Here is a 273,223-nt window from a genome sequence, read left to right as displayed (position 1 = left end):
TGAATGCAGCAAAAATCAACAAATGCATTTTGTAAAAGTCACTCGGCTATATGGAATTTACAGTCCAGTGTGTTGTACACTGCATTCTTGTTTGTAAATCGTATGCCATATCCCCTTTGCATCAATGAAATTCTTTTTTTAAGAGTTTATTTATATAAGTATCAGTGAAATTCTTAAGAAACTCATACAATTACTTTTTTTTTTTTTTCCTTTTGAGAGCCAGTTGATAAACATTACCAGCACACCACTGCCTGGAGGTCTGTAATCCTAGGAGACCTGAAGTGAGTGATTTGTAAAAGGAGGAAGGAAGTGCAAGGAAGGACAGAATGGAGATGGGGAGGGGGATAGGCAGGGAAGAGAAGGGTCATCCTCAACAGTCCTACCCCTTGCCTTTCAAATCTAAGGTAGGAAGAAAATGATAGATAGGAAACATTCAGGGCTCTCTTTGCAAAGGTGGAATAAGTGGGATCCCATCTGGTGTGATTTGAGAGGGACTCCGAAGCTGACCAGCCCAGAGATATCTAGCCCTGTGGCTTGCCCGAGCCTGCTTCTTGAAATTCACAGGATGTGAGTGCCCTTCCTCTGGCTGAGCGCGGTCTCCACTAGCTTTCTCTTGCCTCTAACATCACTCATTAGCACCTTGCCCACATTTGTGTATAAATAACTACACAGGACCTTGGGAAGCACTGAACTTCCCAGGGAAATGAGACGTAATAATAAGTTCCGAGGTGGGGAGGGAGCCGGAAGCATCCCTGGCATTGGACTTGCCTCGGCAGCACAGGCCACAGGATGGGGAATCACAGACAGCCTGGGGTGTGGACACGGAGGGAGGGCAGGGTTTTGCAAAGGCGAATGGAGATGCTCTGTGGGCTACGTCACCTGTGGGCCACGTCACCTGTGGGCTATGTCACCTGTGGGCCACCTGATGTGGGCACTGGTGCTGAGTTTGCACCTTGGACCCCGCATGAAAAAATAGGAGGTGAGAGTGACCCCTAATGGAAGCTATGGACTTGGGTTATAATAAGGTATCAGTGTAGGTTCACTGACTGCAGCGCAAGTAAGGCTGCAGCGGGACATGCTGGTGGTGGGGAAGGCTGTGTGTTTGGGGGCAGGGCGGTGTGGGAATTCTCTGTAGTTGCCACTCAGCTTTGCTGTGAACCTCCAACTGCTCTTAAAACAATAAAATCTATTAAAAAAAAAAATAAGGGAATGGTTCAGTCGGTTAACCATCTACCTTTGGCTCAGGTCATGAGCCCAAGATCCCAAATCAAGATCAAGTCCCCTATCAGGCTCCCTGCTCAGCCTAGAGTCTGCTTTTCCCTCTGCCTGCCGCTCCCACTGCCTGTGCTCTCTCTTTCTCTTTCTCTCTGACATACAAATAAATCTTTTAAAAAAAGTAAAATAAAAAACAAGGGAGATAGGGTCCCAAGGGTTTACCGTGTTTACCGTTCTAGTCTGCCGCCGCCCACCCAGAAGGATTCTTTCCCTGCCCCTCACCGTTTCACAGTCCTAGAGTGTCCCTTTCCACGACGGGAATGTTTACTGTCCTTGGAAAGACGTAGTTAGAATCAATAAGCAGGTACAAATGTGTGCATCTATTCATCCAAGATCCAAACTGGTGGGAAAGATGAGACAAAACGCGACCCCGTGCCCCCCAGCAATCACATAACGGAACGAATAAATGCTCTTCACCTTTTAGTCCTCACAGCTGTCTCCCCTGTTCCCTTCAGACCAGGCACTGGGACTCCACTACTTCTCCCTCTGTTTTCAGATGTATATTTCACTTGGATTACTGTGAGCACCTTGGCTTTCAAAGTATACATTTGCATTTTTTTTTGAGATTCTATTTATTTATTTGACAGAGACACAGCGAGAGAGGGAACCCATCAGGGGAAGTGGGAGAGGGAGAAGCAGGGGTTCCCCCTGAGCAGGGAACATGATGCGGGGCTCGATCCCAGGACCCTAAGATCGGGACCTGGACCACCGAGGGCCCCTTTTTGCATCTCTTTTCAAAAGTCTTTTTTTTGACTTTACTTCTTATTACTCCTCCTCTTTTCAAAATGGATACTTGGTTTGCAATCACACTTTTGAAATGTGTTTACTCGTAATCCAAAGGGCTCGTTCCCTTGTGTGTTCCTGGAAAGGCCCGAGGGCTCAGAGGATACTGAGTTGTATGTAGGTGCAAAGCAGACCGTAAAATGTCAGAGCTGTCAGAGTTGCCTGGCCATTCTTCACTTCCTTTATGTCCTCCTGCATTTATGGAGAAAATGTGTTTCTAGAAGGGGTGAGGGATGAATCGTCAAGGCCACAAAGGCCAAGGTTAGCTTCCCGAGGTGACTGCTGATGCCAACGGCACTGATGCCAGGCGGAGTTGCTGCAGCGGGGGGCCTCTCGCTCTCCCTGGGCTGGGCTTGACCCGTCCTGCTTGCCACGGTGCCGTCCGCACGAGGATTAAACCTTCCTTTCCGGATCTGCTCTCAGCCGTCCACCCAGATTTCAGTCAACGGCCCTTCCCTCAACCCCTCGTTTGGGTCTTGTTAAACCAAAAATGTAACCACGTGGTCTAAGAAAAATATATTTTAAAGGACATGCCTGTGTCTTTTCTCACCCAGGCCATTGACCCTCAAGCATCGGCACGCAAGGATACTTGTGTTCCACGGTCAAAAATGGGCACCCGGGGCCCATGGTGCACGCCTCCCGATGGCCATGACTTTCTCACCATGGCTCCCTTCAGAAGTCACCTGCGTGTTTCCACCTGAGCGGCAATCTTCTTCCTTCACGTCCTCAGCTCTCAGACAGACCCGGTGAATGGCTGTGTCTTCCCCGTGGTTAGCTCTGGAGTGGATGACCTCTGCTTGTTTCACCAGCATTATAAAGGACACAATCCAGCGTAAACAGATGACCGGGACACTTGATTTTTGACACATGTGAAAGCTACCTACGAAGTCACAGGCCAGCAGGGCGGATGACAACTTGCGTGAGCTATTCTGAGTTAATGCGCAGAAGCCAAAAGCAAGATGAAATTCTGATTACCAGTGTATCATTTGCTGTTTGCACGGTCAGGAGTCTCTGGGAGGCTCCCCGGGAATGTGGGCCCTGTAATTGGCAAGTAGAAGAATTGCAGGACGCAGGCGATGGACTCCTTGATGGGCTGGATCTGCTCCTCTGGATGTGAAGAGAGGCAGGAGGGCATGAGACCAGGGAAGGGGTCGAGAGCTTTCGTGCGCGTCCTGTGGCTGTTTCCAAACACAGGCTCTTCTTCCCCCCACCCGCTGGAAAAGCCGATGCAGGCCCATCAAGGAAGCCCACGTGGGAGCCCCAGACAGCAGGTGCAGCTCCCCCGAGGGGAGCTCACTCCAAGCAAGAGTGTTAGAGGCTGTGACCTACAGCGATCCCTGCTGAGGTGTGGCCTCTGGGCTGTGGGGAGACAGCAGAAGTGACACCCCCAGAAAGGAGACAGAGAGGTTGGAGGCTACATCCTGGTCTCATTAACGCCCATAAAATGCCTCCTCTCTCCTGAGCCCTGCTCTCCTGGCAGAGCCTACAGATAGCTGAAACATAAAAATGAAGTAGACAGTGGCATGTGGCTGCTTGCCTCTGTGGTTTTTATCTCTGTTCCCTCAGAGCCGCGATCAGCCCGGCACATGAAGGCCGCCAACCATCACTCCTGCCAGCGAGGGCACCTTCCGGCGGGAGAAGTTCACCCACAATGCGCTCAGTCCCTATTTCCAAGGCTTCTTGTCTTTGACCTTGTTTTTCTAACCCAGCTCCGGATATGTGGTCTGAAAAAGGATTTTTGGGCTCCCAGGGGCATGAGTCAGTGGGGAGAAACATGGTTTAGAAGTACAGATGTTGGAATTCCTGGTACATTTTAAGAATAGCAAGAAAGAACGGTAGTTTTCGAGTCAAAGAGATGTGCTGAGAGATTGTATCCCCACTACTTAAGAAGCGCGGTCTTGGACGAATTAATTTACCGTGACACAGTTTTGTCTCCTGGAAAGGGGAAGGATGATACCTATGTCACACACTTGTCCTAAACGTTGAGATGGCACGTACTTAAGGGAGGAGAGGAAAAGACCCACAATAAACGGCCACCGCTGCTTTCTAAGGAAGGGGACCCTGTTAGGGACGGCCCTTTTGTTCTTCTGAGCACCTTCATGGGTCTGCTGGCTTTTCTTCATAAAGAAATAAGAACTTGGGCTTTGGAAATAGTCCAGGAGTGATTCCCTGAGGAATGGGATGGAATCAGGGAAAGAAACTAGTATCTGGTGAGATGGTGGGGGCTGGGGAAGGAAGCTCTAAGCTCGCGACTTTAAGGCTTGAGAGAGCAGGGCTCAAGTCCAGCTCCTAACACTTAGTGACTGTGGAGCTTTGGGAAGTTATATGCCTTCCTTATTTCAGTTTCCCCATAGAGAAAATCAGGATCATCATCCTTCCCTCTTGGGGCTCTTGTGAGGAGTAGATGAGGTGATTATCGTGAAGGGCCCAGTACACACTATCTATTGTTGCTGTTGTCGTGAATGGCTTTGAGACTCTACAGTCTGGTCTCCCTTCAGAAGTCACCTGCATGTTTCCCCTGAGCGGGAATCTTCTCCCTTCATGCCTTCAGCTCTCAGATGGCGGACGGTTCGGGGAAGACACATTCGCTACGCATTCCTGGCCCGCCTCCTCCAGAGTCCAGTGTCACATGGGACACAGCTGGGGGAGACCAGGGAACATCTGTGTTCTGGCAGGAGCTCCCACAGCCGAAGCCCCACTTGGATCTCAGGCCCTTCCCCTCCACACTCTTCCCCATGTATGTGTGTGTGTGTATATATATATCATGTGTGTGCATATATATATGATATCTATACATGCATATGTATATGTACATATATACATACATACATATGCATGTATGTATGTATAGATATCATATATATGCGCACTCATATATGTACATATATACATATATATGTATGTATGTATATCATGTATATATGTATGCATATATAATATACATATATGTGTATAAGTATGTATCATGTGTATATATACATGATATACATATCATGTATATATATATGATATACATATCATATATATATATTAAATATATATCTATTTAATCCAGGGAAACAGAATTTGCCTTCCAGGATGGGACTACAAATGTCAAAGGCCCAGATTTATGTAAATAGAGTAAACCAAGGTACGCAAAAGCATTTTGTAAACAAGCTCAGGTAGGTTATGCAAAAGTAAGGCATTGGAATTATCATTACCAGAAGTAAAGGGTTTGATACATACAAGGCTCGGTATTCCTCGTTTTATATCCATTATCGTTTTCTTCGATACATCATCTATGCATGAAGGAATTTAAGAAAAAAGTCCTATCTGGAGCTCCACGTACTTCTCGAGGGCAGCTGAAAACGAGCACCGTTTGTGCCTCTGCCACGGTTGTCTGGCTGGTGCCCAAGTACAGTGGACCTCCTGCTGTGCCCTGTGTCTACCTCCTGCCCCCCCCCCCCACCCAGCACCAGGTACCTTCCTCCCAGTGGCAGAGAGTACCTGCTGGGCCCATGACACAACAGTGAGAAAGAAAGAAAGAAAGAAAGAAAGAAAGAAAGAAAGAAAGAAAGAAAGAAAGAAAGAAAGGAAGGAAGGAAGGAAGGAAGGAAGGAAGGAAGGAAGAAAGAAAGGAAGAAAGAAAGAAAGAGAGGGAGGAAGGAAGAGAAAAAACAGTGCATACAACTATATACAAATATCATTCCATTAAATGCTTAAACATATGGACACACGCGCATTGAAAAACAAGAAGTACATCAAAAGATGGGATTAGAGAAGATTTGCTTACGAGGTGTGGTTACTATCTTTAGGACAGACAAAAACATGAGAAGAGAAATCAGGCTGTCTCAGGCTTATTAATTAGGATTTGGTGAGAAATACGAATTCCTTACAGGTCCTCTTTCCTCTGTTTAGATTTGAGTGCCTAAAGACCCTCTCTGCTCTTTCTCCCTGATGGTCTGGGGCTCTTTGCATACAACGGTGGTCGACCAGTAAGTCTAAGGGAGAGCAGCTCCTATCACCAGTCCAGGGATCACTTCTGAAAAGGCCTTGTGGTTGAATCTGTTAAAAAAAAGGACTAGCAGCTCACTGGGGGAAATTCCACACCATCGAAGGGGACAAAATTCCCAGAGAAGAATAGCAAAAAAAATTAGGGCAAGCACACGTGAGTTTCGATGCCAGCTTTGCCACTTAATAGTTAAGGACGCTGCCTTGGCCAAGTTACCTGCTTCCGTGAGCCCTCGCTGGATCACCGATCCTACTACTACTCCTCAAGGTGGTTATAAGAATTAAAGGAGGTACAGCGTCTGGCAAATTGCTGATAGTCCCCCTCCCCCTTTTGAAAGCATGGGTCATTTTGCTAAGAAAAGGATATTGTGAATAATTAAAATTGTCACCCGCTCCCACGGTTCATTAAATATCTTCTTTGGAGGAACTCAAAGGATTTGAAATTAAGTTTTAAATGGTATCTGTGTGGACAGAATCCACCCACATCTGGAAAACAAGAGGTTGAGCCTTTGTTCTTGCTGCCAGCAATCAGATTGTTCAGTATTTTCTCTGAAAACCTTTTGCTGTTTCATCAAATCTGATTGGGGAGGGACGCCAGATTCCCCAGGGTCTGGGGTTAAGCGTTAGATATGAAAGTCACAGAGAGACCAGGAGAGATGAATAATATGTCTCAGCTCATTTATTTTCAAAAGCTTCTGGAGGCAGGAGAAGAGGCGGGTGGGAGGAACTTTGAAAGAGTAACCAGTTTTATGAGGCGAAAGGGTATTGTTTTCATAATTTAATACTGGAAAGCAGGATTATCTTTGAAGAAATAGATATGGGGGGCACCTGGGTGGCTCAGTGGGTTAAGCCTCTGCCTTCAGCTCAGGTCATGATCTCAGTGTCCTGGGACCGAGCCCCGTATCGGGCTCTCTGCTCAGCAGGAACCTGCTTCCCCCTCTCTCTGCCTGCCTCTCTGACTACTTGTGATCTCTCTCTGTCAAATAAATAAAATCTTTAAAAAAAAGAAAGAAAGAAACAGATACAGGAACAGGAGGGACTGTACAAGGACAGTTACAGTACAAGGACTTAGAGTACAAGGACGTGACAATGACTGTCACAGGGCCATTTGGATGTTATTTTTGTAACCTACCCCCATCTCTCCCTAACTTCCCTTGTGCTATGACTATTTGGTGAAACAGGGATTTTCAAAACGTTATTTTTCTTAGCTGCCTACTATATTTTTTTCATATTATCCAAACAATTCTACCTGCTTTCATTTTGACCTATGAAAATTGAACCTTTGCTCCGCCCCTACTATGAAGGTGGTAGCAATAATTCATTTGGTCTATTTGTGCATTAAGCAAACCAATCACTTTAGCCCAGAAAGATGATAGTAATAACGATTGGATTTGGGTGTATTATTTGATGGTATTTCATGCGAATCTGCATAAATTCCACTTAAAATGAGCCCATTCCCCAGCCACACTTTGGGAGACTCGTCTCCTGGTCATTCTATCCTCCGTGTTCCAGAATCCTTGATCCTTATGCTGCCAAATGCTTAGAGTATGGTTTTTGTTCTCATGGTCTCAGGATGGCTTCTCGATGTCCTCAGATAAGACATCCTCATTCCAAGAGGAAGGAAGGATCAAGAATCAACAGAGAGAGTGCAGCCTCTAGGTTATGATTTTTTTCATTGGGAAACAACAGTGTTCCTAACATTTCCACCCAGTAGACTGCAACGCTCTTCTCAGTGGCCAGAATGATGTCGTGTGTTTGTTCCACATGGAGGAAGCCTGGAGTCATTCTTATGAGATGTGTATCTTGTGCAAATGCATCAGGGGTTCCCAGATCCATTTTCATCCTTGGAGGCGCCCTTCCTGGTGGGCTCCACTGCCTGCCTCCAAACGGCACAGGAAATGCTCTGGGTCTGATGCTCAGCCAGAAACATAAGACACTTCCATTTTTTCCACTCTGGGAATTTTATTCCTCTTGCTCCTACATTAGATCCTTTGTTTCTAGGATGCTTAGTTCTTGGTTTACTCTGTCCCTTTTTAAGATGCACATCTTTTGGTAGCTTTCTGAAAGGGAGAAGTGAATTTTGGAGACCTTACATGTCTGAAATTATCTTTTATCTAGTGTCCTCTATATATGTATTTATATATAGCTTTTGAAGGTTTTGCTTCATTGTCATCTAATTTTCAATGATGTGACTGAGAAGTCTGAGGCTAATCTTACTCCAGAACTTGTATGTCTTTTCTACTTTTTCTTTCTGAAAGTTTTCCATATGCTGTTTCATAGTTGTTCTAAGAGTTGGCTTGGTTCCTTATTTATTGTGTGGAGCACTTGTGAACCTTTAGTGTGGAAATGTCCTTCGAGCCTAGAAAAAGTTCTCATATTCTTTCTTTCTTTTTAAACTTTGCTTTTTTTTTTCTTTTAATTTATTTATTTGACAGACAGAGATCACAAGTAGGCAGAGAAGCAGGCAGAGAGAGTGGGAGAAGCAGGCTCCCTGTTGAGCAGAGTGCCCGATGCAGGGCTTGATCCCAGGACCCTGAGATCATGACCTGAGCTGAAGGCAGAGGCTTTAACCCACTGAGCCACCCAGGCCCCCCTCTCATATTACTTCTTTGATCATTTCCTTGTCTCCATTTTCTCTGTTCTCTTTTTCTGGGATGACTATTCATCAAATAGTGCACCTCTTGGGTTGCTCATTTTGTTTTCTTGTTTCTGTTTTCTCATGAACCATTGCTTTTACTTTTTATTTATGATTAGCATTTCCATAATATATCTTTTTCCTTCACTTTACTTTACCTGTCTGTGTCTTTCTATTAAGAGTACATCCCTTGTTGGCAGGTGGGTGGCACCTGACTGTTTCAGCGGGTGGAGCGTGAGAGTCTAGGTCTCAGGGTCAGGAGTTTGAGCCCCATGTTGGGCATAGAGCTTACATTGAAAAAAAGAAAAAAGGTTAAGAAAAATAAGGTCCTTCTTTTGCAAAGAAATAGAGTCAGATCTTGCTTCTTCCTCAGTCTGACACTTTTTGGAGATTTGGATTTCCATTTCAACTGGTTGTCCAGAGACTTCAAATATGAACTGTAGAAAAATGGTTCCCAACTTTGGAAAACAGAGAAGACTCTCCAGAACCGATATCCATGGAGGTGAGTATTTCCTATCATAATTGCAACACTTCATTAAGTGAAACAATGTATTGAATCCAGAAAGCTCCAGCAGATAATGAAAAACAATGTTTAAGATAAAAGGCAACTTTCTCAAACTCTAATGTGTGCTGTGGATAGAATAGGGCAGCTGGGGCTCCTTTTCCAACAGCTGCAGAGCCTCATGAATCTGTACTTTTTTGATCCGGGAGATTATCAACATACTCGTCATACTCCCCGAAATTCTGCTTCTGCCTTTCCCAGGTATTGAGAAACTAGCCCTGGGTAACCTAACAGCCTAGGAGCGTGGCCTCTGGGGTCCAGCTAACTGGTGTCCGGTTTCCAACTGCCTCCTACAAGCTGTGTGACCTCCTGGAAGTTGCTCTCTCTGAGCCTCCGTTCCTTACCTGGAATTTGGCAGAAAGCGCTACTTTTTAAGACATCATCTCCCTCTGTCCTGGCAAATTGTAGGCGCTAAAGCCAACTTTGCAGGGGAAATGCGTGGCCAGTGAGGGGGGCATGTTGAAGACGCTTCCTCTCAGAGCGGGGAGGTCGGAAGTGACCGTCAGCGCATAGACACCTGCTACCTCCTATGCTTCGAGTGAGTAGTAAACAGCCAGGTGCCCTGGGAGCGTTGGTCACAGCTTCACCGACCTCATTGTTCTTGTTCCTTCACTGAGCCTTACCCACTCTTCCCCCAGGACCTGAACAAGCTCCTTCCTCTGACAGGAATATTGTTCCTTCTCAGACCCTCACTCGGATTCCCATCTCCAGCTTTATGCATCTTGCTAAACTCCTACTCCCCCCCCCCCCCCCCCCCCCCCCCCCCCCCCCTCCTCCCCCTTCCCCCCACCCCCCCCCCCCCCCCCCCCCACCGCCCCAGATCTCAGCCTATACATCTCTTTCCCAGGGATCGCTTCCTGGACCCAGACTAGGTTCAAATTCCCCCATGGTAGGATCCCCTAAAAATCTGTGCTTCTCCCCATATAACATGCATCACAAATGAGAGTATTTGTTTACTATCTTTATTCTCTGGTAGGCAGAGAACCTCTCCAAGGACAGGGATCATGTCCAGAGTCTCCAGGACCCAAACCTGATTCATAGCAAGATGCTCAATAAACCATTGTTAACTGCGTTATTGACTTTAGTGGTCACACACACACACACACACACACACACACACATACATTTGGGGCATGTTTGTGTTTGAGGACCCAGTGTGGACAAGGGAGAAGACTGGGTGGAAGCCGAAGGTGGGGTCCAGTGGTAAGGTCTTCTTACAGCATATCTTTTTATATTGAAAGCTCCATGCATTGGGAGAGTCAGGTGGCAGAGTAGAGACAGAAGATTTCGGAGCTGAGCAGTAAGGCACTCTGTCTGTGACATTCCTTATGTACCCTTTGCTGAACAGAAGGCAGAACAGAAAAGTCAATGTCACAGAGCAACCTCTGCTTGTCTGGGGTTGGTCCAAAAAGATGGAGACGAAAGTCTTTGAATCCTGGCCACTGTCCAGTCTAGCCAGGACCAAGGAAGTCACTTTCCGTGCTCAGTGTTTCCCGTTCCTCCCAGGTGAAAATGAAGAGGCAGAAAGTGTGTTTATGGTAGTAATCACTTATTTTCTTACTGTCCTGGAAGAGTGAAAGTATATTGTTTATCTTTAGGTGTGAGAGAAGCAAACACAAGAACAAATGTCTTGATTTTATTTATTTTTAATTTTTTAAAAAATATATTTATTTATTTATTTAAGAGAGAGTGACTGAGCGAGAGAGAGCACACGTGAGCAGGGGAGAGGGAGAGGAAGAGAGAGAAGCAGCTCCCTGCTGAGCACGGAGCCTGACTCGGGGCTTGCCGTGGGGCTTGAGCCTAGGACCCTGGGATCATGACCTGAGCCGAAAGCAGATATTTAACCATTTGAGCCACTCAGGTGCCCCAAATGTCCTGATTTTAAAAAGACATTTTCAACATGGGGGAGAGCATTAGGAAGCAGTGACATTTGGTTTGAAAAATTTGGATAATTTATCAGAATTCTTCAAAAAATTAGATACACACGAAAGAGAGTGCTTGATTTTTCTTTGTGTACTCTGAGTGTGTATGAAAAGGACAGAAAAATAACATGGATATGGAAAATGTTATTAATTGGTGAATTTAGGTGAAAGCTATATATGAGTATTTCTTTTAGTATTCCCTGATTTTCTCTGAAATTTTTCAATTAAAAATATCATCATGGGAAGGCCTGGGTGGCTCAGTCATTCAGTGTCTGCCTTTCGCTCGGGTCATGATCCCAGGGTCCTGGGATCGAGCCCTGCATCAGGCTCCCTGCTCAGCGGGAAGCCTGCTTCTCCCTCTCCCACTCCTCCTGCTTGCGTTCCCTCTCTCGCTGTCTCTCTCTGTCGAATTAAAAAAAAAAAAAATCTTTAAAAAAATCATCATGATTAATCAAGGCAAAGCTTTGTATTTTTCAAATATTATGTTGAGTCCACCCAGGGAGCTCGTATAAGGTTTATTTGCGGACCCCCCTCCAACATGCCTCTTGCCAGATTCTGTCTCTCTACCCACTTAGAATGCAGAAGAATATCTGCTGGAGTAACATGCCCGAGCGCTGCCCCTAGACGTCTAGCTAGTTTGACTAAGATCCACTGCTCTAAAGGTAGTGGCATTGAAGCCATCTTCCAAAGCAGGTTACGCACCATCATTCTCCCGGAGAGTTATACAGCCTTTGAAGTTCTAGATATAATCTTCCTCAGAGGTAGATGCTTGAGGCAGATCAGCTTCCCAGGGTCCTCTGATTGCACAAGTGTCTGAATGCTCAGGGGTAAGCATTTAGAGTCTCTGGAGTGAGGATTACAGCTCCCTTTCTTTTCCCTTGTGATTTGACGACTCAGTTCTTGAAGCTGGCTCCTACTTTGCATTTTGCTCTGCTTTGTTTGCTTTTCTGTCTCCTGAAAGAGCTACGCCCCAATCTGCACAGCAGAGTTGCTAGTGGCAGATTTCCCAGAAGCTCCCACCTCCGAATGATGTCAGATTTCATATGACCCAACTGCCACGTGTCCAGAAACATTACATCATTCCAGGATGTGAGTCCTTCTCATGCGGAGCTGATGGTCACTGGGCTGCTGTTGCTGCTGTGGCCACCATGAGAAGTAAGTCATAACCTCAAGTGGACTCAGCTATGTCCAGGTCTGCAGTCAAGGCTAGAGCAGCAGTGGACTCACCGGAAGTCATAGTGCCCCCACCGAGATACAGTGACTTCTGGGGCAGCCCGCACAATGCATTAAACATCCATAAGACGTTCTACAATGGAAGATCAGAAATGAGAGGAAGGTGGCTTTTTCCTGGCCAGATGGGGTGGCATGTGGTTAATGCTCTCCTGAGTCAGGCACTTTGGTCTCTCAAGTATGGGCAAATTATGTAGGCAAATGCTAGAGTGAATCATCACTGTTGAGTGTCTGAAGGAGACTGACTCTGAGTCCAAAACTCGCATACAGACAGGAGTGGGACAAGAGGCCTTTCAAGGGGCATTAAAAGACAAGGCCTACCTTATTTTGTTTTAATTATTTTTATTTTTAAAATTTTTTTATTTCTTTATTTTAGACGGGGTGTGGGGGGAAGCATGGGGAAGAACAGAGGGAGAGGGAGATAATTTCTAGCAGACTCTGTAGTAAGTGCAGAGCCCAAGGCAGGGCTTGATTCCCAGGACCCTGAGATCATGACCTGAGTGGAAACCAGGAGTTGGATGCCTGACTGAGCCACCCAGGGGCCCCTCATGCAGGTTTTTATGAAATAACATCAACAATTGTGTTTTCTGAACAATGTTTAATTGGGAAAATGGTTTCTATATTTAGACAAGGCCTACGTTAAAGATATTTGTAATCCACAGGCAGCTCAAAACAATTACAGACAACATCTGGGGGAAGAGGAAGAGGATAGTCAATGCCCACCTGTAGAGCTCGGCATAACTAAAACATAGAACTTGAGCTCTTACCAAGTGCCCGGTGCTGTGGCAAGCACAAGACCAGGTACGGAGGCCACGCTCTGCTTTAGCGTGGTCTTAACCTTACGTCCTAGGGGGTTCCATCCGGGTCCAGCTGATCATTGCCCCCCGCCTACTAATGCTGAGTTTGGTGGGTCAGCCTCTCGCCCTCTGGAGCAACTCAAATACCTCTGCCTTTGGATCAGTTTGAGGGCTTCCTAGAGACAAGCTCGGGTCCAGGAAGGATGGCGTCTGTCACACGGATCTCCACAGCCTGGAGGCTTCGGACCGCCATGTCAGATCTGAGGAAAGCAGGGAACTCTTAGCCCCAGTTCTCCTGGAGCTCCAGTCAAAAGGACTCCTTCTGCCATGATTTCCTCTGAGCAACAAGACTTTGGTTTCTTTGCCACCCAGACAGCGTCATGTAACTTGGCTCGTGCTGTGGCTCAGCTCACATCTCTGCCTCTTATATGACCTGGAGATCTGAAAAAGCTCTTACCCCAAACCTCTACCTTTCCCTTCCCCCAACCCACCCCCATTTGTACTTTGACTCAGTTTTTAAAAACTAGATCAGGAGTCCAGGAGGGATTTGCTCCCCTACTTATTCTGCGGCTGTTTTCGCAGGGCTGGCTTCCCCGGGGAGCTGAGCCCCTGGATAGTGCCTGCTGCCTCAGCTCTGGTCTCCTAGCAACCCTCAGCCTTCACAGTTTGGGACGGAGATGTCAAAGGGAGCTGGGGTGGCAGAGGTGAGAATGTGAGGAAAGCGCTTGCTCCCAGGCCCTGAGGAAAGAGCTGCTGCCTCACAACCGTTGATACTACAGAAGGGATTGGCTTTCCCTGGCATACTTCAGGATCAGCCTTAAGGGTAACAAATCATTGGCCCAAGAGTGCAGGGCTGCATTTTGGTGCCAAAAGCAGACTTCTGTTTGAAAGATGCTTAATGACTCCCTACTTAGTCTGCCCTAAGGACTGATGGAAAAACAGTAGGGTCGAACATGATATCTTTTAGAACAAGGATAGTTAGACCTGTCACGCATCAAAGATGTACTTCAGTTGTTCTTTGAGAAGAATGCCATTTTAAAGCCAGATGGTATCTTAGGACCATGTTGCTCAAATATCATATCTTTTGTGACCTGATAAAATGATGCCCAAAGAAGTTAAATGACTCATTTGGGTACTCTCCCGATAAGGAGAAGTTGGAGTTGGATAGAACACTATCTCCCAAGTCCCTGTCCAGTGCTCCTTCCATTACCTCATGCTCCCTTCCAGAGACAGTGTGAACATGCCCTGAGCCACACTAGTTCACAACACGGTCAAGGTCATGAGCTGCAAAACAGCTGGATGTTTTTAGGGGTAAGTCTTCTGTTATAGACAAAACAGAACATAACATGTGGTTCACTTGTACCTTGCCTCACTAACAGCATGTTTCTGGTTGAACTAACCAGGACAGACAACAGTGAAGAAATTTTTTTTCAATTTTAAATAAACTAATCACCACTCACCCATAAGTCTAGGTATTGCAAGATGAACTCCTGGCTTGATTTTTAATTTAGGGTCAGAGGGATGGTCTTACTACCCTACACCAAGTTTGAACTATCTCTGTACTAGTCAAAATTCTTCACTGTGACAAAAATCTAACTCAAACTACCTTTAAACAACAAAAAAGTGGGAATTGATAGTCTTGTGTAGGTGGTAATAGTGACTAGGGTAACTCAAAGAACCTGAGAGGCTGTAGGAGCCAGGGCTGAAGGACTGAAATTGGGATTTGTTCCTCCCCCTGGCTTTTATCTCTGGGTCTGTGTTTCACTCTCTTATCTCCTTCCACAGCAAGTCTTCTCTGTTTGATTAGAAGGATGTCCAGGGCCATCCAACTTCGTATACTCCTGGCGCCACACCCCCTGAGCCATGACCGTTATTCCTTCAAGTGCAAACTCAGAAATATCAGAGAAGGACCCAAAGACACCCGGCTGGATTTCCTACCCTCTCCTGAGCCATCCCTGTGTCTGGGAGGAACAGGAAGCTGTGATCAGCCAGACCTGTGTTATTGACCCATGGCTCTGCGAGCCGCTGAGAGATAGGAAGGGTAGTTATAAGCTTCAGGAGCCATAGGAGAGCTTGCCCTTTTGTAGAACAGAAAGACAATAGCCAGCGCCACCACCATCCACCACATCTTGCTTTCTCTAAGTGCTGGCATTGAGCACGGTGACCTCAAGCTCAAGGAGGTGTCAAGCTTCTCCTTCCTCCAGCCCACATGCATAGATACGGACCCTTAATAAACTTGTATGATGACATTGGCAATCCAAGGAATTCTTGGCAAGTTAATCAGCCTTGTCAAAATTGATCTATCGCCGTGGACCCTGCAAGAATCGTCCAAGGACTCGTGGGCAGGAGATAGTGGGCTGCAGTGAAGAATGCTGGATCTGGGATCCAGGGATCTGGGTTTTGTCACTGACCAACTCTGCAACCTCAGGCGAGTCCCTTCATCTCTCTGTTTGCTTATAAAACTGGAGAAGTGGCCCGAGCGATCACGAAAACCCATCTAGCCCTAATACGCTGCAGGTACATTTCAGGTGACCCAACAGAGCAGGTCACTGCCCCCTCTAGTGGTTAACTTAACGTAGGAACAGAGTTCCTACTTCAATTTCAAGGCGAAGAGAGGAACAATGTCCTCCACAGGTTTTGACAGGCAGATTCCCATGGAATGAGGCCAAAAGGTAAACTTCAGGGGGCAGAAGGACACTATCGCTTTGTCAGCTGAAGCTCTTGAGAAGTCCGAAAAAAGAGACCTCTCTCCTGCGGGAGATGTAGCCGCTTTGCCGTTCATTCACCAAGACACTGTGTATCCAACCAGTAGGTGTTAGAAAAGGAAACTGATGGCAGAGAGAGGAGGGAGAGGAAAAAAAAAAACACACACACACACAAAACTGGGGGAAGAGTGTAAATAGCTCTGTAGACTGAGAATGAGAGGGAGAGAGGTTAGTCTCACAAATGCTATTGATCAAAACTCGTTGATTCTAGAAATGTTTACTGAACATCCACTGTGTCCTAGGCACAGACTCTGATTTATAGCACTGAAGATAAGAGAATTCACAGTTCCAGCCCTCCTGTAGTTTATATTCTAATGCATAGCACAAACATTATATAAATTCAAATAGAGTAAGTGTCAGAAAGTAGAAACCTAGTGTGTTCTCTGCACTCATACCAGAGGACCCAGCCCTTGACTTTGGCATAAGATCTCCCTGAGGAAGTGATCTTTAAGCTCAGTTTGAGAGTACTAGCATTGTGATACTGTGATTTATAATAATATAAATTATTATAATTATTTATAATAAGAAAAAAAATATTTATATATATAGGTTTCTTCCTCCAGTTTCTGACACAAGACTCCCGAAACCCCTTGTAATATCCAGGGTGATAAGGGCGTCTTTTGTTTGAATAAATGACTCTGGCCGGGCTCCTGGGTGGCTCTTGGATGAGGCTTGTCATGGGAAAGACCAAGTCATGACTTGAAGGTTGGCATTTTCACCCCTACCCCTGTTGAGAAGGAAGAAGGGCTGATAATGGAGTTAATGATCTATCGTGCCTATGTGAGGAAACCTCCATAAAATCCCAATAAGATGGAGCTCAGAGAGCTAGGTCTATTTTACCACAACTAAAATTTTTTAGATACTATTACTATTCTCCTATCTATAAAACAGTGGCCAAAATTCTCAACTTTCTTGGTGTGCATCTTCCCCAGAGTATGAGAATATTTAGCAAGAAGAGATAAATTTAAAAAAAAACCAAAAAGTCATGGCACATAACCCAAATTATAGAAGCCTTGTTCTTGGATGAGAAAAGGAAGGGCCTCTTTTTCCATTAACCTGAGGAATTGATCTATTCCTATATACGTCTATTCCTACCTCTTGTAACTTTAGAAGTCTATCTTATTCCCTATATCTAGGATAATAAGCTCAATCTAGGATATAGAGAACAAGGTTTTCAACATAATTAATCATAATATTCTGTTAAGAGTTTAATCCAGGCTTTCTCTTTATTAAAAAAAATATATATATACATACATATATATATATATGTGTATGTATATATATTAGTAGGTGTCTGGGTAGCTCAGTTCATTCAGCGTCTGACTTTTAGTTTCAGCTCAAGTCATGATCCCATGGGTCTTAAGATCAAGACCCTCTGTGGGCTCTGTGCTCAGTGGGGAGTCTGCTTGAAGATTCTGTCTCTTCCTCTCCCTCTGTCCCTCTCCCCCTTAGGTGTGTGTGCTCTCTCTCTCTAAAATAAATGAATACATCTTATGAAAAATTTTGAAAAAGATAAAAAAATATATAGTAACCAATGAGTTGTCCCAACCCACAATTCTCAGAAACATTCAACACAGGGAATAAAAGCAAGTGTAATACACTAGTCCCACTTGAAAAGACCTAGGAGTGACTGTAATTTGCATCATGTTCTACAGCCTACGGAAAGCTGTGAACTACTGCACATTATTTTATTTGACCCTCATAATAACCCTACAAGGGAGTTAAACAAGTATCATTGTTCCTATTTTAAAGGTGAAAATGAAGTCTCTCAGAGGATAGATTACATATCCAGGGTTAAATAAAGAATAAGAGGAAGGGCAAAGTCTCAAACCCAGAAGGCAAAAATCCATTTTCTTCAACCGTGTTATGAGGCCTCCCTTAGCACTTAGAGCAGACTGCTTAATACAAAAAGCAGGCCAAGTATTCTGTCTCTTTTAAATATATGCACTAATTTCATTCTCATTCAGATTTTCATGCTTTGCACTTTCATCATAATTTTTCTTCAAAATGGAAAAAAAAATACCTGAAAGCGTTATTTTGAAGAAAAGCCAAATATAAACATCTTAAAAAGAAAGACTTTGAGAGAGTTCTGTTTCCAGCTAGAAGGAGGACTAAAAATATCTGACAATCTTTCAGCTCTAAGCATCTCAAAATCCTGGGTAAAGTAGAACAAATCCTCTGTTAACTCAAGCTGAGAGGGCATGAAAACAAAAGGAAAATCGCACGAGCTAGGAATGAAAGGGAAACTGAAAACAGAGAAGTGAGCTTACTAGCTATGCTGGGACAGAGGCCATATCAGTCAGCCTCGGTTAATCAGGGGGACCTCGAGGCCCACCTGGGAAATGATGATTGTGCCTTGGGCTGGGCATAGAGATTGTCCTTCCTAAAACTAGAATTTATCTATGTATTTATGTATGTATGTGTGTGTGTAATTTTTTATTTATTTATAAAGATCTTAGACACAGGGCTCAATTCCTGTGAATTGAGGCTTTATTTATTTATAAAGATCTTAGACACAGGGCTCATAATTCCAGGATTATGACCTGATTCGAAGGCAGATGCTTAAACAACTGAGCCACCCAGGCACCCCCACCTCCTTTTTAAAGATTTTACTTATTTATTTACTTGAAAGAGAGGAAACCTAAAGCTAAGGTTTTAAAATGTGGTGCCCACTTAGGGAAGAAGTATTTTTGAAACAATATACCTTGCAACATAGAGAGTTAGCAAGCGAACTTATCTGAGTAGATCTGCCTCTATGTGGAAGAAATCCTCCCTGAAAATGTAACACCACCTCCACGATCAAAGGTTGGGAACGATTATTACGGTGCCCTCCTATGTGCCAGACATAGGGCCAAGCCCTTTCCACAAGTCCTCTCATGTAAGCAGTTTGAACTTCACTCCTTGGGTACTGAGGGACACTCAGAAGCAAGGCGTGGTGGGGACACAATTCTTGACAGTGGAAGAATGACATAAATTTGTTTGTGTCTTCACCGTTCCTTTCCATGCATAAAGTGGTAATATCTGGGAAATTGACCTAATGCCAGAAATGTGAAACAGTGGGCGTAGAACCACCCAATGCTGAGGACTGTCTATATTAACTCCGAACTTCACATTCTCTGAAAGCCCTCCAGGGAAGCTAACCACCGTTTACTCCTTCGTTTCCTTGGATAAATGCAGTACAATTCCTGAGAAGTTTACAGACCAGTTAGGAAATATTGCAATTGGTGGTGGCCTCATCTGGAACCCAACCCAGATAATACTATCATTTCTACACTCTAGCCCCTCCTTTGACAGATGGGATGGGGTCTTAAAATACAGGATTCCCTGGAGTGGGGGATTCTAGGAAATAAAATCTTCTGTTTCTTTCTCTTTGTCGTCATCATTACCATTATATCTTCACTTTTTATATATACAGTATAATATAATCTATATAGTATAGCATAATCTCTATATAGTATAGCACATAGAGTATATTTATTATACACCGTGCCTTGCTTACCAGTCCCTCCACGCTGCTCTAGTTCTACAATGGTCACATTATTCTCTCTATTAATTCAACTGACTCGCAGCATCGAAAGGTCAGGATATTTCCTCTTAACTAAGGGAAAGAAACTGAGGGTTTTTGGAGGGGAGGGGGGCATGGGGTAACTGGGGATGGGCAGTAAGGAAGGCATGGGACGTGAGGAGCGCTGCGTATTTTATGCAATTGGTGAATTACTGAACTCTACAACTGAAACTAATAATGTACTCTATGTTGGCTGATTGAATTTAAAGAAGAAGAAAAAGCAAAGGCCAGGACATTTCTAAACATCCTATAGCGTACAGGACAGGACAGTCTCCATAACGAAGAGTGATCAGGTCCAAGACGTCAAAAGTGTCCTGCCAGAAAACATTTTCTGGAATTATATTCTGCTGGGCACACAAAGGTTTGTGAGGTTATAGACTTCCTCGTTGGATGTGTGTGCATAGTCTCACTAATGGGCGGTGTGATGGCCCAAGGGACACTTTGCAGTTGGCAGCACTAATAAACTCTTCATCCTACAAGATATCGTCCAACTTTTTTAAATGGACTTCTAAAGGTTGAAGTAGTCAAAATTAAATTGGGGCTTAAAAAAATCCATCTAAAGACAACATTTCAGGGACATATATGTAGTATAAAGAGAGGTAATGAGTTCATTGCTATAGCCATGATCCCCTTAATACTGATGTTCAGAATTCACCGTGACAATCTATTTTAAGTAAAAAGAGTCCTAATAAGTACAACAAAATCAGATTTAGGGCATGATAAATGCATATATTTGCCTTTGAATGTCTTATACTATTATTGAGTTCATTTATTAAAACATCCGTGAAGTGTTCTTTTCATATTCATGACTGACTTTTGTTAAATATTTTATCCATTGATCCATGGGCCAGTAATACCAAAGAGTTGAAGTTGTAACATATAAAACATTCAAAGAATTTCACTTACTAAGATATTAACATGCATTAACCAGGACTCCATTCAGCACTGAAATATTTATTAATACATTAGTGAATTATTTATTCCTTTGTTTTATTCATTGCTTAACATCTCAGCACTTTTGAAATTTAATTTCTTTAGAAAAAAAATCTCAACATCGATTTTGTCAGGTTTACCGAGCTTAGTGTCATACCTTACAAGAAATATTGTTCTCCAAAAGGTAAGGTTGTTTTAGGAAATATCATTTAGCAAGAATAGCTGCATATACAGAGTTAGGAACTCAGAAAGGACACAGGGTGTGAAGATGTAGTAATCATGGCAGGGGGAGAGAGGAACAGAATAGCTAAATGGAAATAGAATGACAGCAGATGCCCATGTTCATAGCATGTGGCTAAATTAGTAAAATGTAAGATGAAATTACAACTACTTGTTAAAAATAAAATGTAGGTGGCTCATTTCTGCACATAAAATCTATATTCGTTTCATAGCAACATTAATGACAGTAATTTTAAAAATTGACTGTTATGATACAGACCCTACAGTCTCCTTTCTGATCGAATGAAGGTCGGCAAATGTTTCCTTATCTTTATGGTGAAAGGGCATTTGATGTGTGAGACTTCTAGTTACGCCAAGCATAAACTCCATAAAAAAGACTCCTTGCTTTTACTCCTTTTTTGTATAAATCATCACCTTTTAAGCATTTGATGGGAAGAGCAAAACCGTTTGGGAGCTATATTTTAAAAATTACTGGCTGCAAAGGAAGCTGCTGGATAATCTAAAAGTCATGGTGTTGGTTTTTCAAATTCTGCAACAAGAAATGATTTATTATCCTGCTTACAAATGATTATCTGACCCTTTGTCTTCTCAAACACCATGTTTGTTCAGAATCAGTGGTTTTCAAAATGGATTCAACATTTCAGTTTGCTTTGATGTTTGATTTTTTAAGTTGATTTTTTTAGTTGTCTTGCTGCATTTTTGCCATTTACACTGTCGCTCGTTAAGCCACCATAAATCATCTGCTGGCTGTTTGTATTTTGAGGTTAGTGAATGCGTAGTTTACAGAATCCCTGATCATTGGTCCCCTACCACGTCATAATTAAGTTTCGCCTTGTAAGTAGCTGGCAGACATATCAAAACAATAGCACTTTTCCCACTAAGATATAAGTAACCTAACTGGCGAGAAAGACAACCAAATATGTAGTTCTATGTTGCTGTTTTTCTATTAAGAAGACATGGCTCACACAGAAAGTTTTCAAATGTGTTTTAGTTTCATTAACCTGTGAAGTTCAGAAGCAACTCATCAGAAAAAGAAAGCCATGATTATTAAGAAATAAATCATCAGTGGGGACCCTGGGTGGTGCACTTGGTTGTCAGGCTCTTGGTTTCAGTCAGGCCATGATCTCAGGCTCCTAGCCCAGCAAGGAATCTGATAAAGTTTCTCTCTCCCTCTCCCTCTGCCCACCCCATACATGTACTCTTTCTCAAAAATGAATAAATAAATCTTAAACAAAAAGAAAGAAGTCATCGGTAATAAGCATCACTTGTGATTTTTTATACATTGGCCAGCAGACCAGAGTAAACTATAGATCAAGAAGCTACTGTCAATGGATGAATTCCTTTAAATGTCATGTGCTATCTGCATTTTTTTAAAAAGAAAATGTAAAAAAAAAAAAAAAAAAAAGTGTACATTGTTCCAAAAGTTTAAAAACAAACTAAAAGTATAGTAGTGCTTGGAGAAGAGAGTAATCAAATAATTCCAACAGGATCTCTTTTGTATTCATTCAGAATCCTCCCAACTGCTATTTCCACAATAGATGGAGCCTCCTAACAAAATCTCTCCTTGTCACCCAGGTGCCCCAAATAATGGTCCATCTTTTAAGCAATGACATCTTGGATTCAGTAAAATATAGTCTGTGTCAGCTAGAAACTGCTAAGTGGTTTACACCCATGTTACAGGAGATGTTAGAGTCATCTGGCAGCTTACGCCACTAAGCAGAAGTGGTGTTAGAACTCACACTTAAGATGCTCTGACGATAGCAAGCCTGTGCTCTAGACAGACGACATCTTATGCATTCATGTGAAGCTGACCCGGGAGCTAAGATATGGGTAGAATGGGACCAATTTTATATAAAAATAAATGTCACATGATCATGAAATTCTATTTGAGACATTTTCAAAAGCTCTGTACTAAGAAAACACAAGTTAAAATCTATTTTACAAAATTACCTGGATCAGGTCCCCTGGGTGACTCAGTTGATTAAACATCTGCCTTTGGCTCGGGCCATGATCCCAGTGTCCTGGGATCCAGCCCCACATCTGGCTCCCTGCTCTATGGAGGACCTGCTTCTCCCTTTGCCTGCTGGTCTCCCTGCTTATACTTGCTCTCTCTCTCTCTCTCTCTGATAAATAGGTAAAATCTTTTTAAAAAATCTCTCATCTAACAAATGTAGTGATCCAAAGGGGCAAGTGCACCTGAATGTTTATAGCAGCCATGTCCACAATAGCCAAACTATGGAAAGAACCTAGATGTCCATCAACAGATGAATGGATGAAGAAGATGTGGTATATGTATACAATGGAATACTATGCAGCCATCAAAAGAAATGAAATCTTGCCATTTGCAATGATGTGGATGGAACTAGAGGGTATCATGCTTAGCAAAATAAGTCGATCAGAGAAAGACAATTATCATATGATCTCCCTGATATGAGGAAGTTGAGAGGCAATGTGGGGGGCTTGGGGGGTAGGAAAGGAACAAATGAAACAAGATGGGATCGGGAGGGAGACAAACCATAAGAGACTCTTAATCTCACAAAACCAACTGAGGGTTGCTGGGGGGAGGGGGGAGGGAGAGGATGGTTGGTTATGGACATTGGGGAAGGTATATGCTATGGGGAGTGTTGTGAAGTGTAAACCTGGTGATTCATAGACTTGTACCCCTGGGGCTAATAAAACATTGTATGTTAAAAAAATATTTTAAATTAAATTAAAAAATCTATCATCTATATCTATCTATCTATCTATCTATCTATCTATCTCTTATTTCTCTGGAGAACACCAGATTACCTTCTTATCTGAGAAGCAGGGCCTGCTTCTCCCTTAGCCTGCTGCCCCCCCCCCCAATGCTTGTGTACTCTCTATCTCTCTCTCTCTGTCAAAAATATAAATAAAATCCTTAAATTACCTGGGTCATATGCTTGTAAATATTTAACAAGTGGTTTTGGTAAGGCTAGAAAGAGTAAATCCCAGTTTGTTGTAGGGTTTGCTGATTTCTCTGGTGTAGATATTCTAACTGTGACAGATTTTAAGACACAAAGCTGAAAGCAAATAGTTTACAAATTTCTTGAAATGTTACTAATCAGCTCTGGCCAGCTGGTAGGAGGCAGTATGAGTCCCTCACACCACTGTTAGTAAATGTTAACTAATGGTTAAAAAATTCATTTTCATCTCAATCATGATCATATTTTATGAAACCTTATTTGCAATATTGATTCAAATCAACTTGGAAAGGAGGATTTTAAACTGCTAAAATTATCATAAAGCAACATATAACAGTAAGGCTGGCCTGTTAAAGAAGGATGTGCAAGGAAATAATAAATCTGGTCAGGATATGTGTCTACAAGTATATTTTGAGATTCCACAGTGAACCCACACTTTTAAGTCATAGTCTATAAATAAACATATATAAGGATTTTCTAAGAGAGGAGGGTAAAAAAAAAGCTCAATAAGAAAATTTAGGGGATTATTCTAAATTTGGGAGTGTTGCAAACAATAGCAAAGACTGAAAAAGAGTGCTGAAAATTTTTAAAGCTTAAAAGAAAATATATGAGGAGAAAACACATTTTAATTTCATAAAATATGAACCATTACATTTAGAGGAAATTATTTCACTTGCTAAAATTGGAAAAATAAAAATTCAAAGATACCCAACTGTGATTTGCAAGCTACAGCTGGAATGTGTTTACAAGACGATAGGCAAAAATGCCAGCACATGTAATAGAAGACTTAGCCAAGACAGTAGAAGTCAAATTCCACTACACAGGCTCTGAGAAACTATCCACAGACTTGTTGTTCTAGAATGTTCTTTGATTGTTTCTAGAATGTTCTAGATTGCTTGAAATTTGTAGGATGTTGGTTGCTTTTGTAAAGCAAATTGATCCTGTTTGGAAAACAGTATTTATTTTAACTGAACAATTACCACTGAACATATTTTTGTACCACTGTGCTTCCTTTTTTTCAGAACACATAGCCATACCAAAAAGTATATGCACTTGGGGTCAAGTGTATGAAGGTGAGTCTCTTGGGCTCTGATTCCATGAAAAGGTCTTTCTCGACAGACTCCCATGCCCTATGTGGTGGGACCTCTCAGCAAACTTGTCGATGTTCTCAAAACACCTCTTCATTAAACGGAAGTTGATAGGAAGAGGAACCAAGAAAAGTTTTAAAGGGATTCTTTTCCTCCTTCACTTTGCCTCGCCATGTCCTCACCTCCATGTGGTAAAACTCAAAATGTCCTTTTGTCTTTTCTTCTTGTTGAAACCATACTCATCCTACAGATGAAGTTCAGATCCCACCGTCTTGATACAGGCTTCCCTGACAGGTCCGGGCGACAGCGATCTCTCCAGAGTTAACCAAGTTTGCCATTCTGGCATTTAATCCAAGGGACTTGTTTATTGACACATATTCACAGGTATGTCTTGTCTTTCTGCAGCCTTGAGGGCAGGCAGGATCTGCCTTTCCTGTCATTGGCCTCCCAGCCACTGGAGTACTGGACCATTCCAGTACTCTCTCTCTTCCTACAGCTCTCTCCCTCTCTTCCGCAGACATTCATTAGTCAATTAACTGTTTGTCAAGTACTTTGCACTGGAGAAGGACACATCTGAATAAATCCTAGTACCTATCCCTGAGTCCTAACATGATTTTGCCCCCTTTGCATCTCCAGCTTTATTTATCTTAATGCTTTTCTTTTCGATCTAGACAGGCTAAGGGAATTCAACCTCTACATCCCTATGTCTTCTCCCTTCTGGGTTTTGAGCTATTTCTTGTGTGTCTCAGAATACTTTGTCTTCCTTGTTTCCATTCTATCCACCATCCACTTTATATAATAACACCTACTCAATTTTTCTGACCTCAGCTTCGATGATGCTTCCTCCAGGAAGCCCTCTCTGATCCTCAAAATGAGATGCCCTTTTTATGTGCTCCTTTGTATGTTCAACATTGCACTTTCAAAATGGAGTTATAGTTCCCTGTTTATTTTCTTTCATTGGAATTTATTAGCTGTTAGTACAGGCATGTGTTTCTGTGTGTACTGGGTAAGAGTTGCGTGTATGTTTAGCTCCTGATACCTGGTAGGTATTTTTCTTTAATGTATCGAATAAGTGAATACATGAATGTCACAAAGGTAAACAGGTCATAATCCCTGTCCTTGAGGACATCACCATCTAGTGGGGGAGACAGAAATGCAAACAGTTAACCATAATACAAGTTACTGTAGTTTTAGAACAAATACATAAATAAAAAGCTAATGGGGTTCAAAGTGACTGATTTTGCCTATCAAAGTCAGGTCTTTCACCAACGAGGTGATAGGTGAGCTGGATTTTAAGGGATTTCAAAGTGTACCAGGTAGAGAAGCAACATATAGCAGGTGCTCAGTAACTTAACTATTCTAGAATGTTCCAGCATACCTCTGTACAGGTCTATAGTCCTGAAAAACTCAAACCTTCCAGGTAACACTTTTGTGCAAGAAAGAGAAAAATAGAGTATGGTTGAGAACAAAAGATTCAAGTAGTTAGGATAGTGGTAAGGACTGGATTTGTAAAAAGATTTGAAAGAGGAGTCAAAAATCAATCAAATCAGTGGCTGCTGGCAGGAGTATTCTCAGGGACCACATCTAAGGGAATAAAACTACATCAAGAAAAATGAGACACTGGGTCACCTAATGCCAGTCAGTGTGAGGAGGAGAAATGAAAAGCCCAGAAAGAGGGGAGTGCTTCACTGAGCCCATAAGGGAAAGTTCCTCAACTATAGACTCTCATAGTCTGGGGAACTTTTACCAAAGAGGAACACAAAGCCAACGTTCAACCTAAACTCAGCCTCCAGTGGGAATGGTCAAGCACGTCATGAGAAGCTAGCCAGCCTACAAAATCCTGTCCTCTCCCCACAGGCCTTTAGACTGCCGGCAAGATGTGAAAAGTGGTATTAATGAAGAAGATGAAAAAAAGAGACTTTTCTCACTTTTAAGCAAGCCAAGCAATATCGACTAACCCTTAATTTCTGCAGGAAATAAAATCTGAGGACGTTTAAGTTCACATAGGCCAACACTCTGTGCTCCCCCTTGACCGTGGTGTCACCCTTCATGTTCTAGAAACAGCTGCTTGTGTTTCCTGTACATGCAAGTTATTGCTGCTCCCAAGCTTTTACTGATATTTCCTTTGTTCGGGTTAATTTCCTCCCTTCTCCCTTCCACTGTCATCAGCCAGCTAAAACCTATTCTGCTCTCAAGACTCAATTCAGCTATTACTACAAAAAGCCTTTTCTGAATCCCAAAGTTGTGCTATTTCCCCTCCTCTCCACCTTTGTAGCATTTTTTTAAAAGATTTTATTTATTTATTTGAGAGAGAGAGAGATAGCAAGAGGGAGAGCACAAGCAGGGTAGGGGGCGGGGAGAGGGAGAAGCTGGCTCTCCACTGAGAGGGAGCCCATGGGCTCAATCCCAGGACCCCAGGAATATGACCAACTGAGCCACTCAGGAGCGCCCCCCTCCACCCCCGTCTCCAGTAACCTCCACCAGTACTGGGTCTTATTTATATTTATGTCCACAGGGTCCCTGATTATCACAGCACCTAGTGAGCCTCCAAGAGAGCCCTTAAATGAATGAACAAATTAAAGAGGAAATGCAAGAGTTATTGGAAGATTTACCAAATCACAGTGTCAGGAAGACAATTCGGGCTGCAACGTGTACGATGATTGAGGGAAGACATCAGAGTCAGCAGCAAGAGGGATCCTCAAGCTCTAAAAATAGCTCAGGTAAGTGGTCGTGAAGGTCTGGAATAAGGAGATGGAGATCAGGATGGAAAAGAGGGGCTCAATCCGAGGGACATTTTTGGAGGTTACATCAATAGAACTTGGTGGCTGGCTGATGAGTAGGGGGAGCTAAGGGATATTTTTATTGTATTGTATTTTTAGTTAATTAATTAATTTGAGAGAGACTGCATGAGTGCGGGGTGGGGGGCAGAGAGAGACAGAGACAGAGACAGAGACTCTCCAGTAGACACGCTGCTGAGTGAGGACTCCAATATGGGGCTGGATCTCACGACCATGAGATCATGACCTGAGCTGAAATCAAGAGTCAGATGCCTAACCAACTGGGTTACCAAGGCGTCCTGATTTTATTTTTTTAATTTTTTAAAAGATTTTATTTATTTATTTATTTGACAGAGAGAGAGAGGGAACATAAGCAGGGGAGTGGGAGAAGGAGAAGCAGGCTTCCCGCTGAGTGGGGAACCCAGTGCAGGGCTCGATCCCAGGACCCCGGGATCATGACCTGAGCCAAAGGCAGACGCTTAACCGACTGAACCCGTCAGGCGTCCCTGTTTTTTTTTTTAATTTTTAAAAGCACTTACGTATTAAGTAATCTCTACCCCCACGTGCAAACTGAGCTCAAAGGAGTCACATGTTCTACTGACTGAGCCAGCCAGGCGCCCCAAGAATATTTTTAGCCTTTTTGTTATTAAATGATCCACCAGCAGAAGAATAAACACTATTAACAGAAAGAAAGGAGTCTGGAATAAGAGTGACTTTGAAGAAGGAACTAGAGGAGAGGAGAAAGCTGAGAAAAAGCTAATAAAATATCCAGATCCAAAGTGATCCAAGGGGGAAAGAAAAGGGAGGCTGCAGCTTTGTGGAAGGTAGAGTTTGGGAAACCTGGAAGGACAGGATGAGTCAGAGTTGGCAAAGTCCGGTGAAGAAAGATGGCAGCCTCGGCTCTGAAGAGTTCACAGATCCCAGTGTGATGGCTTTCTGAACTTGAAGTCCCAGGTTTACATAGAACTCCTTCCGACAATTTGCCCTTTTGTTGATCTGCCCTCGATTTTCCCTTATGAAAATCACTGGTTGAAACTTCTTACTCAGCTACTAGACAACCCTGGGGATATTTCTTTATTTCATAGAACCTCTTCAGGATCGATTTCAGTTTTGCAAAATAAGAAAACAAGAAATATTTGGTCACCGGGGGTATATTTTGACATCCAAAGGAAACCAAAAGTATTTAAATAACACAAAATGTCAGGTGGTTGGTCTAATCTCTTCTGAACTACTCTAGAGAAAAAAAAATCAGATAAATGAAAATATTTTTATTGAAACGACCTATGGAACAGACCAAGCTTCCTTCACAAACAGTTCCTCTTGGTTATTTAGGTCATGCTGTGTCAGGATCAGGTTCTGCTGCAGTAACAGAAAACCCAAAATAACAGTAGCTGAAACACATAAAGATTTATTTTCTCATGTAAAAGAAATCTAGATGTGGCTGTCCAAGCATGACATGGCAGCTTCACAAAACAAAGGAGACCCAAGCTCCTGTCCTCATGCTCTGTCACTTCATTTGTCTAAAATGGATGCTGGAGCTACAGCCACGATGCCACATTCTATGAAAGAAACAGAAAAGAGGGAGGAAAGATCAAAAGCGTTTTTCTTAGTTGTCTGTTCTCCTTTAAAGTAAACTTGCTGGAAATTCCTTCCAACAATTCCAACAGTCTGTGCTCCATCTCATGGGTCAGAACTCAGTCGTATGGATACTCTCAGAATACAGAGACTGGGGAGTCGGACGACCAGATTGGGGAACCAGAAAGATTTGTTTTTAAATCCAGGCACTTAGTTGCCCCCATAATAGAGCGTTCTCTCAGTAAAGGTGAGAAAGGGAATGGATTATCTCTTCCACAAACACCCACTCTCATTGTTTTAAAGATGGTGGCAAGTCGGGGCGCCTGGGTGGCTCAGCGGGTTAAGCCTCTGCCTTCGGCTCAGGTCGTGATCCCAGGGTGCTGGGATCGAGCCCCACATCGGGATGTCTGCTCAGCGGGGAGCTTGCTTCCCTCTCTCTCTCTCTCTGCCTGCTGCTCTAACTACTTGTGATCTATCTGTCAAATAAATAAAGAAAATCTTTAAAAAAAAAAAAAAAGCTGGTGACAAGTCGTAAATGCAGTAAGGTCAAGAAGACGGAAACTTATACTTGGAATGAAAACAAAACAAAACGAAACCGAGCTCTCAGAAAGATAACAGATTGGTGGTTGCCAGAGATGGGGGGGTGGGGGGAGATGTGTGGAGTTTGGGCGAAATGGGTGAAGGAGATCAAAAGATAAAACTTCTACTCCTAAAATAAGTAAGTCGGGGCTTGTAATATACAGCATGGTCACTATAGTTAATAAGACTGTGTTGCTTATTTGAAAGTTGCTAAGGGTGTCGATCTCAAAAGGTCTCATCACAAGAAAATAATTGTAACTATGTATCGTGACAGATAGTAACTAGACTTGTGATGATCTTTGCGTAATATACATAAATATTGAACCATCATGTTGTACACCTGAAACTACCCTTATGTGCCAGTTTTATCTAAAAAAAGTTATGAATGACACACACATAAAGATAAAGATTTATAAGCACCATCGTACCTATATTTTTTAAACTAAGTATGCTAATATCTTCTCTATGGCATTATAGATTTGGGCCCAATGTAAATATTAGAAAATATGAAAAATATAAATATATTTTATTACATTCAAGCAAGCAGTAAAACACTGAAAGTTTAGTGAAGTTAGTTCTTTTTTCCCTAATTGCTAAATGCCAATAAAAAGAAACACTTCTTTTTCTCTCTAAAAAGTTTCTCCTTTAGCCAGAGTTAAAAAGAAAAAGATGCCGTAACTAGCCCCTGTGGCTGTTAGGAAAATAAGCTATCTCTGAAGTCAGGTAACATATTTTCTGCCAAGGAAACAGACTTTGGTATTCCATAAACTGGATAATCAGTTGTGACTTTCTACCTAGTAAATGCAATCACCTCTTCTTGTCTTTTACTCCCTTTCAATTCTTTATTGAACTCAACACAATCGATTCACCTGGTCATGAAATTTTCTTCTGCTTCCCTTGGCCTTTGTGACATGGTCCTACTATGTATGTTTACTTCTTTGCTTTTTTCCAGTCTCCTTTACTAGAGCTCTTCTTCCATTGGCTACCTCTGGCCTCTCTAATCCCATATATCTAACTTCTGTATAAAAAAAATTTTTTTAAACCTACTTCTTCCATAGGCACCTCAAATTTAACACAACCCATGCTGAATTCATACAATACAGAATTCATCCAATTCCTGTTGGCCCAAATCCATTCCTCCTTTGACATTCTCTCTTTTGGTTGCTGACATGACATTGCCATCTCCATAGTTCTTTGCACAATGCACTTGAACATCAGTCACCTTGACTCTCATCTTCCCTCTCTACTACCCGTATCTAATCATATACTAAAAATCCACTGAGTTGGCCTCCAGAGTGGGACTGACTTTCCACTGTCATTACATCTCATTTAGAATATTTTAATGATATCTTGAGGTGTCTGTGTGTTTCGTTATGCCACATGCTGCTGCCTCATCCTGTTCTATCTTCTAAAAAAAATCTTCAATTGGCTACATCTTGTATGCAGAATAAAATTCAGATAGTAGTATTGGGGCTTTGAGGTTCTCTGTAATCTGGAACAATCTATTTATTGGCTTTCGTTCCTCTTCCTTACCACTCCTTTTCCACTGGACAAGCTTACCCATCAAAACTGATTTCCCTTTTTTCTCCCACAGCCCTGTATGAGAACCGAAAGTCACCCACAACCCTCATCACACTCTGCTTTTCGTTAGAATCCTTTGTAGTTTGTTTCCCGGTTGGGTAGTGACTCTCCGAAGGGCTCGTCCTTATCACCTCGCTGTGTTTACCACATTGCCTCTTAATAATAAATTAGATTATCCTCTGCAGATGTTTGCTGGATAAAGCCTAGTTGTATACAGGCCTTGCTTTTGCTCACACTTCAATTCAGACCTCAATTCGAGGGTGACCTTCTGTAAAACCATGAGGTAAAGTTTCAGTGTCCCTCTGTCCTCTTTTTCCCCTCTCCTTTCTCGCACTTAGAGACGCTCAGTGCCTTTGTGGTCACTCCTGTCCACCCATGCCTCTTACTGGGGTATCTACAGAGATCCCTCCTTTTAAGGCGCTCGAACCCTGAGACCTTTTCCTTCCCAGTTTCCTACCAAAACTACGCATCTCTGAGACAGATTTCAGAGTCCTTCTCTTCATTTTACAGATGAAGAGACCAAGGCCCTGGAAGGTGACATGAATTGCCCAAGTTCATGTGACTTATTAGTGGGCTGAGATTGACCCACAATCTCCTAACTCTAAGACCATTGTTCGTTCTTTCTTTCACACTTCTCCTTCCATCCTGTATCTCAGTACCTTCAACTTCAGGGTGTCATTAAAGACGGGCAGGGACCTGCTGCCGACCATGTTCAGGAGGCATCTCTCTCCCTTTTAACCACAGTTACCAGCGCTCTAACTCACAATCATGGATTCTGGAGAACTCGTGTTAGTACCCTCCTGTGATGATTTTGGTCACAGAATCTGGATTATTGCGGTGCTTTTCCTAGCTCCCGAACTCATACCTCAGAAAGACACAGTCTATTCTGGGATGTGTAAAGCCTGCACATTTTCTGCAATGTGCTTCCTTGTGACTGTGTGGTTAGTGATGTTCCCTGTCTAACACAATCCTCCCACACTCACAGAAACCATGGCAGCAGAACTCCAGAGGCCTCCCCCTGCAGCTTTACAACTTCCTGGGGAAAGAGTTCAGTTCATGAATGTGTTGTAATTTCTGTGAAGGGTATCTGAAGTCCCTCAAAACATTCATGAATGAGCCTTTTCAATACCACTTGGAAGGAAGTCAGGGACTTCGCCATTGAAACCCAGCAATAATGAAATTCAATGGCTACGACACAGGAGATATATGAATGCCTCAGGGAAGAACAAAGGCCAGCTGAAGCAGCCAAAGGCAGTTACTTCCACAAAATGTATTTACCTGAATAGGAACTTGAATGGTTTTCAAGGAATGACACTGTATCCTTCCAAAAAGTATCACGTGTTCTTTATTCATCCTGCAAATCTAGGAATATAAATTTAAAATTTATTCTAGGTTGGTATTGGTGCCATATTTGGGGGCTTTAATCACCAGGACAGGATGATCTGAAGAAACATTCCATTTTTTTTTTTTCAGATGGAAAAATGGAAGCATTGAAAGTTTGCCTTTTCTTCACGCTTGCGTCCTAGAATTACAGGTCTCTGATGCTTAAGGAAACTTATAGCACATCTAACCCACCCATGTATTTTATAGGTGAGAACTGATCCTTATTTAGCTGATAACATAGAGTAGCTAATTTTGTGACAATCATTCTACTCCAGAAAGAGGAATTAATGGAGTAGGATCCTGGGCACCAAGTTATATTTGTATTTTTAGGACTGTGTACACAGGCCTAACAGACATGAATGTTCTGGACTACATCTATATGCCTTCAATTAATTTCCATCCCATTTTCCGTCATATAAAGTGGATGACCACATTAGTTTTCTGTTTTGGGTTTTGGGAAGTATGTGAGTGTCTATGGTGCTTTGTGCTAACATTAAAATCATTCCTTTTTGTTTTTTAGGAAAAAATTACATAAATGAACTTCAAGAGTCTTCTCAACAACATTTAGGTTAATTTCTTTATTTAAAAAAAAAAAGTGAGAGTGGGGCGCCTAGGTGGCTCAGTGGTTTAAAGCCTCTGCCTTCAGCTCAGGTCATGATCTCAGGGTCCTGGAATCGAGCCCCGCATCCGGCTCTCTGCTCGGCAGGGAGCCTGCTTCCTCATCTCTCTCTGCTTGCCTCTGCCTACTTATGATCTCTCTCTCTGTCAAATAGATAAATAAAATCTTAAAAAAAAAAAAAAGTGAGATAAGCCACACTCTATCAGGATGGCACTGTGACTACCCCAAACAATGGTCAGAACAATACTTAAAAAAATATAAAGTGCCATGTAATAAAAGTGGGCTACTCTACTTTGTGCAGACATTCCACTCCACTTATTCCTTCAGTAAATATTTATTAAGCACTACCTGCCGGTCCTATGCTAGACACTGTTGATACAACGAGGAGCTAAATGAGATCCCAACCTCCAAGAGTTTACACAACAAAGTCTGCTCCTGATTCGGCAACCCTCCACACCCACCCCAACAAGACTAAGGAGACAACCACTATGTAAGGGTCCCCTGTCATGTTCTGTCCAACCGCTTAGTCCTTCTCCCCTTCCTAGCATTGTCACGATTTCAGTTAAATGGTTGAGTCATTAATTGCTCAATACCTATCTGCCACTAAAATTTTAGCCCCGTGGAACAAGTATTTCATCCCTTTTATTCTCTGCTTCATACCCAGCGCTTCGCGTGGTTGGCACAGAGAAGACCCGCAACAAGTATTTGCTGAATGGACGGATGAACGTTACAATGAATGAAAAACCAAGTGGGTGTCCAAAACTTAAAAGTCTGTAATACAACGTAACTGTATTAGGCCGTGCATAGTACTACGGGAATTTGCAGGAGGAGCATTTAAACGTTAATCTTCACGGGGCTGATTCGCAAAAGAGAAAGCGAGCTCTTCAAACTCGGAGGCTTGGGTGGTGGACCGTCCCCCTCCGGCCTGCGCTGAGCTGCACAGGGATTCTTCTCTGGAATATCAGGATCGTGCCAACAGTAGGACATCAATAAGATTGGTTAAATGACTCAAAGGCTGGCGGGCACAACGTCCAATTAGGTCATCTCTGGCTTAAAGCCATAACAAATAAAAGGGTTCGTTCCCGGGTGTCGGCGCAGAGCCCGGACGAAACCCGGCAGGCAGGGTCCACGTCGACGTCGGTTCCCCGGCAGCCGCCGGTCACGTGACTCGGACCTCGCCAGCCCCCCCTCCCCCCGCGCCCGGCGCCTGGGCCGTCCCGCGCCTGCGCAGCGCTCCGAGACGGCGGGCCCGAGCGCGCTGACAGCTTCCGGTTTGGTTTCCCCGCCCCTGCGCGGCTAAAGCAGTGCGGACTCGGCCGTGGAAGCCGTGGGGTCTCGGGGGGCAGGGCGTGGTGAGGTGCGGTGGGTGCCCGAGCGGGGTTCCCGGAGCCATGGCTTGCTCCATTGTCCAGTTCTGCTACTTCCAGGACCTCCAGGCCGCCCGGGACTTCCTCTTCCCTCATCTGCGGGAGGAGACCCCCAGCGGCGCCGTGCGGAGGGACCCCAGTAAGTGCCCCTCGGCTCCCCCTTCGCCCTCTCCCTCGCGGGTTCGGGTCTCCCGGCCGCCCCGCTGCCGCTGCCTTCAGGGCGCCTGGTTGCCCCAGCTCTTCCCTCTTCGCACCGCGATGATCCCCTGCCCCTCCTCGTCCTCCAGCTCCGTCCGCCTCGGCGGCGTCAGTGTTGTCTTCCTCTCGCCCAGCTCTCTCCTGAACCTTCGCCCTCTGGCCAGAACTGCGCCCTGCGTCCTGTCGCTTCTGCCGACCCCACTGCCCTCGCCCTCCTCCCCAGCCTCCTGTCCGAGAGCCCTCTCCAGCTCCTCCTCCCTCCACCGTTCCGGGTGCCGCACGGCTTGCTCGGCGATCGCGTCCTCCGCCCCGTGCCTTGCCAGCTGTCAGCGCTCTCCCCCGCTGCTGCCTCAACCCCGCGCCCTCTCCTCCATCCCTGGGGCCTCCTGCCACCCTCCCTCCTGAAAGTGTTCCTCGTCGCCCGGTCTCCCTTCTTCCGGCCCCTTCCCCCACCATTCAGATGTAGAGCATCAATGTCTGATTGACAAGTGAGTGACTCCTGAGGTGGTGAGTAAGCGTCTCCCAGAGAAGGAAAACCTGCCAGGAGGTGAGGGCGACTCGACAGTGGGAACGAAAATTACAGCCACACGGCCGGGAAAAGTTAATTTCCTGGACTGCGAAGAGACGCCTCCCCCCTGTCGTTATCACCGAGGAGTGTTAAGTAAGCCCTGGTCCAGGTGGTATGAAGTCCCAAATGGGCTTCTTAGATCTGCATAGCTTCTCAGAATTGCCCACGTTTCTCCCATTTGTGTTTATTGGTTTCTTCGTGTTTCCCACCTGAAGCACGTTTGGTTTTGTAGTACCGCGCTGTCATTTTGGTCATTTTGTGCTATACTGGAATGGTGAGAAAAGGCCCAGTAAGTAAACTCCTTCCCGTTTCTTAAATGTAGAAGATACCAAATCGGAGGGATCGGTGCATATTTACTCTGTGCCGGTCAGTAGTGCTGCAGAGCAAGTCAGGGTGGGGCGGTCTCTGCCCTCTAGGAGCTGTGGTTTACCGGGACAAAAATTAACAGCCATCGGTGTGATTGATACACGTGTGTCTATATATCCATACATGCACATATAGGTATTGGCACTAGCGGACCCTCCCTGAAGTGGTCATACGGAAGCCCACCTTCGAAGTAATGGTTAGATGTGTAGGGGAGGGGTCATAGGATGTGCAGAGGAAGGGAGCTAAGAAGAGCTGCCTGCCTGAAGACGGGGGTGTGGGGAGATGAGGCTGTAAGGTGGTAAGGGGTTTGTTTGCTCAGGAGAGACCTACGGAAGTAGTGGGACGCGTGAAAGACTTCCAGCAGAGAAAGGACATGGTCAGGTTTGTACTCGCAGTCAGCCACGTTTTTGGATACCTGTTCTGTGCCTTGGTGGCAGTGTGGCAAGATGGAAAGCAGGGAGATTGGTGGGAGGTTGTGCCAAAAATCCTAAGAAGCCTGGTGAGCTTGAACTAAAATCACCTCCGCAGGACTTGAGAGGAAGAGATAGGAGTGGGAAGCCATTCAGGAGGTAGAGTCTGCAGGACCTGGTGAAGATCCATCCGGTGGTGGGGGCGTAGCTGATGACGGAAATTGCTGAGAATGCCTTTGGCCTGGGCGAGGATGTTTAATGGGAGAGAATGAAGGAGGTAGGCTTTGGATGTGAAATGTTTCTGGTATGTCCAAGGGAGGGAGTGCAGTCAAACACAATCTAGAGGTCTAAAAGTTAGACCCCGGGCCAGCCATGTTAGTTTGAGGATTACCGGCTGGAAGGGTCGGTTCAGTCTCCAAGATGGTGTATGCAGTGAAGCGAACCAAGTACTGAAGATGAACCCTTAGAGGAGCTGCTATTTATGAGTCATGTAGAGGTTAATGAGAAGAAGACGGAGAAAGGGAGGAAAACCAGGTGAGAGCCGTGCCAGGGAGCACGGGGAGCAGAGGATGTGACGAAGCGGCAGAGCGTTGTCAGCAGTTGCAGCTGAGCTGAGGTCGGCTAAGGTGAGAATGCACGAGTGCCCATTGCTTTGGGGAAGATGCAGGTGGCTGGGACCTTAGGACAGTTTCTGTGGACTGGTGAAGGCACAAGGCATATTTACAGGCCACTGAGGAGCTAAAACAAAGAAGTTGACTTTTTCAAGGGGCCAGGTTGTGAAGGATGGTGGATCCAGGACGGTGGACAGGGGATGTAGAGGAAACAACACATTTTCTCGATCCCTCTGCCACTCCCCTGCTCTTCTTCCATCTGGGCAGCGGCACCCGTCTTGTCACAGAACTTCCTGCTTCCGCTCTTGGCTTCTTGTAATTATTTTCCAAAAGCAGCCAGAGTGAGCTTTTAAAGACAATTTAGATCATGACATGCCCCTTTATAACTCTATAGCTTTTAATTGCACTTAATATAAAATCTGAAGGTCTTAACATTGTTTATAAGGCCCATGAGGCCCTGCCTCCTGCCGCTTCTTGCACCCCATTTTACTCTCCGCTTACCTCTTGTGCTTCAGGCACGCTTTGTTGTGGTTAAACCAGTCAGGCTCATTTGTGCTGGAGGCCTGTGCCCTTGCTCTTGCCTCTGCTTTGGAGGCTGTATGCAGATCTGCATTCTAGACACGTCTTGTTGGTCAAGTCTCATCTCAGCTGTCAACACCTCCTGGAGGCCTTTTCTGATCACTAAATCTAATGTAGTCATTCCTGCCCCCCCCATCATATTTGTTACTCTGAGTCATATTGTCTTGTTTTTGTCCCTGTGTCTGTGTTGTCCAGTATGGTAGCCTCTAGCCACATGTAACTCTTGAGCCCTTGAAATGTGGCAAGTGCTACCAAAGAACTGAATTTTTAATTTTACTTAATTTAAGCTTAAATTAATTAAAATGTTCCAGTTGCGGCTAGTGCCTACCATATTGTATAGCACAATTAGAGGTGCCAAAATTTAGGCACATACAGGTTGAATACTTGTCCAAGGTCACACAGTGAAGGCTAGTCTAAGGATATGAACTCAATCCAGGCAGTTGGGGGTGTATAGTCATACCCCTAAGCATCTGGATTAATTTGCTGTATGTGCTTACAGGCTTACAAGTGTGATTTAATTTATTATCCTTTCAAATCAAATTCTTAGGTTTGTGTATATTGGTATTATTGGGGCTTTCATCAATTCATGTGGAAAATAAATGGAGAAAGAGCTTAACCAGTGAGCCCCTTTGCCAAACCAATATTTTACAGTTAAAACAGTGCTTTAATTTACTAATAAAGATCATCAAAATATCTTGTCCTACTCTTAATAATGTATTTGGAATTCTAGGGATGACTAGTGCTATAGATTCCCATAATCACTGCGTGTCTTGTTTTATTAAAAAACAAAGAAAAATAATAGAATTTGTAAAGGGCTCTTCATTAAGAGAAACTGAACTACTCATGTAGGACCTGCCTTAACCTATTGATGGTGTTTGACCTTGCTTTGCTTCACATTTATTAGTGTTATAAATGATTATTGGGAAAGGAGTCATGAGATCTTTTTATCTTCCTAGCTTATATAGTTTTAATTTCTTATGCCAGCTCATTTATAGGGGATATGTAAAACCAGAACAACAATAATGATAATCTTGACAAGGCTTATTAGTTGTTTTGATTATTTCAATGTGGACAGCTGGCATAGACCTAATGATAACTGGCACCTGGGCACCCAGAACTCAGTACTGCTCTCTTCCATGTTTGAATTGTCGGAGAATAACAGAATGACTTTGTTACTTTGTATCTTCAATTGAGAAATGAGACTATCTTCTGTGGCTTTAAAGATTTTTTTTTTTTTTTAAATTGGTCAGAGAGAGAGAGTGTGCACACAAGCAGGGGGAACAGCAGGCGGAGGGAGAAGCAGGTTCCCTGCTGAGCAAGGAGCCCAAGGCAGGACTTGATCCCAGGACACTGGGATCATGACCTGAACTGAAGGCAGATGCTTAACTTACCGAGCCACCCAAGTGTCCCTCTTCTATGGCTTTAAAAGAGGTCTAGAACCTCACTATTTTTGAATGTTTACACTAGTGATAACTATTAATACTTGTTTCTACTCAGATGCTATTTCAGACAAAACATTTGGTTTCATACTTTGAAATTTCAGAGATGGGTAATAGTAGGGGTCCTCACGTAAACTACAGTGGCATAATTTCCAGTGAGACTGGATTTTTAGACCAGAACTTTGTGATATTTAAAATCAAGTTGGGCAGAGAAAGAAATGCATGTACAGAGAGGGAGAATCAGAATATTTGGAGGTAATGGGTATTACAGTATTGTGGATCTCCTAATTTACTTGATAAGAAAATAATTTCCTAGTGACATACTAAAAAAGTAAGGCAGCTTTCCTTCTCACCTCTTACCAGAAAGAGAAGATAAAGCATGCAGGGAGTTATGTTGGAGTCATCAATTAAAGTCGTGTTTTTATACAGTCACTGAGCAGAGTGTGCTTTTTAGGATCACCTGAAATCATGGGATTACTTTACACGATGGGATATTACAAAGGACATAAAATGCCCATTTTTTATGCTTTGTGAAAAACTTTCTCTTGTTTGAGATCCTACCAGGGGATCGTTTATAGGAGTTTCAGAAAATTTGTGGAGTGAATGGATTTTGTTAGCAATTTAAGATTGGAAGAGGCTCTCGCTGATAAAATTTGTCAATGAGGAAACTGAGACATAACGTAGTCTTTAATTCCTTCATAGAGCTAGTGTTTGTTGAGTACTTCCCATGTACTAAGAACAAAGTGGTCTTAAAGGGTGAATAAAATAGGTTCCTCTCCTCAAGGAGCTTCCTGTCAATAAAGGAAATAAGCATGTAACAGGAGTGTTACAGGTGTTGTCCTGTAATTTGGCACATGAGAGTTGGAGAATGAAGGAGTGTTAGTTCATGCTGTACAGGGGATTCAGGGAAGTTGTTGGAGAGGAAGCATCAGCTTTACCAAGTCTTATCCCATCAGATGGAGAGAAAATGGTCAAGTAAGGGATGTGAAACAGGATGGGGTTCAGAAAGCTGCAAGTAGCAAATTGGGGGAGAGTAGGGTATGGTGAGGGACGAAGCTGCAGAGATTGTCGGGAACTTAAATTTTACACAGTACAGGGTCGTCAGATGGAAGTTAATACTTTGGAGTTACATGGAAATTTGCCCAAGGGTTAATTGGAAACAGTTTAAAATAAATTAATTTCCATGTACTCTTATGAAAGTACCTAGTTTTCTACCTGCCCTTTTCCCATTTCACTAAAGACTCATCTTTCACATATTCTGAATATTATCATAGTAAGTTGCTTCAGGGTGTTTAAAAAAAAAATTTCCCCTTTAATCAAGGCACCGTGAACTCCCCCATCCATCTCTCTGAGACATTTCCTAATAATTTTTGTTTTTATGTCCATCATCAAAATTTGTGATATGTGTGTGTTGTTTTTCTCAGTTATCAACTTTTAATAATAATTGCAATAAGTCAAGAAGAAAAATTCTAATATGTGGAGTTTTACCACAAGAACACTTTTCTCAGTTCATGTTTCTGCAGAGAAATTTTTGGATTAATAATAAAAATAATATTACATTAGAATAGCACTTTGGAGGAAATGGAATGGAAATAAGAATTTAAGGAGAAAAAAATTACTTTTAGAGAACATCGTTTTTTAACAGACGTTGCTGCGTGTCATAATTTTCCTACAGTATATAGAATCCACTGAATACATTTAGAAGGATGGTATACATTTATATTAAAATACCATGTTTATTGTATTTAAGAAATTACATCTTTCGTACAAGGGATACATACCATTGAAAACCTCTTGGGATAGGGACGCCTGGGTGGCTCAGTTGGTTAAGCAGCTGCCTTCGGCTCAGGTCATGATCCCAGCGTCCTGGGATCGAGTCCCACATCGGGCTCCTTGCTCCGCAGGGAGCCTGCTTCTCCCTCTGACTCTGCCTTCCACTCTGTCTGCCTGTGCTCGCTCTCACTCTCTCTCTCTTACAAATAAATAAATAAAATCTTTAAAAAAAAAAAAAAAAAAAAAAAAGAAAACCTCTTGGGATATATATAAATAAAAAATTCGAAGGCTGTCTTCTATAGGGCTCAGTCGTTCCCAATCTTTTTTTTTTCTTTTTCCATTATAGCACACATAAAAAAAATACTTGGTATCCGAATAGTGAAAGCAGTTTTGAAAAAGAAGGAAAAAGTTGGAGGGCTTATACTTCTTGATTTCAAAACGTTACAAAAACTGCAATAATGAAAATCAGCAATTCAAGGTAGTCACACTGGTACTGGCATAAAGACAAATAGACCAGTAGGCTATAAACCCTTGCATATATGGCCAGATGATCTTTGGCAAGGGTACCAAGATCACTCAGTACGGAAAAGGACAGTTTCTTCAACAAATGGTATTCGGAAGACTGCATATCCAAGCACGAAAGAATGAAGTTGGACCTTTGTCTTAGACCAAATACAAAAATAACTGGAAATGGATTACAGACATAAACACCTAAAACTGTAAATACTTAGAGGAAAACATAGGGGAAGGCTGCATGACATTGGAACTTCATAATGACTTCTGGTTGGATATAACACAGAAGGCACAGGGAACGAAAGCAAAAACAGACAAATGGGACTATATCAAACTTTAAAACATTTAAAACATGACTCAAAGGATGGGATCAAGAGTAAAAAGGCAACCTATGAAATGGGGGGAAACATTTGCAAATCATGTATCTGATAAGGGATTAGTGTCCTCAGTATATAAAGAACTGTAGCTCAACAGTAAACTGATTAAAAACTGGGCAAAGGACTTGAATAGACATTTTTCCAAAGATTTCATATAAGTGGTCAATAAGCATGAATAGATGCTCAGTATCAGTAATCATAAGAGAGATGCCAATCAGAATCATAATGAGCGATCACATCCATTAGGATGGCTATCATTAAAAAAAAAAAAAAGAAAATAACAACTGTTGGCAGGGATGTGGAGAAATTGGAGCTCTACACTGTTGGTGGAATTTTAAAATGATCCCACTGCTATGGAAAACATGGAATTTCCTCAAAAAAAGATGGAATTACTGTATAATCCAGCAATCTCATTTCTGGGTATATATCCAAAAGAGTTGAAAGCAGTGTCTCAGAGATATTTGCACACCTATGTTCATAGGAGCACTACTCACAAAACCCAAGGAGTAGAAGTAATCCAAATGTTTATGTTGAATGAATGGATAAACACACACTCATACACGCACACACAGAGTGGAATATTATTCAACCTTACCAAGGAAGGGACTCCTACAATATGCTACAATGGGAATGAATCTCGAGGACACTGCTATGATATATATTAGTCACAGAAAGACACATGCTGTATGATTCCACTAAAGTAATTAAATTCATAGAAATGGGAACTAGAATGGAGTTACTAGGACTTCGGAGGAAGAACTAAAGGGGACTTATTTGGTGGGTATAGAGTTTCATATTTGCAAGATTAAAAAGTTTTAGAAATCTGTTTCACAACAGTGTGAATATACTTTGCACTACTGAACTGTACACTTAAAAATGGTTAAGATGGTAAATTTTAGGTTATGTTTTTAACATAATAAAAATTATGTCAGTTACGGGCACCCAGGTGGCTCAGTGGGTTAAGCCTCTGCTCAGGTCATGATCTCAGGGTCCTGGGATCGAGCCCTGCATCGGGTTCTCTGCTCAGCAGGGAACCTGCTTCTCCCTCTCTCTCTGCCTGCTTCTCTGCCTGCTTGTGTCTGTCTAATAAATAAAATATTTTTAAAAAGTCTGTATATTTAAAAAAAATTATGTCAGTTAATACGGAGAGATTGGTCATACAAAATAGATAAAGCTACTCATGGTGGGCAGTGACCTGCTTTCCAGTAGCCCCAGGCCCTACCTGGCTGTCTTAAAAGATGAGAGGGTTAATATCTTGGTTCAACCTGTAACCTGTTTGCAGTTTACTAGGAACCTCTGCTATCCGCAGAGGGTAGCCATTAATGGTTTAAAAAAAAAATTATTTTTTATTTGGCAGAGGGTAACCACTGATGTTTATTTTTTATTTTTTAAAAAAGATTTTATTTATTTATTTGACAGAGAGACGGCGAGAGAGGGAATACAAGCAGTGAGACTGGGAGAGGGAGAAGCAGGCTTCTTGCTGAGCAGGGAGCCCAGTGTGGGGCTTGATTCCAGGATCCCGGGATTATGACCTGAGCTGAAGGCAGACACTTAACGACTGAGCCACCCAGGTGCCCCGCCAAGGATGGTTTTAAACGAAAGCATAGCATTTCAAGATTTGAGTTGTGGACAGATAGATTTGGTGGCTGTGAAAAGAATAGGTTGGGTAGTTCAAAGCTGGAGGTAGGTGATTGTTTGGGAGATGTTTCTAGAAGTCAGATGCGGACCTTCAGAAGTAAAGAGAACTCAGGCAGTAACAATGGTGATGGAGCTTGAAACTTGCTAGAGTTAGCAGTGGCAATCTGTAAAAACGGAATTTGAGCTGAGAAATAGGATAACCAGTTAATATTTTGGAGACATTTTTATGTCAGCAAAGAAAGAATGGATGGGAGTGGTGGGAGAATGTGGAAGCAGAATGACCAGTGGGGGCCCATTGCAGTATTCCAGAAGGGGGGGTAATCTTAGATTGGTATTCCTTAGTCATTATTTGATTTTACTTAAAGGGACAATCCTGGAATTATAAGACAGCAAGTAATTTTTGATGACTGCTATGATAATACCACTTGGAGCTATAGAGACCCTAAATGAACCTTCCTTATGCAAAGGAATCATTGAATCCTTTGATTCAATGAATCCTTGAATCCTAAAATGTGTGCTGTGCCCATATTTCTCCCTTGAAAAGAAGACCAGAAACAGTCTTTCGAACACAGGTCATGTTTCTTTGTACCGTGTGAACCTACGTCTCACATATAAACTGCCCAGAAGAGAAGGTCAAGAGAGACATAGTTACTCATTATCGCATTGCTTTTTTTTTTTTTTTAAATCAGACATGAAACCATCTTTTGGCTACTCATACCCTACCTTCTAGGTGTTAAAACTTCAGCGTCATGCTGTTTAGTGTGGTAGCCACTAGTCATATGTGGTAATTTAAATTTATGTTTCATAGAAAATAAAAGTAAAAATTCAGTTCCTTAGTCATACTAGCTACTTTTCAAGTGCTCATTGACTACATATGCCTAGTGGGTACCTTCCTGGATAGCACAGATACAGAACACTTCCATCATCAAAGAAAGTTCTGTTGTGCTGCTATGGTGAGAATCCTCTGAGACTTTCTGCTTTGTCAACACACAGACCTGTTGCTTGGGCATTTATTTTTTAATTTTTATTATCTCACTCTTAAAAAATAAGCATTCGGGGGGGGGGGGCACCTGGGTGGCTCAGTGGGTTAAGCCGCTGCCTTCGGCTTAGGTCATGATCTCAGGGTCCTGGGATCGAGTTCCGCATCTGGCTCTCTGCTCAGCAGGGAGCCTGCTTCCCTCTCTCTCTCTCTGCCTGCCTCTCTGCCTGCTTGTGATCTCTCTCTGTCAAATAAATAAATAAAATCTTTAAAAATATATATATATTCTGGAACTCTGTGTGTGTGTGTGTGTGTATGTGTACTTAATTATATATCTTTCCCAGTTTGTATATGCAGCTCTGTAGCATTCTTTCTAAAGGCTGTGCAGTGTTCCAATGAAGACTCTACAAGGCTATATTTTACTATTTCCCTATCAATGAACACTTAGATTGTATCCAAAATTTTTGCTATAAGAAAATGCTCCAAATAAGCATCCTTCTGCATGTCTTTATGTAGGATATTGGTTTGTTTGTTTGTTTTTTAAAGATATTTAATTTTTTGAGAGAGAGAGCGAGAGAGAACAAGCAGACTCCTCACTGAGCAGGAAGCCTGATGTGGGACTCGATCCTGGGACTCCAAGATCACAACCTGAGGTGAAGGCAGATGCTTAACCAACTGAGCCACCCAGGTGCCCAGGATATTGGTATTTCTATATGTACATTTCCAGGATTGGAATTGCCGAATAATAGAAATTCACATTTTAAATGCTGGTTTCAGTTGCCAGATTACTCTAAAAATTCGTCAGGTTCATTCCTATCCATGTTAAACAGAAATGCCCATTTACGTATGTTGTCATTCTGTGTTATCAGTTCCCTTGACTTTTGCTTTACTGATAAGTGAATAATGGTTCTCATGTGATAGTAAGATTATTGTCAGGCTTTATCTGTATTTTTTTTTAAAAACAGCAGGTAATAGCAAAGTTAAGCTGGTATTTGAAGAATTTAAATATGAAGAAAGTTTTCTCACAGAGACTAGTTGAATATTAGAATGGGTTAAATAATAATGTTGATTTAGAATATGCAGAAAGTACCAAAATAGCTAGCATTGTTTACATACCTTCACCCATATATCATAATGGTGTACCCTTACCCTGTTAGCATGCTCATCTCTTTCTGCTGCTTTGGATACACATGTAACATGGCATTGTAGGAAACAATTATAAAGGATGCAGTTTTTTTCTAATATATTATTGCCTTTAGTCCTTTAAAAGAAAATAGGACATGGAATCAGGCAATTAAATTTCATTGTTTATATGGATTGTTTTGTTTTGTTGCTTTTGTTAAGGTGGGTCTAAAGATTTCTTAGGTTTTGGCCAAAGGGAACATGTTTATTTTTATAAGCTTTTTAGAGCTTTTTAGAACTTTCAGTTCTGTCATTTTGTGAATTGTCTATTAGGGCATACTTTGTTCTGTGATACGAGAAGTCACTTATTTGACAACAGGGATCGTTAGAATTCCAGAACTAAAAGGGCCCTTGGGACTCCTGAGTGGCTCAGTCGGTTAAGCGGTTGTCTTCCGCTCGGGTCATGATCCCAGCTGGGTCTGGAATCCTGTCCTGTCTGCCTGCATCAGGCTCCTTGCTTGGCAGGGAGCCTGCTTCTCTCTCTTCCTCTGCCTGCCACTCTGCCTGCTTGTGTTCTCTCTCTCTCTCTATCAAATAAATAAATAAAATTAAAAAAAAAAATAGAACTAAAAGGGCCTTTAAGATCTAGTATGATTTAGTGATAGTGGTTTGAAAGAAGCTGTTTCCTGAATTGGGATGGCCTCATTTTAGATAGTTATATATTTTTAGGTGTTGAAAAGAAAATGCTAATATGAAATTTATTTTCCCACTTCCTTAGAAGTAGATTAATAATTCCGAGGCATAAGAAATTAGGAAGCAGCTTCTCTATTGTTTAGTTATTTTTTACTTTGGGTTAGTAAGTGATGGGTTCTTTGCCTGGCCAAGGAGAGCCAGGTAAGATTTGTTGAAGTTTTTAAATTATTTACAAGTCGTAAATTCTAGAGGTTCCTTCTCCTTACAGAAACAAGTACATTTTCTGTTTTTTTTTTTTTTTTTCTTGTCTCAGAAGAATGGAAATGGATGTGCTTCTGTGCTAATAAGATATTTTATTAGACCATGGAGATTAAATTAAGTCATCCTTTTCCTAACACTTAATAATTCCAGTTTCTCATTTGGTTTTTGATCTTGACATAGTCATATTGGAAAAAGCAAATATTGCCAAATTAATTGCCCACTTCAGGATTCAATTTCCTTTCTAGCTTCAGGTTCTTCTATGAGAAACACACTCAGTTTATGGGGACAGGCTGTTCAGAAGCAGATCGAAATAAGATATATTGGGAATTAAAAAGAACTATGGAAAACAGAAGTTGAATTTCTTATTTGAGCTTTTTTTGGTGGAATAATTCATTCACTGGAAATACCCCTAAAAAAGAAAACTGTAATTTTTGATGATTGCGTTAAAATGTGTTTTCTCTATGTTTCAATGATTATATCATTTAACAAGTGAGAGACTGAAGAGTTTTTTTATACTAGTGTAATCTGATCTCTTCAGGGGAAAAAATTCTTTCCAGAAGGAGGTGTAGTTACATTTTACATGTTGAAGTTCAAGTCAGTGAGTGGTTTTACACATTCAGGCAAAACGTTGAACTTATTCAGGATAAGAACAACAGTTGGTGCGTATGTTACCAATTCCTCTAGATCACGATGGTCATCTTCAGTGACAGGTATAAAGTTCAGGGTTGAAAAGTCAAATGACTAATCAGTGAGGAAGTAGTTGCTTTTTGTTACTATTTATTCATCTTGCCTGTTTTTATTTCTTTTCAAGTCATATACGTTGGTTAGAGATCAGCTTATGAATTTTTTTAATGTAAAGAACAAGTATAATTCAAGATGTGGTAAAAAACTTGAATGAACGCTCATCAAATGAGGTGGACTGATGAAATATTTTAAGCTGGCAAACTTCTGCAAAGACTCAAATCTTCAACGTAGTCCTTGAGTTTCTGTGAATTTAAAAGGAAATTGGCAGGGCACCTGGGTGGCTCAGTGGGTTAAAGCCTCTGCCTTGGCTCAGGTCCTGATCTCAGGGTCCTGGGATCAAGCCCCGCATTGGGCTCTCTGCTCAGCAGGGAGCCTGCTTCCCCCCCAACCTTCTCTCTGCCTGTCTCTCTGCCTGCTTGTGATCTCTGTCAAATAAATAAAATCTTTAAAAAACTAGATAAATAAAAGGAAATTGGCTAAGGGTATGAAAATTGATTTTAAAGGAAGTTCACCGTTCAATAAAGGTTCGCACACACCCACCCCCATACCGCCAAAGTAAAAGATTCAAAACTAAGCAGAAATGTCTCATGTACTTGGAAGTGCCATTTTTTTAGTTTAGGTTGTACAGGAAATGGGATGGGAACCCCCAGTTAAAACATGAGGGATGCCTGGGTGGCTCAGTGGGTGAAACATCTGTCTTTGACTTTGGCTCAAGTCATGATGTCAGGGTCCTGGGATTGAGCCCTGCATTGGGCTCCGTTTGAGCAGGGAGTCTGCTGCTCCCTTTTCCTCTTCTCTTCCCCCTCACTGCTGCGTGCACGCTCGCTCGCTCTCAAATAAATAAATAAAGTCTTTAAAAAAAAAATGAGCTTTGAAATACTTAGCTTATAGCCGGATGCTGTTCTGATGTAATATTGTTGTAAAGTAACTGCTTTAGGAACCCTATCCGGCACATGAATCATAGCATGAAAGTAGCATGACTAGGAAAGCAGTCTCATAATCTATTTTTAGACTTCTCCAATGACAACGTTTCCCATTTTTTAGAAGTTTCTTTATAGGTAAGTTTATTTTTTTAATTTTAACTCCAGTATTAATAACATACAGTCTTATATTAGCTTCAGGTGTACCATATAGCGACTGATTGAGCCATTCCTTACATCACCCAGTGCTGATCACAAATGCGCTCCTTGATCTCCATCTCCTGTTTTACCCCTCCCCCTACCCCTCTCCCTGCTGGTAATCATGAGTTTGTTCTCTATACTTAACAGTCTGTTTCTTAGTTTGTCTCCCCCCCCCCCTTTGCTTATTTTGTTTCTTAAATTCCACATACAGTTGAAATCCTGGTGTTTGTCTTTCCCTGACTTATTTCTTTTAACCTTATACCCTTTGGATTCATCCATGATGTCGTAAATGGTAAGATTTCATTCTTTTTTTATGGCTGATCTTCCACTCTTTGTGTGTACCACCTGTTCTTTATCCATTCATCCTTGGTAATCCATGGATCCATGAATGTCCATTCATATGGTAATTCTGTTTTTAATTGTTTGAGGAACAATTAAACAGGGCTGCACCCTCTGTATTTCCACCAGTTGTGCACAAGAGTTCCTTTTCTCCACATTCTCACCAATCCTTGTTGTTGTGTTTTGATTTTAGCTATTTGGACAGGTGTGAGGTGATATCTCATTGCGTTTTGATTTGCATTTCCCTCATGAGTGATGGTGAGCATCTTTTTATGTGTCTGTTGGCCATCTGTATATCTTTGGAGAAATGTGTGTTCATGTCTTCTGTCCATTTTTAATTGGATTCTTTGTTTTGTGTTGAGTTGTATAAATTCTTTATATATTTTGGATACTAACCCTTTATTAGATATGTTATTTGCAAACATCCTCTCCTTTTCAATAGGTTGTCTTTTAGTTTTGTTGACTGTTTCTTTTGCTGTGCAGAAGTTTTTTACTCTGATGTGGTCCCAACAGTTTATTTTTGCTTTTGTTTTCCTTGCCTGAGGAGACACAACCTAGAAAAATATTGCTTCGGCCGATGTCAGAGAAATTACTGCCTGTGTTCTCTTGTAGGATTTTTATGGTTTCAGGTCTTACATTTAGCTCTTTTATCTCATTTTGAGTTTATTTTTGTGTGTGGTGGGAGAAAGTGGACCAGTTTCATCCTTTTCATGTAGGTGTCCCCTTTTCCCAGCACCATTTGTTGAAGACACGGTCTCCCATTGCATATTCTTCCTCCTTTACTGAAGATTAATTGACCATATAATCATGGATTTATTTCTGGGTTCTCCATTCTGTTCCCTTGATCTATGTGCGTATTTTTGTGCCAGTATCATACTTTTTTGATTACTGCAGCTTTGTGGTATATCTTGAAATCTGGAATTGAGGTACCTCACGTTATTGGGGGTTTTTGGTTTTTGGTTTTTGGTTTTTTTCCTCCCCTCAAGAGGAGGGGAGCTATTCTGGGTCTTTTGTGGTTCCATACAAACTTTAGGATTGTTCTGGTTCTGTGAAAAGTGCTCTTGCTATCTTGATAGGGATTGAGTGTGTTCATCGCAGTGTCTAGTATGGACATTTTAACAATATTTGTTCTAATTCAAGAACGTAGTATCTCTTTCCATTTGTGTTGTCTTTAATTTCTTTCATCAGTGTTTTATAGTTTTTAGAGTACATGTCTTTTACCTCCTTGGTTAAGTTTATCCCTGGGTATCTTAATTTTGTTGCAATTATGGATAGGATTGTCTTCTTAATTGCTGTTTTGGCTGCTTCATTATTAGTGTATAGAGATGCCATAGGTTTCTGTATGTTGTTTTTGTGTCCTGTGACTTTATTGAATTTATCAGTTGTAGTTTTTTAGTGGAATCTTTAGGTTTTCTATAACTGATACCATGTCAATTGCAAATAGAGTTTTACTTCTTCCTTACCAATTCAGATGTCTTTTATTTCTTTATTCTGTCTAATTGCTGTAGCTAGGACTTCTGGTACTGTAGTGAATAGAGGTAGTGAGAATGAACATCCTTTTCATGTTCCTCCTCTTAGGGGAAAAGCTCTCAGTTTTCCCCCATTATTCACTGTGGGCTTTCCATATATGGCCTTTATTTTGTTGAGGTACGTTCCCTCTAAACTTACTTTGTGAAGGGTTTTTATCATGAATGGATGTTGTACTTTGCTAAATGCTTTTTCTACATCTATTGAAATTATCCTATGATTTTTACCCTTTCTCTTATTGATGTGAATCACGTTAATTGATTTGTGAACATTGAGCCACCCCTGCATCCCAGGAAAAAAATCCCACTGGATGGATAATGGTAATTTTAACAGTGTTAAGAGTGTCTATATGCTAAGCACTGTTCCTAGTGCTTCGGATATAGTAACAATGGTATGAAGTACAATTATTAATTCCATTTTGCTAAAGAGGAAACTGAGACAATAAGAGATTAAATAAATTGCCTGAGGTCATATTACCTTTTTAGGGGTAAAACTGGGTATCCAACCCCAGCAACTTGACACCAGAGACCTAAGAGTTATTTTAGACCTGTGTTGTCTCATACTGTAGTCACTAGCCACATAGACTTTTGAGCACTTGAAATATGGCTGGACCAAACAGATGTGCTTTAAGTGTAAAATATACATCAGATTTTGAAGACTTTAATATGCGGTAAAAAGTAAAATATTCATGAATAATTTAACATTGACTGCATATTGAGATGATATCTTGGCTGTATTATATTAAGTAACATCTATTATTAAAGTTTTGCCTTTTTTCCCCTTCTTTTAAAATGTGGCTACGAGGGGGCACCTAGGTGACTCAATGGGTTATGCCTCTGTCTTTGGCTTAGGTCATGATCTCGGGGTCCTGGGATGGAGGCCCCACACTGGGTTCTCTGCTCAGCGGGGACCCTGTTTCTCCCTCTCTCTCTGCCTGCCTCTCTGCCTACTTGTGATCCCTCTCTTTGTCAAATAAATAAGTAAAATCTTGAAAAAAATGTGGCTACTGGGGAAACCCTCTTGGGTTCCTTCCCCCTCTGGGGAGCTTTGTGCCATTGCTCAATAAATTTTGCTTTGCTGCCCACCAAACAAACAAACAAACAAACAAAAAATGTGGCTACAGATACATTTAAAATTGAATGTGTGAGGGCGCCTGGGTGACTGTCATTAAGCATCTGTCTTCGGCCCAGGTCATGGTCCCAGGGTCCTGGGATCGAGCCCTATGTTGGGCTCCCTGCTTGCCGGGAGGCTTGTTTCTGCCTCTTCCACTCCCCCTGCTTGTGTTCCCTCTCCCCCTGTGTCTTTCTCTGTCAAATAAATAAAATCTTTAAAAAAAATAAAATTGAATATGTGGCTTGCATTATATTTTTATTGGACAGTGCTGCTAAGTGCCTACAGTGAGTGAACAGTCTGACTGGAGAGAAAGAATAGAAGGGGGTGGCAGGCAAAGGGAAAAAAAGGATATTTAGGATCAGATTAGATTGGCATTAAAGTTTTATCTTTGAAGTTAGTGTGTTTAGAGCCATCCGTGGACAGTCTGCTTCCGATGTGCAGATCGAAGCCCACCCTGAAACGTCAGTCAGCCCTAATTCATTATTTGCACTTCTTGCAGAGTTTTTAAGGCTACCTAGAGAGAGGAAGCTGCAGAAGAGACCATAACTGGTTTTATTAAAGCAGTGAGTGTGAATCCCATTCTTTTAATTTTCTGATCAACTTTGTTGAATTGGACTTAAGCAAAATGAAAGACATAGGAAGCTGATGACAGTTAAAAGATTTGCTTTTCAGTTTAGGTGCTTGGGACTTACTTATTTAATAAGTGGGGGAAAATACATAAAATTACCTTATCATTTTGTCTGGCCTTTGAGATGAGTGCTGCTTAGCTCAGTAAGCAAACTGGGTAAGTGCCATTGGCTTTATGATTTAGTGCTTTGTGGAGTGCTTGGAATTTTCACACTTGTCCCTAGCCAACCCAAACAGTGTATTTGTATATTCTGGTGCACTTATTCTATAATAAACTTTGTTAAACTGACTTATACCACAGCTTGGTATTAAAATTCAAAATCTCCTATGGGTGATTTTGTTATAAATTACAAAAAAAGTTAAAAAAGAAAATTCTAATGGGCCAGGGTAATTTTAATCTATTTATTCTAAGACAATCATGGTGAACTATTTTCAGCTTTATAGTAAGTGATAATAAAAAGTGTTATTTTGTCATGAGTATGTAGAATTTATAAATCTTAAGGTCTTAAAGTAACAGTTCATATTGTTGTTAAATAGGGACAGTTTTTTAATATATATTAAATACATTGCTTTTGTTATCCACAACCCTGATTAAGGATCAATTTAAAAACACTGATAATGGAATCAACTGAAGAAACCACCCTTTATAGAAAAGTTACCAGAGGGAACGTCTGCCTGAATAAAATCGTTTACTTGAATGGCAGCTTGATTAGACATTCATCAACTATTTTTTTTATATACACCATCCTTTTTTTTTTTTCCCAATAATGTGCTTGGCCTGCTGCATAGTTTGAAAGCATAAGAAATAACCTTGGTCTAGTGCTAAGATTCCAACGTTTTTTAACTGCTGACAGTAACTGTCAAATAGCAATCTGCAAAATAGTATCAGAAGATTTTCAACAGAACTTGGGAGGCTGCAAAATTTCTATTACCAGCACAGAGTAGAAATAGATATAAGGGTAGTGCCCAGTTTGCAAATGTTTCCTTTAAAAAAAAATGTTGGGATGCCTGGGTGGCTCACTTGGTTAAGTGTCTGCCTTTGGTTCAGATCATGGTCCCAGGATCCTGGGATCAAGTCCTGCATTGGGCTCTCTGCTCAACGGCAAGTCTGCTTCTCCCTTTCTCTCTCCTCCTGTGCTCTCTTGCTTTCTCTCTCAAATAAAATCCATGAAATAGAATTAATGTTTTCTATTTTTAAGTTGAATAGAATCTAGAATGCATTTTCCTATAGTATTATAAATAGATTTAGGATTCCAGGCCAACCTTCAAACACATCTTGAACATTCCTGAGTAATAGTTCTGTTTCACCTTCCTTTCAACTCTGTTTGTACCATGAACTTCTTTAGAAAATGTATTCCCGTGATAGGAGGTGTGTGATTGAGTCCCCTTTTCTCTCTTGTTAATAGAAATTTCTCAGTCAGGGGCCTTGAGAAGTGGAAAAAAACCTTCACGAACACAAAGTTCTTATATAAAGAAAGTATTTTTCAAGGACTTCTCTTCTTGGATGTTTTGAATTACGGCATTTAGAGATCCTGGGTCTCTGCAGGGGCAGGAAATCCAAATTGCTACTGTCTTGTGTTTGATTGTATGAGTCATTTGTGAATTGAGTCAGGTACTTTTTATTCCAATATAGAAGAGAAATAATACATTTTTATAGTATTGTACAGCATTCAGTGAAGGTTATGTGTGCCAACTAAGCTTTTTGAAGGCTTATTTTCTTTTGTCTCTCCAGCACTTAGCACAGTGGCCAACACACTAAAGATACTGTGTTTGTTGAGTGAATGAATGAATGAGTGAATCATTCGCTGGCCCCATGAAGGGTTTGCAATTCTGTGTGGTCTTTCCGAGGGGGTGGTATTTCGATATATTCTTTTGATAGCAATATTAAAATTGAATCACGGATTTTAGAGTGATAAGCTTTTTGAGGTACTTTGCTTTCTCGAACAGGAATGATGGGGGAGACAAACCATGAGAGACTGTGGACTCTGAGAAACAAACTGGGGGTTTTGGAGGGGCTGGGGATGGGAGGGTTGGGTCAGCCTGGTTGGTGGTAGGTATTAAGGAGGGCACGCATTGCATGGAGCACTGGGTGTGGTCCATAAACAATGAATCTTGGAACACTACATCAAAAACCAAAAATGTATTATATGATGATTAACATAATACAATAAAAAAAGAAAAACAGCATTTTTTAAAACTCTCTAGATGGGATGGCTTAGTTGCCATCAGCCCACAATAAGGCAGTTGTTTTTGGTATATTGGAGAAATTAGCAGAATAAAGAAATTGCCTAAGTGAATAAGATTGCCAAAGAACAAGCTGTAATTTTCCAAGTTATGAAAAAAACTTCTAAATTTTGATATCAAGGGAATGCTTCTATTTTAAAATAATATATAATAAACTTGTTTTGGCCTTAACTGTAAGCTCCATGTTTCCAAATTTCTATGCCTCTTCATAAACCAGGAGAAAGTATAGCAGAATACTTGTGAGTGTGGGCTTTGGAACTCTGGAAGCGCTGATTTCAACCCCACTCTGCCACTTAATCCTCTGTGATCTTGGTCAGGCTTTATAAATTAAATAATCTGGTTTTCTCACTGTAGTAAGGGGATGATAGAGGATCCTTGTCATGCTTAAGTGAATTAATGTCTATAAAGCAGTTAGACACATAGAAATGCCGAGTACGTGTTAGTTGTTGCTTGATTACTCCTCTATGTGAGTTACCGCTTTCTGCCTTTGTTCATGTTGACCTTTTTTTCAAGTATATTTGAAAAGTGCCTTGGTACTTTTTAAAGACTTAGTTTAAGGTGACTCCTCCCTGTATTTTGTCATGTCTCTCACTCTTCCCTACATTAGATCACAAAATCCTTAAGGACATACATATTTACATAGTATTTATTTATCAGGTGTTGGTTCTATTATGTTTAGAGGAAATGTTTAGTAAAGTATTTCAAGCTCTGTACTTCATGTAAGCACTTTTCATCTTTTTTAATAATAGGTAAATCAGACTGGGAAGATGATGGTTGGGGAGCATGGGAAGAGACGGAACCCCAAGAACCTGTAAGTCTTCATAAATGTATGCGTGCTTGTTGAAAGTGGCATTTTCCGTTTGTAATGATGGTGACCTATTCCAGTGTTGACACTTTAAAACCTTCATCAAGAACATCTTTGTGTTTACTTACTAGTACTGACATAGATCCCTTTCTTAAAGATTGATTGTCTTTATAGCTAAGGAGGCTAAATGGGGAATAACTGCTTTAGGATTCTTTCTCCTTTAGTAGTTATTATTTTAGACTTCTCCATTTACTCATTCAACATGTCTTTGGTCAGTGTCCACCCTGTTCTAGGCATTCTTCTAGGTGCTGCACGTATAGCCATGAGAAGGTGCATGAATCCCCTATATGTATTTTCACCTCCGGGTAATAGAAAATCTAGCCTAAACTGACTTAAATCACAGGGACATTCATTAGCTTATATAGAAGGAAGGCAGGTAGTATGGACTCACAGGTTGGTTGATTAGAAGATTCAACTGTGTCATCAAGGACATCAGTTCTTTCCTTCTGTCTCCTCTGTATAAACAGCAGTGTGGACTTCATCCCAAAGACTGTTCTTCAGTAGATAGGGTATGCCACCATGTTTCTTCATTCATGACCAGAGGGAGGAAAAGACTAGGATTTCCGTGATTCCTTTTTTTTTTTTTTTTTTTTTAAGATTTTATTTATTTATTTGACAGAGAGAGAGAGATCACAAGTAGGCAGAGAGTCAGGCAGAGAGAGAGAGGGGGAAGCAGGCTCCCCGCTGAGCAGAGAGCCCGATGCGGGGCTCGATCCCAGGACCCTGAGATCATGACCTGAGCCGAAGGCAGTGGCTTAATCCACTGAGCCACCCAGGTGCCCCCGACTTCCGTGATTCTTACAGGAGCAGGGACAACTTTTTCAGAAGCCTCTCATGAACCTTACCTATAACTCTTGGCCAGAATAAGGCCAGACACTCATTTCTGAAGTAGTCACTGGCAAGGGATATCTGACTTTTCATCTGTCTCTCTTGCCATTCCCTGGGCCTGGAGCATTAAAGGGTCCGTTTCTCCTGGGGCCCATGACTGCACAGGAGAGGAGTTGGTAACTGAATGAAATTAGGATTTCTTACAAAAAAAGAAGAATGGATGTATGTATTGGAAAGGTCTTATCATCCCTGTTCCCTGCAGCTTATACTTAGGAGAGAGAAGTTTTTTCAAAAAGAGAGATAAAAGTAGCAAATGGTGGTAATCAAAGTTACATGGAGAATTCAAATGGTGATGTGGTAGCAAGTGATCAAGTGACCACCGTAGCTTGGGCGGAAGGCCTTTCAGAGGATGCGACATTGGAGCTGAGGTCCAAAAGACAGCAGGGAGCCAGCGAGGTGGCAGTCTGGCAAAGGGCGTTGCAGGCCAGGGCAACAGCTCATGCAGAGGCCCTAGGCCAGGACCGAGCTTGGAGTTCATAGGACATAAAGAAGGCCCGTGTGGCTTGGCAGGACTGAGAGGTTACGTGATGGGGTCAGAGAAGGAGGCAGGCCTGATGGAAGGCTTTGTGAATTTGGAGTTTATTCTGAATGTAATAGGAAACCACACATAGCTGATTTCTCATTTTTAAAGTTCATCTTGGCTGCTTTTTGGAATTGAACTCGGGGGCAAAAGCGGAAGCAGGGAGACCAGTAAAGATGCTGTTTTGATAGTGTAGTTGAGAAATGATGGTGACTTACATTAAGGCGATATCAATGAAAATGAGAAAGTGATGGGTTCGGGATAAGTTTTAGAAATAACAGTAAGGCTTTCCTGTAAGTTGGTTGTGAGGGCTGAAGGGAAAAAGAAAAAAATCAGGGATTAACTTCTTTGATCTGGGATATGGTGGGGAGTAGGTAAAGCATACTTGATAAGTTGTTGACACTCCCCAGGGCTGGGTCATAGGTACCGTTCTCTTCATTTTGTCAATGTTTGAAAATATCCATAATAAGTTTTTTTTTTTAAGATTTTATTTATTTATTTGACAGAGAGAGAGAGAGAGAGACAGTGAGAGAGGGAACACAAGCAGGGGAAGGGGGAGAGAGAGAAGCAGGCTTCCCGCGGAGCAGGGACCCTGATGTGGGGCTCTATCCCAGGACGCTGGGATCATGACCCAGGCTGAAGGCAGACGCTTAACGACTGAGTCACCCAGGCACCCCCAGTTTTTTCTTTTTTTTTAACCCGCCCAGGTGTTTGGCTTGAGCAGCTGGATGGATGGTGTGTGGTTTATTGAGTTGAGGAAGACAGAATAGGTCTGGGGGGGATTTGAAGGAGTATCGTGTTGTAGGAAGCAGAGCATGTGGTGTGAATGCAGATTTACAGAAAAGCTCCAAGGAGAGATGAAGAACAGGAAACCATTTCAGAAGGCAGAGAATTGGGATGTGTTGAATAGGATGTAATGTAGCTCAAGGAACATGGTTATGGCATCCCTTTAGCAAACAAACACCTTGTTCCTTGCCCCTCTAGTGCTTTGTCGACGTGGAGACGCAGCGGTACTCTGTATGGACTACGACTCACGGCTTCTGCTTTCTCACGATTTAGACTGTTTCATGGCTGGTATTGGAATCTTTCATTTATCTTGGATTCTTTCTCTTTGTTTCACACCCGGAGCTCATAGGAGGATTTGATAGGGTCCGTTCGTCGCCTCCAATATTTCTGGAGGGCAGAGTGTTCCTGCCAGGCCACTGTGTGGGATGTCAGCCTACCTGTCGGTGCTGCCTTCTGGCCGCACACCACCAGCAGCCCAGCTCGCTGTGGCGAGACTGGGGAGTGGAAGGAAGGGAGAGGAGAGGTGTGTGTAAAGCAGGTCGGAGGCTCTGCGTGGCTCGATGCGAGGCAACCTCTCGGGGGATGTGGCTGCGCTTTGCGAATTTCTCAGAAAAAGGTAGTGTAGCTAGCAGCTCCTTTGCTTGTTGTGTTGGGTGCATTTACTTTTAGTATTTGTTCTAGAATCCTGTAGCTAGTGACTATCGTGAGGATTTCGACAAGCTCCCGAGCAAGTTGAAGGTTTTCTGGAGTAAACCTCCTAGACATCGCATGTTACAGTGGACACACGCATTTGTGATCTCAGAGGAGGTTGTTAAATACGTAAGACGCTACTGATGCTGAGTCGCGGTACTTACTTACGCACCCACAGGCCCACATCTGCAAGGGTCTGCTGTGCATGGTTGCTTCTTTCTGGAATGGATTTTTACTAGTGAGTGACATAGTTGAGGAGTTGTATGTGAGGCGAGTTTTCCTCACGAATGTCTGCATTTTCTCTGCTAACTTTAAGGCAGTGGTTGACTATCGGGTGTCATAGACCTGCTTTTTGGCTCACCTAGCAGTGTGCCTGCCTTAAGCGTACACTTTGTTATGGCGCTTTAACCTAATACAGTAGGAAATTATTGCAACTACAATTTGAGGTCAGAGAAGCAGTAGGCCTGAGGTAAGGCTTTATGAATTCGGAATTTATTCTAAATGTGATTAGAAACCACACTATTTCTGTTTTGGAAAGCTCACCTTCGCTGCTCCGTGGAATAGGTTATAGTGGGTCTTTTTATTGTGCCTCTCATACTCATTAAGGTCATGGGCCAGTTTATTTTCTAGTACTTCGTTTTGATGTGCCACTGTTCCAGCTGATTCTGGGTGCTGTGGATAATGATTCCTAGTTAGAGTGTGTATGTTTTGGTTTTTTTTGTTGTTGTTGTTGGTTTTCTTTCTTTCTTTCTTTCTTTTTTAGAGTGTGTATGTTTTAACAGACTTCCTTTAAATCTGTGCAAGGGTGCCATCTTCTCTATTGGCAAGAATATCCTAAATCCAGGAATGACATCTTTTAACTGTTTCAGTGAAAAGCTGAAATATGCGTCTGTTCATTCCAAAACACGCTAACTTACATGTAGCACATTCATTCATTTGGATAAGATTTGAATGTTTACAAATGGCCCTCATGGACGAGGGTACCTTGTGGTTCTCTTTGTCTTAATTGATTTGCCCACACAGCGGATTTGACAAGTGTGGCAAGTAAAAGAGTTAGCAACAATTCTGGGTGTACCAGTCATTCCTAACTACTCTTATTACCCTCCTATATACCCTTGTACTTTGTCATGACCTTATGTACATGGTGAAGGAGAGGATAACTTGAATGACAACAAAAGTGGGCCAGGACAGTGGTACTGAGACGTTATCTGGGTGTTAACATGATCCTGCTGTATTTAACAATGCTTCTTTGAATTTGGATCCTGTCGTCAAAATAAGACAGCGTCTTTGTTAGGGAGACTGTTTGGTGAATGAGGATAAAATGGTGGTGGCAGGAAAAGGATACGACTTCTGCCTTACGCTGCATCGTCATCTAGACTTGTCCATACGTAACATCCGTATGATGTTTTGCAGAGTAAAATTTGTTCTCCCAGAGCTATTGGAAATGTCAACACAACTGTGGTAAAAGATTTCCATTACTGCTACTGCTGTCTAGTATTATGAACAACTCCAAAGGCATAGCCAGCTCTAGAGACGTAACAACAGTCAGAGTAAATTTTGGGAGATGTATAAGGTGCATGCTCTAGTCAAGGTAAGAGAGGGAGCTACCTCGTCAGAATGGAGAGGGAACTTTCCACTGTCCGTTGTTAGGGACAGACAGCAAACTCAATACCTGCCTGCCCTGCGAGTCTTACTGGTAGGTCTTGTCCACATTAAAGACAAGGCCAATATTGGAACAAGAGAAAGGTCTTGAAATCAATTTATGGCTGTGTCAGGGTGCTATAACTATGGAAAGAGTGATAGGGTTCTGCCTCTGCTGGGCTGTGGTTCTCGTGACCAACAGAGGAGAGGAGTCTGACATTAGAGAGGTGCTGTGTCTTGGTCTTTGGTGGGGGCTGGGGTGGTGTGTGGATGAACCGCAGGCAGGGTAGTTCAGAGTAAAGCAAAGCAGCAGCGCCTGCCCCTGGACGCTGACCTGGAGGCCATGTGGCTGCTGTTGCATGCAGCAGAAAACTCTAAAAACTTCAGGGTGCTTTTTATCTCCACAAGTCTCTAGCTCTTTGAGAGTAGTTTCTTATTTTTATGGCAGGAGAGAGTGTGGAGGGCTTTTATAATCAGAAAGATTTAGTACCAGTACGGATAAGGCTTTTTTTTTTTTTTTTTAAAGAAAGAAGAAGCCTCTTTAGCTTTTTGTGATTCTGAAATGTCTGCTGTAGTCAGTGCTCAGAGAAGACCGCATGTTCTAATATCCTTTATCAGCAGAACCCGCCAAGTCGAAGACAGTATGCATCCGTGACGCCGGTAGGCTTAGGAACTTTAAGGATGGCTTCAATTTGAGAAGAGGACAGACGTCTTTCTTCTATAGATATTTCATGTCCCTGTGAGTCTACTTGGCCGCCATAACAGAATATCACAGATTGGGTGACTTAATGGAAATTTAACTTCTCACCGTTCTGAAGGCTAGAGGTTCAAGATCAAGGTGTTGTCAGAGTTGGTTTTTGGTAGATCCCTCTTCCTGGCTGGCAGACAGACATCTCACTGTGTCCCCATATGGCCTGTCCTCTGTGTGCAAAGAGAGAGTGCCGTGAGTCCTGGTGTTTCGTCCCCTTACAGGAATAGCCGGTCTGTCAGATCAAGTGTCCGCCCTTATGACCTCCTTGAACCCAAGTTACCCTTTTACCTCCAGATGACAGTCACCTTGGGGATAAGGGCTTCAGCACATGAATTTTGAGAGGATACAGTCGACTCTGTAAAAATGCCCAAATAATGGACCCATGTCAGGCAGAGAACTCTTATGTGTGCAAGTGCAAAGAATAAGGTTAGGGAATTCCTACTTGCCCATAAGTAAATACACTAAAGAAATAGAAGGGCAAACAGACTTTCAAGATGCAGGAAAAAAAGCCAAACGATCTATTTCTGTACTAACTTAATTGTAAGTGAACATGATGAGATAACAGTGTCTTTCTTGGAGAAATTGGAAAAAGGAGATGGTTGTACTAGATCATCTACCAGTTAATGGTCCTGTAATAGTAAATAGCTTTGTTGTTGTGTGTTTTTTGTTTTTTTGTTTGTTGTTTGTTTTTTACAGTGTTAAAGGGCTTTTAGTTTGGATTATCATTAGTTTGCTTTGGAAAAGAAGTGGTTAGAGGGGGATATTTTGTCTAGCCTCATGCTATAATGGAAATCGAGGCAGTTAAGGAAGAAGCTTGACAAGGTTTAATTTTAGTTATAAGGCAAATGAGTGAGCTTTCCTTGGTGTATTAAGTCCAAAGGGTATGAAGTGTAGAGTCAAGGATTTGCTTGGCAGTGGTTTCTGGAACAGGAAGCACAGAAGGTTCTGGGTTAAGGCCCTTAACCTTAAGGTAGAAGGTGTGGAAAATTTCCATTCAAAAGACACTTTAGATCCATCTGTTTGCAGAAAGTGATATGATATAGTTTAGAGAGGCAGTTTGATTTAGCAGATTAACAAGGAAAGCATGCTGGCCAGATAGAGGGCCCAGAGGAATGTTTGTTTACAGACTGAGAAATAGGATATAGCCTGACCTGGTTAGAGATTCTTAGAACATTAATAATCTGAGATAATGTTGGAAAATATTTTGCCTTATTTTAGAGTCATTAGACTCTGGTGTCACCTACAACACAAGAGACATAAGCATCAGATTGGCCAGAGGCAGAGGAGGGCACTCAAGTTATACTAAAGTTATGTTTTCTATCTGTTTTAGATATGTTTATACGGAGGGGGAAGTGGCCACAGAATTTCTTCCTACTTAGATGGGTTCTCTGTGGGACTTTGGCATTTGACTTAGAAATTCTACTTTTGGGGGGTGACTGGGTGGCTCAGTAAGTTAAGTGTCTGAGTTGGTTTCAGCTCAGGTCATGATCTCAGGGTACTGAGGTCAAGCCTCAGGTCGGGCTCCACACTTAACACAGAGTCTGCTTGTCCTTCTCCCTCTGCTCCTTCCCTTGCTTGCTTTTTCTCAAACAAATAAAATCTCAAAAAAAGAAAAAAGAAAGAAAGAAAAGAAACACTCCTTTTGCCAGTGACCTTCCCGTTAACATTTATATCATTAATATGAGCTGGGTCTCGCCTACCTAGTGATTCTCAGTTTGGTGGGGGGGAGGTTATTTTGTCCCCTTAGGAGACATTTTTGGTTGTCACAACTTGAAGGGAGATGCATCTAAGTGGATAGAGACCAGGGATGCTGTAAAGCATCTTACAACGCACAGGACAGGCCTCCCAAACAAACAGTTGTCCAGCCCAAAACGTCCGTTGTCCCAGAGTTCAGAAATCTTGGTCTAGCCCATGGCTTTCAGGGTAATTCTCTCAATCCTTCTTTCTGCCATTCCTCCTGTTTCTAAGATCCCCTGGCTTTGGGGTGCCTGGGGGGTGCAGTCAGTTAAGCATCCGACTCTTGGTTCGGGCTCAGATCTGATCTCAGGGTCCCGAGATTGAGCCCGGTATCCAGCTCTGAGCTGAGTGTGGGATCTGCTTGAGATTCTCTCTCCCTCTTCCCCTGCCCCTCCTGCTCGAGCTCACTCTCCAAAATACATAAATCTTTTTAAAAAATTAAGAAATAAAATCCCTTGTTCTCTTTTGAGAGGCTTCAAAACTTTGGATGTATATGGCTATTAATTTGTTTTTAGTAGATTCTGGTTTGCTAGTACGAAAAGTGCAATTGACAGGCTGTTTGCCAACAAAGGTGAATGTAAGTAGCTCCTCAGTCTTTGGCCACAGATGAACAGTTAGTCCAGCCTCAGTCTTGGTGGCATTATTTATGCCTAAATGTTTGAGGGAGACCTATCTTTAGTCTTCCCATTATAGCCAGCCACCACTTTTCCTTGATCTTTGCTTAGAGTTGTTCATTTCTGCCCCTCAGGCACTCCTGCTGGGTAACTTGTTTGTTTTGGCTTAGTGACCCGCCCCTTGTCCTCTGCCAGGGAGAGAGGGACAGCGGCTGTGTGGTGGGGGAAGGGGCCTGGAAAAACAACAGGGGTTCTTTTATAGGTAATGAATAAATTTCATATTAACATCAGTGACCAGGTAGGTACTAGTTTTTTGCAGAAAGCCAAGGTAGTCCTTGATAGTGCTATTTTGGGAGGTTTGTTTGTTTAGTTCATTGTGTTGCTTGGGAAATTAACTACCTTGTCAAATGAGGGTGAATCAGTAGCTTCAAGAGAGTGGTATTAGTGACTATGTTCCCATTATTGTGGAAAGGTTCTCAGGACACCTAATTGGTAAGCAGGTACCCTTAGAGTAGAAAGCCAGATGAAGAGCTTGTGTCTTGTTAGCCACGGAGCGTATCCTGATGCTCCGTGTGACTTCATAGTGTTCTTATTAAACCCTCTTTCCTGCCTGAGCTGCCTTGATGAATTGGAAATTTTGCTTAAGCTTCGTGTAAAACCCAGTGCCAGTTCCTTAGGTTCAAGCCTGGAGAGGGGATCTTCTCATCTCTGCTCTCCCAATACTTTCATCCAGATACTTTTTCTTGGACTTGAGTTTCCCCTGAAAAATCTGACCCAGGAACTACTTCAGACAGACCCACACTCCTTATTCTTAATAAGTATTTCTGCTGTGAATATGTGTCTGCTTTCCGACCTTTGTCAACTCCGTCTAATTTAGGGCTCCCTGGCCCATCCCCTAGCCATGCTTCTACCCTCTATTGCCTCGAGCAGTGGTTCTCAGCCCAGAGGCAGTTTTGCCCCCCAAGGGACATTCGGCAATGTCTGGAGACAGTGTTGGTTGTCACGCTGAGGATGCTACCGTACCGTGAAGAATTAACCTGCACAATATGTCAAGAGTGCTGAGAAACCTTGGCTTAGAGCAGTGTATTTCAAACTCTTTATCTTGGCTTGTGATGAAATCACTTTACTGTGTCTTGACCAGTACTTTTAAAATAATGAATAAAATAGATTTTTAAAAATTTGGAGTACCTCCTAGGTTATAAGCATAGATACTGTTTTGGGCAGCTTTTGTCTGTTGTTTTGTTATGGGGCAGTGAGGAGGGAAAGGGAGGGGGAGTCCGGGAGGGGCGGGGGGAGATGTGACTGAAATGAAATGGGATGTAAAATCATTTTTACTGCTAGTTGTTGGGGTTTCTTTTTTTTTTTTTAAGAAGTTTAAAATGTACGTACAAGAAAGAGAGCACATCTGACCAAATAGCTTTACTGCTCAAAAAATGCTTCAGTCACTGCAGGAGTCCTCAAGGTCAAGCGTAAGCACCTCGACACAGTAGATGCAAGCTCTTGGTCGCCCACCCTTGCTGCAGTGTCCCCTTTTGCTTATACTGTCACACCTGCTTTGACAGTACCTCCTTGCTGGCTCGTTTGCCCCATAGGCCTTCAGATCTGTTGGGTTCATGGCTTTCTAGAGAAATAGGACATAGGGGACTAGGCTGGGAATGTCCACCTCCTCTCCCTCTCTCCTGCTGGCCCCAGCCTGGCTCCTTTTTACTCTCCCAGCAGGATTTAGCTTAGGAGTTACTTCCAGTAGGAAGACTTACTGTTGTTGTTGACACTCTACCCTCCCAACCCCATTCTGGTCTGCTGGCCCTCCTGTGTGTTCCCTTGACTGACTACCGTGTGTTTGTCCATCTGTCTTCCCCAGAGGAGGGGAGGTCCTTAAGGCAAGGATTCTCTTTTCTTGTCTCCCAGTCCTAACACAGAGACGGCACATAGAGATGTGCAGCCCTACTGGAGAGCGTTGTGTAGGAGAGATCAAAGCAGGGAGAAAGATGTGGGACTATTGAGGGTCTGGTCATCCTCAGGGATTTTTGACCCACAGACTGTGGCCTCATTCTTCCTCTTACTTCGATGATCTGTCCAGTCCCCTGATTTTGGAGGTAAGGAACCAGAGTTGCTAGGGAAGTTGCAAGGCCTGGATGAATGTGGATTAGTTTAAATTTATTGCCGGTGGCATTTGTGTGGTTAGCGACAAACCACTTGCTCTTTCCAAGCCTTGGTTTCCTTTTCTGGACAATGAGGATTTTGAATCACATTGTCTCTGTGGTTCCTTCTGTTTCTTCATACGTTTGTGTGGTCCTGTCAGCTGGCTGATAGAGATTATGACACATGTGTGAGAGGGGGATTGTTGACCCCGCACAGGCAGGCAGTTTTGGGGTCTTTGATCAAACTGTCTTGTACCTACTACTACAATTTCTTAGTTAATTTAGTGATTAAAAATTTTTTTACAGGGGAGCCTGGGCAGCTCAGTTGATCAAGCATCTGACTCTTGATTTCAGCTCAGGTCATGATCTCAGGGTCCTGAGGTCAAGCCCCTGCTTAAGAGTCTCTCTCTTCGGGACGCCTGGGTGGCTCAGTTGGTTGGGCAGCTGCCTTCGGCTCAGGTCATGATCCCAGCGTCCTGGGATTGAGTCCCGCATCGGGCTCCTAGCTCAGCGGGGAGCCTGCTTCTCCCTCTGCCTCTGCCTGCCATTCTGTCTTCCTGTGCTTGTTCTCTCCCCCTCTCTCTCTCTGATAAATTAAAAAAAAAAAAGAGTCTCTCTCTTCTTCTCTCCCTGCCCCCTCCTCCCTCTCTAAAAATAAATAAAAAAAAAATAAATAAAATGAATTTGTACAGTATGTTTCTTCTTCAGCTCAGTCAGTAGTTCTCAACTTGGGGGCATTTTGCTCTGCAGAGGGCATCTGGCAACATCTAGAGACATTGGTGATTGTCCCAGCTGGGAAAGTGCTATGGGTATTTGGGGGGCAGGGGCTAGCAATGAGGCTCCAGCCCCAAATGTCAGTAGTGCTGAGGCTAGGAGACCCTGAGCAACTAGTAACCGCCTGCAGAGTTTCAGTGCTTTCAGCCAGAGCTCGATACTGTGTTAGCGTTTATTGCAGCATGCATGCTTTTTTAAATGTGATAAATACTCCATGTGCGTCCACTTAATTCAGTGTTTCATTATGTTGGAAGGGAGAGGGCTATTTCATGGCTGTCTTTAAAAAGAGACTTGTCGAACAAAAATATTCAAGTCGTGATAAGCCTTCGCGAGATAGGTTCCCGCAGTCAGCTGTGTGGCTCCGTCTGATTAGGTCTGCCCTCCCTTGAGGCGCATGTCTTCTTCACGTCTTCAGTCACAGAGGGGCACTAGCCTTTTAGTCTACGAGGGGAGGGGAGCTTCTGGTCCTTCCTGTAGTTCCGGCCGCACAGCAGCAGGCGTTGTACGCGCTCACCCCCAGGGACAGTTGCGAAGACAGCAGAGCCGGGACGATCCCCCGGTGCGCTCCGAGGGACCGGCTGCCCGCGCCGTGGAGTGGGACGCTGCTCAGGGGCTGGCAGTCCCCGTGAGCTCCGAAGCTTGAGTTTGTGGCCCTGCCCCAGCTGTGTCACCCCGGGGGGAGGTCATCTTGATAAATATCTGTTTCTCCATCTCAACACTGGGGGACTAACGTAACCTTCCTAGAGCTCCCGTGAGAACTAAGATTTACGCGTCAAGCACTCAGCACAGAGTCTGGCAAGTAGTAAGTGTTCGGCAGGTGTTGTAGCGAACATCTTTCGAATCACTGGTACCCTGGCTGCTCATTCCCCTGGAGTTAGGTCACCAAGCCCAGAGGCACATCCGTGCCTAACGCGGTCCTCTACTCCAGAGGGTGTGGCAAGATGCCCTTCCCCTGAGAAGAGATGTCACGCTGCTGTGGCCTGATTTCTACACAGCACACTGCTTGGGCACAGAGCAGCAGACTCTGTAGAACAAGGCAGGACACGCCCTCTTCCATCCGTGTGTTCTTTACTCGCCTTCGTAGACAGTGCTCTCGTTGTTGGTGTACCAACCTGATGCACGCAGGGGTTTTCTTTTTGCTTTTTGAGGCTGAGGATTTGTTGACAGAAATTCCATCTATGTGTTTCTTCTCCCACCCTCCCAATGGATTTCAGTTTTCAGATTTACTTCCTAATATTCTGGCACAATTTACACTGTTTGGCAAAATAGCTAATAAAGCTTATGGGGAAACAGCTTGCTGTGGGGAAATAGCACATTTTTACCTCTGTTTATGATTTTAAGGATACTAGTTTTAGTTACCATCATTGGAGGGTTTTAATTTTACTCTGATACATCGAGTGCTGTGTCTTAGGCACAAAGAATAGTGTGTTCGGATTTGCACGTGACCAGGAGCTTGTGGCTAGGTAGGTGTGTTGCTGGCTGCTCCCTCTGGGTATGCCCCCTCTTCCTGGCCCCAGGTGAGCATCAAGGAGTGTTGGAGCTTGCGTTAAGAGTTCACCACCATTGCCTTTCATGGTAAGCTGGTATCATCCCCAGTGGCAAGACTTTAGATCTAGAATTGTACGACCCATCAAGCCCTAATGATGATCATGTAATATAATCATATGGTGGTATTTTTTAACCTCTTTTGAGAATGCAGACCTCCTGCTTGGCCATGCCCCATTTAACCGTGGCAAACAGGACAGATCTGTTTTTAGTCCCTCTGTCCCAAGGAAAGATGGAGAGGTAGAGAGGACATAGAAAAGAAAGTGCAGTGGGAGGTGACAGAGTTCGGTTTTCTCCCTCTTCCAGTAAACCTGAAAATGGTTGAAATGCCAGAAAGTAGACTGCTAATTCACATGAAGTTTCTCTTTCTGGCTTCATATTACTAGAAAGGTGCATTTATGTGGTGGCTAAGCAGGGTTAGGCATGTAAGTAGTGATTGTGGAGTAGTTTCTCTGAATTTGTGTCCAAGTAAGTGCTCTGTTTCCCATGCTTTCGTTTTGGTTAGTTCTTACAGGGCAAAATTCATGCTTGCTTCTGGGATCATGTGTAGTCCATTTGTTGGGATGGTGGCAGACAGAGCTGAGTTCTAAGCCCAATTAAGAGGGTAGTATTTTGTCCTTGTAACTTGTATTTCCCATGGTGTATCCGCCAGAATCTTGACCTGCTAAATCTTAGTATTAAGGGAAAACGCTCCAGAGGATACTATTACTGGATGTAATATTAAGGGATACTAGCTTTGAATCAGTGGCTCATTGGCATACAGGTTCATGTGCAAGAGTGATTATAGGTTACTCCAGTATCTTTGTGAACACAAGAAGGGAGATGTGGGAATGCTCTTTCCACTCACCTGTGTATCAGTGGGCTATGGGACTTGTGGAGTTGAGTAATATCAAGCATAGGCTCGGCCAATCAGAAGTGTGGGAGAAATTGCAATCACAATATAAATAGGTAGCAGAGAAGAGTGAAGACTTTTGATTGCGTAAGTTCAAAAGAAGGTAAGAGTCAGGCTAGGATGAAGGATAGGAACTGGAACTTAGGACAAAAAGACAGAAAAGAGAAGGAAAGTATTTTTGAAGCAGTGCCTGGACAGATGTCTTAAGGATGCACTGGCTCCCATGTTCAAGGAGGGTCCTGTGGGAAAATTAGTCTGGGATAAAGTGGTAAGTAACAGTAACCCTTTGAGAAAGGCTTTCACTGACTATGAGACGAGTCAAATCCCAGGCAAAGACAAGCTTCTCCAGAAGCTGTTACAGCTACCTGCCAAGACAAGCAGGGTAATAGGGCGGAAAGACTGCCTGAATTAAATGTCAGGAGGCTTGGGTGCTGGCTGGTTTCTGGCACTGATTCTGTGGCAGGAAGCACGTCTTTAACCTCCCCAAGACTCTGTTTTCTTTACTATAAGATGAGGTTTTGAACCAGTCCGTCTTTAAATGCCTTACATCTTTGTATTTCTTTTACTCTTTGTCTTTTCAGCAAACATAATCATGTAGATCTAGTCCTTGTTAGTGGCATTATTTTGAAAGCATATAGGACATAAACAAATAACGTGCTTTAATGGAAAGTAACTTTTAGATGATTTGGGGGATCTGTTGTTTGAATATCGTTTTGGAAGTGTGATAGAAGGAAAAAACCTAATTGTATAGAACTTGCTAAAATTTGAGCTGTACCCTTTTTCTGGGGCAGTGTGTTGGTTTTTATTTTTTTTTTTATTGCACTGAGATGGAAATTTTAAAGTCAGAGACTAATCAAAGAGTTGTAGGCATCCCTGATTCCTTCACACAGTACTTAACTATCTCTGTGTAACTTGCTGTGCTTCTCACTACCTACCAGAAGATGAGCTACTCTAATCACTTGGGAAGTCCTGAACCTCAAAGTTAGGATGACTGTGGTCTCCATTATTGGAGAGGGAACTCAGGGCGGTGTTGCCTTCAGCTCACAGCAGAGCCACTATGAGGAATGCTGGGTGTGTGCGGGCTGAACAGAGGCTATATTCTACAGAAATTATAGGCCCAGGGAGAAATGAACTATAATTAACCTTTACCTTATTAGTTTTATGTTTAGGGGATAAATTTTCTCCCTTATTTATATATAGAAGTGTACATATTAAGAACAGCAAGCTGGATAACTTAATTCTTTAGGAAAATAGAGTTTTAGTAAGACAAGGAATTTTTCCAGTATTCCTCTTCTTTCAGGAGAGGGTGTGTGCAGCCTCCTTAGCTTGCTCACCTTGCATAAGAAGGTTCCAGATCAATCTGATTCCTATTTGCTAAGTTTTAAGAAAGCTTAAATGTGTAAATGATAGAAAGAAGACAGCCTCCATCTCCTCCCCTCTCTCCTCATCTCCCCCTGTTTAATTCAGTCTAAGAGCCACTGGGGAGGGCTCAAGTAGGAGTCTGCGTGACCTAAAACTTAGGAGCATTAAGAGAATAGATCAATAATTTACCTGCATAACATTAAAAAATTTCTACATGGAGCATATTAAGCTATCACATGGAATGGGAAAATCTGTTATAACTCTTATGTTCAAAAGGCCAATTTTCTTTGTATGTAAAGAATACATACAAATAAATAGGAAAAAGAGTAGCAACTCAACAGGAAATCTGCAAAGAAAAGGAACAGGCTAGTCATCCTCTTCTCATTAACAAGAAGGCTGTGGTATACTGAGATACAGTTTCTCATCTGTTACATTGACAAAGGTCCAGAGTTAAAGCATCTTTTGAAAAGTCTGTGGGGAAGCAAACACTTTCAAAACTTGCTGATCAGATTATAAATGGAAACCACCTCTGTGGAGCACAATTTGGAAATATCTAGCAAATTTACTGAGACATGTTACCTTTGACCTGGCAATTTCACTTCTAGAAATTTATCCACTAATATATTCCCACACAAATTGACAAGAGTGTAAGGTTATTCACTGTATAGTATTTGTAGCAGCAGAAGAGTGTAGACATTTGTAGCTGCAGAAGAGTGTATATATCATAGCTGCCCATCAACAGGGGACTAGTTAAATAAATTGTGTGTCTGTACAGTGGAATACTGTGCAACCTTTAAAAAGGTTGTAAGTATCAGATAATTTTTTCTTTCTGTGTAGCTACAGATACCCTAGCGGTGTCTCTGGAATTTCCTAATTTTCTAATTTCCTAATTAGAAATTTTTAATTTTAATTTCTTTAAAAATTTTAATTCCTAATTTTAATTAGAAATTTAATTTCTAATTTCCTAATAGTGGTGAATGTTCCTGGAATGATCTCTGTGTGACAGTCTTTTAATGTCTTACTGGTTTATATGTGCTTATGTTAAAAACTTTTTGCACTGATATTCAAAACAGATTAATTTGTGGTGGCTGTTTTCTTTCCTGGTCATCTCTAATGTGTTGTGATAAGGAATATTATTGAGATTTTAAAAAGAAATGGGAATATTTCCTTTTCCTTTTTGCTCCCCCTCGTCCCTCAAGGCAGATGGGCTGCGATGCAATACCTTTGATACTTTTACATACACTGTAATTGAAGTTTTACCCACAGGAAGAAGAAGGAAATACTTGCAAAACACAAAAAACGTCCTGGCTGCAAGATTGTGTTTTATCCTTATCTCCAACCAATGATCTTATGGTTATAGCTCGAGGGCAAAAAGCTGTTTTTCTAGTGCGTAAGTACTCTTACTATTTTCAGTGTACCTTATTTTAATGCATAGAGTAGGAAAGAAATGGATTCGGTAGAAAGAAAAATGTTATTTATGTTGTATGCATTGTATGGTGGCGTTCTATAGTATATTTCATGTACTGTATAATGCTTTTTATTTCTGTGTGTTTCTTATTTCTTTCCTTCTTTCTGTTCTGTTTTCTATTTTTCTTTCGTGACTGCAGATACTTTAACTGGCTCTGTTGCATGTCAGAGACCAAACTGGACATTGTCCAATTTTTTCAAGGGGCAGTCAGAGCTAAAAAGGCTGCTGACCCCTTTTTAGTAATAATGTGAATGAGGTGATTTTTAACTATAATTTGAAAACTCATAGGACTCTAGTTTCTTATTTGGGGCATACATTTTCAATATATAATTTGCATTGAAGATTAAAATTAAGGTTTACCTAAGATATGAAAAACCTCACTGATCAAAATGAGATCATATATTAAATGCTGTGGAATGGTCCTAAAAGATTTATCCTCCTATAACATAAATCTAATAGAAAAGTGTTCTCTGTCATCTGAGGATGAAAGTCATTTTATAAATACAACATATGGGGAGATGGAGTGGTGTATAAGAATCAACTTTATTCTGCAAGAGCTAGGACATCTGATGAATTTAATTGGAGGAAGGAGAGACTAAAGGCAAGGAGCCTGGGTCGAGTTTAATTAAAATCTTATAGAATTTTTTTCAGTGTTTACCTATAAAAAGACCCAAACCCATTAAAATAGAATAGTTACATTCTGTACTTACTCTAAAAGGAAACCATGAAATTCATAAATCACTGTTTTAGTACACTATAAGGTGATTTTATATGATAACTTTTTTCAGCAAAATGGAAATACAGCGATAAAGGAAAGGAAGAAATGCAATTTGCTGTTGGCTGGAGTGGTTCCTTAAATGTCGAAGAAGGGTGGGTACGAGTTCAGTTTTTGTTTCTCTATGCGTTAAATGTGTATGTGAAATTGTTTGACTTACAAGTGAGAAGTTTTATCACTGGGATATTTAGTGAGTATCTATTCATCCCAACTTAGAGGTTGTAGAGCCTGATTAAGCCAGCAAATCTAAATTTTACTCATGTGATTCCTTTTTTTTTTTTAAACTCCTGTTTGCAGAGGAGATTTAAAGAAGAACTCAGACAGAATCCCATTCTTTCTGTAATTTGTCATTTCCTGTGTTCTCCATCACTAATTTTATTTAGCCAAAAAGTCAAAGGCAGCCATTGTCTTCTCTGCTTGGGTAGCACTGGCCTTGTACCTAAAAGGGACAGTGCTACATTAATTCTTAAACCTCATAAATACTTCAGAAAGGCAAGTTGGTAAATTCAGGTTTCTAAATGACCCAGAAAGGTGTTCTTCAGTGTGATTATGTGGTGTTGCTGCTAACCTGGTACCTGGAACCCAAAACTGTTTTCACTTAAATTTTTATGACTCAAAGCTATATGGTGAGAATGAATAAGATACTTCAGACTATGGGTTCAGATAAAAGACAACCAAATGGAAGCCCATAATAGTCCTTGCTTGGCACATTGTAGCCTCTCACTGAAAGGTTTTCTACTCTTAACAAAATAAATGATAACATTTCTTCTTAAGTCATTTGGTCTAACCATTTTAAAGACATTTAATTTCTGTCAGAAATGCAAAGCAGACATAATGGCTCAGTTACTTTAAAGACAAGAAACAAAAAGATGGATTTGTTTAGTGGTTGCCTAATAAGATGTATAGGGCAGGAGTGGTTATAGTTTCTTGAATAAGCTGGTGATGGGTCCTGCGGGTTGACAGGTTACATTAAAGTCAGTCAGTAGGAGTTATTTTAATTTTGAAGGTTAGTCTCTGAGATCCTGACAGATTTTTCAAGTCCACATGTCACAAAAAGAATCTTTTAGGGAACATCCGGCCGAGCATGTGCTTGGAAATGGGTTATCTGGGGCAAATTCTGCAAAGTATCTAGGAAGAAGCCAACTAGTCGAAATGGAGTTCGTCCCTAGAATAATGTGCTTGCAGGAATATGGTTTGCCTGTAATGTGACTGATATTCCTCCCACGCTCTGCCCAGTCGGTGCTTGCTGATGCAAAGAGGGAACTGCAGGAAATGACTGGTGATGACTCGCTAGTTCTCAGTTCTGAGTATGATTGGTTGTGTGTGTGGTAAAGTTTTTGCTTTCTCTTGTGCTTTTTATAACACAGAATGAAGAATCCTGTTTTTTAACCTCAAGTGAATGTGATGTTACCTTTTATGTGAATGATTTTTTTATTTTTAGTTTTAGGGGAGAGAGCAAGCATGAACATGTGCCAGGGAGGGCAGGGGCAGAGGGGAGAGAGAGAGAATCTTAAGCAGGCGCTATGCTCAACATGGAGCCTGTTGTGGGGCTCGATCTCATGATCCTGAGATCATGACCTGAGCCAAAAATCCAGTCAGATGGCTAACCAGCTGAGCCATCCAGGCACCTCTTATGTGAATGATATTTATAATTCTACTTATGGTGGAGTTTTACTGTATTTTTACTTACGCCTTGAATAAAACTGATCCACAGAGCTTATTCTTCCACGGGTTGCCCTTAATGTAAAAATTACAGGGAAATCAAAGTCATTGATAAACTCATTAGATAAGCCTATAATTTTGTTTTTGTTTTTAGAGAACATGTAACCAGTGCTCTATGTATCCCACTAGCAAGCCAAAAGAGGTAAGGATAAATAAGTTGTTTGATTTCTTTGCTTTGGTTTATGAGCTACTAAGAGCATAAATTTTGTCTGTAACAGGAGTTCCACAGGGCGTCCTGACTGGACCTGCATCGTGGTGGGCTTTACTTCAGGTTACGTGCGCTTCTACACTGAGGTGAGTGGGGTGTTGAGCAGTTAAAAAACACCACTCGACAGGAATATCTAGTCGTGCATCCTCATTATCCTTCTTGTGACTCATTACCGGCTGCTTGGGAATGTGGAGTACCTACTTCATGGGGGTAGAAGCAGGGACTTAGGGCGGAGGGGGGGGGGTGTGCTAGAAAGTTCTGGTAGAAGCTATAGAGAAAAGAAGCTGTATTCTTCTGAGAGAGTATCTGATCTCCATGGAAAATGGTTGGGGAGATGACACTCTTTGCCTCGCCATACTGGTTCAGGTCTATTGGTAAAAAAACAAGCAGGGCTCTTCTCTGTGCTTCCTCCTAGAGTGGTGTGCTCTTGCTTGCACAACTTTTGAATGAAGACCCAGTCCTACAGCTGAAGTGCAGGACCTATGAAATCCCACGACACCCTGGCGTGACCGAACAGGTAGTGTAGACGACTGTGTTCAGAGGAACCGTGCCTTTACTTTGAAGTCATATTTTCTCTCTTTTTGGGGAAACCTAAGATATCTTTGTCTTGCAGCATAGTTAGCTCTGCTATCATATTCTAGAAATATAACCTATCTATAACTGAGTCAAGAAACCTCAGTCTTGCTTTTACTTATTTAATGAAATACCCTGCGTTTGTTCTACAAAATAATAAAACACTTTAGTCAGAAGCCCGAAAGAGTTCCTTACTTTTGGAATTTGAGAGGGACTTAAGGCACAGATGTGGTATATATGTTTTTGATTTGGATTTAGGTGTAAAAAAAATTTTTATAGTAAAAGAAAAAAGTTCTGGCTTTATTTTTAATACTATTACTATACCTATTTCTTAGAAAGGGGGCAAAGTTTTTGTTTATAGGGGAAAGTAGAAACACTGAACTGAAGATGTAGACAGAAAAGAATGCTGTTTCATATGTAAGGCTCTCTGAGTATAGTTTTCACTTTTACGTGCTGTGTGAGAATTTGATAGTCTCACAGTAAAAAAAAAAAAAAAAGATTGTAGAGCCACGAAAACTACTGTGCTCTTCTTTGGCTCACAGTAAACATCATCAAATCAGTGTAAATAGGCCTTCCTTCTTTTTACTCTCCTGCTTCCAAAAGGTTTCAAGTAAACAGATGTATGTATTGTGTACCTTTGTGGACTTAAATTGTATGAGAGATGGCCTGGAGTTATGGGGACTGGAGCTGTAGAAGAAACTTAATCTCAGAAAAGAGACTAGACTAATTCCTATTAATACCTTTCAGTGAGTTAATCAGTAATGCAAAGTAATACCTAGTCAATTGCTTTTTTACAGAAGTAAATCTGCTTAGCAATGATGAAAATGTATTATTTTCTTCTTTCTTATTTCTTCAATAGAATGAAGAGTTGAGTATATTATATCCGGTTGCCATTGTGACTATTGATGGATTTAGCCTTTTTCAGTCTCTTCGTGCTTGTCGAAATCAGGTAGCAAAAGGTAATTTTTTGGCAAGATGTATCGAACCTCTAATGTCTTACTTAATCTAACCTACTTAGAGAATGAAACATGTGCTCTGCATTAAAAAGGCCTGTGTACTAGATTTACAGAAAAAAACCACAAAAAACAAAAAACAAACCCTGCTACATAGAGATGGGAGTGCATTTTTAGGTAGATTGCTTAGTAAGATAAAGGCAAGGACTGAAAATCTGCACTCTACCAAATTTCTCAACAGACCAGCAGCTCTCAGGCTGGTATACTAGAATGCCGAGATTCTGCAGTGCAGCTGTCCTCACTGAGGGTAAAGATACCTCTATGTGATGAAGTTCTAGAACCTAGGTGAGGTTCGGTGGGCTGAGGTCCGGAGCCGATGACAAAGAATTCTTGAGACATCTTTGGTGCAAAATGGTGGTTTATTAAAGCACGGGGACAGGACCCTTGGGCAGGAAGAGCTGCTGCCCTGGGTTGTGAGGGATGCCAGGTTATGTACCCTGCGGTTGGGGGAAGGTTTCAATGGAGTTTTCATATGCTAAAGAGGGCCTACAAGGTGCCAGGATGTCCGAGGCCTACCGGAGGAGGCCTTGCCCTTGCGGCTGGATCAACGTTGTCTTTAGACCAGCCATTAACATTAAGATAGTTGGGAGACTTTTTGGTGGGATGTCATAATCCTGCTGTCAATCGTCTTTGTTAGTGAGATTTAGGACATTTGTAAGCCAAGGGAGACTCCTGTCTTGCAGGATTGTGATCCCTGCAAGTTAACTATTTGCTTATTGTTCATGGCAGTCAGGGCTGCCTGAGGGATGCTACACTTATGACTGAAGGGGAGCGGATGGAGAGGGGGTGCAAGGCACCAGCTTTTGCTTTGTCTTCAGCCAGCCTCGTGCTCCCTCATCATATGTGCGGGGGCTGGGGGGGGGGGTTCCCGCCAGTAGGCAATACGCAACCAGGAGTCAACATTAGCTTTTTGCTACTGTGGAACACTCCTGAATGGACTAGTTGGAGGCCTGAACAGTGTGTATATGGACAACTACATTATTTCCAAACTTGGTGAAAAGTGCACAAATAATCGAGAGTTCTTAGTCCTACTACTCAGAGTTGACCTTCTTACGAGGATACAGAACAGAGTTGTATTTCATCGAATTCAAGATGCTATTGTTTGTAGCTGTACTCATATTTTATGTACCACAAAGCAGCAAAAATGCTGCCAGAGAAAAACACGTCATCGATTTTAAGATCCCAATTTTAGAAAAGCCTTAATTAAACCCAGGGTAAATACCAGGATTAGTGGAGACTTTTCTTCTTCAAGGTTTGGGTAGGGGAGCCTTAATGGCCCTAAAACAAAGTTTGTTTTGTTTGCAGATTGATGTGATTGGTAAAATCCTGAAGTTTTGGTTATGTGGGCCTTTAATAGTACATACTTTTCTTTTAGGCCAGAACTTGTTTGAATGTTTACACCTATTTTCATAATCTTAAATTACTTAAATTTAGGCACAATAAGCATTATCCTGAGGTCATTTAAAATAGTCACCATTAATATATATGCCTACAGAGACTGGCAGTTTTCTGCAGGTAAGAATTCAGTCAGTGAAATAAACTAGAAACTAGTTTTGTGAGATATTTAATTTTTGTTATTTTTGAATCCCTCTTTATTTTTCTGTCTAAGACCATAAGGCCATTTTGTCTCTAGGAAGGAAGTAAGACATTTAGTGCCCTCTTATAAGTTGCTCTAAAAAGAATTCTGATGGCGTAGCCAAGAAATTGTTGTGCTTTTTATTTCTGCATGTAGGAAAATTCTCTTTTCTTGGCCTTACTATCAAATCTGAAGTGCTTAGAGGAATATATATTTCACTTATTACAGTACTTTCTGGAATAAGCAACCAGAATCCAACTGTATTTTTTTTTTTTTTTTTTTTTTTTTTTTGGTATGCTACCTGTTTCTTTGTTGTTGTTGTTTAAGGTTTTATTTGTCAGAGACAGAGAATTTGAGCACAAGCAGGGGGAGTGGCAGGCAGAGGGAGACTCCCTCCCCTAACAGGGAGTCTGATGAGGGGCTGGATCCCAGGACCCTGGAGTCATGACCTGAGCCAAACAAAGGCAGACTCTTCACTGACAGCCGCCCAGGTGCCCCCAGCTGTATTCTAAAATGTAGCTTGAGAATTTACTGATAAATAGGACCTTGTGCCTGAACCTGTGGCAAGAGGTATAATACTGCTTTTTCTTTTTATTACTCACTAGGGAGAAATACTGAGCAGTGACGGGCGTTTTATTCATTCTTTCTGGTAATGCTGTTACTGCTAACGTATCTATCAAGGCTGACCTTGGTTACTTGCCTTAGAGACCTTGCTGGATGTGTGCTCCTGCCAGGCAAATCATCAGAGCTTTAGTTTTTCACCAAGTTAAGACACTAGTAGCTGTTCCCAGGATTTTATCCAGGGGAAGAAATTGCTTATTTTGTCATTAATTTGCAGTTTGAATTCACCTTAAATTTTAGTAATAGTCTAGGATTTTTAATAAGCCTCCTCCATTACGTGAATGTTCTGAAAAACCTTTTGTGACAGTCAACTTACCCGTAATGTTTGCATTTTACACATATTGTCTTGGCATCAATAAACTTCACTTTAACCTTGTTTGCATTGCCTTCCTCATTATCATTTAAATTTTAGAGTAAACAAGTTATCACATTTTTAATGGCTTTTTGTAAAACTTCATCCACTACAGTTAAGTTTGGGTTGTTTGGTTTTTGTCTTTAACAGCTGCAGCATCTGGCAATGAGAACATACAGCCCCCACCGTTAGCTTATAAGAAATGGGGTCTCCAAGATATTGACACTATTATTGATCATGCTAGTATTGGTAAGCATTACCAGTTCAAATTTTTATGCAGTTTATTTCTTTCACTTTTAAATTGAAATTTAATTTAATTGTGTCTCATTTATGAGAAATGTACATTTATTCTTATGTGAAAAGAAAATGCATCGACTTTAGTGAGACATTTGGAAGTTACTACAGACTTTCAGATTAGCATAGGTGTATGTGTTTAAGAAGTGGTGGGAGTTTTAACAATTATGTCTTCAGCAGCAGTATCGAACAGTTTTAGGTCTTTCACTATTTGTCTAAAATTGTTTTGCAGATAAGTTCAATCCATGAAATTACCATATAGATCAGTCTTCTAAAATACAATCTTTGGACCAGCAGAATATAGATAAAAACGGATTTCTTCTTGCAAGCGTATTTGAAAACTCACTCTGTTGGGCATTGGGAACACAGAAACGAAAAGATCTGGTCTCATCCAGGAAGCATGAGTTTAGTTGGAAGACACGTGTGAAAACAATTGCAGGACTACAACAGTAGTAGATGAGGGGACCAGCAGGAGTGGGAGCAGAGAAGCCCCTGACCCTGAGGGAAGCAGGGAGCAGGAAGCTGACTTCGGTCTGACATTGGAAGAATGAGTAGGACTTGACCAGGAAAACAAGCACAGAGAAGGCATCTGGTCAGGGAGTGGAAATGCGCTGTCTGCTGGAAAACTAATGGGCACTAAGGCCAGCTGGCCAGCAAGCTTGTAAATAGGAATTAGATTTTGAAGGGGCTCGTGTACTGTGCAGAGGAGTTTTAGATCTTTCGCCTAGCAGCACTGAAAGCATTGGAGCATTCTAAGCAAGAGAATGGTAGTATCACTTAGCCTGTTTGAGAAATAACTTTCGTGGAAGTTTTTGCAGGCTATAATATAGAGGTCAATATTAGAAACTAGGCACAGTAAGGAAGCTGTAATTATCTTGGTAAGAAGTGATGAGTTTCTGAATGAAGGTAGTAGAAATGGGAGTGGAGAAGAAAATACTACTTAAAAATTGTTTTTTCTGTTTATCAATATATGCTTATTAAAAAATTCAAATAGTACATAAATATACAAAGAAAAAAAGAAAAAACACCCACTTCATCCTACCATCCAGAGATACTCACCATTGGCATTTTGGTAAACCTCCTTACAGACTTGTATGTGAAATGCATGTGTGTGTGTGTGTGTGTATATATATATATATGGTTATATACAGAAATAGTTTTTTATAAATAGGATTATATCATACCAACTAGACTGTAGCTGTTTCTAATCAACGTATTTAAAGAGCCTTCCAATCAGTTTTGCTAAATACACATTTTTATCAGGGTTCTAATAGAAGACAGATGGCACCCTTGAAATAGGACAGTTGAAACTCGTTTTATTTATAGAGAAACTACTTAGGAAGTTGTGGTGTAGGAGAACCGTAAGGGATGGTACAGCATCTCGGGGGTTCTTAGCAGCCCAGCTGTTAATCACTTCCAGGCCAAATGGGGTGACGGCCTGGAGTATTCCAGAACTTGGAGATGATGAGGAGAATCAGCATCTTAAGAGCAGGTTGACTTTTGCACAAATGTCACAGGGAAATAGGTGTCCTGGCTTCAGTTTCCTTTCTGTCCTTGATCTGCTGATGAGGCTTCCCATTGTCTGAACCCAAGTGGAGGTGAACATAATGGACACACACTGGCCCCTGGGCGTGGGTGAGGAGAAAAGGAAGGAGTGTGAACCTGCAGGGTTAGACAGAAGATACCTGACACAGAGATCTCTTTGTTTATTGTTGCACAGTTCTGTGGAACACTCTGCAGTCAGCACTTTACTGGCAGCCAGTTAGTCTGCCTTCACTTTTTGGCTGCAAAATTCCAAAGTGTTGAGTGCAGTTCAGGGTAGCTTCCCTGTTCTGTTAACTGAACTGCGGGACATTGCAACAGGCTAAGAACTATGATTGGATAGAAATTATCAGTCTATTCATGTATCTCCCAGCCTACAAAATGATTTTTTTTAAAAAAGTACAATGTACTTTATTTCGCATGTGCGTCTTTATGTGAAGTTTTGATTAATTCATCCAACAAAGAAATGAATATTATGTCCTAGGTGTTAATTAATATTGGAGCTAGACATACAAGGCAGACAGGACCCTGCCCTGATGAAGCTTACTTTCTGGTAATCAGGAGACAAACCGTGAACGATCAAACCAAATGAATAATTTGGTAATTTTGAAATGTTGGTATGCATCATGAAGAAAATAGGCAGAGGGTTGTGATGGAGAGTAAAGAGAGAGGACCCTCAGGTAGACTGGGGAGGAAAGGTCTCTCCAGGGAGGTGACCATCACACTGAGATGTGAAGGGTGAGGAGGAGCCAGCTGCGTGAAGAGGTGGACGAAGAGCACTCTGGGCAGAGGAAGTCGCAGAGAGTTAGGCCTGTGGGGCCTCACCATCCTGAGAAACAGGAAGAAGGTCAGTAGGACTTGATTGTAAATGTAAGGATCAACAGGACAAAGTCAGGTTGGAGATGTAGACTAGGGTCAGATCACATAGGGTAAGGAGTTTGGATTCTGTTCTAAGTATGGTGGATGTCATTGATGGAGTCTAGATACGGAATATTTAAAACCATCCTTCTGACCTGCTGCTTAGAGAGAGGTTTGTAAAATGAAAAGTAAAGGCAGGAAGACCAGGAAGGGGTTTGTTGCAGGAGGGGAGAATGATGGCTTTGCCTCTGATGGGCGCCGTGGAGTTGGAGAGGGTAGATGGAATAAAGACATATTTTGCACTTGGAGAGGGATGGATTTGAGAAAAAAGAGAAAGGAAAGATTCGAGGATTTCTTAGTTTTTAATTTGTTATTTTAAGGATTTTTTTGGTTCTTAAATTTAAGCAAATGAGTAGATGATCAGACTTTACTAAAATGAGAATAAGGAGAACGAAGATGTTTGAGGTAGACAGATTGGAGTTATATTTTTTCCAGGTTAACTTTTGACACAATTACACATTCAAATGGAGGTGTCAAGTGGGCAGTTAGACATACATGTCTAAAGCTTAGGGAAGAAGTCCAGATTATTGATAAAAATTTGGGTGGGAACAGTTGACTGTGGAATGCTTCATAGAATCCAAGAAAGGGAGAGGGTCCATTGGGTTTGACAATGTAGAGCTCTTCGTTGAGTATGATATGAGCACTTTAGGCGGACCAGTGAGGATGAAGGCCAGATTGGAGTAGGTGGAAGGAGAAATATTCCTTCCCCTACTTTCAAAAATTAGAAACACAAGAACAAGAAACTGGATCACATATCTCCATTTTTATGTCCAGTCTTGACCACTTCCTTAAAATTCACATTCCTTCTCCAGATCCTGTTGAACTTTTGTCCACCTGGATATCCAAACGTAACATATCCAAAGCAGAATTCTTGATTTCCTCCCCAGACTTGTTCCCCTGTGTTTCTTCTCTGTCATCTCACATCAAAAGACTGAGTCCTCCTTGACCCCTCTTGTTCTCGTGTCTTTCATCCGGCCTCCCATTCGTCTCTTCCTGTCTGACCACAGTCATCTCCGTCCCTGTTAGCGCCATGGTCTGAGCCACCATCATGTCTTGCCTGAACTATTGAGAGAAAAAAATATTCTAACTGGTCTTTCTGCTGCTTTTCTTCCCTCTTTAAAATTTTTTCACCCGTTAGCAGCTAATATCCTTTGGGAATGTCAGTCATGTTTTGTTAGTCTTTTGCACAAAATGTTATTTTTAGCGGCTTCTCATCTTATTCCTAATAAAATCCAAAGGCTTGACAGAAGCTTACCAGGCCTGCCATTGCCTGGTTTTTCAGTACGTCTTTTACCTTCTCTTCTTTAGTACCCCCACTGGCCCCCCCGTGTTTCCACCGTGCTCATTTTCTTTTTGTTACTGAGACGCACCGAGTATCTTCCCGCTTGAGAGCACTTGTAACTGGTGCTCCTTCTACCTGGAAAATTTTACGCAGCTAGCCACAGGACTCTCTCTCTCACTTCATTCAGGTCTCTGCTCAAATATTATTTTGTCAAAGAGGACTTCTTTAGCCACTATAATGGGGACCTAGGAAATCATCCAATGAGTTTGACTTTGTGGAACTTTATATTGAGATTTAAATTAGTATGAATATTCTAATAATGATAATATTTCATTCTTAATAGTTTAATATTTAATTATATTTCAAGTTGGCATTCTGTTTATAGAAATATTGTATTTTAATATGTATTTTTAACTGTAAATTATAATTTATAATATAAATTATGTTAATGTTTATGCTAAGGTGTTGCAAAGTGTGGAAAGGCCTCAGATGTTCAGGAAATTTAAAAAACTGACATCTAAGGAAATGTAATTACAGTAGGTAGCTTGTCTCAGCAGTGAGTAATATTTACATCATTCTTAATAATGAAAACAGTGAATGAATTTAAAAAATTGAAATATGTGTATATTGGAAGGATATGGTAGAAGGAAGAGGGGGTGTCAGTCAGCTGTATCTTCATTTGCCTTAAATCAGTGAAAAATAATGCTAGGATTGGTGACTCAGAAGACAGCAGACCTCTGGATCCCATCACTTGGTTGTAGTATAGAGAGCCTGACAGTGTGTTAGATAATGCCACAGGGGTATAGTCAGCTGTAGACTGTGGGAGAGGAGAGTCACGGAGGCATGGGGGAGAGGGGTCAAGCAGGATAGGATTTGGGGCTGGTCTCGGATGTCCATTTGTTTGTGAACCTTAGTGCTTGCTTCGGCAGCACATATACTAAAATTGTTTGTGAACCTTACTCTGAAACCCAGATGTATCCCCACCACCCCATCGGCAATGATCAGCTGTTCTGCTCTAAATAGCAGAGAATACGGAAAGTCTAGGTCATCAAGGTTAGGATTTAGCCAGGTGAGTGTGTGAGAGAGACACAGGGCACTTGTGGGTGTCTGCAAGAGAATGGTTGTGATGGAACACAAGTCTAGGTCAGATAAGAAGGGGAGTGAACATGGAAATTGCTGGATAGTGAAAAAATGGTAGGATGAATGAAACTCTTGATGAAATTGTGGAATATTAGGGGGTTAGTAGAGTAAGATGGAAAGCTACGAGGTGGTTGTCAAAAGGTGGTATGCTTGAAATCAGGGCTTCAAAGGCTATAGAGTTGACGACAGGATCTTAGGTGTGTGGGGCGCTGACAGTGGATGACTGAAATTGTGGGAAGGGGAAGATCACAGCAGTAAGGATGGGAAGAACTGATCAGCCGTCTCTTTAGAACAAATTAGAATAAACCTGCTTAAAATTTGGGTGCGTATTGGGAAATTGTCCTCTGGATAGCTTGTAGCAATTTATACTTCCACCTACAGCATGTGGGAGTATGGAGAGAAGTTATTCTAAAGCTTAAATTTCAATTTATATGCCACACAATTCACCCTTTGATTTCATTCTGGTAGAGTCAGGCAAAACTTATGCAAACTTTTATCATATAGTAAAAACATTTTGTATTTTGAATCATGAATTCATTCATGAATGTGAGCCAGGCATTCTGATCTTTCCGCACAGTCCAACTTCTGCAACAGTTTAATCCCTGAATCCAGCAAATGGTTTGCTCATGAACTCCCTAAAAGTATTTCCTTTCCTGGGACTCTTCTTCAGGAACAATGTGTTTTTTGACCATTTGCAGGCAAAGTAGAGGCGATACCTATGTATGAAAATTAGGATAACTCTTACTCCATTCTATGTGTATTTGAGTTCCGAACTTCCCAGCTGGGTATCTTCACGGACCATATGACAACCCAGATCCCATATGCGCGCCTGAGTCCACACAGGTTGGCATTAGCAGTACGTCTTTACTTCCTAGGTCTTAAGCTTATCTACCCCCACCCCCGTCTCTTCCTTCCATCCAGGTAAATTTACATGATCTTGGTTTGTCCTCTGCTACTCCACATAGGCATGTGGGTGCCAGCATTCAGTCTCTCTGCTTTTGCTCTTAGAGCCTTGGGGAAAATGAAAAGTTAACTCTTCCTTAGAAAAGTTGGGGATTTCTGGACTACAAAGTAAAGGTTCGAAAGTGTTTTTGCTGGGTTGGGAGGGGTGTAGGAGCACAGATGCTCTCTCGCTTTGTGGGGGGAGTTAACACTACTTCTGTGGAATGCAATATAACAGTATTAAATAAAATTTTTAAAAATGTTATCCCCTCTGAGCCCACACTTCTGTCTATAAGAATTTTCCATACAGGAAGAGTTCTATAGGTGCACAAAGACATATCAGAGATATAAATTGCAGCATTGTTTGTCATGGCAAAAGATAGGAAGCCACCTAGATGTCCATCAGTAGGTCCGATCAGTTACGTGGGTGAGTGATGAAGAAGAATGAGGCATGTCTCCTTGATATGTTATTAAATAAATCACACAACCACTGTCATTTATGTATGTACAACGTCTCTGGAAAGCAGCAAAAGAGACTGTTTCAGTTGGGGCCTCTAAGAACTGACTGAAACCTGGAGATCTAGGTAGACTATACTTTTGTACTGTTTGAATTTTGTATCTGTTAGAAAATTAATATTTAAATTTTGTTTTTGTAGCATTTTATGGTTTAGAGGACTAGATGGCACTTTTAATATCTTATGAATAGCTTATGACATTGATTTTTTGTACTTTAAAAATGACTTCTGTTACATAAAACTAAGCAGTTTGTGGCTTCGAATGGAATTGATGTAAAAATTTAATGACCTAAAATGAGTGTCATTTTAGTGCATTCTGTTCACGTGTTGTTGCTGTTGATGTTTTAAAATAGGTATTATGACTCTGTCCCCTTTCGACCAAATGAAGACTGCCTCCAACATAGGGGGATTTAACGCAGCAATTAAAAACAGTCCACCCGCCATGTCGCAGTACATCACTGTCGGGTCCAATCCATTTACTGGCTTCTTCTATGCGCTAGAGGTAACAGTTTCCTCACTGATCACGAGTGAGGCCTCTCTTGGTTTTTTAGCTTGTCTACAAATGGAATATTGTGAGTTAGCCTTAGAAAGATTCAGCAGTTTACATTTCTAAGTTTCATTGGAAGCTAAAATTACTCTTCGCTGACTTTCTTCTAAATTCTTAGGGGAACTGAGAAGGTACCAAAGTCAGCGTAGAAAAGACTTCTGTGTTTCTGATGCCCCAGGTTCTTGGACAGTTGATTTAAATATTGATGCAGTCATCGGTGGCTCAGAGTTGTGAATGTCGGCCCACCAGGGATTTGAGTAAATCGCAAATTGTAAAGCCGCCAGCTATGGTTGTTGTACGTGGTGAAAATTGGCTCCTGTAATGGGGACCACTAGGTGCTGGACTTGGTGTCTCTGATTTCTTGCTTAAAAAAACCAACCTTCTCAGAATTGTCCAGACTACCTCTTTACTTTAATAAAAATATATATTAAAAAAAGAGGAGGGACAGGAGCCAGTTGTATGTAGATCAGAAATCCATAGCCCTGCTAGAATAATGCCATCTTAATGTCCTAGTTTAAACTTTTAAGTTAATTACAATATAAGGAGGAAAATCCTGGAGACAAACAGAGGACTAGCGATTTTACTGTTCAACTCTAGAATTGAAACTTTTGGTTTTATTGCTACCTCCTAAGATAAAGCTTCTGTCATATGGTCTGAAAGATGCTGCATATTTTTGCTAGTACAGGCTCTACAGCTTTTCACAAATTTTAAAAAGTAAGCCTTGCCTAGAAAGCGTGTTTTGTTTCTCTGTCAGCTGTTGAGTTTTCTCTTCGGCGCATCCTGTTTTCCAGGGGAGCACCCAACCGTTACTGTCTCACGTGGCGCTGGCGGTCGCAAGTAAACTCACTTCTGCTTTATTTAACGCTGCCAGGTAATTCCAGCACCGTTCCGGGTAAAAGTAGCTGTATTATCTGTGCGTCTGTAGAGTTACCTGGGTGGTTTTCACAACTGTTTGGGTCGTCTGCACGTTAAAATGCCGGGAGCACTGGTTTAATTCTCCATTTCCTTTCTGTGCAGTGGCTGGCTTGGTTGGAAAAGCAAGCATGAAGAAGAAGCCGTGCAGAAGCAGAAGCCAAAGGTCGAGCCGGCCACCCCGTTGGCTGTCAGGCAAGTCTGTCACGCTCCTCTCACGGTTCTGTATTTTAGCAGGAGTGCTGTTGAACTTCTGGTCTTTCAGGGCACTTAGCTGCTGTGCCGATCTCACGAGGTTCTGTCACGATATGAACTCCTCGAGGAGGGTGGTTCTTGCCTGTTTGGCTCACAGCCGCCTCCCGGGCCTGTGGGAGGTGCTTAGTATGTATTTGCCGAGTGGGCTGTTTTCCCCCAATACCTATAACCTTAGCTTAATTTAAGTTGCAAGAAAATTTGTTTTGGGAGAGCTGTTGAATTTTTTTAAAGAGCTGAGATAGTTTGTCAGTAAGCTGTATAAACTTAAAAAGTGCTCAGTGATTTCTTTAAAAACACATAAAACAAGGAATCCCATGCCTTCAGGCACTCCTCGGAAGGCAGGGCTGTGCTCTTTCGTTCACTTCCGTTGTGCTCTAGGATAGTGGATGTGTCATGTTTTGGGGTGAGAGAGTGTGATTTTTGCTTGATTTTGTTTTTATTTATTTATTTATTTTTTTTTTTTTTTTAAAGATTTTATTTATTTATTTGACATCAGAGATCACAAGTAGGCAGAGAGGCATGCAGAGAGAGAGAGAGGGAAGCAGGCTTCCTGCGGAGCAGGGAGCCCGATGTGGGGCTCGATCCCAGGACCCTGAGATCATGACCCGAGCCGAAGGCAGCAGCCCAAACCACTGAGCCACCCAGGCGCCCCATTGATTTTGTTTTTAAATCATTTTTGTTACCTAATGTAAAATACTACCATAAAGGGAACCAGAACCATGCCCTGCTTGCAGATGTTCTTCACCTAACAGGTATAACTAATTATCTGTTATTAAAATTTATTGAAGATGATCCTCTCTAAGGTTTTCTCATCTTTTTAAAAATCTGATAACATCTCATATTTTCTAAATTCACTGAAGAATCAAGAAATAAGCCAGATTGGCTTATTGGAGTACCTCGTCTCAGGACTTTGCTCCGTGCTAAATTACGATTGGTTCTAGACCAACAACCTTTGAGAGATACTTATTATCATTGTTTATTATTTAGTAGAGGGAAAGTTCTTGAGGTAGAAAGATTGATGTCAGCAGGATAATGGTATCTAGCAGAAAGAAGAGATTAGAAATATGAACTTAAATCAGACAAAAGATGCCTGCGTAGGAGCAAAGTATTCCTAAATTTCATTGGTTGTGAGGGTGCTGTTTACTATGATATAACAGTTAATCAAGAAAAGATTGTTATACTTGATAGTCTCTAAAAATAAAAGATTAGATATCTATATAGAAAATCTATGAAATAAAACTTAGGTGTTTTATTTTATAATGGAAGAAACTTCTTATGCACTTTGTGTTGCAAAATGTCTGGTGTGATTAGTTAATAAATTAACTGTTAATCTATGCAGGGTTTATATTTCTTCTTCTTTTTTAAAAAAGATTTTATTTATCTACCCAGCAGACAGAGATCACAAGTAGGTATAGAGGCAGAGGGGGAAGCAGGCTCCCTGCTGAGTGGAGAGCCTGATGCGGGGATGTGGGGCTTGATCCCAGGACTCTGAGATAATGACCTGAGCCGAAGGCAGAGGCTTTAACCAATTGAGCCACCCAGGCACCCCTATGTTTCTTTATATAAAAACAGATTTGGCCTATTTTGTTTATGTAGCTCATGATTCTGTCATCTTTTTCTAGACCGGAATTTGATTTGAGCTTTTTATTTTCTTTTAAATACCAGATTTGGACTTCCAGATTCTAGACGCCATGGTGAAAGTATATGTCTGTCTCCGTGTAACACACTGGCAGCAGTAACAGATGATTTCGGCAGAGTAATTTTATTGGATGTGGCTAGAGGAATTGCGATACGCATGTGGAAAGGTACTTCCTCATAAAAATCCAGAAAAAAAAATGTTAATTTGCTTTTTTACCCAAGTAGTAGAGCAGTATTATCATCCGTTAGTTTCTGGTGGACAGTATTGCTTAATTTGTTATGTTTATGCTGTCTTTTTTTTTTTTTTTTAGCATGAACTCATTTCAGTAGTGCTTGATCGTAGTCCAATTGATCCACCCTTTAAGTTTGACCAACTTATAGGCACTTTTAATCTCTTCCTTGTATACTTTTTAGTTCTCACTGTCATTGTCAAATTCCTGAAATCAGTTTCTTGCCCCTGTTACATTCATTCTACTTCACAAGGTCATGTTTAAGTCAGATGTTCTCTTCAAATCTAGAATACTAAATCTTTCAAACTAAAGATGGCAAAACCCACCTTTGCTGACACGACGTCCATATCCATATGCTTGGGTTAATTTCTTAAGTTTCTTGGTCAGGAGTTGTAGTTAGCTGCTAATAAAAGACCCGTGTTCAGGAGTGATACGAGATGCCCACGACATCCTCCGGAGCCCAGCTCCACTTCTTGAGCTTCCCCCCTCAGAGTTATTTCATGGTTCACATGGCTGCTGGAGCTTCAGCGTTTGTATCTGCATTCCAGGAAGGCGGAAAGGAAGAGGAGGAGCTATCAGCTGAGCCAGTTCACTGTGAAGATGATTTCCTGTCCAGCTTTTTCTGCAGTGCATTAGCCAGGACGTAGTCACATAGTCATACCTATCTATAAGGGAGACTTGTGAATATCTAGGCACACTGTCCGCCTGAAAAAGATAGCATCTCTTTGACCAAGGAAGAGGGTAGAATGCATATTTTGGAATCATCTGGAGTAGTAACATGTCAGCACAGACAGACTACTGGTTAGAAACCACAGTAATCATGCAGTCTGCTCTGTACTGAGCCGTGTGAGGAGTAATGGATTTGAGGACATTAAGTTACTCTGGACGGACAGAGAACACTGTCACCTTCTTCCAGAGAATTCCTGCAGTGTTTACCTGTTACATGTTTAAGTGTCTGTAGAAACAGGTTTGAAGGCTGCAGATACATCATTTCTCCTCAGTGTTTGTCTTCTGAAATAACATGAAGGGTGGTTCTCAGCAAGACTTTTCCAGAATATAGAGGACATAGTTACACGAGTTACATCTGGGCCAGATCCACTATAGCGATCTTATTGCTGGCACTGCTGCTTTTCCTTCTGTAGCGGGTGCAGTTTTCCCCCACACTCGGACGAGAAGGGTCAGTTGCCTGTGGAAGGGGCGCCCCTGAGATGCAGGACAGTGTCAGCTACATCTCTCTCGTATGGGCTGGGGCTTCCTGCCGCCACCTCACACCGTATTCTCCCTGTCTGCATAGCACCGAGGGACGTGAAAAGCAGGGAATCAAGTTGATCTTTCTCTTACATTTTAATTGGACTTTTATTTAAAATCTAAACCTGATAATACCCCTGGATTTTTTAAAGGGAGAGAATTTTTTTAAAGAGAAGGAGCAATGAGCATGGCGTTGTGGCAGGGTACTAGTGATGCTGTAATGATCTCTGGGTTTTTTTTGTTTGGTTGTTTTGGTGTTTTTTTAAGAATAAGAAGTGATCAGAAGCAAATATAACAAAATGCTAAGATTTAATTAGACTTGGTGATGGATTCTATATTTATTATAATTATTATCTTTTTCTGTTTAAGATACTTCATACTAAAAAGATAATGTATTTTTGTAGCTTTTCTTAACCCCTCGCTAAAATACCCCAGAGTCCTTCAGAAGGCTGCAGTTGCCCCTAGGCTAACTAATTAGCTTCCCTTTTCCTCGGTCTGTAAGGGTATCGAGATGCACAGATCGGTTGGATCCAAATCATAGAGGACCTCCACGAAAGAGTACCAGAAAAGGCAGATCTTTCCCCTTTTGGAAATACTCAGGGTCCAAGCCGAGTAGCTCAGTTCCTTGTGATCTATGCACCAAGAAGGGGAATCTTAGAAGTGTGGAGCACACAGCAGGGACCTAGAGTGGGAGCCTTCAACGTGGGAAAGCACTGCAGGTAAGCAGCAAACCCTGGCATTTTCCTGGTTACGAAAAGGAATGCTTTTATTATAGTCTTTATTAAAGCTACTTATTAGGTTGCGAGTTGTTTGAGAATTGCAGTGTTACTATGGTTTTCCCTCCAAGCGCCTGCTATATGATTAAGGATTAAGTATTTAATAACAAAAAATCTTACTGAAAAGGCCATGATACACTACCGAATTTACTAAAGTTCCTGTGGTGCTGCCATTTATCCCCAGCCCTTACGTATGCTGTGGAGGCTCAGAAGGAGAGATTCCTTCCGATTCCTGCGCTGGTGATGTGAAGTGAGGTGCAGCCTTTCTTTGCCGTTGCTACATAGTCCTTTGATTTTCTAGCCCGTTTTATCAAGGCAGAGCTCTGCCAGTCAGGATCCGTTTTACGTATGCTTTTGGTATCAGTTAGTGTTTATTTGCCTTATTAGTGCTCCTGAGTTGGTAATAATGTAGGGTCCCTCGCTATCATGAAAGAACTTTTGGCATTTTTCCTTTTGTCTAATATTCTTACCATACTGGTTTGCCATTTCTCAGGCTTCTGTATCCTGGCTATAAAATAATGGGCTTAAATAATGTTACCAGTCAGAGTTGGCAGCCGCAGACCTACCAGATCTGCCTTGTTGATCCGGTGTCTGGAAGTGTGAAAACAGTCAGTGTTCCTTTCCATTTAGCACTGAGGTAAGATTCATCCGGGGTCCCTCTGCTAACTTTTCCATCCCTTGTTTGGCTCTTTGTTTTGTAGTTACCATTTGGTTGTGGTTTTTTTCTCATTAGACAGTTATCTTTAAAGTTAAATAGGAAGAATATGAAGGAAAAGTGTTGGAGTGTGTCAGACTTAGAAGGAAAGCGATTTACATTCTGTAAGAATTTGTTGTATTTATTGTTTTAGCGACAAGAAGTGTGAGCGAGCCAAGGACATGCACCTAGTCAAGAAGCTGGCCGCCCTGCTGAAAACAAGACCTCCCCACCTCGGTGCGTGTCCTGCAGCAAAATAATAATGCATACTCGTGGGTCCATTTTCTCAATTAGTAGCGTATTCTAAATGCAGCAATCAAAATATTTGCATTCATTTGTGAGCTGTTGAAACTCCTCAAAGTAAGATGAGGTCCAAGTAATCATGTATATTTGTTATTGGAATTGCTCTGTAAATAAGTAGGCATGCCCTCTGGGCGATATTAAAATTTGTAACAAGAAAACAATACTGTGAGAGAAACCGGAAGTCCTTTAGCTGACTGATAGCCACCAGTAAGTGCATTCTTCTTTCAGAGTCAAATTTCCCTTGTAATAAAAATGAAAAATTTACCTCGGTTCATTTTCTCTTTGTAGATTTGGTTGAAACACAAATGAAGGAACTAATTCTTGATATTAAGTACCCTGCAACCAAGAAACAAGTGAGTATGTATAATATATGAACTTTCCTGCTGGGTAGCTAGGACATATTTCTCTTATGAAAGCCTTTAGTTTCCTTTTTCCCTCCAAACATGACAGGCTAACCTCTTTTCTGTTTTTTTATTCATGCCTTTTTTATATTCCCGTATGGAAGCTCCCATTGTCTCTCTTTCTCCTTCCCTCCTTTTTTTTTTTTAAATTAAGTAACATTACCTTACACACGTGTGCATGTTTGAAACACATACACACACACACACACACGATACATACCATATACTCAGGTAATAATCATGAACACATCTGTGGGACCGCCCACCTTAGGACACAGAATGTTACCAAGAACTCTGAAGAGCCCTCCTAGTCCCTCCTCAGGCCCCTTCTCCCCTTCTTAAGTAACGAGCGTTCAGAATTTTGTGTTTCTCTCTCTTTTGCTGTTAATAGTTATATTATTTCTGTATGGCTCCGATAAAACGTCGATGCATTTTCTGCCTTTTAAAACTTGACATCACTGGAGTCCGGCTCGTGTCTCCTCGCCGGAACTTGACTCCTTCAGCTGTTTCTTCGAGGTGTCCCCGTTGACGCGTGTGGCTGCCGTGGACCCTGCTGTGTCTTCTGTTACTCTTGACTCACTCTGCTCCTACCAGTGGGCATTTAGGTTGTTTCGAGGCTTTGCTCTCCCCAGGGGTACCGTGCTTATCCTTGTACGTAGGGCACTGCACATCTTTATGTTCGGGAATTGTAGCGCACTGGGCTTCTCTGGCTGTACCAGCTGTTGAAAGGCTGCTTCTCAGAATCCTGGCACTAGTTTATGTTCCCGCTCCTACCACGGAAGGGGCCTGTTGCTCCCACAGCCACAGCGTCCCATAGTATTGCCAGACTTGTTGCCTTTTGCCAGGTTTGTGGTTCTGATACAGCAGCTCGCTGTGATTTCTTTGGCTCGTCCCCTCTTCTCCAAACCCCTCCTAATGCTGCTCACGTTCTCACTCTGTAAATTCTTAGGCACTTCAGTCCCTGTGGATACCTCTGAATTCTTACTCTTTTAAGTCAGAACTGGACAGCTAGTGGTTACTTGTTCTGTTCTCTCACTATTTCCGGTACCTGGATCCTCGCTCACCAGTTTTTTCCTTTTTACCTCCTTTAAGCTCTTTCAGGTAGGGACCTCACCAAAGACGTCAGTTTCATAATCCACAACAACTAAAATAATGTTAAATATGTGGAAGAATTTCAGGAATGCTGATTAATTTTTATTCCTTTTTATTTTACTGTGGTAGTCATTTTTAAAAATACTTTTGTTTTATTATAGAACAGGCAAGTCCCTGTAACTTTTTTTTTTTTTTTTTTTAAGAGAAGAAGGGTGAGGAAGGGCGGAAGGAGAGGGAGAGACGATCTTAAGCAGGCTCAGTGCCCAGTGCATAGCCCGGCAAGGGGCTCGATCTCACAACCTTGAGATCGTGACCTGAGCTGAAATCAAGAGTCAGACACTTAACTGACTGAGCCACCCAGGTACCCACGTCCCTGTGACTTTTGGTCAAGTTTTCCATTCCACTAACAGGGCTAATTGGTTCTCATTTTTCTCAGGGCGAAGTCTCAGTTATGAGAGATGACATTCCTGTGACAAGGCGGGCATCCAAGAAAGGTAGTTTAGAGAACCTGTAGTGGAAAGGGAGGGTTATAACCCAAACCAGGCCTCCCGTTTTGATACCATCTTCTTCTTCTCTTACATCATGAAACAACAAAATTGGGAACGTTGAGCATACTACAAATTGTCTTCTTGACCTTTAAATAATTATTATACTTCTCAATTGTATGTGAAACTAAGAATTTTATAAAAAATGCTGGAAAAGCTAGTAGTGGGTATTGTGTATTATTTTCAACACTAAAGGAAAAAACAGTAGTTTAGGCTCGGAAGAGTGACTAAGTGGTCAAGCCAGCTGCTAGCTAGTGTAATGGTAGACAGCACAGAAATAATTACATTTTGCTGGGTATTTGCCTTTTTGAGTCACTTTCCATGTATCCACCATGTATGTAGTTGCCTCATCATGGGCTTGACCATGCTCTTGACCACGCTCTTGAGCCACTCTCGGAGCCGATTTCTTACTCACCCCACACCCCCCCACACACACACACAGAGGTGGTTGTGTTACAGCCTTTACCTCATGCTACATTCTCCAGCCTACTTTTGAAATTATTTACTCTCATCAATAAAACAGTTTAATGGGGTAATACGGAAGGATAAGTATGAACTTTAACTGCTCTGTCTATCCATTGGTGATTCTCATGGTTGCTTCTTTAGGCATAAAGAGAGATTTTGGAACTGGTAGTGAAGTCTTGTTAAGTATCTTCTGAGGGACGGACAGGAAGAGGAAGTTGGGGTGAGGTCGGGAACATAGACAGACCTTGCAGGGCCTGTACTTTCACCAGCCATGCTCAAATGCAGTCTTTAAGTGGTAATTAAGTTGTTGTTAGCTTTCATCATTGGCACAACAGTAACAGCTCTGCTTTTCATTTATGCTGGGAGTATAGACTTACACTCTTCCTGTTGGTGACTAATTTTGTCATGGTCCCTGTTTCATCTTGGCCATTCTGTTAAATGCCAGTTTCCTTGTGGTTGTTTCATTCTGAGTCTGGACTTTTTGCCATTCCACCATAAGGGGCATGAGATGAAATTGATTGCATAAGACATATGATGCAACTCTCCTTCTCGGGTGTGTACGTTATTAAAACATCTTAACGATGGAGCTTCTCTTGGAAATTTGGGGTAGTGAAGGTGTTGGCATAAATACAAAATTTAAAAAACAAAATCCGTGCCCTCTGATTGCTCAATATCTTTCTTCTAGGCTTTGGAGAGCATTTTGGCAAGTGAACGATTACCATTTTCCTGCCTTAGAAACATCACTCAGACTCTAATGGATACTTTAAAAAATCAAGGTAATGGGGTTTGTACTGATTAGAGGTTCTGGTCTGCAGATTTTATAATTTGGATTACGAAAGCTATCCCTGTTTATGATATCATCATGTTACTTCAGTGTGGAAATACTGTAAGAAATAAGGAAACTTATTTCATGCCTTTTGTATTTGGAGACTTTTTTATCCCCTGTTTGGTGTATGAAGCTGATCTCCAGCTGAGCATTCTCTGAATATGTTGTTTCTTTCTAGAAATATTTCTCTTTAAAGTATTTCTACTGTCAGTAAAGAGACCAGTATAGGATGCTGAGAAGTGGTCATTCGCTACAGTTGTACATGTGTGAAAGGCAGAAGCATGAAGATTTTCTTGCTTTCACTGTCCTTTATTTAACTTTACGGGAGGAGAGCTGTTTCTGTAGATGAATCATTCTTTAAATATTTTTGTTTTGACTGAGATAATGATTTTTTAAAAAGTACGCTTTACGAATTAATGTTCTGTTAGCGTATGCCGAAAATCTGCATTTTCTCCTCCACTTCCCTCATGTAAGTAAGGACTTCCAAAATTGGATGATGAGTAAATTTATACCCATAGCTGATTGTTTTTTACTGTTCAAAATTTGTCTGAAAAAGAATTACATCTCTAACTCTGGGATTTTAACTCCATGCTCTATCTGGCTGACCCAGCAAAATTCGATTTATTCTGAATACCTAACATGTATTAAATAGTAGTGTGTATACTGGGTATATACCCTAAAGATACAGATGTGATGCTCCCAAGGGGCACGTGCACCCATATGTTTATAGCAAAAATGTCCACAATAGCCAAACTATGGAAAGAACCTAGATGTCCATCAACAGATGAATGGATAAAGAAGATGTGGTATATATACACAATGGAATACTATGCAGCCATCAAAAGAAATGAAATCTTGCCATTTGTGACGACGTGGATGGAACAGAGGGTATCATGCTTAGCAAAATAAGTCGATCAGAGAAAGACAATTATAATCTCCCTGATATGAGGAAGTGGAGATGCAATGTGGGGGTTTGGGGGGTAGGAGAAGAAAAAATGAAAGAAGATGGGATGGGGAGGGAGACAAACCACAGGAGACTCAATCTCCCAAAACAGGCTGAGGGTTGCTGGGGGGAGGGGAGTCAGGAGAGGGGGGTGGGGTGATGGACATTGGGGAGGGTATGTGCTATGGGGAGTGCTGTGAAATGTGTAAACCTGGTGATTCACAGAACTGTACCCCGGGGATAAAAATACATTATATGTTTATTAAAAAATTAAAATATTATTTAAAAAATTGTAGTGTGTAATGTGTACACTTCATCTAGCTGTGACTTTTTGCTTGTCATGTTAATTATATAAAGCCAGCTTTATATTTATATTTAAGCCAACTTAAAAGTAGTTTAATAAATAGATATAGTATCCCCTTTTAAGACTTTAGGCATCCTAACGTTGAGATTTTTTTTCCAACATGTATTTGAAGCTGACTTTTAGAAAATTGTGAATTTCTTTAGTATATACAACTTGTTAGAAATCCCTCTTTTAAAAACGGTAGTGTGCTTATAAAGTTCCCCATCCCTCAGGACTTTACCAAAATCTCGAAGTTTACTGAATCAGAATTTATCTTGCACTGGGCTGAGATTAAGTCAAATATAACTATTGGAATTTTATAAAATCATCACCAGTTTCAAGTTCTACCCAAAATTGAGATTCCTAAAGATTTTACCTACTGAATATGCTAAGTTTTATTGTAGCTATACCAATTCTTGGAGGTAAATAAAGACCCTGCCTTTTAAAAGAATAGTTGTTTGCTCTTCTCCCTTCGGGTCTCGGAAGTCTGTGCCAGTTACCGGAGGCGGCGGGGCGGCAACGGCGGCGAGCGGGTCCTTGTGGCCTAGAAAAATCCTGCAAAAATGTCTCTGTACCCATCTCTTGAAGACCTGAAGGTAGACAAAGTTATTCAGGCTCAGACTGCCTTTTCTGCAAACCCTGGCAACCCAGCAATTTTGTCTGAAGCTTCTGCTCCCGTCTCTCAAGATGGAAATCTCTATCCTAAATTGTATCCGGAGCTCTCCCAGTACATGGGCCTGAGTTTAAATGAAGAAGAAATCCGTGCAAATATGGCCGTGGTCCCTGGAGCACCAGTTCAGGGGCAGTTGGTGGCAAGACCTTCTAGTATGAACTATATGGTGGCTCCTGTAACTGGTAATGATGTTGGAATTCGTAGAGCAGAAATTAAGCAAGGGATTCGTGAAGTCATTTTGTGTAAGGACCAAGATGGAAAAATTGGGCTCAGGCTTAAATCAATAGATAATGGCATATTTGTTCAGCTGGTCCAGGCAAATTCTCCAGCCTCATTGGTTGGTCTGAGATTTGGGGACCAAGTACTCCAGATCAATGGGGAAAACTGTGCAGGCTGGAGCTCTGATAAAGCACACAAGGTACTCAAACAGGCTTTGGAGAGAAGATTACTATGACTGTTCGTGACAGGCCCTTTGAACGGACAGTTACCATGCATAAGGATAGTACTGGACATGTTGGCTTTATCTTTAAAAATGGAAAGATAACATCCATAGTGAAAGATAGTTCTGCAGCCAGAAATGGTCTTCTCACAGAACATAACATCTGTGAAGTCAATGGGCAGAATGTCATTGGGCTGAAGGATTCTCAAATTGCAGACATACTGTCAACATCTGAGACTGTAGTTACTATTACAATCATGCCTGCTTTTCTCTTTGAACATATTATTAAACGGATGGCACCAAGCATTATGAAAAGCCTGATGGATCATACCATTCCTGAGGTTTAAAAGTCATGGCACAATGGAAACTTCACTGAACTCCAGTTTACTTCTTGGGCAACTTAACTTTATATTATGCACATGAAGCTTTCTAGGAGCCAGAGAGCATATGCTGCATGAAGACCTTTCTATCTTACATTATGGCTGGGAATCTTACTGTTCTGATTGGATATCTTGTTCACACTTCAAGATCATTGTAGCCTTATCCTGGTTTTACTGATGTGAAACTTTGGACAGATTTTAACTGATTTTCATAGAGTAGTTTCTCTACTGGAAACCCAATGCTTTTACAAGCCATTATGATTAGAATGACTGATACAGGCTTAGCTCTGTGTTAGAACCAGTCACCTTTATCTTACATATCAAGTAGTGCTGTTCATATTACTTTAGTTCTATGGTATAATTGCATTTTTAATGTGTAACCATAGTACATGTAGAATGACTGCTTTTGATGTTTTTTTAGTTCTGTGTGAGTGTGTGTGCGTGTAAAATACCAATTAAGTACACTGGTTTCATTCCATGTAAGCATTATACAGTGTATGTAGGTTGCTAGAGATTGTGTTGATCATCATTTAATTAGAACTACCTTTACTTAATACGCTTCAACTGTCGCCTTAACTGTGTTAAGCATCTAGAATAAAAGCCAAAATATAACTATTGCTGCCTTTCTAAAACCCAAAATGCAGTTCTGTGTTAAACTGAAATGTACACTAGCCCAGAACAATGTAATGGTACATACTGAGCTATAGCATAGCTGCTTAGTTGCATTTGAGATTTTCTAGTCAGTTGTGTAATGGAAATTTCTTTCTTCTAAAACTTACCGGTATTACTTTCTGAGAAATGATTCACTATATATTAAATGTAAAAATTCTTATACCAAATAGGATAAAGTTTTGACTCCCTTTATTCATTTGTAGATTAAGTGGAATAATACTTAATTTTGTCTTTAATATTCTGTGACCTCACTACTTTGGGGTGGTCTTAGGATGTTTCCCAGGTAATCTGTTCCATTTCCTGACCCCTCCCTACAAAATGGAAGTGACACTTTATCCTGATTTTTTTTCTTTATGGTTTATGCCTATTTCATCTTAATTAAATATGTATAAATAAAAAAAATAAATAAAAATAAAAGAATAGTTGTTTTACATTAGATGGGAGATACTAAAATTATCATGCGGGAATGTATTATATAGAGAGTATTTCTTTCTCTCTCTCTCTCTCTCTCTCTTTTTTTTTTTTTAAAGCCCGATTGATGGAGAATGTTAAGTAGAATTGTACTTTGGTCTCTTTGCCAGCCTTCCTTGAGGATAAAACTGTTACAGTCCAGAGTTCATGCTTGAATTGTGGTATCTTTGTCCACCACGATAACAAGAACCAGGCAGCTTTCTGTTCATCTGTCCTCTGTCTGTGAGTGGAATAGGCAGCGTATGAGTTAAGGGGTGAGGGAGAATATTTTCAAAGCTGTTTTCAGATCATTTTTTAAAAATTTGAATATTAGACTAAGATAGTTCTTTTTTCTTTTTTTCTCCCCACCCTCCAACTACTAGTGTGCCTTATTACACTTAAAAATTGGGACATTTTTCCATGATGGAAAAATTATCTTTGTCCTAGTAATCTGTGATAGCTTAAGTATCTCAGTATTTAATAGACTAGCACATCAGAGAAGTACAAAATACTGTGAATGTTAATGAAAGAAAGACCTTTTTATGAATCTATTAAATATATCTCTATAATGTATTTTTTTCTTCCACCTTTCAGAGCTTGAGTCTGTTGACGAAGGATTGCTACAGTTTTGTGCCAATAAACTGAAATTACTCCATCTTTATGAGTCTGTCAGTCAGTTAAATTCCGTTGATTTTCATTCAGATACCCCATTCTCGGATAATGTAAGTAATTCTATTCCTCATTATACGAAATATTCTATTTTTAATTTTTAATTTTTTTTTTAAGATTTTATTTATTTGACAGGGAGAGACACAGCAAGAGCGGGAACACAAGCAGGGGAGTGGGAGAGGGAGAAGCAGGCTCCCCGCTGAGTAGGGAGCCTGATGTGGGGCTCGATCCCAGGACCCCAGGATTGTAACTTGAGCCAAAGACAGACGCTTTAAGGACTGAGCTGCCCAGGCGCCCCTATTTTTAATTTTTTAACTGCTAGTAAAGAAGTAGATAATTGAGAATTTTTATGAAGGGTAAAGATGTTTTTTTTGTTAAAGACCTCCTGCTGGCTCTCCGTGCCTTAGTACTAAACTTACAGTATTTATGCTAAGATATTGCAGTTTATTGTTAATCCATTCTTACTATCCTAGAAGCATTTGGTTTCTCTCAACTCACTTTCTAAGGTTGCTTCTCACAACATAACTGGACAAGATTTGCCAATTGAAATATATTCAGTTTACTGAAGTAGCAAAACTTTTTTTTTTTTTTTTAAGATTTTTTTTTTTTATTTATTTATCAGAGAGAGGGGGAGAGAGCGAGCACAGGCAGACAGAATGGCAGGCAGAGGGAGAAGCAGGCTCCCTGCTGAGCAAGAAGCCCGATGTGGGACTCGATCCCAGGACACTAGGATCATGACCTGAGCTGAAGGCAGCTGCTTAACCAACTGAGCCACACAGGCGTCCCCTGAAGTAGCAAAACTTTAAAGGAAAAAAAAAAAAGATTTTGCCAAACAGAAGACACTGGTTTTTCTGCGGTGCCATTGAGAACAAACTCAGAGCTTGTTCTCTTGTCTGCTACATAATTAAATACTTTTAAAAAGTTCTGTCTTACGTGAAAGTGTTTAATTCTAGGAAATGTTCTATGTTGTCATTCTGTAAAACATTTAAAAAATGGCAGTGCCTTGTAATCTTCCTTACAGGGCAGTATTGCTCGTTTCTAGGCATGTATGCAAAATTCTTACTTTTCATACAGAGAAATAGTTTCCATAATAGAGAATAGAGAGAAAGGTGGTCCTCTCTTTCCCCTGATTACCATGTGACTGTGGACAAGTTACTTGCCTTGGGGTGCATGTCTTCCATTTACCTAAAGGAAAATTATTATGTAAATGATTTTAGTGATTTGTCAAGTCACTGATAATACTTATAAAAAAATTACCTGGTGTGTATCTGAAACTTAATAGAAGTTTACCTTAGACAACTTTTATTTTAAATATACATATGTGAATAAAAATTTTTAAACAGAAAATTCTCTCTGTATTGGAAACCACTTACACATTCTAACATCTTTTTTATCCTTGGGATTATAGGTGCATTTCATAAAGCATTTTAACAGTCTTCCTAACATTCTGCGATTGCCATTATAAGTAACAAAGCCATTTTTCAGGATCTTTGTGTTTTTCTTTCTGCTTCAGCAATAGTATGAAATCATATCAAACAATAAGAAGGTTCAGGTGGACTAAATTATTTCTGCAGAATTGCCTAGATATTTCATAGATTCTTTTTCATAAGATCCAAACTTTCCTACCTCACCAAAGAAAGTTAAGTACGCGTCATTAGTAATCCCCTATGGAATTCATTTCCACTTGATAGCCCCAGTACCATAGGGAAAGATAAAAGAAAAATTACAGAATTTAAAATATCAGTTAGCTGATTGTTCTTTATTATTTTTTAACCTTTAAAACACTTTGTAAGAATTGATATTTTGCTGTGACATTATTTAGATCATTCAAAAAAAAGGTACAGTCAATTTCTAGGCTGAATGGCTAATCTTGTGCATATAAAACAAATTCAAGTCTGGAATCATTTTTGTTGCTGTGGAACATAGTTCATACAAGCTCATATATAAATTCAGTATAGCATTGAACTGTTGGTGTGTGTTCATGGCATTCTGCAAGTTTACTACTTGTTTGTAGAAAACAGCATTAAATAAGTAAATGAAAGCTGTATTCTTAAACAAGAGTAGTTTTATCATGTAGAGGGGTGGAGGGGTAGTTTTGCTTGCTATGGTGAATTTGTGGTCTTTAAATATATATCTGTGTGTGTGTGTGTGTGTATGTGTGTGTGTGTGTGTGTGTGTGTATCCCTAATTTAGAAAAATATTAGTAATATCAGGAGAGATTTTTGCACGTAAGCTCTGTAAAAATAGTTTGAAAGGTTGTCAAGATATATCTGTTACTTTTCCATCTCTGGATCCCTGAGAGCCACACAGAGGAGATGTTATATATGTAGATACAGTGAGCTTGGTTTCCAGTATTTTTTAATTTTACTGTGTTTATGCTGCTCAGTACATACTCCGTTTCAAATAGGCCTTTAGTTTACTTAGAATCACAAGAGTTGCAGTTAATACTCTTACAGGTTTTTTTTTTCTGATTCTAAATAACAGCTGTAGTAAAATTCAAACATTTTATTTTATTTTTTTTTATTATTTTTTTATTTTTTTTTAAAGATTTTTATTTATTTATTTGACAGAGATAGATCACAAGTAGGCAGAGAGGCAGGCAGAGAGAGAGAGGAGGAAGCAGTCTCCCGGCTGAGCAGAGAGCCCGATGCGGGACTCGATCCCAAGACCCTGAGATCATGACCTGAGCCGAAGGCAGCGGCTTAACCCACTGAGCCACCCAGGCGCCCCAAACATTTTATTTTTAATTTTTATTTATTTATTTGACAGAGAGAAATCACAAGTAGATGGAGAGGCAGGCAGAGAGAGAGAGATAGGGAAGCAGGCTCCCTGCTGAGCAGAGAGCCCAATGCGGGACTCGATCCAAGGACCCTGAGATCATGACCTGAGCCGAAGGCAGCAGCTTAACCCACTGAGCCACCCAGGCGCCCCTAAATTCAAACATTTTAAAGAGTATAGGGTATTCTCAAGAAATTGTATAAAAATGGTACTCTCAGTAATAAATAGTTTCAAGATTAGTTCAAATTACTTAACGTCAAATTCATGAAATTGTGGTAAGATTTTAAGCAGAGTACATTATAGCTACCACGTTAATTAACAAGTCATCATTTGTGTACAGTTTTTCATTTCACTTCAGATACGACGGGGTTGACTCCTGTGGCGGAGTCCTAGGAAGATACGGTGTATCCAAACTTTTTTTTTTCCCCCCTATTTTTTAAAGGACTTGGCTGTGTTACTGAGGCTCGATGAAAAAGAACTGCTTAAGCTCCTGGCATTACTAGAGAAGTACAAAGAGGAAAAAACCAGGACTGCTACAGTCCGATTTTCTGATGATAAGGATGGTGTGTTACCTGTGAAAACATTCCTGGAATATTTAGAGTGTGAGAAAGATGTGGTCAACGTAAAGAAGATAAGTGAAGAGGAGTATGTGGCTTTAGGTGGGTGGAAAGATGAACTGCTCTGTGAATTCTGCCTCTTCTGGAGGAGAGCCTGCCTGGCAGGAGTTGATAGCATCTCAAAGGTTCAGTATGTTTTAAAATTAAGCTAAGAAATTCAGGTATATTTTTCAATGAACAAAGGATACTCTGGATATGTAGGGTCTATGTCATAAAAGTTTTATTGGCTAATGCATAGACTAAAGGGACAGTGTTAGACATGTAACGATTTGCCTTCTGCCTTGAAATCAGCCATTAATTTAATTTCTTTTCTCTTGTGCTGGTTTGCTTCTCTGGGGATCTAGATTGCAATTCAGGAAGAATGTTAGTCCAAATGGTAAGTAGCCATTGGTTAATGCATTTTGCTTTTGTTTTACTAGGCAGTTTCTTTTTTTGGAAGTGTTTGCATGGAGAAAGCTCTACCGAGGACATGTGTCACACTCTGGAGTCAGCCGGACTGAGCCCTCAGCTGTTGTTGGTAAGCCACCTTCTTACCGCACTCTTCTCTTCCCTGCTCATGGCATCCAGAAGGGTCAGTCCTTTTTTTTTTTTTTTCTTTAAACCATCGTCCAAAGCATATCATAGAACATAGATGAAAACCTTTCAACAGTGATCAAAGAAATTTATAATCACCATATTTAATTGAATTATATTATTTTATTTTTCTAATTCCCTGTAAATGGTAGCAGGTGTGTTCCATGGTTGGCCTAAAATAATAATTTCGAATCTGAAAGGTATGCATGCATTTGTAGTGGATTGTGGTCATCAGTGAAATTGATCATATTTGAAGTAAAAAAATCTTAGAGAACAAAATCAACTTCCCTTAGAGCAGTACAGGATTATAATCGAACATTCGCAGACTTTGAATATAGGTTAGGTTTTAGTCTCTGTGCTATAACAAATATAAAAGAAAAGAATCATTTAGTAGAAAACGACAACACTAAATGTTTGCCCTTTGGCACAGGATGCGGGGTGTGGTGGGGAGGGGTGACCCTGCCCTCCTCCCCTCTCTCCTCTTTAACCCCTCACATGCAAACGTAAACTCTCTTCCACATCCTCACTAACATCTGACACTTTGGCCAGGATCTGGGCAATCTCCTTTAGAAGCTTGTTGACTGTGTTCATGTATGGTTTTAACTGAACATTTACATCCTTTAAAAACAGATTCCATTCTCTGTAACTTTGCAGTGTGTATGTCAGGAAGTAAGGCAGTTAAAGGTATGCATAGGTTGGTTGTACGTGGATGTTCATAAGTGGCTTTATTCGTAATAGCCCCAAACTGCAAACTACACAAATGTGGTTCGGTAGATGAATGGTTAAACGAACCGGTGGTTCTTTACCACGTACGTCCTTACCTTTTCCTCTACAATAAGATTCAACGATTGATTCACATAATAACTTGAATGAACCGCAAGGAAAATACGCTGAGTGGAAATATGCCCACCTTGGAAAGATATGTGCTTGCCTGATTCCATTTTTGTATAACGGTGATGAAATAGCACCCTTACAGAGATAGAGAAGAGGTTAGTGTTGGCGAGGGGTTAGGGATGAGTACGGGGAGGGATGCGTGTGGCTGAGAAAGGGCCGCACAGAGCAGTCTCTTGCTGGTGTATAGCAAGAGACTATACATCACCAAGTCTGGTGATGTTTTTGAAAACATCAAATGGTGATGTTTTTGAAAAGCTATACATTTGATAGAATTGCATGTACACACCTATCTATGGGTGTATGCATTATTGGTGAAATTTGAATAAGCTTTGGATTTTGCCAATGTTAACTTCTTGGTTATGATATTTTGTAAGATGCCACCATTAGGGGGAAGGGTGCATGGGACTTTGTTGTGCATTTCTTTATCCCCTAGTGAATCTATAACTATTTTAAAGTAAAAATTTAAAAAGAGAGCAGCTAAGTATTTATTATCCAAATTTGAGATGCTTAAATAAGTTGAGTACAGAATACTTCTTATTTTTAAATTGTGTTTAATCAGTATCAAATGTCTGCATTAAATCCGGAGTTCAAGAAACATTGGGAAAAAATGAACCTCAGATCTTACCTCAAGCCATATATAAAGATTAACTCAAAATGGAAAATAAATATAAGACATAAGACTACAGAACTTACAGAAGAAAACAAGGAGAAAGCTTGGTTCGGGCAAAGATTTTGTAGGGCACAGAAAGTGCAAACAAAAAACATATTGATCAATTGCACGTTATCAAAATTCAGAACTTCTGTGTTTTAGAACTGTTAAGAAACTAAAAGGCAAACCTCCCTTTTAAAACTTATATTTGATAAATGAATTGAATCCACATTAAGAAAGAATTCATAGGACTCAATAAGACAACAAAGAATACAATAAGGAAAGTGAAAGATCTGAACTGTCACGTCACCAAAAAATATACTTACCCGTGGCAAATGCTCACATGAAAAGTGGTCACATCTTTTACTGTTGGGGAAATGCCAGATAAAACCACAGGCGTCTCTTTCTCAAGAGGATGACCAAAACGAAGATGACTGATGGCACCAAGTGTTGATGAAGATTTGGAATAAGCAGAACTCTCAGCGTGGCTAAGGAAATGCCAACAAATACAACAGCTTTGGAAAACTGTCCAGAAGTTTCTTATACTGTTGAACAGCGATTTACCATAAAATCCAGCAGTCTCACTCCTAGGTATTAATCTAAGAGGAATGAAAACATATGTTCATAACGATTTGAAATAAAATGTTAGCAGCATCTTTATTCAGAATAGTCCAAAGGGCAAACAACCCGATATCCACCAACAGATAAGTGGTAAGTTATGGTACGTCCATATAGTGGGGAAAACAGTTAAGAAGAGATACACAGTACAACTGTGAAATAAAGAAATGAATCTCAAAAGCATTATACTAAGTGAAAAGATCCAGAAACAAGACTGCCTACTGTATGATTTTAATTATATGAAATAGAGTGACAGAGAAGAGGGGTGTTTGCTAGAGGATGAAGGTGGGCATTGGGGATTGCGCACAGGAAGCACAAGGGAACTTTGGGGGATGAAGATGTGCTTTACTAGGTTTATGGTGTTGGCCACCCAAACTGAAATTAATGAACTTTATTGTATATATGTATATATTGTAATGTAATAAAGTGCTCTCTAGAAAATCTATCTTAAATCCATAAAGCCGTGGTCTGTAAGTATATTTATTATTGTGCTATAGAACTTATAAAATAGGTTGTAATTTTAAGTTCTTTTTAAAAATCATCTAACTCTGAGAGACTGTATTTCACTTATTCCAAATGATTGGTCGCTTTTTCTTTGCTTTCCTCAGATGAGTATTTTATAGTTAGGTTAAAGTATTCTTTCAATAGCTGAATGCTTTCAAGCAGTCGTGTAAATTTTTAAAATCCTACCATCGAGTATAGAGAAATAGGCATTTTCACTGAAAGCATGTAATTAATAGTTACGAATGGGAAGGGAAGGGAAAACTTCTTCAAAAAACCCCAAAAAACAAAGCTCAAGAATTAAAGTAAGAAATTGAATGTACAATAAGACTGGCTTGTAAAAAAGCCTGCTTGGTCATTGTGGTCACATTGATCAGAGGAAATAGCTAACACATTCAGCCTGTGAATATGCCGCCTGGCCTTAGGAAGATCAAGTGCAGGGGTTTCGTGTACCTGTGTAGTAAGTGTGCGTCTCGCTTACAGCCTGCTCATTCCCGAAGCAGTTAGTGCCAGGGCCAAAATACTAACCAGTGACATTTTTCTAAGTTATTAACTTACAGTTTTTTTTAAAAAAGAATAAATGTCTATTTTATTACATTAAAAGAGTGATAGACTTTTAGGAGTCAGGCATATAAAAGTCATGGAGAAAAGGTGTTAGGTCTTTCAGCAAAATATATAAAATGAATTATTAGTGTTATAAAGGCATTTGAAATGCTAACTCTTTTTTTCTGAACTATTTTATATGGTAATTTTATTGAAATTATGTTTGTAAAGAAATTTGCTACTTATAATTTAGGTTTTGTGTGTTTGTGTCTTTTTTTTTTTTTTTTTTAGGTTGTGTGTATTGTTAAATTTGGAAATACTTCTAGTGTACAATGCCTACCGATTTTTCTATAAAACTTACACTTGATTTAATCAGTATTTTACTATATTAGTGTAATTCACGACAACAGCCTGATAGTTTTTTAGATGTTTAAATGTTTAAAACTATAATTTAATGTTTAAAACTGTAATTACTCTCACTAGAATTTTATCAAGTTTTAATTCTGTATACTAAAACAGACCTAATTTTTAGGAAAGACTAGAAAATAAGGCTCATTCAAAAAACTGATAAAGTAAGTTTCTTTTAAGTAGAGACAGGGCTAACAGATGGCTTCTTCACGTTCTATCTGCCAGCATTTCTGCTGAGGGAAGGATTAAAACATCTGGGATGTTAATATTACAGGAGGAGGATACTTAGCAAAAAGTAAAGTTCATTAGGCATTAGAAGCTTCTACCCAGAACCCATGGGATTTTTCTCTTTCATTTTTAGGTACAGGTTTTTACCAAGTCTTGGATACCGCTCGACTTAGAAAAGAGGAATTAACCAACTTTCCTCTCAAGGTTTCTCTTATTAAAAATCTAATACTCAGATACCATCTGGTAATATGTCAGTATGTGACATTTATATTTGAAACAATATAGTTTACATTTATAATATGAATATCCACATTATAAATAATATGTGACATTCTTTGCTGCGATGTATTGAAAGGATATTTTGTATTTACTAGTTGTAGAGATTGTTACCTTCAGTATACTTTTCTTTGTTTTGTGTGTCTATGCGTATATGTGGTATCTTAGCTCTATATTCTCCTCTTTATTTTTCTCCTTTTACCTTAATTTTTCCTAAAAATTAAAAAAATCTATTGCTTATAAGTGATTCTAAAATTATGTCATCTTGTTCTTATAGTTCCCATGGCAGCCTGTATTGCATTCTGACTTTTTACATGCTTTTTAAAGCATAACTGATTGGATTTTTAAAGTTAATAAAAAACAAGAGGAACACCCGCTGGGTTATAAGCAAAGATTACCTTGCTGCATGAGAGTTAGAACAGGGCTGACCTAGAGAGAGATAGAATGAAAGTTAAACAGAACAGGGTTTTTTGTTTTAGAATTTGCTAAATAAGGGTGGTGATGGGGGGGATGGTTAGTTGGAGAGAAAAATAAGAGTTTATAGGATGACCGCGAATTCAGGCCATGGCATTCAATTCGTCTAACCCTTTGGGTTGTCCATCTTTTTGAGCGTTTTGAAACTTTGTAGCTGCTGAAAAGATGAATCAAGCTTTGAAAGATACTAAACCTGGGGCGCCTGGGTGGCTCAGTGGGTTAAAGCCTCTGCCTTCACTCAGGTCATTGTCTCAGGGTCCTGGGATCAAGCCCCGCATTGGCCTCTCTGCTCAGTGGGGAGCCTGCTTCCTCCTCTCTCTGCCTGCTTCTCTATTTGTGATCTCTGTCTGTCAAATAAATAAAGTCTTAAAAAAAAAAAAAAAGAATAGGATTTAAAAAAAAAAAAGAAAGAAAGAAAGACACTAAACCCGTAAGTGTGTTTAGAAACCTGGAATGCTTGTAAAATACCCCTGGGCATATATTTTTTGCCTAAAATTAATCAGAGTGAGCCCAAAAGATAAGTCCTCCTGCTCCCCCTCATTTCCTTTTGGCTTGCTTTCGTAGCACATATGTGCCCAAAACACTGAGAGTAATTTCCAGTTGATTCTGGAGTGTCTTAGTTGCCTATACAGGCAACTCATTTTTGTAGCCTGCCTGTGAGCAGCTGTGCTGTGTGAGGTAGAGGGAATAGCCTTGATAAGTGGATAAAGTCAGTCAAAACTTGGGGGACTACACAGGGTGTTTGTGTGGCAGGTGGAAAGCACATGGTATAGCATGAGCCCAGTTTTATAAAAGCCCCATGTTGCTCCGTAATGCTCTCTGTATAGCTGCACTTAGGAAGCTGCCAGGGGCTTGGAACCTAGTCTGCTCTCGGTAGCCACCAGCCTTTGTTGTTGCTAGCGTCGGCATTCTCTTAGGAATGTGCAGGCAAATATGAAAGCACATACGTGGTTGTAAAAAAAAAAAAAAAAATAGGTTTCTGGATAGAATGAGGTAGAAAGGAGGCTGACATAGGGAGAGAGGGAAGAGGGTTAAACAGAAGAGGGAGAAATAAACTCCTTTTTGATGTGTGTATATTGTTTGTACAAATTACATGTACAGTCTACCCACATGTACAGTTTTTTAAAGAGAAAAAAAAACATGCATATTAGGATCAGGCAGATCTTGGTTCAGACTTCATTCCTGATTCACTAGCTCTATGGTGCTGGGTAAGTTACTTCTCTTCATCGTTTATAAAATCTGGGAGACTGTCCCTGCCATGGGATTGTCGGAATTGGACAGGGTGATGCCCGGCAAGTACTTCTGTCTCCTGGCCCTTTGGGGGTTCTCCCAGTTTTCCTTCACACACAACTTCAACTTCCTACTCTCTTTCGCTTTTGAAAAGTATTTATACTACTATATTTAAACGGGTGGTCAACTTTTTATTTTCAAGCGTTTGTTTTTGTTTTTAACGTAAAGGTTCCTGCAGAGTTAAAGGTAACCCAGGCCTTGCACAAACACCAGTACTGACAAGTGCGGTGCCATGCCACTGAACTTCTCATTATCCCAGAATTATCCATGTGCAAATTTTGTACATCTTAACATATTTCAATTCTAAGTAGATAGGCTGGTTCATAGGCATCTTAAATGTTGACTTAAATGTTTTTGCTTATAAAATCTGTCTCTCTTGACTTATTAGTGATTTAAAAACTAGAATCTGATAGCTGTATTTACCCGTTCAGCACTGCCGCGTTCACAGTACCTTGTGGCCAGCTGGGTGCCTTCTTGCCAGTCTACGGCGATCTGTGCTAACTCGGTAGTAGTAACCTTTCTGGTACTTTGCTCCCTAATCAAGGCTCAGCCTGGAAAGCAGAGCTTAATTAACCCAAAGTAGAGACAGAAACGGTGGAAGTTACATATCTGACCGATACAAAGAATCTCTCCAGTGGACAGGGTACCTTGTTGAGTCTCTCATGAGAGGCGATGTAGTGAGCAGCCCCTCGTTTCTCAGCCTGAAGGACTGAATCGCTCATATACACGTCTGTGCTCTCTTGAAAAGTGCCACATTTTATTTTTTTTATTACTGAAAATTATTTAAATTTGATTTCAGTCTCTGCTCCTGAGTGTGTGGCTTTCTAAGGAAAAAGATATTTTGGATAAGCCGCAGTCTGTGTGCTGTCTCCACACGATGCTGTCCCTTCTGAGCAAGATGAAAGGTAAAAGGCTGGGGGCTGCTGCAGGTGCATGGGCCTTGAGGTGTAGACGCTGCTCTTGGGAATGACCTGAGCTGAAAGCAGATGCTTAACTCACTGAGCCACCCAGGGGCCCCATGGATTTAATTTCTAATTCAGAAATGTACCAGTCTATCACAGGGGAATTCAGTTTCAACTTTATGTTTAGTGTTAAAGGTCGAACAGAAAGAATCAACAAGCTCAGGCTTTCTTTCTTAACTTTCTCTTTTTGCCCATAGTGGCCATCGATGAGACCTGGGATTCCCAGTCTGTGTCCCCGTGGTGGCAACAGATGCGCACGGCTTGTATTCAGTCTGAGAACAATGGAGCTGCTCTGTTGTCTGCACATGTTGGCCATTCCATTGCTGCACAGATCTCGAACAGTATGACTGAGAAAAAAGTAAGTCGGCGGGTGGGGGGTTGTACCTGGTCTTGGAAAGGTTAGATCTCTGCCTGTCCAGTCTCCTTAGGGGCTGGTTGTCCCTGTCTGGGCTACAGTGTCTTTGATGTTAGGAACATCTAGAGTTTGAAATGTGTGTCCAGCAGATTCTCATTTGTCTTTCTGGGAGGGAGGGGTGCTGCCCTTAACTTGTTTGTTCAGATGACATGCATACTGAATTTTGCTGTCACCTCGTACTTTCATCTTGCGGGGAAAAGTATGGCAATCAGAGGGCAGAGGTCTGGCTCTCGGCCAGCAGCTGGTGATGTGTGGTGAGTCCCTTAAACATGAGTCTCCTGCTTCAGGTTCTTCATCTAAAGGAGGTCAGGGTTAGACTGCATTATATCTGAGGTTTGTTATAGCTCTGGAGCTCTACAATTGTATTTATCACCCTCCCCCTTTTTATAAACAGAAGTTGTTTTGGCCTGGGGTGTTGAATGACTTGAATAAAAGTTTCCTATTGACCTTTTGCTTTGTGGTTTTTTCCTCGTCTTTTTAAAGACTCGGGTTTATTTTTTTTAAAAAAACAAACATCTCTTGTATCTCATGGTAGATCAAATTTTTTCTGGGGAATGTTGATTTAGTTGGATGAGTCAGTTAAATAGGCCTGTAGAGATTCACTTAACATTGTCAGTCTCAGTATCATATGCTAAATTTAATATTACTGGCCTAAGATGCTTATGATAATGGAGAGAGAAGGAATTTGAGACTCCTATTATATGTCGGAGAGTGCCTTCTGAAGAGCGAACACTATCCTGGTACTAACAGAAAAGCCCATGGCCCTTGTTGGGTATGGATGGCCCTGAGAACTCGTTAGTGCCCATTGCATGAATCAGGGGCCTTCCTGGGGGTCTTACTGTGACTGTCCAGACTCTGTCACTGTTTCCCCGAGTCTCCAGTCTCCTCCTGTTACTCATGTTCCATCCTGCCCAGTAGTAATACTCGTGAACCAGCATCTGCCTGTTGCTTCGGGACGTAGCCTCACTGTCCATCAGCTTTCGGGTTCAGAGCTCATTCAAGTGCGTGCTGATCCAGAGTCTTTGCCAGAGTATCACCAGGGCATTTTTTGTTAGTTTTCCCAAACAGTGTCGGGTGCTGATTCTGAGGCCCTCACCGATTCCTGGGAGGCCCTTTCTCTTGACATGGAATACTGGAAGCTCCTGCTGAAACAGCTGGAAGACTGCCTCATCCTTCAGACTCTGCTTCACAGCAAAGCAAACACGCCAGCCTCCAAAGTGTCATCGCTGCAGGCTGAGCCACTCCCGAGGCTGTCTGTCAGAAAGTTACTGGAAGGAGGAAAGGGTAAGCTGGGGTCGATGGAAGCATTGCACCTGCAGATCTGTGTGTTCGTGCTGTGGACCTTTCTAGGGCTTTTGTAGAAATGATTGCAAGGATAGGGAAAGGGAAACACATTTAGATTTAAAAAATTAAAAATAACCCACCATGTATTTCTTCTCAGTTAATCTCCTCAAAGTCTGATTCGGTCAGTTCCCTGCTCAGGAATCCCCACTCCTTCCCCTGCCTTAGAGAATTAGTCACGGTTCTCAAAGAGTGCTCAGAGGACCTCGAGAGCCCACCCTTTTCCAACTTCATGTCTCTGCGAGGCTGGCTTTTCCTCCTGTACTTCAGCCAGAGCAACAGATCCTAACAGATGGCATGCAGAAGCTGATCGGAGAATCCAGATGTAAGCTAGATAGTGGGAGAGGCTTTGCAAAGGTTGTAGTGTTGCTCCTCTCCCAAAATGTCTTTTCTTGCTTTGGGAACTATATTTTCATAAAATGTTATTAATATGTAATAGGTTTATTAATATTTAAAAATGAATTAATAAAAGCATTTTAGAATTTTCTCAATTTTAATTTCTAAGACCAGGAATTTGAATCAATATAACCCATAAGCTAAAGTTCTCTGGGATTGTCAGTAATTTTTAAGAGTTTAAGGAGATTCTGAGACTTAAGAAATTCGAGAACTTTTGGAACAAATAGAAACTGGTTCTCTAAGAACCCCTGGTTTGAATCTAACCCGTTTTTCCATTTCTTGCTTGTTGCTTGATTGTGGCTCATATGAAGCATCTGTATGATTCCCCAGCTCTGGGTCTGAGCCTGTCCCCTTCCCTCCCTGACCTGTCCCATTCTGGATTCTAAATTGTACTTACTCCTCTTCCAAGGCCCCGCTCAAATGCTTACTCCTAACTGCTCATGATCCACTAGCTACCAGTTTTCTCTTCTCCCTCCTGATTTCCACAGGACCTTATGCCTCTTTGTGATTTATCATTTTCTACTCTTCTAGAGCCATTGGGTTCTTGTGCTTATATCCTGCAGGACCAGAAATATTGTAAATTTTTAGTTGTCTTGGTGTACTTTCTTTTTACCAGCAGCTCTGTCAGGCATTTGATACTGGAATGTCTGTATTCCTGGATTCATAAATACCCATGTATTTATAGATTTTGATTTAGTTAACCTGTCTTCTTATCCTTTATAAGTTTGTAAGCTTCAGCCTGAGAGGCAAGGTCTTAGGTGTGGCACACAATTAGTGGCCTCCACAGTTGTTCTCAAGGAACATAGACTATGGATGACATCCTGACACTTGTCTTCTGCCTTGTCCCGGTTTGCCAGCATAACCTAGAAGGAGCTTATACACTTGTTTGGAGCTCTAGTTTGTGACTGCCACCCAGGGGGACCCCTCCAGATTGCCTGACTCTGGTGGCCACTGGAGTTTATGCTTCTGGTCCAACGGAACTGTATATATTTGCTTACTTTTAAAAGCTGATGCCTGACAGGGTACCTGGCAGTGTAGTTGGTTCAGCATCCAAACTTTGGTTTCGGCTCAGGTTGTGATCTCAGGGTCATGAGATTGAGCCCCACTTTGGGCTCTATGCTCAGTGTAGAGTCTGCTTGAGATTCTGTCTCCCTCTCCCCCTGCCCTTCTCACTTGTGCACATGTGCTTTCTCTCACTCTCTCTTAAATAAATAAGTTAAAAAAAAAATTTGATGCTTGAGGTTCAAGGTGTGAATGTAGGTGAATGTAGGTGTGAAGATCCTCTCTTCTGGGGCACTGGCTGGTCTTGGCACATCCTCAGCTACTGTGAGCTGTTAAATATCTACTAGATTGCTTGGCTAAGCACAGAGGTTTGAGAGACAATCAAGAACTGAGGCACGATTGAGCAAGGCCATTCCTTCAAGACTGGAAGAGGTCGTTCCATCTACTGTGTAGAAAGCAACATGAAGACTCATGCAAAAGGAAGAAATAGAGAAATATGTTCCAAGTGCAAGAACAAGATAAAACTTCAGGGGGAAAAAAACTTAATCAAATGAGAGAAGTCATTTACCTGATAAAAAGTCCAAAGTTATGGTCATAAAAATGCTAACCAAACTGAGGAGAAGGATGCATGAACCCAGTGATAACTTCGAGATGGAAAATAAATAGACATCACAGAGCTGAAGAATACAATAACCGAACTCACTACATGCTAGAGGGTTTCAGCCACAGACTAGGTGAAGCAGAAGAAAGGACAAGTGAACCCAAAGACAGGGCAGTAGAATTCACCCAATCAGATGATTACAGACATTGTAACAATAGAGAAGTTGTTATTTCTAAGCATGTGGTAATCACAATGCAAAAGCCTGTTCATAAATACACAAAAGATAGAGAAAGGGCTATAAGCAAACCACTAAAGAAAGTTATCAAACCACGGAGGAAGGGAGCAAGAAAAGAATAAAGGGGGACACCTGGGTGGCTCAGTGGGTTAAAGCCTCTGCCTTCAGCTCAGGTCATGATCCCAGGGTCCTAAGATCGAGCCCCGCGAGAGCCTGCTTCCCCCCTTCCCTCTCTCTCTGCCTGCCTCTCTGCCTGCTTGTGATCTCTGTCTGTCAAATAAATAAATAAAATCTTTAAAAAAAAAAAAAAAAAGAATAAAGGAACAGAGAACTATTAAAGCAGCCAGAGAACAACTTGGCAACAAGCAACCCAGGAATTACTTTAATTATAAATGTGCTAAATTCTCCAATCAAAAGACGGAAGGTGGCCGAATGGGTGAAAAAAAACAAGACCCATAGGGCACCTGGGTGGCTCAGTGGGTTAAGCCTCTGCTTTCGGCTCAGGTCATGATCTCAGAGCCCTGGGATCGAGCCCCACATCGGGCTCCTTGCTCAGCGGGGAGCCTGCTTCCCCATCTCTCTCTGCTTGCCTCTCTGCCTACTTGTGATCTTGATCTCTCTCTCTCTGTCAAATAAATAAATAAAATTAAACAAAAACAAAAAACAAGACCCATATATATGCCACCTCGAGACTCACTTTAGATAAGTGGACATACAGATGTTGAAAGTGAAGGGATGAGAAAAGATACTCCATGCAAATGGAATTTTTTTTTTAAGTTTAATTAATTTGTTTTTTTTGTTTTTGTTTTTTTTTAAAAAGGGTTGTGAAAAATTGTAAGTTGTAAACTCTACCCTCCATGCTGCCACCTGCTGATAGGGTAGGACCATCATTGTGATATTAACCTGAGCAGTGTGAGCAAGGGCTTGATTCTGGAATGGAAATTACCAAATGATCCGGAAGTCAAACATAAGAAATTGGAATACCCAGCACACTGCTGTCATTTGTTATCACTGATAAGTGTGATTTTACTGTGAAGCATTCTTTCTTTGCGTGGAAAGGTTTATATTTGATCAAAATAGGAAGAAGAGGTTTTGGTAATTAGAAAACAATGTATCATTTGTTTTAGGTAAAAACAGGACTTGAGTGTTTTTCAGTTTCCATGTCTACATTTTTGGCCTATGTCAGTGACTGAAACATGGGAAAGCATCATATTTCTTAGAGGTGACTAAACTTTGCCTATAAATATTCCATGCAGGCAAGTTATTTGGCTATTAAAAGTAACATGTTGCCTAAACAGGTATCATGCTAATCAATCTGTTTCACTTATATGTAAATGAAAGTGCTTTAAGGGCACCTGGGGGGCTCAGTCAGTTAAGTATCTGCCTTCGGCTCAGGTCATGATCCCAGGGTTCTTGGGATCAAGCCACTTGTTGGGTTCCCTGCTCAGTGGGGCACTTGCTTCTCCCTCTGCCCTTCCCCCTGCTGTGCTCTCTCTCCATCTCTCTCTCTCTCTCTCAATAAAACCTTCTTTAAAAAAAAAAAAAAAAGATAATGTTTTGAAGATGTATTCATCTCTTCCTCTGTGTCTGGCGAAGTATGATATTTTGAATTTGTGGACATAGAAGCTACATGGTATACAGACGAGTGTATGCATTTATATTTATCTAATATAAGAGTATATACGCATTAGATTATTATATAATTCTATACATAATATATATATTAGAGCATAGAGATGCCCTTAGCAGATAATGCATTTGCCCTTGCCGTCTTTGCTGAACACTGTGAATTTTCATTTTCTTCGCACTGTAGGTGGCATTGCAGACAGTGTAGCCAAGTGGATATTTAAACAGGACTTCAGCCCTGAAGTGCTAAAACTGGCTAGTAAGGAAAGAGATGCCGAAAACCCAGATGAACCCAAAGAAGGCATTAACAGAGGTTTACTTGAAGCGGCAGAGGTGGAGATGACCCTAGGAGCCATACCAGGTAGTCCATAAATACGGAGAAATATGCGGCCCAGAGTGGAGGTGGCTGAGTCTTTGTTAAGGAAAGAATAACCTGTCACTCTCTTGTGGCTTTCAGACTTGCTGCATTTAGCCTATAAGCAGTTTCCATGCAGCCTTGAGCTGGACGTGCTGCACGCCCACTGCTGCTGGGAGTACGTCGTTCAGTGGAATAAAGACCCGGAGGTAAGGTTCTCGCCACTTCTTTCCTGTTAATTCTGTCGTCGTGCTCATGCTGTACATATGTGGGACTGTTTAGTTCAGTGACGTACTGGACTTTCCCCGCCTGGGATGCCGCTGTACTAGGAGCTGTGCTAGGTCTTTTTCATGCATTATCTCTCAGTCCTCCCAGAGAACCTGTGACATGTGGACATTGTCATTACCCCCCTCTGAGAAGAAACCAGGCCCAGAGAAGTGCCATCCTAGTTAGGTTGTGATACGTATATTCTTTATTTCCTTTTGAATTCCTGCATGAGACAGCACAAACTTAGTAGAAACTCTGTAATATCGTAGTCATCCGATAAAGCCGGGGTGAAGATCCGGATGCTGACCTGTTTAGATCCCCTTGCGTTTGTCCGTCACCTCTCTTATGTTCGTCTCCGAAACACCGAGAAAGCCACGCTATGTACAAGGCTGACCCTAGTCCAGGGTTAGCCTAACGGCCCTTTTAGCTCTCTGCTGGGGCATCGTTTTCTGCCACTTTCTCTCGCAGAACAACCATAGTCGGGAAGCAGGATGGGCCCTGAGCTGAGGGCCTGGACTTGGGTCCCAGCTGAATTTCTGACAAGGGTCTGGGTTGGGGTCAGTCACCGGATCTCTGAACCTGCTTGTTTCTCCCTCTACCTTTTTTTTAATGAAGGCGCCTGTCCTTCAGGATTGATGCCTGGATTAAGTAAGATGTGAAAACATAGGATGGGCATTGCCCTTTGCCAATAAGTCCTTTCCTCAGATCTCTCTAGTCAGTGCCCTGGTAAATTGTCTCTCTCCAATACTTTATGGTCCTTATGTCAGGTTGCACTTTTGAAGAAAAAAATCTCACTGATGAGCTAATGTACACTAATGCATTAATTAATGATACTCTTCCTCCCCCCAAAATGTTGTCTTTAATATATAATCACGTATTAAAAGATTTTTTTAAAAAGTGCTTTAAACAAAGGAATGGCCCTTGATCAATTAAATCTTGACCAAAAAGAGATTTTAGCACAGGGGACCCTCTTGATGGTCCCTAAGTCACCCTCTCCAGTGGCCTGCTCTGTGGTCTGAGTGGCCATTGTGTTTGGGCTCTCTCCTTCAATGGAAGATTTTTCCTACAGGAAAAAGGAATGTTAGAACTATAATGAGGAAATAATAGTTTGTCAAATCTGAATAGATTAATTCTAGATTCAGCTCTAACAGTAATACATAGGGAGAAAATTCTGTTTTACATCATTCATTATAAACTGAAGGTGGCTTGGGACACAGCTGAGGTCGAGTCCCATTGCCCCTACTCACCAGCTGTATGATCTCTGGGAACATTTCTCAGCCCTTTGTTCTTGATTTTTCTACTGAAAGTAAATGAGGACTGTAGCTATCTTGAAGGGGTGTTGCAATTTCTAGAGAAAATGCATGCGTAGTGCCTGACCTCTTACTAGTGCTACCATGGTCTATTTAAATTGTTTACATTTCAAATAAGTGACCATTTTTCATGTTTGTTTGTTTTTTTCTTATTAAATAATTCCCCTTTCCTCTTACCCCAGTTCCACCATTTTATACACGAGCTTCATCAGGATCAAAACAATTGAAATTGTTTGTGGGAAATCACTAACACTAGTATGTGTTATCAAAGGTGATGAGTTTAGTGTTTGTAGCTATAATATTATTTAGCAAAGATCTGGGTAATGTCATCAGTTCTACATGCTGCATATGAGTGTTAATATGTCAGACCTCGATTAGAAGGAGTTGAATTTCAGACATGTTTCCCTTCACTGCTTTAGTTTTCCTCGTTGGCAGTTTTCACTAACCAAATGTATAATTTACCATATTTAGCTTGCTTACTAGAATGTAACCTCAGTGAGGGCGAGGATTTGGGTCTCTTTGTTCATTACAGTGTCTCTGGCACCTCAGACAGCCTGGTTTATAATGGTGCCTCAATAAATAATTGTTGAATAATGAATGATATTTGCAAAGAAGTAAACCCACCTCTGTGTGAAATTCAAGTATTTGTTAGAGAAAATACTGCTGTCCTGTCCAGGCCATAGTGAATATTGATTCCAGATGTCAGCATATATGACCTGGTATCAATCATCATGTAGGTAACGTGAATTTAAGAGAGACCATTGACACTGTCCTATGAAAAAATTTCTTTTACCTAATACATCTGTATTCTTATCACCACATTCTTGGGTAGCTTTATGTAGAAATTTAAGAAGTTATCATTTGTGTTTGAAACATCTGTTAAATGATACCTCTCTTTTTTTCTCTCTCTCTTTTTTCCTCCCTGTATGTAAGGAAGCACGTTTTTTTGTTAGGTCAATAGAACACTTGAAGCACATTCTTAATGCGCATGTTCAAAATGGTAAGTAAATAAGCATTAAAAACGTAACTGGTGGATTCAAAAGAGGCAGGGATCTTTAAGTTCACATTCTGTTCATTTTTTATTTGATGGCTCTGCCTCCTAACACGTGACTGTGTATGTGTTTGTGTATCATGATGGGCGAAGCCCTGGTCTTTGAACTGCTTAGGAAAATGCTGTTTGGGAGGGGATAACGGGGGAGAAGTAAGGAGAATATTAGACATAAAACACGGATTTTCTTTTTAGATCACAGGTAGATAAGGAAAGAGGGAGGGGCATCTCAGAAAGGGCTGAAGTTCATGAAAAAGGTAGCCAAGCGCCTAAGGCTATCAGATGGTACAAATTGCCTTGTGTTTTGTTTTGTTTTGTTTTGTTTTGTTTGGCGATGTTATTTATTTATTTGACAGAGAGATAGCGAGGGAGGGAATATAAACAGGGGGAGTAGGAGAGGGAGAAGTAGGCTTCCCGCTGAGCAGGGAGCCCGATGCGGGGCTCGGTCCCCAGACCCTGGGATCATGACCCAAACCAGACGCTTAACCACCTGAGCCAACCCAGGCAGCCCCCACTGCCGTGCTGCTTTTAATAAATGTGACTGTTCTCCATGGGCTGCTGTAACATGGGGACTGCCGATGTCTCCTTGACAAAATGTCACAAATTGTGGTGGAAAAATTGTAAACAGGCTGCTGGTTCCACTACATAAGTGGGTTTCCCTGAAAGAGGTAACGGAGGGCTCGGCACGAGGCTAGTTGTTTTACTAAGCGGGGAAACTAGGTGTTGAGCCACGTAAGAGGGAGGCATCAACTTGGTGTCCCTGTGATTTTAGGATTTTAGGGAAACTCCTTATTCCTCACGTACCACCTCCTCGTAGGTGGTATGACATCCAGTTGGAGAAATTCTAAATATTCTTTTTTTTTTTTAAAGATTTTATTTATTAATTTATTTGACAGAGAAAGAGAGAGAGAGATCACAAGTAGGCAGAGAGGCAGGCAGAGAGAGAGAGCGAGGAGGAAGCAGGCTCCCTGCTGAGCAGAGAGCCTGATGTGGGGCTTGATCCCAGGACCCTGAGATCATGACCTGAGCTGAAAGCAGAGGCTTTTTTTTTTAAGATTTTATTTATTTGACAGAGAGAGAGAGATCACAAGTAGGCAGAGGCAGGCAGAGAGAGAGAGAGAGAGGAGGAAGCAGGCTCCCTGCTGAGCAGAGAGCCCGATGCAAGTCTCAATCCCAGGACCCTGAGATCATGACCTGAGCGGAAGGCAGCAGCTTAACCCACTGAGCCACCCAGGCGCCCCCAATTGAAGAAATTCTAAAATGTCTCATTTTCTGTGAAGGAACATGAAAATTTTTTTCATCTCTTACATCTTACCTTCTTCCTGGGAGGAAAAAGAAGATGGAAAGTGACTCATTTGGAAAATAGGGTTTCTAGATAATTCTACCCTTAATTGATAAAATTAAGTCGCTGCTAACTTCAGGCTTGTATTTAAGAACTTAGCTGTTTGTCCAGTGGGTCTCCTGGCTTCTCCACAGCCCCCGAGGCCCTCAGCCCCAGTTACGGAAGCGGCCGCCCGCGGATAATGACCGCAGGGGAGACGGCACGCTGAGCCTAATTGACAACAGTTGCAGAAATTTCGATGCCATGGTTTAATGAATGTGGAAGTATATAGCCCAGATTTCTTGTGTGGTTGCTTTTGTGTTTTGTTTTTTAATACTTCCTCATATGTCACTTTATTTGGTGGTTACATATGGAAAAAAAAATGACTTTTGGACATTGAGCTGTTTCTCTTGCTTGGCTGTTTTGAATAAAGCTATTCTCGACACTCTGATACACATCTTTGTGTTCCTTTATGCGGTGGCATTGCTGGGTCGTAGGGTGGACACACAGCTTTAGCAGAAATGGCCAGTTTTCCAAGCGGTTTTGCCACTTTCTGATGCGCCCCCAGCAATCTATGAGCATTCCAGTGGTTTCCTTATCTTCCCCAACACTTGGTTCGGTCATTGAAAAATAAAAATAAAAAATAAAAAAATTAGCCCTTGTGTTGGTTGGTTGATATCTGTGATTTTAATGTGTATTTCATAACTAAAGATATGGATCTTTTCTTACGTTTAGTGGCCATTTGGATACCCTCTTACACGGCTCAGTTCTGATTATCATTGAGGATAAAGGTTTTTCTTAATTTTACAAATATTGCAATGTGAGATGTCAGAAACGATATCTAAATAAATAGTCCATATAGCTTTATAAGCTTAAGGAAGACAGTAATTTGTTAAGCATGATAAAAGAAAAAACAGATAAACCTTCTACTTACTGCTTTACTCGCTCTCCAGGCATTGCTCTCATGATGTGGAATACATTCTTGGTGAAAAGGTTTTCTGCTGCTACGTACTTGATGGATAAGGTAAGGTAATTTTAAATTTCATATACTTGTTTCTTTCTTTAATGGATTGATATTAGAAAGTTTATTTACAGTGGGCCTTGTTAGACTATTTTTTATTTGAGGTTACATTTTACTAATGCTCCGTTCACTGTAACGCCCAGTACTGGCATTTTGAGGACCTGGGAAAGAACCTCCCGGATCCTCGAGAGTACTTTCCTTTAAAAGCCTCTTAACCAAAGAGAGTGAGACTTGTGCTTGACTGAGGAAAAGATTTGTACCTTGTTTTAAATTAAAATGTACCAATGTATAGTTAACTCATCACTCTTTGGATGTAGGACAAGGTATTTTCTTTGGGGTCGACTGCCGCCCTGCTTTGGTTTTCCTACAGAAAATTCACCCCTGTTGCCTTGCGTGTGACTTCTAAATCCCTTTTCTTTATAAAGTGGTGATGCAGTTTGAGTGCAAAATATTCAGGTTTTAAAATGTATGCCCTCTTCCTTGTAGTCGCTTCCTCTGCATCTTTCCCAGTAGAGCTCGGAGTCGGCTGCTCTGCACAGTTATTTAAAGCACTCAACCTGGTATTCGTATATCCACCCCCTTTTTTCTCACTCATATTTTATCAGTTACTTAATTAAGTGACAGAAATACATGATTACCTATTACAACCAGCCAAAGTAGCTTTAGGAACAAACAGTGCTCAGGGGACAGGACTCAGCGGGCGGAGACTAGCCGCTGCCCCCCAGCTGGGCACACGGGGCCCTGAGCAGTGTGTCCCCAGGCCTGGCAAGAGTGTAGCTTCGCCTGGCATCAGGCGAGTGGATGTCAGGAGAGGGAAAGCACATAAGGACAGCACAGCACGTTCTTGCAGATGTACACGGACAGACATTCAGCCGCGAGCATGATATTCAGACCCACTTGGGGCCACAGCTCCACTACAGATGCTTTCTTGACTGTTCCTGGTAACAGTTTTCTAGTTCAACCTGATGTTCCCCGCGTGCTCACCTTCCTGGCCCACTTTAATGTTTGTTTTCCAGCTTGTTTCTTTTGGCCTTTCTGGTACTGCTCTGTTCCCCTCCACCTCTGGCTGCTGCCTTCTGGGAGAGCAGTAGCGCGAAGCCTTTCCCGTGTCTGTCACTGTGGGGTTTTGTTGTGTTCGCACATCGACGGCCACATGGGACTCTCACAACTTGGACTTGAATTTAAACAGTCCTGAACTAGGAGGTGGAGAGTTTTGATGACTCATTCGAGAAATATTTACTACAAGTATCTCTTATGTGCCAAGGGCTGTGCTAGGTGCTGTGCTTACAGATTTCAGAGTCCCAGCCCCCGCCCTCCAGGGACTCCCCGTCTCAGAGGTGCACAGGGTGCTTTGGGGACTGAGAAGAGGAAGGAAAGAACCAGGCCAAGGGAGGGCTTCTGGGCTGAGTTGGGGAGGGGGGAGTGAGCAGGGAGCAGGGGGAGACAGAAACGGGTTCCTGCAGAATCCGTGTTTGGCTCAGAGCTGGGAGGAGTTTCAGGCGCTGGAAGCATGCACTGGGGGGGGAAGGAGTGGGAACCAGGCATGAAGTCTTTCCCTCGAGGGCTGTGGGTTTGGGATTTTCTAACCCTCTGTGTAAACTGCCTAGCATAGGGTCTGGCCCCTAGGGGGAAGGCTCAGAAGGTGGTAGCTGTTACTTTATCTTGAAGATGCTGGGGAAGTTTTAAGCAGAGCAATGATATGTTCAGATTTGTGTTTCAAAAGATGATTCTGGCAACGGTGAAACGTGTGGGTTTGGGAGGGGCCGAGCGTGGTGGTTTGAGGGCTGGCGCGGTCTGCCCTGATCTGTGTGCTGCCTCCTCGGAATTCTTGTCAAGTCATGTTCCCGACTCTTCGGGCTAAGTGTGCAGTGGAGTTCATCAAGTACTTATTGAATTGAGAAAATCAACCAGTTTTCTGAGCTAGGACTAGAACTTCTGTCTGCACTGCATTGTTTTTCCTTCTTTTTGACCATTTAAAATGATTATGTATCTATCAACAAGCTGCTCTTTATTCATAACCTTGAGTTTGGTTCTGGGTTTTAAGACAACAGTCATTTGCCTTAATAAAAATCTGGGTTTTTTTAGAGGGTTTTTTTTTTTTTTAATTTAATTCAAAAATATTTATTTATTTATTTATTTATTTATTTATTTATTTTTGTTCTGTTTTTCTCAAAATCTTTATTCATAAAAATATTCACACTGTGGTGGTTATTTCATTATTAATCCAAGTATCTGAATAAAACTAAAATAATACAGGTTTAAGGTTATGATAATAATTGAAAAATGTTTATTTTTGAAAAGGATTATTTGTGAGCCCAGAGATTTATTTTTCATAAAACATTTTTAAGTTCCACCACAAAGTTAACTGCACTCTGTTACAAATGAGTAGAACCAACATTTATTTATAGCTGAGTTTTTAAAATTATCGTACTTTCTCCTTCCTATAGTACCATAGTAATGCCTTTTTATTTAAATTGTTAAATGAATATAGTATTTTGTGTCCCGTTCTTAGGTTGGCAAATCACCAAAGGACAGGCTATGTCGAAGGGTGAGTGACTCTCTGTTCACTAGATGGCCAAGCTGTCCGTCCTGCGCCTAGGCGGCACCGTATTCACCGCAGGGCCGGACTTGGTCTTTTCCCATTCTGGGATGAGAAACGTGGGAAGATAATACAATATTAAGGAAACTGGCCATGAATTGTGGCCACTTTTAATTTACCTCTCCAGGTTGTCAGATACCTTCCAACTAGAAACTTATTAACGGCAACACCCAGTGTCCCAGCAGATTCATGAGGGAATTTTAGCTACTTTCTGTAATAACCATCGCACAAACGGTCTTCAGTACGATTCCAGCCCACGGAAGCCCACCCCACAGACTTTCCACAAGCCGGTGTTCCCCGTGGGCCTTTCCCCTGTTTGAGGCCGGTGAGGAGGAGTGCTAACTTCTGCTCAGAACTTCGAAATACTCTTACTGCAGACTCCTTGGGCAATCCCGGGACACGTGAATCCAGCCGTGCTAGGCCCATAGTCCTGACATCCCCACCGGGCAGAGTTCTGCTGTGCTCCTCAGAGTGGTTGGGACTGTTATGTGTGTTATACACACACACACACACACACACACACACACACACACACAGACAGTGAATGATGCAAGGGTGAATTACTTAGGATGTGAGGGATTTATTGGTTGTTGGTTTCAAAAAGCTGGTGAATGCAGGGCCAACGGGAGCGACCTGTCGCCCACAGCCCGAGTGTGGTATTTAGTTCCTGGGCTTGGGGATGCCGGCTTTGTTCAGAAGGTTCAGTTCCGTCCCTGAAGGACGCTCTGCAGCCAGAGCAGGCTGTTTTCTGAGGACTTCTCCTCAGCTTGGCTGCCATGTGGCATCTCAGCAAGTACCCCGACCCCTGACCGCATGGCTGTCCGGCGCCGTAGCGAGCTGGTCCGCGGGCAGCGGTGCCATGACTTGTGGCAACCGATGGCGCCGCGTCTTCACAGCACACGGGGAACACCGGCTTGTGGAAAGTCTGTGGGGGTACTGTCTTTCGGAAAGCCTGATTTTAAAATATAGTGAATCTCAAGAAAGAAATTAAAATGTGCCAATGCCTTGACTTTCAAATTGGTGCCTGTATGTCCAGCGTTGAGAGTCCTCTGCGTAGGTGTGCTGCGCTGTGTTTGTGATTTTTCTGGTGGGATCTGTGGCAGTTCTGCTGCAGGTGCTAATTGTGTTCCTTTTTACCGCCAGGATGTGGGGATGAGTGACACAGCAGTGACCTCCTTTCTTGGCTCCTGCTTGGATCTTCTTCAGACTTTAATGGAGGTAAAAGAGGTGCATTTTCCTTCTGAACTCTCTCTGAGATAGCAAATGGTTTTAAAATCGCTGAACTTGGGGCGCCTGGGTGGCTCAGTGGGTTAAGCCGCTGCCTTCGGCTCAGGTCATGATCTCAGGGTCCTGGGATCGAGTCCCGCATCGGGCTCTCTGCTCAGCAGGGAGCCTGCTTCCTCCTCTCTCTCTCTGCCTGCCTCTCTGCCTGCTTCTGATCCCTCTCTCTGTCGGATAAATAAATAAAATCTTTAAAAAATAAATAAAAAAAATAAAAAATAAATAAAAATAAAATAAAATCGCTGAACTTAAAAAAGGACTCTAGATGCTGTGAAATGTGTAAGCCTGACGATTCACAGACCTGTACTCCTGGGGCAAATAATACATTATATGTTAATAAAAATTTAAAAATTTTAAAAATTAAAAAAAAATTTTTAAAAAGACTCTAGAAAGAGTTTTTATTCCTTTCTCCATTTCTAAGTTTTGACATAAGTCACCCAAATCATGGTTTCTTACAAAGAATTAGATTTGATTTTTTGTTGTAATTTCGGGGTCTGGGGAGAAAAGGGGTTTGCACTTTCCCCCTTGTAAGCACATTAAGATATTTATTTGCAAGCTCTTATTTCTCCGATTCTGCCTGCGGTTCTCTCTTCTCCAAACGTGCAGGCCGACGTGAGCCGGGACGAGATGCAGGTGCCTGTCCTGGACACGGAAGACGCGTGGCTCATGGTCGAGGGACCGATCTCCATCGTGGAGCTGGCGCTGGAGCAGAAGCACGTCCACTACCCGCTGGTGGAGCACCACTCTGTCCTCTGCTCCGTGCTCTACGCCATCATGAGGTTTTCTCTGAAGACCGTGAAGCCATTGTCACTCTTCGATAGTAAGGTGAGGACCTCGGAGGCCTTGAGACCTGGCTTGGAGCCGAGGGCTTAGCAGGCACGGGCAGGGCGAGAGGCAGGACTGTCTTCTGGGATGTGTGTGGGGTTACTCGCCGGGGGGCTCCCTGCTCGCTGCTCCTCACCATGATGCCTGTAATTCTGGCTGCCCTGGCCTCTTCCGGGTCCAGAGTCTGCCCTTCTTGTTCTGCTGGTGAATGGGTCTCGGATAGACCCATTCTCTCCCTCATGCGTGTCTCCAAGCCTGACCTGTCCCCTGAATTTGAAGCGTGTATTTCTTCTTTTTTTAAAGATTTCTTTACTTGAGAGAGAGGAGAGCGAGCATGAGCACGAGCAGGAAGGGCAGAGGGAGACGTGAGAGAATGTGCAGGCAGACTCTGCTCTGACCACAGAACCTGACACCGGGCTCGATCTCACCACCCTGAGATCAGGGCCTGAGCCAAAACCAAGAGTCACACGCTCAACCGTCTGAGCCACGCAGGGCCCCTGAAGTGTGTGTTTCTATCGACTGGCTCTCTTCGGATGGGCTGGGTGACTTCCCACGCCTCCTGTGTAACACACTTCCTCCCCCAGGCCCCTGCCCTTGACCTAACCGGCTGTTCCTCCTAAACCCCCAGCGGAGTCGGCGCTCACTTTGTGCCGGCGCAGGGGGGAGCCTTCAACTGCTCTAGCTCGCCTCCCTTCAAGCTCCACCCGGACTGGAAGTCATTCTCGTCCATTCTTCCTTGAATCACATCTGTCCATTCCTCTCCATCGCTAGACCCTAGTTTGTTCATTTATTTTAAGAAAGACCGAAATGAAGGGCCTAGCTCAGTCCTCCCCTCAGAAAGGGAGTCTGTGGGACGAGAGCACAGCCGGAATGGGACCGGCGCGGCGGGGCCGTGGGTCTCACCCCGCGCGGTGCTGCGGCGCCCGAGCCCGCCTGCGACTGCCCCGCAGACAGGCCGTGCGGTTGGGCTGGGAAGTCCGGATCCTGCCCTGCCGTTCGCCAGCGCGGGTCCGGGGGCTCCCGAGCCTCGGCGGGCTCGTTCACAAGGGCCGCGTCCGGGCCGACCTCACGGGCCGTGCGGGGAAGTGACGCGCTGCCCGCGGGGGGCTCCGCCGTGTGTGTCGCGTAGTAAGTACGAGATGGTGTCACGGGTGGCGGACACGTCCCCCTCCCCAGGCCCCGCTGTGCAGCAGACCCTCTGGTACCAGACCCCCGGGGGGAGGCTACGGAGTAACAGACTGTGTAGGTGAGTGTGTGCGGAGACTTTTTCTTTTTTTCATTTTTTCATTTTGTTTTTATTTTTATTTTTTTTTTTAATTTTTATTTATTTATTTGACAGACAGAGACTACAAGTAGGCAGAGAGGCAGGCAGAGAGAGAGGAGGAAGCAGGCTCCCCGCTGAGCAGAGAGCCCGATGTGGGGCTTGTTCCCAGGACCCTGGGATCATGACCTGAGCCCCCCAGGCACCCCGGTGGAGAAACTTGCCCTCAGGGATGTCCAGTATGCTGTCACCACGGGGGCGGAGCTTCGCCTGACTGGCGCTCACACCTGCTGACCTACAGCCCACAATGGCTGGTCTAGAAAGCCCATTAGCAGGTCCCCGGGGTGACTGCAGGGGAAAACCCGGCAGCCCGGGACAGTGGGGTCCTCCGTAAACCCGGACGGCCTGGGGGGGTACGTGCTGGGGACAAGAGCCCGGGGCCTCTCCAGCCTCCCGGGCCGGGGCTCTTCACTCTCTACTCCGTTTCCTTGCAGGGACTTCTGCAGTTCTGCTCGGGCTCCACAGATACACATCTGTTCCCGTAAACAGGCTCCTTAAACAGCTGAACAAGTTCTCAGGCGGGTGCGGAGTACAGGCTGGGTCTTAGCTATCTAGGACCACCTAACAAATTCCCTCAGAATTTAGTGGCTGAAAACATTTTGTGGGTCAGGAGTTCGGGTCCTGCCTTACTCAGGTGCCGCTGGCGCAGAGTCTCATGAGTCTGCAGTTCGGGTTTCGGCCAGGGCTGGTCCCAACTCAGCCACACAGGGGAGGCGCGGGGGTCCACTTGGGACGCTTGCATGATTGCGGGCGAGGCTGTTCACGCCACACGCACCTCCCTGAAACACAGGTCCTGCCCCGGCAGCTGGCTTCCCTCAGGGCCGGTGACAGTGCCTAGGAGCACCCAGGGCAGGAGCTATGGTCCTTCTGTCCTCTCAAGGGGAGAGGTGACACAAGGCATGTGTACCAGGAGGAAGGGGATCGTGCCTCAAAGGCGATACTGGAGCGTGGTTTATAAAAGCTAAGTAGGGGCGCCTGGGTGGCTCAGTGGGTTAAAGCCTCTGCCTTCGCTCATGTCATGATCCCAGGATCCTGGGATCGAGCCCCATGTCAGGCTCTCTGCTCAGCGGGGAGCCTGCTTCCTCCTCTCTCTCTGCCTGCCTCTCTGCTTAATTGTGATCTCTGTCAAATAAATAAATAAAACTTAAAAAAAAAAAAGTTAAATGAATAAAATTCCAAGATGTTACTGTTCAAGAAGAATCCACCATGAGTTCCTGATTAGATGACTGAACTTTTTAAATCTTCTTTTGTCCTACCCTTAATAATCCATACTTACAGGGCGCCTGGGTGGCTCAGTGGGTTAAAGCCTCTGCCTTTGGCTCAGGTCATGATCTCAGGGTCCTGGGATCGAGCCCCACATCGGGCTCTCTGCTCAGCATGGAGCCTGCTTCCTCCTCTCTCTCTCTCTCTGCCTGCCTCTCTGCCTACTTGTGATCTCTCTCTCTCTGTGTCAAATAAATAAAATCTTTAAAAAAAAAAAAATCCATACTTACCTCTTTTCTTGGTCTTTTCTTTCTCTTTAGGGGAAAAATGCATTCTTCAAAGACCTAACTTCGATTCAGTTATTACCTAGTGGGGAAATGGATCCAAATTTTATTTCTGTGCGACAACAGGTAAATGATAGTTAATTGGATTTTGTCTCTCAGAAGAAAATAGTAAATCAAAACTTTAGCTGGCCTTAAAGGATGACATTTATTCTTGAAAGCTAATTTTCCTTTCAACTGTATTTTCCTTTTTGATAATTAATTTCAATGGAAAAGCCACCCTCATTGACAGGAAAGCCCATTACTGTGATTTAGACATCTTTTAATGATGAATAGTCACGGTGCTGTCCTTCTCCCTTGGCAAGTTCTTACTGAAAGTCGTTAGCGCGGCCGTCCAGGCCCAGCACTCAGTCGTGAAGGACCAAGAGTCCTCGGAAGAGGCACCGACCACTCCTTTCGGGAAAGACCACGACTGGCCAGTGCTGGCTGTGGATTTGGCTCATCACCTTCAAGTTAGTGAAGATGTGGTTCGAAGGCATTACGTGGGGGAGCTCTACAACTACGGAGCGGACCACTTGGGAGAGGAGGTAATGTCGCCTGTGAGCGTGAGGAGGGGGGTCAAGCCACAAAAGTTACAGTTGCAGTAGAGAGTCCGTAAAGTCTCCAGTAAAGCTTTTTACTTTTCCTTTTGTTAGGACTTCTAGGCACAGAAACAACAGAATGTTAAAATATAAAACTGTAATCAAATTCCTGTTTCTGGTCTGTGTTTAATAAACTCCTACAGTGCCAGGCCTATTCTATCTAAAGGGGCATCGTGGTACCCAAAACAGGCAGGATTCCCTCCTCATGGAATTGATGGTCTGCTGGTAGGAGCAGAAAAGCTTGCTGAATTTATTTTAATTTTAATTTTATATTTACTTATTTATTCATTTATTTGAGCATGCAAGCAGGGGGAGGTGGATGGAGGGCAGAGGGAGAGGGAGAGAGAGAAACTTAAGCAGGCTCTGTGCCCGGCGCAGAGCTGGATGCGGGGCTCGATCTCACAAGCCTGAGATCCTGACCTGAGCCGAAATCGGGAGTCGGACGCCCAACTGACTGAGCCAGCCAGGCGCCGCGGGCGCGCTCACGGTCGTACTGAGTGACAGACGCTGTGAAGAAAAACAGGATCCCATGAATAAACGGGAGCTACCACACTACGGTGGTCAGAGGGATAGGGGAGCTGAGTCCCCAAGGAGAAGATGCAGCCAGTCACACAGGAAACCGGGGCAGCAGTGCTTGAGGCCGAAATGTTGAGAAGTACAAGGTCCAGGGCTGGAGGGCCAGAGTGTGGTCCGGGCGAGGTAGGGAGTGAGCAGCGAGGAAGTCCGAGAGGAGGCGGGGAGGCGGGCTGGACCCACGTCTCTTAGTGAAGGGTCATTCCTGTGTTCAGAAGCCATTAGGTTTGAAGCAGTCATGATGTGATTTAATTCCCTTTGCCAGAAACAAAAAATGACTCGTAGAGTCCTATTGAATCGAAAAACTAGGGGATAAGAAAAATTAGGTGGTGAGCAGAACTTTGAATTTTGAATTTAATTTGGACTTTTTTTTTTTTTGGTTGTACACATGGCCACATCTCAAAAACAAACCAGAATCTGTTCACTGGCAAAGCCTTTCCTAGACTTGAGTACACGTGTCAGCTCTCACTCTGTATGCACTTGTCCATGTCACGTTCCCAGGCCATTCTCCAGGTTCAGGACAAGGAGGTCCTTGCCTCACAGCTGCTGGTGTTAACAGGGCAGAGACTAGCTCACGCGCTCCTCCACACCCAGACCAGAGAAGGAATGGAGCTACTGGCCAGACTGCCGCCCACGCTCTGCACTTGGCTGAGAGCCATGGTAAGTACGAGAGCCTGAGATTATCGGGTCACTGGATGCTTTCTTATAGGCCTATTTAATGACCGGTAAGGAGAGCATTCAAATCAGAGTTTAAGTTCGTTCTGAAGAATTCTTACTGGGAAATGACTATCCAGACAAATCTTAAGTAACAATTACTATTGTGTATAGCTGATCGGTTATTTTTGTGTCCCATTTGCAGAACCCCCAGGATCTTCAAAACACAGAAGTGCCAATTGCAACGACAGCTAAACTAGTAAATAAAGTCATTGAGCTTTTACCAGAAAACCACGGGCAGTACAGTTTAGCCTTACACCTCATTGAAGCGGTGGAAGCCATATCTCTTCCTTCTTTATGACACTTACCTACTGAAAATGGTCCCAAATTGTGTGACTAGAACATGAATTAGTGCATGTAATTTTACATAGTAAGATCTGGAATTTTATGAAGGGAGTAGCTCTTTTTTCTTTTGTAAAATAAATACAAATATATACTACTTTTTAAAAGTGCAGTCCTGGCTAAATTCCACTCCTTTGGTTAATACTGAAGATAAAATATAACTGAATATCAACTATACCATATTACTAACACAGATGTTTTACTGTTTATTTCTAATTTAAGCACTTAAATAGCTTTATGGGTAAACTTTGCTATTTCAAATGGGTTATAATTTACAGATTATGTTCTTATTATCAGATTCTATATTTCGTACTCAAAATGTTATTGTAATTAAATTTAAGCGTGTTCATGTATAGTCCCCTGTCAGTAAAATTTGAGGAACACCCCACTGGCTTTTGTTGGCATGCTTAAATCCCGGAGCTCTGCACGAGGACAGGTTCTTTCCCCGAGGTTATGCTGCCACCACCGGAGGACGATGACCTTGCTTTTGAGGAGGAACGGGTTCGAGATCCTCATATTCATCAGAAGGGACACTGAACAACATTAGAACCCTTAACCTGTTGTCCTTGCCAAAACTGAGAATCTGAGACGCAAGCAACACAGCAAAATTAATTACGATGTAAGTTAAGATTTACTTTTTGCCAAGATTCAAAGTTGTATCCACATCAGGTCATTGTAAAAATGTATTATCTTGTAAAATTTATGTTTTAAAAAAAAGGGCAAAGATGCTAAAAAAAATTTAAGTCCAATTTATTTTTCCTATAAGTGTTTAGAAAGGTCTGCTTCTGGGATATGGTAACATTATCTGTTCTTGGGAACAGTACAGAAAAGGCCTAGTGATATTACAGCTTTGCAAACCTACCTCACAGCTGGGTTGAGAGAATAAAATACAACTAATTTTGTACCCTAGAGTGCCTCGAGCAGTCCAAGTGCTGAATAATTATTTGTTGATTAAAACCAGGTTAACCAAAACTCTGTAAAAAGTGCTTTGAGCTCTACAAATACCAAGTCTTTATTAGGGTAGATCTTTGGAATGTAGCCATAGAGTGCAATTACTGATCTCTGTCACGGATCACAATTGTTATTCGTAGTAACTCATTGTGATACGGAAGTGTGTTGTTTCACTTACGTGTAGGAAGCCAGCGTTAGTAACTGTACAAAGTTGACGAGTATGCCCCTCGAGGTTATAAAGAAAAAAGTCTCACATTTGAGGATATCCCAGTGTAAATTCTTTTTAATTTAAAAGATCACACCCAAATAAGAACTAAACTGTCTAAAACTTAGTAATTACTGTTTAATTTAAAAATCTTGAAAGATTAAGTTTAAAGATGTCTTGGATATCTGGGTGAGGGCCTCTAAGTCTGACCGAGGCTCACGCCATGTAAAGTAGCAGCACCGAAAAGGACCTTAGCTCGTCCAGCTTCTCCGCCTCTGCCGGGATCTCCGCTGGCCCGTCCAGACACAGTCCTGTGAGTCCTTGTAAACCTATCGAGCTTTATCTAGTCACCTGTTACATGCATTCTAAAACATTTGTTCTTCCTGTGATTTTTCTAAATACTCTGAAAGTAGTTATGAATTTTGGAGGCTGGTCAAAGAAACTTTACATCCTCACTTTGATTCTGTTAACACTTTTGAGGGAAGGGGAGTACCCGATAAACACGTTAGGTAATAAAGCTGCTTGAACTTATTCTCGTAGGACACTCAGATCTGGGGATTGTAGAGAATAGTAATAAGCTGAAATATGGTTCGTGGGACCGTAACAGATCACTGAATTACAAATCTGTAATTACATTTGTAATCCTAAAGTTTACCATTCAAAGAATTTTAAAATTGAATTCTGAGTTATATGGTTAAGAAAACCAGTTAAATATTCTGTGATTTCATCAAGGGCTTTTAAAATAAATCTGAGAGAAGAAAAGAAAATAAATACCTATGTAAACATTCTGTATCAACAAAGAGCCACAAATAAAGGAATTAGAGTGTATGTAGGATGGTTGATTTCTGAAACAAAGGTATATTGCACTTTCTGATGGGAAGCCACTAACAGTGTTTTCCTAGCTAGAACTCGCCCCCCAACACACACCTTTCTTTGTTAACATTAAACAGGCATCTGTACCTTGTTAAATTTCACTGTATAATGCTGAAGGAAGACAGAAGTGTTCAAATAATTGTAACTTCTACATTATAGATTATTTTTAGATGTAGAACTAGAAGAGCCAGATAAACGTAGGTGAACAGGAACATAGCACCGACCTTCTAAATGCTTCATACTTTTGCTAAGAGAAAAAATAAGAAGTGGAGGGAGTTTTTCCTTTGTTATAAATTATAAAACCTCATCTAAGGTCAAAGTAAGCACTGTTACATTTAAATTGCTTTCCTTTAAGTGGTTAATTGCAACTTAAAATCAAAGAAAACAGATTTACTTTTAAGTTTACATGGAATTTAATTTTCACTTACAAGTTGCTGTGGTTCATTCATTTATAAGAGACAAATCTTTTAAAGTACTCCATAGCAACAGTGAAAGCCTTCCCTCACCCTGACAGGAATGAATTTGTTGGGCTTCTAAAAGTTAGAGTTCTGCTGAATAGAATTAGCTGTCCCTAGAAAGGTTTTAATCCAATACTGAATTGTTTATAAAATGCTGTTATCTATTGTAATGTACTGTAAGTAGTGCCATTCTGTACATACTTCTATTTTCTGTGTCCATTGTTGTGAACTTATGTATATTAGTGAAATAAATTTTCAGCTTTCATGTTGTTTCAACATTCATAAATATCAGTATTAAGATTTTCTTTTCCCTCCTATAGGACAGTAACAAGTTCGGTGATGTTTTTGTTCTTTTTTTTTTTCTGCTTTATCTTTTTTTTTTTTTTTAAGATTTTATTTACTTATTTGACACAGAGAGAGATCACAAGTAGGCAGAGAGGCAGGCAGAGAGAGAGGGAGAAGCAGGCTCCCTGCTGAGCAGAGAGCTCGATGTGGGGCTCAAGCCCAGGACCCTGGGATCATGACCTGAGCTGAAGACAGAGGCCTTAACCCACTGAGCTGCCCAGGCGCCCTGATTTTCTTTCTAATGCAAACAAGAAACCCAGCTGTTTTGAGGAGGCCGCCGGTCACTAGTAAGGCAGAATGACATCACTGTCTCCTAAGGGAAGCGCACCTCGGCCATTCTCCTTCAGGACTGCGTTTTTTACTTGATTTTTACAACTTCACCAGTATCAGTAAATTTCCAGATGCCTTTATTTTTAGAGGTTACAGAACTTAAATATGGAGTCAAGAAGCTTTATAAAATATAAAACATTTTCTGGTCAGCCACATTTAAAGTCGAACATACCCAGTGTCTCCAGTGTCTCTGTTCTGAATAAATCTGTTGCGGATCTATCGAGATCTGCCTGCATATCTGTATTTTCCCACATGTGTATGTGTACACACACACACACACACACACACACACACATTATTTTTATCTGCTGCAGGAAAAACTTGTAATTCTGAACTTGACCCTTAGCCTCCACCACTTCCTCTTCCACTCCTTACTTAAATCTAGGCTTGCTTCCTTCCCGCGGTACACGGTCCCTCTGAACTCGGGGCCGGGGCTCTGGGGCGTCCTTGCTCAGAGAGCGGCCGGCAGCAGGGGGCGCTTACTTCCCACTCACGACTTCCGAGCATCGGGGGCAGAGTGCGTCCGGGGACTCGGCCGTGTACTTCCAACAACGAGGGCATTTTTCTTTGGTAGTGGGCGTGACAATTACTTTATAGGAAGACTCTTCACGAATATCACCGCCTGTGAGAGAAAGATACAGGGAGACAGGCCGTTCAACTTGCATCTCTCTTCTCTGTGGTTTGCTTGTGTTCCTTTTTCAGCGCTTTCTCCCGCCCCTGGGGAAAGCTGGTCAGCGTGGCTTCATTTGCCACATTCCAGAGACAGCTGTGACCACGGACTCACACCCTGACCGCTGAAGACAGCTGGGGAGCCCGAGACCCCGAGTGAGCCCGTGACTGATGTTCCCCAAGTCACGGGTTGTCTCCTCACACAGAGGCCTTCCAGCTCTCCATCCGGGCACAGTTCCCACCAATTACACTGCCTCTCCAGCTACACGAGAATTTTGTTTTTTTAAAGATTTTATTTATTTACTTGACAGATATCACAAGCAGGCAGAGAGGCAGACAGAGAGGAGGAAGCAGGCTCCCTGCTGAGCAGAGAGCCTGATGCAGGGCTCGATCCCAGGACCCTGGGACCATGACCTGAGCCGAAGGCAGAGGCTCAACCCACTGAGCCACCCAGGAACCCTTGCACAAGAATTTTAAGAAGAGCCAAATTACAGTGACAACTGCAGTGTCCCCACTTACACCTTGGTTTAGGGGCACCTGGCTGGCTCAGTCAGTGAAACATCCCGACTCTTGATTTCAGCTCCGGTCAGGATCTCAGTGTGGGATCCACTGGATCCTAGGATCGAGGAGTCTCAAGCTCTCCCTTCCCTCTACCTCCCTCTCTCTCTCACCCCCTCTCCTAAAAAAGAAAATTCTTGTTTTAAACAAAAACAAAAACTTCTCCACTATTAATACTCCCAGACTTCAGCCTAAATATATACAATGAAGAAATTTATTTTCTAGCCATTATACAAAGAAAGTACATTAACATTTTGAAAAGCAAGTGAGAATCTTCACTACATGGTCAGTGCTTCCAGGCTGCGGACTGAAACTGATGCCCATAAGTGAGCCTCCCGCCTCCTGCTGGCACCTAAGAACCACGACGAACACGGGCAGCGTCACTATCCCTGCGGGATCCACGTGTGATTCCCTGTTCACGGGACCGTGCCTCCAGGCCACCACTGAGAGCTAAGCAGGCTGACCAAAGTCCCCCACCGAATCCCCGCGCACTGCGGGAATGAGTTCCATAAAAAACTTCTTCCTTAACCCTTCATGAAGATTAGCTAAATCTATTTAAATAGGGCGTGCAAATAAGGAATTTTAGAGTCCACACTGGGGAGGGGCGGGTAAGGCAGGACCAGGATCCTGAGTACCAAAGCAGAGGGACACAAAAGCCAACAGGAGTGAGGTTGACTACCGTCACCTACAATGACCACTGTTCACAGGAAGGGAGGGAAAGCGTGCTCCTCTCCCCAGCCCCGTGTTCCCAAGATCCTCAGGTAGGACACTTCCGAGAGCTGGTTTGGAAACTTGGCCAGTCTCCATGAAAAGGTGTACTCTAAGAACATCCCTCTAGAACACACGTGATGGCCTGCAAAGCCGATGACCTCCGATCACCATCCGTTCCCCAGGCCTGCCTGCTGCTCTCCCCTCTTCCTTACCTTCTAAATTGATCAGGAATGTCCCTTTGCGCTCAATGACATCTGTCGTTGTTGATCGTGGCTCCTGAGACAGTAAAGTCGTCTGGGAAGCCATCATTAGTTCATTCAGCTGAGACGTGCTGGAAGTCTCCTCCGCTTGTAGCATCTGGGAATAAGCATGCTGAAGTTACTGTCTGAATGTTTACCGCAAACTGAGGTTAGAAGAATTAATGCTGCAAATTCTTGTGTTCACCGAGTGACCGAGTGACCCTTTAGTGCCATTATCTCCTAATCTAATACTATTAAATCAGTTAGAATGAAAAGTTTTTTAAATTTTAGAGTGCATGAGCAGGGGGAGGGACAGAGGGAGAGAGAAAGTCCTACACATTTCCTGATGAGCAGGGGCCTGATGTGAGGCTCGATCCCATGACCCTGAGATCACAACCCGAGCCAATGTCAAAAGAGTCGGCTGCTTAACCGACTAAGCCACCCAGGCACCCCTGGAATGAAAGGTTTTAATTAAAAATGTCCAGGCAATAGTATGTGCTCTGTAATATACTTTATGCCGGGCACTTCACTCTGCCAGATGCTAAATGTCCATTATTGCTAATTATCATGGCGTTTCTCATCCCATTTTCCAAACGAGGAAACCTGCTCTGAGGAGTTAAGTACTCCCGGTTCTCACGCAGTGAGGGCTGGAGCTGCACTTCCAGCCCAGGTCTGTGGGCCTCCGAGGCCGGACTGCTTTCTCCCTGAGTCCCGCTCCCCACATTACAGGCGTGTTAAGATACAATCTGAACAGACCTGCTCTAGCAACACACACCAGCGGGGCCAACGGACTAAAGCGCGGAGCTGTTCTCAAGTACAATAAAGTGGAATGTCTGATATGCATTTTCACACTTCTCACTGTAACTCTGCTCTTCAAAATGAGTTGGTTGGTTTTTTTTTTTTTAAAGGAATGTGTATATTAAATCAAGGGGTGCCTGAGTGGCTTAGTCAATTAAGTGGCTGACTCTTGATTTTAGTTCAGGTCAGGATCCTTAGGGGCCATGGGATCGAGTCCTGCATTGGGCTTTGTGCTGAGTGTGGAGCCTGCTTGAGATTCTCTCTCTCCCCCTTGGCCTCTCTCCCTCTGCTTGCACATTATCTCAAAAATTTTTAAAAACTCAAGAAAAAAAACAGGAGAAATTAATCTGGTTTTAACAAATTCATGTAACTGGTAAATCATAGATCCAGGACTCCATCTGACAGTTATTTAGTGTAGTTGCTAAGAAAAATCCATTATTTTTTAAAATCCCAAAGAATTTTTTCCAATATAAATGACTGAAACAAGCTGTTATTTTTTTTAAAACTCATTACTCAGAATTAATGAAGTGAAAAGATACATGACATGTAGGAGAAAAGCCCAGAACTACGCTGCATAGCTATAGCTAGGTCACAGTTTCAATGCTCTTCTTTGCTCATAAAATAAAGGAGTCAAGCCTCCCAACTACACGTTTTTTTTTAAAGATTATTTAGAGGGTGCACACAGAAGAGAGGCAGAGCGAGAAGGAGAGAGAGACTCTCCTACTGTGCTGAGCGCGATGCCGGGCTCCGTCCTACGAGGGAGAGCGTAACGGACCTGAGCTGAAATCAAGAGTTGAATGCTGAACCACTTGAGCCACCCAGGGGCTTCCCAACATAGAGATTTCAAAGTGCAAGTATCTTACTGAAATCATCTGCTGGCTCATCAATAATCTACAGACTGCGAGCCTCAAATCTTAATTACATTATGAAAAATTTAACCTGAGCTTACCGACCAAATGAGATGGTCATTTTTAGAGAACTATGATAGCAGTAAAACTTTTAAAAATATATTCATTGTCAATTCTCTTCTCCAGCATTAAAAGTAGAAAAAAATCAGGGCACCTGGATGGCTCAGTTGGTTCAGCGTCTCCGTCTGCTCAGGTCATGATCCCAGGGTCTTGGGATCGAGTCCCGCAGAGGGTTCCTAGCTCAGCAGGGAGCTGCCTCCTCCCTCTGTCTGCCACTCCCCCTGCTCTCTCTCTCCCTCTGACAAAAAAAATTCTTTTAAAAAAAGAAAGATATTAAAAAAATTTAAAAATAAAGTAGAGAAAAATCTCGAGTCAGTATGTTAAGCCACAAGCCAATGTGGCCATTGAACCACTAATAATTGCAAGAAGAAAGTCTTGATGGTGCTTTTGGAGATAAAAATAGGATGAATGGGGCACTTGAGCCTTCGGCTCAAGTCGTGATCTCAGGGTCCTGGGATCGAGTCCCGCATCGGGCTCTCTGCTCAGTGGGGAGCCTGCTTCCTCCTCTCTCTCTCTCTGCCTGCCTCTCTGCCTGCTTGTGATCTCTCTCTGTTAAATATATAAATAAAATCTTAAAAAAAAAAAAAAGGATGAATGCTTTGAGATGACATGATCATTTGCTGCAGCAAATGAATTTTCTTCAAATCTCCTGAGGAAAAGATGGAAGTCTTTTTTTTAGATTTGTTTCGAACCTGGTCCAGGTGGACAAAATTCTCAGAAAACTAGACACTTAACACAAACCCCTCAATTTTTGTGTATTGTAATAACAATGTCATCAGTTTCTGTCACTTACCTAATTAGCCCCGAGGATTTGCGTTTCAAACATGACTCTGTTGCATCTTACCTGTCCCAACTTAGAAAGGATGTGGCGACAGAGTACATGCTTCAGAGAAGGGACAGGAAGCACGGAGGAGGAAACAAAGACTCCGTGATAAAACCAATATTACACGATCTCTAAACTAAAAAAATGTTCCTTATACAGAGATTTTTAAAAGCCAGATTTCAGGTGAAGCTCTAGGATACTGACATCACTTTCAAAGAGACAAACTGCTGCTCACCTCTATGATCTCAAAAAGCAGCCCAGGCTCGATGACGAGGGTAACCTTGTACTCGGCTGCGTTTTTACCAGGGATGCTCCCAAGAAAGGAGTCTCTCATGGCACAGGTGCTCTCTATGGCTTCCTCTAACCCAGGCTTCTTCCAGATAGAGCTTGTTCTAATCCAGCCAGTACGAAAAACACTCTTGGGTTCTTTAAAAAAAAAAAAAAAAAAAGTAATTTACATATATTGCACACTGTATAGAAAACACTAACCATTATTTGCTATTCATGGGAAGTAAGAATTGGTATTTATGGTAAATATTATGGAGCCATGCTAAATGCTTACCAAACATTTATATGCACATTTTGAAATATAAACAAAGGATAAAGTATTATAGTAAGATCCCAAGGGAAAAAAGGATGCCTAGAAGAAAATAAAATGGGAAATATTGACAGTAGCTGCCTTTGGATAGTTAGGTTATGGGTGACTTTTCCTCCTCTTTCTAAAAAATTTCTATAGTTCCTAATTTTCTATAAGCTTAATACAATCCAAGGAAAAGACTATTATAAAAATATTCACGAAAAGGCACTATCCTTGGTTTCAATAAAACCTAACTCCTATCAGACACTGACAAGTTACTTAAGAAACACGGATTCTGCGGGAGAGTCCAGCTCTCCTGCATTTCGGAAGGCGCTCCCGGGTGCCTCGGGCAGCTCTGCAATCCGTCCTGCCGCGCTCCGAACTAGTGCAGACACAACGGAAGGGCCCAGACGTGTGTTGCCTCAAAGCGCTCAGTGCAGGCGAGAAAGCGCCCCTTGCACGCAGGGGAAGTCGGAGGTGGCAGTCCTCGTGCAGGGTCTTTCTCGAGGGCGCATCAGGCCTCCTTACCTTTGGCGTAGGGGATGTGCTGGAATACTTCTTCAGCCAAGTGAGGAAGAATGGGAGCCACAGAACGAACCACGACGTCCAGAATCTCGGCTAATGCGGTCTGGCAAGAGCGCCGTTTGGGGTCGTCCGCGTTTTCGCAGTAGAGCCTGAAGGGGAACCGTGTGTGCTCAGCGGGGACCACACTGTCTACACAGGGAGCGCCAAGGCCGCTGCGCCCACTGTTCCCACCGGGGCCAGTCCCGTGGCTCGGGCCATCGTCTGACATAAGACGTTCGGTCACGTAACTGTACCGCTAAGCCCCTCCTCCACTCTCCCCTCCGAGCCTCTCCCGGCAGCGCTGCCGCAGCCAGGGCGTGCGCGGCAGCTCAGGGTACCCCTCCGTCCACGTCAGCGGCGTGAGCAGAGGACGGGGTTATGGTCCCCGCCCGTCAGGTCCTTGTGGCGCTCACGGGCTGCGGTGACCCCTCCCGTCGGCCTCGCTGCCATCAGTGCAGACCGAGCGCCAGGCCTTCCTCTAAAAGCACATCACATGGCTGATCCTACCTGACGGCCGTATGGCACCAGGCGCCTGCGTCTGTCCCCTCCTCAAAATGCACAAGCTCCTGAGAACAGCAACTGCATCCATCACCTGGTACTGGCACCCCTTCCTCACCGAGCACTCACTGTCTCAATCGCATCGCAAAGCGCATCCCTTATGTTCCTTAAATTCTCTGCTCATAATTCCGTGAGGTATGTCTTATCACTTGACTCAATAACCCAACGTCCTAACTGCACGGCGCTGCCCATCGTGCTCACCTCTGTACACCCACCTGCCAAGGAGACGCTGGAGAAGTATCGGAATACTTCAGTGCTCAGTCATACGTACCGGTCCTTGATTATGCTGAAATAAAAGCTCGAAAGCTCTCTGGTATAAAATGCTCGTAGCAGTCGAACAACTTTTCCAAAATCATATTGTTTGTATGAATCAGTAATCTAGGGAACAAAAGCCAAAATAAATTTGGAAGTTACAGTAAACCAATGAAAATGCAAGTCATCATGAGCAAAAATATGTACCTTTTCACAAAATATGTTTCAATAATTGTTTTCTTAAAGATTTTATTTACTTATTTGTCAAGAGAGAGACACAGCAAGAGAGGAAACACAAGCAGGGGGAGTGGGAGAGGGAGAAGCAGGCTCCCCGCCAAGCAAGGAGCCTGATGCGGCGCTTGATCCCAGGACCCTGGGACCATGACCTGGGCTGAAGGCATACACTTAACTGACTGAGTCACCCAGGCGCCCCACAAAATATGTTTCAAAGGCAGAAAAATACGAAACAGAAGATACACAAGAGTGACAGGATCTTTCAAACATTACTGGCTATCAAATTCAACCACTGTCAGAAAAAACTGAATATTCCACTCTGGAAACTAGGAAAGAACACTCATCAAAGGAAGGGATGAGGTTTAAAGTCATAAACCACACCATTTTAAAAAAGCAAAGTGTGCAAGTTACTAATGTTCCCTCATTTATGCCTATGAAGTAAAATCGGGCAAAAATCTGCAGGTATGTCTCTGACTTAATGGTACATGGAAGCAGCTACATTTCCAATTTTTGAGCAAACACACATTATATGTTTTATATATAAATGAAAAAATATCTTACAAAACACACAGGAATAGTCGTTTTAGTTATTTCTATCTTTGAGGGGTACATCTGTAGATCAGATATAGGTCTACTTTACTCCCGCCTGCTAGAGAACGACATAAAGCTGATCTGGAGAGGAAAATGTGGTGTTAGGGGAAGGCAGGGCCTACATTTCCACCAGGGACTGTGAGTCTTTTGAAAAACCAGGAAAGAAATCCTACGACGTCATACCTATAGTCAACCTCAGAATGTGTGGCATTTATCAAGTGTAACTGTTCTCAGTGCTACGATTACTATTTCTAGTAAGATCTGTTCGCCCGCACACAACTCCAGTTTCAACACTCAGCAGTACTGATATTTCTATTTTCCGGGAACTTATTAATTCATACTCACCTTGTTTGCTAAATCCTGCAGTAAGTGCAGCATGTACTGGTCTATGACATACATGTCGTTAACGGGAACGGAATCCGTTTCTGGGTTGAAGCCAGCGACGTTTCCCAGAAGAAAGCGGAGTGTATTCCTGAGCTATTGATGTTGAGAAAAAACACGCAGTCAAAAAATACATGCGGCCTTCCATTCTTACTGAAAAGTTATTTTTCTATAATTTTTATACAACTCATGTTACTTTCTTAATAGGATACTTTTTAAGAAAATAACTTTCCTAAATGAGACTACAAATGCAAACAAGAGAGACTCATTGCAACAGCAGAATTACAGAAGGAACCCCTGGACTCTACACATGAATACTGATTTCTCATTTTATTTCTTTACAACCTTATAAAGGCAAATCACCGTTCAGTGGCCTGGTTTACTCATCCATGTAGGTAAGAATGTTATTTTCACCTGCTTCCCAGGCAACAATAAGGATCAATGGAATAAGTGTGAAAGGTCACTGAGCACATGGAAAGTATATAAAATAGTGTAATTTCGTATTACTCTGTATTTTATAAAATATAATAGGCAATCTATAAAATTTTTGTGTTAAACTATTAGTATTTTTAAACAAATAAACACAGGATATTTTTAAGTGCTCACGTGTAAAAACTCATTCTTGCTGCTTTGTGATACCAAACAAAATGTCCTTCATTTTAAAAATACGTAATTTAGCCGACCTTTTATTCAGACATAGGAAGAACAACAACTCTGACCTTGCTAATATCATCTCTGGCAGCGTTAAGTGCAGACGGACTAATGGTCACTTCGGTGAAGACGTTGGACTCGGCTACCCACCAGCGGAGGACATCAGCCCCATACGGAGGCTCCTTGTTTGGATCCTTTCGGGGGAGGAAAAAGACGCATCGACATATAAATGGCTTTCAACTCTAATTAGGTGAACAAATGTTCTAGGTATTCCTCCTCAGAAATATGTGAGCACAACGTGGGCACAGAATATCCCGCACTGGAATGAGCTAAGGGCCAACAGTCTCGGAATCAGCTGCGTGTGAGCACCCCCGGGAAACAGAGCGCTCGGCCGGCCCGCTGCGAGCGCAGACGTGGGCGAGTGTCCGCACCCCTCCCTCTACTACAGCCGGGGGCAGAGGGGCCCGATGCCTCCATGACGGCAGAGGGGGAACAGGAGGACCTGCTCTTCCCTTCCGGCGCTCCCCGGACACTCCACACACAGAGCCACGATTACTGGACATTAGGAGGGCAGCAAAAAGCCGAAGGAGTAAAATAACAGATGAGTGATTTCTGAGAGCAACTCCAAAATAAACCAGATTATTAGCAACCCCAGATCTGCTGTCCATTAATGACTTGCTTTAAAGTGTGTAATTTCTGAGAATATAATAATGAAACAAGAAGTTGCAATCTCATTTGTTTCCTATACCATTTCCATGGAACTGTAAATTTTTGGTTTTTTAAATAAATGTTTACAAATTTTAAAAGTTCTATTAAAAGAAGGGATGGGGCGCCGTGGTGGCTCAGTCAGTGAAGCATCCAACTCTTGATTTCGGCTCAGGTCACGATCATGAGACATGAGACAGAGCCCCACGCTGGGCTCTGTGCTCAGTGGGGAGTTTCTCTCTCTCTCCTTCCCTCTGCTCTTCCTGCTTGCACACATGCTCTCTCTCTCAAATAAATACATCTTAAAAGGGGGGGGGGGTTGGGTAGGATGGTTCAGAACCTAATTAAAGACTCAGACCTGAAACAAGCCAACAGGGCCTCAATCCCAGTCTTTCCCTTTTTCATTAAAATCATTAAGAGTCTCGATTTACACTAAATTCTACTCCTGAAACTAATGTTACACTACATGTTGGCTAACTAGAATTTAAATAAAAACTTGAGAGAAAAAAAGGTTTAAAACGTGGTAAGGCGCCCACTACTGGCATAAAAGAGCTGCCGATGTTGCTGTTGACGCTGCTGCCGATATTTTTGTTGCTATTGTTTTACACTGAAATAACTACACCAAGGTTTTGTTGCCAATTTAAAAGTGTTAAAACAAAAAAGCTGTTTTTATTTTTTAAGATTTTATTTATTTATTTGAGACAGAAAGAGAGAGAGAGAACACAAGAGCGGTGGAGGGAGAAGCAGACTCCCCACTGCGCAGCGAGCCTGATATGAGGCTGGATCCCAGAACCCCGGGACCAAGACCCAAGCCGAAGGCAGATGCTTAATCGACTGAGCCACCCAGGCGCCCCAAAACAAAAAGTTTCAAAGAACCACCTACGTACTTGTCCTCCGTTGATGACCACATCAGGATCAATGACATTCCCAAGAGATTTGGACATCTTTTCTCCCTTTTCTCCAAGGGTAAATCCATGAACCACCACAGTCCTAAGAAACAAATCAGCCATTACGATAATAAGCACAGCTACCATGAGCTCTTTGGAGATCACTTATAGCTTAAAAAGAGTATCTCATCTTGAAAAAAAAATACAGGGTTTTTCCTGACAGATTCTGAACACTTTTCTTGAAAGTCTAGTTCTCAGTTGTTTATTTATCATGATTGTTGTACAGTAAGCTCTTAAGGAAAAATCTTTCATGTTTACCTTCACTAAACATTTCCTGCGCACCTATTAAGTATTGATTTTGATCACTAAAACTAACCAAGGAAAAGTATGTCTTAAAAAGAGCAGATTACCATTTCAAAATTATTTTCAAAAAGACAATTTATGACAAATACAGCTGTTGTTCTACTGGTGTGAAAAAGCATGTTCTGTAAGAAACAAACATGGAAATTTTTCTGGGATGAGTTTTCATTCTGAACCAACAATAATCTTAAGCTATTTAAGAACCATTCTGAAATCAATGATATGTACCTTAACAGGAATACCCAATCTAATAATCTAATAAATATAATAAAATCTAATAAAATTCACTAATGGAACACTTCAGTCCATTAACCGCTTGTGGATATTACAAATATAAGGATATTTGACCTCAGAGTGTCTTCAATCAACGTAGAGTACCCTTCTCTATATTGTTCTGGGTCAAGTCTTCCCATATTTTAAGATTGAGCTCCTGGGGCGCCTGGGTGGCTCAGTGGGTTAAAGCCTCTGCCTTCGGCTCAGGTCATGATCCCAGGGTCCTGGGATCGAGTCTCGCTCTCTGCTCAGCAGGGAGCTGCTTCCTCCTCTCTCTCTCTGCCTGCCTCTCTGCCTACTTGTGATCTCTCTCTGTCTGTCAAATAAATAAATAAATAAATAATCTTATTTAAAAAAAAAAAGATCGAGCTCTTCACAGATGTCCCCACTGTTCCAGTAAATGCTGACATTACCTCTTGTGGGAATGACAGGGTATAGCGGTCACAAGACTGCTCTGTATTGTTGTCTCCTTTGTCTCTCTCTCTTTTTTACTTCAAATTCTTACTATCTCATGAAACAAGACTGAGCTACTACAGGAGGTGTTTTCGATCCAGGCACACCTTGGAGATATGGCACCTTTGGCTCCAGACGACTGCAATAAAGCCACTCAAATTTTTTGGTTTCCAGTGCACATGTAAGTTCTGCCTACACTATACTGTAGTCTATTGAGTATAACAGCTTTAGGTCTAAACAAAGAATCTATATACCTTAATTCAGAAATACTTTATTGCTAACTAAAATGCTAACTATCCCCTGAGCTTTCAAAAAGTTGTCATCTTGCTGCTGGGGAAGGCTGGTGGCTGCTGACCACAGAGGGCAGAGGGTGCTGCCAGTGGGGGCGACTGCGGCAACTGTTTTTATTTTTTTAGATTTTATTTATTTGAGAGAGTGAGCACGAGAGAGAGCACATGCAAGGGAAGGGGTAGAGGAACTGGCAGAAGCAGGCTCCTTGCTGAACAGGGAGCCCAGCACGGGGCTTGATCCCAGAACACTGGGATCAGGACCTGAGCCAAAGGCTGATGCTTCACCGACTGAGCCCCCCAGACGCCCTGTGGCAATTTCTTAAGACAACGACGAAGTCTGCCACAGTGACTGACTCAGCCTTTCGTGAACAATCTGCCTGCACCATGTGGTACTTGCTAGCAGTTTCCCTGGGACAGAACTACGTTCAAACCTGGAGCCAACCCTCTCAAATCCTGCTGCTGCTGCACAAGCTAAGTTAACGTAATATTCTAAATCCTTTGTTGTCGTTCCAACGGTCTCCCCAGCCTCTTCACCGGGAGCGGATACCGACACCACTTTCTCTGTTCACCCACGAGACGTGGCCCCTCAACTGTGAAAGTCAGACCATGGGCCTGCGCAGTTCCGTCCCATGCACAGGCTCCACTGTGGTCCTGGCTCTCGCTGTTCCCACCACATCTGCAGGCACTTCCTCCATGGAAGTCCTTCAATTTGTTAAAAAAAAAAAGGCAGGATCTGCAATCAAGCAAGTACCCGGCAGAAGTACCCAGGTGTGGGGACCTGTTCAGCTCAGGTTTAATACTCACTTAAAAGGTGCTTTTTTCCTCGTTGCCACACTTGTTAATAAAGAAGACTGAAACCAACCGCCAAGCTGGTCTTTTCCTTCCAAGTACAGATCTGCTCTCTGGTCAGTACCTCAAAAATAAATATTAAAAAACACAGAAGTTAAAGTCAACTAAAATTGGAAAATGAAAATAAATATGTATCGATGTATTAAAAGTAATCACGTGACTGCTCATGTCACGCTATACCTGAGAGGAGACGGAATGAACGCATTCACTTGAGCTCTTCTCCTCACTGCCCATTTTTAAGATGGAGACAGGAAATGTTAGAGTATGATCTCCTAACCACAGGCAACTGAAACAGTACCTAAATTGGGCACTGATTAATAATAATTACCAGTACCAATATTTCCAGTTAAATCTTCTAAATGAAAATGAGCATCTAAAAATTTTATAAGTGAAAATACTCTATGCGATACTATAATGATGGATACATGTCCTTTATCCATCTGTCCAAACCTGTAACATGTACAACAGGAACAGTAACCCATGATGTAAACTGTGGACTTGGGGGGTTATGATGTGTGCCTGCAGGTTCATGTCTTGTTAACGAACAGGCTGCTCTGTTGGAGGGCGTGGACAGTGAGAGAGGCCGACTGTCTGTGGAGGCAAGAGGAATGTGGAAAATCTCTATACCTTCCTCTTAATGTTGCTAAAATTCTCAAACTGCTCTAAAAAAATCAAGTCTTTTCAAAAAGATACAGCGAAAGGAAAAAAAAATGTCAAATTTGTAGGGACATATGTATAAGCAAGCTTGAGAGCTACTTCTGTTTTCAACAATAAACCAGGGTTAATTCAAGAGTTAATAATCTGAGATTAAAAAACCACTTGGCAAACACTGTTAAGTCATTTCAGTCAAGAATCATCAAGGGTGCTTAACCACTAGGTAAAAATTTGGTAAGAAAACAGGTATTTCCAGTCTTAAAAGTATCTCCCTGCAAGATACTTTTTAACACAACAATTTCTATAGGGAGATGGGGTGAGAAGTAACCACAAGAGAGAAAGAGAGAAAACAGGCTGACACCACCTCCAAGGGATCCAAGTTCAACATCACCAGTAAGTCATCATAGAACTTCTGTTAGGACGTACTGAAAAGGACACAGTTATCTCTTCTGTGATATTCCTGCCCAAAATGCATAGTTAAATCTCATCATGAGGGATAAACGCAAAGTGAGGGACCGTCTACAAAACAGCCTGTACATTCATGAATGTCAAGGACATGAAAGACAAGAACAGAATGGGACTAAAGGGAGAGGACAACGAAATGCCACCAATGACCCTAGGCTGGCTCAAGCACCCTTTTTTTTCTCTTTTCCTATAAAGGACATTACTGGGTGAAAGCTGAATCAGATCTGGAGGGAACAGGATGGAATCAGGGTTAATCTCCTGATTTTGATTTTCATATTGGTTATACAAGAGACTGCTGAGTTTTAGGAAATATACACCAAAATACTTAGGGATAAAAGAGCATCAAGTCTGCAACTTACCCTTAAATGGTACAGAAGAGTGTTTATATACACACACAGGGGGGAAATATATAAAGTAAACGTATTAAAATGCTAACTTTGGAAAATCTAGACGAAGGGTATGTGCTACTTCTTTATTCTGTGACTTTTCAGAGTAAAATGTTTGTTTGTTTCTTAAGACTTTATTTATTTATTTAGAGAAAAAGAGTGTGTGTGAGTTGTAGGGAAGAGAAGGAGAGAGAACCTCAAGCAGACTCCCCGCTGGGCACAGAGCCCAATGCAGGGAGCCCAATGCACAGAGCCCAATGCAGCTCGATCTCACAACCCTGAGATGGTGACCTGAGCTGAAATCAAGAGTCAGACACTTAACCTACTGAGCCACCCAGGCACCCCAACTTTTTTTTAAGAACATGAGGTCTTTGGAAAAGATGATTTCCATATTTTAAATCTAATTTCACAACTCTAAGAAGCCCCCATAAGACTCTAGGAAGCCTTCAAATAGAATTTGTTTGGTTAAAGGATTGAAAACTACTCCAAAGCTCTTAAGACCTAATGCAAAAATTCTTTCCAGTAAGTTTATACTACATTACATCCCAATAGCAGCGTACAAGAGGGAGGAATGTGCTAATTATTTCTCTGTTTTTAAATCTTTTATCCTTTTTTTCCCTGAATATATCTTTTTTTTAAGTTTTATTTATTTAAATAATCTCTACCCCACCAATGTGGGGCTTGAACTTATGACTCCAAGATCAAGAGTTGCATGTTCCTCCAAGACTAAGCCAGCCACACTCCCTACACCTTTTAGTAAAAGAAAAATCAGAACTTTCTTATCGAAGTAGAAATAAACTTGGGAGTTGTAAAACTCCAGGAAGAGTAACAATTAACCACGTGACAAAAAGTTAGTATTTCTATTACAGTAACTTTTTCTCTTAAGAAAATTATAAAAATTCATATTTAGAGGGAATAATAAACTGTTCAGAAAATAAACCTCTAAGATTATGATTTAGGCATGGCAGTAAATAAAGAATAAGCCAATTATTTAAAAAAAAAACTATTAAAGCAAATCAGCAAAAAAAACTTGAGTAATCTGTAATTGTAGATTTGTTTAACTTAGCTTAATTGATAAATTTTGAGCAACATTATTGCATTTAAGAAGGCAGGTTTTAGAACCAGCACAAAACCATATTTGTCAAAACTGCTGCTTAACCAATATAACATTTGAAAATAATTTAAACTAAAAATAACTTGTAAAAATGTTAAAATATAATTATTAATTTTTAAAATTAGGCTTTTTAAAAGTATTTGAGATGTTTTTAAAAGGGTGACCTTTTTAAAAAAGTCATTTGTAAATCTAAGTTGTAAATCTTAGTTTCTCTTTCAAAAAATGACCTTTTTTCTATTTGCTTCAAGTTATTTCTATTAAAAAAAAAAAAACAACAAAAAACAAAAACAAAACAGAGGGCCCCCATGGGGCCTAGTCAAGTAAGCAGCCAACTCTTGGTTTGGCTGAAGTCTTGATCCCAGGGGTCACGGGGTGGAGCCCCGGCCCGCTCCGTGCTCAGTGGGGAGTCCACTTGGGATTCTTCCCTCTGCCTTTCACTCCCCTTCTGTACCTGCAACCCCCAGAATGTTCTCTCTCAAAGAAATATATAAATAAAACCTTAGAGAAAAACCATAAATGAAGTAGAATAAGTATTTTAAAACACCAATTACTTCACTAGGGGAATGGGTAAGTTATGGCTTATCCAAACAGTAAGATACTACTCAGCACTACAAAGAAATGACCTATAAAGCCAGGAAAAGACACGAAGGAACCACCAATGCATGTTATTAAGTAAAAGAAGCCAATCAGAAAAGCAACATACTCTAGGACTTCAACTATGTAACATTCCAAAAAAGGCACAACTTTGGAGCATGAAAAGGTCAGTGGTTGCCGGAGGTTAGCAGGGAAGAAGGGATGAACGTGGAACAAATTTTCAGTGCAGCGGATCTATTCTGTGTGATACTATAATGGCGGACACGTCATTATGTATTTGTCAAAACCCACGGAACACACAACCCCAGCAGTGAACTCCAACGTAAACGCTGGACTCTGGGTGACAATGATTTGTCAGTGGAGGTCCCTCAACAGTAACAGATGGATGCACCTCTGTAGTGTGGGCTGACGGTGGGGGAGGCAGAGTGTATGGGATTTCTGTACTTTCCTCTAAAACTGTTCTAAAAAATAAAAGCTGCTTAAAATTTTTGAAAAACATTAATTATTTTAAAATCACTGCCTTTCATAAATGTTAAAAGAATGTTTTTAGAAATAATTCGTTTAAAAATGCCATTCCCTTTCAGAAAGTTCCAGTTTCAGTTTAAGTACTATTAACCTTGAACTCACAATGAAACAGGTACTTGACCTGGTGTTAACATTCATATCTCTTTCACTGCTATAAAACCTGTCAGCGAAAAGTAAAACCAGTTATATATGCTATAATCACTAAATTCGTCTTGTTAAACATCAATAGGTATTGATGAAGACTGGTAGCTAAATTAAGCTCAAAGTCAAGTTGATTTTATTTTGCAACAATATAAATCTTTGGGAAATATGCAGACATTGAATCATTTATTAGAATTAATAATACAAGCATTTGAGAATGAAAGTACCATAACCCTTCTCAGCAAACCCTTTCTCCCTCTCCTCTCTCTTCCTTTTAAGGAAAATCACCTTTCTTTCATGGCCTTTCAAACTATGAATTTACTTAGTTTCTGGGTTCTTTCCCATTTCATTCTTTCTCCCTATTTTTGGCAATTTTTTATTGCAAAAGAACAAAAAAAGCTCAGAACAAAATGGGATAAAATAAAAGCTAATTAATCTAACACTTATTAACTGACCTCATAAGATTTTTGACTGATTGAGGGGAAGAAGAGGAGGAATAGGGCATCTCAGGCAAAGAGAAACAACTCCGGTTTAAAATCGGACTTGTGTGTATTATCTTTAAAGGTAGTTTATGTTCTGGAAGCCTTCCATGCAGGTAACACAATACCTGTTTAAATGACAAATCAGTTTTCTTTCTTTGAATTCATTATCTAAATATGACAGAAAATAATGGTCTACTGCTTAGGTACATTTTTACCATGAATTTCATTCAGTGAAGCTGTTCCTTCGTGGCAGTGTGGGGAAGCGTCTGATCCACTCCCCCTCCCTGCCACCTGCCTCATCCCTGTCTTTAACCTCATAGTGACTTCGAGCTTTAGTCTTCGCTTTACCTCTGGTGTTCACTTGGCCTCCTTAAGGATAGCTTCTTAAGCATCTCAACACAACCTTGAATGTGCACCTGCCCCTACTTCTCCCTTCTAACTCCTGCCCAGTCTCTCCCTCCTCTTTATGCAGTGAGTCAAGAGTGTGCCCCAACTAGGAGGAAGTATCACATCAGTCAGCCGTCTGTACAGAACGGGGAAGAGCTGTGGAAGGGCAAGGCTGTATTAAGAAAAACAAGAACCAAAAATCAGGGTATGGGAGATCTAGTCTGATTGTACTAAACTATGTGACCATCGCCTAATTTGGCTCTAATTTAATTTCATTTCCTGTTCTGAAAAATGACGGGGGTCAGACTGCTTCAGTGATTTCGAAACCTTACAGAACTAGTGCCTTGGGACTGCCAAGGGAGTCCAGGAAAAGGAGCTGGCTGAGGGGAGGAAGAAAATTCCCATTTTTAATCTACCTTATATGCTGTGCTTCTACGTGAAATTCCATTTGGAAAAACAGAAGACGTTTAGAAATCATTGGATTAAATGATCTCCAACAGCCCTTCCAGATCTAAAATTATACCATAGCAGGAGATTTTTTGTTTTCTTCCCTGCTGCCCCCACCAAAAAAGGTTTTCTTCCAAATGCCGAAAAAAATATTCCTAGATTACAGGCTGCCTCTGAGTAACTTTTATATATTTTCAAAACCACTTGACTGGCTTAAAATCTATTATTTAAAATTACCTGGAAGAACACAAGACCATGAAGTTCCACTATCAAACCAGATGTCCAAAATATCCTGACCAGGCGCATATTCCAAAGCATCAGGACCACCAACCTAATAAGATAATGTGAAAACCTTTTAATTATGCAAAGATCACAATATACACAATAAGGACCAAAAAGTCTTAAAATAATCAAATGCTTACAAGCATTAAACTCACATTTTAAAATGAAACTTAAAACATATCTATGTATTTTGCAATTCAGTAACAACTGCCACATCCGCATGTAAAGATGACTGTGGCCACTTAATGACATATTTACCAACATAGATATAAATTGTTTTCATTTCTTGAAACAATCTTCTAATTTGGATTTTTTCATGTGTGAAGCAATCAGTTACCTCGAATTCAGATCCTACAAAATCCTGACATACCAACATTAGGAACTACTCTCAGACTAACAACTGTATCTGCTTAGTCAACTAAATCAGTTAAAATCAATCTGGGCCCTCAATAAGATAACGAATAACCCTTGTACTTTACTGCCATATGAAATACCAAGCTTCTACGGTTAAACAAAATCATCTACTCTCAAACTGCACTGGCTCCTAATTCGTAGGCAATGAATTCATTAACTTTACACCATGACAGAACAACTTTTTAACTCCCAGGAATCCCTCATGTTGTCATTAAGTCATGGAGTGCACACAGAGGCTGTTAAATCACACGGAAATTTACCTGAGATAAGACTTCTTCAGGAAGAAGTTGCTCAGGAGGAAGAGTCCACCAGACATCGCTGCCATGTTGTTCCACTAGTTTAATAATGTGCTCAGTGGTCTGGCTATTTTAGGAGGGAAAAGGCAGACTTGCTCAATGAACTACAGTGATTAAGACCAAACATTTAAAATTAAGAAACTGCTAAAATAGGGCGCCTGGGTGGCTCAGCGGGTTGGGCCTCTGCCTCCTGGGATCAACCCCCGCATCAGGCCTCTCTGCTCAGTGGGGAGCCTGCTTCCCCCTCTCTCTGCCTGCCTCTCTGCCTACTTGTGATCTCTCTGTGTAAAATAAATAAAATCTTAAAAAAAAAAGAAAAAAGAAACTGCTAAAATAAAAAAAGAAAGAGAATAGTTATTTTCCCATATCAGCAGAATATTTTTTCCTATCTTTTCATCCAAACTTTAGTGGTATTATCTTCAATTACTTTACTTGGCTACAGCTGTCATCTTAAATTCAATATAAATAAAATCAAACTGAGCACATGTACCCTTTAAAATAAAGAAGACTTCTTCTGACATCCCTGTTTTAGTTACTGATTTCCCTATTTCTATCAATCTGTTTTCTAACCAGGGATGTATATTCAAAATCTCCTACTTCTCTTCCCTCTCCCTCCAGTGTCCTCTCAAATTAAGACCCCGCATCTGTCAATTCTACCTTTGAAATATTACTCAAATTTGCTCTTTGTTCTGTTCTGATGCACTGTCAGTCAAACCTCATTGTCTCAACACTAGACTGATGCAGTGGTCTGACTTTTCCTCTATTCTCATCTTTTTTTTTTAAATTTAATTTATTTATTTATTTGATAGAGATCACAAGTAGGCAGAGAGGCAGGCAGAGAGAGAGAGGGAGAAGCAGGCTCCCCGTTGAGCAGAGAGCCCAATGTGAGGCTCGATCCCAGGACCCTAAGATCATGACCTGAGCCGAAGGCAGAGGCTTAAGCCACTGAGCCACCCAGGTGCCCCTATTCTCATCTTTTTAATTAATTTTTTAAAAAAGATTTGAGAGAGAAAAAGAGGGAGGGCACATGCTCATGGGGGAGAGGGGCAGAAAGAGAAGGAAAAAGGGTCCCAAGCAGACTCCTCACTGAACTCGGGAGCCCCTAGCAGGGCTTGTTCTCAAGACCCTGAGATCACGACCACAGCCGAAATCGAGAGTTGGATGCCTGACTGCACCACCCAAGCGCCCCTCAACTCTTTAATTTAAACCACACATCTTTGATAGGACTGTATTCCTAAAACTGCTTTTATCACACCAATCCCCTTTCTAAAACTTCCAGCGCTTACAGGACCATGTCTAAATTCACCTGCATGAGAGGCAAGGCCACACTAGAGCATGGACTCTGACAACGGATATCCAAGCCTATACCCTGACCCTGCCACTTTCTACAAGTACGATATACATGAGTACTAAAACGTCACGTACAACCATGCCCAAGTACGAAGACGTCTCTAAGTCTTGGTTGTGAACTCTGTTAAGGAAAATTCACTTGCTCAAAAATATTTACTGGGAAGCTCCAATATGTTAGCATTGTTCTAGGACATGGAAGTACAGCAGCTGACGAGGCAGGTCAGACTCCTGCACTAACGGAGCTTACACTGTAGCAATCCGAGACACTTCCCTCAGAATGCCTGTCAACTGGGACGCCTGGGTGGCTCAGTTGGTTAAGCGGCTCAGGTCATGATCCCAGCGTCCTGGGATGGAGTCCCATATCGGGCTCCTTGCTCGGCAGGGAGCCTGCTTCTCCCTCTGCCTCTAGCCTGCCACTCTGTCTGCCTGTGCTTGCGCTCTGTATCTCTCTCTCTCTCTCTCTAACAAATAAATAAAAAATCTTTAAAAAAAAAAAAAAAAAAGAATGCCTGTCAACTAAATGAGATAGATGATCCACGAAAATCAGCATGTGCCCAATGCACAGTAAAAAGCCAATTAATACACACCAAATGAATACTGAAATTGACCATATCTTTGTGAAGATATACAACTATGAATTACTGAAAAATTAAAATCAGGGAAAATTTATCCTGAATTTTCTTATAGGAATAAAGTACTTTTCATTTATTATCACAGCTTTATTGACATCACAGTTTCCTCTTGTTGCTTTCCATTGAGTCAGGGGACATATAATGGTCAAGAGCGTGGACCCTGGAACCACACAGCTTTGGTGCAGTTCCCGGCTCTACCACTTCCTAGTTATGTGACCCTGGGCACAACACTTAACATTTCTGTGTCTGTCTGTAAAATGCAAATAATAACAGCATCATCAAGACAGCTATTACAGATATTAATTAAGCTTATATATAAAATACCTAGAACAGTATCTGGCACATACTAGTAAGTATTATATAAGCATTAGCTATTATTCAAATTGCTTAATTAATTTACCTTTGAAGTCACGTAAATTTAGACAGTAATTTTGTTAACCAGAACACATGCCCGTATTAATATTTACAGATTAAAATACATAAACTATAGCTAATTTTTGAATTATCTTCCCTTCTACCACTTTCCATTAATGCAAGTAACAGAATTAACTGCAGGCCCGTACGAGTTGGCGTACATGGAAAGAGTAGAGCATAGGAAAAGCTTTATATTCTTAATCTGGATCTGCTTCTCAGTGATCAGGACTATGTAGGGCAAATCATTTAACCTCTCTGATAATTCATAGATAGAATGTTTATGAAAAAACCATTGTGGGAAGCAAAAATCAAATGGGTATTATGAATCAGGCTCTCAAAATGGAAATTTTTTTTTACCCAAGTTTGTGTACTAGGAAAGATAGATTGAAAAAGTATAATACTAGCAGCATCTATTTTAAAGAAATTAAAAACAACAATGTTAAAACGGGCACAAGTCCATATTTCTTGTAGTCATACATTTTCAATGGACTTTAACAGTAAAGATAAACTTTTGTGATAGGAGACCATAAAAACTTTGTGCAATACCCAGTTATATGACAATATTTAGTTATATATTACTATTTTATATAGTTTGCACGGACATTTTAACAGTAAAGAAAATAGGAATATACTGGAAATGAAAATATGAATAACCTAAAGCTATTTTTCTAGAACAATCCCCTCTATACAGATACTAGCAAAGTACATTTACATATACATAATTGCAGCACATACAATGTTTGTACCAATTTTGAAACACTCAAAGAATGATTCTAAATATGAGTGTCATTTTGACTTTTTGTTCTTACAATGTTATCATTAGACTGTAACTTTAGGTAAACACTAAAATAAAACAGTAAAACAGTTTTAAATGTGCTGGAAATAAATAGAGTAAAAAATAAAACAAAAAGCAAATAGTTCAAATTTCATCTTAATTAGGAAATAAGGAAGAGATATGAGGATTAGTAATATCAATCAAAATAAAAGCATCCAGGTGTATACCACACATGGTATTTTCCAAAGCACTTTACGAGGACTACTGATGTGGAGTTACAGAAAAAAATATTTAGTTGCCCCTGACAGGCACACTGTTTGTGCCTTGGGGATCCTTCAGTCAGTCAACAGCCTACAGAAGTGACACAGTTAATGCCAGGCCTTAAAACTGTGTGTCCTAAATCATCGTTCAATTCTCTGCTTACTTCTCGTTTTAGCTTCTCTAACTCATCTATCAAGACCGCCACTGTAAATTCACACTTCCGTTCCCTGGCGTTTGCTAACCAAAGGCAAAAAGACTCCTTACCCACACACAGTGAACCCCCGACCCAGAGACGAAGTTAGGGAACCAGTCAGTCTCTGGAGATTACAGTGTTGACAGAACAAGCACCAAGTCCAAAGACCGGATTCTACCTGTGAATTATTAGGTACTGGCAGAATACATCATAGTATTTCTCTGAGCTTCAGTTTCTGTGAACACTGGGAAAAGCTGTCAGAAAGAAGGCTATGTGAAAAATTTTATTCTTAAAAAAGGAAAAGGTCCTAGTATTTTACTCAGTACCTTAAAATTAGAGATGATGCGCATCCATTTTAAAAGACCAAATTCACCTCTAATGAGACCAACTTCTTTTTTTATATCCCTAAATAGCAGATAATTCAATGAAGTTTTAGAACTCTAACTAAAAATACCAAACAATAAAGAAAGATCCCAATTTTGCAGCTGACAAATGATTAAAGCAACTGCAAAGTTCTACCAAGTTTAGCCAATCAACTCTAGAGTCCAACTAAAATTGAAGTTTTGTTACATTTTCTTATAAAGATATTAGTAATTCATTCACATATATGATTTTTAGTGTAAGAAGCATTTTATATACATCTTATTTACAAATATGTTTCTAAAAAAATAAGTTTTTGTTCAGTGAGGAGGAAAGTCTGATTTTTTTCTTTTAGTTTACCTAAGAATACTTGTTACAAATGACATAACCACACAATGTTATCTACACTAATGATTATTTTTTTCATCTTACTTCAAAAAAGCTGTCATAAGTAAAATCACATATTTTATGTAGTGTAAATGGCCCAGTACTTAAAGAATTATGAAACACTTTAAAGAGGGGAGGGCAGAAGCTCTGCCTCATTAACAGAGCAAGGCTCGTAATCTTTAAAGCATGACGAGCTTCCTTACTTTTTATTATGAAATATAAAAATATGATGTACTAAATGTACTTTAATAAGCATTAGTTCTGCAACTCAGTTCTGTTTTGAGATCTTAGAACATTATATTCCTTATATTTTTGAAAAGAGGAAAAGAAGCTAAAGAGAATTCTGGAGCTAGAGGATAAAAACTGAACAAAATTTATGATAATAGGAATGCAGACTTCAAAGACGGCAGCCTCACAATCCAAACAAATCAAAATTTAAGTGCACAGATCTGGTACCACAAAGTGAGAACGTTTTCTTGACTTGTACTCTGATGGTCTGAATGACCCTAAAAAATTATGGCAGAGAATTTTAAAAACAAAATTTAAAAAATATATATATATACTGGTGACCCACAAACTTGAGGTAACTATCTTACATTGTTAAATAAAGATAAATTTAATGTTAGATCAAACAAATCTGAAAAGATAATTTGGAAAAGAAATACAAGCAAATGCTACACAAGTGCTTAAAAGACAGTCGTTATAAGATGTAGCAAAAAGCCAAATGTCAGGATGGGCTACATTTATTTGATTTTCATACAGAGGGAACTAGGCAATTATTAGGAGCTAAGCGAGCATTTTAACGGCTGCACATTCATCCTTCCAAACTGACTTAGATTATTTCTTTGAATCATCATGGTCCCTTATAATCAACTGTGTGAGACATCCTTACATATCTATCTTCATACAAAAGACATTAGTCTTGTTTCCTTACAGATAAATATTTTACAAGTATAACTGTTTATAATGAAACGGAGATTATGCTTTAAAAAGTTTTAAAAACAATTTTAAATAATATTGTCTTAAAAACATGTATTTCTTACTGATATTGAGTATTCTTCAGAAAAAAAGGAAGGAAAAAGTCCAAATTTGTCTTTGGAAATTTAAGAACTCTTCCCTTATGATAATAATATCCTATACTTAACACAAACATATAGTTAACTTATAACCTAAAGGTCAGTCTAAATTATTGCTGATAAAAGTGGGTGAAACCATTTATCACTACATAATCTATATACTTCCATTTTAATGCTGTATTTCATAAACCAATAAATCCATCATAAAACTTTGTACTTTGCACGAAGGCCTTATCTAAACACATTCATTACGTGTCCCTCCTTGGGTTTCAACCAGTGAAAATTCACTAGGCGGTATGAACACTGTAACACCTTCCAATCATTCTAGACTTTGTTATCAACGGAGCTAAAGGCTTATTTAGCGTGTTATCAGAAGTTATGCAGCATTAAGATCACTAAGCAAGGAAGAAACTGTTGCTGTCATTTTACTGTTTCCTGTGTTTTGTCTTTATTAAAGGAGAATATTAAGGATTATAAGACCACTTTTCTTCGGCAAGTTACTGGAATAAGAATGAGGTAAGAGGCTAAATGATTCCAATTTATTTACTAAATTTATATATTCAACTCTAGAATACAATGAAATTTGAAGGGCGATTCTATTTTTAGTTTAATCCTATACTTATGTTTGAAAAGCTTTAGGAAACAATTTTGGAGAAAAATTTTTTAATTTAATGAACATCATAAAATTTTTTCACCAAAAGGTCGTTATTCTTAACATGAGCAAGAGGTAGTTAAAGCCAGCACACAGGGGCACCTGAGTGAGGCAATCGGTCGAATACCTGACTCCTGATTTCAGCTCAAGTCATGATCCCAGGGTCTTGGGATCAAGCCCGCATCAGGCTCTGCACTCAGCAGGGAATATGCTTGGGATTCTTCTCTCTCCCTATGCCACCCCCTTCCTGAACACTCTCTCTCTCTAAAATGAAAAAATAAATCTCAAAAAAACCCCCAAAAACTAGCACTCAAATTGAACTGGAAATTCCTTGATTGCTTCTAGTAAATTTCTCATAATTTCCAGAAATCAGGGGCTAAGTTTCCTAAGAGCATGGATTATTGCAATAATACTGCTGAATGGTATAATCATCCAAAATAAACAACTTCTTTTCCTTTCTAGGTGGTGAATGTTCCTAAATTTTACCTTTTTTAATGCTAAAAAGTATTTGTCTTTATTAACTAGGAAAAGATTTCTACCTAAGTTATAACTGCAGATTCAGAAAAATCAATAACGTAAAGTCTGAAATGGAATTATATCTTTAGCAAATAAAAATGCAACTATAAAGTGCAGATGAAAACATTAATTCAAATCAAAACTAAACATCAGAGTTTCAAATCTACCAGTCTCTAAACCTATTTAGAGCATGAAAAAATCAAGATTTTCTTTTGTGAAAAAAGTATAATTACGGTTTTAACTTACAGACTTTCAACCAGAAAAGCAGAAGGAATCTTCTGGTTTGCTTAATGGGGCTATCAAGTGTAACAGCAACTCCATGTGGACTGTGTGCCAATTTCCAGTGGAGATGCTGTTACTTTTGATGGTTACCAACTCACGACAGTAGTATGATAGATCCAAGAAAGAAAATCATAGTCACTTGATTAACTTGCTTACGGAGGAAAAAAGATAACCTTTCATACTATTTTGAAAAACTGACAAATCATTAAGAATTCATATCCGTCTTCTTATATCAAGTGTCATGTCACATGAAGGACCGGACAACAGAAGATTAGAGTCATCACTTGGAAACGGTGTGCAGGAAAATGACCTATGAATTGACAGACAATTTGGCTAAGTTTGTCTGTCATTTTTGTAGGCCAATATTCTGTATATCTCTTCTACTTCAGAATCAGAATTCAATGAGCATCATGCAAGCAACACAATGGGAGATGCACAGAAAACAATCTGTAACACAAATGTGTGAATATATTGACTATAAATAAAATACAAATAACAGCTGATGAAAATTTGTTTGTGTTTTTCTGACAAAGCTCACATTTATTTCGTCTAACTTAGTGACTGCCAGTCGACTTATACCATTTTACTGCCATCATTAAATAATGGTCAAATAAACCAATTTGTTGTTCTTGTTAATATATACTTATGTCCACCTGAATCACTTTGAGGAAATTCCCTAAAAATTCTGCCCTCAAATGGTAGAAAGAGAGAGAGAGAAAAACAATGACAATGTCTTATAAACATTCCTTAAAAGAAAACTCCACAGTGTGGAATTTTAAACAATACTTGTGTAAATTTATCTAAATTTTAAGGTATTGAGGTATCACTGGTTCACATCAGACCATGCTCTCAATTACAAGACAACTGAATTACAATTACCAGAACAATGTAAGCAATGGTATTTAGGACAAAGAGCCTTAGCTCTCCAAACTGAAGTAGTAATACTGAAGTAATAATACTAAAGTAGCCTTACAATGACTTCCTGGCCTCTAACCTCTAGTTACTTTTCCTAAAATATATTCTCACTCCTCATGCCTATTTAAAACTTTAAACTACTTCACCCAGTATTCAAGACGCACTACAATTTGCCCCAACCGATCTCACTTGGTGTGCATCTTTCTAAAACCCTCCTCCCAAAACCCCACAGTACTTTCATGGTTCCTATTTAGGTGCTATGCTTTCCCCCTCCACGCCCTCAGCTCCTGCTGATCCCTCTACTTGCAAAATACTTTGGCCTGTTTCCTACCTAATCATTACGCCCCACTCAAATGCTGTATCCTCTGTGGATAAAGCAAATGAGCTGTTTTATGGTTCGGTGTTTGCCCAAGGCAATGCCTTCAGTTCTTCCCTGAGCCATGTTGCCAGAAGGTGTCAGATCACCCATGAAGCAATGATAAAATGCGTATTTATTTACTTATTTATTTATATTTTTAAAAGATTTTATTTATTTGACAGAGAGAGACAATGAGAGAGGGAACACAACAGGGGGAGTCGGAGAGGGAGAAGGAGGTTTCTTGCTGAGCAGGGAGCCCGATGTGGGGCCCGATTCGGGATGGATGACCCGAGCCAAAGGCAGACACTTAACAACTGAGCCACCCAGGTGCCCTAAAATGGATATTCAAATTGTGAAGGAACTGGGGCTGCTGGGTGGCTCAGATGGTTAAGGGTCCAACTCTTGATTTCAGCTCAGGTTGTAATCTCAGAGTCATGGAACTGGGCCCCACACCAGGTACTACAGTGAGTGGGGAGACTGCTTGAGATTTTCTCTTTCCCTCTCCCTCTGCTTCTCCCCTCCCCTCTCCCACTCATACGCATACACACACACGCGCGTGCGCGTGCTCTCTCAAATAAATAATCTTTAAAAATAAACAGTAAACTGGAAAGCAACTTTCACACAAAAAACACTAAGAACTACCTAATATGTGGCTAAAGATGATTTTTTTTAAAGATTTTATTTATTTATTTGACAAAGAGATCACAAGTAGGCAGAGAGGCAGGCAGAGAGAGAGGAGGAAGCAGGCTCCCTGCTGAGCAGAGAGCCCGATGTGAGGCTCGATCCCAGGACCCTGAGACCATGACCTGAGCTGAAGGCAGAGGCTTAACCCCACTGAGCCACCCAGGCACCCCTAGATGATTAAAACAACAAAAAAAAACCCAACCCACTTTAATCAACATTTTAAAAAACCCTAAAATACATGCAACAATTTAAAAAACCCTAAAGAAACACTGATAATGCTGACAACAAAAAGTAGAACATTTTTGCAAAAATTCTGGTGATCCCCAAAGTAGGGGCAGCATTCAATTCTACATCTACAGTCTCTTGAAATCCCCAGTCCTTACCTTCTGGCCTCTACGCACTCCCTAGATCCTCAAGTGATAAAAGGTAAAAATATTCATCAAAATAGACTCAAACTTTTTACTCATGGTAAAACATGATTTAGCAAAAATTCCATTTACCAAATTAAAACAAAATTACTCAAAGAAAATGAAAACTTAGGATGTATTCCTAAAAGGAATGATTAATATTCCCCTTTCCATATCTGTTAGTAACAGCAAGACGAAAAACCTCCCTAGTTTACTAGAAGATAAACTAGCCAGCCTTGATCTCACGATGATCTCAAAGCAGGAACCATGTTGATCTTGTTCACTGCCTCAAGAAGAGTCTAGCGTCTACATCAGGAAACAATCTTCTTTCTACCATATAAGCTTTTCTACCCTGAATGGTTGACTATGCCCATGTATTATCTTTTCAAAAGAAAAAGAGAAAAGAGAAGAAATCGTTGGGAAGTTAAGCATCACTAGAATAAACATAATTTTGTGCATTAAAGAAACATTATAGTTTCTTTAATTTTGAAGATCTATAATTACATAATGCCACTTCTATTAAGAGACAGTAGCTTATGGGCAACTGGGGGACTTAGTCGGTTAAGTGTCTGCTTTTAGCTCAGGTCATGATCCCAGCGTCCTGGGATGCAAGTCCCATGTTGGGCCCCCTGCTCAGTGGGGACCTGCTTCTCCCTCTCTGCTGCTCCCTGTGTTTGTGTGCTCTCTCTCTCTCTTAAATAAATAAACAAAATTTTAAGAAAGAAAAAAGGGGGGCGCCTGGGTGGCTCAGTGGATTAAGCCGCTGCCTTCGGCTCAGGTCATGATCTCAGGGTCCTGGGATCGAGTCCCGCATCGGGCTCTCTGCTCAGCAGGGAGCCTGCTTCCCTCTCTCTCTCTCTCTGGCTGCCTCTGTCTACTTGTGATTTCTCTCTGTCAAATAAATAAATAAATAAATAAATCTTAAAAAAAAAAAGAAAGAAAAAAGGAAGGAAGGAAGGAAGGAAGGAAGGAAAGGAGGGACAGCCAGTAGCCCAAAGTAAGAGACGGACTCTATTTCCTAAAGAAAAACTGCATACCGGGATCCCCTCCTGAATGCTGTCCATCTTTGGATTCCTGACACCTGACTCTAGCACAATGCTATAGGCACACAGAAACAATGAATTCCATGGAAAAAGTATCAGAGGCTCTGCTTCTAAGTATCCATATTGAAAAAGTACAGTTGTTAAAATGTCAACCACATGAAAGCAAATTATATTTTACTCCCATCAATAAGACTGAGTATGTGATTTAACTTGTATCACTTCTCAACAGTCCATTTTTCTACTTTTGAAGAAAACATAGCTCACTTTAAAATGCTAAAAATATGTAGAAAGAAGTCTACCTGTTGATCAAGAATTCATCTTTTGTCTTGTGATGAAACACAGGGATCGGAACACCCCAAACTCTTTGCCTTGATATACACCAATACGGCCGTCTGTCCATCGTTTCAACCATGGCATTCAGTGCTGATCCAGGAATAAATTTCACTTTTTTTAACAATTCCTGCAATTGATTCACAAATCAAATCCAGTGAGAGTAAGCAGATCAAATTTTCCAGAACTGCCATGATTTATCCTAATGGTTATTTTGGATGTTTATTCATATGTCTCCCTCCCCGTATCCAAAAAGCTAAACTAAAAAGCTACAGATTTTAGACCAAATGAAACTAAGTTTAAACAGGGCCACAAAGGATCTAATAATTAACATCTAGAGCAGACTTCACCATGAGAGGATGTGAAAAGAAACCACATACTAACTTCCAAGCACCCTAGATCAAAATTGGCAGTAAGAAGGTTAGCAGAAGCATTAAACTCATTAAACTGTAGTTAAAATCCATTCAAGCTTGATTTCGATGATAATTTTTAAGTACTTAAAAAATAAGCTACTGTTTTAGGTCAATAAACAAGCATTACAATAGAATCTAATTTCATATAGTATGGTTTACAACACAGAAAACACTCTCAAAATCAGTTACTTCCCATTTACTTACTCTCTTTCAAGAACTCCTCCTACCTCCAGCCCCACAAAAAGTTGTTTTTTTTTTTTTTAAAGATTTTATTTATTTGTCAGAGAGAGAGCGAGCGAGAGCGAGCGCAGGCAGACAGAGTGGAAGGCAGAGTCGGGGGAGAAGCAGGCTCCCCGCGGAGCAAGGAGGCCGATGTGGGACTCGATCCCAGGACGCTGGGATCATGACCTGAGCTGAAGGCAGCTGCTTAACCAACTGAGCCACCCAGGCGTCCCAAAAAGTTGTTTTTTATTTCATTTGTCAATTACCAAAAGATGAACTGTATAGGACAATGTCCAGTATTACTCTCCAGAAAGGCCAAAATACATTACTGCATTTTTGAGAATCTCTTTATCCACTAATTAAAGCATTTTTCTATTTCCAGAGTGATTTAAACATTTTCCTCACTTAACCTCAACTACAAGAAATCCTCCCCCTGGGGGCGCCTTGGTGGCAAAGTTGGTTAAAAGTTGGACTGTTGGTTTCTGGTTTCGGCTCCAATCATCATCTCAGTCTTGAGATCAAGCCCCCAGTCCGGCTCTGCACTCAAAGGGGAGTCTGCACAAAACTTTCTCTCCCTCTGCGCCTCCCCACTGCCCACTCCCTCTCTCTGCCCACCTCCCAACCCTCTCTCTCAAATAAATAAATAAATCTTAAACAAAACAAAACAAAGTCCTCCCCCAAAACCCTTTGTAGCACCACCTACTGGCAGAATGGCAACATCTGCAATTCATTTTAATTAAGACTTGCTTTAGGTGGCTCAGTGGGTTAAAGCCTCTACCTTCAGCTCAGGTCATGATCTCAGGGTCCTGGGATCGAGTCCCACATTGGACTCTCTGCTCAGCGGGGAGCCTGCTTCCCCCTCTTTCTCTGCCTGCCGCTCTGCCTACTTGTGATCTCTGTCTGTCAAGTAAATAAATAAAATCTTAAAAAAAGAAAGACTTGCTTTAAAAATCCAGGAAAAATGAACAGACTGTATATTTGATTTTGTTAAACAATAACTATTACTTTTATAAAATGGTAACAGTGGCATTGGAATTACATCTAAATAGTCCTTACATTTCAGATACACCTGCTGAAATATTTATGGAAGACATAAGGCCTGAAATTTGCTTCAAAATAATCCAGTGGGTACGAAGTAAAAGATAGGGATGGTAGGAGGAGCAAAGATAAAAATAAAATTGGCTTGGGGCGCCTGGGTGGCTCAGTGGGTTGAAGCCTCTGCCTTCCGCTCAGGTCATGATCCCAGGACCCTGGGATCGAGCCCCGCATCAGGCTCTCTGCTCAGCAGGGAGCCTGCTTCCTCCTCTCTCTCTGCCTGCCTCTCTGCCTACTTGTGATCTCTGTCTGTCAAATAAATAAATAAATAAATAAATAAATAAAATAAAATTGGCTTAAAGTTGATTAATGTTGAATTTGGGTAGTAGAAACATGGAATACATTATTTTGTTTCCACAAAGAGGAACTGAAAATTGTCTATAAAGGACAATTTAAAAAACCACCAACAACAAATACCAGCTCCAGCTTATTGCATCAAACTTAGATGTTCCTCAATTTAAAAAAAAAATCTGTGCGGAGCTCGAAGTTGTTAATCTTAACATCTACAATTAAGGAAAACAAGTTTCACAGGATACAAAAAAAAAAAAAAAAAAAAAAAATCAGTCCATATCACAGTTGCCCACTCTATACAAATACTGAAAATGTATATTGCTTGCATAGCTTCAAATTGCCAGGCCAACAAATAAACCAATTCATTGCGGTTCTACATTAAGATGAAAGATGAAAAATATCTTCATTATCAGCCTATTAACAAATAGATATTTGAGCTCTTTCATTCAATAGAATTGTTTGACACACACACACACATATTTATAGTGAATGAAAGAGCTCAGATACATATTAATATTTAAAATGCCCATTGTAAAAGTACTTGTTAATTCAAAGCAACAATTTTTCAAACGCATTGCAATTTCAAACTTACAGAAGCACAGGGTTTCTATTTAGAGAGTTTTACCAAATGTTTACAATATGCCAGACACTGTCCTGGAGTTTTATTCACTTACCCCACAAGGTAGGCATTATTATCCACTCCATACAGATGAGGATACTGAGGTTATAAGAGGTTAAACGACCTCTTAAACTCAGTTCTGTCCTAATTCTATACTACTCTCACTATAGAGGCAGGAAATTTAGACAAGTCCCTTAACCCCTTTACGCCACACATGATGAAGGCACAGAAATCCAAGATCCTTCTAAAACTATAATTTAATGAAACCAAATCACCAAATCGTAATAGCGGCAATCCCTCCCTTTCCCCAAACCCTACCTCAACCTCACATGCAACTTTTTAACGCTGAAGGAATAAGAACCCAACACTCGCAACAGGATGTCTCTTATACCTTGGCTGTGGCCTTGATATCCGTGAGATTTACAAACCACTGCTTGCTGGCGCGAATAACCACTGGTTTCTTAGTCCTCCAGTCATAGGGATAGCTGTGTACCAACTTCTCCTCCTTCAACAAATGCTTTGAAGCCTGAAGCATCTTTATAACTTGAAAAAAATCAGTAACAATTTACATTAGATATAATTAAAAAGGACTATGAAAATTCTCCTAATTCCCAGGAGTACTAAACCTGGACCAGTAAGTGCCAGTCGTAAGCTAACAAGTATAATCTAGGAATTTCCTGGCAAAAAAAGAAGAGACTATAAAACCTTACTGAGACTCAAAATTAAGTCATTTCTGTGCTTTTCATTGCAAAGGAAAGATAAATAGGATAATATCTAAAATTCCACATTTGAAATTCATAGTTATAGTCTTTCATACCACGAATCTTAAAATGGTCTCCAAAAAATCCAGAAGAAACCAGCTATAGTGGACTGAATTTTATCCTCCCAACAGATGTCTTAACCCCTAGCACTTGTGAATGTGACCATATTGGAAACAGGGTCTTTGCAGAGGTAATCAAATTAAGGTGAGGTCATACTGGTTTCGAGTAGGCCCTAAATTCAATAACTAGTGGCCTAATAAGAGAGGAGGATACACAGAGACACACAAGAGTAAAGGACATGTGACAATGGGGGCAAAGATTAGTGATACAGCTATAAAGCAAGGAATGCCAAGGATTACCAGAAGCCACCAGAAGCTAGGAAGAGACAAGGAAATATTTTTCCACTGAACATTCAGAGGGAGCATGGACCTGGCAAAACACTGATTTCAGACTTGTAGCCCCTAGAACCTTGAGAGTAAATTTCTGTTGTTTCAAGCTATTAAATATATGGTAATTGGTAATAGTAGTCAGAGGCAAGTAATATACCATGTTTAATTAGCCTTAGTCTTAGTGTGGGCAAAGAAAAGTCTTCACGGTACCTGGTCCTTGGATCCATAATTATAAAAAGTCAGAGAGCCAAGACAAGGCTGGAGGACCCCTACGATCGTAAGACATAAACAATGCTAACATGGGCTTAGTGATTTACAAGGGTTACAAAACAGTAGTGTCTGATACACAGTCAACATCTAGCCTCAAGCTTGATTTTATCCTTCCACAAAACTAACACTGCTGTATCCCTAAAATAATATCACTCGGTGTTGACTGTCCTGCTTTGCTTAACCACAGAGAGCAACTTCAAAGCAAAAGATGACAAAGTCCTAAATTCTGTTTTAAACCATGTGGCAAAATAAAATAGAGCTTTAGATTTTTGTTCTAATGAAAGTGTACGATAGAAAGAACAGCCAGCATAGGCTGCTGCTGGCTCCTTTTCAGAAAATATGTATTTATGATAACAACATACACGACACTCACCCACATCTGTTCCCTCTTCAAGGACAGCCTTGTTTTGAAGTTCAGGGCCTGCAACATCTGTGAAAACTCCATCTTCATCCACTAAACAATCCTACAAAGGGTTATGTTCAACAATTAAAGTACCAAAAATTTTATCTTATGACAATCCCCAGCAAAACAATATATATAAAACATCTCAGTATTGTCTTTCACTACATTGAAAATCTAGGTACTTCTTATGCAGTTAATAAAAATCTATAGATTTATACATTTTAAAAGGCAAAAGGTCTTATTAAAACATATACCACAAGTTTATTTATTTTATTTTTTAATTTTTTAAAGATTTTATTTGTCGAGAGAGAGAGAAAGAACAAGCACAGGGATAGCAGGCAGAGGAAGAAGCAGGCTCCCCACTGAGCGAGGACCCCCGACGCAGGACTTGATTCTAGGACCTTGGAATCATGATCTGAGCCAAAGGCAGACGCTTAACCCACTGGGCCACCCAGCCATTCCATACCACAAATTTAATAAAGAAGTAAAACCCTCAATAAAACATTAGCAAACTGAACCTAACAATACATTTAAAAAATTAGAAACCACAATCACCTGAGATTTAGTCCCTGATGCAAGTGTGGCTCAATATTTACAAAACAATCATTCTGATATGTCATATCAAAAAGAGTAAGGATGGGGCACCTGGGTGGCTCAGTGAGTTAAGCCTCTGTTGGGGCGCCTGGGTGGTTCAGTGGGTTAAGCTTCTGCCTTCAGCTCAGGTCATGATTCCAGGGTCCTAGGATCGAGCCCCGCATCGGGCTCTCTGCTCAGCGGAGAACCTGCTTCCCCCTCTCTCCCTGCCTGCCTCTCTGCCTACTTGTGATCTCTCTCTCTCTCTGTCAAATAAATAAAATCTTAAAAAAAAAAAAAGCCTCTGCTTTCAGCTCAGGTCATGATCTCAGGGTCCTGGGATCAAGCCCCACATCAGGCTCTCTGCTTAGCAGGGAGCCTGCTTCCTCCTTTCTCTCTCTCTCTGCCTGCCTATCTGCCTACTTGTGATCTCTCTGTCAAATATATAAATAAAATCTTTAAAAAAAAAAAAAAGAGAGAGAGAAAGGATAAAAAAAATGTTCATTTCAACAGATGCAGATAAAGTATTTGACAAAGTACAACATCCAGTCATGATAGAAAAAAAAAAAAAAGAAAGAAAAAAACCCCCACTCCCTGCAAAGTAGGTTTAGAGGAATATATCTCAATAAAGTTCTTATATCAAAATCCCAGAGCCAACATCATACTCAACAGGGAACAACTAAGAACTTTCCCCCTAAGGTCAGGACAAGACAAGGATGTCCACTCTCACCACTTTTACCCGAAGTCCTATTTTCAGCAATTAGACAGCATAAAGAAATAAAAGGCATCCACACTGGTAAGAAGTAGAACTCTCATTATTTGCAGATGACATGATATTATATATTTAAAAAAAAAAATCCTGGGGCGCCTGGGTGGCTCAGTAGGTTAAAGCCTCTGCCTTCGGCTCGGGTCGTGATCCCAGGGTCCTGGGATCGAGCCCCACATCAGGCTCTCTGCTCAGCAGGGAGCCTGCTTCCTCCTCTCTCTCTGCCTGTGATCTCTGTTTGTCAAAAAAAAAAAATCCTTAAAGACTCCGCCAAGAAACTACTGGAACTGATAAATGAGTTCAATAAAGTCACAGGATACAAAGTGAATGTACAAAAATCTGCTGCATGCCTATACACTAAAAATGAAGCAGCAGAAAGTGAAATTAAGAAAACAATCCCATTTACAATTATACCCAAAACAATATACTATCTAGGAATAAACTTAACCAAAGAGGTGAAAGACCTGTACTCTGAAAACTATAAAACACTGATGAAAGAAATTCAATATAACATAAAGAAATGGAAAGACATTCTATGCTCATGGGTTGGAAGAACAAACATTGTTAAAAATGTCTATACTACTCAAAGCAATCTACAGATTTAATGCAATCTCTATCAAAATATCAACAGCATCTTTCACAGAATTAGAATACACAATATTAAAATTTGTATGGAACCATAAAAGACCTCAAACAGCCAAAGCAATCTTGGAAAAGAAAAACAAGACCTAAATATAAGACCTAAAACCACAATACTCTTTGAGGAGAGCACAGGCAATAATGTCTCTTGACTCTGGCCGTAGCAACATTTTTCTAGATATGTCTCCCAAAACGAAAGCAAAAACAAACTACTGGGACTATATTAAAATAAGTTTCCGCATATCGAATCAACAAGACTAAAGGGCAAACTACGGAATGGGTGAAAAGGATATATCTCATAGAAGGTTAGTATCTAAAATACATAAAGGGGGACGCCTGGGTGGCTCAGTTGGTTAAGCAGCTGTCTTCGGCTCAGGTCATGATCCCAGCGTCCTTGGATCAAGTCCCACATCGGGCTCCTTGCTCAGCAGGGAGCCTGCTTCTCCCTCTGCCTCTGCTGCCATTCCGTCTGCCTGTGCTTGCTCTCTCCCTCTCTCTCTCTGACAAATAAATAAAATCTTTAAAAAATAATAAATAAATAAAATAAAATACATAAAGGGGGCACCTGGGTGGCTCAGTGGGTTAAAGCCTCTGCCTTCAGCTCAAGTCATGATCTCAGGTTCCTGGGATCGAGCCCCGCATCAGGCTCTCTGCTTGGCAGGAAGCCTGCTTCCCCCTCTCTCTCTCTGCCTGCCTCTCTGCCTACTTGTGACCTCTCTCTCTGTGTCAAATAAATAAATAAAATCTTTAAAAAATAAATAAATAAATAAAATACATAAAGAACTTACAAAACTCAACAACACACGAATTCAAAGAGATAAATGCACCCCATGTTTACTGCAGCATTATTTACAATAGCCAAACTATGGAAGCAGCCCAAATGCCCATCAATCGATGAATGGATCAAGAGGATGGAGTGTACACACACACACACACACACACACACACACACACCCCACGGGAGTATTATTCAGCCATAAGAAAGAATGCAATCTTGTCATCTGCAACAACATGGATGGAGCTGGAGAATGCCGTGTTCAATGAAGTTACTCAGTCAGAGAAAGACAAATACCCTATGAGCTCACTCATGTGTCTTTGTATTTTGAGGGGTAAATACCCAGTAGTGTGATTACCAGAATATAAGGTAGATCTATTTTTAACATTTTGAATACACTTATCATGAGGAAAAATAAAATAAATTTTGAAAAAGTAAAATATACTAAAAATATCTTTAACTCAGTCTTTATTAATTTCTAGGTATATGGCAATGTACATACATCATGCTGACTTTGGGATGCATCCTTAACTAAATGGGAAAACTTCATAATTGGCATGTATAACATAAATTTAGAAATGTCTATTTAGGGGTGACTGGGTGGCTGAGTCGGTTATGACTGTGGCTCGGTCATGATCTCAGGGTCCTGGGATGGAGCCCCGCATCGGGCTCTCTGCTCAGCAGGAAGCCTGCTTCTCCCTCCCTCTCCCTGCTGCTCTGCCTACTGGTGATATCTCTCTCTCTCTCTCTTTCTCTCTCTCTGTCAAATAAATAAATAAATAAATCTTTAAAAAAAAAAATGTCTGTTTACTTTAAAAAATAAAAACCAAACTGTTCTTTTCAATTAATAAACCTATTTGCCATTTTTCAGGAACTAAAAGTAATTTGTCTATATGAATTAGTATTTTGAAAGAAAAAAACTGTCCCGCTTAATATGTATTTTTCAATTCTAACTTTGTGCTGACTGTGTTGGGAGAATCTTTCTCAACTAGTATGAATTAATAAGGCACTAGAGGACTGAACAAACAAACACTTCACAACTTAATTGTAACAAAAATGATGGCTTATCACCCAGAAATAAAGATGCTAGTTAGGACTTACCACCTTAATTCTACAGAAGCAGTATTTAAAAAGGAAAACAAGAGACAAAGTACCGTGGGCAGGTTGTGCTGAGAAGCCACACTGTAATCTTCCATACCGTGAGCTGGGGCTGTGTGAACCAAGCCTGTTCCTTTGGTCATGGTCACATGATTTGCAGGTAAAAGAGGAGAGTCTTTATCGGGAATTAAAGGATGAGCACAAGTACCAGTTTCCAAATCTACACCTGTGGGGAAAGAAAACCACAATGAAGACTTACTTTACATGACAACCTGCTCCCTCTTCAACAGGAGCAACAGAACAGGAAGTGAAAGGTGCAGGATCTGGAAGGAGTCGGGGCTCAACCCTCCAGGTCCCCTTTTACTTGTACTGGGACCTTTCGGAATCTGTAATACGTGGATAACTACAATTCCTCCCTCAGAGGCTTGCCATGGAGATAAATGGAGGTAAAGCATTTTACGTATGTTGGGCCCTTAGCACAATACCTGCCACACAGTAAATGATTTAAAATATTAGCAACTGTTGTAACAGATAACTCCAATGGGCCCAAGAAGATTTCTCTAATTTCTCTAAATTATATATGGCTTTTGGAACATAAGGACAAAGAAGTTGTAGATCAAGAGATCAATGACCAGTAGGTTCTAACACTATCTCTGTGGGACCTCTTTGTTGTTGTTTTTCATGTTACCCTAAAAGGTAAGAGATAATAAATAATACCTAACGGTCACTAGGTACCCGGGGTACACTGGACTCAACATAAATTCTTACTTCATCTTTATAATATCACAAAACACCTAAGATTATATGCATTTACAAATCAGAAAACAAGAAAATGTAGGCAATTTGCCTGAGGTTACATGGCTAATAAATGACTGAAATCAACTTCCAGGGCAAGTATGACTCGAATGTTCCATCTAACTCCAGCGCCTCTAATCATGTATCATACCCATCATCAGTTTTTCTACACCATTATAATGTTTCCCACCTTTACTACTTCTTGACTTGGGTTCTATAAATTTCTGTCACATATTGTAAAAATAACATAAATAAATAAGTCTCCAAACTTCAAAAAGATTACCTGGCTCTACCTATACATTTACCAACATGTACTAAGTACGTGTATTATCATATCTACTCTTCTTCAATAATTAAAGAAATTCCAATGGCCCCTTTACTCCTAAGATATTCCCCACAAATCATCCTTCATTTTCCCAAACTAAATAATATTAACTTAAAAAAAAAAATCTGTCCTCATAGAAGAATGCCTCCACTTTTATAATCCTCTTTTCAAGCTGTAGAGCAATAAAAAGTAACCCATTCAATATCACTAGAACAACAAAAATCTTGTAACTTTGACATTTCATAGAAAACTCTGTTGCTGATTTCATTTTGGTTAAAATAGCACAGTGAATAAAAGGCTTGAGAAAAACTAACAATCCCTTTTAACTGATAACAGGGAACTCCCTTTTCTGAAAAAAATCACAAGCTCTTCTCGCTGGTGACTTGGATGACTTGGCACTTTATTTCTTCTATTTCAAATACCTGAGTTACTAGGAAAAAACTTGAATACTTCAGGATGCATTTTTTCCAAGATAATTCATAATGCTATTAAAGAAGAAAACTGTCAACACTGATTTTTAGAGATATCTACTGTTTAGTTTTCACTGATTACTTTCTCTAAATTAGATTCATAGTAAGGCCAGTCCCCATGACCCTATGTTGTACTTTTCATGGATTTTCAGTATGGAAATTAAAGGGTCAGGGTGAAGTAAATTTCATGTATTAACTGTCCTTTATCCCCATACTTAATGTATCTACCACTTAATACCTTCCCTCACCTCCCAACAAAGATCTCTTAATGATAGGGACGCCTGTATGGCTCAGTTGGTTTAGCGTCTGCCTTCAGCTCAGGTCATGATCCCAGGGTCCTAGGATTGAGTTCCACATCGGGCTCCTTGCTCAGCAGGGAGCCTGCTTCTCCCTCTGCCTGCTGCTCCCCTCTGCTTGTGCACTCTCTCTCTCTGATAAATGAATTAAAAAAATCTCAAAAAAAAAAAAAAAAGAACTCTGAGCAATCAATAAAAAATGATTTGTATCTTTCTAGAAAGACAAATCTATTCTACACAAATTATTCCACTTTAGCTGTTCAAAATTCCTACTGCTTAACAATTAATAAGCTAACTGTCACCAATTTATTTTGCTACATATGAGAAGTGTATCTACTCCTCTGAAATGCAGTGGCTCAAAATGGCAACCTAATGATGATTCTCTGACAGTAATAATCTGAAACAATTACGCAATTCAGAAAGGTGATCTTAAAATTTTACCTGAGCACTCTCAAAAACCTTGTGAGAATGCCAATCAGCTTCTACATCAACATCTAACATCTAACTTGTCAATGAAGTCTGACTCTTCTGTGCTTGAAAAAGGGGTAGGAGGGGATTTGGAATAAAGAATATACCAGATCCTCTAAACTACTTATTGTACCAATAAGGACCAAATAGTATTAAATATCAAACATTTTGTAGCTTCTTTCCTGTTTTTGACATAAAACCCTTTTTATATTTGTTAAGATTACTTAACCTTCTAACTGGCTTGTATCTGAAATGATATATTTAGAGGGCTTCTCAATTTAGCTAGGCAATCCTTCCATTTTGGGGTGTGTCTACTTTTTCTACTCATGTGTTTTTTTTAAATATATTTATTTATTTTAGCGAAAGAGAGAGAGCACACGCAGAAAGAGGAGAGGCAGAAGAAGAGAGAATCTCAAGCAGACTCTGAGCTGAATGTGCAGCTTGACTCAGGGCTCGATCTCACACCCCTGAGATCCAGACACGAGCCGAAACCAAGAGCTGGACACTTAACCAACTGAGCCACCCAGGTGCCCTGTGATTTTTTTTTTTTTTTTAAGTAAAAAACTCAAGAAATTCAAAGATGTATGATCCCTAAAGATCAAAGGTGATTTTAAATTTCCCTAGATTTTAATAATTATACTTCAAAACCAGTCAATACTTTAGAAGTCCCAAATTACAGACTAAGGATTCTTCTGATAGAAGTGTATCTTTAGAATAATTCTCAGAATTTACTAAGTTTCCTCATTAAAATCATATAGCAATGGGGCGCCTGGGTGGCTCAGTGGGTTAACCCTCTGCCTTCGGCTCAGGTCATGATCTCAGGGTCCTGTAATCAAGTCCCGTATCAGGCGCTCTGCTCAGTGGAGAGCCTATTTTCCTTCCTCTCTCTCTGCCTGCCTCTCTGTCTACTTGTGATCTATGTCTGTCAAATAAATAAATAAAATCTTTTTATAAATAAATAAATAAATAAAATCATATACCAAAAAATATATATTTATTTCCTTGTACTTTTTATTAAATCAGATAAAGGTTTTTAGTGATTTAATTTTGAATAAAATTTTAAAAGGATATTTGTACATTCTATATTGTTCAAACGGCATTTACCTAATTTTAATTGGGTATTTGCCAAAAATACTGTTGTGCTTCTGTCAGTGTTCATATTTTCTATATTCCTATCATGTTTAATATATATTTTCCTTTACTATAATCAATGTAAAATATATTCTAGAAAGGTAGAGGCCATATCTGTTTTGATTCACAATGCAAAATATTCAGCAAAGTAGTAAACTCAAATCAAATGGATATACTGATAATTGTGATGGTCAGAGTATCTGTACACCTTTACCTGAAAATGTTGAAATAACCTCAAATGTTGTTTCCAAAGCAGAAGCAACAGCTGTTACTTTATCTGCAGCAAGTATGTACAGATCTCCAGATTTGGAACATTTCACAACAGCATACCTAAAATAAAATTTTATGAGAAAATTACTAATAATGAAAAAAGAAAGGCCACAGATAATATTTTTAAATGTTTTACATCATTTTGGAAAAACAAATTGCATGATCAAAAAAGCACTACTTTCAAAAAACTTCATCTGTTACATTTGTTTCATTTTTCTTTTCTTTTAAAGATTTTTATTTTGAAAGAGTAAGCAAGACAGCACAAGCCTGGATAGGGCGATGGTGGGAGACGAGGGAGAAACAGACTCCCCACTGAGCAGGGGAACCAATGTGGGGCTCGATCCTAGGACTCTGGGATTGTGACCTGAACTGAAGGCAGATGCTTATGTGACTGAGCCACCCAGTTGCCCCATTATTTGTTTCGCTTTTCAAAAAAGCTGGAAATGATGTCTTCAATGGAATCATTTCTTTTTTTAAAAAAGATTTTATTTATTCATTTGACAGAGAGAAAGAGAGATCACAAGTAGGCAGAGAGGCAGGCAGAGAGAGAAGAGGAAGCAGGCTCCCCACTGAGCAGAGAGCCCGATGCGGGCTCGATCCCAGGACCCTGAGATCATGACCTGAGCCGAAGGCAGAGGCTTTAACCCACTGAGCCACCCAGGCACCCCTTCAATCGAATCATTTAAAGCTTAAAAAAATCTATGAACATCACAACTAAATTATAACTCACTAAATTTTAAGAAATAAATCCAAAATAATGCTATGGTATGTGCTATGGTGAGTGCTGTGAAGTGTGTAAACCTGGCAATTCACAGACCTGTACCCCTGGGGATAAAAATATATTATATGTTGGGGCACCTGGGTGGCTCAGTGGGTTAAGCCTCTGCCTTCAGTTCGGGTCACGGTCTCAGGGTCCTGGATTGAGCCCCATATCGGGCTCTCTGCTCAGCAGGGAGCCTGCTTCCCCCTCTCCCTCTGCCTGCCTCTCTGTCTACTTTGTGATCTTTCTCTCTCTCTCAAATAAATAAATAAAATCTTAATATATATATATATTATATGTTTATTAAAAAAAAATTTAAATTAAAAAAAAAGAATACAGTGATACACTTACTTTGCGTCTGGCATATAACAAACAGCTTGATTGGCTGGAATTGTCCAAGGCTGAGTGGTCCAGATTAAAAAACTAACAGGAGATGAACCATCTGTGAAAATAAAATTGCAAATACGTTAGCAAATGTTACAATTCTATAACTTTAGCAAACACAAGCAACAATAAATCTTACCTATGAGAGACACCAACTGGGGAGAAGGTTTCAGGAGAGGGAATTTTACATATATTGCACGACTGACATGCTCAGGATTATACTCAAGTTCAGCTTCAGCTAACGCAGTCCTAAGGTTCAAGAATATTAGACATAAATATTTGAGGGACTCACAAAAGTCTCCACTTTAACTACTAAAAACACATACATACCTTGATGAGGGAGACCAAAACACAGGTTTGTAAGATCGATAAATCAAGCCCTATAAAAGACAAATATATTATATGAAAGCTGGAATTTTATAACACATAATTTAACATATTCAAAGGAAAAAGAATACTTCATTACCTTCTCATACATTTGGTAGAAAAGTCTCAACTGTTTGGCCTCATATTTTCTATCAAATGTGTAGTAGCAATTATTCCAATCTGCCATTATTCCCCAACGAATAAATGCTGATCTCTGTTTCTTAATTGCTGCTTCAGCAAATGATCTAGCTAAAAAAAAAAAATTAAGAGAGAAAAGTATTTGAAAACCAATAAATTCAAACTCTTAAACATGGCTTAGTATGTAGGTCTCTAAAGAGGTATTGCACACAGCGTGCATACCATAAAATGTATTTTTTTTAAGATTTTATTTATGAACTTGACAGACAGAGATCACAAGTAGGCAGAGAGAGAGGGGAAAGCAGGCTCCCTGCCAAGCAGAGAGCCCAATGCAGGGCTCGATCCCAGGACACTAGGATCATGACCTGAGCTGAAGGCAGAGGCTTTAACCCACTGAGCCACCCAGGCGCCCCCATAAAATGTATTTAATAGGAAAATTATTTTGAAAGTTAAAGGTGATCAGAAGATAATTAAAATTCTAAAATTAATTAGAATTTCAAAAATACTTTCCAGACTTTATATAACAACCTTATAATTAGAAAAAAATAAACTGGAAAAATTATTCTCATATTTCTTAATTTAAGATAAGAGAATGATTCTTATTTCATTACACACAGAAAAAGTAATCAGTACATCTAGCTTAAGCCAATACTAAGACATTCAACAGTGAAGTAAAAAATCTTCACAATAACATCTAAGTATATAATAGTTTAGAACACAAAATTCCTCCATTACCCAATCTACTGAAGAATCAAGTAAGATTAATTTAAAAAATATATATATGTATTTTAGAATTGACTTTTCGTCTAGCACTCAAAATAGGACAACAAGTTCCAGCCAGGAAAGTAAGTAAAAACAAGGAACTGAAAAATGGACTTGGAAATATTCCCAAATCTATCCTTCAGTCTCTGAACCTAAGTTCTCACAAAAAAAGTCAATTAAACAGGATCTGAATTTGCTATGATAAAACCTGGTTTCTAATAAATCCCATTATAGCCAAAAAAACAAAAACAAAAAAACAACAGAAACTCTCTTTGATTTAGACGTGGCTTTTCCAAGGAACCAGCATTTAAGAATAATCATTTCAAAACAGAAACAGAGATTATTTACTATTTACCCTTCTCTCTAATTTCCACAGCTGAAAGATTCTGAGCTTTTCCTCCAAGTTCTGATAATACTTTTATTTCAATGGGTAAGCCGTGACAATCCCAGCCCGGAACATAATGTATTTTGGAACCTCTCATCATGTGGTACCGATTGGCTATATCCTTCAAAATCTGCAAAGATAAGACGATAATCATCATTCATACATAAAGCATGTGACCTAGTTATATTCCTTTTAAAAAAATGTTTTATTTAAATTCAATTTAGTTAACATATAGTGTGCTATTAGTTTCAGGGGTAGAATTGAGTGATTCATCAGCTGCCTAGACGCCCAGTGCTCATTACTCGTTACATCACGTGCCCTCATTACTGCCCGTCGCCCAGTTACCCCCATCCCCCACCCCTCTCCCCTCCAGCAACCCTCAGCTTGTTTCTTATAATTAAGAGTCTCTTATGGTTTGCCTTATAGTCCTTTGTATCATTGTAAAACACTGAAAAAGCCCAATTCTAAAAGGATTTCTATAAACAAAGTAGCTTATTAACTCAAGTTCTACATATATACAAAAGTAACACATATTTGAAGTTTTAAAATACCATTAACTCCAGAAAACAAATCAAATAAAAGATTTCAAAGTGAAAAACATTATGCCCCAAATTAAGAATTTGTTTGTGGGGGCGCCTGGGTGGCTCAGTGGGTTAAAGCCTCTGCCTTCGGCTCAGGTCATGATCTCAGGGTCCTGGGATCGAGTCCCTCATCGGGCTCTCTGCTCAGCAGGGAGCCTGCTTCCTCCTCTCCCTCTCTCTGCCTGCCTCTCTGCCTACTTATAAAATAAATAAAATATTTTTTAAAAAAAAGAATTTGTTTGTGGGTTGGAATATGCAGAAAAGCAGCCTATACTGCCTTTCTAAGAAACAATTTTGACCTCCTAAAAACCAGAGTAAAAATGTCAGTTATAAATTTGCTTTACTTATTAAAAACATTATTAACGTGAATAACCTGAGTTATATACAGTTAAGAAATAGTATAAAATCAATGCAGAATTTCTAATGTCCTTAAAGTATAGAATATCATAGTTAACTCTTATCATTGACAAAATTGTTACTAAAACACTAGACCTCTTCACTAGGTATAGTTCTATAACTGATTTCCCTTCTTAGTTTATTTTAGAGACTTGATTTATTTAATCAGGTCCCACTAAGGACATCCAGTGTGGGCTACCAATGTTAAGTTAAGCCCACCTGCTCTAATCCTGCCAGGCACCCCTTTAAGCAAAAGCTGAATGAAGAGCCTAGACTTTCACCTTTGCAAATTTGTCACAGGACACCCTCAGCCCTCCTCCCTGGCCAGGATGGTGTCCCAATAAATAAATAAATAAATAAATAAATAAAATCAAGTATCAAGTGGGGACTACATCCCTGTGGGTGGCAATGAGACCCCATCTCCAGTCTCAGTGGAGATCCTGTAGGCAGCCTGGACTTCCATCTCCACCCAGCAGCAATGAGGACCCCTGCCTGTTTCCCCTCGGGTGCTCAGAGGAGGCTTGGTGTAGAGTTGCGATGTTCACCACTGCCCAGTGGTAACAAGGCCACCTCCTCCTCCCCTGATTTCAGAAGAGGCCATGCAGAGCAGTAACATGACACACTAGCACTTCTAGCTGGGGAGTAACAGAGGAGATTTAGGGGGAAGGAGCTATCCCGCTGAGCAGTAAGAAGGAGCCTCCCCTACCCGCCTTAGTATTAGAAGAGGTGGAGCGGGAAATGTGGACTTCTGCCCCCACCTGGCAGTAGCCAGACAGTGACCCCCTTCTTCTGCTGGAGAGGTGTCAGTGAGTAAAAGCTACTAAAACAGAATGCTTAAAGAAGATCCAGACACCCAAACAATACAAAAATGTATTTTAAGGTTCCAATAAAAAATTCACTCATCATACCCACACTAAAGATTTGAATCTGAATGAAAAAAAGAAAGTCCGTAGATAGCAACACTGAGATGACAGAGACGTTAGAATAACCTGAAAAAGATTCTAAAGCAACTATGATAAAAGTGGTTAAGCAAGCACTGTGAACACACTTGAAAAATATGAAAAAATAAAGTCTCAAAGAATTTGTAGGAAGAGAAAAAGTAAATGGTATATTTTAAATAGTGAAGAGGTACAACTGAAATATCAAATATAAATTTTAGAAGTGAAAATAGCTGTAAAAGTGAAGCAGTAACTGAGACAGAAATTCAGTGGATGGGCTCGCCTGCAGAATGGAGAGGACAGACAGAACCACTCAACTTCCCGACTTAATGATAAGTACTACGTCTAAAAAGCAAAGACGAGAAAAGACAGGAAAAAACTGAAAATCAGGGAGTTGTGGGACTGTCACAAAAGATCTAACACTGGTGTTACTGCTACCCTGAAAGGGTAACAAAAAAGTAAGGGCCCAAAACTCTGCAAACTGGCTGGAGCCATAAACCTACAAAAAGTCAAGAAGCTGAATGATGTCCAACATGAAATATCCAAAGAAATCCACACCAAGAGACATCATCATTCAACTTTTGAAAATGTAAATGTCTTAAAGACATCAGAGGTTGGGGCAACTAGAGCATGAGATTCTTGATCTTGGGAGCATGAGTTCTGGCCTCATACGTGGTGCAGAGATTACTTAAACAAAGCTTAAAAAAAAAAAAAAAAGAGGAAAAAAAATCCTGCATGCAGCAAAAATATACTTGAAGGATAAAAGGAAACTCAAGACATTATCAGATGAAAGAAAGCAAGGATGATTTTTGACCAGCAGACCTACCCTAAGGAAAGGCTACAGGAAATTCTCTAAACAGAAAGAAAACAAGAAAGGAATGTGGAAGTATCAAGAAGGAAGAAAGAACATGGTAAACAGAGATACGTGGGTAAATACCACAAACTTTCTATTTACTCGAATCTTCAACTTGTGTTTCACAGCAGAAAAAATAACTATCAAACACTGTCTTACCGAAACAGAAACGTGTGTGAGGAAATATGTAAGACGAGTCGTGAAGGCAGGCGGGTGAAGGCACAGAAAGACAAACTTCTAACCAACCCATGGGCCGATGAGGGATTCTCAAGAGAAATCTCAAAATACAATGAACTGAATACAAATGTAAACTAAATGCAACATATCAAAACTTGTGCAACACAAGCTACAGAGTGCTAACAAAAATGTAAATAAATATATATATATATATATATATATATATAAACAGCAATAAAATGCGTATGTTAGAAAAGACAAAAAGTCTGCTCAGAAACATAAAATCTTACCTCAAGAAACTACAAAAAGAACAAGTGAACACAAAGCAAGCAGAAGCAAAGAAATAACAAAAGCAGAATTTGATGAAATTAAAAGCAGAAAAGAAAAGAGAAAATTCAATGAACCAGAGTCTGACCTTGGGCGTGACAGTGCAATGAACTACATGGTCACACTTCCCAGTAAAACTGGGGAAATAATAATTTTAAAACCCAACCTGTAAAACTCCTGGAAATGGCCCTAACAGTGTACAGCAGATGAAGAAACATGTACATGGGAAAAATCTATAAAAATTTGGTAAGAAAAGTGAGAGTCTGTGGCATGTGAACCGAGATCATTCCCTCCCTCCAGCCTGCCGGCTCCGAGAGGCAGACAATCAACTCGGACTAGTGCTGCCAAGAACACAGGCTCCCTCTTGCTCCAGCTCCCAGCTCAGGGGCTGTCTTCCTCGGGAAAGACAAGCATTTATGTCAGTATTTATGACCCTGCCTTGGCCACCTGCTCCTGAAGCCAAGTTCCAGGCAAGCGCAGTCAAGAGGTAAGGGACGCCCTGCCTCCACTCAGCTCCCACTCATGGAAGAGAAACTCTGCCTTGGCTTCAAGTCTGCTGGGAATACTGAGGCTCTGATCTCACTTGTCCAGACTCGTACATGGTGGTTCCACAACGAAAGGCAGGTCAAGATCACAGACTGACTCTCCTACAAGTGTTCAACTCTGAAAGTAGGGGGATCTCTCACAGAGAAGTATACAGTTGTCTGCACTCTCGACTGCAGAACCCTGGCTGGGAGATCTTCTCTGAGGGGAGGAATAGGCTGTAAAACAAAACAAGTAACTTCCCAGCAACAGAGCATAGAGAAGTTCAGGCCTGAGGGGTCTGTATAAAGCAGTGGAGGCTACGGGAAAGGCAGTTGGAAGAAGATTCACGGATCCAGTCGGCTAGTTTGCAGGAGAAAACCAGAAGAGGCCGCTGGGAGGAGCCCTCCTGATCAGATGAGCGTCAAACACGGACACCAGGACCAAGCTCTCGGAAGGATCCCAAATTTGATGGATTAGACCACAGGACAGTTTATGCCCCAGAGTGTTGAGGAAAACAATAGAGAAAACAGGTGGTAATTTGCAGACATAACTCCTGTTTTCCTCTGAAAATTTCCAATTGTTTTCTCTATTGCTTTTAATAAAAAGCCAGGAGGGAGAAGGGGATCCAAGAGGTAATTATTCAGATTTATTACAATATATTAGCTAAAATGCCCAGTTTCCAACAACAACAACAAAACACCTACAAGACATGTAAGAAAATATTTCTCATCACCAGCATCCACTGCTGTACACACGCACGAGGCTCACCTCTGCAGCTACACAACCACATGCCAACGACCAAGGCTCCCACGGCTTGCTGTCCCCCAGGCCCGGATCCAACCCTAACTCCCACCCCTCACCTGCATGGCTGTGAGCGCCTGCAGCTACCCCAGGAGTCCCATAAATGCATGCTGACAGCCAAGGCCACCAAAATTGCTTATAGATCTGGATCTGCCCGATTCCTTTCACTGACCTGGGTGCTGTCAGCCCCAACTCCCGTGACCAACCTCTATCACCATGCATATGCATGTGGCTAGCCACAGCAGTTACAGTTCTAGACACCAACAGCCAGGGCCCCTGAACTGACTATTTGCCTAAAGATGGTCCTGGACACTGCTCCTGGCTCTGACTGTCATTACTGCCTATGTCTGCAGCTGGCCCCTACCACCACATCGGGACCTGCAGCCAGCCCCCGAAACCAAGCATGGGCATATCATTGTCTTAAGCCACTGCTACCACCTGCCCTGATCTCTGGCCAATGGACCTGAAGCACAGTTGAGTTCCCCAACAGCCCGTACTCCCACGGCAAACCTCCACAGATCTCCCCGATGATCCATACTGCTGTTGATGTGGATCCGAACTCTCTAAGTAGACAAGATACTACACCGGCCCCATCACTAACCCAGGATGGGCACACACCTTCACACACTGCACCCTGTACCACAGCACACTCCAGCATGTTCCCATGTCAAATATCTTTCCATAAACTTTGGAAGAGGTGATTGCTTCTTCAAATGCATAGTCATTTACATAAGGCTGCACGAAACACAAAGAATCAAGGAAACAAGACACTGTCAGAAGAACTAAAGTAAACTTCTAGTGAAACGCACATAAACATACACAAAAAGGAAGATCCACAAAGGGCCTGACGAACAATTCAAAATAACTGTCCTAAAGATGCTCCAAGAGCAACAAGAGATCAGACATACACAATTTAACAGAATCAGAAAAATAACACAAGAGCAAAATGAAAAGTTCAATCCAGAGACAGAAAAGAATAAAGAACCAACAATATGTTTTGGAGCTGGAGAATACAGTGACTAAACTGATGAATTCAACAGAGAGTTTCAGCAGCCCACATGGCCCATCAGAAGAAAGAATCGGTGAAATCAAAGACAGATCATTTGAAATTATCCAGTTAAAGGTATAAAAGATACAAGAATGAAAAGGAATTAAAAAAGCAGTCAGAACTAATTTGAAACCATTAAAAAAAAATCTATGCTTTATGAGAATCTATTCTTTATGAGAATCTATGCTTTATGAGAAAGGGAAACAGAATCAGAAAGTTTATTTACAGAAACTGTAGGGGCTGCGCCTCAGTGCCTCCATCAGCTGAGCGGCTGTCTTCGGCTCCGGTTATGATCCCGGAGTTCTGGGATCGAGCCCCACGTTGGTGGGGAGCCTGCTTCTGCCTCTGACTCTGCTCCCCTGCTCCTGTTCTCTCTCTCCCTACCTCAAATAAATAAATAAAATCTTAAAAAAAGAGAAAAGAAAAGAAAAAAGAAACTATAGCTGAGAACTTCCTAAAACTGGGGAGCTATTTGGATATTCAAGTTTACTAAGCTCATACATTCCCAAACAAATGCAACACAGAGATCTTCTTAAAGACACACTATAATAAAACTGTCAAAAATCAAAGACAAAAAACCTTGAAAGCTGCGAGAGAAAAAAGCTTGTCAATTACAAGACCCCCCCAGCCTTTGAGGCTATCAAATTTCTCCGCAGAACCCTTGCAGGCCAGGATAGAATGACACATTCAAAATGAGGCAAATAAACTTCCAACCAAGAATACTTCACCTGGCAAAGCCCTCCTTGAGAAATGAAAGAGAGATAAAGACTTTCCTAAACAGACAAATGCTGAGGGAATTCATCATCACTAAACCTACAGAACAAGAAATTCCAAAAGGAGCTCTTCAAGCTGAAATGAATGGATGCGATTTACCACCAGGAAAATACACACACAAAAAATTAAGGTAAGTATATAGTCAAATTGAAAATATCCCAATAGTATAATATGTTGGTGCATTTATGCCATACTCTAATATAAAGATCAAAGCACAGGGCCATGTGGGTGGCTCAGTCAGTTAAGCATCAGCTCTTGATTTCCGCTTGGGTCATGATCTCAGGGTCGTGGGATCAAGTTCTGCATCAGGCTCAGCCCTGAGTGTGCAGCTTGCGTAGGATTCTCTCTCTCCCTCTCCTTCAGCCCCTCCCCACACCTCCCTACACCCCTCCTCCAAAACACGTTCTTTCTCCCTCTAAAAAAAAAAAAAAAAGCCCAAAGGACTTTGGTATTAAAAGAGTATTAAAGATAGTATTAAAGATAACTATAGCTACAATAACTTGTTAGTATATCACAATATACAAAGATAGAAATTGTGACATCAAAACATACAAACATAAAACAAAATGTGTTAGAAGTAGTAAAAGGGGGGCGCCTGGGTGGCTCAGTGGGTTAAGCCGCTGCCTTCGGCTCAGGTCATGATCTCAGGGTCCTGGGATCGAGTCCCACATCAGGCTCTCTGCTCAGCAGGGGGCCTGCTTCCCTTCCTCTCTCTCTGCCTGCTTCTCTGTCTACTTGTAATCTCTGTCTGTCAAATAAATAAATAAAATCTTAAAAAAAAAAAAAAAGAAGTAGTAAAAGGGTAGAATTTTTGTATGTGAGTAAAGTTAAGCTGTTGTTGGCTTAGAAGATTGTTTTATATATATATATATTTTTTTTTTTTAAGATTTTTATTTATTTATTTGACAGATCACAAGTAGGCAGAGAGGCAGGCAGAGAGAAAGAGGAGGAAGCAGCCTCCCCACTGAGCAGAGAGCCTGATTTGGGGCTTGATCCCAGGACCCTGAGATCATGACCTGAGCCAAACGAAGGCAGAGGCTTTAGCCCACTGAGCCACCCAGGTGCCCCAGAAGACTGTTACATTTTATGTAAGCCTCATGGTAATTATGAGGGAAACAAAGGCAAGAGAAATGACGCTTGAGTTAAATCTCCTGGGGCACGTGGGTGGCTCAGTCCTTAAACATCTGACTTTGGCTCAGGTCATGATCTCAGGATCCTGAGATCAAGACCTTCATCTGGCTCTGCGCTCAGTGAGAAATCTCTCTCTCTCCCTCTCCCTCTGCCCCTCCCTTGAGTCCCCTGACTCATGTTTTTCTCTTATAAATAAAAACTTGACATCAATCAACAAATCTCCTTACAGCTTACAGCCCACTAATATGTGAATCATCCTTCCTCAGGAAGCTCATGGCTGCCTTAGTGCCCTAATCTCTATGTTGTATTAAAGACTAAAAGTAACCTTAAGAGCAGCTAGACCTTCAAGGTCTGAAAGCCCTTCCAATATTCCAAGCAAGCCCTTCCTTGCTTCCAAATTCCTTACAGACTTACACTTATCCCTAACCCCTACTAATTAAAAAGTATATAATCAGTTACTCCTCACAACCCCAGGGAAGCTCTTTCTGCCCATTAGTTCTGTCCCCGTGCTATAATAAAGTCACCTTTTTGAACAAAAAATGTCTCAAGAATTTTTTCTTAGCCATTCTCTTATGAACCCCCAAAGTTCCAAATTTTATCAGTAATCACAAAGGAGAAACCTTTGTATAAAAGATATAGAGAAGGTAATCAAGGAATACCACTGTGAAAAAAATCATCAGTTCGCAAAGGTAGACAGAAAGAAAGGAACACACAGAAAACAGCAAGTTGGCATTACTAAGTCTTGCCCAATAACTACCGTAAATGTAAATGGATCACATCACCAATCAATAGAAGCTGAATGGCTGAACACACAAGACCCAACTGCGCTGCCTCTAAGAGACTCACGTAAGATTTAAGGACAGGGAGGGATCGGGTGGAAGGGTGGAAAAAGAGATCCACACAGATGGAAACCCAAAGAGAAAGACATAGCTGTAGTTATCTTAGACCAAACAGATTCTGAGTCAAAAATTCTAACAGGAGACATAGTCACCATAATGATAAAGGGGTCAATTCCTCAGGAGGAGGATATAAGAGGATGTAACAGTCTTAGAAATATATGCATCCAACATCAAGAGCACCTGAATATATTAAATAACTACTAATAGATCTGAAGAGAAAAACACACAAGAAGACAGACAAGTAATAGTGGAGGACTTCAATAGCCCATTTTCAACAATGAAAGGTCAGTCAGACAGACAGAAAATCAGTAAGGACACATTGGACTTGAACTATACTTTAGACCAAATGGACCTAACAGGCATATACGGAATACTTCATTCTACAGCAGCAGAACACTCATGCTTCTCAAGTGCACAGGGGCCACCCATCACCCAGGATGGAGCATATATTAGGCTACAAAACAAGCCTTAACAATGTGGAAAGATTAGGAACACAAAAGTATCTTTTCATACCAAGTGGTTTAAAAAAAAGCAAGAAAACAATAGGAAGAAAACTGGAAAATTCACAAATATGTGGAAAATAACATATTTCTGAAAAAAAATGGGTCAAATAAGAGATTAAAAAAATATATATATCGAAACAAACAAATATGGAAACACAATATACCAAGACCTTAGGGGATGTAACAAAAGCAGTTCTGGGAGGGAAGTTTATAGCAATAAACACCTGCATTAAAAAGCAAGAAAGATCCCAGACTAATTAATGTTATACCTCAAGAACTAGAAAAGAACAAACTAAAACCAAAGTTGGCAGAGAGAAGTTAGCAAACATTAGAACAGAAATAAATGAAACAGAGAATAGGAAAACAACAAAACTGTGGATTTTTTTGAAAAGATAAAATTGACAAACTTTTAGCTAGACTTACAAGAAGAGAAAGAACTCAAATAAATAAAATTAGAAACCAAAGAGGAGGTATTACAACCCATATACGAAAAATACAAAGAACCATAAGAGACTACTATGAAAAATTATGTGCCAAGAAAGGGGATAACCCGTGTAGGCGGGCCTCCCGGGACTGAATCATGAAAAAAATGGAAAATCTGAATAGATCAGTAACAAGTAAGGAGATGGAATCCCAACAAAGAAAAGTCCAAGACCATATGGCTTCAGTCATTCCACCAAACATTTATAAAAGAATGAGTGACAACCCTTTTCAAACTCATCCAAAAAACTGAGGAGGTGAGAATACTCCCAAACTCATTCTATCAGGCCAGCATTATCTTGGTACCAAGGTCTGATGAGGACATGACAAGGAAACTATAGTCCAAAATCCCTAATGAATAAAGATTAAAAGTTCTCAACAAAATGCTATCAAACCAAATTCAACATTACCTTAAAAGGAAACCACATCATAAGCAAATGGGATTTATCCCTGGTATTCAAGAACAGATCAATATACACAAAAACATTGAAACACTAAGTTAATGGAAGATAAGATAGAAATCATATCATCATCTCAAGAGAAGCAGAAAAAGCATCTGACAAAATGCAACATCCTTCCGTGATAAAAGTGCTCAAGAAAGTGGGTATAAAACCAATGTACCTCAACATAGTAAAGACTATGTATGATATGCCCACAGATACCATCATACTCAATAGTGAAAAGTTGTAAGCTTTTCCTCTAAGATCATGAAGAATACAAGGGTGACCACTCTCACCACTCCTATTCAACATAGTACTAAAGGTCCTGCGAGAGCAAATAGGCAAGAAAAAGAAATAAAAGGCATCCAAGTTAAAAGAAGCAGTAAAATTATGTTTACAGATGTTAACTGTGGTATTCATTTAGCGATACATACATATATCAAATCATCACGTTATACCTTAAACTAATACAATGTTATACATCACTTATGTCCCAACAAAATGGGAGGGGGCTAAAATTAGTTCTCTCAAAAAATCGCATACTGGTGCTATTTATTATCTACCCCACATAACTGATGGTATCTGCTAGTACTCTCAAAACTCAGCTTAAAGATCACTTTCTCGGGGAGACCTTCTTTGATACTGAAGTCAAAAAGTTACTCTAAAATTTACCTAGAAAAGCAAAGAAACCGACATTGCTAAAGCAATTTTGAAAATAAAATGGGAAGAATGAGACTACCCAACTTCAAGACTTATTCTGTAGTTACAGTCACCAAAACTGTGGTATTAGCAGGGCAGACACATAGATCAATGGAACAGAACAGAGAATCCAGAAGCAGAGCCACACATATCTGCCCAAATGATTTTTGACAGTAGTACAAAAGCAACTCATTAGGGAAAGCCTTTTCAACAAATGGTGCCAGACATCCACAGGGAAAAAAATAACCCTCAGTGTAAGTCTCATACCTTACGTAAAAGTGAACTCAAAATGTATCATGGATTTAAATATAAAATTTAAGTTTTAGAAAAAAATATAGGAGAAAATCTTTGGGTTTGAAGGCTTGGCAGAGTTCTTAGATATGACACTACAAGCATGATTCATAAAAAGAAACTCTGATAAACAGAACTTCATCAAAATTAATAACTTTTAGGGGTCCCTGGGTGGCTCAGTCGCTGGGCATCTGCCTTTGGCTCAGGTCATGGTCCCAGGGTCCTGGGATCCAGCACCACATCGGGCTCCCTGCTCCACGGAAACCTGCTTCTCCCTCCCACTCCCCCTGCTTGTGTTCCTTTTTTTGCTGTCTCTCTCTCTCTCTCTGTGTCAAATACATAAATAAATAAAATCTTTTTTTAAAAAAAGATTTAAAAAATTTTTAGAGGCACATGGCTGGCTCAGTCAGAAAAGCATGTGACTTGATTTTGGGGTCATGAGTTTGAGCCCCACGCTGGGGGCAGAGATTATTTAAAAAAAAAAAAAAAGTTAAGAACTTTTACTCTTCAATAAACCCTGTTAAGAGGATGAATGAAAGACCACAGACCAGAAGAAATAGTTGCAAATCACATATCTGACAAAGGTTTCATACCTAGCTACATACATAAAGAACCCTCAAAACACAACAGTAAAAAAACCCAAACAATCCAAGTAGAAAATGGACAAGGTCAAGAAGCCAGCAGACTGAGCCCAGTGAGGGCTGCTTTCTAGGTTCACATACCACCACAGCTTCTCGCTATAACCTCATAGGGCATAAGGGAAGCTCTCTGGGTCTCTTTGTAATGGCACTAATCTCACCAATAAGGCCTGGGCCCTCATGACTTAATCACCTCCCAAAGGCCCCCAACTCCAAGTACCATCACATTAGAGATTATTAGGCTTAAACATATAAATAAACATATAAATTTAAGGGTAGGGAAGAATAAATACTCCGTCTACAGCAACTACCTAACATTTATACATTTTACTTGTCTTATCAGGTCTTTCCTGATGAGAGCATAAGCTCTATAAAGACAAGACTCATCTATCTCTGTTTTGTTCCCTGCAATTCCCAGAGTCTAGAAAAATGCCTGGCACATAGTAGGTGCTCACTAATTATTTACTAAAATATTTAACTAGAGTAAAATAACAATAAGCTCAAAGCAAATACCAGAGATGTTATTTTTCACACAGCACTAAAACTATGCATTGGTGCTTTCTATTATGACATTCTAGTTTTACAGCGCCTGGGTGGCTCAGTTGGTTGAGTGTCTGACTCCTTCTCAGCTCAGGTCTTGATCTCAGGGTTGGGAGTTCAAGCCCCCTGTTAGGCTCCAAGCTGGTGAAGAACCTACTTAAACACATTAAGTTTTAACCATCAATGCAAATTTACTAATTGTCATAAAATTAGAATATACTCTTTTGCAAAGTGTACTTAAATAAAGATTCTTCCCTCAAGTCATAAATCAAATTAGAATTACCTTATTTAAAGCATGTCCAACATGTGGGTCACCATTTGCATAAGGAGGTCCATCATGAAGACAAAATTCTGTTTTGGCTTTTCTTTCTCTTTGCCATGAATAAAGTTCTGAAAATCCACATTTCTGTTTAAAAAGAACCAAACATCAACCAAATTCATACTCCCTGAATCTTACCATAAGTAACAGCCAGCATTTGCTTATTTCTTATCCCATACCATTGTATTCAACTCTAAAACCCAATGGTGAGGAACTAAATGCACATCTGAGACCTCATTTTCTAAAACTTTTTTAGTAGTTTCTCCATAGGCTTCAGATTGAAACCTACGTTCTTTATAAGGTAAACAGGGCCCAACAAGGGTTACTACCACCCATCTCTGGCCAGTCTGCAAACATCCCACCCTTCACTCCTCAGTCCAGCCAGGCTGAAGGACCTGCAGACCACACTCCAGCCCCCCCCAACCCCCCCAGACCCCCCACCACACGGACCCTCTATTCTTGCTCTCCTTTCGCCTCAACACTTGCTCCCTTCCAAATCCCAACAATACTCACTGAAGCCCTACTCCCCTTCTCACACCTACTGCGCACCCCTGGCCCAGTCACTTTGCCCTTATGGGCTTGTTCCCTTATTTGAAAAAAATGGTAGTAATAGACAATTCACTGAGCTGGTGTGAAAATTACACCAGAAAATATTGAAATTGTTACAGTTCCTAGCATATCCATGCTACTGAACACAACACTTTTAAAAAGCAGATGGCCAGGGGCACCTGGGTGGCTCAGTGGGTTAAAGCCTCTGCCTTCGGCTCAGGTCATGATCCTAGGGTCCTGGGATCAAGCCCCACATCTGGCTCTCTCCTCCACAGAGAGCCTGCTTCCTCCCCTCTCTCTCTGTCTGCCTCTCTGCCTAATTGTGATCTCTCTCTGTCAAATAAATAAAATCTTAAAAAAAAAAAAAAAAGCAGATGGCCAGGGACGCCTGGGGGGCTCAGACGGGTAAGCCACTGCCTTCGGCTCAGGTCATGATCCCAGCCTCCCGCGATCGGGGATCCTTCTTTGCTCGGCAGGGAGCCTGCTTCTCTCTCTCCGCCTGCCACTGCCTGCCTGTGCGTGCGCGCGTGCTCTCTGACAAATTAATCAATCAATTAATTAATTAAATCTTAAAAAGAAAAAAAAAGTAGCTGGCCAAAACAGTTTTATATAAAACACAGTCTAGAACTCTGCTAACTGCCCTACGAAGATTTAGGCTAAGCTAACGTACTTCACCAACGTATGCGGACTACCGGAGATCCTAAAGACTCGGGAACTACAGAAGCTAACGAGAGAATCTGCCCGAGAAAGTTGAGTCGAGGACCGCAGACAGATGCAGATTTCTGGAAGGCGGCTGGGAGGCAGTGAATGAAGTACAGCTACTCCCTACTCTGCAAACAAGCCCGAATTCCAACGAGGCGCCTACTGACACCCCAGGAGTAAGCTTCGGCTGTCCCACATCACCGAATTTGTATTTGTATCTGTCCATGTTAATTTGCTTTTCACACGCCGCTGGGAAAGTGTCCAAATTCAACTTTTGGGGGCCTAAAAAAAAAATGGGACTTGTAGACAGTGCTGTGCTCCTAGGTGAGCATCCTCTTCAGGACGCGGCTCTGGGACCTCTGAGGGAGTCACCCTGAGGTTTCCGAGCAAGAAACCCTGGGCGGAGCAGGAAGATTTCCACTGGCCCCGGCCACGACGCCCTCGCCCCAAGGGGCCCAGGGCCGGCCGCCAGGTCCCACCCGCCGGGGGTGTGGTCGCCCGCAGCGGCGGCCGGCGAGGGCCCGTCTTCCCACCGCCCCCACCCCCGGCCAGGTCGGGCCTCCCTGCCCACCTGCTGGATCTCCAGCTCCGTGTCGGGCTGCTGTTGGCCCAGCAGCTTCATGGGGAAGCTGGTCTGCGGCAGCAGCACCGTGTCCCGGTATCTGCCATTATTCGAGCTCTGCAGCTGGTTACTGGCCCCGGTGACGGACCGCACCGAAAGCCTCCCCGTCGTCCCTCGCCACCCCGGGCGACAACGAAGGCGGGGCGGCACCCATAAATTCCGGGCCGCGGCCAGAGCCGCGGCTCCCGGCCCGCGCGGGTGCAGCCCCCAACGCATGGCGGGCCAACCCCGGCCTCCCCGTGAGCGCCAGGTCCTCCGCGGGAGGTTCCCGCCGGGGATAAGGAAAACCGAGACCCCAGAGAGCCTCCACGAGTTCTGCCGAGTGCGCACGCGCCCGGCGCACGGAAGGGGCGGGAAGCAGGCCCTTCCCAGAGACCGCAAGAAGGCAGCCATCCCAGGTCTTGGAAGCAACCTGGGCGGGGCTGAGCTGACTCTGAGGGGCGGGGCAAGCTGTGGCTGGCCGGCCGGGGCTCAGATTTCAATCAGAGCCCTGACTTTGTTTTGTTAATGTATTCAGTATGTCCAGTATATATAATATATAGCAAATATTTAAGAATTTTTAGTATAACTAAGATATTATCACTTCAACCTGTAATTAATATAAAATTATTAAAAAGATTACATTCTTTGTTTCACTGTGCATTTTACACACATAGCATCTCGATTTGGGTTAGTAATTTGCCACTCGCTCAACAACCACACCGGAATAATGGCTATCTCAAGGGGTAGCTTCTCTTTAGCTGAGTGCAAAGTTCAGTTCCAATATTGTAAACCAACCTAATTATGTAATTTTCAGATTCCCTATATCGCACTCCGTACGTCCACTTAGGTCCCACTCCTACAGAATTGTATATAGGTGCAAGACTTGAGATCTGGTTTCTAACTTCTATCTACCCGCCTCATATTCCACTTTTTGGAAGTTTGTGTTAGGCCACTTTTACATAAAAAGTGAAAATAGCATTAAGCATTTGTCTTGCAACAAGACTACATAGAGGCAGCAGGCACCCCAAGTCACCAGAGTGGCCCCACCAAGCTCCTGTTCTGGGAATTATTCTCAGCATCTCAGCATCAGCTGCTAGCCCTTGGAACTGTGTCTGCGAGCATCTGTGCTCTATCTCGATTTATTCTGGGCATTTGTCAGCAAGATGTGTCCTAAGGAATCAAAAAAGCTTAAGAAAGGTTATTTTGGGGCATCTGGGAGTGCTAAAAAATTTTCCATTTAAATTAATGATAATTGCTTCTTTGCTTTATTCCATTCAGGCTTATGAAAGATTTCATAGGAACACTATTTTCAGCGAGCGGGGCGAAATCTGTATTTGGTTGGCCAGGTCACTGCAGTTCACAATTGTTACCTTTTCATTGTAAAGTGTACCTCTCTCCTCCTATTCATAAGACACAACATCTAGAAGACTTGGCTTGCATAAATTAAAAAATAGACAAATTTTCACAAAAATAAAAAGAAAATTTTATATGGAAAAACATACCAAAAAGTAAGAAGGCAAGTGGCAAATAGTAAGCATTCAGTGTCAGCTTCTTCCCAGCTCCTTAGCTCATTTAATCATTAAATCTCATAAAGTGAAGACATAAATGCCAAAACAAGCCTCTGTGGTGAGGGAGGTGTTATAGTTATTGTCATTTTACAGATAAGAAAACTGAGGCACATAGTGATAAGTAACTTACCCAAGGTCACACAACTAAGAAGTGGCAGGGCTGGGATTCCAGGCAGTTGGCTTCCAGTACCCATACGGATGATCATCATAATATATTGCCTCTCCTACACTATGATGTGGGAGAGGACATTTGCAAACACATTTTAAAAATTAATATCCAGGGGTGTCTGGGTGGTTCAACTGGTTAAGCATTCAACTCTTGATCTCAGCCCAGTTTTGATCTAAGGTCATGAGTTCAAGCCCTGCGATGGGCTCCACCCTGGGCATGGAGCCTATTAAAAAAATTCATATCCAAAATGTATAAGGAGTTGCTACAAATCAGGAAAAGAAATATAAACAACCTAATGGAAAAAAAAACTCATAGGATAAGAATAGGCAATTCGTAGAAAAGTGGAAAAAGCCAATATACATACTCAAATATACTCAAACAAAGATACTCAACTTTAGGAGTCATCAAGGACAGGCAGTTAAAAGCAAGATACCATTTCCATCCAACAGATGAAGGCAAAAATCAAGAGGTTTGGTAACAAGGACTGGGAGGGTGTATGAAAGTGGCCTCTCTCACAATGTTGGTAGTAGTGTATAATTTGTACTGCCTTTTGAATGGCAGTTTGGCAATATCTGTCACCATTTCAAAGGTATTTCACTTTGGACCTGAACTTCTGCATCTGGGAATGTATCCTATGAACTTTAGTCTCAAGGAGCACAATAAGGAGTGCCTAGAGGAGCTCTTCTAACCAGCCCCTACATAACACATTGCTGAATTCAACTGTGCTCTCTGTCTCCCTATAAATTCTGTCCTGAGGGTACACTCCGCCCTCAGCCCAGAAGGCTACTCTCTATACACCTGCACAATTTTCTCCTGTTGATCTTATGGTCAGTTACGTCTATCCTTAGTCTTATTCAAGCCAGTTGTACTTGTTATGTAATTACTTAATTTAATGATAAAAACGAATGTATGCTTAAAATGATAAATGTTGTTACATATATATATATATATATATATACACACACACATTTTTAAAATATTTTATTTATTTGACTGACAGAGATCACAAGTAGGCAGAGAGGCAGGCATAGAGAGGAGGAAGCCGACTCCTTGCCCAGCAGAGAGCCCGATGTGGGGCTTGATCCCAGGACCCCGAGATCATGACCTGAGCCGAAGGCAGAGGCTTTAACCCAATGAGCCACCCAGGCGCCCCTGTTATATATACTTCTACCGCAATAAATGGTCTGTCTTAAGTCTCAGAGTTCTTATGAAAATCAAATGCCATTGTATAGGTAAAAGCCTTCCCAAGAATCCCACGTATGGTAGCCATTTGTTGATATCGCTCTCTGATGAGTTTTCACTTAGTGGAAATTAATTGTTTGTTTCTAGCTATAAAAGTGTGGGAGGGGCGCCTGGGTGGCTCAGTGGATTAAGCTGTTGCCTTGGGCTCAGGTCATGGTCTCAGGGTCCTGGGATCCAGCTGAGCCGAGCCCTGCAACTACCTCAGCATCCTTGCTGAGCGGGGAGCCTGCTTCCCCCTCTCTCTCTGCCTGACTCTCTGCCTACTTGTGATCTCTCTCTCTGTCAAATAAATGGATGAAATCTTTAAAAAAAAAAAAAGTGTGGGAGTTATAGAAGAGCACGCAGAATCAAAAATGGTTCACTGACTCTCTCTTCTCAAACCAATGTGGTTTTTTTTCTTCTAATGCAAGGTAATTGCTTTTATGAAAACTAAGGGGAATTCCCTGAAGAGTCCAGTAAAGTCTCCAAAACAACAAACTGCTGTTGAGTTAGGTGAAGCTAAAATAAATGTACAGTAGTGGGGAAAATACCATAAAAAATTAAAAGTATTCTGCAGCTGGAATGTGGCTAAGTGTCTAAACCAGAAAACTAAATGGTGCATTATGGATCCACAGTATCAGGAGAGATAAAACGAAATTCCAGTCCTAGGACAAATGCTCTAAGGAAGGACCTGGCAGAGAGTATTGTTTGCATTTTTAATTTCATTTAAGCAATGAGAGTGTGATCATGGGCTACTTATCTAACTTAAAAGCAAAGTAGTACCTTTATACTATATATAGAGCGAATATATATAAAGGATACTACCTTTAACAATACAAAATGACTATTCTCTTCGATAGTTTTGCTTGCTCTGAATTCTACTCTAATAATATAGTGAGTTTTGTTTCCTAATTAATTGGAGAATTTCTGTCTTTGAACGGATGGTTTTAAGCAATTTACATTTATTGTTGTAACTGATACGTTTGCTATTAACCCTGCCATCTTATGTTATTTGTGATATTATAATCACCGTGCCTTTTTAATATTGAAAAAAAAATTGTTGCCGTTTCCTCTGCTGTTTTCATCGCCTACCTCCACACACAAACATAAACACAGGGAGGCACAAAAAGTGTGCTCCTTAAGTATATGGTGAAAGTCTAAGTGAATAAAGAGGCAATTTTTGCTTTTGCCTGTTTGTGTTTACTTTTGTTAGTGCAATAACAATCATAAGTAGATTTTCTTCTGTTCTGCAAAAAGCAAAAACAAAACAAAACAAAACAAAAAAACCAACAACCAACCAACCCCCAGATCATGAACGTAACAAATCATTATCTGGTCAGGAAAATAGGGTCTCCCTGGACTTACTGGCAAGCATACAAAAGGGTCACAGGCCCTTTTAAGAATCTTGTAAGTGGTAAAATAAAAAAAAAACAAAGAAAAAGGAAAAAGGAAGCACTGGCGACCATTCTGCCTAAAGCTGTTTTGCTATTGGGAGCGGAGGCAGAGGTGGACCGTGGACCTGAAGCCAGTCCACGGACACCTGGAGTTTGGGCGTAGGCCGTCGCCGATCACCGCAATGCGGTATTGCTAATCCCCTGAACATTTTAAGAGTGTACAAAGTGGACCGGAAGACGCCAGAAATCAGAATGAATCTTCAAAGTGCGCACACCTCTCGCTGTGACAGTAGGCGACACACGCCTCCGGAGAGTTCAGGGGAAAACACGGAGAAATGGAGTTTTCTGGCGGGGCGGGAGTCCCCGGCGGCCGTGGGAGTAGCTGTTCTGCGCCTGCGCCGAATTTCCCGCATGCTCAGTAGCTGCGGTAGGTTTGTCCTACAACCACCAACGTACGACCTATTGACAGGAAGGCGGCCAGGTACTGGACTAGAGGGACCTGTTGCTCGGTAGCTTTGTGTTGTTGCTGTTGTTACCCTTCAGGTCTTTTTCGTCTAGCTTTGTTCCAGGCTTGTCACTGTAAGTTTCTCCCCTGCGAGTCAGGACAAGGGCCTTGGTCCGATCTGACTCATTTATTGGTCCCCTAACTCCACCCCTTTGCACAGATAGAAGGAGATTACAGGGATTTATGTTTTAAGAAGAAAAAAGTTTGCACGAGTCAGGTTGCCTCTCCAGATATTCCAATTTCGGACCTAGATTCTTGAGTGTCAGAGATTTAATTGTTGATCGGTGCGTTTATTTTCGTGCTCCAGGGTCTTCTCATGGCTGTTTGCTGCAGAATTAACGAGGCAGACCTAGACAGTGGGCTCGTTAGTGCACTCAAATTAGAGACTGCCTTCGTCTGAAATTAAATTTCATTCGGATAGCTCACCTTCTTCGTACTATCTATCCTACATACTTGTAGGCTTGCTTGATTTATTCAGGTATCCCTGAAAATATAATTGCTAGTTCAAAAGATACCTACCTTTGACTTTCAGTTAACTTTTCAAAATCATCCTAAGAGGTTTTAACCACTGTGCATCCTTGCTCACAGTTCTCAGAACGATGTTCCCTCACAGGCTAGCCAACACTGGGCCTTTTCATCTATGTCAGTCTTACACATGAGCAATCATCTTTTGCTGTTTTAATTTGCATTTCTTTCATAACTAATGAAGTTGAGCATTTCATGTAATTAAGGGCCATTGTCTTTCTTTTAATAGGAATAGCCTATTTGTGTCCTTTGCTCATTTTTCTACTAGATTATTAATCTTTAACATATTAATGTAAAAGCCTTTTCCGTAATCAAAATTAACTAGATGTCCAGTACATGATACAATTTTTTTTTCTCATTTTGTCAGTCCTCTGCTTTGCTTGTGGCAATTGATTACATAGATATCTTAATTTTTATTCAAATTTGTCAATATATTCTTTTATAGATTCTTAGTTTTTCTCATGTTTAAAAGTCCTTTACCAAATTTGCAAAATATTTCATACAGTTTTATTCTCATGCTTTTATGGTTTTATTCTTTACTTCTAAAATCATGCATTGATCTGGAATGTATGTTGATACAAAGAATACAAAAGAAAGTTCCAACATTTTTTTTTAAAGATAAGTAAGTGTTCCACCATTTTTTCACAGTTTGCCTTGTGATTTGAAATACCACCTTTAGTGTGTTTGATTTGAAATACCACCTTTAGTGTGTTTGGATCATTCTGCCCAGGACTAAACTGTTTAATTATTACTGTTTTGTATCATATTTTGGTAACTGGTAAGGAGAGTATCTTGGCTCACTGTTCTTTTTTCAGAATTTGCTCTGTTATGCTCATATTTTTATTTTTCCAGATGACCTTGAACCTTAGCATCACTTGATCACGTTTCAAAAGATATAATCTTTGCATTTTTTAAAAAAGATTTTATTTTTTTATTTGACAGAGAGAGATCACAAGTAGGCAGAGAGGCAGGCAGAGAGAGAGAGGAGGAAGCAGGCTCCCCACGGAGCAGAGAGCCCAACACGGGGCTCCATCCTAGGACCCTGGATCATGACCCGAGCCAAAGACAGAGGCTCCAAGCCACTGAGCCACCCAGGCGCCCCTAATCTTTGCATTTTGATCGGGACCTCAGTCATTCATTTTTTTAAAAAAATATTTTATTTATTTATTTGACAGAGAGAGAGATCACTAGTAGGCAGGGAGGCAGGCAGAGAAAAAGGTAGAAGCAGGCTCCCCGCTGAGCAGAGAGCCACATGCTGAGCTCAATCCTGGGACCCCAAGACCACAACCTAAGGCAGAGGCTCAACCCACTGAGCCACCCAGGTGCCCCTCAGTCATTCATTTTTAAAAGATTTTACTTATTCATTTGAGAGAGAGTTAGAGAAAGAGCAGGGTTAGGGGAGAGGAAGAGGGAGAAACAGGCTCCCCGCTGAGCAGGGATCCCAATGTGGGACTCAGTCCCAGGATCCTGGGATCATGAACTGAACCGAAGACAGCTAACTGGCTGAGCCCCCCAGGCACCCCTATCGTTCAATTTTAGACCCTAATCCTCATGTGCTTACCACCTTTATATTCAATTCAAGATACCTTTCTCAAGCTATCAAAGGAAATGGATCATTTGATTCCTGTTTTTAATCCTTCAGAACTAGCCCTGTTGGCTACTGTAAAGATTTTTTTAAAGGATGAGGTGTTAGGTTGATACCCTTAAGTAGCATACAACCTTTTTTCATCTGTATTTCAAGCCTCAAGCCCTGAATGTTATGAAAAAGAATCTGCAACATGATTGTGGGTTGTATTGGTTATCAGATTACATCCCCAGGGTCAAAATGATGTTGCAGAAGATACAGGATTTTTTTTGCTCTGAACACTACCCTGATGTCTCCGCAGGATAGCCAGTAATGAGGACAATTGTCACAATAATGGTTAGCCAGTGTGATTTAGTGCTGCCTTCTACCAGGGACCCTTACAAGTGCTTTACCTGCATTACTCATTTAATAATTAAACTCTGTCCTATAGATACTATTATTAACTCCATTTTAGAGATCGAGGCACAGAGAATTTAAGTGGCTTTCCCAAGACCACACAGCTAACAAATGCCAGAGCCAGGATTTGAACACTGGTGGTTGACTCCAGTGCCTGTGCCTTTAGCTATCTTATCCTGCTTTTGAGTAAGCCGTTGGAAAGCTGTGTTCACAAAGGGTGGGGCTTTAGGACGCAGAAGGCGTAAAACTGTTGGAGAAGGAAGTTTCGTGTATATAACCTGATCCGCTCTAAGGAAGTTTACAACTTGCCCCTAGCTTTTCAGCGGCAGCGACAGCGTTGTGTGATCTCCATCAGTATCAACAAGGTGATTCTCGTTTGGGTTCTGGGAGGGGGCACAATTAACAGGAACCTCTTTTCCAGATGTGTTTTGATAATATGATTAGATTCATTTTCTTTATTAAGGTCCAAAAGTGTATTCTTTTGTTTAAAAAATAGGTAAGAAAAATATTAGACCAGGGGATAGTAATATTTCATTACTAATTATGTTTAGACTAAAGAAGTATTTCAGAGAAATTGGTAGAATTATTTTATTTGCCAACTAAAAGTGATTTGCGGGATCTCTGTAAAAATCACTGTTCTGCTTTACATCAAACCTGTTACATTCTTATGCAACTGGTGTTAGCTTTGAATGGCAGTTCATATAGTATGTACTTTATGAGGAATGTAGTAGAACAAGCCTAAACGGTTTTCTTTATAAGAAAACACTGTGGATGTGGCAAATATAAAAGGAAGTGGTTTAGTTATATATGAAGCTTGACAAGGCTGGAATGACTGCTTACTTGGCTCAAATGTAAGTGATATCTGTGAAAAGGTACAGCACTACCTACCATACAGTGAGGGAAAGTGATCTGCTTTTCACCAATGGCATTTTATATAACATTTTATATGAACATGCCAGCACATATTATAATATGCTCAGTAGTTAAGACATTTGGGTAGCACGTGATTAGTTGCCTGAAGACTACCATTTCCAGTACAGAATAAATCAGATGTGTGGCTGGTCATGGATAAGGAAGTGGAGGGTGGAGGTGAGGTCAACAAAGTGTTTGCCGAATTATTTCTCCCGTTTTCTGTTTGAGTGTTAGTAATTTGCACAAGCTGTTTTTCTACCCAGCCTGCCAATAAAATGAATCTAGCCTGATTATGATGTAATAAGGTAAAGAGAATTTAAATACATAGGAATTCAACTTTATTTTCATATTAATTCTAGACAGCTCCTGGCCACAGAGGGATTCATTCCCTTACATCAAATTCAATTCTGTTCTTCTGGAGGGTTTCAAACCTGTCCCTTGTTTATTGTCTCAACTGATGTTCACAATCCTTGTGACTGGAATGTTAATGAGAGAAAAAAGATGTAAAGAGCTCGAAAGGCACATCAGGTCAAATGTGTAGTCAGAAATTGGCAGTAGAATAGTGACTTGCTGAATTGAGGCTCATAGTGTCTCTTCTGTTCTGTATTGTGTTCCTTTGTTGCACTGAAATAATATTGACCTGATTCAGTTAGAGGGCCGAGAGTTTTTGTCATCATTTGGCTCCCTGTGAGCACTCTGAGAAAAAGTCCAAGAGGTTTGTTAGAGGGTGTTCTTGGGATCACTTATGGGAAGGGTGAAGAAGGTAGTGATGCCTTGGGGAGTGGGGAGTTGGGCCACAATGCAGTCTCAGCAAAGGCCTCAGTCAGCCAACGGAGCAGGGCATTCAGAAGCCAGGATGACCCAGTAGATTGGGGTGGCAGCACGGTTGGAGTGTGGACTGGCCTTCCAACCCATCCCCTCTGTTGCAGGTGCAGTGACTTAGCACATAAATTCCCAAAGAAAGGTGGCAGCTAAAAGCCATCCTTTGGTGGCACTCTCAGCAGCTGGGGAAATGTCCTTCAGCCTGAAGAGGGTCTGGGTGGTACATTCCAGCCTCAGAACAGTCACTAAAATTGCAGGGTTTGAATTTGTATTTTCAAAGAGGAGTGTACACTTTGTCTTGAAGGCTGTTTTTCCCATATTTTCCATTGGGCCAGTGGCTATTCTGACACTCACTACTTTTCCAGATGATTAATCTTCACCCCAATTAGGTATGTTGCACCTTCTCTTTATTTGGCCTCTGATGACGGTAGTAAATAGCCAGTAGATTAAATTTTATTTAATCTCTAATGGAATATTCATTGGTTTTTAGAAACTAACTGTAATCCCATGCAACTCCTCTTTTTTTTTTACATCACCCCGCACATACACCCACATCCCTTATGCTCTTCGTACCTCTCTTGGCTCTCACCAGTTTTATGTTACAGATTTTAGGTTACATTATTTTACTCCCAATCCACCAAAATATTAGCTCATTTATGGCAGATGTTGTATCTTGTATTTTTAGCCCCTGATGCACTTTCCACAGCCTTTACACATGCACACATACCCCTCAGACATAAAACTTTGTCACATGCTCATGGGCCTGGGACGGTTTTCCCCGTGCTTCAAAATGTCCCATCTGCAGAAAGAAAGAATACTATGAAATTTATTGAGAGAGCTAATGCTGACATAGAAGTTTTTCCAAGTCTCTTAGTAAGTATTTATTAAAGGATCTGTACAGTGAGGTACTCGGTAAATATGTGTTGAATTAAATTCAAGTGACTGAAACCAGTAGTTGACTTTGAAAGTAATGGTGTTTCTCTTAACTTCCCCTTAGGACTGATCATGGCTTCCGGTCACACCGTGTTGATGCGGCTTGTAGCCTCAGCTTATTCAATCGCTCAAAAGGCAGGAACCATAGTCAGACGTGTTATTGCTGAAGGAGACCTGGGTATCGTGGAGAAGGTACTGAAAGTCTCGTCTCATTTCATACCAACTTTGTTTTTGTTCCTTCACATTTTAGTAAAGGATGTAATAATCTGGACAGACTTCAATAGTTGAAATAATGTCTCCTCTATGGAGATCGCTAGACCCTTAGTTCATATGAGCTCTATTTCTGCTTTGAAAATGACTCCAGACTTCCTGCATCCCAAACTTTTATTTGTATGGTTAGGCCTTCTGACTGCTGTCTAGCACTGTAACCAAGCTTCATATCCTAAAGAAATCTCTTACAGGACACTTAGTCCTTAGTGAACTTGCCATGTTGGTAAAATCTGGCATAAAAATAAGTATTCCTGATAGTCAGAGCTTTACATTTTTTTCTTCATGGAAAAGAAACACAAGACAAAGTTGTGGTTTTATTTTCCCTCAGTGTGATAATTAAAAACAGGTAAATTAAGGGCGCCTGGGTGGCTCAGTGGGTTAAGCCGCTGCCTTCGGCTCAGGTCATGATCTCAGGGTCCTGGGATCGAGTCCCGCATCAGGCTCTCTGCTCGGCAGGGAGCCTGCTTCCCTCTCTCTCTCTCTCTGCCTGCCTCTCAGTGTACTTGTAATTTCTCTCTGTCAAATAAATAAATAAAATCTTTAAAAATAAATAAATAAATAAATAAAAATAAAAACAGGTAAATTAAAAAAAAAACACTTGGGTAAATTATCAGAAAGATAGTTTATCAAGAGAGTTGATTCTTCTTGTTTTTGTTTTTTAGGTAAGCTCTATACCCAGCCTTGGGCTTGATCTCACAATGGTGAGATCAGGGGTCGCAGGCCCTATCAACTGAGCCAGCCAGGCACCCCTAGTGACGGTTCTTAAAAGAAAATCCTACCATGCATGTGTTCTCATTTATTTTCTTAAAAAAATTTTAGACATTTTATTTATTCATTAGAGAGAGACACAGAGAGAGCACAAGCAGGGGTAGAGGCAGAGGGAGAATAAGAAGTAGACTCCCCGCTGAGCTGGGGGCCTGGGACTCTTTCTCCAGGACCTGGAAACTGTGACCTGAGCTGAAGGCAGGTATTTAACCATCTGTTGACCCAGGTGGCCCTCTAGTTTAAAATGTAATTTCTTCTACAAGATTTAGTTATCATTTCTCATTATGATGTTTAAATGTAAGTTTCCATATATTCACTTTTTATCATAACTTTTAAAGAAGATGGTATTGTAATTTTGCCCAAATGAGAAAATTACAGAGTAGGATTAACCATTAACATTAAAATGATTTATAAATAGAGTTGTAGTTAAGTCACTCCTTTATGATAAATCAAACATCTGTCTAAGGCTGTTAGCAGAAAAAAAAAAGACAACCAAAAATATGAGTAAAAAACAACTTAGTAATAAACTCAGATGAGCTAATTATAGGACATTCAACATAAGTGCTTTTAAAATTTAAGAATGGGGTGCCTGGGTGGTTCAGTCAGTTAAGTGTCTGACTCTTTTTATTTATTTATTTATTTATTTATTTATTTATTTATTTGACAGAGAGAGAGAACACAAGCAGGTAGAGTAGCAGGCAGAGTGAGAGGGAGAAGCAGGCTCCCTGCTGAGCAAGGAGCCCAACATGGGGCTCAATCCCAGGACCCTGGGATCATGACCTGAGCTGAAGTTAGTCACTTAACCAGCTGAGCCACCCAAGCACCCTAAGTGTCTGACTCTTGATTTCAGCTTAGGTCATGATCTCAGGGTCATGAGATCAAGTCCTGCATCAGGCTCTGTGCTGGATGTGGAGCCTGCTTATGATTCTCTCTCTCCCTCTTCCTCCCCCTCTCCCCAGCACCCCCAACTAGAAAAAAAAAATTAAGAATAAAAATCAAGACGTTGGGCGCCTGGGTGGCTCAGTGGGTTAAGCCGCTGCCTTCGGCTCAGGTCATGATCTCAGGGTCCTGGGATCGAGTCCCGCATCGGGCTCTCTGCTCAGCAGGGAGCCTGCTTCCCTCTCTCTCTGCCTGCCTCTCCATCTACTTGTGATTTCTCCCTGTCAAATAAATAAATAAAATCTTTAAAAAAAAAAAAAAATCAAGACGTTTGCCTGGCTGACTCAGAAGATCACTTGATCCTTGATCTAAGGGTCATAAATTCAAGCCCAATATTGGGTGTAGAGATTACATAAATAAAATAGCTTAAGAAAAAGGAATGAAAATCACAAGAACAAGTTAAATAAATCTCACTTCTAATTTCGATAGCTTTATGGGTTTAATAGTATAGGAAGTAGATATATCTTGATTTCAAAAAAAATCTTATAGTCTCCATTGTCAAAAAAGATTCAAGCCATTGATAAATATGGACGTGACATGTCCCATCCCCCCATCTTGAACCACTGTTAGGTATATTCACAAGTGGGTGATCAATTTTACCCAAACATTTCAAACATTTCATTTTAATTCATGATTCACATCAACCAAGAAAAGATTCTCGGTGACAGATCAGAGGACTCCGCTTCCAACTCTGTCCTTTTCTCTTTAACCATTAACAAATACAGTTTTTAAGAATCATTGAATGTATCTTCTCAAAAATGTTGTGTAACAGGAGGATATAGAGAGCATACTTACCAAATTTATCAATAAAATGAACCTGGATAGGGTAGTTAGCATATTCGATCACAGAATAAGTATTCAAAAAGTTACAAACACTGAGAAAAGAGGGCCAAGCCCAACAGGATATTATATCAGGAATAATTAATAAGTTCCCAAAATATTCATGTTCAAGTGATAAAAAGTAAATCTGATTTACATTTGTTTAAAAAAGAGGTTTTGGTTGACAGCATAAATGCTCAGTGATAAGCCAATAATGTAATTCAGTGACTTCAGAAGGCTATTAATCTTACAGCCTTTTTAAAAGTTTTTTTTTCTATTATAAAAAATAGGAAATGCAGAAAAGTAGCAAAAAGTGAACAAAAATGATCCATCATACCACCACTACCAATACCATCAATCATTTCAGATAGTTTCCTTAGTATCACTTATTTTTAAATTGATTTATGCTGTGATTATATTAGATGTGCCACATTGTAGCCTATAGCTAAGGAGTAATGGAAAAACAGTAATAATCTCATGGTCCTCTGTATTGGTAATAACCTCCCTATTATCTGTACCTGAAGGATATGTCTAGTACTACTCTCCCTGTCCTTTGTACTGGTAATAATCTCCTTCTGTACTGGTCATGTACTTCTAGGTAATAGATTTTTTAAAAAAAATAGTCGTTCTGTCCTCTGTATGGTCAGGCACTTCTAGGTAATAGATAAGAATAAGTAACAATTGCCCTACCCTCTGTATGGGCAGATACTTCTAGGTAATAGATAAGAAAAAAGGTAACAGTCACTCTCTCCTCTGTAGGGACAAACACTTCTAGGTAATAGATAAGAAAAAAGGTAATGATTGCCCTGTCCTTTGCATGGTCAGGCACTTCTAGGTAATAGAGGGTAAAAAGTAATGATCTCCCTGTCCTCTATATGGTCAGGCACTTCTAGGTAAGAGATGGTGAAAAAAGGTAACAATCGCCCTACCCTCTGTATGGGCAGGCACTTCTAGGTAATAGATAAGAAAAAAGGTAACGATTGCTCTCTCCTCTGGATGGTCAAACACTTCTAGGTAATAGATAAGAAAAAAAGGTGACAGTCACCCTGTCCTCTGTATGGGCAGGCACTTCTGGGTAATAGATAAGAAAAAAGGTAATGATTGCTCTCTCCTCTGTATGGTCAGGCACTTCTAGGTAATAGAAGGTAAAAAAGGTAACAATCGCCCTGTCCTCTCTACTGGTCAGGCACTTTGTTGATACCTCATTAAAAGAGACAGAGCAGAATTAAATTTGTCACACAAAGGATTCAGAATGATGAGGTCTGGCATTATGTCAGTAGAAAGAGCAGGAAATATTATCCTGGACTAGAAAAAGGTTGGGATAGCTTTCCTCATATACTTAATAGCTGGCAATGTATCTGCCTTCCTCTAGAGAGTAGTGTCCAGACTTGATTGATGCAGAAGTCATCTTCAAATTTAACAATTCTTTTAGGAAGTTTCCACAGATGTTTCTAGAACACCTCTGGTGTGCCAGACACAATTCTTTAGGAAATAAAACAAAGATCTCTGTCTTTGGGGCCCTGTATGCCAGCAGACTAGTATTTTGCATGTAGGTAACTGGAAGACTTAAGCATGGCATACAAGTCTTTGATTTTCATGGTCATTCCTTGTTTCATTAAAAAGTATTGTAAAATTTTTACTATTTAAAGTAATAATTTTGTAACTCCACCTAATCAGGCATGTATAAATTGCAACATGTCATAATTCTGTGAAAGCAGACTATTGAAGACGTTGTGGCTGTCATTTGAAAGATTTTCCACAGTCTTCTACTAGAATGACTATCTGATGGTAGGGACTGAGTAAGAATGCTGTGGGTGAGCTAAATATATCAAATGTAATTGCTGTTCGTTTTCATAGTTTTTATATTTTGGAAACAGAAAATTCTTTCTGTCATCATGAGGACCTGTTGAATTATTAGAAAAGTAGATGCTTAGTAGATTAGAAGATTAGTGAGTAGAAGTTATAGAAAGATACAAGTTGGGAATATCTTTCAAATAGCTAAAGATAGTTTTTAGCTTTTTTTTTTTTTTTAAAGATTTTATTTATTTATTCATGGGAGACAGAGAGAGGAGGCAGACAGAGGCAGAGGCAGAGGAAGAAGCAGGCTTCCCAAGAAGCAGGGAGCCCGATGTGGGACTCGATCCCAGGACCCCAGGATCATGACCTGAGCCGAAGGCAGATGCTTAACCATCTGAGCCATCCCGGTGCCCAAGATAGTTTTTAGCTTTGACTGCCATGAAAATTTATGAATCTCCTGTCCCTTCATCTTTTTAAGCAGAAGATTGATCTAGAGATCTTTTTTTTTTTTTTAAAAGATTTTATTTATTTGACAGACAGAGATCACAAGTAGGCAGAGAGGCAGGCAGAGAGAGAGGGGGAACCAGGGTCCCCACTGAGCAGAGAGCCCAATGTGGGGCTCGATACCAGGGCTCTGGGACCATGACCTGAGCCAAAGGCAGAGGCTTAACCCACTGAGCCACCCAGGCGCCCCTGATCTAGAGATCTAATGTAGGGAATTTATCAACTGGGGGAGAAAGTGTTCTTATAATCTAAAAGCTCCTTTCCAAACTTTAACCACTATAAACCCCATGAGAAAAACCAAGCCAGGAAACTAGTTGACTCATTGGGTGTTAAGTTCCATGAATCTAAAAACAGTGCAACTTAAATGACATAAACACTCGTGCATTAGGAATCAGAGGACAACTTATTTCAGATTAGTTCTGCTAAAATTTACATTCTTTATTGCAGACCTGTGCAACAGACCTGCAGACCAAAGCTGACCGATTGGCACAAATGAGCATTTGCTCTTCGCTGGCACGGAAATTCCCCAAACTAACAATAATAGGGGAAGAGGTAAGACTTGTAAGGAATGAACTCTTTTTTTAATGACTGTTTACCATATGGATTTATAATTGCCACTTTTTTTTTTTTTAAAGATTTTATTTATTTATTTGACAGACGGAGATCACAAGCAGGCAGAGAGGCAGGCAGAGAGAGAGAGAGAGCAGAGAGCCCGATGCAGGGCTCGATCCCAGGACCCTGAGATCATGACCCGAGCCGAAGGCAGCGGCTTAACCCACTGAGCCACCCAGGCGCCCTAATTGCCACTTTTTAATGACTTCTGTACCACTGTCATTATTTCAAGCATTACATCTGATGGTTTAACAGCAAAATAATTAGCCTGTTCCTTGGACTTGAAGGAAACATCCGATTATAAAATATTTTAGTCCATTTCTAGGCAGATGTCTCAATTCTTAACTGCAGAAGATAGGGTTCCTGTTGTAATATTTAGCATGCAAACTAAGAGATGGACAGAGTTCTAGACCTTTGGAATAAAAGGGATTTTGTTGTTTCTGGTTGTTTTTTTTTTTTAATTGCACACTTGTCCAGTGACTGTAACACTGAAAGTGAAGGAATTCATATTTTATGTAATTGAGAAAGAAGTATCTCATGTCAGAACCACTTACTTACTTACTTAGTTTGGTTTTTTTTTTTTTTTTTTTTTTAAGATTTTATTTATTTGACAGAGAGAGACACAGTGAGAGAGGAACACAAGCACGGGGAGTGGGAGAGGGAGAAGCCAGCCTCCTGCCAAGCAGGGAGCCTAACATGGGGCGTCATTGGATCATGACCTGAGCTGAAGGCAGGCACTCAATGGCTGAGCTACCCAGGCGCCCCTGTTTATTTTGCTTTTTAAGAATGTGTTTATTAAGGACTTAGGATGATAAAGGGCAGGAATCTTATGCTTTCAAATAGGTTTATAATGATTAATTCATGATGAATTATTACATACTGAATCCTGTTGAGGGCAGCTTAGGCATTTGAAGCCATTTAAGTGTTCCCATGGAAACTAGAGTGAAGTCAGAACTCTTTTAATTTTTTTTTATTTTTGATTAGTTTTTTATTTACATTCAATTAACATGTAATGCATTATTAATTTCAGAGGTGGAGTTCAGTGACTCATCAGTCTTATTAATAATCAGTGTGCATTTCATCACGTGCCAATGCCCGTTTACCCCATACCCCTCCAGCAACCCTCAGTTGGTTTCCTATGATTCAGAGTCTCTTCTGGTTTGTCTCCTTCTCTGATTTTGTCTTACTTTATTTTTCCCTCCATTCCCCTATGATCCTGTTTTGTTTCTTAAATTCCACATATGAATGAGAGCATATGATAGTTGTTTTTCTCTGATTGACTTATTTTGCTTAGTATAATACCCTCTAGCTCTGTCCACGTCGTTGCAAATGGCAAGATTTCATTATTTTTGATGGCTGAATAGGATTCCATTGTGTATATAGACTACATCTTCATTCATCTGTCAGTGGACATTGCAGAGGCACTTACTTAAATAAGCTTCTAACACTTAGATTTTTTTTTTAACTGTTCAGGATAATGAAGATGGGATTTTTTTCGTAGTCAACTTTGACCAGACATATGTGGTCATTTTTGCAGCTTTATTCAGTGTGCTTTATTTTTTGACTCAGTTAAGCTCTAGACATAAATGACAAACAGGAAGGTCTGGTGAACTCTGATGCCGCATTTCTTCTGTCACTAAGACAATGGGTGCTCTGTGAATACCAAACAGCTTCAGTAACCATCCTTGTTATCTGCCTTAGGATCTGCCTTTTGAAGAAGTGGACCAAGAGCTCATTGAAGATGGTCAGTGGGAGGAGATACTGCAGCAGCCGTGCCCAACCCAGTACAGTGCTATTAAAGAAGAAGATGTATGATCCACAGGATTTCTTAAGTCTTTGTTGACCCTCTGTTTGTGCTCTAGTAAATAAAATTTGCCTTTAGGGTTGAAAAGCTGGTAGACATAAAATAGCGGCCTCCAGGAACTTGAAATCTTTAAGGGACAGCAAAGAAGTGTTAGGCGACCGTAGGGAATGTGTGACCTGTTGGTTTAGGGCTTGGTTCCTCACCCCGTCAGTTTCTTCTCTAAAACCATTACTAAAAATACTTCTAGGGAGAGCATCTAATTTTTTAGTAGATTTGGTAGTAAAATATTTTGTTGGTAATTGAGGCTGGAAGGAGGTGAAATAGGTTGCTATTTTATGTTTGGAAGGCCATAAAACTCACCTCGCTTCCTTTATAGAGCCGTTTAAATTAAATCTCTGGCTTCAGATAATTATCCTAATTCTTTAGTTGTTGAGTTTTGATTTATTTAACGCACATTCATTGAATACCTACTGTGAGTAAGGTGCTTTGTTTGAGGGAGGGAAGGCACACGGACAGTGAGACATGGTGTCTTCTGGGAGAAGGGGGCTTTATTCCCAGATTCCTGCCAAGCGTTGTAATTCTGGTGGGTCATGGCTACATAGCCTGAGTCATACTGAAGTTCTAAGTAAAAGGGATTTCTTCTTCTGTCTACTGTCAGTTTATAAACTGTTCATTTTTCTTTGCTGGACATAAATGGTGTCCTTAAGTTAAAATTAGACCGTCTTAATTTTTTTTTTTTAATCAGCCTTTATGTGTTAGAGTGAGTAGCAGCCACACACTGTTTAAAACATTTTGGTGCCACTTTAAAGTTTTCCCTGTACCACCAGCCAGACCTCAGTGTGTTCGTGGCATTTTGTTGAGTGTTCAGGTGACAGTAAATGGATGAGTGAAGCAGTTCCTATTCCAAATTCGTAGATGGGACTTTCCTCTAATTTAAATGGACTTTTTCCATGATTATGAAACAGTAAGGTGTTTTACTGTTGTAAAACTGATGACATTAACTTAAGCAATTCAAAATATAACTTTAAAAATGAAGAAAGAGGTATTTTTAATCTACTTAAACCTATTTTTTAAATGTTGTATGCTTAATTTAGATACTTCCCTTTATTTCAGCTTGTGGTCTGGGTTGACCCTCTGGATGGTACCAAGGAATATACTGAAGGTTGGTATCTCCTCGTATTTGTTTTTGATAGCAGTGGGTCTAGAATATGATATTTAGTTAAAAACAACTAATATTTCATCTGCTGCATAACAACCCATATCATATTTTATGTTTATGCTCTAAAGCGGTATTTCTGCTCATCCTCGCTATTATTGTATATCAGCGATTGTCAAGACCGGGAAAGAGAAAATTCAGTCCCTTCACATACCACCCCCTGACCTCTACCAGTGCCATGATTCTGATGTCCCCCAGGTGGGAATAACTAACACAAAGCTAGGGTTACCAGAGGGACTGTGCTGAATCCCCAGCTCTGTTGGGGCAGAAAACAAACAGCTGTGCTCTGCAGCCACCTCCTGCCCCTCCCTCCCCAGTCACCCCCTCCCCTACCACCAAATACCTCCCCTCCAACCACACCCCCTGCCCCCTCGTGCCCCCCCCCCAACTATGAGCTGTTTTCCCACTCACGGTTCACCTTTAGAGATGGGTTTGGGAACACGGTACAATATTTCTCCTTTCTGAAATTGTCTGAGATGAGAAAAATTAGAAAGCAGCACATTAAAGTAAAATTGGCAGCATTAAAGTAAAAAGACCAGGCTCAGAGCCAGAGTTTTAGGTTTTAGGAGCAGAGCATATATAAGTTTAGAGTTTAATTTTGAAACCAAGATCTATATAAGTTTTGTTATATTGGTTCTCAGCTTCATGACTTAAAAAAAAAAAAATTTCTCATAATCATTAGAAAAAACTCTCTGTGTCCTTGGGTGAGACATACCTATACATCTGAGTCAGTCACACAGTGTATGTGCACATGTATGTATGTGTGTATGTGTGCACAGTGAAATGTCACTCTAAGGGAAGCTCTAGACTGCTTAGTGTGTGTGAGAACACCCAGGTAGATTGCTTAGATGTTGACATCCACCTCTGGAGATTGATTCACTGGCTCTGGGAAGGACCCAGAAAATCAGTTTTAAAAATTATGCCAATTAAGGGGCCGGCTCAGTCAGTAGAGCATGCAACTCTTGATCTCAGGGTTGTGAGTTGGAGCCCCATTAAGGCTGTGGAGTCTACTTAAAAAAAAAATTATGCTTGGGACGCCTGGGTGGCTCAGTTGGTCAAGCAGCTGCCTTCGGCTCAGGTCATGATCCCAGCGTCCTGGGATCGAGTCCCACATCGGGCTCCTTGCTCCACAGGGAGTCTGCTTCTCCCTCTGACTCTGCCTTCCACTCTGTCTGCCTGTGCTCGCTCTCCCTCTGAAAAATAAATAAATAAAATCTTTAAAAAAAATTATGCCAATTAGTTCTGATGCTTCTTGATAATCTGCGGACTCTACTTGGAGAACCCTTACCCTGGAGACTTGAAATGCAGGTCTAGACCGTAATCCTGGAGTAGAGCGTGAACCAGCAGGCAGCAGTGGCATGGGTGGTGGCAGAGGAGGACAGGAATCTAACAGTAATGGCTGCAGAGTCATGGCTGGTTTTTTCATTTGATATACAAAATGGACTAATGAGACCGTGTCTACTGACTCAGTTAAGTGGCCAAAGAAGTCAAAGCCTGCTTCTGTCTCTGGCCAGCTATCTCTTATAATTTGTGCATTTTTTCAGAAGTAGGATTGATCGTGGCTGAATCATCATAGATTTCTTACCTTTATTCTAAAAATAACTTGGAACAATTGATGTGCTGATGATAAGTCAGAAAATTATATAATTGAGCTTGATACTCATTTCTTCTTCACAGGTCTTCTCGACAACGTGACAGTCCTTATTGGAATTGCTTATGAAGGAAAAGCCATAGCAGGCGTTATTAACCAGCCATATTACAACTACCAGGTATTACTATAAACAATACAAAAATACTTTATTAGATACATAAGTAGAGTGTTCTGTGATTTCCTGATGTTATCTAAACCAGTGGTTTCTAGCTCTGTTTCCCATATAGTTACTGGGAAGGTCTATAAAATACAGCTTCCCAGATCATACCCCAGACCTGTCGAATCAGAGCCTCTCAGGGCATAGGTATTTCTCTCAGGAATGCATATGTATGTATCTGTGTATAGGCAGACACACCGTATGTATTCATATATGTATGTATTTTATGGATGCCTCTTGATTCAAATGTGGAAGTTTGGGAATTACTGACATGGTTCTTGATTAGCTTCGTCATTGAGACACCTGATTTGCAGGTGGTTCTAGAAGCAATTGAAGAAATGAACCATTTCAACCAAGGAAAGATGCTAGCCATGTTGTTTGCCAGGTAATACTGCATAGCACCTAAATTGCAGTCAGCACTGGTAACAGAACTAGATACGCTCTTGCATTCATTTGTCTTACTATGGCTCTCTAATCTGCTCTTTCTACTCCAAAGAAACTGTCTTTCTTACAAGCCAGAGACTAATGTAATTCCAAAGCAGAAATATACCATGAAATTGCATTAAACGTTAAAGGAAATTGTTGCAGTAAAATATTTGAGGTATTTACATTAGTGTGATCTTGATAGAACTTTGGAGAAGCAAAGTAACCAGAGTGGGGACTATTACCACTGAATTTCTAATTTGAGTTTAGAGCAGGATTAATCTCTGCTTCTAAGATAAATTTGTTTCTCATGAATATGATTATAACTTTTTTATTTATAATCCTGTGCTGCTTAAATTTAGCAAAAATAGTGGATTATTGGGAAAGTCTCCCATATTGAATTGCTTAAGTGTCCGTGAATTCTTTTAATATGACTTTAACGTTTATACAGCGTTATAGGAAGACACAAGCTTGTGGTTTTTGTGTAGACTTTCAAGTAAGTTAACGCTTTTACTTAAAAGAGGGGCAAATAGTTCATAGATAATGTTGTAATGCATGGCACCTTTCATCAGAAGAAGATCACAGTGCTTAGAGGTTATCAATACTTTCTATCACTTCTTTCTGAGATTAGAAACATTGTATTCGTTTTCCACAGAACAATGAAAAGCAGAAGTTAAGGGAACACAAGAATGAAGCAAAGGTGAGAAAAATAGCTAGGGTTTTGACCCCACTAGTAGGTAGAAAAGAGGCAGGTGACTTGTGGTACCCCAGGTGGCCATTGTCCGTCCCCTGTCCCAGTTCACTTCCTCCTGTTCTGCTTCTCCTGTTGCTGCCTTTCCCTTTACCACAGTTCCTCTGCACTCTCTTGTTCCTCTCGTCCACCATCCACTCCTGCTTATGCCTTACAATTTGTTGCGAAAAGTGGAAAAGTTGCTTAGTTCTGTTTATGGTATTCAGGACTGAACATTCTATTTTTAGTAACCATCAATATAATAACAATAGCTAAAATTCATCATGAGTTTACTGTGTGCTGCCAGCCAGACTCAAGGGATTCACATGCATTATCTCATTTAATACACACCACAGACCTTTAAGGAAACTTGGTTCCTGTTTTAAAGAAGAGGAGACTGAGGCAAGTAACTTGCCCCCAGACCTCCCAGTTGTCATTGACAGATCTGTAGATTGAAACTCAGGTCCAGGGGTGCCCGGGTGGCTCTGTGGGTTAAGTGTCTGACTTTTGATATCAGTTCAGGTCATGATCTCAGGGTCATGAGAGCGAGCCCCAAGTGAGATTCCACGGTCAGTGCGGAGTCCACTTGGGATTCTCTCTCTCTCCCTCTGCCACTTTCCCCTGCACTTGCTCACTTTCTCTCTCTCTAAATAAATGAATAAATAAAATCTAAAAGAAAAAGAAGAAGAAAGAAAGAAGGAGACCCAGGTCCAGACCCTTAGCAAATATTCTATAGCAGAGTTTGCTTCCCAGGAAATCCAACCTGCAACATAGGTGTATTTCACTGTAACGGCAGCCAGGGTACTGTTAGTGGGCGACTAAGATGTGTTTGAAAGCATTTTACTTTTTTAAAGATTTTATTTATTTATTTTTGCGAGAGAGAGAGCGAATGAGAGCACGTGTGCATGACCGGGAGGGAGGGGCTGTGGGAGAAGCAGACCCCCCACTGAGCAGGGAGCTTAATGTAGGACTTGATCCAGGACTCTAGGATCATGATCTGAGCCGTAAGCAGCTGCTTAACCCACTGAGCCACCCAGGCACCCCTGTTTGGAAGCATTTTAATAAGGAAAATGGGGCAGTATAGTTTAGTGATGAAGACTACTGGCTTGGAATACAGATGAGCCTGAGTTTGGTTATGATCTTCCTGGAGTCCTTGGGCAGGTTCTTCAATGATGCCAAATCTCATTTTTCTCATCTGAAGAACAAGGATGATAATCCCCTACTTCATGGAGTTTTGGGGGGTTAAATGAGATAATACATGTAAGGCATTTAGTCTAGCACCTGCTATACTAAATAGTATTACTTAGTATTCAGTAAAATATCTGTATGTCTACAATATATGTTTACCGTATTAACATAATAGTGTTATGATGACTCTGTGTTAATCATTTTATGTATTGGGTTACGTTTTTCTGCATGAAGTGTATAGTTAAAACCGTGTGTTTGAAAATTCTTGGAGCTCTGCAAAGGAAATACAGATGCTGAGATTGCATTGTCATTGCCCTTTTTACCAGCACAATTGTCAGCACAATTTTTAACCCTGACCGCATTGTCTCCGGCTGCCCCTCAGTATCAGCCTGTTCAGCCTGTCTCTATAGCAGCAAAATACATAACTGCCATTACCTATTCCCATATTCACAAGATCCTTGTTCCTTGGATAATGAAAAGTGGTAATCAATACATCGTGTTTCATTTCCTGGGGACTTGAGTACCTTTTGCAAACAGCTATTTTCAAATACAATAATGAGATCACTGGCTGACGCAGAGAGACATGGGAATCAGTATATGATGTTTCCCTTCCTGAGGACTTGAAGGAATAACTGTAAGTTCCCTCCAGTAGCTCTCAAACTCAGTTTTTAACCAGAACAACAAGAGAAGGCTCAGTTGATTATCTCAGGAAAATCTCAGGGTGGGTGATGTTGTTCTTGTTCTTTATCAGATTACATTGTCATATTTTTATTTTTTAAAAAAATCAGGATGCAAACCTAAAGCGATAGTCTCTGTATGGCTGACGTTTTTCTCCAGATGATTACAAACATTGCTGCTGTTTCACTCACTTGCATAGGCAGGACCCGATGCCACGCTGGGAAGGACAATCTGGGGAGTTTTAGGTTTAGGTGCCTTTGGGTTCCAGCTGAAAGAGGCGCCCGCCGGGAAACACATCATTACAACGACCCGCTCGCATAGCAACAAGTTGGTGACTGACTGTGTCACCGCCATGAACCCTGATGACGTGCTGCGCGTTGGAGGAGCAGGAAATAAGGTATGAACACGTCTGCCATTCTGCTGAAATGCAATTGAATTATGGAAAGAGATCCCGAGCATTTCCGAAACATGAAATAAGAGCTGGGAGAAGGAGTTAGAGGTTGTAATTGACTATTAAAAGCCCATTTCAGCAACATTTGAATTTTTTAAAAATGTTATCGTTCGAGTCTTTTTATCTGAGAGTTCTGTGCTAATGCAAGTCATTAGGGGGACATCTTGTGTCTCTTGCCAGCCCTCGTATTCTTGAGGACCCTCTTGGGTTACTTCCTAGACCTACCTTCTGCGGACCCAAAGGATGAGCCTGCCTCCCCTTCCTGGACGCTTTCCCCATTCTTTCACATAGGCGTCCATCCTGCCGAGAACGTTGTGAAACTGGGCAGTTGGGTCTGCGGCTTCAGATATCTCAAATTCAGCATGCTCAATTGTATCTCTTCCTTTTTCCTTCCTGCCCCTACACGCATTCCTCCTATTTCCTGTCTGCTTAATGGTACCACCATTTTTGCCTAATTGCTCCAGCCAGCCCCCTGAAAGTCACCCTAGACTCCTTCCTTCCTCATATCGCATCCGTATCTTCTTAATTCCTCCCTAACGTCTCCTTTGTCCATCTCAGCTGCCTCCACCCTAGTTAAAACTTATCATATCTCTCACCCAGACTTTCCAGTAGTTTCCAACTGGTCTGTCTATTCAGTCCTGGGCCTCACAGTAACACAAAGCAGTTAAAAATGCAAAACTTACTGTATATCGCTTCCTTGCCCCAAATTCTTGGATAACTCCTTGCACAACAGTTTAAAACCCAAGCCTGTGAGAATGGAATGTTAATTCCCTTATATTTTGGTGTGTTCCCCCTTGAACACACCCCAGGCTTATCTCATGCCATCCCCCAGCTCAGACCCTGGGGATACCAGACTGGCTGTAGTTCCCGATGCAAGTGCATCTCACACTTGTGTCCCTGGCGCAGGGAAGGCAAATCGTAAATACTTACTGAACTGCGTGGGATTCATTTTTCTTTACCTACCCTTTGGAAGCAATAATCAACTATTTTTAGATTTTCCAAAAGCATTTACTGGTGAGAGGATGAAAATGGGAGTTTAAAAATAATAGTATTTGGGGGAAAAAAATTCTAAAACATTTCCAAGTAAAAATGTATTCACTAAATATAGTGACAGGTGTGATTTCTCTTTGCCCTTACTTTTTTAACTGCAAAAATCTCATTATGTGTTTTATTCCCAAGGGGCACCATTCTCTTTAGGAACAAAGTCCCCACCCTGTACATCCTCCACCTTTTCTCCTATAAAAGGTGGGGCAATTATTAACTTTTCTGGGCATGTTACTAACTTGTTGGGCAGTTATTAACTTTTTCAGGTCAAGGACTTCTTTAGGAGTCTAATGAAGGCTACGGCCCTTCTTCCCTTAAGAAAACAGACCCAAAATAGTTCTTGGCACATAATAAGACTTGACACATATTTGTTCAATGAAAGAAAACCCTTTTACATAGAGGTCTACAGCAAGGTTTAATCGTTTGAAGGTGTTCTTGAAGAGTACTAAGAAGAGTAATTGGTTACATTGCATTCATTGAGATTTTCCTCCTCTTCTCAGTCTGCTCTCTTCCTCTGAATATTTGAGGCCTGAATTTTACAGTACTGATTATTTTATGGTGTAACCCAAAAATAAGTAAATGACTCATGAAAGTCTGATAGCAGGTTACTCTTTAGAGTCATGTCGATTCTATCAAATACCCTCAGTTTTGTTTGAGAATTATAGGAGTTATTAAGATGACAATTTAAAAATTCATATTTTGGTGAAGAAATGGTAATATGTAGTAGGACTCCAAAGACTTAAGAAACTACTTGTTAGTTTCTTTGTCAACATTGCATAGGTATTTGGACTTAATGCATTTTATACATGAGTGCACTACTTGATGTTCCTCTAGCCTTTAGTCTACAGGCTTAAAAATCTTCAATTTTTCTATAATATACAGTACATTGTGTCTACAGTAGGAAAAAAGCAACACGATAAAAAGAAAACTTTATTTATTTAATAAAGACTATGAAGACTGTTCTGATCTCATCCTTGTAGCTTATTTAACCACTTCCTCCCCACTCCAGGTCACTGTATGATTCTATATTTTATTGTATTCTGTATATTTCTCCATAATACTCATGTTCCTTTCAACCTGCTAATAGCTTTCACCTAAGTTGAGTCTGACAGAGGAATGGATGAAATACACTTGGTAGAAACAAGCAGTTTCTCTTATTCTTTAATCATTTCATGGCCAGGGGATAATTATTATCTCCAACCCTACAGATCATTCAGCTGATTGAAGGCAAAGCCTCTGCGTATGTATTTGCGAGTCCTGGATGTAAGAAGTGGGATACTTGTGCTCCAGAAGTCATTTTACATGCTGTGGGAGGTCAGTCCCTTTTATTTTGGGGAATTACAGGTGTTACAGCTTTTTTATTATGCTACGACAGAATCTTTCATTATATTTACCGAGATTCTGAGGCCATAAAAGCTCAGAGGAATCCTAGAGATTAGCCAGTCCAACCCCTGCATTTCAGAAGTGAGGATGTCAATTTTTCAGCAAATTCATTTTCTTTAATTATTGTTTATCTTTTGGACTTCAATCTACATATAGTTGACTTAATTAAACCCTTATTGATTTATGGATTTAATGCTTCTAGGGTTTCTTTTTTCTTGAAAAGTAAAATGGTCATCACCATTGTCTTCACCTCACTTAGTTTCATTTAAGCCAAAACTGGTAAATGTTTTAGTACTAGTGCTTAAGATCACAGAGTTAGAATTTTTCTAAATCTGACAAATACATTACAAATATATGCATAGTAAGAGATTTTCAGTTTCCATTAGACATAAGTTGACTTCTACTCTTAAACAAAACATTTGATTTTTGTTCTATCCTTTCTTCTAGTATATTATCCAATTTCATATCTCATCAGCATATTACATGACAAGGGAGTTAAATTCATCACAATTCTATCTCATTAGGATGCTAAATAAACTATAATGTGACACAATTAAATTTGATGAGCATACTTCATTTAAACCTTAATCAAGTATTAATATTTGGTGGTAGAATGAAGAAAACACTTTTGAAAATGGGAATAGTAGCGATGGGGTAGAACCAGCTGAAAAAGTAATCATCTCAGGAAAAGAGAAATTAACTGATACCAAGAAATAGGAATTAAAAATGCTAAATGAAATTGATTTGAATCAGGGAGAAAAATAATTTTTTATCTTTCAGTTAGTCAAAATTGTTCTATAGTTTTAAATTTAAGTGAATTAAAACTTAAGCCTTTATAGTCACTCATTACTTTTCCTATCTTATCCAGAATAAATTGATAACTATCCCATAGGGAAGTAAGAGGCACTTAAAAATACCTAGAAACATAACGATCCGGCCAGCCACTAATGTTGTATTGGTGTTTCTTCTGTAGGCAAGTTAACTGATATCCATGGAAATGCCCTTCAGTATAACAAGGAGGTGAAGCACATGAACTCCGCAGGCGTCCTTGCCACACTGCGCGATTACGACTACTATGCAAGTCGAGTTCCACAGTCTGTGAAAAACGCACTTGTTCCTTAAAGGAAAACCTCATTTACTAAACTAGGAGATGGACACTTGATTCTCAGAATAATATACTTTAAAATGAATTGGATGAAATTATTAGAGTTCCCTTTTCACTTAAATCATTGTTGATCAGTGATTTATATTTAGTCACTTAGCAGTAAAAAAGGTAATGAAAAAATTTCTTGATTAATTATTGACTCAGGCCAGAAGGATTTATAAAGTAAGTGTGTTACTGTTCTTTTCCTCCTTGTGAAAGGAAGGGTTAGTTTCAACTCGCTATTCTGGTCGATTGTTTAATCAACATTCCTGTTACTGTGAACAGTTTCTTTAGGGCACAGAATCACAAGTTGTTACCTGAATCTCATTCTTGTTTTTCACAGTAATTTTAAGTTTTCCTTACTCCAGTTAAGAATTTACTGAAATGTCATGTATGTTGATGAAACAGATTTATGGAAAAACTTCTTTGTAATAAATTATTTAATTCTAGGTTTTTATGTTCTTTACCACCTTTTAAAATTTTTAAGTAGCATTTGAAAATGACATAGTCTCTACCATGGACATTACTTTATTCTTACGGTGCCATTGTAATGCCTAGCTCTGGCCAGTTGGGTAATTACCTTAGTTCTTTACAAGGGGAGATTATAACATAAGCTATCAAAATTATTCTGACATTTTTGGGTCTCTTTCCGGTGCTTTTAAATAAATGTCTCTGTTACTGGATTAGGTAAGTCGTCTAAATTAATGGTTCTTAGACCCAACTTTCTATCAGAATCACCCAGGAGGCTTTTCAGAAATACAGACTCAGAGGCTCATCCCAGCAGTTTGATTCTGTATATTTTAAGAGGGCTACTCCAGGGAGTTTGATAATCACTGAAGTTTAGATAATATCCTCAGAACCTCCGTAATCTAGCCTGAAGAGGTCTTTGTGGCTTTGACATCTTCGATGACTCCTGTGTCTCCTCTGACTCTCTTCTCAGTGACTTTCTTCTTCCCTCTTCTAGCCACTCCTACTTGGTCTCCTTTCTTGGTTTCTCTTTGTTTCCCTTCCCTTAAATGCCAACATTCACCAGGATTCTCTAGGTTCCCTCTACTTTCTCAACAGATGATCTAATCCACACATATGGCTTCATTTGGGTTGTTTGTCCTTAATTCCAGAATCTTTATCTCGTTTAGAGCTCACGGGGCGCCTGGCTGGCCCAGTCAGTAAAGTGTGTGACCCTTCACCTAGGAGCTGTGAGTTCAATCCCCGCTGCACCTTGGGCGAAGAGCTTACTTAAACAAAGCAAAAAACTTCTCAAGTTCTAGGTTATGCCCAAGAGCCTGCTTTGATGTCTCCCAGGTGTCTGTGAATTACTATGTCTACAAAGCTCTTCATTCTTTCCCATCCCTCCTTAAATTATTTTACAAATCCTTAAGGTGAACCTAATGACTGGCCAAATTTGGAAATCACTTCCAAAATCCATTTTCTTCCCTCTAAGAACACAATTCCCTATCTATAAAGAAGAGACTAAACCTAATTAAAAAAAAAAAAAATAACCCAAGTGCAATGTGAGAAAAACTTTGAAGGCATTTTCTACAGGTTGCTATTTAAAAGTGAGTTATCCAAGAGACATATTTGCACATCCACATTCACATTGCCTATTCATTAATTCACACCCTCATGCTCCTTTATTTCTTCCACAGAGCATTGTCATGCCTTCCTGACTAATCTGCCTGTCCGCCCTGTACTTTCTGTCCGTTCTACTTATCATATCCTCAGGGGTGATTTTTCCCAAAATCAAATCTGGTAGTGCCACTCTCTTAAAATCTTTTAGGGCTTCCTGTTGCCTTCAGGATAATATACAAGTTTCTTGTCACAGCATATGAACCTCTAATGTCATGGCTTCTTCCTTCTCCAGCGTCAACTCTGATCACTAACTTATACCCATGCTCAACCATTTAAAGTCCCCCCCCCCGCCCCCGCCAAATACCATGCTTTCCCTCACTGTGGCTTCCATTAATTCATTCAACAAATAATGTTTTGAACACGTGCTATATGTTAGTCACTGCTCTAGGTACTCAACATTTAGTGGTGTATGTAACACTGGTGTGAGTCTGTTCTTCTCTTGAGCGCATATGCTTGTGAAGCAAATCAGATAAGGAACAAGTAAATGATATCATTTAGCTTGTGGTAAAGGTGCAGAGGAAATCAATTAGGAAGATTAGCTAGAAACAGGGGCAGGATGGGGGGGGCTGGAGGAGGATCTCCTTTATTTTTAATTTATTTTTTAAAGATTTTATTTGAGAGAGAGAGGCAGAGAGGACTAGTGGGGGGGGGGGGGCTGTGAACATAGGGGGGGGGGGGGGGGCAGAGGAAGAGGGAGAAGCAGGCTCCCGGAGTCTGATCTGGGGGCTTGATCCCAAGATGGTGGGATCATGATCTGAGCTGAAGGCAGACACTTAAGGGGCTGAGGCACCCGGGTGCCCCGAGGATCTCCTTTGCATAAAGCGGCTATCCTTTCTGGGAAGGTGATGTCTGCACTGAAAACTGGATGAAAAGATGTCAGTCATATCTAAAGCAAAAGGTACAGGGTTTCTTTTTGGAGTGATGGTTTAAAACTATCTTAATGATCGGACAATTCTGAATATACTCAAAAATCATTGAATTGCGTACTTTAAATTGGTGAATTATATGGTATATGAACTATATGTTAACGAACCTGTTAGAAAAAAATTAAATAGCCCCATGTGGCTAGTTCTCGTCATATTACATAGCACAGCTCCATCCTCTTCCTGGTTTATTTCAACAATTTCAACAACCACTCAACTCCAGCAAGACGTTTCAACTAAGCCTCAGAGTTATAATATGCACACGTTATGGGATATTTTCATCTAGATATATTATAAGCATCTCAAAAAAACCAGTCTGGGGCCAAATACTTTGCCAGACCTGTTTTCCTTCCTGTCTTACCTTCTTAGATGATGACATCACTGTCCAGCCAGTTATACAACCTGAAGTCTGGTGATAAACGTAGACACACCTGCTTCCCTGCCACTAATCCCTCCCCAGGATCTCATCCAGTCACTATGTCTGGAACTTGCTCTCTGTTGTCAGTTCTTATTTTTACTGCCTTGGTTTAGGCCTTCATCTTTTATCTTCTCTCACATAGACTATTGTATTCACATCTTCACTGGTCTCTCTGCCACCATTTCTGCACACTCCAGTCCATCTGCCATATTGTCGCTGCAGTGGTCCTTGTAAAATGCAATCCTAATCATCTCTCTCGGTGTCACTTAAAACTCTTCACTGATTCCCTATCACGGGATAAAATCTGGCTCCTCAGAACTCTTTATAATTTAGTGTCTGCCTATCATTCTAGCCTTGTAATCTCTCATTGCAAAATAGTTTACATTCTGACAGTAACGAACTGGCCAGTTTTCTAAGTATGCACGGCTTCATGACTCCAGGCTCTAGCTCATGTTCTTCCTGTAAACTCCTTTTTCCATCCCCTAGATATGCCATCTCTTATTGGGAGCTTTCCATTGCTATTTTTTCCTCCCTCTCCAGCTCACCATGGATAATCAGTTTCTATCCTCTGAGCTACTTTTGTACTTTGTGCAAACTTTCATTTATTCACTTGCCTTTTGTTTCGTTGATTTTTTTTCTTTTGCTAAGCAGAAAAAGCTTTTATTTTGATGTAGTCCCAATAGTTTGTTTTTGCTTTTATTTCCCTTGCCTCAGGAGACGTATCTAGAAAAATGTTGCTATGGCTGATGTTAGAAAAATTATTGTCTATGTTCTCACTAGGATTTTTATGGTTTCAGGTCTTATATTTAGGTTTAATCCATTTTGAGTTTATTTTTGTATATGGTGTGAGAAAGGGATCCAATTTCATTCTTTTACATGCAGCTGTCCAGTTTTACCAACACCATTCATTAAAAAGGCTTGTATAGTCTTGTATATACAAGAATTTTATATTCTTGCCTTCTTTCTTGTAGATTAATTGACCTTATAAATATGGTTTTATTTCTGAGCTATCTTGGAATTGTTTACAATCTTAATAGGAGTCAACAGTTTAATGTGACTGTAAAGAGTTAGTGTGGTATCCATTAATAGCATTGTGATGGACAGGATAAAAGAGACAGTGCTTCTGCCTGCACTCTGCCCTGATCACACCACACCCAGAACATTTTGTTCCATTTTGATCACATTTTAAAAGGCACATTGAGTAACTGGAGCATGTTTGGAAGAGAGCAGCTGGGATCAATTAAAATATCATTTGAAGGATTACTGAAATGATTGGAGACGTCTGGCCTAGAGAACAAAGATGGGGAGATATCATGACAGCCTTCAGTGTATGAAAAGTTGTCATGTGGAGGACCCCAGAACTGGTCCGCAGACCCTCTGGGGATTCAGGTGTATCTAATAGTAATTAATAGGTGTTTAGAAACAGAGGGGGCTGTCTTGGGTGGTAGTAAGTTCCTCATCACTGAAGGTGTTGAAAAACAGTTTATTTGGTTATTCATTTTTTAAAAAGATTTATTTATTTTAGAGGTGGGGAAGAGAGAAGAGAGTAAGAAAATGCCAAGCAGACTCCCCATCGAGTGCAGAGCCTGACACAAGGCTCCATCCCATGACCCTGAGATCATGACCTGAGCCAAAATCAAGAGTCAGACGCTTAACTGACTGAGCCACCCAGGCACCACTTGTTTGTTGAATAAATGATTTCAGTATTCTTCGTGCATTCCCTGGTGTATCATATGGTAAAAGACACTCAATATGAAAAGAGTTTTGCAAAGAGACCCAAAGAGTTCTCAGCAAATAAACAGCTATATATCCCTATATATCATATATGATTCAGTCACTCCATAATATTTAGTGACTGTGCATCTTTGATGTTCTGGAAACTCTGTTGGACCCTTGTGAAAATAACATCAAAGAAATCTTAAAAGTCATATTGACCAAGAGGAGTATGTTTGGGAGAGGGCAGCTATCCGTATAATCTATCTTAGTATTAGCATTGCATAAACACATTGCTTAGTACCTACATGGAATCTGTGACCAAATCTGATTTACATGAGGTATATAAGTTGATGAGTGGAAGGTCCCACAACCAGGGAGGAATGTGACTTTCACCTTAGAGTTCCCAGTAGTCATAAAATAATGCTGGGCATGATAATACAAGTTTTCTCGTCTTAATGGGATGATAAAGCACTTTATAAATCTCTTTCCCCACCCCCTCTAACCATTGCCTCATGTAACTTTATTGAAGTGTTTCCATACAATTAGAAAAAAGTATCTCGTGGCCATTTATGATCCTATGACCAGGAAAAATAAAAGGCTCTTTCATTGTTGTATGTTTAAATGAAATTATGAGTCTCTAATTATAAATAAAACTGATACGTAATAAAATGGCCAGAACATAGGAACTGAAGGGGCAGCAGCATAAGGAGGTTTCTGCCAAGTGATTTTAGAAGGAGAAATTTAAAACAGGAAAAGTAACAAAAGATCCAAAACTACTCTGTTTTCAAGTAGAGCATTTTATCTAATTTACTAGTAGAGATAGACCATCAATGGAGAATATGAGGTTAAACAGGTTATGGGACCATCTTAACAAGGCCAAACAGGTAACAGGTCCATTTCTCACTATTGTGTTTATATGTTTAAAAGACATGAATCTGTAAGTATTATGTCTGAAAGGCTATAGATAAGAAATGCGAGATTAGCAATAATTAAAAGCTTAAAGCAAAAGGGATATATGCAGGTATATTCAGGTCTGAGATTTGAGTAAGAAGTCTGTCATATAAAAATCCGGGGGGGGGTTGGGCACCTGGGTGGCTCAGTGGGTTAAGCCGCTGCCTTCGGCTCAGGTCATGATCTCAGGGTCCTGGGATCGAGTCCCGCATCAGGCTCTCTGCTCAGCGGGGAGTCTGCTTCCTCCTCTCTCTCTCTCTCTGCCTGCCTCTCTGCCTACTTGTGATCTCTGTCAAATAAATAAATAAAATCTTAAAAAAAAATCTGGGGGGTTAATAATTTCAGGCAAAAGGAAAGTGGCGCAAACAGATAAAAGATATGCTAATATTCTTTTTTGAATTGGTTTACTGATGTTTTATAAAATAAAGGAAAAGAGTTACATAAAGGTCCCAGATATCACTTGAATTCAAAGAAATGGAAGAGTTTGGATTAGTAAGTTTGAAGAGCAGTTGTAATTTAGTTAAATATAAAACAGTTCACAAACAATATTTCGACTTCAGAAGATGCAGTATTGAAATATCCTTTTGTCCAATCTTGAAGCTGCATGTTTTGTCCAAGGGTTTTATTATTTTTTTTAGAGACAGTGCAGGTTTACATGTATGTGGAGAAATAGGTGGACATGCTATTTCGACTATTAAATTCTTGGTTATATGTGGTATTAGAAAGGAAAAACAAAATTATTTCTAGCAGTCAATTTACTGGAACAAATCTGTGAGCTTTCACCAAAAGTAGTGACTGGCTGATAGCATCTAGGGAGAAGAGGCTTTGCCAAAGAAAAAAGTACCGTTGGTTTGAATGTGACTGAAGAACAGAAGGGTGATCACAATGGAAATTTTCATGAATTGGCAATGATGTTGTAAGTTTCCATGCCAGTGTCAGCTGCAGACTCTGTGCCCTGCTATCACCTCCACAAGGGACTTGTTTTAGGATTTTAGATGCTTCAGACCCCTGGCTCCTGGTCATGCCCTATTGACTGAAGGCAGCCACTAGGCCCGTGGCTCCCAGCATGGCCTTGACATCAGAGCTCTCTTCCATTTTGAACAGAGGGAAGTACAAATCGACACCTCTCTTGCTCGTATTCTACGAGTTGCCCAGGTTATCAAGGTTTTAGCGGTGAGTTTATCTTTAAGCTTCTGCAGATCACGTACTTCACTTGGCAGCAGCAAAATCCTGCGTAGATCTGCATGATCAGTCCTGCTTAGATCAGCGCAGTCATGCTTGCCTTTTTACAGTATTCCAGGATCTTGGCTTGTACATCCTTCAGGAAGGCAAAACTAAAGACCTTGCTTTGTTTCATCATCTGCTTAGATTTGCTCATATTTTTGTTCAGCCCAAATTCTCCTTCTTCAGTATGTTCTTTATCAAATTCCTGGTCCCACTGCCCTTTGAAATAGACTGTGTTCATTGGAACCAGTACAACAGAGCTGCTAGGAGCGCGACTGGGAAGTAATCCTTACTGTTCCTCCTGCTTGGCTTTCCACCTAGGAATTAACCCTCGTTACTTTCTTCAGTGTTTACTGAATTATTGGCTAGGTTAAGTTTGTTAACATTACCCAAGTCCTGAAGAAACGGATGCATCATTTTTCCCTAGAGCCTGTTGGCCGTGATGTTCAGTTCACGTGTATCAGTGGGTTTAATTCAGTAAAAAACTTTTGAAATGGATGATGCAGACATCCTGACTTTCAACCTGACCTGTTGTTAAGTACTTCCTTTTGTGTCTCTATGACTTCATTATTGTGTGTCAAATTCCCCTCTCCTTCTAGGATGATTTAATCTCTAGATCCTTAACTTCACTACATATGCAAAAACTCTATTTCCCAATAGTCACATTACAGGGACTGAGGGATCGGACTTGGACGTATCTTTTCTCGGGAGACACAATTTAATCTACTATTTACCCCAGTGAACCAAACTGCCTGGTATTCAAGCCTTTGTGCAGTCCCCTCTTCTGTATCTGGGTGGGCCCTGTGGGACTCACTGGTCACCAGTCAAGTGTCGAAAAAGTGATGCTGTGTTATTTCCAAAGCTAGATCGGCAGGAACGTGGAAGCTTTCCAACTTGGTCTTTTGGAACCTTCACTCTCACGGTACCCAGACACCCTGTAAGAAGTCTTACTACCCTGTTGGGAGGTTCGCACGGAGCAGATCTAAGAAACTATGGACAGGGAGTGGGGTCCAGCTGAGTCTAGGTTTCCAGACTTCCCACCGCAGGCATCAGGTGAGTGAAGCCTTCTACATCTTCCTCCACCCTAGCTTCCAGTTAAGCAACACCAAGCGACCCCACCTAATGCCGTGGGGCATCTGATGGTGGTAGTGGAGTGATGAGGTTGAGCTGTTCTGCAATTAATGCTTTGCCCCTCGATTCGACTACCAGCCTTTGGAGAGAACACACATGCACACACACACGGAAAAAGAAATCCGATGACCCTGTGAAAGGCACACTTGCAGAGTCCAGGCAAAGCTAACACCAATTCGGGCACCGGCTTTTAGTAATGTCTTTCATAAATAAACACTATTTTCACGTACGAAAATAACTCTTGGAATTACATTCTTCTTTTGAAAAATACGAAACATTAGAAAAGCTCCCCGATCCCCAGCGGAACCGGGGCTGTCGGCGTGCTCTGCACGCTTCCACGATTCTTCCGTACGACACTCTGCTCCACTGCCGTGTTCTGTTCCGGGACTCACGTGCACGGCTCGCACACCGTAGGAGCGGTCTCGAAACTTGTTCTCGCTTTACGAAGTGTCGTAAAGTCTCGTTCGCTGCAGCGTCTCCCCCCTCCGCGCGAGTCGCCACGCAGGCCCTCCCGTTCCCTGATGCAGAGGGGCGGGGTCGGAAGCCGCGGACTCCCGTGACCGCGCCGAGACGGCGCACGGCGATGACGCACCGCGGTGTGCGCGAAGACGGCGGCGGCCACGACGCAGGGGAGGGGCGAAGGCTGCGGCAGCGTCCGGCGCGCGCACACGTTGCAGCTTCTTGCTTTCGGCGGGGTTCGGCGAGGTTCTGACGGCCAGGCAGGCGCGCTGAGAGGTAGCCGCAGGCCGGCGGAGATGGCGACGCTCTGTCTGACCGTGAATGCAGGAGACCCTCCGCTGGGTAAGGGGCCGAGGCCGCCGACCTGCGGGGGTTGCATCAGCCGGGGAGGGTGCGGGGCAGGGAAGGTCGCCGCGCCCGGCGTTGCGCAGCGGCGGTCACGGTCTGGGAGATGAGGCCTGCCGGCTCCTCGAAACTGTGCGCGGAGTAAGCTCTGCGCCCTCCTGGCATGCGGATCTGCTCCCGAAGACAGTTTTCTCGGGCGTGGAGGGAGGCGTGGTGTGAGCCCAGGCAGGGCGACACGTCGCTCAGCTTCGGACCTTTTCTCTAAGAGGGATGACTCTCCGCCAGCTCCCCTCTCCCTTTTTTGGGAATGGCTTTCCCTGGAGACCTCGAGCTGCCGGTAGAAATGCCGTTTGGAAAGTTACGATCCCATCGTCTCCGCGTCCCCCTCTGTCAGCACACCCCCCTTCACTGACCTCTCCCTTCCTCCCTCTTCTCCGAAAAGATCTCTAATCCCCTTGACTACCTTATGCTTCGTCGGGTTCAGAGGGAACAAGGCAGTGTAGTAGCTGAGGCTGCATTACCACCGAGGTTGCATTTATTTTTAATTAATGGTGGCAGGGTAATTGCTAGAACGCTCGAGTACACTGCGGACTGATCGGGTTCCTTTCCTGCACACCCTTGTGGATGTGGTCAGCGCCAGAGTAAACGTCGGACCTGTTCCCTTGCGAGTACGTGTTAAGTTCTATTTAGATTTGCCTTTTCTGTGGGGCCGACGTTGTTGTCGATAGATCGCTTAGAATTTCTCCTTTTTTATTACTTTGGGAAATTGCACAAAAGAATTTGAGTAGTTTATTAATCTCCTATTAATGTGTATGCGTAGTATAGACTCATAAGTCCTTTTTTTTTTTTTTTAAAGGTTTTATTTTTAGGTAATTTCTACACCAAACATGGGGCTGGAACTCAACAGCGAGGTCACCCGCTCTACAGTCCAAGCCAGCCAGTCTTTTGGCATACAACCCACAACTTAATAGCCATTTTATGTATTTTTAAAATGCTGATGATTTAGCATATTGGTTCCAGTAATTATGGGCTAACCTCACACAAATCAATAAACTTTAAAAAAAAAAAATGGGTTTCCTCTTGGGGCTGGAAAGTACTAGACAGTGTGGTCTCATGGTTAAGAGCAGAAACATTTGGTTCCTGGAGACTTGGGTCCAATCCTGGCTGCCATTTACCAGTTGTGGAACCTTGGCAGGTTGCATGTTTGGCTTCTCCCACAGTTCCTTTGGTTAAGAAAGGAGGAAACGTATTTTCTACATAGGGTTGGTTGCCAGAATTAAATGAGATGTAGGTAAAATTCCTGTCGTATTTGAGATACTCCATAGCTATAGTGTTTACTAATGTTACTTAGCGAGTCACCCTGTTTCCTTGGTTACCACATTCTGACTGTTCTGGAAGAACAGAGGATCTTCAAGAAATTTATTGTCATTTTGAAGTGTAGACCAGTGATAGAGTGTATGTATGTTTGCTTTTCCCCTCTTTTTTTGTTTTTTAATTCTTTCCACTGTTTGATTAAAGCACATCTCTAAAGATTGAACGAAACATTTAGAAAAACAGATTGCATTGCTGGAATTTCCCTGTTTGACATGCATTCAGCACGTGAAGCTTTTTTTTTTTTTTTTTAAATGTTAAAATAATTTCAAACTTAAAAAGGTACAAGAATAGAATTGAGTACTTTTTTCCCCCTGAACCACTGGACAGCTTCAGCATCAGGAATACACCAACCTACAGCTCTCAAGCAAGGAAGCTCTTCACATGACCTGACAGGACCATCAAAATCAGCAAGTACACATTCATACCATTCTTCCATTTAACGCATAGCCCCTGTTCATATTCCAACACTAATTGTTTCAGCAACACTCTTAACAGTACAGGGATCAAAATCCAGAATCAAGCGCTGCACCTCCTTGTCATGTCTCTCCAGTTTCTTTCAGTCTGGAATGTTTTTTCAGTCTTCTCTTGGCTCTCTTAGCTTTGACCTCTCTGAAGACTAAAGAGCAGTTACTTGAAGAATGTCCCCATCAGATTGTTTGAGGTTTCCTTGTGGCTGTATTCAGACACATCTTTGGCAAGAGTAGCACACAAGTGATTTGTTTTTCTTCACTACAGCCCATTAATTGGTGCATGAATTTGATTTTTCCATTACTGATGGTCTAACCTTGATTATTTAAGATGGTGCCAGCCAGCTTTATGGACTGCAAAATTTTCTCTTTGCATTAAAAAAAAAATTTATTTATTTGACAGAGAGAGATTACAAGTAGGCAGAGAGGGAGGCAGAGAGAGAGGGGGAAGCAGGCTCCCTGCTGAACAGAAAGCCCGACATTGGACTCTATCCCAGGACCCTCGGATCATGACCTGAGGTGAAGGCAGAGGCTTAAGCCACTGAGCCAGCCAGGCACCCCTTCTCTTTGCATTTGACAGGCATTTTGTGGGGAGATGCTTTAGGACCATGTAAACATGCCACTCAAACCTTCGTTTACTGGTTTCAGCATCCACTGATGCTTCCTGACCAACTTGATGATCATTAACATGCCAAAAGGTCACCTTCCAGTTCCGTTCCTTCTACATGTATTAGTTGGCATTTTTCTGTCAGAGGATCTTTTTTCTTTTCCTTTAAAAAATTTTCATAACAAAATCTACTCAGGTTATAATGTGTATTATTTACTTTTATTCTTTTAATTTAAAACTTTTATTTTTTAAAATTAGTTTTATTAAGCTATAATGTGCATTTACTAAACTTCACCAATTTAAGATTGACAAATATGTACAGTAACCACCGCAGTAATGATAGAGAATATTTCTCTCATTTCAGAAAGTTTCCTTATGTTCCTTTGCAGTCAATTCCCTTTCCCCATCTCTGGTCCCTGATAGCCACTGATCTGCTTTCTGTCATTATTGTTCTTTTTTTTTTCTAGAATTTCATGTACACTGAATCATATCGTATATATTCTTTTTGTACCTAGGATAATGCTTTGGGATTCATCTGTCTTACTGCCTGTGACAACACTTCATGGTTTTTATTTGCCCTGTAGGATTTTGTTGTACGGATACACTAAAACTTGTATCATTTATATTAGTGGTTAAATTGCTACTGTTAGCCAGTGGGAGCCCCTCTAAGCTGGCCTCTGTGTCCTTTTGGTTTATCTGTTTGATTACCTCTTGCTTTCTAGTGCAAGGTTTTCCAGATCTGTCTTGTACCTTCCCTGCCACAGCCCTGTTTCTGGTGGAGCTTCATTTTAGAAATCAATATCTGGGGGCGCCTGGGTGGCTCAGTGGGTTAAAGCCTCTGCTTTTAGCTCAGGTCATGATCTCAGGGTCCTGGGATCGAGCCCCGCATCGGGCTCTCTGCTCAGCAGGGAGCCTGCTTCCTCCTCTCTCTCTGCCTGCCTCCCTGCCTACTTGTGATCTCTGTCTGTCAAATAAATTAAAAAAAAAAAAAAAAAGAAATCAATATCTGGGTGCTGGTGGTTCATGTCCTTTTCCAGGACAAAAGATTAATGAATCAATTTAGGATATTTAATAGGTGTTGCGAGGCAGATTATACTGTGTTTTAGAGTTTAACTTCTGGATCGTCTTAGGCTTGCATTCAGTTCCTGAGTGCCACATATTTAGTTAAGGACTTGGGGTTCAGTATTTAATCTTTTCAAGCTTCAGTTTCCTCTTCTGTAAAAGGAAGATAAAGATGACTCCCTCTATAAGATCACTACAAAGATTAAAAATTTTAATGACTGTAAAGCATTTTAGCACAGTGCCTACCACATAGTAATTACTCAGATGCTATTAACAGTAGTTTTTATACAAGGCACTGTTCTCATTTCTTGTCTCCTGAGGGAGGAATAGGATGTATTTCGCTGCCCTTAACTGGAAGCTGAACATATGCAAAAGCAGTTGGACTATGCCAGTGAATAGTTTCTGATATGTTATTTTCCCAAGACTGGAAGAGGATCCTTTCTTTTTATAGACTTCTGGGAAAGAAGTTTACTCCTCGTAGGACTCAGTATTGGTTTGTTGAGTCATTCTTACTGCTTTATGATTCAGGTTTTAAATACTACATTGTTAATAAAGAAACATCTTTTCATCTCATTTCACTTAGGAGCTTTGCTGGCCGTAGAACATGTGAAAGACAATGTCAGCATTTCTGTTGAAGAAGGGAAAGAGAATATTCTTCATGTGTCTGAGTAAGTACTTTTGTATCTGTTTTCAGTACTGAACGGGATTTTTTAAATATTCAGAATTCAGTGTTCTGTGCTTGTTTTATTTGCTTGTTGGTAGATTAGAAAGAATTGTGCTTTTCTTCCTCATTCTTAAAAAAAGTATATTCAGAGACTTAGATTTGTCAGCAAGCTATCTGATCCCACTTATAATCTAAAAGAAACATATAGAAAGTTTTTTTTCCTTTTTACTTCTCGGTTTTCACAGCTTTCTAGAATGAGCATATAGTGTATGTTCCTGATTAAAGTGAATCATTCGCATCTCAGGATTTATGGAAGATTGAACTTGTTTTTCACGAACCCACTGAGAAGAATAAAAAGAACTGGAAAGGAAGATATTATTATCCTTAATTTTAGTTTAATGAAACTGAGGAATAGATATAATCTGGTTTCAGAGTTTTTAAAAAATACTTCACCACATAATAAAATATGGACTAAACTGAAAGAAATTTTCCAGGGTATTCTCAAGCAGGATACAGATTTGAAATGTGTTTAAAAGGTCCATAATAAACTGACAGAGAGACTTGTATGGGAAAAGAGCAAGATACATAAAAACAGATACTCGCACACACCCTCCTATTCCCATCTCCTCCTTCCTCCCAGTATCATCATGTTGGTTAGGTTTCCATTCTGTGTTTACACTGTAATGGCCTAGCACGTTTTATTTACTGCTAAGCCACATATTATGATTATTTTTTTGTGTAAAACTCTTACTTTTCCATGGAATAATTGTTTGTTTTGTTCTCTTTCTTTGGAAGCCTCTCTGATTCCTGATCTTTTCTGTGTGGCTTCAGGGGTTTGTAGGAATATTTTCTTTTGATTCAGTATTCTGAAATTTCACAGTAATATGCTCTGATGTGGGTCATTTTTTAAAACTTATTTATTTTAAAAATTTTTTATAAACATATAATAAGTTTTTATCCCCAGGGGTACTGGTCTGTGAATCGCCAGGTTTACACACTTCACAGCACTCACCATAGCACATACCCTCCCCAATGTCCATAACCCCACCCCCCTTCTTTTTTTAAGATTTTATTTTATTTTATTTTTTAAGATTTTATTTATTCATTTGACAGACAGAGATCACAAGTAGGCAGAGAGGCAGGCAGAGAGAGAGGTAGAAGCAGGCTTCCCGCTGAGCAGAGAGCCCGATGCGGGGCTCGATCCCAGGACCCCGGGATCATAACCCGAGCCGAAGGCAGAGGCTTTAACCCACTGAGCCACCCAGGCGCCCTAAGATTTTATTTTTAAGTGATCTATACACCCAATGTGGGGCTTGAACTCTGAACCACAAGATCAAGAGTCACATGTTATATTGACTGAGCCGAGCTGGTGCCCTCTGTGGGTCTCTTTTTTAATGTCTTCCACTAGGTGCTTGGTCTCCTTTCAATGTGAAAACTTGAAATCCTTCTTGAAAAAACCCTTAGAGAATAAGGCTTCAGTTTTGGCCACGATTGAGTAAAAGCAGTGGTTCAGCTGAGCAGAACAGGGCTTGATGGTGTCTGTTTCCCACCACTTAGTAAATAAACTTTCTATCCCTTCTTATTTTAGCCCCATTTCACTTTTGCTTCCATTGATTCATGACTCTTTTGTGGATTCTAAAATTTAGGTTGGGTTGGTTTTCAGCTTTATCCACTACCCACTTAAAATTCAGTTTCTTCAGACCTGTTGAATCCATCTGCTGTCTAGCTTCGTAAACTTTATTGTGACTATTTCTTCTCCTTAGTTTCTTTTTCCTTATGGTTGTGTGTCTCTTTTCTTTTTTTTTTTTTTTAAGATTTTATTTATTTATTTGACAGACAGAGATCACAAGTAGGCAGAGAGGCAGGCAGAAAGAGAGAGAGGGAAGCAGGCTTCCTGCGGAGCAGGGAGCCCGATGCGGGGCTCGATCCCAGGACCCTGAGATCATGACCCGAGCCAAAGGCAGCAGCCCAAACCACTGAGCCACCCAGGCGCCCCTGGTTGTGTGTCTCTTAAAAAAATAATTTCTACAGAACAATTTTGGTGGGGTTTGAGCTGTCCTCTTACTTGGAAGTATATAAAACTAGCCTCTTCATGACTGAGGATCCTTGACTTCTCTGCCTTGATTTATTTAAATCACTGTTTTCTTGCCATCCCAGTTATATTTTCGTAGTTACACCACAGATAGACAATAGTTAGAAGGACAAAGCATTATAGATAGTTTACTCTGACCTGAATTGTTTGGTTTAGCCGAACATTCAGAACAAATTGGAGTTTGATAGAAACAGTAGGGAATAAATTAGGCAGATTTTTTTAAACTGTAGTTAAAAATACATGGTAAATAAAAGCCTTTGTAAGGCTCATGACTCCTCCTGATTTGCTAGAGCTGTGGTAATATTTTATCGCATGCTTATGTTCTAGAAATGTGGTATTCACGGATGTAAATTCCATACTTCGCTACTTGGCTCGAGTTGCAACTACAGCTGGGCTGTATGGCTCGAACTTGCTGGAACATACTGAGGTAAGGGATGAACATTTCTTTGGGTTTATTTTGATTTATGCTCTGTTCTTTCGAGCACTTCATTTTATTGTTGGCTTATATACTATTACTCTATGTAAGGGTAGTAATGGAGTTTAGTGATGGACCTAGTTAAGGAATTCTCCTCCTGTTTTTATTTTTAGGAAACCAAAAAAAAAACCTTATATTTCCCAAGTTTGAACTTTTAATCCCATACCAGCTGTCCTGTTGGGTCCATGAGTGCTGTCGTCTTCCTAGATTCCTAGAATTTCAGGCTGGATGTGACTGTATAGATCATAGCATACAAATCCCTTAACTTTACAGATGAGGCAGCAGGCCTAGAAAAGTTAAGAGGTTTTCCCAGGGTCACACACACAGTTTGGACCCCCTTCTCCTTTCTCGGTATATACTTTAATTATCATAGGTGCTGCCGAAGCAAGCATGGTGATACTTTAATTAATCACAGCAATTGTAGATTAACTTCCAGTACTGCTATTTAGATGCTTTTTGTTTGTATTCAGCTTCAGTTCTCCTCAGTTTTATAAAAGTCAGTATACAAAGGATAGTTTCCTCGGTATTTACTTTTAAATTTTGCAGGTGGTTGAATCTGTTTGGCTAGGTATCACCTACTGGTTTTGATCAAGTGGGTTATTCCTGCTGCTAGTTCTCCAATCTTTTTCTTCTCCGAAGTGCTCCTCTGCACTTCTGCAGGAGTGAGGGAAGCACAGAAATATAACAATGAAGTTTGTTTATGTAGATGCCACTTTAGATCTCAGGCAACCAGAATTAAATCCACACAGTGGCAAATCCCAGTAATTTGAGATAAGATAGGCATGGTTCTGAGTTCATTTGTTTGTTTAAGTCTAAACGGCAAGGTACATTTCTTTTCGATCTTTTATGTCCACAGATTGATCACTGGTTGGAGTTCAGTGCTACAAAATTGTCTTCATGTAGTTTGTTTACTTCTGCAATCAACGAGCTCAATCATTGCCTGTCTCTGAGAACATATTTAGTTGGAAATTCCTTGAGCTTAGCAGATTTATGTGTTTGGGCCACCCTAAAAGGTACAATTTATTCTTCCTGAAGAGTGCTGTATTTTTATTGCTTGATATTTTGCTGGGTAAGAAGTGTCCATGTCTCTCTCTACATATAGTTTTCTAAATACACACACACAGACACACACACACACACACATTTATTTATTTATATACGAATAAACTCAGACATGTGAGTGTGTGTTTGTGTAGAACGAGAGTCACTTAGGACTTCCTTGCAAAGGAATGACTGTCTTGGCTGTTTCATTCCTATCCACACGTAGGAATTCCTAATACTTTGCTGTCCCGAGACGTCTTCTGTCTCTCACTAACCCAGCTCCCTTCTGCTTGGAAGGCTGACCTTGGTCCTGCTGAAGAAGCCCTCATCCCATTTATGTCAGCACCTCTCCTGTCTCAGCCATTCCTTTACTCCAGGCATTATTGTCTCTCATTACTTAGTAGGAGGGTGTTTGTGTGTTGGAGGGGGTGAGCTGGAGTTGTTCCTTTTGGAGGTCATGGATTCTCTGACTAGTTGGCAATAGGGTAAGATTATGGGATTGATGAGAGGTATAAAGAGGACTTGAATTTTCTTGGAGAGAAGAAATTCTCTCTCCATTTTCTTGGAGAGAGAAAAAAAAAGCAAATATGCCAGAAAGTTTTATCATTCTTTAAAGTTGTATCATGTGGGGTTTTTAAAATTGTGTTTACTATTTTTGTGGCTAAAACTTTTCTCCAAATTGTCATAATAACCAACATAAAATGAAGGCCTTTTCTAATTAGATGTTTTCATGTATAGTTTTGACATTTTCATCTTTTTCGATTTTTGACTTAATACTCATGGAAGGAAGATACTATCTTGAGGATGTAGCTTTGTGATATTACAGAATTAAATTTTCCTTCACTGCCTACGTTTGATACTACATTGAAGAAATGAGCTACTTCTTGATCTTAGTTTCCTATTTTGTTTTCTAGTTGATCTACTTAAAGCATTTCCTTAATTATGAAATAAGACATTGGCCTTATAATGGGGGTGTGGTGGTGTCAAGGGCAGGATTTAGTGATTAGGATTTGCACTTCAGTGAGTTGAACTGCAAAAATATTTTTAACTTCGTGAATTCTGTAAAGTGTATTAAAACATTAGAAAACGTTACAATGCATACCTAGATGTAAATTTTTCATTATAGAAGCACATTTTTTTTTTTTTTTTAAAGTAGGCTTCACGCCCAACATGGGGCATGAACTCAAGACCCTGGGATTAAGAGTCACTTGCTCTATGACATGAGCCAGCCAGGGACACCTCTAGAAGCACAACTTTAAGCTATCTCATTTACTTAAATTAACCACAACTAGAACTTTGCTTTTAAAGTTGTGGATTTATCGAATGGTTTTAAAATAATTTTTGCTAGGGGCACTTGGGTGGCTCAGTCAGTTAAGCGGTTGCCTTCAGCTCAGGTCATGATCCTGGGGTCGTGGGATTGAGCCCCGCGTAAGGCTCCCTACTCAGCAGGTAGCCTGCTTCTCCCTCTGCCTGCTGCTCCCCCTGCTTATGCTCTCTTTCCTCCCCTTCCCTCTCCCTCTCTGTGAAATAAATAAATAAAATGTTAAAAAAAAATTATTTTTGCTAATAGGCAGTGCTGCATGGCAGGAACAGTTGAAACAGAACAAAGCTCCAGTGCACTTAAAACGCTGGTTTGGCTTTCTCGAAGCCCAGCAGGCCTTCCAGTCTGTAGGTACCAAGTGGAATGTTTCAGCGACCAAAGCTAAAGCGGTAAGCATTTTTTAATGCTGATACCTTAGTATCAGTACTAAATTAGTACCTCAGCATTCAGATCTCAGGTCTCACAGAGACCGTAGATCTGAAAAGAAAATTATTCTTACTTGGAGTTTTTCTTTTCATATGTGGAAAAGGATCTTCTTGGAAAAATCTGCTGAGTTTGTTAAGTGTGGTCTTGCCTTTAACTGTTTAACTCCATGAAGCCTTCATTACATGTCTAAAATCTTATGATCGTGCAGTATATGTCTCTTAGGAAATCCAAAGTCCAAGTAATTAAAGTCTCATTCTTTATGGCTATATGAGTTTTCCTTCCTCCCACCTCCCCTGTTTGCTCATTTTTGACCGTTGAGTCGTGGGCTTCTGCGGAGCCTTTTTGTTGGTCCTCTAAGAGGATGTGATGCCGAGTCCAGTAGGAAAGATTCTCTTCCCCTGGCAGAGCCTCTCTACTTTGATCTGTTTCACACATTAAGCATGTGTAGTAAAGTCTCAACTTAAAGGTTTTCCACTGCAGTAAAATTAGAAAACTACTGCCTGCTTGAGTTAAGACACAACAGTCTGCTCGGTGGTTTTGGCTAAAAATCGTCACTTGTCCTTCACCATTTTTTCCATGAAATCAGTTACTAAGTTCTGTTCTTCTCCTATTTGTTGATATGTTTTCTGTCTCCACTATTACTCAGTTTTATTGGAGCTTCATTACCTCTTGGTTGATTTAATACCATAATCTCACCCAAGGTCTCTCTGTCTTTTCTACTTCAGTCTCCGCATTGTGCATGGTATCATTTTAGAAAATACAAATAAATGGTCCTGTTACTCCTGGGATTTCCTTGTTGCCTAAAACCGAAAAGCACGTGTATGAGGAGCTTCACATTCTGGACCTCATCAACAGTTTCACCTTCCCTGTCACCCGTCCCACGTGCATATTTTACCTTTTCGTGGATGGTGCCCTGTCTTTGTGTCTTACATGTGCTGTTGTTCCTTTTCTTAGAATGAAGGCACTTACACATTCTACATCTAATGTATTTCCACTTATTTTTTAAGGTCCAGTTTTGGTTTTTATCTCCTTTTAAGCTTTTCCTGATGACCCTAGAAGCTGTTGGTTAATGTCCGCTGACTGCTCTGGCAGCACTCTGTGAATACATGTGTATATATCTGTTCCCATCCTTCATAAGATTTTGGGCGTATTTACATCCTTCATAAGGTTTTGGGTGCTCAAGTGCAAGGACAGCGTTCTGGTCCTCATATGTCTTGTAATCATGCCTCGTCCATAGTGGGCACTGAGTTAAGTATTTGTTGAATGAATGTGTTCTTTAACATTTAATGATGTAACTGTATTTGTTGTTTTTGTTCTGCTTTTCAGATACCTGAGAAAAAACAAGATGTTGGGAAATTTGTTGAGCTTCCAGGTGCTGAGATGGGAAAGGTTACCGTCAGATTTCCTCCAGAGGCTAGTGGGTAAGGAAATGTAACTTGTAATTACAGTGGAATATATTTAGTGGAAAAGCTTTAGGATAGTTGAGTACTTATGATACTACTAGATTACTAACATAGAAGAAAATAAGTAAGATTTTAATTGTGGGAATCAAAATTCTAAACATTTTCATAGTCTATTTATTATTGACAAGTAATGTTAATGTATCAAATTTATAGTTTTAGCTTACTAATCAGACAGTATTGTTATTTTGTCCCACACAGAATTTTAATATAAAAATATCCATAAATAGAAAGCCTTAAGTCTTAATTACATTTTGAGAATCTTCCGCTCCCATTTAACAAGGATTTGTAGTTGTACCCGGCGCGGTCCTTTTGGTTAGCAGTAGAAGTTATGGTAGAATTATTTTTAGGTTCCTTTTTTTCTGAAATAAAGAGGCATCCTGAAAAAAGCCTATTCCTTTTCAGTTCTTTCTATTGTCAGCAGACTTCCCAGCCCCTTTCCTTTGTGGTAGCAAAAGAAAATAACATTTGAATAGCTCTTTGGAGGAAAAGACTTGTTTTGGCTGGCGGCCACCAGCCTGCGGCCTTCCCAGGCCTTGCCCAGCATTGTCCAGGGCTGTGGGGAGTCCACCTTGCGCATGCGTTGGCCTCTTTGCGCTGGACAAGCTTTGTAATAGCGCCCCTCCAGTGATGATAATGTAAAGTGTGTCTTATTAAAGCCATTAGCCTCAGGAACTTAGCCATTAGGAAAGAATTGTGCCACATTTGATAAATGAGATGATTCCCCCCCCCCCCAAATTTGTTTAATTTCAGATTGTGTATTCTGTAGTAAATTCTTACCCATTTGTGGTAAGTGGAATGTGTAGACAGTAGAAAGTAGCAGAGTAAGCAAAAAACTGTTTTATTTTAGCTGTTCTTAATAGTTCTCCACAGACTTCTCATAAGCACCACTGACAGGAAAATTTGTTGTAGAATTCCACATTTTCTCTCTGCTTTTCTAAGTTTGTTGATGAAGGTGGTAAAATAAAGGATAGATAGAAGGAGATGAAAGAGAAATAATGAATTCGGAAAATTCATAGACTAATTAAATGGTCGCTTGGTAGCTGATGGGGGGAATCGCATAAATCAGACTTAGCATATGTGCCTTAATTCCCACAGACCTCTCGGGTCCTTTGTGGTGCCCGTGTTCTGCTCCTGTGTGCTTCATCACAGCTGGTTTCCCAGGGGCAGTGACTTCAGGGGTTTCCTATAGCCGCTTTCTGAGCAGTGGCTGTTTATAGCTCTGGCATTTGGACATTAGTTCTTTGACAATCTTTTTATATTTTCTGTCACTGTCATTTCTTAGAAAAATGAGTACCTCATGTTTTTAATATATGAAGTACATTTGTCTGCCATAAATTATATCAATTTCAGAGACATGCTCTTTGCCAAATACAGCTTGAGGATTTGAAATATAAATCAGTATTCAGGTGTTTTTTTGGTCTTTTTTGTTTTACTAGTCATAATTTTATCATACCCCTTTATACTGCTGAAGAATTCTTAATTTTTCTTTTTCTTTTCTTTCTTTTTTTTTTTTTTTTTTTTAAGATTTTATTTTTAAGTAATCTCTATACCCAGCATGGGGCCTTAAATTACAACCTTGAGATCAAGAGTTGCATGTCTACCAACTGAGCCAGCCAGCTAGGGTCCCCCTGTAATTTTTCTTATTAGTCATTTTATTTTTCTGTGTCTTTCGTGAAATGCCAGAAGGCATGACTTTTTTGTTTGTGTAAGATTTTATTAACTTAGTTGACAGAGAGAGAGCACAAAAGCAGGGTGAGTGGCAGGCAGAGGAAGTGGCAGAAGCAGACTTCCCACTGAGCTCGGAGCCCTCACCTGTCGGGGCTTGATCCCAGGACTCTGGGATCGTGACCTGAGGCGAAGGCAGATGCTTAACCAACTGAGCTACCCACGTGCCCCGAAGGCTTGACTTTTGCCCTTTTTCTTATTCTTAGCTAATATATATAGAACCTGTTATATGCAGGTACTACCAAGCATTGTACATTTAGTGTTTTAATCCTAATAGCCCTGTGAGGAAAGCACTTTTAATAGCTGCATTTTACAAATGGTTTCAGAAACTGATTCCTACAACATTTTGGTAGTTTGCCAAACTTGTGCTATCTGGCTCTAGAGTCCATTTGACTTAAAATTCTGCAGCCTATGCTGTTATGTGTGGCAGAAGCCCAACTCGGTATTAGTACTAACTGAAAAGCGTGAATCTTACTTTCTTTATCTAGCTAGATGTCTCTTGAGCTGGTTATTTTAGTTATCTTGTGAATATTTTATAGTCCTTTTAACTTTCTTGACGTTTAGAATTGTTAGAACCATACACATTATTTCAGATTCAGAAACATCATCTGTAAGATAATGGTTTGATTTCCTCACCTCTCTTAAATTAATTCCTTTATGTAAAGCCTAACACATTAACTAGCATATATTGTGGATAGTTAGTGATTATTAGTTTGTTGTTGTTGTTTTTTCGTTCCTAATGATGGGTATAGGATGATATAGGTATAACACTTTCAACAAAGACTACAGACAGTGTTTCTGTTTCTTTCTTGGAACTCACTGTCCTTTGTTTTATTTTATTTTTGGTTAACCTTTTGTTTTAGAGTAGTTGTAATTTTCAGAAGCATAGCAAAGATAGTACAAAATGTTCCCACATACACTGCCCCCAGTTATCTGTAATGTTTACCATCTTAACATTACTCTTGTACCTTTATCACACCTGGTGAACCAATATCAATATTATTATCATCACCTAAACTCCATACCTTTTTTGGATTTCATTAATTTTTTCCTAATGTCCTTTCTCTGTTTTAGAATATCATCTGGGATACCAGTGATGGCCTTTTATGTTATGCAGAACGTTTTGAATAACTCTAAATGCATTGCTTTGTATTTGTCTACATTAACCTAAATTATTCTTAACACTTAATCATTGATCTAGAATGCTGCCTGAATTTCTGAAACAGGGATTGCTTTAAAAACTGATGTGAAGACTTGCAAGGAGTTGTATTTTCCCCTTCCCTCTTGACACCAGCTGAGATCGTGTTGGCATGAAACCAGGAAACTAACGCAGTTGGGGCCATGGCTACCACTAGCGGAAACTAGCAGAAATGATCCAGTGTTCTTGCTTCATGCCATGCTTGCTGCCTGGGAAAGGGTATTTTCAACAGTAGTGGTACAGGATACTGCTTTTTACCCACATTGCTGATAGAAGAGAACATTGATATAGAATATTACCAACAGTGCCTGTGACATACTTTATTCCTTGTAATTGCCAGTTGCCTGTAGAACAGAGTAGTGTTTTCATAGATTGCGATTCACAGAGCGTTGGTCCTGGAAGGTCCTTTAATTCAAATCCCCTTTATTGGCTTCTGAGAAAACTGACACCTTGAGAAGTGGCTCTCCTGCAGCCTCCTGATCCCCGTGTGCCCTTTCATGGGATCCTCCTGTGGCAGTGGTGATCTCAGAGGTGCCTCTCACTGGCCTGCATGAGGTGGGCACTCGGTTCTCAGTAGCATCAGCTCTTAGTGAAGAAGATCCACTGCCACGTAGCACTGAAAGCTGTTTGGGAAGCAGTTTTCCTCTAACTAAATGACCACTTGTTTCCTCTGTAAGGAAAAAAAAAAAGATTTTCCTTGAGGTTGGTTTTTTCTTTATTTTGTTCTTTATTTTGTTTTTTTCTTTTGAAGGTTGTAATGTTAACAAATAACTTATCCCTTTGTGAGATTTTACATATGAAATTGTTTCTTGTGATTATTTTATAAATGTTATAGCCTTTTTCTTCCTGTGAGGGTCAGATTTTCTATCACAGTACTTTTTTATTACAAAATAAAATATGACTGGAGTACCAACTAGAAGGATTTTTGTTTAGTTCTCATCTCCTCAAAAAGGTTAAGTTTAAGTATTTAGTTAAAACATGTTAATGAGTTTCTTTGTGAAATGTTTTTGTTTTAGTTACTTACACATTGGGCATGCAAAAGCTGCTCTTCTGAACCAGCACTACCAGGTTAACTTTAAAGGGAAACTGATCATGAGATTTGATGACACAAATCCTGAAAAAGAAAAGGAAGATTTTGAGAAGGTAATTAAAGGTGTAGTGATGACCCTTTGTCAGAAAAGTTCATGAAAATTAGAGGGTGACCTGATACCTTCATGGTATGAAAATAAGTTTGTTCTCATAGCTGCTTTTTTCCCTCATCTGTATATTCTGTGTCTGAGACCTAAGCTAAGCAATATTGAGCTCCCATACGAAAAAACTTCAATTTATTTTTTTCTTCCACAATTGTACAGTTTACCAAAGTGTGCTGTATTTTCCTTTAAGTACTAATTTCTTAAATGAATTGGTCACTAGAGGCAGGTTTCCTTTTTGTCATATAATTTTAAGTGTATGAATGAAACAGACACTTAAGTAGGTATTGGAAAATTGGGAAGGTTTCCTAGCCTCTTTTATCCTCTTTATTCAGAAGCATTTCAATTTATTCAAAGAGAGGGCAAATGATTGTCAGTATGACCAATAATAACCAGTTTTCCAGAGTAAATGGAAAGCTCTTTCATGAGATCAGCTTTCTCAGCTGAAAATTTGGAGTCTAATATAATGAATATCTTTTTTTCTTTTCTTACCTAATATACAACTTGCACAGACATTTTCAGGTTTTTGTTTTTTTGTTTTTTTGTTTTTTTTTTTTTGACTGATGGTGTATAATTACATTTGCCCAAATGCAGTATCAAGGATTGAAAATACACAAGAAAATGCAAAAGATAAAGTGATGGTTATTTTGGATTCTTTTTGTAGGTTATCTTGGAAGATGTTGCAATGTTGCATATCAAACCAGATCAATTTACTTATACCTCGGATCATTTTGAGACTATAATGAAATATGCAGAGAAGCTAATTCAGGAAGGGAAGGCGTATGTAGATGATACTCCTGCAGAGCAGATGAAAGCAGAACGTGAACAGAGGATCGAATCCAAGCACAGAAAAAACTGTAAGGCACATTTAGTGTATTGTATTTTAATTGATGGGCTTCTGTTCTATTTCTCTAGTAGAATAAGATTTCTGTGAAAGATGCTCGTTTGAGACACATTTGGGAATATGATTCACACGTTAATTCATCGTAATTCTTTTTCTTTCTTTATCATCTTTAATTGTTTTCACTTTGTTGCCATCACAACTGCATGTCACGTGTGCGCGCCCTTTGTGTCTTGCTTACTAAGTGCCGCCTTTGGTATTCTATTCATTCCGTTTGAATGGTTATTTCCGCAGGTTTTTGTAGTTGTCCCAATTTAAATACTGAGTCTTTCTGTAAAATGATCATGTTATTAGTACCCAAATCATCTTAGCATGTGGGTAAATGTGAATGTAATAACTGAATATAATATTGAAGCTCGGTGTACTGCTCTGTACCTCAGAAATATCACTTGACGAAATAACCTTTCTTACTCATTACTTGTCCCCTGAGTTACTGAATAGGGCTATTTTCACTCTGTAATTATGTTGCCGTAATTTCCACAGTATATTGTATTTACATCTTGGGAAGTGTCTAGTGGATTTAGATTGTTACGGAAGTCTTTCTTTTTTTCTCTCTCTTTTTTAAGTTTCCCTACATTTTCAGAGATTGTTAACAACTTTACTTGTAGACCTCACTTGATTTTTTTGAGGGCAGGTAAGATGTGTGCATTTCCTTCAGGAGCTTCCACAGACAATCACTGTGTCATAGTTCTTTCCTACCTACATGGGACAGGTTTTCAGTGTTCTCACATAAATAGAACCATAGCCACTTAGGACATAGAATTCTTTTTTCTGGGATTAAACTTGTGTCATTGTTTTCCGTGTGCTCTCATGTTTTTCAGTTTAAGAGTCTCCTGCTTTCCACTGGAATGACTGACAGGGCTTTCAGGGAGCCCACAGGGTCAGGCTCACAGCCCGAGCTGTGTTCTTTTCCTGGGCCCGGGCAATAGCACTGATCCCTGTGGGCCCCGTGGATCAGGCCAATCTGGTCTGTCCCCTGGGCGTGAGGTGGTAAAGGGACAGAATGCTTCTGCTTCAAAGGCAGTGTTAAATTTGAGGGGGTCAGGCTGACCGGTTGTGCTCTGATGGGAAAAGAGGAAATGCAAGATAAGAAAAACCTTCTGGCCTCTTTCGTTCATACTCTTAGATCAGTATTACATCAGTGGAATGTATTGATTTGACTGCCTTTAAAAATATATTTATAGAGTGTATTTTTTAAGCATTTTGTGAGACTTCATAAAAAAAATGATGCATTTACTCTTAATACCAAATATTAGAACTATTATATTTTAAACTAGTGGAGTGTGCTTTTATTATATAAGTAGAATGTGGAAATTTGTATCAAATTATGAGACTATTAAAATAATTTGAATTCAACTATATTAGTAATACATGAGATAAACTAATACAGTTATCATCTTATAGCTGTTGAGAAGAATCTGCAAATGTGGGAAGAAATGAAAAAAGGGAGCCAGTTTGGCCAGTCCTGTTGTCTGAGAGCAAAAATGGACATGAGTAGTAACAATGGATGTATGAGAGACCCGACGCTTTATCGCTGTAAAATTCAGCCACATCCAAGAACTGGAAATAAATACAAGTGAGTGTATCTCTTTCATTGTGCTCGGTAGCCTAGTATGATTTTTGTTGATCTCTGTAAATGTGGAGTACATTCAGAATAGTCAAGAGACTTGGATCTTTGTTCGTCCACAGGTTAGTAACTGCTGTTGGTAAGAGTGTGTAACCTAATCTCTTGGGGGTTTACTCACCTATTGATTAAGGTTATGTTAGGTTATTTCTAAGATAATTTCCATCTATAAAAGCCCTATACTCTCCCAAAAATTGCTTTTTGTATTGACTAGGTTTACTGTGGTGTGTATCTTTATTTTTTATTTTTTAAAGATTTTATTCATTTATTTGAGAGAGAGAGATCACAGGTAGGCAGAGAGGCAGGCAGAGAGAAGCAGGCTCCCCACTGAGTAGAGAGTCTGATTGGGGCTCGATCCCAGGACCCTGGGATCATGACCTGAGCTGAAGCCAGAGGCTTAACCCCCTGAGCCACCCAGGTGCCCTGGTGTGTATCTTTAGATGAAGATAGTTTTTTTCCTCTAATAAACTTGGATTCTGCTGGGCATAAATTGATTCACAAAAGTGATGGAATTGAAAATTTACAGAAATAGGAACAATATAAGAAAGTATCATGCGTCTTTTTTCTAGTTTTGATTAGCTTTCTGTGTGGGTTTTCAGTTAATGATTTTTTTCTTCAAATGGGTTCCCCTTCCCTATTTATTTACTTTTATAAAGTAACTATAGAATTTTTTTTTAATAATTTGAAGAAGCCTACTACATATAATTGCTGAATCTGCACGTCTGAGATTAGTGAATGTAAATGCTAATAACTTCTTTAGCTAATGTAACTTTCTTTAAATGTGTGGGTGTAGATATGGTGTCCATATGTAGACAAAACCTTACACATGTGGTTACAGGTGTCTACATAAGTCATTTTTAACAGGGTGCTTTCTCCTTATTTTATTAAGCAAATACTTTGACTACCTTTGGAAAAGTGAATTTGGATACACATTTTCAGTATCAAATAATTGCCAAGTATGATGCAGTAGCATTTTAATGAAGTCGTATCCAAAAAATTAGAAGGCATAATGCGATAATATATTCCTTAAAACTCAGAGTGCTTTCACATTGTGTACATTATTTTAATCAGGAATTGTTTTTAAGGCCATTTCATCTTAAATGGAATTTTAATTAACCTACTTTTCTTCTCTTTTACTTGTCAGAGAAGGAAATGCTTTATTCTTAAATTCATTTAATTACAGGAGATTAAGCTTAGGTATTTATTCAAGTGTGGGATTTATTAAGATACTGAAAAGCTAAAAATTCCTTTGAATTATTATGTACAGTTGACTCTTGAGCAGTGTAGGGAGTTAAGATGCCGACCCCCTGTGCAGTCAAAAATCTGTGTATGACTTCTGATTCCCCAAGAACTTAGCTACCAGTAGCCTCCTATTGACAGAAGCCTTACTGATAACATAGTCAATTAACATATTTTTGTTATATTTATTATATACTGTATTCATAAAATAAACCAGAGAAAATAAAATACTAGAAAAATCATAAGAATACATTTGCAGTACTGTACTGTGTTTATAAAAATCCATGAATAAGTGGACACATGTAGTTCTAATTTGTGGTGTTCAAGGGTCAGCAGTATTTTGCTTTTTACTTTCTCCTATGCTATACATGAAGTGTGGATTGTAGAATTTGCTGTGCCAATACCCAGTTGTCTGTTAAGTTGCAAATTTGCTTTTTTGTTTGAACATTGAGTGGGTTAACTGATGTGTTGGTCCCAAAGACTGATAATATTTTGATATACTTTGAATATTATGGGTCATAAAAATTGTTGATTTTTAAGAAATTCCTAATTTGTAAGGAATTCTGTTTCAAATTACTCTTGCTTCTTACAATGCAATAGTCTAAGATGGAAAGGGTAACATGCTTCCGTTTACTTTTCAATGTCTTCCCTTTTTTTCCAGTGTTTATCCAACATACGATTTTGCCTGTCCCATAGTTGACAGTATTGAAGGCGTTACGCATGCCCTGAGAACAACAGAATACCACGACAGAGATGAACAGTTTTATTGGATTATTGAAGCCTTAGGCATAAGAAAGCCATATATTTGGGAATATAGTCGACTGAATCTCAACAACACCGTGCTCTCGAAAAGAAAACTCACGTGGTTTGTCAACGAAGGACTGGTGGACGGATGGTACGTTCACTGTGACCTAGAATTTAGGGGAAGGAGTGAGAACACGGTCTGTCAGTGATTTTAAAACTGTTTTGAGGGGCGGGTGGGAGGGTGAATGGGAAGAGGTAGAGTGGGTGGGCCTCTAGGGTTTCTGGTCCTTATCTTTATTTCATTCAGTGCATCAAGTTCCTCTACCACTCCCCTTTATTTTAATGCTGCAAATGCGGAGTGCCCATTTGGACCCTGGTGCATGGAAATGCAACACAATCTGTTGATCTTAGCATTTTGTAGAAAAGTAGTTGTGACTCTTTTCCTTTGTATATCTGGTTACCATTTTCCACACTGTGCTGAGGCTCTGAGGCTTTTCAGCTAGGTCCCAGGAAGGCCAAAAATACTGAGTTGAGGCGAAGACATAAACGGTTTCTGCCTTGGTGGTGAAGACCCACCTTGTGGAGCCATTGGTGGCCCAGAGTACTCAGCTCCTAGGACAAGTTAACAAATCTCTGTAGCATGTTCTGCGAGAAAGAGGAATATAAAAATTCAAGTCGTCTTGTAGCCTTAGATCTGTGTAAAGGAAACTTGTTCAAATGAGTTACCATGCTGATGAGTCTGTTCTTTATGTGAATTAACGGGAATGTATGTATTAGTTTCTGTTAGCATCGCATAATAGTTAATATGTATTTTATACTGGTTTTAGAGCTGAATTTGATAAAGGGCAAGTTTATCTTGGGCTCCAGGCAAAAGTTTTTATTGGAAATAAAATAAAATTTCTGCAGAATGTTAATAACCAGTATATATATTTTTTATAACCCAAGGGACTTAGTAAAGTATGTTCGTACATGGGTGACATGATACCATTTCTTACCTGATTCTCACGGTTGTATGTAGAATAGGGAGCTTGAATATTTGTTAAATAAAAAGCAAGTAAGAATGTTTTAATACACGGGTTTTCCCTATTTGAAGATGCAACTGTGTCTTTTTTGAAATGTGTTTTTACTGTTCGTAGTAATGCATTTATTTTACTGAGCAGTATTTGACGAGTAAGCAGTTTTCCTCTTCCATGTCTGTGGGCTCATTGGTATTACGAGTTACTCAATTATTATTTAAACAACTCAGTCCAACTATTTCCTAAGCTAGCTGTAATTATTACTCATTAAGGTATTTTGTACTGCTTGTGTTTGTACATTAAAAAGATCTCCTTGGTACTTACAAATTTCCCTGTTTCCCAGGGATGACCCGAGGTTTCCTACGGTTCGTGGTGTGCTGAGAAGAGGGATGACTGTTGAAGGGCTGAAACAGTTCATTGCCGCTCAGGTGACCCACACGCTTTGTTGTCCGTCTTCTCTGTTTGAGTTTTCAGGTGTCTTATTAATATCCCTTTAGTCTCTATTAATTTCTGTTCATTTTGTTCCTTGTTCCTTATAATGCAAAGGCAGAATTTTTTTTTTTTCAAAGTGTATGTTTATGATGGTGGAAAATTGAGAGCGTCCTACTCTAGTAAGCTGAAGTGGGACAGAGATGGCCTGTAGTATTTTTATATAGTGAAATATCCAGCTCTTGACTCTGGCTGTTCAGGGTAACCAAATAGTTTGTGCGTACTAGGTTTTATATTCCAATGGAAGTAAACTTGCAAGTATTTGGGGGGTTTATTTTTTTTCTAACATCTTAGCTTACGTACTCCAATGAATACTTTTTGCCTTTTAAGTTATTTTATTATTGCTTTTCTAGGGTTCTTCACGTTCAGTTGTGAACATGGAATGGGACAAAATCTGGGCATTTAATAAAAAGGTACACATTTTGACTTTTGGTCCTCCTTTCTTGTGCCTAAGTCCTGAATAATATGATATGTGTAGAATTCATTAGTGTGTTCATCAGAGAGAAAACTTTGTCAAGAATGTTACCATTTTGCTGACCTTCAGGAAAATGGAATGTTTTCCTTTCTTAAACCTATAAAGAGTATTAAGCCTATTTTCTATACCAAACAAGTCACAGTGATTAAAACAAACTTGGAGTTAGTGGGGAGCGGTAACAGTTTTTTCCTTAAATATCTTATGAACACTGCATTTCATTTTTCTGCTTTCAAGCTGCGAGCTCTCTGTAAGAAGGTATCACTTAACGCTTTTATTTGCCTTACCTAGCACATAGCTTTTAGCGTATTACATGTTATAACCTGAGATGTTATACAGCTTTGAAGCACAATCACATTTATATAAAAGACTTGCTTAAACAAATCCACTGAAAATGCATTATTCCTAGTTTTAAAAATCATGTCCTCTGGTTTTCTTAGTGGCAAAGGGAAGATCTGGCTAATTTGATTCCACTGTTCCCTTGTGTGCTGAGAGGACGGAGTTTTTAAGTTGTATGTTTCGAGTTGTATTGAAGGTTCACTAATTGTAATTCCTGTGTCTTATTGAATCTAGTTTTTTTTTTTTTTTTAACTGTTCTTAAATGAAAGTCAAATAAGGAATACTGCATATTGACATTGTTAATTGCCAATTGGAAGCAGATGCTTAGACACTATAATAAGGCAAATCATCAAAATGCCATGTTTTAAACTATAGTTTCTGTGATTGTGTTCTGTACTTTTTTCTTACTGCTGCTTGATTGTGCTGATGCCTTGCTTCAAGAAAGACTTGCTTGTCTCGCATGTGTCTTGAACTTGTTTTATTTAGTGTCGTGTGTTTTTGATACATAAAGGAATTAATTGGCTCTTTCTGTTGCTGCAGTTACTAATAATAAATACAAGTAGAATTTACAGGCAAGGTTAATTTGGTGTACTTTTCATTAATAACCCAAATTTTAAAGGTTTTAAGTTTTAATAAAGTTCTACATGTGCACTTAGTTCAAATACATGATTCTATTTCACCACGGTCAGTTCTGTAGGTCTGTTAAGGTGAGGAGCACAGTTCCCTCTCTTCTTCCTTCACGCCCCCACCCCAGAGAAACACTTTCAGCTCTTTTAGATCAGTGTTTTGGTGTTTTTATTGCCTGTATCTCTAAATAATGTGTGTGTTGCTATTTCTTATTTTTTATTTAAGTTTTAGGCATCCTCCTCTGACTCACAATGAAAAGAGGGGACATGAGTCTCTTACTTTTTCTCAGACCCTCTTGGTTTTCTTGTAGTTAATTATTGTTTTCCCTCGTTTGTTTCATTTTCTATGTCTGTCCTCTTTGAATTGTCTGAGTTTCCTACCAAGGTGTTCTTGTGCCTCAGCGTTCTTTCAGTTCCGTCATGGAGACGGCTCTGCTAGAGCCTTCTGCCCTGCTCCGCGCTGCTGCGGAGGCTCAGCAGTCTTCCGTGCTCGGCCATCATTCTGGGGTTTCCTGTGCTTTTGTTCTGTGATGGATCGATCGCCTGGTTCTTGGAACTCTTGTATCTTTTTATGTTCCTCTTGCTTTGCTCTGCTCTGTCCTTTGGTAGCTCCCTGAGAAGGGGGCAAGGGATGAAGATTTTTGAGACCTTGTATATGACCTTTTTCATTCTGAAATTTCATGAGGAGGTATGGCGGGGCTCTGTTTTCATCTTTATCCGTCAGAAAAACAGGTGGCTTCCAGTGTGGAAACTCGTTCTGGGAAATTGTCTTGAATCCTTTATTTGTTCTCTGCCTTGTGTTCTCCCTGGAACTCGTAAGCAGATGTTGGGCCTCCTGGACTGGTCCTCCAGGTTTCTCTTCTCTCTTTTTTTCTATCTCATCTTTTGGCTTTGCTTTGTGCTGGATTGACTCAGCTGTATCTTCCCGACCTCCTGTTGAGTTTTTCATTTATATATCATGTTTCCAAGATTTTGTTTCTGTTCTCTGATTTAAAAAAAAGTTCTTGTTCTTGTTCCTGTTTCATGCTTCGAATACTGACATTAGTAGAAATTCTTCTTGTGATCTCGCTTTCCTGCGGATTATTTTGGCTTTCTGTTTCATATTAAAAGCATGTTAAAGACATCTCAGAGGTCTGGATAATCTTGAATATCTGCTCATGTTTAACATGGAGGACTAAAGGAGCAGTTAGCAGGCCCAAAACAAAGAGTTGGACTTGTCAGCTGAGCCTCACTGTAGGATGACCTTGCTGAGTCAGTTAGTTGGAGCATCTCTGTGTTAGTAACTTTATCTCTTATCTCTTGGAATTGGCAGTTTTTCCAAGGAAGTTTCTTTTAATTACCTGCCTGCAGTGTGAAGGCTTAGCTGTCAGAGCTTTGGAGCTGAACGGAAGAGGACCGAGGGCCTTTCTGTGTAGTATCATGCATTCACTTAATTTTGTGCGGTACCCTCTCCTTCAACTCCTCCTGGTACTTGCCAGGATCTAGGCACCCTCCTCCTTGCAGAGTGACTTCCTTCTGTAGTGGGGGTGGGAAGTGGCAGTGCCTCATTTATGAACAGAGAGGGGATGTTTCTGTATGGTTTTCAGATCACAGAATTTTGTTGTTAGCTCCTCTTTGATTACACTAGTTTTCGGGGTTTGTACTTTTCAACAGCAACACCAAAAAATCCTTTTCTTTAAATCTTTCCCCTTTTTTTAAGATTTCATTTATTTGAGAGAGAGAGAGAGCGCGCGAGCACTAAGCGGGGAGGAGAGGGAGAAGCAGGTTCCCTTCAAGCAAGGAGCCCAATGCAGGGCTCGATCCCAGGAGCCCGGGATCATGATCTGAGCTGAAGGTGGATGCTTAACTGACTGAGCCACCCAGGTGCCCCAATCCTTTATGTTTTTTTAATGGGGATACAGGAGGGAATGAAAGTAGATGAGTATTCTTCAGGCTGCTTTGTTTATCCATACGTCTGTGGGACCTCTAATCAGTAAGCATCCTGTTGAAAACAGCACAGTTAAAACTTTTTTTTTTTTTTTAAAGATTTTATGTATTTATTTGACGAGAGAAATCACAAGTAGATGATGGAGAGGCACACAGACAGAGAGAGGGAAGCAGGCTCCCTGCTGAGCAGAGAGCCTGATGCGGGACTTGATCCCAGGACCCTGAGATCATGACCTGAGCCGAAGGCAGCGGCTTAACCCACTGAGCCACCCAGGGGCCCCCAGTTAACACATTTTGCTGGGTAGTAAAAATGATGTTATTCTGGTGACGGACCTTTGCGTTTCTGTTGCGGCTTTCCTCACCTCCTCCACTTCCTTCCCTTTGCCACCCTTTCTGCCCCTTGAGGTGCAGATCTCATATTTCGGGTTCATGTACCATTCAGTCAGATTACTGCTTTGTTATTTTGTAGCTCACTCTTTCTTTCCAAGCTCTGTGAATAAAATGTAAGTGAGACATCACTGAACTAAATTTAACACCATGGCTCGGTGAGGCAGTCATTAAGGACAGAGATAAAATGTTATTCTGTGGACACTCTCCCGTTCTTAGTAACTTAGCATTTTTGTTAAAGCATCTTCTGCTAAAGGACTAGAGGGGTAACTGGATTAGCTGGAACTCTTTAAGTACATGTTCCTTTGGAGAAAGAGCTTTATTTGCAGAGCATAGTGTATATGGCTGAGAAAAGGGGAGAAATGGATGAAGGGGACAGTGAGATGTGGGGTGAGTAATCATCTCAATATCCTCCTGAAAATTCTATAATCCATAATTTCTTAGCCTGGCTTTTCATATTGGTGAGAAATTAATACATAATTTTTCTGAATCATAATTAAATAAAAGTTACCTAGTTTATTACATATAATCTACCGTAATACTGATAGGAGACATTTCACTAGCTTACTCTGTATTAACATAATTTTTTTTTTGGTTGTATGTAAGTGTAAATATTAGGATCTGAACTCTTTAGCCAAGGCAGAAAAGTCATGGCTTTAAGGTGTTCATTTTACAGTAATACTTGCTTACATCAACCTTCCTTTATTGCTATAATTTTTAAAGCTATGTTAGTGTTTCAGTAGTATGTAAATATCATAGTTTCCCCCCCAAACCTCATCCCAACTCCCTTGCCTCTGCCCCTACCTAGTAAATTTAAAGTAGGTAGAGACTTCTCTCTTTGATCCCCAAAAAGGAAAGTTTCCAAATGAAAAATTTTCAAGTAAACCCCAGTAAATAAAAGGGTAGCTTTTCTGGTGGAAGTGTGTTAAGGGTTCTGGATTCTTCTCCACAGTCCCAGGCCTGTCTTTCCCCCACTTGGTGGTGTCTGCCAGGGGAACTCCTTGAAATCCCTGGGACACTTCAGAGTAATTTGATCCAGAAATTTTTAGAATTGTATAATTTAGAGCTGAACAACTTAAAATCTTTTAATCCAAGATTTCTTAGATTTCACTGTCCCTGACTATCCTATGGAATGCTTGTTAAAAATAGATTTCTTTAGCCTTTACTTCAGACTATCACATTCATTGTCCTGTATGGTTAAGTGGCCTGAGAATCTGAGCTAGCCACCCAGTAAGTGATGATTGTAAATAGTCAGGTGTGAGAAACCATCTTCTCCGGCTCTTGTCAGGTGAGGAGGCTGAGCTGCAGTGACCTGGAAGAGGTTTCCCAGGCCGGCTTGTCTAGTTGTAGCTTTCTTTAAAGAAACTATATCTTCCTGGCTTAAGTACTGAACCGAGGAATCGCAAATTAAGTCTTCAATCATTTTAGCCCAGTTGAAGCTAAAAGGAGGAATCTTTAACTAGTAAGGATGATCTTTAAGCTAACTCAAGGAAGGAAGGAATGGAATGATGATCTAGAGAGAGGCTGGTCGTGATTTACTACCAACATGAACCAGAAGCCAGGAGGAGTAGCAGACACGGGGAGTTAGGGAGTTAAAGAGCTTTTCAGGCTTTTATGAGTGACCCTCTGAGTCACTGAGAATTTTCATATTATTCTTTTAAAATAACCCCAGTGGTAACAACAACAGAATAATACAAAACAAACACGGCCAAGTTCGGTTAGCGTACCCTCTATTTCCTACATCCTCCTTAGCGCCTCACTCTGTACATACGCCTCTATCTACGTTTTTCTTCCATATGCTTTATTTAGTGTCTACACACTGCTGTTTTGTGTGGTCACCATGGATCATTTTAAATTGAACAGTGAAGTGAGGAAAATACATCCGATCCAGAAGGGCATGCTATTGCTGTTTTGGAGGTGGAGTTAGGTCAGAGCACAGCGAGTAGAACCATTCATCCAGTGAATCCGCAAATGTCTGTTGATTACCTGTGTGTGCCCGGCCCTGGCTCAGTACTGGGAACACAGTGGTCCCTGTATATGTAGCTTGCAGACCAGCAGAAATGTCTTGTTTATACTATTGAGTTTGTAGAATTGCCTTATTATAGTGACCTAATAATGTTTTGCTTTTGATTGTGATGTGTTGCCTAACACTGATTAAAACTGATACTAAGATACAATACCTATATTCTTTGAAAACGGATTTTTCCAGTAATACAAAAGGACATATAACACTTACCCATAGGATTGATACATGACCCCGCAGGATGATTTTTCCTCATCTTCTAATAACAGAATTATAAGTTATTTTCAAAGGTAATATTTTGCTTTAACTAATTGGTTTCTTTTCACCTGTCAGGACTTATTCTTGAGAAGGAACTCTGAATTTTATGTAGCTTTCAATTATGATTGTTTCCTTTTTTTCCACCGGACAGTTAAATATTAGAGGAGATTTAGCAGGTAAAACAAAAAATTAGTAAATGCAGTAACAAAGAAAGCCAGTTAGTATTCCTGTGCTATCATTTATTTTATTTATGAAGTTTTAAAAATATCTGGATGTTTTAACACGAGGTTGCATTTGTTGCAGGTTATTGACCCGGTGGCGCCACGATATGTTGCATTACTGAAGAAAGATGTGGTTCCTGTGAATATCCCTGAGGCTCAGGAGGAGATGAAAGAAGTAGCCAAACACCCAAAGGTCACCCTGCACTTTCACCAATGTTATTCTCAGAAGGAGCAGGATAAGAAAAGGGAAAATGTGGCTTGGGGGCAGCTGTTGCATGGTTTTGAGATCATTTTCTATTCAATACTATTTGTCCGATTTGATACTAATTGAAGTAAATGTTTTTGTGGGTTTTTTGCTGAGGAAATTTATTTTAGTAATAATCCAAAACACATCTCAGAACTTTTCCACTCTGTGCCTTTGTTGTTGTTGTTCTGTAGAGAGAGTATATAAGTATATAATAGAAGTTCACCTTTTCTTGGAGTCCTACTGGAAGATCATACCATAATTTAGGCTGTTGTCTTTATAGGGAAGCTGAGGTGTGTTCTCTGTTAACTAGTTATTCATTGGTACCTTTGTCTTTAAGCCCAAACATTAGACCTAGTAATATTGAATCACAGTTTTTCTTTTTTTTAAAGTAGGCTCCATGCCTAGTTTGGGGCTCGGACTCATGACCCTGAGATCAAGAGTCGTGTGCTCTACCAGTTGAGCCAGCCAGGTGCCCTTTGAGTCACAGTTTTCATTCAGAATCTATCACACTGGCATTTAGTCTGTTTTAGAGAATGTCAGTGAAGTGAGAATGAACTCTGTCCATCTGAATTCAGAATATAAATCTTAGATACAAGTAGCAGGGAGTTCCTCTTAGTTAAACCATGATTGTTGTCTTCGTTATGACTGCTTGCTTGACAGCCTTGCAGCAAAAATAGATCCTTTTATTCAAGTTTTGTGGGTTGTCTATAAATACCTTCATTGTATAATGGAGATGCATAGACTGACTCACTCATACAATAGCCTAATGTACTCAGAACTGTTATATACACAGGCTAACTCACATATAAAATAATAGGCATCTGAGTTGGAGCCTTATATGATTGTCTTTCTACATCGCAGTGGCTATTTTTAACTTTAAAGATTTGAGTTATTTTAGGGCGACTCCTAATAAGATTTGGAAAGAGTAGATGTTTGTGATAGATTTGACTTTGCCTTTATCTTACATCTGATTGGTTCAACCAGGCGATGGTGCTCTCTGTGTATCATGTCACTGACTACAGTTAGCTTAATTGTGAAGCTTACTGAATGCTTTGAAATTTGAGTGGTGAGAAAATGTCCTAAGGCACTTATTTGTTAAAATGGTAGTTGTGTTCAGATAGCATAGTTAATAGTTACACATAATAAAGGATAAGTTTATTATTCATTTGGAGACACTCTTTAAATGATGAGTGGTGTGCTCAGTGCGATCTGTGGAATCTTAGGTATCATTTTCCTCACTAAATCTTAGCCTGTTACCATTCTCTGAGCTCAGCAGAATGTAAGTCAATACAGCATCCTGATTTTTCTCAAATACATTGGTACATTTATTGAGTAATTACTAAATACATGCTGTGTAATATTTATTTCCAAAAATCTTAGACTTTTCTCCTTTTGAAGTCTGTTAAACAAAAACTGAGAGTTAACACACCATTCTTTTTATTCTCCAAATCTTTTTCCTTCTTTTATAATACATACTGAAAAGACAGAAAATTTATCTATCTATACAAATATGATACTCTTTTAATTTGTCATCTAAGATATGAAAGGTCCACAAATTTTCCTGCTGTGGTGACATCTGTTGTCCTGTAATGTTCTGTAGCCACTGATCAGAAGTGACTCCATTTTCTCCTTTGTTGCCAAGCACTAGTGACATTCTGAGGACTGCAAAGTAGATTCTGGTTGGAGGAACAGCAAAAACAAATGATAACTGTCTTAGCTCTGAAAACAAAGAATTTTAGGCTGGTAGTAATTGTAGGGACTTTGTCTGACTCCCATTAGCATTACTGCCATGTGGCTGGGATTCAGCATGTTTGATTAAAGAATTAAATGAATGAATATTAAATTTGCATGCTGGGTTCAATAAGTTGTTTCAGTCAACACTCTTCTTCTTTTTTCTTTTTTAATCAATCAGAATCCTGATGTTGGCTTGAAGCCAGTGTGGTACAGTCCTAAAGTTTTCATTGAAGGTGCTGATGCAGAGACCTTGTCGGAGGGGGAGATGGTTACCTTTATAAATTGGGGCAACATCAACATTACTAAAATAAATAAGTAAGAACTTTTTGTCTGTTTTTTAATAAATATGGAAGGGAATTCTTAGTTTATTCACTTATTAAAAATTACCAGATTTAGTCTCATTCATTTTCCCACCAGTAAATCTGCTCAGGGATAGAAACTGCTAATTCTGGACGCACAACAGGTTTCTTTTCCATGTGTGTCCAGTTTACTAATTGGGTATTGGGGTGTTTTGCTTGTGATACTGAAAATTACTGTGTCTAGATGTAAAAAAAAATAGTTCTCATGCTTACAGTTGTCTTGTCATCTGATTCTCATTGTACAGTTGCTGGGCAAGGGATCCTTTGGACAGATTTTGTATACATAACATTCTTTATCCTAAAATCTGTTTTAAAATTATTTTGTGATGAATACGTGCTTTCTAGTTACTACAGTGTGCTACACTTATTCTTAAGATTACATAAATGGAACATAGTATGCTAATAAAATTTATGTAAACTCTGAAATCTGAATTGTCCAGTCATTACGTATGATTTCAAGTAATTGTTAAATGTTTTAAAATATGGTACTTTATATTTTTTAATGTTTAATGCAGATGACTTTAAAATTTGTAGATATGCTCATGTTTTTCATCAGACGAGTGTGCATCTGCTCCCTAGCAGATTTTATTTTATTCGTCTCTTAACCAGTATTTGTCTGGAACATACTAGAAGCTCAAATGTTTGGTTTGGCATTTTTCCAAAGAAGATTCCTAGCCATTTATTATAGGTACAGGACAAAATAATGCATTTATGACAGTTATGGTTTTCTCTTAACACTTTTCAATCTTATATCTAGAAGTGCAGATGGAAAAATTGTATCTCTTGATGCAAAGTTGAATTTGGAGAACAAAGACTACAAGAAAACCACGAAGATCACATGGCTTGCAGAGACTGCACGTGCCCTTCCTATTCCTGCAATCTGTGTCACCTACGAGCACTTGATCACCAAGCCGGTGCTGGGGAAAGATGAGGACTTTAAGCAGTATGTGAACAAGAACAGTAAGGTAGTCTCCTGAAAGACACCATGTTTCTTTTTCCTTGTTATATAAACTTTTTTTTAGAATTTTTAAAATTACTTTTGAGTATTTGGTTTTCAAGTAAAATGGAAAAGATCTGTAAAAGATCTGTTAAAATGAAAAGATATAAAAGAGTGCTGTTTCTGTTTTATGGAAGGTAAGAGTTGAAGCACAGCGAGGTTAAAGAACTTGCTTATGCTTAAGTGCCGTGCTGCTGTGCCTTACAGCTAGGTCTGTCTGTGCTTTCCTCACTGCCGCTCATGGTGGAATTTATGGTGGGAAACTTACTTAAGTATGCAGGGATACTAATCAAGTTGATTAAAAGGTTTCCCTAATTAAAAGTTAATTCATCGGTTCATCAGTTTTAAGTTTTAAAAAAATACAATATGTAATTGTTTACTTCTTTATTGTTTCACTGTATCTGCTTAAGTAGTAAAGTTTTTAACATATCTCTTTAAATTAAGGATAGTCCGCCTTCTGGAAAAACAACTTCTATTTTAGAGTTGTTTTCAGTGCTCTGATTTCTAAGAAGTTGTATTTTGGTTTTCTGTCATCTTTATAGCATGAAGAACTAATGCTGGGGGATCCCTGCCTTAAGGATTTGAAAAAAGGAGACATTATACAACTCCAGAGAAGAGGATTCTTCATATGTGATCAGCCATATGAACCTGTTAGGTAAGTAAATGTCAATGAGCATTTAAATGAAAATGCTTAACATTCTTACAGTAGTAAGATTTTAAATATTGAATTTCTACTAAAATACTCTACCTGATAATTCTCTATTCAGTTTGATATTTGCCTTTTATATTTAATATTTCAGACCTTAAGGTAACAAGCAGTAACTCTGAAACAGCATAATAATAACAAATTATTGATTTCTAAAATTAAACCATCTTGTAATTCATCTTCATGTAGTCTCAAGTATAAAGAGAAATTCCAATATATCGTTGGGTAAAAATTGTTACTATTACCTTTTTATAGTATATTTTCATTAGATGCATTATAGAATATAAATAACGTAGCAGATACTTTTAGAGGAAAATCGTCATCTCAGTAAAGCTATCAAAAATATTGAAGAGATGTACTGAATTCTTCTCTTTATATTTTCACTTGAGCTTTTACTACAAAATTTGAAGAAGTCCTATGCTTATCAGTAGCCTTGGTGGCAGTGGATTTTGCTGATTACTTTTAAAAATTGAGAAATTCTTTTAAATGTTTTACGGAAATTTTTCTGTTCACAAGCATATTAGGTGTTGTATGGAGATGCATTTGTCTTTCGGTCAAGAATGAGCACCCACTAGTGCCATTTCTGCTGGCAGGCAGAGGAGCTGAACTTTTGTCCTAGAGTTAGCCTGTTTATATCTATAAAAGATCTTAAACTGGAAGGTTATAATTAGCACTGTGAATTTTTATTTATGTATCCATTGTTTTTAAACTTCACTGAAGAGCTTCTGATTTGAATAATAAGAGAATGGACTGTTTATACTTCAAGAAGCATTAACATGATGCCAGTGACTTAATCTAGGAATTCAGTTTGAATTACTGTCACATAATTTTGTTCTAAACCTTTTTTGGCCCTCCGTTTTCTCTTTAGCCCATATAGCTGCAAAGAAGCCCCATGTGTTTTGATCTATATTCCTGATGGACATACAAAGGAAATGCCAACATCTGGGTCAAGGGAAAAGACCAAGGTAGAAACAACAAAAAATGAGGTAAACGTTGACTTCTGTGGATATGTCTCTAATCAACCATCTTTTTACCCCAGGATTTAGAATCTTTCTTCATGGTACCCACAGGCTAAGTGAAATTCTAATAGTTCTCTTTGTTAAGTTCAAAGAGATAAATGTTTCTTATGTAGTTACTTGAAGAAATAATAGATGTAAGTGGAATAAAAGAGAAATTTTATTCTTAAAAGATTGTGTTCTCAAATTTAAATATTTTAATTATTTCATTCTAAAAGTGATACACTGATTAAAAGAAAAAATAATACTTTATTTCTTTCCTGAATCTTATATTCGCCTTGGATACTACAGTGCTAACTTCCTGTTCCATAGTGATTTTCCTGTGGTGTTTGATTTTAACTTAGCAGCTGTGGAAATTTTAGTTTTACAAAGGTAGGACATCACTGAAAGGAATGTAACATGCTCTGATGTTATTGAGCCAACTTGAGCTTGTAGTACATGTAGTATTTGACAGATGTTGGACATGTTGCTGTTTACTTCAAATACTTAAAATATTTTATAGTGCCCCTGTGAATTTCCTGTGGCACCCTGGAGCACCTTGATGCATGGGTTGGGATCCCTGGGTGTTGGGTCTGCAGGGACATCTTGGCAGGTGGCTGGGAAGTAGGATTAGAAGATGTGTTAAGTGATTAGGAATCCAGAGGATGAGGGAAGGGAAGGTACAAAGTAGGACATGAGTTCAGGAAGTAGAATAAGTAATGTAGTAAGTCCTAATTTTGTGTGATTGAATAGGTGAATAAAAAATAACCTGAGCTAGGGAAGATAGAAACACATAACTTTATTAGATACGAGTTTAAAACTCTTTTTACAATGGGAATGTCATAACTTGAGCTTTTAATTTACACACATTAAATACTGTGTGGTCTCTGACAAAAGAAAATTAAAGGAAGAAAAGAATTTAAATAGAGCAGTTCTTAAACTTTTTAGTCTCAAGGCCCTGTATACTCTTTTTTTTTTTTTTTTTTTTTAAGATTTTATTTATTAATTTGACAGAGATCACAAGTAGGCAGAGAGGCAGGCAGGGCATGGAGTGGGGGTAAGCAGGCTCCCCGCTGAGCAGAGAGCCAGACCTGGGGCTCTATGCCAGGATCCGGGCTGAAGACAGGTGCTTTAACCCACTGAAGCACCCAGATGCCCCAAGAGCCTGTATCCTCTTAAAAATGATTGAGGAACCTTTTTTTATATGTGGGTTATATTTATCAGTACTTGGTATACTAAGAGTTGAAACTGACAAGTTTTTAAATTAAGGATTAAGAATTAAGTTGTTGTTTTTTTTTTTTTAAGATTTTATTTATTTATTTGACAGAGAGAAATCACAAGTACACTGAGAGGCAGGCAGAGAGAGAGAGAGGGAAGCAGGCTCGTTGCTGAGCAGAGAGCCTGATGCGGGACTCGATCCCAGGACCCTGAGATCATGACCTGAGCCGAAGGCAGCGGCTTAACCCACTGAGCCACCCAGACGCCCAAGAATTAAGTTTTATTTTACTTATTTATCTATCTACTTTTTAAGAGAGAGGGTGAGAGAGAAAGAAATTCACGTACACAAGCCAGGGGCAGGAGAGGGAGAGTGTCTTTAGCAGGCTCCATGCCAGGCATGGAGTCCGATGAAGGACTTGATCTCACAACCCTGAGATCGTAACCTGAGCCAAAATCAAGAGTTAAACAACTTAGACTTAAAACTTAAGCCACCCCCACACCCTTACCAATTTGTTTTAAAATGGCAATAATGAACCCAATTATATTTATATAAATATGTTTTATGAAAAATAACTATTTTTTAAAAGTTTGAGTTAGAAGAATGCTGTGGTTTTGCACTTTTAAATATCTCTTTAAGATCTGACTTAGTCGCCTCAAAAAAATTGCACTGTGTACTCATGAAAGACTGACTCAAAATGACAGATTATGTCTTAGTGGATTAGAAAATAGCTGTGGCCTTACAGACCTCCTTTGAAAGGATCTCAGAAATCCTCTGGGTTCTGTATGCCACACCTTGAGAACTGCCAGTATATGTGATGAAATAAGAGTGACGTGGGGAATGTGGCTACCGAGGCTCCTGTTGGTCCCAGTGTCCCCCAGTAAAATTTTACGTATGCTGTAAAGATGCTAGTGTAACACTGTAAGTTTCTTTATTTATTTTCAAATTTTTATTTAAATCCTAGTTAGTTAACATAGAGTGTAATACTGGCTTCAGAAATTTGTGTATTCTTGAGAAACTTTGTTCTGTAAAGCAGCATACTAAGAATGACAGGGCTGGTTTATTAGGAAAAATAGGCTTGGGGCAAAACGCTAAGAACCTGTGCGTCTCCTATAGCTTCAGTCAGCTGTTGGCTGGTTGGCAGTCATCAGAGGCCTCGCTGGACATCCATGGTGGCTCACTCTCACGGGTGGCAGTTGATGCTGACTGTTGGCTAGGAAAGGGGAAATGTCGCACAAAGTAGCTACAAGTGACCTCTTTAGTGTGATAGTGTCAGGGTAGTGAAACTTCGTAGGACAACTCAGGGCTCCAGAAGTGAGTGGCTGGTAGACATGGTGGAAGCAGCATTGCCTTTTATGTTTTTGTTTTTGTTTTTTTTAGATTTTATTTATTTATTTGACAGATCACAAGCAGGCAGAGAGGCAGAGAGAGGGGGCGGGGAAGCAGGCTCTCCACCAAGTGAAGAGCCCGATGCGGGGCTCATCCCAGGACCCCGGGATCATGACCTGAGCCGAAGGCAGAGGCTTTAACCCACTGAGCCACCCAGGCGCCCCACCTTTTATGTTTTAAAAGGTGTTTAAAATCTCACATAGTGTCATTTCTGCCATGTACTTGGTCCAAGCACTCATAATCTTGCCCAGATTCAAGTGGGGGGTATAGACCCCACCTCTTGATGGACAGAGTGTTAGAAAGTTTGTGGATATATTTTGGAACCTGCACAAATCCTAAGAAAAGTTCAAATGCACTTGACTAGCATTGGTGTCCAACACTGCCTGGCAGCCTTAAGCCTTACTTTGATATGTAGGTCTTTGAGGGTGTTTTCCTCTAATAGAGAGCAGTACCATCAGAGCTAGAGTCTGACTCAGTGTGGATCCCACCTCATCTTTTTTTTTTTTTTTTTAAAGCCCAGGAGGCTAGCTCTTTGAAATTCCTTCATCTGAACTTGTACCTTCATTAGATGGCTTAATGTTATGGTAAACAGTGTTTTTAAAGTACCACCTTCACTCAAGGAAGCTGCTCCTCATTTTTTTTTTTAAGATTTTATTTATTTGAGGAAGAGAGTGCAGGCATAGGGGGTGGGGGCGCAGATAATGCAGACTTCCCGAGAGCATGAAGCCTGGCATGGGCCTTGATCCCTGAATCCTGGGATCATGAGCTGAGCTGAAGGCAGCTGCTTAACTGACTGAGCCACCTGGGTACCCCAAGGAGGACACTTCTAAAGCTTTCTCTTTTAATTGTGAGAAAGCTTTTTCCCCCGTATGCTTCTTTGACATCAAACATTAACATACTGGCAGAAACCACCACAAGGTGGTGTGATTTTTCAGTGTTACCCTAATACCTTTAATAGTGTTTCCCTGTTTACTAGGCATGAATGAGTCTATTCAGGTTATCAAAAATAAGTATAGCAGAACAGAATGTATATATTTTTGATACAGAATGACTCTATTGTATTCTTGCTTTACTGAATAATATTTGCGTTTATATGTGCATATTAACATTGGTGGTTGTATATTTTAAGGAGTAATTTCGAGTATATGTGGGTTTTTTTTTAAGATTTTATTTACTTTTTTTTTTTTTTAAAGATTTTATTTATTTACTTGAGAGAGAGACAGTGAGAGAGAGCATGAATGAGGAGAAGGTCAGAGAGAGAAGCAGACTCCCCATGGAGCTGGGAGTCCGATGCGGGACTCCAGGATCATGACCTGAGCCAAAGGCAGTCGTCCAACCAACTGAGCCACCCAGGCATTCCCTATTTACTTATTTTTTAATCTCTACACTCAATATGGGTTTTAAACTCATAGTTCTGAGACTAAGGGTCACATGCTCTACCAAGTGAGCTAGCAAACCTATGTGGTTTTTGTTTTTTTTTAATGTTTTATTTATTTATTTGACAGAGATCACAAGTAGGCAGAGAGGCAGGTAGGCAGAGAGAGAGGGGGGGAAACAGGCTCCCTGCTGAGCAGAGAGCCCTGTGCAGGCCCAATCCCAGGACTCTGAGATCCTGACCTGAGAGGCTTAACCAACTGAGCCCCCCAGGTGTCCCCTATATGGTTTTTGACTTACATGTTTCCTTTAGAACCTAATCCCGATGTAAAATGCAACTCTGATGTGGCTTGATGTGCTCCTTAGCTATCCAGATAAAGATACCTGAAAGACAGTTCAGAGTGCTGGGTCTGGGATCGGGACAGTTCAAGTAGAGATAAAACATTCTGGAGTTAATATACATGACTCATGAATATGGGTTAAGCAGAAGACCATTAAAGAAAAAAATCATGGGGAAGGTATGATGTGAGCTGGGTTTTAAATTTGGAAGCAGTTCTGTAGGGTGGAAAGCTTTCTAGGCAGGAGGAAAGCGTGACATTGAGAATAAAAAATAGCATAGTTCCTCACTCCCAGACATCATTTTAGTTTACGTATCTCTAGGTTTATTGCATATATCTATGTATAATCATATGCCTGGAAATAAATAATTTTATACAAAATATATAATTTTATACTATGGAATTGTCCCATAGCAAGGAGTTAAAATTGTATCACAGTATTTTATGGAGGTCTTGCTTTGTCATCAATCTAGATGTTATCTCTTAAAAAATTAGTAATTCCTGAAACTTATTGATACTTTCCCCAGCATTTGTAACTAAAAGCTTTAAGCAGATTTATTACCTTTTATTTTCCCATCACACTGATGGGTTTAATAAAGTTACTTTTCTTTTATAGTTAAAACCAGAAACAGCTTATGGAACTAATTTAAGGTTTTACAGCTAGTATGTGGTGAAACAATGATTTATTCTCAGATCTTTTGGATGTGTCATAATTTCTTTAATCCATTAATGGTAAGGATTTAGCTGATTTTCAGTTTTTTATTCTGATAAAAATTCTTCAGTACATAACCATGTACCTCTATGTTTGTTTACTTCTGTCATTTTTCATTAGGATAAATTTTTAGGAATGAGATTATTTACTTAAACTTTTTAAGGGATCAAAATTAAATTTTTTTTAGCATGAAATGTTGTATAACAGACAGTTTGATACAATTTTGTGAGAGGACATTTAACATGAATTAATGTTTTTCTGCTTCTGTAGCCGAGTACTCCTCGTAAGGAAAGACCAGGTCCTTTGGATAATACCTGTGCTCCATCTGAGGATTCCTTGGTCCTTTACAACAGAGTGGCTGCTCAAGGGGATGTGGTTCGTGAATTAAAAGCCAAGAAAGCAGCAAAGGAAGATATAGATGCAGCTGTAAAACAGCTTTTGGCTTTGAAAGCTGAATATAAGGAGAAAACTGGTCAGGAATATAAACCTGGAAACCCTCCTGCAGTGGTACAGAATGTTTCCTCTGGGTCATCAAGGAGTGTTGTGGAAAGTAAATCTCTCTACGATGAAGTCGCTGCACAAGGGGAGGTGGTTCGGAAACTGAAAGCTGAAAAAGCCCCCAAGGTCAGTGTTTTGGAACCGGGCGAGACAACACTGGGAGGGAGCTCGTGAATTCAGCCAGTTTAGAGTGGCTGTAGTCTCATCTTTTAACATATACTGTTTCTAGACTGCTTGAATATTTTGGCAGAGCAGTCCATCATTACTGATACCTGCTATGTGCCAAGCTCTGAAAATACTAACACGCAGCTCCCCGTCTAGTGTGGGAGTGAGTGTCAGGGAGGAAATATGCACACTGGGATCCACGTGGTGGACTGAAATACTGTCCTGTGTGATGTGTAAATTGTTCTCAGAAGCACTTGTGGTTGTAAGTGGCAGGGAAGGAGGACTCTGTTCATAAAGGCCATTTAAAGTAGTCCTGAGATAGAGGAAGCCCTTTATGTGTGAACAAAATTCAGAGAAAGTGTAAGTGGAGATCCATGGTTCTCAGCTTCATTTTACATCAGGATTACTAGAGAGCTTGCTAAAACACGGATTTCAGGGTCCTACCTCTTGAACAACTTCTTCAGTAAGTCTGGAATATGGAGAGAATATGCATTTGCAAAAAGTTGTCCAGGAAAAGCTGGTGCTGCTGGCCCGGGGCCCAGTAAGGAAGCCAGCAGCGGCAGAGCATGAAGGCTCAAACTGTGTTCCCAGAGCAGTAGTTTGTCGGGGCGCCGGGGGGCTCAGCGGGTGAAGCCTCTGCCTTCAGCCCAGGTCATGATCCCAGGGTCCTGGGATGGAGCCCCGCATCGGGGCGCTCTGCTCAGCGGGGAGCCTGCTTCCCTTCCTTTCTCTCTGCCTGCCTCTCTGCCTACTTGTGATCTCTCTCTGTCAAATAAATAAATAAAATCTTTAAAAAAAAACAAAAAAAAAAAGAATAATAGGTCATCAGGACATTTTTGACCAGTGACCATTTCCAGCTCTTTGTAGGGGAACCCTCAAGTGATACGAATTTTTAACTAAAGTATACTTTTTATTCTTGTTTTAATTATGGCTTTATGCCAAACACTTAGCCACGTGGGTGGTAGCACAGAGTGTGGAACAGGATTGTTTGTTGTAAGAGACAAGAGGAATAGTTTCTGTGATAAAGGTCATATATATATATATTTTTTTTTTTTTTTAATTTTAAAATTTTATTTATTTATTTTAGAGAACGAGCACACATGGTGGGACAGAGGCAGTGGGGGAGGGAGAGGGACAAGCAGATTCCCACTGAACTCGGAGCCTAGTGTGGGGCTCAACCCCATAACCCTGAAATCATGACCTAAGCCTGGAACCAAGAGTCAGACCTTCACCATCTGAGCCACCCAGGCTTCCTGAGAATGGTCATATTTAGTAATCAAGGTGTACAGTACTGTTCAAACAGTAGTATAGTTCTAAAACGTCAACAAATGGATAATGCTGTAACTGGATATAATTCAGTCACTCATAAGCTTCCAGAAATTACAGACTCCGGACTGTGACATGAACACAGAGAGGTACGGTGAACCGTTGGACTTGACTTCAGTGACGAGGGGAGATTTGTTCTTGTCAGGGGATCTACTGTCTTTCAGCATCCTGGGCTTTGGTTGGAGAAGAATGGAGTAAGAGGTTACAATTTCCTCATCTCATTAACAAGTTGCTAGGCATCTGACTGGGAACTGTGCCCCCAGATTCTTTATTTCATGGACATTTGACCTCTGTTGAAGAGAGAGCATGCTTTGGGGGGATTTTAGGGTTTTATTCCAGAAGTTAATATTTTTCTCTCCCTTGTGAACTGTGGAGAAAGCTTTTTTCTCTTTTGTGAGCCTGTTGGAAATCCTGCAGAGCTATTATGATCTTCAAATAGCTCTGCTTCTAGGAATAAAGCCTGCAGTTTGGGATGTAAATCCTTGATATTTCCTGTCCTTTGGCAAGGTTAAGGGTATTTTTCACTCTATAGATCAGACACAAGCTATGGACCCTTTTTGAGGGGCAGGGCTTTGGTTTTTAAATTCCTTCGTTCTGAGTAGGGTACGTTGAGATTCTGTGCCGATTCTTGGTCAAGAAATTACGTGTGGCCACTAAAAACAGTGGCCGTTACACTCAGAGCGGCAGCCAGCTATACCTCCCGTCTCATTGGGTTACTGGACTGTATCCTACTTCCCTGGAATAGCATGGTCAAGCTTATGAAAAGTCAGCCCGTGGGTTAAAAAATCTACATTTCTTCGGTCATTAGGCAGCTACTTTTATTAGGTACTTTTATTACCATTCACATGGTAAATGTGATACTGAAGTGAATCTGACTTTAACCTACATTTACTGAATGCTTACAGTGTACCCTATCTGTGTTTCAGAATAGTGCTTACATTTTGTTTCTTCTCTGAATGCTAAGAGCAGTAAATAATGTTCTCTCCTGTTCTAGAGAATCAACCCAATGACTAGGAACAGAAGTATTTTTTAAACTACATCTGGCACCGTGTACTATACACTATTACTATTTTTGCATTTAATCCTCACAATAGCCATGTTCAATAATGTTCAAATAATACTTTTTTAAAAGATTTTATTTATTTATTAGAGAGCACAGAGGGAGAGTGAGGGGGAGAAGCTGACTCCCCACTGAGCATGGAGCCCAAAGTGGGGTTCGATCCCGAGACCCTGAGGTCATGACCCAAGCTGAAGGCAGACCCTTTTCTGATAAGCCACCCAGGCGCTCAGTACTTCTTTTTATATTTGTTGGTTTTAGTAACCAGTGAGAAACTGAATATGAAAGTAATTTTCTGAAGTTTACAAAACCTAGATTCCAATTTTGCAGTCAGATTCCCAAGTTGTTTCTCACTGGAGATAATGGCAGTGGGGCATTGCATTATGAACACCAGAGGGTTATGTTTTTACTAGTTTATTAACTTACTAAACAAGTCCATGCTTATTTTATATTAATGATTTATCTAAACCTCTTAACCGTTGTATTTCCTGCAAAAGTAGTTCTCTTACGTCATACTCAGTTGTAAAGCAGGTGGTCAGCTGAGAATTTACAGTTACAGGCTTTGATTAGAATCTTTCCTTCTCTATTTGTCCATTCTTCTGCCCTTCTCCCTGCCTGCCTCCCGCTTCCGGCGCAGACAGTCACTCTGTGGAGCACTTCTGGGCATAAGGGCAGAGTACAAGCAAAGACGGGCGAGGAGGGAGAACTTGGAGGTCTGCCTTCATTTTCTCCTTCGAGTCCACCTTCTCCTCTTTCCTTTTTCTCTTGCTCAGTAGGTTGTTGCAAGACAGTGGATCAAGCAGATAGAGTTGGGAGTTGCTTATCTGAGAATACACCAAAGATAAAATAATTCTGAATGCTGAGTTCCCTTAAAAATTGAAGTCACTTTTCAGATTTGAAATATTAAGTTTGAAAGTTACGGCTTCAAAAAACAAAACTTTGATTTTGAACACATTTCTCTGATTTGAAATCTAAGTGAGTACAGTTTAACTTGAAATTTTAGTATTGCTTTCTTGAAATGGGAGTCAAAAAATGGTAAATTAAGGGTTTTATGGAATATAACACTTCAAATTCTTGGACCGGGTTTGGCAAACCGTGGTCTGCTCCGGTGTTATATAAGTGAATTTTATTGGGATACAACCACACTTCATAGTTTATGTATTGTCTAAGGCTCTTTTTGTGCTGTAACTGCTGAGTTGAGTAATTAGACTTATGAAGCCTACAATATTTTTTACGTGGCCCTGGCCCTTTATTAGAGAAGTCAGCTGACCCATCCCCTATAGGACAGAGACTTAAAGACCTCTGTAGTAATGACTTTTTAAATTGAAATAATAAATGGCTGTTTATTATGTTAAACAGAAACAGTAATTCACAGTTGTTCGGTCCTGGCATTAGCAGCCTCTCTGTGTCACAGCCCATCTGTGTGGCTGGGTGCTGGTCACCGTACTTCTACAGTTGGAGCATTTGATTTGTGGCATGTTGTGTTTTATGCCCTCAATAATTCAACTTAAATATTCTGCCAGTCTTTGCCCTTTTATATTTTACACCACTGTTTTTGATTTTGAAAATCCAAATCACAGCCTATCGGGAGAGGAAACACGTTGTTACACCTCTTTGGTAAATAGGCTGTTCTAGAAAACCACTGCCCCTCACCCCCACCCCAAATACCCTTGATTCTAAGGCCAAAAAATAAAGATTACAGTGGGGAGAAAATCAGAAGACACAAACCGATCCTTTCCTTTAATAGATTATGAGCTTCTTGTTTGGAATTTGTGTGTAACGAGTTTCTGCTGTATCTGTATTTGGTGTTTAACACAAGCTTGCTTTTGCCTCAAGAAGGTATAAATCCATCCGTCTTGTAAGACAAGCTATTTCACAAAGCTGACTACAGCTTACGGATCTTCTAGGAAAATCTGAGGAGTTTGTATTCGTTGGTGTCAGGGAAAAGTAGCGGATACATTGTGATCTAGGTAAATGAACCCGTAGCTGAACTGAGAAATGGAAGAGCAGATGTTCCAACTCAGAATGACTCCAGAGTCCGGGCGCTCTGCTGTCCTGGACTGGCTTCTGGGACTGAGTGAGCTTCAGGATTGGGCTGTGCCGTACAGGATTGGGCATTTAAGCTGAATAGAGATTTCTGACCAGTTGACTTCATAAAACCCCCAAACACCTTGTTTTGAAAACTCATGAACTTTTAGTTTACTAAATCTCCTGGCCGGCTTTTTTATATGATACAAGCTTCATTACTCTCTGTCCCCATCTTGGAAGAATTCCCTCTTTGGGTTGTTACTCCTCTCCCATCCCCACTGAGTGGGAAGCTCATGGGGCGTGGTCATCGCGCGTGTGTGCAGGTGGCCCTCGCTGGGATGGGTTAAAAAGGAGCAGAAGGTGGGAGAACATCCATAGAGTTGGGAAAAATAGATGAAGTCGGAAACAGATTTTTTTAAAAAGCTGTTTTCATTGATAATTGAGGTGCTCAGGCCTTTCTGTTCTTACATTTAAAAGGGTATTGTTTAGGTTTTTCTTCTTAGAGTTCTTTCCTTCCCCACAGAGAAATGTTTCCATCTAGTGTGTGCGGCGTAAATAAATAGCAGTTGGGCCCTTGTTCTAGGTGGAACCAGGTGAGTTCTCTGCCATCCTCAGTCCCGTTCCCAGGTCACGTGTACTTGCTCAAATTCCCATCTTAAACTCTCACCAAAGTGGTTTTTTGATAGGCTGTTTCTTTCCTCATTCATCTGCATCAACAATTATTTATTGAAATCTTTTCATGTTGTATGGGCTATGTTAGATATGTTTAAAACCTTTTTGTCCATTAAGAACTTAAGATTTGGGGTGCTGGTGCCTGGGTGGCTCAGTGGGTTAAGCCTCTGCCTTCGGCTCAGGTCATGCTCTCAGGGTCCTGGGATCAAGCCCCACATCGGGCTCTCTGTTCAGTGGGGAGACTGCTTCTCCCCCTCTCTCTGCCTGCTGCTCTGCCTACTTGTGATCTGTCAAATAAATAAAATCTTAAAAAAAAGAAGCTTGAGATTTATCAGCAACTACTTGTAGGCTTCTGCTGTTTAATCTTTTACCTAGTACTACCATCCAGTTTTTCTTTGTTTTATTGCAGAGAACTAGAGTATTAAAAGAGATTATTTTTCCCTCGTTCAACAAGACGTTGTTAAGTAAGAATCAAAGACCTCTTTTAAAAATGCAGTTTTCATGGCATGTTAGCAGGAATCGATCACAGACTCTAGAATAAACCCTAGATTAAATCCTGGCTCTCCTGCCGCTTATCGTGTAGCTTTGGGTAATGTGCTTCATCTTATGTCCAAGCTATACCTCTTCTATACAGTGAGTCAGGGTTGTTTTGAAAAATAAAATGATCCATGTAAAGCACTTAGCATAGTATCCAGCACAGAGTAAATAAATGGGCCATAAAATAATAGTGATAGGTTTTTTTTATTGATAATGCTAATTCTAATTCAAGAGTCTTTAGATACCTTCTAAATCATCAGAGAAGACTGCATAGAGAGCAGTATTGTTTCACTGTTTTGAAAACTAACTGAGTAGATAACTTAGTTATCACACTGTTCCATTTCTCAATTGGAGAAAATATAAGTATATATAATTTTATTTTATTTTATTTAAGATTTTATTTATTTATTTGACAGAGAGCACAAGTAGGCAGAGAGAGAGGAAGGGAAGCAGGCTCCCTGCTGAGCAGAGAGCCTGATGCGGGTCTCAATTCCAGGACCCTGGATCATGACCTGAGCCGAAGGCAGAGGCTTAACCCACTGAGCCACCTAGGTGCCCCAGGTATATATAATTTTAAATGATAATTTAGTAGTAAAGTGATTTGTCCATTTTAATTTTCTTCTTTATAATATCTTGAATTGTAATCTTGCCAAAGGTTTTTTTCTTCCTGAATTGTGTGTCACCTGACTTCAGACTCTGGTCAGCACTTGCTTGTAGGTTAAACTGGACCTCCTTTCAAAGGCCTCTTTTTGTAGAAATAGTTGCCGGAAAGTCCCTTAACTTTCTTCCCATTTTCTTTCTTTTGGCTGATGGAAGTTTATTTTTCCTTGATTCTTATAATTCTGATTAATTGTGTCTTATTCCTTAGTTTCTTAGGAGTTGAAAGGAATATGTTGTTGTGAAAATGCTTTTAATTCTAAAGGCAGTGTAAACAAGAGACAGGTCAGGGGTACAAGCTTCCTGCTTCTCTTTGTGTGATTTCTCCTCTTATATTTATTCCTGTGTGGTTCCTGGGGTGACAGACTCTACTTCTGTAGGCAGCAAAACACGTTGTATCATAAGTTATGAACAAGGAAGTGTTACTTGTTGATCCATAGATGCGAGTTCTTGGCAGGCCGCCCAGTGCTTCTGCACTCCGCTGACCCGCTGTAGTAGTAGTATTCTTCCTGGCCTCTGTTGCTTGCCAGTGGGTGTTTGGAGCGCGGTTATAATGTAGTGATGAAACTTGGAAACTAGGGCAGTTGAGAGGTACTTTTTCTCTCTCTGATTGGTGAGATGGCTTTTCAGTGGTGTCGATAGTAGTACTCTTCAGGTAAAGTGTCAAGCCTGTGTCCTTCGCCTGCTTTGTTGTCCTTCTCTGCTAGAATCATAAGCATCTCATTTCATTGTTTTTCATTATGATTACATTGAAGTATCAGAGGATGATGTGTATACATTAATGTCTAATTAAAACCACAGTATACTGGAGCGCCTGGGTAGCTCAGTTGGTTAAGTGTATGACACTTGGTTTCAGCTCGGGTCAGGATCTCAGGGTCATGAGATCCGTCCCTTTTTGGGCACCGCGCTGAGCAGGGAGTCTGCTTCTCTACCGCCCTCTCTCCTGCCCCTCCTCCTCCTGCTC

The 273,223-nt window shown here is 40.7% G+C and overlaps 5 protein-coding genes and 1 non-coding gene across 11 annotated transcripts in view; 5 read left to right on the top strand and 1 right to left on the bottom strand.

The window, feature by feature from the left end:
- The first annotated feature begins 34,488 nt into the window (after positions 1-34,488).
- RAB3GAP2 (RAB3 GTPase activating non-catalytic protein subunit 2) lies at positions 34,489-132,779 on the top strand. Its single transcript, XM_059413366.1, has 35 exons — positions 34,489-34,747; positions 54,600-54,661; positions 70,323-70,446; positions 71,313-71,394; positions 73,116-73,163; positions 73,240-73,315; positions 73,645-73,746; positions 74,662-74,761; positions 77,515-77,613; positions 84,351-84,499; positions 85,336-85,415; positions 85,562-85,651; positions 87,377-87,516; positions 89,330-89,546; positions 90,097-90,240; positions 90,452-90,534; positions 90,889-90,953; positions 93,789-93,879; positions 98,424-98,551; positions 101,719-101,935; positions 102,313-102,410; positions 109,147-109,252; positions 109,507-109,667; positions 110,780-111,008; positions 115,113-115,286; positions 115,383-115,489; positions 117,791-117,857; positions 120,180-120,250; positions 122,760-122,795; positions 123,990-124,064; positions 124,734-124,952; positions 127,797-127,886; positions 128,123-128,344; positions 129,473-129,631; positions 129,831-132,779. The coding sequence occupies exons 1-35, from the start codon at positions 34,633-34,635 to the stop codon at positions 129,984-129,986; spliced, it is 4,182 nt and encodes a 1,393-aa protein (XP_059269349.1). The 5' UTR covers positions 34,489-34,632; the 3' UTR covers positions 129,987-132,779.
- On the top strand, positions 79,451-79,582 carry LOC132026345 (small nucleolar RNA SNORA36 family). Its single transcript, XR_009406864.1, has one exon. It is a non-coding gene; the product is annotated as a small nucleolar RNA SNORA36 family (small nucleolar RNA).
- LOC132025715 (syntenin-1-like) lies at positions 95,683-97,546 on the top strand. Its single transcript, XM_059413368.1, is given in 2 exon segments — positions 95,683-96,319; positions 96,322-97,546. Coding segments are annotated over 2 exon segments (894 nt in total). The 5' UTR covers positions 95,683-95,778; the 3' UTR covers positions 96,675-97,546.
- A 470-nt stretch (positions 132,780-133,249) lies between the features above and the next one.
- IARS2 (isoleucyl-tRNA synthetase 2, mitochondrial) lies at positions 133,250-191,831 on the bottom strand. The gene is made up of 23 exons (XM_059413367.1): positions 191,449-191,831; positions 189,591-189,713; positions 177,237-177,396; positions 176,082-176,230; positions 175,946-175,995; positions 175,755-175,864; positions 175,583-175,673; positions 174,416-174,531; positions 170,773-170,942; positions 166,836-166,926; positions 165,434-165,585; positions 162,372-162,532; positions 151,732-151,834; positions 151,013-151,106; positions 145,536-145,644; positions 143,356-143,458; positions 141,832-141,957; positions 141,077-141,208; positions 139,926-140,032; positions 139,061-139,206; positions 138,191-138,381; positions 135,340-135,484; positions 133,250-133,811 (listed from the first exon to the last, which is right to left on the bottom strand). The coding sequence occupies exons 1-23, from the start codon at positions 191,713-191,715 to the stop codon at positions 133,669-133,671; spliced, it is 3,039 nt and encodes a 1,012-aa protein (XP_059269350.1). The 5' UTR covers positions 191,716-191,831; the 3' UTR covers positions 133,250-133,668.
- A 4,378-nt stretch (positions 191,832-196,209) lies between these two features.
- Positions 196,210-219,535, top strand: BPNT1 (3'(2'), 5'-bisphosphate nucleotidase 1). Of its 5 annotated transcripts, none has more exons than XM_059413365.1 (11): positions 196,291-196,314; positions 199,160-199,209; positions 201,576-201,703; positions 207,053-207,157; positions 208,919-209,026; positions 210,135-210,183; positions 211,915-212,006; positions 213,124-213,168; positions 215,264-215,461; positions 217,768-217,873; positions 218,916-219,535. In XM_059413365.1, the coding sequence occupies exons 3-11, from the start codon at positions 201,584-201,586 to the stop codon at positions 219,062-219,064; spliced, it is 972 nt and encodes a 323-aa protein (XP_059269348.1). In that variant the 5' UTR covers positions 196,291-196,314; positions 199,160-199,209; positions 201,576-201,583; the 3' UTR covers positions 219,065-219,535. The 5 variants fall into 5 exon arrangements, with proteins under 5 accessions (XP_059269343.1, XP_059269345.1, XP_059269348.1 ...); XM_059413364.1 differs by lacking the exon at positions 196,291-196,314 and adding an exon at positions 196,321-196,412; XM_059413360.1 differs by lacking the exon at positions 199,160-199,209 and having other exon boundaries at positions 196,210-196,314.
- Positions 219,536-227,683: 8,148 nt separating this feature from the next.
- EPRS1 (glutamyl-prolyl-tRNA synthetase 1) overlaps positions 227,684-273,223 on the top strand; it is a 65,510-nt gene continuing 19,970 nt past the window's right edge. Inside the window, exons 1-19 of one of the 2 annotated variants that reach the window (XM_059413358.1) lie at positions 227,684-227,879; positions 231,976-232,060; positions 234,476-234,575; positions 235,480-235,636; positions 237,235-237,374; positions 238,738-238,832; positions 242,814-242,940; positions 243,652-243,844; positions 245,293-245,464; positions 247,413-247,646; positions 248,855-248,939; positions 249,354-249,413; positions 249,710-249,730; positions 255,335-255,445; positions 257,412-257,548; positions 258,350-258,557; positions 259,132-259,244; positions 260,164-260,281; positions 265,590-265,943. In XM_059413358.1, the coding sequence (XP_059269341.1) occupies positions 227,834-227,879; positions 231,976-232,060; positions 234,476-234,575; positions 235,480-235,636; positions 237,235-237,374; positions 238,738-238,832; positions 242,814-242,940; positions 243,652-243,844; positions 245,293-245,464; positions 247,413-247,646; positions 248,855-248,939; positions 249,354-249,413; positions 249,710-249,730; positions 255,335-255,445; positions 257,412-257,548; positions 258,350-258,557; positions 259,132-259,244; positions 260,164-260,281; positions 265,590-265,943 (2,556 nt within the window). In that variant the 5' untranslated portion in view covers positions 227,684-227,833. The remainder of the gene's footprint in view (positions 227,880-231,975; positions 232,061-234,475; positions 234,576-235,479; positions 235,637-237,234; positions 237,375-238,737; positions 238,833-242,813; positions 242,941-243,651; positions 243,845-245,292; positions 245,465-247,412; positions 247,647-248,854; positions 248,940-249,353; positions 249,414-249,709; positions 249,731-255,334; positions 255,446-257,411; positions 257,549-258,349; positions 258,558-259,131; positions 259,245-260,163; positions 260,282-265,589; positions 265,944-273,223) is intronic. The other variant, XM_059413359.1, reaches the window with a different exon arrangement.

Source organism: Mustela nigripes, chromosome 10 (assembly GCF_022355385.1).
Source record: "Mustela nigripes isolate SB6536 chromosome 10, MUSNIG.SB6536, whole genome shotgun sequence".
NCBI classification, from domain to species: Eukaryota; Metazoa; Chordata; class Mammalia; order Carnivora; family Mustelidae; genus Mustela; species Mustela nigripes.
The sequence above is the reverse complement of the archived record's forward strand: the minus strand, read 5'-3'. Positions and strand labels throughout refer to the sequence as shown.

Coding starts and splice junctions, on each gene's coding strand:
- BPNT1 (XM_059413360.1), top strand. CDS start 196,245: ATGCTCAGTAGCTGCGGTAGGTTTGTCCTACAACCACCAACGTACGAC. Junction 196,315..201,575: donor ATTGACAGGAAGGCGGCCAG/GTACTGGACTAG, acceptor ACTTCCCCTTAG/GACTGATCATGGCTTCCGGT. Junction 215,462..217,767: donor TTGGAGGAGCAGGAAATAAG/GTATGAACACGT, acceptor CCAACCCTACAG/ATCATTCAGCTGATTGAAGG.
- RAB3GAP2 (XM_059413366.1), top strand. CDS start 34,633: ATGGCTTGCTCCATTGTCCAGTTCTGCTACTTCCAGGACCTCCAGGCC. Junction 84,500..85,335: donor GCTTCTTCTATGCGCTAGAG/GTAACAGTTTCC, acceptor CCTGTTTTCCAG/GGGAGCACCCAACCGTTACT. Junction 120,251..122,759: donor CTACGTACTTGATGGATAAG/GTAAGGTAATTT, acceptor TCCCGTTCTTAG/GTTGGCAAATCACCAAAGGA.
- IARS2 (XM_059413367.1), bottom strand. CDS start 191,715: ATGCGTTGGGGGCTGCACCCGCGCGGGCCGGGAGCCGCGGCTCTGGCC. Junction 189,714..191,448: donor CGGAGCTGGAGATCCAGCAG/GTGGGCAGGGAG, acceptor CTTTTTAAACAG/AAATGTGGATTTTCAGAACT. Junction 165,586..166,835: donor TGAAGAGGGAACAGATGTGG/GTGAGTGTCGTG, acceptor ATTTTTTTCAAG/TTATAAAGATGCTTCAGGCT.